Source organism: Melanotaenia boesemani, chromosome 22 (assembly GCF_017639745.1).
Source record: "Melanotaenia boesemani isolate fMelBoe1 chromosome 22, fMelBoe1.pri, whole genome shotgun sequence".
NCBI lineage: Eukaryota > Metazoa > Chordata > Actinopteri > Atheriniformes > Melanotaeniidae > Melanotaenia > Melanotaenia boesemani.
The window spans coordinates 7,783,610-8,044,827 of NC_055703.1; the positions used below are offsets into that span (position 1 = coordinate 7,783,610).

General features: G+C 39.4%; 5 protein-coding genes across 16 annotated transcripts; 3 read left to right on the plus strand and 2 right to left on the minus strand.

Moving 5' to 3' along the window:
• Window positions 1-41,174: 41,174 nt before the first annotated feature.
• LOC121634278 lies at window positions 41,175-47,506 on the minus strand. Of its 5 annotated transcripts, XM_041976817.1 has the most exons (7): window positions 47,196-47,506; window positions 46,219-46,258; window positions 44,709-44,824; window positions 42,520-43,487; window positions 42,229-42,387; window positions 42,028-42,120; window positions 41,175-41,730 (listed from the first exon to the last, which is right to left on the minus strand). In XM_041976817.1, exons 3-7 carry the CDS (start codon window positions 44,713-44,715, stop codon window positions 41,410-41,412), a joined length of 1,548 nt encoding a protein of 515 aa, XP_041832751.1. In that variant the 5' UTR covers window positions 44,716-44,824; window positions 46,219-46,258; window positions 47,196-47,506; the 3' UTR covers window positions 41,175-41,409. The 5 variants fall into 5 exon arrangements, with proteins under 5 accessions (XP_041832751.1, XP_041832754.1, XP_041832752.1 ...); XM_041976820.1 differs by lacking the exon at window positions 44,709-44,824; XM_041976818.1 differs by lacking the exon at window positions 47,196-47,506 and having other exon boundaries at window positions 46,219-46,365.
• Window positions 47,507-60,429: 12,923 nt separating this feature from the next.
• ches1 (checkpoint suppressor 1) lies at window positions 60,430-140,043 on the plus strand. Of its 2 annotated transcripts, none has more exons than XM_041975908.1 (6): window positions 60,430-60,852; window positions 98,225-98,824; window positions 113,071-113,222; window positions 124,166-124,224; window positions 133,541-133,649; window positions 136,140-140,043. In XM_041975908.1, exons 2-6 carry the CDS (start codon window positions 98,243-98,245, stop codon window positions 136,690-136,692), a joined length of 1,455 nt encoding a protein of 484 aa, XP_041831842.1. In that variant the 5' UTR covers window positions 60,430-60,852; window positions 98,225-98,242; the 3' UTR covers window positions 136,693-140,043. The 2 variants fall into 2 exon arrangements, with proteins under 2 accessions (XP_041831842.1, XP_041831843.1); XM_041975909.1 differs by lacking the exon at window positions 60,430-60,852 and adding an exon at window positions 70,537-70,739.
• Window positions 140,044-141,851: 1,808 nt separating this feature from the next.
• gtf2a1 (general transcription factor IIA, 1) lies at window positions 141,852-150,941 on the plus strand. 2 transcript variants are annotated; one of them, XM_041976392.1, is made up of 10 exons: window positions 141,852-142,074; window positions 143,551-143,652; window positions 143,747-143,921; window positions 144,030-144,094; window positions 146,749-146,824; window positions 146,921-147,045; window positions 148,422-148,520; window positions 148,629-148,928; window positions 149,003-149,092; window positions 149,269-150,941. In XM_041976392.1, exons 1-10 carry the CDS (start codon window positions 142,045-142,047, stop codon window positions 149,374-149,376), a joined length of 1,170 nt encoding a protein of 389 aa, XP_041832326.1. In that variant the 5' UTR covers window positions 141,852-142,044; the 3' UTR covers window positions 149,377-150,941. The 2 variants fall into 2 exon arrangements, with proteins under 2 accessions (XP_041832326.1, XP_041832327.1); XM_041976393.1 differs by having other exon boundaries at window positions 148,632-148,928.
• Window positions 150,942-157,795: 6,854 nt separating this feature from the next.
• Window positions 157,796-182,223, minus strand: tshr (thyroid stimulating hormone receptor). Its single transcript, XM_041976809.1, has 10 exons — window positions 182,057-182,223; window positions 172,757-172,828; window positions 171,100-171,174; window positions 168,240-168,314; window positions 167,002-167,076; window positions 166,365-166,442; window positions 165,752-165,820; window positions 163,683-163,760; window positions 160,084-160,272; window positions 157,796-159,875 (listed from the first exon to the last, which is right to left on the minus strand). Exons 1-10 carry the CDS (start codon window positions 182,221-182,223, stop codon window positions 158,438-158,440), a joined length of 2,316 nt encoding a protein of 771 aa, XP_041832743.1. The 3' UTR covers window positions 157,796-158,437.
• Window positions 182,224-183,503: 1,280 nt separating this feature from the next.
• Window positions 183,504-242,305, plus strand: LOC121633964 (centrosomal protein of 128 kDa). 6 transcript variants are annotated; one of them, XM_041976323.1, is made up of 25 exons: window positions 183,504-184,254; window positions 184,415-184,501; window positions 184,917-185,043; window positions 185,210-185,328; window positions 186,651-186,742; window positions 190,053-190,125; window positions 190,656-190,763; window positions 195,346-195,432; window positions 197,703-197,777; window positions 197,940-198,069; window positions 199,187-199,326; window positions 201,064-201,135; window positions 203,448-203,645; window positions 206,366-206,554; window positions 206,688-207,149; window positions 209,396-209,560; window positions 212,496-212,660; window positions 219,750-219,809; window positions 224,692-224,884; window positions 231,170-231,219; window positions 232,345-232,368; window positions 238,085-238,162; window positions 238,252-238,365; window positions 240,191-240,299; window positions 241,644-242,305. In XM_041976323.1, exons 1-25 carry the CDS (start codon window positions 184,081-184,083, stop codon window positions 241,715-241,717), a joined length of 3,165 nt encoding a protein of 1,054 aa, XP_041832257.1. In that variant the 5' UTR covers window positions 183,504-184,080; the 3' UTR covers window positions 241,718-242,305. The 6 variants fall into 6 exon arrangements, with proteins under 6 accessions (XP_041832257.1, XP_041832260.1, XP_041832259.1 ...); XM_041976326.1 differs by having other exon boundaries at window positions 203,460-203,645; XM_041976325.1 differs by having other exon boundaries at window positions 199,187-199,320.
• The last annotated feature ends 18,913 nt before the right edge of the window (window positions 242,306-261,218 follow it).

Here is a 261,218-nt window from a genome sequence, read left to right on the forward strand (position 1 = left end):
GGCAGACTGAGGTGGTGGTCCCCCTCTTCAAAAAAGGGGACCGGAGGGTGTGCTCCAACTACAGGGGGATCACAATCCTCAGCCTCCCCGGTAAGGTCTATTCAGGGGTGCTTGAGAGGAGGGTCCATCGGATAGTCAAACCTCGGATTGAGGAGGAGCAGTGTGGTTTTCGTCCCGGTCGTGGAACAGTGGACCAACTCTACACCCTATTCAGGGTCTTTGAGGGGGCATGGGAGTTTGCCCAACCAATCTACATGTGCTTTGTGGACTTGGAGGAGGCATTTGACCGTGTCCCCCGGGGACTCCTGTGGGGGGTACTCTGGGAGTATGGAGTGCCGGACTCGCTTGTACGAGCTGTCAGGTCCCTGTACGACCGGTGTCAAAGCTTGGTCCGCGTTGCCGGCAGTAAATCAGAAGCGTTTCCAGTTGGACTCCGCCAAGGCTGCCCTTTGTCACTGATTCTGTTCATAACCTTTATGGACTGAATTTCTAGGCGCAGCCGAGGTGTTGAGGGGATCCGGTTCGGTGGCCTCAGGATTGGGTCTCTGCTCTTTGCGGATGATGTGGTTCTGTTGGCTTCATCGGGCTGTGATCTTCAGCTCTCGCTGGAGCGATTCGCAGCCGAGTGTAAAAACGGCTGGGATGAGAATCAGCACCTCCAAGTCCGAGACCATGGTCCTCAGCCGGAAAAGAGTGGAGTGCTCACTCCGGGTCTGCAATAGGGTCCTGCCCCAAGTGGAGGAGTTCACATATCTCGGGGTCTTGTTCATGAGTGAGGGAAGGAATGGAGCGGGAGATCGACAGGCGGATCGGTGCGGCGTCTGCAGTGATGTGGACTCTGCATCGGTCTGTCGTGATGAAGAGGGAGCTGAGCCAAAATGCAAAGCTCTCGATTTACCAGTCGATCTACTTTCCTACCCTCACCTATGGTCATGAGCTGTGGGTAGTGACCGAAAAAACAAGATCGCGAGTACAAGCGGCCGAAATGAGTTTTCTCCGCAGGGTGGCCGGGCTCTCCCTTAGAGATAGGGTGAGAAGCTTGGTGATTCAGGAGGGGCTCTGAGTAGAGCCGCTGCTCCTCCACATCGAGAGGAGCCAGATGAGGTGGCTCGGGCATCTGGTTAGGATGCCTCCTGGACACCTCCCTGGTGAGGTTTTCCGGGCACATCCCACCGAAAAGAGGCCCCAGGGAAGACCTAGGACGCGCTGGATGGACTACATCTCTCACCATGACCTGGTAAATGTGGCCGGGGAGAGAGAAGTATGGGTTTCCCTTCTTAGGCAGCTGCCCCCACGACCCGACTCCGGATAAGCGGCAGAAAATGGATGGATGGATGGATGGATGGATGGAGTTACCCAGATTTCCAGAAAACCACATGTGGACCAGGTCTGAGAGCAATATGTCGTTGTGCTTCTTTAGCAAAACAAGTTGACTGCATATCTACTGCATATAAGTTACATAAAGACTTGTAAATATCATCTGTAAACTATGTAATTGAATACCAAGAAAACAAAGGAGATGATTGTTGACTTCAGGAGGAACAAGAACACACATAGAAGTGTTTCCATCATGGGAGAGGAGGTGGAGGTGGTGGAGGAATACAAGTACCTTGGAGTTCAGCTGGACAACAGACTTGAGTGGAAAAGCAACACTGAGTACATTTACAAGAAAGGTCAGAGCAGACTCTACTTCTTAAGGAAGCTGAGATCTTTTAACGTCTGCACCAAAATGTTGCAAATGTTCTACAGGTCTGTTGTTGAAAGTGCAATCAGCTTTGCAGCAATCTGCTGGGGCAGCGGCATCAGAACCAGAGACTTGAAAAGAATTAACAAACTGATCAAGAAAGCCGGTTCTGTGCTTGGAGTAACTCTGGAGCCGCTGGAGTTGATCATCAAAAAAAGAATTCTGTACAAGCTGACGAGGATAATGGAAGATCCTTCACACCCTCTACACAACGCCGTGACGAAACAACAGAGTGTGTTCAGTGGGAGGCTTGTTCAAGTCCGATGCAAGACAGAGAGATACAGAAGATCCTTCCTTCCAGCAGCTATCAGGCTGAAGAACAAAGCCCTTAATTAATTAATGTGATTGTTTTACTTTACTAAAAAAAAAATAAAAAATAAAAAAAAAAAATTACTACTACTACAATATTGAATTTCCCTTTGGGATTAATAAAGTATTTTTCATTTCATTCATTTCATTTCATGTTCATAGATTCTGCTCGACACTGATGTACATAAATGCACATATCCATCTGTATATTATGCTCATAGCACTTAAATCATCATACTGTGATAATCACTTTTTGCTTTTGTACATTGCACATTTGTACATACTGTACAGTCATTTGCACATACTGTATATAACATATATCTTGCACTTGTTGCTTATTGCACTTCTGGTTAGATGCCAAACTGTGTTTCGTTGCATTGTACTTGTACATGTGTAATGACAATAAAGTTGAATCTAATCTAATCTAATCTAATATCTACATCTGTTTTGATAATCAGCTCTGCTCATCATCAGAAATTAATTTATTCATTCAAAAGATTTACAATCCCCCGTCACTAGGGGGCTTGTAAGGGTGAATGTGACTGACTCTTTGATTTAAAGCCTACAATATTGGTACCTCCAGGAATTCACAATGTTGTGATGACGTTTATTTACACAAATTCAGCCAACTCTTGTGAATTATGTATGTTCTTGCAATTTTCTTGCAGCTTCATTGCAACTTTGACTAAAGCTATCATGTCTCCATGTTACCCATTAAGTAGACTCTACTTGTGAAATGTGACCTGAATAAAACTGAACCAAGATGCCATAGACTACTCAAAACCGAAAGAAGGACTAAAATGTATCTACCACCTGAATGAAGTTGGCCCCCGCATTCTTTAAATCTAAACAAAATAGTGGCAAATGTTTGTGGAAATAGTTTAAGTTGTGCCACTATCATTTTAAAGACCTTAATAAAAGTTTGCAGGGGTCATTAAAGGTCATCCAGCCCTCCCACATTACCCAAATAACACAAAAAATTTGTGCTGACAAAAGTTTGGTTTGTGTCACTGTAATTTAAAAGAAATTAAAGTTTAAAAGTGATCCAAAGGTTCAATGCCTCTGGGTGGCAGCAAACAATTGATTTAACATAGTGTCACTAAAAAAAACTGACCAATCAGAGTTGTTGAATAATTTTTAGTATCTTCTTTGACAGGGTCCTGGGACAACATTGTATATAATGAACACCTGGTTACTCTGTCCAAGCATTCACAGAAAAATAAAATCCTGCATCAAAGTCCACTCTCTAATTTATATGTAGTTCTGCAGAAAGTCCATACACCCATTAGTAATAAGTGAAATCACTGTTAAAAACCATGGTTAATACAACAACCACAGCCACCACAAACAACAGTTTTAAAAGTACAAACAGCACAATTGATTGACACCAGTTTTGTCTGATTTAGGTAATGTGGGAGGGCTGGATGACCTTTGATGACCCCTGTAAACTTCATTCAGGTTCATCTGCCATCTAGAATCATCCCCAAAGACCCTGCACGACACTTTCTTTGTGTTCCACATCAAAGTGGAGTTAACCCCAAGATTTACCCCAAAACAACCTCAGAGAATGTCTGAAATGTGCAAAAAGATAAGAAAAATCTGTCAGAGTCAAAAACTGGAGGGATTGCTACATACATTGCCACTGAACATTTATTGTCTTATTTACATTCTGCAAATCTGTAAATACAACATAGTCAAAGATCTCTGAAAATCCGCTGATCAATAGATTGCATAGTACACAGGCAACCATGTAAATAAAGATACTAAGAAAGTCTTATTGATCACATGTTTGAAAAGCAGGTATATTCTGCTCCATAAGTGAATATTTTGATAGTTAATTAGATAGATAACAGCTTGTATTACAGATAAATACTAGAGTTTGAGTAATTACAGATCCTCTTTGCTTGTTTCAGTCAATGACACCGTAAAGTGAAGAGCGAGATTGGAAACGTGTTTGCAGAAAATTAAAAGCTATTGATATTTGCCACTCTACAATGAAATTCCAACAAACCCTCTCTCTTTTTTTTTCTTCTTTTTTTTCTTCTTTTTTGTATTTGCATGTGTTGTGATTTTTACAGTGTGGCTGTGTATGCACACACGATGACAGCTGATATGCCTGTTTGTCTTGTTTGCTTGTGTTTTCTTAAGTTGCAGTGTAGTAATCTCTTCTGGTCACCACTTATGCAAGGAATGGGCCGATCAATACAACAGGGAAGATTTTAAAAAAGTTATTCCTTTCCAGTTAAGTTATATTTCTATTTAAAACTTTTGGACAAATAAATTATATAAATACAAAATCAGTGTGGCCATATTGTTTCCAAACCTTTTCGTTTTAAACAATATTTCTGCCAAAACAGCCCTATGTTAGACGACACAGCTTGCCCATGTGCACAGCTGCATGCAGCCACACACTTGTGCATCAAAGCAAAAGATGAGAAATGCCAGAATAGAAAAGGAATAGTCAATAATAGACAATTTAGCGGGTAAAAGAGCAAAGCTTTATATTTCATTGTATTTGCATACGCTGTATTGTATCCTATTAAAAAATAGAAGAGAGAAAAAAAAAAAACTCAATCAACCTAATAAGTGTATGTGTAGATGTTTTAATTAGTTTTACCATCTGTCTTCCTCTTACATTTCACCAGTGTGTTTTAAAGACAAATACATTGTATTTTTTTTTTTTATATTTTTCTAGTTTCAGGTGCTTCATGTTTGCACTCCCTCCTTTGTCTTTTGACAGATGTTGCATGTTTTGGAGTAGATTGCTCTTTAAGTTTGTGCTTTTAGTCTTCTGCATGCTCTTCCCTCAGGAGTCACCATAGAGACCGTATGAGTTGTCATTATTGTTTATTTCCAGGATAAAGTCTGTTGCCTCACAGTCATTTGAGAAAGAAAGCACATCTTCTTTCAATTCTAAGATTTTATTTGTCAGAACATGGTAAATAATCAGCTGGTCCTTACTACTGGAGGTCAACAACCTCACATAAAAATTTGACATGGCATATTACACTGACATTATTTACTGAACAAAAAACTAATCCAAAATAGAGAAGCATTATGTAAAAACTAGATACATCCTTACTGTTGTGCTTTAAATTAATAAGGTATATTGCAGCTAGGAGCTGTTGATTAGTTGCACTCAACTGATATCTAGTATAAGTTTGCTGCTCTGGAGCATTCAGGTGTGTGTTAACATGATGCAAGGAGGAAAAACATCAGCAATGATCTTAAAGAAGCAACTGTTGCTGCCCATCATACCTGGGAAGGGTTACAATGTAATTTATTAACAACTCTACAGAGAATGATGATTCATATGTGAAAAAACTTCAAACTGCAGCTAGTTTTTTTTTTTTTTTTTTTTTTTTTTTTTGCTGTTGATATTCTAGCAACGTCACCCCAAGGTCAGACTGTAACACTCAGAAAAACTGCAGAAAACATAAAAGCTGTGTCTCAGATTGTACAGTTGTCAGTTAACAAGTTAAATGTTAAAGTTCATGATGGTGTAATCAGAAAGAAACTGAACAGGTATGGCTTGTTGAGCAGGGTTGCAGGAGAAAACCTCTTTATAAGAAAAAAATGTGAGCACAATTTAGGTTTGCAAAACTGTATCTTAATAAATTGCTAAACTTTTGAAACAATGTCCGTTCAATAAATCCTAATTTACATCTGGTTCTTTTAAGCTGGAATCATGTTTTAATATTGTTTTTATTAATTAATTAATTTAATTAATTTTATTTTAGCATATTCCTTCTGCTTTTATTTCATTAATTGCATTTCTTTTAATCTTTATTTATTTATTTATTTATTATTTTTTTTAATGCACTTGTCTGCACCCTGCTGTAATGATTTATGTAAAGCACTTTGAATTGTCTTGTACATGAAATGTGCTGTACAAATAAATTTGCCTTTGCCTTTAATTTGCAGTAGATTTGTTGTAAAGCAAACACAGAATATCAGCCCAACCATGTCATACCTACTGTGAGGCACGGTGGTGGAGGGCTAATGATGTGGGCTTATTTTATAGCCATGGGCACAGTCACTGAGTTGACCATGAACTCCTCTGTTTGCTATAATATTCCAGAGACAAATATGTGGCTGTTTGTCTGAATGCAGATCAGCAACATGTTGGCTGAAATAGAAAAGAATCAAGAGGTTGAAAGAACGTATTCCAAGTCCAAACCTTAGCCTGATTTAAAAGCAAACAAAACTTCAAGTTATTGTTACTTAAGACAGTTTTACAAGGCACTGGCTTGTAGGGTGTAATTTTCAACACATTATTTCTGCATTTTTACTTTGTTTTCATTAAATAAATAATATAATATGTGATGCATTAATGTTCATCTGAGGTTGTATTTACATAATCTTCAGACCTGGGAAGGACTAGATGATTTTTCATTCGTTTCTGAAATGTAAAACCTTAAAAGTCTTTCTGTACATCTGAACTTTATATGGTTTTCTCCAATCAAACCTTTTAAAAATGCTCATTTTTGGCCAACACTGGTGTTTCAGACAGCATTTCCCTCTTGTGTGACTATTTAACAGTCATCCAGTCTTATAAAGCAACAAATAGTGGCCCTCCTCAGGATTTTGACTTACACGTGATCAGTACATGACTGTATATGCTGTAATTGAGTAATCTCTCACTATGGCTGCTGTAAATCCTATTTGAAGTAGTGTACAGCACTTTAAGTCCTCTTGCAGTCCTCTTTCCTGACACTTATCCTGAATTTACATTTAGCTCTACTTCATTATTCTGTCACCCTGTGGTTTTCTTTGCATTTTCCTTAGCGATGCAGTCAACGGTGATTAAAGAAAATTTGAATTGACTGTGTGCATTCTTTTTAGCACGTTTTCATTATCATGTTTGGTTTTTTTGTCATACGTTTGTGTCTTTCTGTACTTTCACCTCTTTACATGTAGAATTTGCATTCCCTGCTCCATTCTTCAGCCCTATAATTTGACATAATTACAGGATTACAATGTAAAGCTGCTACTCTGTCACTTCTGTACTGCAACCAGCGAGGTGACAGCTCCAAGGTGGGATCCACAGCCTCTCGGTTTGACACCAACACCCAGGAGGACAACAAAGATAAGGGCAGCTAGAGGGAAAACCCTTGTTCTGACAAGAGCAAATTAACCTGCCGTGCCCAACAGAGTTGTTCCTCTTGCCTCCCTTTGCCCCATTCATATATCCCCCTCCCTCCTTGCCTTGTTTCCATCTCTTCCAAGAGCCTCAGTTTTAAATCTTATCACTGTTTATCTTGTCTGTTTTCAATTATTATAACTTAAAATCTGTTGATCTGTTGTCTTTCTTATCATCATGCTTTTCCATTATCATCTGTAGCCCTTTCTATTCTGGATTTGTTCCTCTTACAATTCAGTTCCATTTAACAGAATACCCCTATTGTTTCTTCCAAAGATGCATTAAAATTTATTGTGAGATGACCACTCCCTCTTTTTTCAGACAAAACCCCTGTATTTCCCCATCTCCCTGTCCCTCTCTCATTATGTGCGAAGCTGTGCAGTTGCCTCAGGCTTCTCACCTGGCGTGGGTCGTTACTAATCACATCCTGGAGCTAAACTGACTCAAATAACATCTTTATCAAGCCTTTGTTGTCCATAATACCGCTGTATCACCCTAGGCATGGATTAAATCTTTACATATCCTGAGCCATGTGCTGCTGCCAAAATGTGTGCTTGGTTGTGTTCATCTCAGGGAAGTCAGATAGTGAGGTTAGAAAGAGCAGCAGGATAGCATGGAAACCTCTGGCCATGCAGTGTGAAGTAAAGGTTGGACCTGCTTTTTACCTCTGATCTGCCTTAGTTCTTGGTGTCAAAGATTCAACAAGGTGTTGGAAATATTCCTCAGAGATTTTGCTCCATATTGACATGATAGCATCACACAGTTGCTGCACATCCATGATGAGAATCTGCCGTTCCGCCACATCCCAATTCTGCTCTTTTGGATGGAGATCTGGTGACTATGGAGGACATTGGAGTCCAGTGAACTCATTATGTTCAGGAAACCACTTATTCATTCTCTATCCTGCTTATTCCAATTCAAGGTCACGGGGAATCTGGAGTCTATCCCACTAGTTAGCAGGCGAGAGGCATCCTGGACAGGTTGCAAGTTTATCAAAGGGCCAACATAGAGAGACAAACAACCACTCAAGCTCACAATCATTCCTAGGGAGAATTTAGTTGCCAACTATCCTAACATACATGTCTTTGGATGGTGGGAGGAAGTCTGTTCAAAGGAACTGTTCAAACCCCTTCCCTAACCCCCCCCCCCCCCCCAACCACTGGCCTTCTTGCTGTGAGACTGTGGTGTTAACCCCTACACCGCTAATACACTGTGGTCATAGAGGGATGGACTTGGTCAGCAACAATACTCAGGTAGCCTCTGGTGTTTGAACGATGCTCAGTTGGTATCTGTGATGTAAAAAAGGAGGCTGTATATACTTGTATGTACACATGGAAGACCCACGGGCTCCAGACTAATTAAAAAGAGCACTCTGATTAATAGAAAAGCTTGTTGATATGAGTGTTAACATCCTGTCTTGGACAATAAAGGTCCCTTTTCTCTACACTCCTGTTCAGAAACCACAGGTTGTCTCAGTCTCTCACCATGACCTCTACTGTCAATACATACTCAACATGAGCGACAGCATTTGGTTGTCTCTCTGCCTCCGCAGCATCCGCCTCTCCTTTGTCAACATTCACTGCAACTACAGGTCTCTCAGCTCCTGTTAATCACATCCGTCTGAGTTTCATACGTATGTCCAACAAAGTGTGCAGCTTGCACTGCTGCACATGCATGCTCAGCACACACATAATTAGAGATTGATGAAATTCTACAGTTGAAGGCTGAGCTGTGTGTGTGTTTTGATTCCTGTTTAAACAGGCAGGACAAATACGCTGAGGTCTTGTCACACTTGTCGCAGTTAGATCAATTGTGCTGTCAATCCTGATGGAGCTAAACACTCGCTGTAATGGCTGGGACAGTTTATTTTTTTACAAATGATAGAGATTAGTGTAATGATGAGCTGCTTTTTACATTTATTTTTACCGACTTACAGCTCAGCTTTCACATAGATCGATTACATTAGATTTCAGCCTTTGGACATAAAATAACTTAATATCAGTTCCCCAAAGCTTGAGGGTAAATGTGATGTTATAAATTATTGTGCAGGCTATTAAGTTAAGATATATATAAATATTTTTGTTTTGCATCAAAAATCCATCTGACAGCAGTCACATTGTGCAAGCTGCAAGTAAAGTTGCTTTTGGCTGTACATGCAGCATACAGACAACATTAGATACCCTGGATTTCATGCTAGTGTGTTGGTATTTTTAATGTCTGAAAACCACACAGCAAAGACACAACTTCACACTGTGTTTAGAAATTGTAGGAGGGGGGTAATTAAGGCTTGAGGTATGTTTTTTTTTTTTTGGCTGGCAAAGTATGAAGTTAACTCTCAAGACGTAACACCAACATGCAAGAAATTTTTCAAGTAAATCTTGACTCTTAAAATCAGTGAATTATATCTAGAGGCCTTTCACAAAGGGTGAAAAGCAAATCCGTTCTCTTTCCTTCTTGACTTGTCATATACTGACACTTCAGTGTTTCCAGCACCTGTATAATGTTGTTTTTTTTTTGTTTTTTTTTTTTTTTGTTGCTCCTGCCTTCCCTTGGATCTGACTTAGTGCCCATAGCTCATGCAACTCACCCGTTACTGCTCTGATTTCAAGATGAATGTGTACAAATGTTTCAGTGGTGGTTGGAGAGGCCGTTGCCGCCCCTTGGCTGCCACATTTCCGTCATTCTCCCCAAGGGCAGCTTACTATCACTATATGTGAATGAGGATGAAATAATAATGGATCCAGTGTAATCGATTTGAGTAAATCTAATCCATTATCATCATCATGTCTGATGGCATCCTCTTGTTAAGCCTGGGTCTGCTTGCCAGTCTGTACCACTTTGTTTGCTTTCATGCATTTTTCAGTCAATTGGGATTCTCAGATTTAAGCAGCCTTGTAACCTTTCACTTGAGTCTTCAGTAAGCCCTGAGCTGGTCACCCATCTTTTTGCCACTCTGCACCGCCACAGTAATCTGCCCAGGATGGTGTAGGTTTCATCCCCATCAGGAAAAACTTGAATGGCCAGTGAAACCCTGTTATTTAACTACAGATCTCTTGTTCCCAGAACACTTACCTGTGAACTTAACTATGATCATCTTCTCCAGCAGTCTTCATCGTTACCTGTCCTTGAGAGACTCATCCACAGCCCCAGCAACGTGGTTCTGAGCACCTTGTAAATTATTTCCCATTTCTCATCTGGTCTTATGTTTCAGTTTTCAGGTCCTGCCTACCAGACCATAACAAATACAGAGAATTTCCAAGCTTGGATTGCCAACATATCATTTTAACATTTCCAGGTTCATCATACACTTTATTTGTTTTTCTAAATACCTCTTACAACAACACTGTGAGGACCTCAAAGCACCAACAGAAAAATTACTAATCTCCACAATTTACTTTACCCTACTAGTGCAGCAAGTTCTATATGTTCCTGACATGGATTCAAACAAGTGGTTTAAGCTTTAATATTTCTGAAGCTAAATTATCTAAAGTATTCCCTGAAGTAGACAGGTGAGAGATGTCATCATTCCCAGTGCATTTTAACCCATTTTTCTCTTTTGCCTTCAATAATCCAACTATATTTTTAATTTAATCAAATTTAATTAATTTAATTTAATTTATTTTATTTTTTTACACAAAATTTTTGCATTCCTGTTTCTTTTTTATCCCAAAATGCAGTGGCATTTCCTTTATTTTTTATCCTGTTGACCCTCTAAGCACTCTTTTCTACATCCAGTCTTGTATGAAAGGTGCCATACAAATATAATCTGAGTAATAGATAAAATGATAAAGTGTTACTACATGGGTTTAACTGTGGATCAAGCAAGCATCTGTAAAGTTAAAACTGCTGCTTATGTGTTGAGTTATGTTTGAAAGAGTCTAACTGAACCAGAATAAAGTGTTTACCTCTAAATATGTCAGGACCACTGAGTGTTTGCGCAGGATTTTTAGACTGTATGTGGATTTCTCACTAAGGATCTTAAGATTAAGTTGGATTTCTCTGTTTCTAATATCTGCATGCTGCTGCCTCGCATTCTCAATTTGCAGCTGAATTTTCCATTTTCTTTTTAGCAACAAGACAACAGTATCCATCTTCTTTATCTTTAAATCAAGCATAATGTTCAGTTTCCTGAATGGCTTTGATGAGTTGCATACACTGTCCTTAAAATAGCTACTAAAATATTTGAAATTAGATTATGTTTTTCTTGGGTCATTTTTGTTTGGTTTAGCTCTGTTGGCTCAAGCATCTAAGAAAATATTGGTTTGAGGCTACAGACGACTTGGCAAAAACTGATGTATTTATAAACTCCTCTCTGTTTTCTTTCTTTGTGTTGGATCCAGTTCTGGGAGCAAACTGAAAACTTCTTCTCCCTCCTGAGAGAGTCCAAACGCCTCTTCACGTGAGATGCACACAAGACGTGTATTTAACCCTGCTCAGCAAGGGGGTCATAATCTTCTTGACGTAGCCACTTTGGGAATGCTGCAGGCCTGAGCTGACTCCAAAAACTGGAGTTTGTCAGCAACAAATCTGCTTTTACTGGAAACCTCATTCTACATTTTGTTCCCACTTTATGCCTCGTTCTCATTTTTTCTTTCCCCTTTCCTTCTTTCTTTCACTCTGTTTTCTTCCTTTGCTTTCTCTCTATCCCTTTTTGCTCCACTGACTCAGCATGACAGTCCCAGATACCAAAGCATGCTATTACTGATCTGAGTCAACCTTTACGGTCCAACCCTCTGCTTATTTGACCTAATCTTGACTGACAGCAGTGAATCTAAACTGGAGTTATATAGATGAACTAATGCATGCATCTGTGTGAATAAATATTTGTCACACTCTCCTATGTTTTATAGTGTGATCCTCACGTATCAGTTCCCTGAATGAAATGGCAGGATATAGCATTGGTTTTGTAAGCAATGCATGATCACTCTGCTTACATTTGATTTCAGGATAGCAATCTTCCCCTTCCTTGTCTGCTCTAATCTTTTCTTTTGTCTCCTTTGATTCTGACTTCTAGGATTTTCAACCTCAAGCTTAATATTCTTTATTTATCTCTGCTTTGGTGTCCTCTGTTTACACAAGTCACTCCCAAAAGCAACAGACGGCAAACGTTCAAAGTGACAGCTCACACTGGAGGTCAGCGCATGCTGTGTTCAACTGTGAAAGATCGCCATGTTTGATGATGAAAATAAAGTCAAACAAAAGCACCAGAAGGAGTCAAAGCACCGCGAGAGACAGAGAGCAAGTTAAAGGGGTCGAAAGATGCAGTGAGTGACAGTCCGGGAGAGTCGGGCAGAAAGAGCGCAGTGAGGAACAGACAGTAGGCATTATCAGGATGTATGTAGGGACTTGTTTCTTGCCTGGACGGAAGCTGGTGGTGTAAGTAAGTCCATCGTGCTAGGAGAATGAAAGCATCTGTATCAACCCACAGGCATGTGGTTGACATTGCAAAAAGCTGCATGACCACAAGAGACCTGGCTTTACAGTGTTGGCCTCTTCTCATGCTTGTCTTCAGTGGTAGGAACACGTTTGTGAGCATTCCCAGCCGGTACGAAAGAGAGCTTAGTTTTAGTGTTTGCCAGGTGCTGAAAGTTAAAAAAAAAACAAGAACAAGAAAACACGCTCCTAAAACAAAACCACTTCAAAGTTTGTTTACTGTGGTTTACACCAATGAAATAATCTGCTGGATAGAGTTAGTAAAGCTTTACTGTATGCTGAACCCACAAGGTGTCTGAGCTTCTGATTTAGCTTTTTCTTTTTTATTGCATTGAATGAATGAGTGATGAAGTAGTTGATTTATACAGTTTAAATTCATTCAGGATAGAGTTAGTCTTATTTTCCTTCTTTATCCAGGCAGTTTAACAGAGAGAGAAATTATGTACGACAAGCTGATGGATGATGATAATAACAGGTTTGTATGGAGCACTGTGGCATTCAAATGATCTCTAGTACCCTACACACTGAGGCAAACCATATAAATAGTCTCAGTTTAGCTTTGTCTGCATAGTTTCGCAGCCATAAGGACACACGTGGTAAAATTCCAATTGGGCTCTGCAAACAATGCTGGTCTGTATTTTAAACCAGAATACATTTTAGTTGTGTGTATTTGCTTGTTGTTTATTCCTCTGATTCTCCTGAATATATCTGGCTTTTTGTGAATTGCGTGATTTACACATGTTTAGGCTCTCTTTTGATCCAGTCCAGCAGTCTTGCTGTGCAGCTTTGAATGGCTTTGTTTTGAGATTAAGGCCTCTTAGAACGGATTTGACCAAATGAGGATCGGTCCAGGAAGTAACGCCACGGGAAATAAAAACCGTTGCTCGCTTTGTGTTTCACCCCATTAAAATCAGAATGATTCCAGGTGATGACAGTCCCATAACTCATTCTCCTTGCCAAATTAGCCAGTTGCTCTGCTTTCTGCAGAGAAACCACCAGCAGACAATTTTAACCCTTTAATATCTGACCCAAGAAATAATGGGCAGAAAATTTTGATTCTTGAATAAAAGAGAAAAAAACTGAGATAATTTGCATATATGTACTGTTTATTACTTTCTGATATGTCAGAATTATTACATATGTAGTGCGAAATGTATTCAACAGGGGGCAGAAAACAAGTATCAGACTGTATACAACAGGTGTTTCAGCCAAGTTTTTACGGTAAAGTGTTGCAATAGGTCTTAGAAACATTGTGTATTAAATATCACACATAAGGCATGAAAGTGTTATACATTTTAAATTTTTATCCCCATTTTTTCAGTCTAGTAACAACTGTTGATGGACGTCTGCATGGATTCTGCTAGCTTTGGCACCTGCTTTTAACCCAGCACGGAATCACTCAATAACGAGGCACATTGACAGGAAGTCAAAAATGTTGAAAAACTGGAAAATAAAAAGAAAACCTCATCCAGAACGCATTTTTACTGAGCCCGTCTGGTGACATCGACAGAAAATAAACAGACTTGTGACTCATAAATTTTGTATTGCTCCATTGTTTACTTCTGGTGAGTGAGCCGACTGTAGGGGAAGGAAGAGCTGGGTTTTCTTCTGCACCCTTTCACCTTTATCGTTTTCTACTACGGCTAGTGTTAGTTTTGGGCATTACCGCCACCAAACAAGCAGTTGTTGTAACTGCATGAAGTTGTCCAGGTAGTTCAGGAAGTGTAGTCTACAAGCAAACCAAACAAAATTTCTTAGTATTCTCCATCTAATTAAACTGAGTTTCCGAGAACTATCCTAATAAATATAACTGCTATCCTTGATAGCAAACAACAAAGAAATGAAGAGTTTCACAAAGAATTAGTAGGCCTAATCTCCATCCTCCTCCAAGTGGAGTCTCATTGGACGACATTTTAAGAGAATCTCGGCTTACCATTCAATGGAAACACCTGCAACTAGTAACAGCACTTTGTCAAAATTTTTGAAATATCACTTTTATTTTGTGAAAAACTGTCATGGAAACGCAGCTTCAGATTGCTGGTGGTTGGCTGTAAGAATTGATGATATTGGGATTCATGTTAGGAGAAGGACAAAACAATAATCATGGCCTCAACAGGTGTAAAATTAAAATTTTGGACACTTTTTTTAACACTCAAAAGTAGAACTGTGATGCTGTTTTTTTAAGCTTGCTATTTTGCAAAGAGAAGTCAAACTTTTCTTCAGTTAAGATTTATCATCTCAATCATGTGGCAGGAAAACAGTCCAGATGTGGATGCGATGGAAAATTTATAGTGGAAAAGCCTCCATGCTGCATAGCAGATCTGTTAACTGTTATGCAAAAACGTTGGAACCAAACTGATGGGGAATATTGATTTTCATTATTGAAAGTTCATTCTTCAAAGAATTCAAGCTGTGAGAAAAGCCAGAGGAGATTTGATAAAGTGCTAACCATGTTTTTTTTTTTTTCCCTGCTTTGTCCACAATTTTCCCTTCTTCCTATTTAGTATTTCGGAAGAAATATAGATCATCTTTAAAATTTTGTTTTTTGTAGTCAGAAAGGTCAGCTTTAAATGAAACAGCTTGTGTCTTCATTTTCTACTTTTTTTTTTTTTTTTTTTTTTGTCAGGGATAGTCATTGTAGCATCGGCCACAAATATTTTCTTTGATCAGTTGTACAAAATATTCCCAATTTCCTCATTAGGAGATATTGATTGCTACAGGAAACTGCATTCATCTTAATCGTCTTACACTGATGCTTCTTTTATTCAGCCAGTGTGATTAGCTTTTTTTTCTTAAATAAATAAATAAATACAGATAGCAGGTCCTTTTAAGTTCCATTGCTGTATTTTTTCCACTTGTGGAGCATTTCTTTCCAACCCCAGATCCTTGCTGTACAAGCAAGGAAATCTTTGCATGCAGAGTGCTAAAACCTGAGAGTGGTGATGAAGGCCATTGGAAAAGGGATAAGTGATTCAGCAGGCGGATCAATAAAGAAAGATCCATGCCTCCTGGCTGGCTCAATCAGACCCCCGGGGGGTGAGAGAAACATTAGGAGATGGAAAGAAGGACAGAGTGGAGTGTGTGTGTGAGAGAGAGACAGAGAGAAAGAAAGAGTATGTTTTCATTTAGGATCTGATTAGACCAGCGAAGAGAAGAAGAGAGACTGAAATGTGGATCTTTTTTCTTAACTGCTACACTAATAAACTCCACTCTGCTGAAATGAATTACAATAAATTAAACTAAATTGAAAAGAATTGAGATATTAAATATTAAATGCTTTGGGATTTTTTTCTTTTCCCAAGATTAAATAATGCATTTGATTTTCAGATGAAATGACTCTGTGCCTGTGACACAATGTTGAACTTAAACACTTTCCTTTGAAGCACAAATTAATCTATTTCCTTAATGCTATGAGTCACTTCAGCAGTTCGCCCTCCAACCATTTGATGTGCGATTGGTTAAAAGAGAAGTCTGTGCAGCACCAGTTGGGAAGCATCACCACGCTGCTGCATTGATGTTAACATCTCTGGCTGTTGGTGTAGATTTCAGCATTGACCTCTGCTGAGACGTGTAAGTCAACCCCGCAGCACCCCATTGTGCTTGTATGACCGTCACACCGACGCCCCCAAGACAGTTCAGTTTAGCCCTGATGAGTGAGCAGACATGCCTGCCCACCTCCCATCCGCCAGCGCTCACTCTGAAATGTTTTCCTTACTTGAATAATGTATCAATTTCTACTGAAACGGCAATGTTTGCATTTCTCTCTGCCTCGCTCTCTGCCTCTCGCTCTGGATGGTTCTTCCCTTTTTCAGTCTGAAAATAGAGTGCAGAAGAAGGCTGTTGCTATGGTGATACATCCACTGGCGTTGCCCGGGACATTTTTAGCCACGCGATGCGCGGGGGGATTTAGCTCGCCTGTAACTTTCTGTAATTTCCATTCTAATTATATCGCTCTTGCCTGTGCTGTGTGCCACCACATGGGGTAAAACAGCAGAGCACGGCTGGCTGAAGATCCTAGTGGCTGCTCTCACCACTGTCCTCACACCACATTATGCTATGCTATCGTATAACATCAGCATTTAAAGATAGAAGAGAGTCAGGGACAAAGAGAGGGGCAGAGAGAATGTGTGTGTGCATGCTCACTGTACCGATCTGTGAAAGAGAAAGTGAAATAGAGGAAAAACTACCAAAGCAAGAAGAGTTAATGCCGCTGCACTGCTCTAAATTACAGAATGATGGTTTTATAATGTGATATAAGAGCAGACTCTGTCACTTCTTCCTGGACACATTAAATGAAGGACAAACCTGGATTAGCTGGGAGTCCTGGTGATGCTTGCTGGACCTAAATCTGAGGACCAGCAGGGGGTCTCAGCCATCACTGATCACCAGGCTTGCTGGGAATATTATAGTCTCCTATGAGATTGTGCAGTCCAAACCAAACAGGATCAGTTATACATTACATGCAATATTTGAAGCATTTCTCCATAAACCGCTGTCTTACACATCTTAAACTGTTAATGAGAACTAATGACAACATACTGTATCTAGGCCTTTTAAATGAATAAAATCTAAATAGTGCAAATAATTTTATGCATCAAAATGCGACAGATATAGAGTACCAGACAAAGCTTTGGACACATCTACCCATTTATGTTAAATGAGCAGAATGAGAGATGGAGGCAATTCTTGCTGCCCATTAATCTGGGAAGGTTTATAAAGCCATTATTTCTCAACACTCCCAGCGCCAGGACACAGTAACAGGTCAGGCAATGGATCGCTGTGGGCCGGCCCCATTTATCAAGTGAAGTTTGAATTTATAAGAAGCCAAATTCTTGATTAATAATTCAATATTGGACCCATGTTGAAGCAGATTATGTATAGAATACCATTAAAGTATTTTCCACTACTATTAAAAAAAAAAAAAAGCTTTTTGCTGACACTAACATTGGATCCAGCTGATATCAGCTATGACAGAAAGATATAACAGAAAATTTAAAATTTCATTCATAAATAGCAAAGACAGTCTTGTAATCTTAACAAACAATTAGATCTTATAATTAAATGACAGACTGTCTGAGGCCGAAATCAGTCAAAGAACCTAAACAGCAATAATATGAGAAATAAGTTGAGTACCATGGATCATATTTTACACAGAACAACAAGATGCTCTGTGCAGATGTTTTCATCTTGCTCTTACCATTCAACAAACTTCTACATCTCAAGAAAGGCTACTAGAGTTTAACCAAACTGATCCTGTTTAATATTGTGCAACTTACTCAGCTCTGTAAAACATCAAGGAAGTATATGCAGCAGATAAAAAGCTGACATACCAAAATACTGTCAGTTAAAATTAAATTGTGACTTATTACATTTAGTAAGGATGAGTCGGGCTGGGATTAATCCAGCTGCATACGGTGCCTCCTGAGGCAGAGGATGAACACCTGTGGTTGCCGCAGTGGTTGCTATTTTTTAGGTCTAGTCAGATTGAGGCAATTATCCAAGTCGCTGGAAGTGGTTGATTCTTATAGTGTGACACCTGACAAATGTTCCCCTCTTCATGTTATTGTGTTATTGCTGAACCATTTTTTATGTGCATTGTCAAAAGGTATCAGTCTATGACTACATCATTAAAGCTAGCCAAAGACTGCTCACCAAATATCACAATAACTTACAGAACATCAGAAGTTATCACAATATTTGAGAGTTCCTGGGTGGAAGAGCCTGATTTGTAAATGGGCAGGTCTTGCCCACACAACCCTGCAGCATTCCAGTGTTGAGGATCAGTGGTGAAGATGTTGACTTCCCTATCCTCACCACCTGGGGTATGTTGGTGAGGAAGTCACTGATCCAGGTACAGAGTGAAGCTGACAGACCCAGGTTGTATAGCTTCAGGGCCAGTATGCCTGGGAGAACGGTCTTAAAGGCTGAGCTAAAGTCCACAAACAGTATCCTAACATAGGCGTTGGGAGGCTGCAGGTCAGTCAGGGCAGTGGGAAGTGCTATTGAGACAGCATCCTCTGTAGAACAATTTTCTCTGTAGGTGAACTGCAGGCTGTCCAGGCAAGCAGGAATGATGTCCTTGATGTGCTTTATGAGGATCCGCTCAAAACACTTCATGATGACTGGTGTAAGAGCGACGGGCTGGTAATCATTGAGGCAGGTAATGGTTGTTCTTTTGGACAATACAGGAACCATGGAAAGCTGCAGGGACAGGTTGAAGATGTCCAGAAAAACTTCTGCAAGTTGGTCTGCACACAATTTTAGTGTCCGACCTGACACCTTACTGGACCCGCAGCCTTATTGATGTTGATCCTCCTCAGGGTGGAGGTTATTTGGTCCAGTATTTCTGCTACTTGGAGTGTTGAAGCGTGCGAAGAACCTGTTCAAGATGGCAGGTAGAGTGGGGTTGTGGCTGACCTGCTGGTCTCTGCATTTGTACTCTGTGAGGATTTTGATGTCATTACACATGTTACATGTGTTTTCACTGAAGTGCTCCACAGTGCAATGCTTATATCTGAGTTTTGCCAGCTGGATGCCCTTTTCAGTTCTCTGCGGGACCTGCTATAAGCCAGTTTTTCTCCTGCTCTGTAGGTTGAATCCCAGGCTGTTAGCAGGGACAGATTCCTCCAGATCAGTGTCCTCTTTGAACACTCTCCAGTATGTGTGCTCAAAGCAGTCCTTGAAGGGTTAGGAAGCCTCCTCAGTCCAAACCTGAATGGCTCTTGTGGTGGGTTTGGTAGGCAGGGATCAACTTCACAGAAATATGACCTGACATCCCAAGATGAGAAGCTGCTGCAGCCTGTATGCTCCTGGAATGTTACAGTATACCTGGTCCAATATGTTAAAGTCTCATGTCAAAAATTTGATGAATTTTTGGAATTTGGAAAGGACCGATTTAAATTCTCAAAGTCTGAATAGGTTTAGGACTCAAAGTCCCCAGTCATGATTACAGCCATCTCTGAATTAGCGTTCATCTGTCCAGTGATCAGGCAGTACAGCTCCTCCAGCGTTAACTTAGCATTGTAGTATCTAGGCCGCTATGATCACAATTAAGCTGAGTTCTCTAACCAGTTTAAACAGTCTGTATTTTACTGCCAGATATTCCAGGTTGGAAAGGCAGAAGGTTGCAATGATGTTTGTTTTACTACACCACAAGTTGTGAACGTAAAGGGCAAATCCCTCCACCTCTACAGATTGCAATGATGAAACAATGTAGTGTGTTCAGTCAGAGGCTTCTTCAGCTCTGCTGCAACAGAAAACTGTGCAGGTCATTCCTGCCAACAGTTGTCCTCTACAACTTGTAATTAAATACTACCAATAATTATCAATGAAGTATTTTTCATTTCAAATCATCTAAATTATTAACCATTGCTTCTTGGTTTCTCACATAATTAATTTATTCATTGCCTCTGCATTCTACAATCAACTAGACCACTTTGTGCATCAACTTTATATTTTATTGACGTGAGATCAAGCAAATTTTTTTTTTCTTTTTTTAACATTCTTGAAGTGTATCTCAAAGGAACATTGATTATTAACATTTCTAAACCAATGTCCTCTACATTGTGCATCAGCTTTAGTTTAGTGATAGGGCACTACGTTTACAGTCCCTCTTTAGTCTAAAAAATATTCTAAAGCTGAGCGGAAGCTAATAGATTGCTTAACTGTCACACTTACACAAATCAAGTTGTTTTTTTTTCCAAAGTAGCGTTTTTTGTAGAGCAAGTTTAAATTCACCTTTTGGGTTGTAATAGGGAATGCTATAATATGAGTAGTCCAGATAGAGACTGAAGACTTTCTATTAACTTAAGCTGGATTGCCATGTGACATTTAACATTCAACAGGGTGTGAATCTGTTGTTGTTGCATTCTGAAGGCATAAAATGAAAATATGAACATATCCTTTCAACTTCAGGTGCACTGTAAAACAACTGGCCAACTCATTTGCTTTTCTTTCCTAATGAATTCCCTCACATTGCCGCATAAAAAGGAAAGGATCCAATGTGGATGACGGCTTGCACGTCACAACTTCAGAGACCACTGCTGTCAAAGAAACCATAACAATAAATTACATTTGTTTGCAGGCATCTTACTGTAGGCACTTGGATGGCAGTACTGCCCAACTGTGTGAAAGGAGCTTTGTTTCAAGATGATATTGTGCCCACTATTTGGAAACAAAAACAGACTCCAAACATTCTTTTAAAAGACAGAGCAAAACAATATGTGTATATAAATAATAATATGTAATATATATATATATATATATATATATATATATATATATATGTAAATATTACATATTATCTGTACTGTTTATAGTGAAGAATCCTTTTAAAAACATCCTGGATCCAGGCAGTGATTTGCATCACCCCAATTGTCTAATTACTTGTTCCTTATTCCATTTCTGAGATTTCCTAAAAATGTAATCAAAATCTGTCTATAACTTTTTGTGTTATGTTTCTAACAGACCGACAGACAGACAAACCAATGCCACCAAAAACATAATAAAATAAAAAAAATCTTACAAGTTGTTCCCCATCAAATAATTTTGGTACTACAAATTCAAAGACTAGTAAAATTCCAAATCTGGTGAGAAAAAATTACTTTAACAAAACCTCTCTTCTATATCCACTTCAAAAACTTTCAGTGTGCTACAATCACATTACAGATATGGAGAAAAAAAGACAGTAAAGTGTCCAGATCACACAGATTCCTATTGGATTGAAAAGACTAAAACAAGCATTTAAAAGAGGCTTCAGGCTTTTTCAGTCAAGTGTGTTGTTTGCTTTATTGAAACGATCACCATGACAATGAAGACTGGGTAGTTTATTCTTAGCTCATCACATATCTACACTTCATTAGACTTCCTTGGTATCACATTCTACCCCACTGGGTATTCGGTACAACTGGAAATAAAGATACCTCTTATGAGACCCAAAGAGACTTTTGCCACAGTCTACAAAGGATAAACATTCCTGCAGCATCAAGACACCAAAGGACACCTTGTGCTCATCTCCAAGCCTTATAAAAATGGCAGCATTTGATGTCCTGAAAATGACAACAGGTTGGTTATTTACCAAAGTCAGGAATTATTTAAAAATGAAAAAATGTGTTGCCTCTAAATTATTCATGGACATCAAAGGCCTTCCTCATTGAACCTCATGAATAAACCAAAACCTTGGTCAAGCTCAGTGATTCACAGCACAAGTTCAGAATAACCTGGGGAAAATGTTTAAATTCATTAAAATAAAAAAGAAGTCGACAAAAGGGAACTACAGTAAATAGGACATGTTCGATCTTAGCCATTTGTACAGAAGCAGACAGATCAAGGTGCACAGGCTTCTTGCACTGAAGTCATGCAATGCTGGAAAAATAAAGATTTTGCCATGTGATTGAAAGATAAATGTAAAAGGCAGAATCAGATGTCTGTATAGTGTTATCTGTTTAAGCTGCATATGTTAGGCAAACACATGCGTTATGAAACCACCCAACTTTTGACCACATTGTCTTGTATTTCCAAGTGTTGTTTTCCGCTCCATTAAGGCCGCTGATGTTCATTTAGGATGACTGCCTTTCAGCGGATGTGACACTGCAAACTAATTACAACTGTTATCAGTCAACATCCACAGTCTTCATTCACTGACATGTTTCTGCTTTTTTTTTTTTTTTAAGTTTCCCATATGATTTAGAATTTTATCACATGGCTAGATGCACTTTACTAAAGATTACAAATGTGTATATATACATACATTTATTAAGGTATGTTTTAAATACAGTAAATACCTTTTTAAAGCATAGCACTGAGTCAGCAGTTATAAAGAGTATTCAAGGTTCTGAACTTTTTTGCACTGGCTTTATTTTTTCATAGCAGGAGGCTGCATTCGTCTCTGCCTCAGTCTGAGTCGATGTTTGTGCCAAATTTGACGAAATTCCCTCAAGGCATTCAGGGCACATTGCTTCATCGTGATAGTGATAGACAGACAGATGGACAGACAGGTGGGCAGATAACCTTGAAACATAATGCCTACAGCCATGGAAAATGACAAGATCAGCAAAATGTCTCAGAAAAGCCTTTACAGATGCAGGTTTGCAGTATCACCTTTAGTAATAATATCCATAGTCAATGTGCAGTTTATGACAGAACAGACATACTTTGTTCTGTTGAGTTACACTGTTTGAATCCTCTCTGTGACTCTGCTTGCTCTCTGTTGTTCGTCCTGCATACCCTAGCTGCCGGTACATCTGACCCAGTTTTTCCAGCCCATACAAAAGATAGTTAACATGTGTCAGCTTGTGCAAACAAGTTCCCCGTGCCTTTTAAAAACTCCTCTACTCATTTCTAGAATGAATGACCTTTTTCAAGCTGGGTTTTTGCTTGTGGCAAAGTCTGGTTTAGAACTGGGATATGACAGAAATACAAAAGTAATTGAATTAGCTGGCCTAGTTCTGCTTTGGTACCAGTTAATGCAGGTATGGGTATTTCTGCTTCAAGAAGAAGCCTGTGGAGAGTTTACTCATGGATTTTTGTCTATTTGTGGCATTGGCAAGTGGCCTTGTTTCTTTCTCTGTGAGTTAGCGGTGCAAAGCATGAGTAGCCAAGTATTATTATTAGCGCTTAAATGAGTTCCAGCTTAGGAGTTTGGTGGTACATTTTTTGCTTGAGAAAATTTTAGTAGTTTATGTGTTTGAGGTCAATTACTCCATAAAACAAGGCAGATTAAGTTACAATCTATTAATCATCATACTTTGGTGATGAGAATCTCTCTTTGGTGTATTGCAGTGTTTACGTGGATTTTACATACAAATGACTTTTGTACGAGGCTGCAAACACTAGCAAATATAGAACACTGCAGTCATTAGATTGAGCACAAGACGGAAATCAGTAGGATTCTGTGTCTTTTTTTAAACACATTCCTTTTTCTCTCTCACCCCATCTTCCTCAATCCCCCTCCTTCACCCTCTTGATCGGAGGCAAAGCAGGCAGGCTCAGTTCCATGGGATGGCCTTTCCACAGCAGATAATGGTTCATTCAACTCATTTTGGCTTCCTTTTATTTGTTCACATCAACATCAAAGCCCGTTCGTATCCTCCACTGGGGAGCAGAGCTTTAAGTCTTTGACTGATCTGCTTGTTCACTCACAGCTCTGCCCTGGTGATGTCCATCCCTCATTGCATGTGTTGCAAGCACACACTTACATTAATGCAAATACACACACAGAAGCAAACTTGAGCACAGGGACCAGTGCATTAGCACAAACAGAGCATGTATAGAAAGCAGAGATGTTCACAAATCCTTTTTTGCAAGTCCAAGTCAAGTCTCATATCTTTGGGTGGCAAGTCCAAGTCAAGTCTAAAGTCCTGTGGCTTAAGTCGAAGTTAAGTCGCAGTTCACTTTTAGTTGTAATGAGTAATTTCCCATGCAACGCTTGTCATCTGGAATTTAAAATCTGTACTCACCCTTTATCTACCAACAATTAGTATAACCACTGAGCTTTGGAGTAAACTGATAAATGCTCTTTCCCTCTCCTCTGGACAATTTCTCTGCTTTACTGAATTCAGAAAACCTGTAGATTAACAAGGAGATTTAATAAGATTAACAAATATGCTCTTAACCCTCTGGTGCATGAATTATTACAAAACAGTACCACATTTTTTTTAAATAAAATATTTTACTTCTACAGACATGCACATTGATGTTTTTCTCTTTTTTAATTTTACTTTAACTTATAATCAGTGTATTGATTTTTCTATTTGATCTATGAAAATATTTATAAAATAATATCTGGTCATATTAATATAATATATTTTTTCTATAAAAACACCTGGATCATTTTCTTGTTCTGTTAATCACTGAGGCAAACTTGGTAATTACAATGTATGTATATGTACTATATCAAACATAGTTATTCTTTGGCAGAGTGTTGGTGACTCACTAATATCCAATGAAGTTGCTAATGTACGATCCACACTCATGCATACATTTAAAAACAGCCTTTAAATATATGTCCACTGTAGTGGACACTATGCATCAAAGGGTTAATATAACTTATCCAAGAGTTTTTAATGTGTACAAAAATCCATCTGGACTCACAGAGAAATTTACTGACTGTTTTAATGGTCAAGCTTAAATACCTTATAATCTGTGAAACAGCAATAAAACATGTTAAAAAATCAAACAGGAGCTGAATGCAAAAATTACATTAGCATGAGACTTAAACCTGAGTCTTCAGCTTGACATCGATGTGTTTAGCACCACCATTTAACCCCTCCAGCTTCCAACTTTTCTGCCTTTTAAATGTGATGCAATAGCCATTCTGTGACTTCACAAAACCTGATGACTTAGTTTTTTGTTTTGTTTTGTTTCTTTTTTTTGTTGTTGTTGTTGTTGTTTTTTGTTTTTTGCTTTTTTTATGTGGCTCGACAGGAGGAATGTGCTCAACATGACTAAACTTTCTTTACATTAACTAGTTCAACAACAACTGGAGGTCAGGACAGATATAATTTGCATGATGAAGGTGACTCAAGATTTTCCTCACTAACTAACTAACCCAGTTTTCCTTCTTCGCCATCTTTTTGCCTTCTTTTTTAAAAAAAAAAGGGTGATCGATGATTCCTTTGAAACTTTTCATGCACAAGATGCACCAAATGTGTGAATTGTGTGAAAAATGTGAAAAAAAAAAAAAAAAAAAAAAAAAAAAAGAAAATTACTATCGCAAAAAACGTTAAAAACATGAGACATAAAAGTAGTTTCAGAAATCATCTTTAACATGTAAATTGCTAATTAAATCTATTTTAAATCTTTTTTGTTTATGAATCCTGAATGACTGAACTTTTTATCACACAACTACACATTAAACTCATAAAGTTTTAAATCCTACATTTAATGTGAAGATGCACTAAAATTCTCGACAGTGATTTGGAAATCACATATTATGGGGATCCATCCACACCAGGAGCCAGTCCATCCATGTCCTGCATGGGCCACCGCCATGGCAGCCACCCCGATCAGGGCAGAACAGGGCCCACACCACAGCCATAAGGCTGCAGTGCAGGGTCCCAGCCAACCAGACAAGGGCAATCAATGCAGCAACAACCCCCAGACCGAGCAGGTAAAACTCCCGGCGTGGAGGATCCCCGTGAGGAAAACAGTGGAGTTAAAACAAAAATTAAATTACTTCAAGAAACAGTAAGAACAGCTAAGAATGAATGAATAAATAAATGAATAAATGATTTAATAAATAAACGAATAAATAAATAGATAAAAAGTAATACAATTGAGTAAAATAAAAAGAAATGAATGTGAAATAAAATAATGTAAAATAAATGAAGATCAAATAAAATTTAGTTCAAAACCAAGCTAAAAAGGTAGGTCTTTTTAAAAACATCAACGGTCTCTGCAGCCCTGAGGTTCTCTGGCAGGCTGTTCCACAGTTGAGGGCCATAATAATGAAAAGAGGCCTCATGTACAGTTTCTTACTAATTTTCAGGATCGGAGATGACAGAATATGTTATTAAATACACATTATCACAAACAATCAAATAAAATAACACACCAGGCTGAATTTGATGTTGGTGGGATGGTGGGACAACTTTGAGAGCCAGGTGAGAATTTTCATGCCAAGGCCAATACTTCACCTGTTCTGCTTCACCTGCACATTAATGCATGCACACTGTGGTACTAAGCTTCAGTTGTGTCAATGCATTTTCATGGGGAAATTTTTCCTGGATTTTTTTCTTGTCTTTTATTTTGTTTTAAAATATAGAACAGGGGGAAAAAAACTGTTGTTAAGAAATGTGTTTGTGTGTATTCAACGTTAGCTTGAGTGTTGATTGAATTCTGTGCATTTGCATTGGCAAACTAAACAAATTATTTGAAATGCTTTCCTTATGTGGCCTTCATATCAACCTTTAGGAATCTTGTCTTGCCATATTACTGCTGCTTAACATGGGAAAAAACTCTAAAGTGAGAGAACAGGATGGAGTGGAAAAATTACTTTTGGAGCAGCAGGTATTACAGTTATTAAAACCATCTTAAATAAGGAAAGGTGCACAAAATCTCCTGCATTTTGAATAAATATCTAAAATATGGGTATTTTATCATCAAACAAGTACATTTCCTAGAGATTGTCAGCATTGCTAAATAATTTGACTTGAATTTCAAAGTAAGCATGATAAGCCCGAGTGCTAGATAAAAACATGTCCTTTGCTTATCATCGTCCATGTGGTTGCTCGGTTCTCCTCCAGAAAGTGCTGCCGAAGACTTAATGGTATCAGAGGTCTCTTACTAAATTGCAGAATCACACTTGCACATTCATACTGATGCACAAGGCTCAATGACATGAGATCAATTACTGATCAGATGATATGAGCTTCTTTTTTTGGCTTTCTCTACAAGTCAAACTCTCCCGTTCTCTTTTAATTGGCCCCTAATCTCATCTTTTTCTGTATTCTCTTTCTTCCTCTTTCCTACACTAGCTTTCTTCTGTCTGTCTGGCCTGTTTTCTCTTGGCCTGTCGTCTGACCACCCCCATTTCCTCCCCTGTATCTCTTGACACTGTTTCTAATTACAAAACATGCAGGGGCCATTAGCACAGACCTCCAGCCAATGCCTATCCCTTTATCCATTCATCCCTTCCCTTCTGTCGCTATCTCTCCATCTTTGCCCTGTTTTTTTTCTCTGTTTTTGGTCAAAAGTCGCTTTGTGTGGGACACATTAGGCGAACAAAGGCAGCAGGCTGCAGCGGCACTCAGAAAGGTCACAGTGATGTATGGCCCCCAGCTCTGCCGCCAGGGTCAGGCCTGTCTCAGTGTGGACACAGTTAACACTCACACGTCCAAAATTATTATGGCATTTTGAAGGCAACTCATGTTGTCCTTGTGCTACTTAAAGAGAACAAGGTTCTTATATATAAATATATATATATATATATACACACACACATTTAAAATTTTTTCATGAAAATATTTCCTCTTTATGTAGAGTGAGGACAACATTAGTTTCCTTCAAAATTAATGAATGAATTTAAAATAAATTACAAAAGGGGGTTGAGTTATTGACTCCACTTTTACTCCATGTTTTTCTTCAGGTTGTCTGGCAAAACAATCCTATAACTTCTCATAAATAGCAATAGGAATCAATAAGATCATATAGAAACCAATGCCATTATCAATATTTCTTGTTGATCTGGTTCTTTAACAGTGTCCCTGTTAATATTTTAAACTATGTTCTACAAAAAAAAAAAAAAAAATCTTTACAAGCTTTCAGCAGCAACACAGTCACTACCTGAAATTACAAACACAAGAAATTTGGATTTATTTTCTTTGTCAGCTCCATAAAAATAAAACAAAATACATAACTCAACTGACACTTGTAAAATGTATATAGTTTTAGCTCACATCTCACCTTGACCTCCTGGAAATGTGACTCTTGTGCTGTCAAGAGATGGCAAACCTTTTACAAACAACTTGTGAGAGCAGAGGGACATTTGTTCACCCTTTCTTCACTCATCACTTTCTCTGCTTGTACAGCAGGTGTGAAGAGGTTTAGCTAACTGTGAGGACAGCCTAAGCACTACTATAATATTAGCTGTAACCATCTTTTGGTCAGCATCAAATCTAGAGGAGCCAAAATAATTTTGTTTTCTTTTTGGCTTTTATAGTCAAAGAAAAACTGCTAGGGATGGTACTGATAATATTACATAATATCTATTAAGAATATTTACTATTATTATCTCCCCAGTTCCTGAATAATAGCAGTAGCATGCTGGATATATTTAAAGAATTAAATACCTGGCACTCCTGAAAGTAAATCAAATGTTGTGTAAAATGTGTTTCAACATGTAGATTCAGGGGACTGTCATCCTGGCGCTTTTGGACCTAACAGCTGCTTAATGTAACAGCATTAATCATTCAATCCTCTTGTCACAGTAGGAAAACTATGTTGTGATCGAAGGTGTTGCACTTAAGTGGTTTCAGTCTTTTCTATCAGATACAACTATCTCCATCCATCAAGGTGGGTTCACTTCTGAAATGGCTCCACTCATCTGTGGCGTCCCCCAAGGTTATGTATTGTACCCCTTTTTTTACTATCCTTCACATCAATATTTGAAGAACATAACATTTCCTTTTGTTTTGCAGATGATGTATTAATTTACTTGCCCTTTAATCCAAGAAAGAATAGCTGACATTAACTAGTTGCTAGTCAACAGTTTCTTGAGAAAATCTAAGCCAATCACATTTAATAAACACAGTAAGAGACAACCTGAAGTTGGTACTGCTCCGTACTTCCCTGGTGTGAATACATCCAAAGCCCCATTTATATCTGTTTCAAACATCACTGCCCTCATACTTTCATGCATCCCTTATATTGATAAAGATTAGTGCAAGGTTCATGGTTCATATTTTAGTTTCGACGTCAGTTTCAGACAACAGCAAACATGGCAAAAATGAAGGAGATCACAATAATGTACATTCTCAGAAGGAGACAAATAGGGAGGCAGTGCAATAGTCTTTAAATACATTGTGGCTTCTTCTTTGTTCTTTTTGCAGGTCACACAACAGCTATATTTCTCAACTATCCCCACAATTTCCAGAAATACTACTCCATTTGCTCAGTCAAAGTACACATCCACAAGGGCCCCAAAATCAGACCACATTAAGCATGTAAGGGATACAGAAGATGGACAAAAGGCTCTGTATCCATCTTTAACGTAGAGCATAAACAGGACTTTAAATTGAGGCTGTAGCCTTTCGACATCCTGAATATTTGATTTCCACCAACGGCTGCAGGTTGGGACGGGACGGTTAGGGTGGTTTGTAAACATGGTTTGTAAATTATAACCTCATTGTGTTCCCACAGCCAAATGTAACCTTACCTGAGAGGCATCGTATCAGCCAGATAGAGATAGATGCCTTCAGCTATTTAATAGCATGACACCATCGCAACGCCTTCCTTGAAGTATAACCAAAGCACAACTCAGAAACAAAGGAGGAGAATGGTGGTCATCCAACAGTTTCTGTTCTTTCTTCTTCACACAGGAAGTGTGTGAAGTTTTTTTCAGCCAGTCAACGGATTGCAGTGTGTCAAATTTCAGCCTTTGGAGTCAGATCGGTTAGATTGGTACCCCAACAGAAGATAATGGTATCAGAGTAAAAAGTAGGATGGGTCATGTTGGATATAAGGGTACCCTTCCCACTTTTCACAAGTGGAAATGCAAAAATAAATAAATAAATAAAAATGCATCCCGCCCATTGGTGGAAATAGGGCTTTGGGCTTTGAATATGAGTGCTACTGGTCCTTTTGTAAGTAAAATTCACTCTTGTGAATCTTAACGAATTGTTATTAATTGCTTTTAAATTTCAGGTAAAGTTTCTTGAAATTGAAAACTTTAGTAAAGTTCACCCTTTCAAGATTTGTAGAGGGTGATGCATGTACTGACAATTTCTCATCCTGATAACAGTATGTTTTTTTATTTTCAAGCTCACCTCTGAGCTTTAAACAAAAAAAAAACATACTGTTACCCTCCTTCAGTGGTTCTCTGTTCAGCAGAGGACTGACTTTAAAGTATTGTTTACTTTTAAATGTCTCGATGGCCAGGTTCTGCTTTGTTTAGTTGGCCTCTTACATCTTCATACCTCAGCCAGAAATCTGTGGTTAGCCAATTAGAACAAAGCAAAACCAAAAGGTGACCAAGCTTTTGTCATGACTGCTTCTAAACTATGGAACAGCTTTCCGCTGTATATTAAACCTACTCCCATTGTTGAGGAATTGAAATCATTGCTGAAGGCTAATCTCTTTTTCTTGGCCTTCAAGCTGAGCTAATTTGCAGATTTTACTACTGTTTTTATGAGGTTTTATTGATTGCTTTTTATTGTGTTATTATGTGAAGCACTTTGGTTATACTAGGTTTGGTCATAAATGTATTATACAAATAAAGTTTTACTGGTGAAAATAATCATTTTGGTTTGTCAGAGTTATTAGCTTCAACATGAAGTGTAGCCATGGTTTTGGCTTCTTCTTCCTCTATGCCATGACTCACTTTTATATGATATTACCATTTTTTTAAAGTGTCACTATTCATATGGAAAGTTTCAAACCAGTTGTCAAGTGTAATTGAGTTTAAATATCAATCCCTTTCATTCATCTGATATGTTTTGACACCAGAAATTAACCAAACTAGGTCTTAGTTTGATCTGGACCAAGACCACCTGTTATTCAGTTTAAACCAGTTTTAGTTCAAACCAAACTGCAACGTCTGAAACTCAAGCCCAAATGTGCTAAGTCTAAAGAAATGCTAAGATTCTCTTCTTCAAATTCAGAAAACATTATAATGAGAGGGTCATTTCAGAGACAGGGGGTCATGTTTCCCTTCAACAACTGATAGTTTAGCCTTTTTGGGATGCAGATCTGGGGAAAGCAATAGTTCATGATAACAAATGATCAAATGGACTTAAGTGTACAGAAATCACAAAGTATTTTTTAATTGTACTTTCCTTAAACATCAATTATTACCATGTAGGGTGGAATGAGATCTCTAATGTTTGTGAAAATCTGGTGAAAGCTGCATTGTTGTCACCAGACCAGGGCTTGGATGTGTGTCTTTATGAAATTATACATCATGCAGGAAAACGTGGCGTTCAAAGTGTCTGCATTCATTGTTCTCCCTTGTGAATGGCACTCTGTCTTGTGTGCTTTGTGAGTGATATTTGTGTTAGGCCGTGCAGCTTGTGTCAGTGCTCTAGAGGACCAAGAAAATTGAATCCCATTAGTGTTTCATTCAGCATGTGTCTCTGGATGAGTATACAGTGCTATCTGATCTGTGGGATTTGCCCCCTCTGTGGTATAGACTGCTCTGTAAGCCTGAGTATGTGTAGATTTTTTAAATTAGCCAGCAACAGTGGTGTGGAAAAAGTTTGGGCCTCTTGGTTTTAGAAGTCTCAGGAAAACACAAACTGCCAGATTTTTTTTTAATTTTTTTTTTATGTTAAGTAAAATAAGTTATTTAATTTGTTTTACACAATATCTGGATGAAAAAGAAAGAGAGCACCCTGCAAAAGCATAGGCAACCCAAAGAAATTTCAGTTCACAGAAGTTTAAGATCTCAAACCTCAATTAGTTTTCAGCCCTCTGACTTCATAAGGAATAGCTAAGTGATGCAAATTATTAAAATTACTAAGTCTTAAAACCTTTTTCCAATAAAGCATGCCATGCGCTCCTCTAAGCAGCTGAACACTGAAGCAATTGATGGAACCTAAGCAGGAGACGACTATAATCAGACACTAAAGTGTTTTAGGTAGCTATTTGCTCCGTTGGTAATCTAGTTAAGAAATGTAAGTCATCAAACTCAATGTCAGACAGTTACTTACACCACACTAGGAAATTGACTGTCCTTCTCTTAGTATGAATTGCATCAATTTATTTAATGAAGTGTGTGAGATGCCAAGATGCTGTAGACTGAAGTTACAAGATATTCAGGACTTTATTAAAGCAAAGCTTAAAGCGACCACTGATAGTCTTCATGGGCAGATTTTCAGTCAGAGTTTGCTGTCTTTGGCTTGGGTGACCCTTATTAATGTTGCTATAGGCTGAGGCTGCTTTGGGATGTTCCTCCACTTTTCTCTCTTTGCTCTTTATTCTCCGTGACATCTGGTTCCACTGGAGGTTTGCCTTCTCGCTAAAGTTCTTCCTCTCCACTGTCGCCCTCTGCTCGTGGTATCCTCAGCATGGAGAACTGAACCAAAGATTCACTGCAATACATTCATTTTTTTATCTAGGCAATTAATTTTTACAAATCAGTTTAAAAGAAGACAGTCACAAATAAACTGCGAAACATGAAACAGAGTGGACTCATTAGATTGAATCATTTCCCTTTAAACTTCTAGTTTGTGTTTTGTTACAATACTTAGTTTGTAGACCTGAAAGATAAATTGGACATTAGGTCTAGTGAATATTCTTGCAGTGTGGGACCCCAATCATCTACCAATCTTAGAGCATCAACACACTCAGCCTCAGCTGAGTTCTGAATTCCCGGGTAAATAAAAAAGTGAGAGCTGCTCTAGGATAGCTAGAAAGGTAAACTAGATTTTTAGTTTGACTTCAGTAAAACTTTGCGGAGCCTGGACAGAATCTTGAGAGGTCCACCACCATCAGATCATAAGCCCAATAACAACTTATCTAAGTTTTTTTCATTTCTGGCTGAGGTTAAATCAACAACATGACAACACTTTAATAAAACACTTGTTGCTTCCTTAATGGGTTAAGGCAATAACATTCCCTGGTGAGGCTAAGAAAAATATAACATTTGGGCTTGTGGCTTTAATGGATGTTTTTTTGCTGGTTGCATTGGTGTCATGTCAACACAACACAAAAAGAAACGTTGTCACTTCCTATCTAGGCTTAAGCAATAAGTTTAGGGTTAGAAATTTCTTGATATAGGTTAGGAAACCCTAGTTTAGTACTCATTTAACTTCCTTCCAGACAGCAGCTGACTCCGAGCCAAATCCACTTCCAGATCAACACATGAACATTAACCGTCCCGTCTGTTTTATGGCTGCAACACAGACCTGTGCTAAGTGTAGGCTTCACTAGGCGGGAAAACGTATAGTCAGAAAACAGAGAGCAGATCCAGGCCGGTGTGCTGTTGAAACAAGCAAACATGTCGAAACATCCTATTGCAGGCTGGATTTATATCTGTCCATTATTTATATTTTATCAGAAAAGAATACTGCATGTATTTTATATGCAATTCACAGTTTAGTGGTATCAGAATATAGTTAGTTGGTTTAAAGATCATTAATCCACATAGGTCCGGTCTCAAGAAATGATGTCATAGGTGTTCAAAAATCAAAAGTAAATTAATAGAGGTAGGATTCATCAACAGTGTAATTTTCCATCTGAGTTATCTACTTTATATATTTATGCAGGGTTGCTTGCTTTGACAGTGTAAATTAGGATTAAAATGTTAAAACACTGGATCTGGACCTGACCAGGGACAAATTACCACTTAAGAATCTGCATCTGGCCCAGGGCCAGTTCTGTTCTGGGCTGGAAGAACAGATCCATACCAGTATTGGCCCATTGCCATGACACACCAACTGGATCTGTTCTGTGGATTTGGACCAGAACCTGTGTGAGCTCTGAGCCTGGTCTGGGCCATATATTTTTGCCTCTGGGTTGCGCTACACTGCCATCACCCTGATGAAAACCATTTTCAAAATTCACATGCAGTTGCTCTCGTATTTCCCTTTAACAACCTTTTAATGAGCCTTGTGGTAATTTTTGGGTGTCATCACTGGAGGGAAATAATACCACTAATACTACCTAAGTTTTGTGTTTATCTGTCGACTTCTATTGCTGTTGCTCAGTCGGTGAAGTACAGTTCCATTAGACTTGACTGCTGCTTCATGGCTTTAGAAAAGGAGATAAAAAAGGAAGTTTTTAGGTGGAGGAGGGAATCAGGGGACGTCCTCATCGAGCTGATTCTCATCAATTATGGAAATTAAGTTACATGTTACGTAATAGAAGAAGAGGAAGTATAAGCAAATATATTTTTAACAATTGGCATAGTCAACATCTGCACAATTTTAAAGGTTAAACCTGGATTGACTCCCCATACACAGCATACACAACCCCCACCGTTAACTCCACTCCACTTTCCCTAGCTCTAAACAGCAGATGGAAGGCTTCGTTACTGCTGTAGCAAAATAAAATGTCACAAACACACACACACACACACACACACACACACACACACAACCACAACACAATGATTTAACCAAAACCAGACAAGAAAACATCTGGATTTGGAACTGGGTTTCTACCATTCGTCATGACACTTACCTGTACGGTGGATAGAGATATAAAAGCTGTGAGTCATAGATGTAGAGCACATGACACATTTTTTTTCTGCAGAACATGCACACACACACACAGACATACACACATTTCGAAGACAGTCATCATGCCATGTCCGTGCAAAACCATAAGCTCGTTGGTTTTGTTTGTTGTCTGTCTCTGGGCACCGAGAAGCCTTTATAAACACACACACACACACACACACACACACACACACACACACACACACACACCGCAAACAAATGCACACGCAGGCGCTTGAAATTGTTCGATTAAGTGGGTCATCCTCTTCTACAGTCTCTTGAAAGAGAAAAGAGGGGGTTTTTTGTAGGTTTCTAGCCGAGAGGCAATTGCACCCTGCCATGGTTTTGGCTGCACCTTTTAAGAGTATTTATGAAAACGACAGTACAGCACTCTGAAGGGCTGCATGCTGCTTGTTGCTCTGCATGTGTTTATGTCTGTTTGGCATGTGTATCCATGTATGCATATGCATATGCATGAAAGCTTTTCAAAGCTTGCTTGTGTGCATATCATCTGGCGTCTGCGGTGGTTTAACACGCACAATGAGTGTTTGAGTTGTCGTTAAGGAAGGTTTACTGTTTATTTATTTTTGGATGATGAGCTAGGCTTATATTTCTTGTGCTGGGCTGGGCTGTGACACCACTGCACATTTGGCAAGAGCATTCAGACTCTGACCTGTCTCTGCTAATGCAAACTGGTCACTTTAGTTGTCTGAAAAAGCAACACAGAGCGCTAAAGTGCTAATCTCTTTCTCTGTCCTTTTCTGTCCATCTATTTGGAAAGTTGTGCGGGGGTCTACTCAGATCAGACTCTTTCACCAAGGACTTGGACTAACTCGCCACCAACTGCCACAACTGCACAGGAAACGTTGACGCTGCATGGATAAACAGGCTTTACAAATAATGAGGATGTGTAAGTCATCAGTATTCAAGATTCTTGGATAATGTGTGCCATATTTCTCATGTTTGGGTGGTGGTTGAGGCAACTGCAACATCACAACACACATTCACAGCAACACTGAAATAAAGATGCTGGAAATGACTCAAAATGTGATCAAATGTTTTAGAGAAATTAGTAAAAGGTTAATTAAAACCTTAAACAATAAGTAGAATGCCATCAATTTTTTATACATTTACAACTTGTATTATTAGGTCCACTTTGCTAGTACTAGACTGGCCCTTCTTTGTGCCTTCAGAACTGCCTTAATTCTCCGTAATACAGATTCAGCAAGGTTTTGGAAACATCCCTCAGAGATTTTGTTCCATATTGGCATGATAGCATCACACAGTTGCTGCAGAGCTATTGGCTTTTAGACTTCTACTTCACTGATAACAAGAAAAACTTTTAGCTTTGTTGGTGTTTCTTCAGCATTATTGGTGGTTTAACTTTGCACAATCATCACATCCAGTGGTTTTATGACTTTTATATCCTCTTTCTAAAATTAAAATAATATGTAAAGACAAATATTATCACCCACATAGGCATATTGACGAGATGATGTTGTGCAAATGCTGCATTATGATCAAGAACATTTAGTGTTGATGTTGATCCCGTAGAAAAACATTTTAAAAATCCATTACATGCTGCATTCACTTACACTTGGGCAGTCAGATTCTATGAGTAATTTGTAACATCAGGACAAATGAAATTTGTTTTCTCAAAAACACTTTTTTTCTGTCGCAAAAAATGAATCACCCACATTATTAACTACATTATGCGTTTCCTATTTTCCTGTATTATTATGTGGCCAAATTGTTAGAGATGTGACTAAATGTCCAACAGACAATGTGTATTTAAAACAAAAAGAATCACCCAAATGGTATTTTGGATGTTTTATGACCAAAAAAGCTTTTTTTCTCAAGTCATTACATTTTATAGGATCTAAGAAATTGTTTATTACTTCACATTTTGTGACTTTTTACTTTACTCTCCTTCAGTTTTATTCACTTTTCTATTTTTATTAGCAAATTAACATAATTTGTTATGTGTTGCTCTTTTCAAATCCATTCATTAAATTAAAAATGTTAGGGTTCTGTTATGGTTCCTGGGTTTTTGTGTGTTTCTTGGTTTATTAGGTTCTGATTATGATTTGGGTTTCTGGGTTTTTGTCATGTCCAGTTCTGTTTTCCTGTTTTCCCCTCATGTGTTCTGGTTTCTGTTCCTAGCTCGTTAGCCCACCTGGTTTGATTTGTCATTCACATCACCTGCGCCTTGTTACTCCCTCGCTCTATAAATCCTGTTGGTTTTCAGTTTTGCTTTGTCAGATCCTTCTGTGTGGCTCATGCACCTGTACTGTGTGTTTCCTGCGCCTCAGTTTGAGTTTAATAAACTCATTTTCACCTGCACGACCTGTCTCCTGCCTTGACTGCCTGCAAGTGGGTCCGCACAGCCGACAACACACGCCTAACAAAAAAACCCAAACATTAAAATTGCAATTTAAAATAAAATTTTAAATCAAACTTCAAACAAACAGTCAGTTGATCAGCCAGTCGGTATATGATCTGTAAATTATCTGTTTTGGTTTTCACACTCATTAAAAAAATGACAAATTATTGTGCTGAGATAGAAAAGTATTCTGTTTTGTGATCTTATGAGGGAAATATTCTGTGATAAATATTTCTTGTTTAGGGTATTCACAGATCTAGCCCAAACATCATCCATGGGTGATTGTGTTATAGTTATGTCATCACAATATTGTGTACCTATGTGGGTTTGAAAATTTCATCACTTATCCATCATCTCTACCACAGAGACAGGACTGATAATTCTCATTATCCCTAAAGAGCACTTTGCTCTCAGACTGAAGCCTTGCTTGTTGTTCCTAGAGTCCAAAAATAGTGAGACACATTTAAGATTAGGCTTAAAACTGAAACATAATTAAAATCAATAAATTAAGTTCATCAATAAAGACTTAAGGGATAAGAGTAATAGTTCCTCATTATAGGTTATGAGAAACATGTAGTCACTGGTCATGGGGACAAAGGATCTCCTGAACCTCTCAGTCTTGCAGCTGCTTCTCTGTCCTGTCAGATTGTTATGAAGGGGTTGTTTATTATTGTCCAAAATGCCCTGTTTCCTTCTCATCTGCTGCTCCACCACAGTTCTAGCAGGGTCCAGCTCCCTATCCAGCACAAAACTGGCCTTTTAAACCATTTTGTCCAGACACCTACAGTCTTTGTCCATAGTGCCGCCCCCCCAGCTTACAACAGCAGAACACTTGCATTGACAGTGTGATAGAACATCTGCAGCATGTCACTGCAGACTGAGGAAGAAAAGGTGACTCTGTACCTTCCTGAATACTGTGTTTATGTTGGGAGGCCACTCTAGCTTCTGGTCTAGAACTGCCCCCAAGTATTTATAGGTCTGCACAATCTCTATTTCCTCTGTATGTCCTCATTTAAACATCTATACGTCCATTTTTCTGCTGGCCCTCCCATGACGCTCTGAGCCGCTGCAGTTGTTACTTTTACCTCTCTGTCATGTTTCCAGAGCTGCATGTCTCTGATCCACAGACACCACAAAAATGCCAAGTGTTCAACATTTGAAGCTGTCATACACAACCTTCTGTTCTGATCATGATAGATTATATATTAATACTTTGTAATGTTTGACTCAGCTGTTATATAAAACATAACTGTCATAGTTTCCAGCCTCATTGCTCTACTTATCAATATAACATTGACCTTACGAGGACTTTTTTATCATATATACATTAAGCTATAATACTTTGCAGACTGTATCCATTTGATCCACTTTTAATCATCTTCATATAATGCCCCATCTGTATAGTATATTCATGTATGTAGGCCATCTTCATGCTTATGTGTACTCTCCTGATGTTTGATGTTATCCTCCCTTGAATGTGAACCAGTTTATCAGATAAAATACAATGAAGTAAAAGAAAAAATAAAAGTTGTCTACTTGTGTGCACATGACACTTTGGGTACCTGATATACTATTGTGAGAAAAAAGAAATTCAAACCAGGAACAGTCTTGATGTAAACTGACGTGCCTAAAAACGTGCCTACCATCACACCACCATGCAGCTCCGTTTAGAATCACAGAAAAAAAAAGACAGAAAAAAAAGTTAAAAAACTAAATATGTTTTATATTTTTTAAACTTTGAAGTGGTCATCTTTTGCTTTGATGGTAGATCTGCACACTCCCGGTGTTGTTCCAGCCAGCTTCATGAAATTATCACCTGGAACGATTTTGCAACAGTCTTGAAGGAGTTCCCAGATATGGTGAGCACTTGTTGGCTGCCTTTCTGTCCGGCTGCAGTCCAACTCTCTGCAAACCATCTCAAAGCAAAAGAAAGTGGCTACTTTGAAGAATATAAAATAAACTCAATATTCAATTTTTGTTTTTTACTACTTGATTTGATAGGTTTTAGCCCCTGGGCTACTGCTAGAAAAATAAAGCCCCACTTTTTATTGTTAAGTCTGCTGGCTGTATGAAGACCATAGTTACTATTACTGCTGAAACTGAAACAATTCAACTCAAATTAAAGAAGTTGCATCATTTCGTTGTTGCACATTTGCAGTTTTATGCAATTTACATTAATAATTACTCAAAAAATAGGGCCTACCGTGAGCCTTTGTGCATCTCAGCTACATTCGTAGCCATCTTAGCATATTAAACAACTGACAGCTGCATCTGTTTAATCTAATATAAAATCTAGATGTTTCTCACCTGATGTGTCTTCATCTTGATCTTTTTGCTTACGTTTAAATAACCAGGATCAAGTTGCTCAGATCCCATGTTTTTTTCAGGTTACGTGACTCAGATTTAATTCTTTCAAGGTTAATTGAGCAAAGAAATCCAATCACATATTCCAAATTTTAATATCTAATTTGTGCCACTTCAGTATATCGTCCTGGATTGGATTTATATTTGATGTGTGGCTGTGGGACATGATTGAGGGTGTTCACATCCGATTCCATATGGCTTTTTCCTACGTAATAAGCTTATTTGTGCTCAACGTTAAATGCATACACATGAAGACTTCTGTCCATCCTCTGCATTCATTACATGCATATTTAGATTTTTTTAAGAGCTTGTGGATGCATACCCCTACGTCGCCAAAGGAGGAGTATGACTAGAAATTGTAGGGGCAGTGTTGCTCAGTATATTTCACATGCAACCAGTGAAAGGAACAAAGAAGAAGTCATGATGTATTTAAAGGCTGCACAGACCCCTACCATCTAATGCAGTGCTTTTTTATGTCTCTTTCTGAGAGTGTGCACTATAATGATCTCCTCCCCTATTGCCATGTTAGCTATATTGATGTAGGAACTCTGCTCTGCCTTTTAGAGGATGTACTGCATAACAACCATAGCAATGTATAGCATGGGTGTGGAGTATGTGGGCAGTGACATTTGACAATTTTTTACATTAATGTTCCTGTTTTGCTACCAACTGCCACAACTGTTTCTAACTGCAAAACATTAATAAATCCATGTTAGGAGTAGAAAACATGTATAAAATTTTATGCATACAGATATGTATAAATCTGTATATATTTATACAGATTCTAGGAAATATTTTGATAATATGAGTGGTGCAGAGATCTTAGAAAGTCATGTATTAAATATGATACTTTTGGTGTAAAAGCGTTCTGCTCTCATAAAATCGTGCTTTTATAACCACAGCATCACCTGACAAAGTGACCGCTCAAGTAATCTAAAGACAACAATGAATTGAGGTATACTTATGGAAACAATGATCTAGCACAGAAAAGTTAGAAGTGACAGAAAATTCCCTTCTAGCAGAGCTCTTGGCAACATAACCACCTGTCCTCTGAGTGGACACTTGTTCCATACCATCTTTATTTATAGAGCACTTAAAAAAAAAAAAAACCTTTTAAACTGACAAAACTCCATTTGCAATTTAAGCCTCTGAAATAATTTCTAAACATTGATTTACAAGCTCCACCTTGTACCAGGTTGGACCCCTTTTTGCCTTCAGAATTGCTTTAATTCTTGATGGCATACACTGTAAAATGTAATAAGTGGACATTACTTAAAAAAACTAAGGAAACCGATTGCCTCAAAATTTCTAAGTAAAGTTTGTCATTAATTTTAAGCTACAAAAGCTGAAAAGGCATGTGTTTAGACTACTCAGTAAATTTAAGTTATAGTAACTCAAAAACAATTAGTTTGGTAAACTATAAAATATAAGTTTAGACAACATAAAAAATCTAAGTTATGTTAAGTAAGGTCTACTCAATGCAAAAAGTCATGCTAACAAGTCAGTCAAGTTCACATTACTCAGAAAATATAAGGAAACCGATTGCCTCAATTTCTTTAAGTAAGCTTAACTAAAAATGTTCAAGTTGCTGGAAAAAGAGACGACAGTTTGAAGGAAACACAAAAACTGTTTATTTGTTCCCCAAGAAAACAGTTCAGTCACATTCAGTAACCAGTGACCAATGACCAGCAGATATGAATCTGCTTAAGTTCAACTTTGTAATGTGTATAATGACACTTGAAAAAGCAACAGCTAAAACCCTTCTCTTCTGTTTTCATTCTTAAAAGATGTATTTAAAACTATGGAAACAGACTTTGCTAAATGTAGAGCCAACTGGCTACAGAGCCTAATGCTCTTATATCACAACATCGACAGACAGAAGAATAACGGCTCCAAGAAAATGTGTTCACACCTCCATCAAGCCTTTTCTTTTCTTTTCTATCCTTATTCAAGAACACGTTAATAAACATATGCAAATATGCATCAGCCTTTTTAAGAACAATGAGCATTGAGACTCCCTCCAACAAAAAAAAACAGACAAAAAACAGGGGACACCTTCTCAGTACTGAAGAGTTTCACTGGCAATAGTACGGCAAACATCACAGAATGACCTGACATGTAAACATAGCCTACTATTCACATTGCCATGACAATTCACTCACTGCAACAGAAGATTTTTAAGTGATTGTATTTTTGGTTTTAGGGGTTGGTGTCCAAGAGACAGAAGCACTCTTTGAATAAAGTCGAAGGTGTTTTTCAGTTGTTTAGGGTACTCCAAATTCAGGGCGTAAATCAGCCCAAAGAGAAGGCACATAGCATCTGGAAGATCTTTAATGTCATCCATCACCATTGTTCCCTCCAAAATGATTGCAGTACCTGAAGCCTTTAGGTGGAGTGAGTCAGGAGAGCCTGGGTCATCCTCAGAAATGACTGTCAGGATCCCAATTGAGGTGTGGGACACGTCAGGTTCATCACAGTCCTAACATTACAAACACAATGCGTCAGTTATCATCTTGCATCACTAGTGGCAGTATAGTAGTAAGATGCATAAGAGCATCAACAATAAAGTGCTGTTGTTGTTCAGTTGTTGTTGTTGTTTACCTACATAAAACTTTGCAATCAAACCTTTTAAAGACTGCATATCCACTAATAGGTCCTGCTCATGAGTAGTTGTGTGATCATGTGATGTAAATAAAGCAGCAATGACTCAGAGACAGTGGAAGAGACATAATACTGTGGTGTGGAATTGCAATAATAGGGACTACAAACAACTTACAAAGCATGTCTTGAAAAAGTCTGCATTCTCATCTCCAAGGATGACAGGAAGCCCACGAAGGACTATTGTTCGGTTCACAGTAACATCCATACTCTGAAAAAAAAAAAACATCAAAACAAAATCACTCAAAATGGTCAAGGAAAATTAACAGCTTTGTAGACATAATGCAGTTCAACTATTTTATGGGAAAAAAAATCTTACTCGTGGCGTGAAATGTTGCAGGTATTCCTGTAGTTTCTTGCCGACACGTCCTCCCTTGGACTTGAAAATCTCCAAAAATCGTGGAGTGTACTTGTCAAGTTCTTTGAAGAATTCTATTTTTAAGTTTTTGCTTGACAAGCGAAGGAACTCTGCAACAATCTAAAGGAAATGTTAAGATAAAAGATAGTCAATTTAGACAAGAAAAAAGGACAACTACTATTACATCTGCCATTATAATAAACATAAAGGCAACTGCTGTAACCAGTTTTGCTCTACTGCGTTTTAAAGTACCTGACTCTCTGTGAAGAGTGCTGGCCACCTTTCCAACGTGTCTTTCACTGGAGGCTCCAGGTTTACCACTTCCTGTCTTCTTAAGGCATATGTGGAGTCCATCTTCTGGGAGATGACAACAGCATCTGGGCGGCGTTTTCTCATCTCTTCTACAAGTTTTTTGCGCTTGGACTCCATGCTGTCCTCATCTTCACCATCAGGAAAATTGGGAAGAAAATTAACTTCGCACCGTTTGGGCCTTTTGACACTTTTCTGAGGTGCTTGAGAGCTTTTCTTCCCGTGACTTACGGCCACATCTCGCCATCCAGCTCGACGCAGTTTGCTGCGGTAATTCCCCATTTTGTACTTGAGGCTGTTTTTCCAGCCGTCGCACCCAGAGGACGAGCCTGGTTCTTTGAGGCATGGATGCTTATGAATCAGTGCAGTTGCAACAGCCTGAAAGTTTTCATCACTTGGAAAGGACTTGAAGCTGTAAATAGTCTCAGCAAGTTTTTCCAGTATTTCATGTTTCATGTCCTTAGGCACATTTAGATATGTTTTGTCTCTCATATACAGAAGATTCCCCTGCCGTAATCGGTATTCAATGTCCACTGGAAAATACGGAATTTCAAAAATCTCTGGCCATGGAGATCGAGTAAGTGAAGACCAACTACTGGGGGAGGGAGAGAGGATCTCAGTGTCAGTTGTGCTAGATGTGCTAGGTGTGCCTGATGTGGGTGTAGGCAACACGGTGATTATTTTGAGGGTGGCTTTGTCAGGCAGGTCAGCAATATCAGTGAGGTTGACAAGGGCATTGTTAAAATCAGGATCCTCATACTGAAGGGAGAACTTGTACTGCAGATCCAGCTTCACTTCCAGCTGTTCAATGAGTGAGTCAAGCGTCTGTGGTTTTCCATCGAGTATGATTTTCCTGATGTCAGTGTCATGGACAATTATCCGTAATGTTATCCTCTCCATTGTTTGTGACTCTAAAAAGATTTGAAAAAGAAATTTAGTTATGTAACTTGACATTAAAAGGTAAATTATTTAATCAACAAAAAATATAGTGCCTTAGGGTAACAAATGTTCTGCCCCTAATTCTGTAGGATGAAAGAGGAAATGGGTCATTCAGGTCAGAAATCTGGTTGAGTGACAGTGATGACACATGAGTGCATAGCTCATAAGAACGCAGATGCTCCTCGTACCATGATGTCAGATCTTTGCACACAAACAAAACATCACTGTTGATGACAAGGATTTTGTGGATTTGCTTAAAATCAGGTAGAGATGCACAGGCACCAACTGACACAATCATATCTGGACAATATTTGATGCTGTCAATGCTCACAGATGCTGCAACAAGGACAGTTTTTTGAGCAGCATATTTCTCATTCAGCAAGTTTTGAATGTTCTCAGGGAATGATGAGACCAAAGAAAATGTCACCTTGTCCATTTGGATTGGTGGCTTGAAAAATGAGGAAGAGTCCACTTGATGTGCTATCATTCTTTGATGCCGGACAGCCAGTGTTTGTGGGACATTTTTAAAGTTTTTTGTGTTGTGAATGACTTGCTTAAAGAATTTATGTTTTCCTTCAAATCTCATTGTCCACATGTCTCTGAGTGGCCCGAACACTCTGATGAGCTGTGGATAATGCTCAATAAAATGATGTTTGGGGCGGAGATTAAAATGAGGAAATACTGTTAAAAGCAAACCTCTGTGATCTGAGATTTTGGCATCAAGAAAGCCCAGAGTATCTTCTGTGAATTTAAAGGATGCCGTCAGTTCTACAATATCCTTCAAAAGCATTAAAATTTCCCATGTGTCATCATGCTCTGGAACATCAAAACCAATCATGAGAGGGAGAAGTCTTATGAGTGCCCAATTTTCATGACCATTACCACCAATGGTACCTCTAGAAGCAAATGTGGTTGGGATGGTCTGGGGTTGATCAGTTTTGTCTGTGAATTTGTAGGGGAAATGTTTGATTGCTTCATTTAGAGACTCCAGGGAAATGTACTTCTTGAAGATCAAATCATTAATGCACAAAGACATCTCAATGGGGATGATACCCTCCAAGAGGTCATGCATCATGTCAGGGGGAAACCCATTGACAGTGTGAAAATGTTCCAAGCTGTTTCTTAAAACACAGGGGCCTTTCACACCGTATTCTTTCACCAAATTGGGATTCTCCAAAACTTCAGACACATGCCTGTCATGTTCCTGGATGGTTCTGGCCTCAAATGCTCCTGATCGGACCTCTTTCTGCTGAATGTCACTCCTTTTTGCCAAGCAGAATCGACAAGGGTGTTCCACGATGAAGCTCTCCTGGAAACCAGCCAAAGAATGAGCACCTAGGTTATCAGCTGACACAAACAGTAAAGTTCCTTTAACACACTCCCCCAACTGCTCAACATAGACACCGTATTTTTCAAGAGTTGCCAGGTCTTGAAGAAGGGGGTGAAGGACCTCTGCATAACCATGTTGTTTGACTGCACTTGCTTTGCATAAAACTGCAAGCTGTATAGTGTGCAGAGAGGAGCGATGTTTTGGAGGAAGATTGGCAAGCACCCAATAAATACTGCAAAGTTTATGTTTCTTTTTTGAAGTGCCCAAAGGATTAGCAATCTCAAATTCATCAATGTAAAGTCCAAGCACAATCCTTAAGGTCTCAGTGTTAAAAAACTCATTGCCACAGTAGTGACTGCCATCTCTGTATGTGGTGAATCCATCAACTGTGCCGTCATCAGTGAGAATTTTTTCTAGAACATCAGTCCTGTTAAGCAGTTTTTGTAACATTTTCAGTATTGGCACATATGTGAGTGATTGACATTCTTTGCCAAGCTTGTATTCAATAGGCATGACCATTGGAAATTCCTTCTGAAAATGTGTTGTTCTTTTGCTGGCAGTGGAGAGTGGCTGGCCAGCACTGGTCATTTTCAAGAACAGGTTATTGTTCTTAACTGCATCCACAATCTCTCTCACAATAGAGTCACTGTCACTGACACCATGTTCACTGAGAATTTGCTGGATGGCTGTCTTCAAAAGAGGCTCTGAGAGAAGACAAATCTGATTCAGATGTTGGATTATCTCCTGTAGTGCCACATCAGATATATGCAAGACTGCCTGCAGTTTAAGAAAAAGTGAGGCCAAATTATGCTCCAGTTGTTTCTGTAAATTTTCCAGATTTCCATTTGGAGTGTCTTCCTCATTTTCCTCTAGGTCTGTGTGTCCATTGTCAAGAGCTTGATTTTCTTGTTCATCTTCATCTGAATCATGGAGTGAACCTTGCAAGGCAATGTCAGGTTTCAGCTCCTTCTGACTGGGAAGCCTATGTTCTTTACATTTATGAGCATTAAATGTTGAGTAGACATTGCTCTCAAATGCACAGTTTTTATAGGGACACTTCACGGTTTCTTGTTTTTTAAGATGTTGGCGCAAATGGGTTAAAAATACAGATTCTGTGCAGAGTTCTTCAAAACTGCAAAGAAGACAATGGAATATCAGAGGGATTCCATCAGATCCATTCATCTGCTTATTTTGTCCTTCATAGGAGTGATTTTTTGTTAAATGTACTTTGAGGCCATTAAATGTTTTGAATGAACACAGACAATCTGTGTGAAGGCATGGAATTGGAGTAGTTCTGGTGTAGCTTCCATGTTTTAGACGGTAATGCTTGAATAGTTGAGCCCTTTTTTCAGAAGAAAACAAGCAGTACTTACACTTCCAATTCATAGCCAGATTTCTGTCAAGGATCAAAACCTAAAAAAGAAACAACAGCAATTAATTAAGTTGAAATTTAGGGTCACATTTTTTACTTGGTGCCTATAGCTGAATAAGAATAAAAGATTTAGCTTAAGATTTCATTTCATATTATAATCCACAGTTCCCAACATTGTTAGAATTTCTACTGATAAAATAAAATACCCCCAACATTTTTAAGACAGGTTTTCATTATATTCCAGGATGGATTTGTGGATATTTTCAGGTTGATTACCCTGCTTGGTTAGCCTGTATGTGTTCATGTCTCAATTCATTTTGGTTTGTGTTACAGACATTATTTTTATTACTGCAAACATAACACAATGACCGAGACATTATACGTTTTATGTGATTCATACTGTAACGGTACTTAAAACATTTTTTCTTTTACTTTGCCACATTTCTCTAAACATTCCAATTAATAAAAGGTATCCTGCACAACCAAAGGTTGCATCAATTGCTTTAGCAGCTGTCCTTTAATGCAACACGTGCTGAAATTCTTAAAGTCATCCTTAAAATTATAATGAAAGTGTGGTTTTGCAAAACTTATGTGAAGAGCTAACGCTAGCGCTAGCTAACGTCGCTAGCTAGCGTCGGAAACGTCAGTCTAGCTAGCAACGTTATTCAATCTCAAAAATAGCTAGTGACAGTTAACGTCGCTAGCGCTAGCTTACATGCTATCATTCAATCACCTCATCTCATAAACTGAGCGGTTTTGGCTTAAATATGCTATTTTTCCCCTCTGTCGTTGATGTTAGAACTGACTCCCAGCAAACAGAAATAAAAAAAATACAGTGTATGCTTAGCTTGCTGAGGCGTGTTTGACCTGGCAATATGAAGACAGTTAACCTGAAACCTCAAACCGATTCATGAACAGCACGGCATACAGTTTACTAAATAAAAGCCGATACAATTGCTCAAGTTTTAAGTAACTTACCTTACAGCAAAGCCAGACCCTGTCTTCCCGCTATCGCTGTTGAGAACCGCCACTACCAAACTAGTCTTCATGGAGAAATGCGCATGTGCTGCCACCTAGTGTCGAACAGAGATGTCAAATTTCTGAGGGTTTTGAGGACGGTCTTCATTACTCGTACTTTTTCAGTTACGTTTACTTAGGGTTGATAAGTTTAATTACTTTCTCCACCAAAAAGTGTTATTAACTAAGTGTAGCATAGTAAAGTCAGCAAAGTAAGTGCATATCAGTTAAGATCACTTATTATTTTAAGTTATATTAGCAATTACAATTTACAGTGTAGAATTAATGTTGCTGCAAATTCGACAAGGTGTTGGAAACATTCCTCGGAGATTTTGCTCCATATTGACATGATAGCATCACACAGATTTGTTGACTGCACATCCATGATGAGAATCTCCCGTATCCACCACATCCCAAATCTGCTCTGTTGAGATCTGGTGACTGCGGAGGCAATTGAAGTACAGTGAACTCATTATGTTCAAGAAAACAGTTGGAGGTGATTTGAGCTTTTGTGAGAGCAGCCCTTTTTCAAATTGTATGTTGTCCAAATTCAGTGAGTGTGTGTGAATTGTAGCCTCAGTTTCCTGTTCTCAGCTGACAGGAGGCACCCGGTGTGGTCTTCTGCTGCTGTAACCCATCTGCCTCAAGGTTGAACGTGTTGTGTGTTCAGAGATGCTATTCTGTATTTCTTGGTTGGAACCAGTGCTTATTTAGCTTCCTGTTGCCTTTCTATTATCTCCAACCAGTCTGCCCATTCTCCTCTGACCTCTGCCATTAACCTGATATTTTGGTCCAGACAACTGCTGCTCACTGGATATTTTCTCTTTTTTAGACCATTCTCTGTAAACCTTAGAGATGGTTTGTGTGTGAAAATCCCAGTAGATCAGACGTTTCTGAAACCAACAACCATGCCACGTCACTCAAATCCCCTTTATTCCTTATTGAGAAGCTCAGATTTAATGTAAACAAGTCATCTTGACCATGTCTACATGACTAAATGCATTGAGTTGCTGCCATGTGATTTGCTGATGAGGTATTTGTGTTAGCAATCAAATGAAACAGACATACTTAATAAATTGAACAGAAAGTGTGAATGGTTGTAATTTAATTCCATAATGGTAGTTCAATTGTAATCCCATCATCTCCTATCTTATCTGTTGCCAGATACTGGTACTGGATACTGGTACTGGAAACTATACACTATCAAAGGTGTACACAAAAGGATATTAAGTATTATAAAAGTATTATGAAAAACAATATTCACTACAAAATTCCTGTAGAATGAACAAAACTAAACTGTAAATTTTACACACAGGGCCATTAAAGTAAGTGCTAAGTTACCATCAAATGCAGTGCAAATATACGATAACAACATTTTTTTCCAAGAACAAATGTCAGTGTTTCATCCTCGAAATCACAATAAAATTGTGTGTAGACGTTTGTGTGCCATGCATACTTTAGGAGCATGCACCCGGACAGCAAGGTTGGCATAAGGCTGAGAAAGAGTGTGAAGGGCACAGCACCTCAGGAGGAATGACACAACACATGCACACACACATACAGTACATGCAAACACACCTCCTCTCCTTTCTTTTCTTCTCTCTTTTCGATGACTCATCCCACCCAGGGACAGCGAGCGAGTGAGGGAGTAGAGAGAAGGAGGACAGGGGAGGCGACACAACAGTGGAAAGGAAAGGGCTAGTTAATAGATACACAGACAAGACATTTTGCGTAAAGCATCTTCTTACTGACCTTTTATTCCAATGCCTTGATCATCCCTTTGTGTGCATCATTGTAAAAGTAATTCAGTCATTTATTCCCACCAAACAGGCGTTATGAGTCTCATCAGTCCCACATAGTTTCACAGATTATTCCCCTCCTTGTTCTGTTTTTGTTTAAAACTCCTTTTCCTTATTTTTTGCATTGCAACAGTGAAGCTATGAGCATCAGAAAACCTCAAAACCAGCTCAGCGACATGCTGAGCTTTGTTTCAGTCTGCCTCTCTGTGCTGCTGTGCTAATTTATTGGTTTCTACTAGAGAGATCCCAAACTTCCAGGGCATTCCTGGTTTGTATCACCATGCATCACAGATGTAACCCTCTCCAAATCCCATAGTCTCTAATGTCTTTATCTTATGGCGGGAGGGTATTTGAGAAGGTAGATAGGCTCTTGAGGAGCCGAGGGTGTTGTCACAAGAGGTGATTATACAGCACTGAAGGAGGAAAAACCAGTGAGCAGGCTATATTGCTGAGAATAAAGGAGTATTGCCGAGGGTATGTCTGTACTGCTGAGTACTAGAGAGAGAGCAGATAGTTGAGTGGTCAGGTCCCATGTGCATGTAGAGCTATACATACAGCATATGCTCCCACTGCACTATCAGTGTATCCTCTCCTTGGTTAGACATATATATAATCTTATAAAAGAAAGGCCATTTATGACTACATTTACAGGAATGAAGCTTAAAATTGGTCTTATTAAAATTTGATGCAGTAAGACAGAGCAATTTTACATTTTTCTTCTTTTGGTTGTTTTAAGAGTGGCATCAGGATATGATCCATGGCTCGATTGCCTCAGATAGTGTAATGCTTTCCAGTCAGGTGCATGTGTGTGAGTGTGTGGTTAGCTGGCTGCTATACAAACTGATTTCTCCCCCAAACAGTCCGATAGCAAGTTCAGACAAGCCGTCACAGAATGATGCCAAACAATATCCCTGGAGATTTCTGGTGTGATGATTTGCAGGATCAGAAAATTTAAAAGCCTTTTTTATTTTTTTTCCATTTTTCCCCGTTTCATTATTTGTAGATGCTGGGTGTTAATTAGAGCAAGTGGTAGCAGAGTGAGATTGCATTAAAGTCACATCAGGCACAGCAGTGGCTCAGAGCTGGAAATGTTTGATGGAAACACTCCTCAAGAGTCTCCTTAGAATTATTAGTAACATGTTTCTGCTAGCCCCAGATTATTCTGCCACCAGTTAGTCACAAAAGTTCCTCAAACTTCTTATTTTCTGTCTGTTTTTGCTTAATTTTTCCTCTATGTTTTTTTTAGGTATCTACCTTGAGTAGTAAAGTCATCCACAAAGCCAATAAACAGCTGTAGGGCATGTTAGTAGCATCAATGAATGTATTTTTCTCTTGCTATTGTTGGACTCGGTTGATATTTTTTTTTAACCAATTCAACTTGTAGAATCAGTGTCACAGCTTTTGGTGAAAGAGGTCACTTAGACTGGATGTTAAATGGTTGATGGCAATGATGACAGAAGACTAATCGCTAACTTAATTTTTCCAAAACAAACAACATTTTACATCAACATAAGAAGTGTCATAGGAAGTGATGAAACTCCCAAACAACATTTAGTCAAGACTCGAGAGAGACCAGCCCAGGAAAGAGAGGCTACACAGAGTCACAAACCTGAGCAATAGAAGAGGAAAAAACATTGCCTGGTCTGTTGAGTCTCCATTTCTGCTGCAACATTCAGGTGGTAGGGTCAGAATTTGGATCCCTGCTTTGAATCAATGGGTTTAGGATGGTGGTGGTGGTGTAATGGTGTGGGGGATATTTTCTTGACACATTTTGAGCCCTTAATGTGTTAACCAATGTGGCATCCCTTTATGACCACAGTGTAGCATCTTCTCATGGCTACGTCCAGCAGGATAATGCACCATGTCACAAAGCTCAGATCATCTCCACCTGTTTTCTAGAACATAAGATGTCTTTAGGATGTGGTGGAACGGGAGATTTTCATCATGGATGCAGCCGACAAACCTGCAGCAACTGTGTGATCCTATCATGTCAATATGGAGACACCAACATTTAAAGAAGTCCTGAAGGAAAGAAAAGGGTCCAACCAAGTACTAGTAAGTTGAACCTGATAAAGTGGCCATTGCTTAAGTGTGTATTGACATGTTGCTACTTGCAGTTATTTTATATCTATCACTGCTGGTTGGAGATTTAATTGCCCATTGAGAATAATAAGAGAGAGACTAAACATTATTTTACACAGCTTTTTGGTGAAGATTCAGTACTCTAAACATCACTCTAACTCCACTGACACAATATGCTTTTGTTCTGCATCTGAATTATATATAGAACAGCAAAACCCCAACTTGTGTTAATGGAGGGAAAAAGTTCCTCCATGATAGACGAATAATAAATTCCTGGCAGTTCTGCATCGCCAGCAGCTTGGAGTCAGCATACAGAAAGCTTCAGCCTCGCCAGCTGCTGAGAGCTGCCATCCCCAGAAAAAGAGACCTTGGCAGGGGATGGTGTTGAGACACACTGGGCCTCCTCCTTCAGCCTGGAGTCCTGTGAGTTCTGCTCAGTGGACGAGAGAAGAGAGCCCAGCCCGACGGGAGGTTTCACTTGTCAGGCCTTGAGCACTTTGAGAGTGTGTGATTTGTCGGTGTGTGTAGGTTTGTGCGTTGGTTTGTCTCCACTGGTGCACGCTGTGTTGTGCTCAACTCCAGCTGCAGTGAGATTTATAATCTTGCACAAATGTGTGAGTGTGAATGTGGATTCTGTCACCCACTGGGCTGCACACACATTCCAAAATAAACGGCTCCCACCGAGGATTACTATCGATCCGTGTGGAGCGCTCAGCTGAATTTGGAAAGAGAGCGCTAGACAGAGGGAATATACAACTTCCTCTGACTCTCTTTCAACTCGAGCTGTCATCTGAGGAATGTCTGCAGAAAACATGTCAGAGACGATTTGGAAGCACCGTCCACTTCGGTTTAAAGATGACAGATCACATCTTTGGTGACATGTGAAACAAAGATTGCATTTGTGTCTGTGTTAAAAAAAAGAGGGAGTGATAGAAAACATCAGAAATGAACTTTTCTAGCCCCCTGGTAGTTTAGCACAATTTGTTTTTGTTTGGATACATCTTAAAATAGATATCAGAGAGGACTGTTGTGTAAACTTCCTAAGACTGAAGGCAGAAGAACTGAACTAGTACTAATTCAAAACTTTGTTAAAGAATCAGAGCTTCTTGGGAATGAAGCTATGAGCTTGACATATCTTTTCTCTCGAGGTTTCTCCTATTCCTCTTGGCAGAAGGGATCAGAGAGCACTATAGCATGAGTCTCATGTTTTGGACCAAAACATGCACCTTCTTCTTTTTTTTCTTTTTTTTTTTAACTTAATTTAATTTAATTTTCTATATATTATAATATATTTTTTTCTTATATAATTCCCTTTCATAAACTGGGGCAATACTAATAAAGCAGAATTAAAAATAGAATTGAATTGAGTAAATTTCCCATCTAATCTCATGCTATATGTAAGCTGCATCACAATATGTAATTACTTTAAAGTGAAAAAGAAACCAGCCAAGTAGCCACTTCTGAGTTCCACAATTCACACGTTTTCTGAGCCATTAGTAGCGGCGCTTCATTCTACAAATTTAATTAGAAATCTGAAGTTTAAGCAGTTGATAAGGCACAAAAGATTACAGAGGACGCAGCCTCGGTGGGTTGATGAAAGAATTTTAAACTTCTGGTCATCTGACCACAGAACAGTTTTCCAGTTTGCCTGAGTCAGTTTTGCATGAGCTTTGACCCAGAAAGACAGTGGCATTCCTGGATCATGCTTCTTCTTCACATGATACAGCTTTAACCTGCATCTGTGGATGGTAGAGTGAATTGTGTTCACAGACAGTGGTTTTGTTGAAGTGTTTCTGAGGTCAGGAACACAAGATCATGGTCATAATTGATCGACTGATTTTTAGTCACCTTCCTTATAGTTGAATCTTTTGTTGATATTGTTTACTGTAGATGATGAAATACTCAGTCTTTTCAATGTAATCTTAAGAAAGATTAAGAAAAAAGATGCTTTTTTTTTTAGATTGATACACCTCTACCCAAAACCCTTTTACTTCTGAGAGACTCTGCTTCTCTAAGGTGCTCTTTGTTTTTTTTTTTTTGTTTTTTTTTTTGCAATTTCTCCTGGGCAATAATACAGCATTTTTCATTTTGTTCATTCATTTTATTTCTTTTTATTTTCTTTTTCTTTTTTTCTGACCTGCTGCCAATTAACCTAATTTGCTGCAACATGCTCAACGTTCTTCCAAACTTTAAACTTTAGCTCATATGTTTCATGAACCTTTGAAATGTTTTCTGTTTTGTTGTGTATGAAATACTGGTTTATGAGATTTGTTAATCACTGCATTTTAAGTTGCATCCCAGATCAAGTGAAGCCTGCAGTCTAGTTCAGGTAGATTTCCCATGTGATCTCCCTCCCACTCTACAACTGGGTCCATTCATTCCAGACAGCCTATTTAAGCTGCAGAGTTTCTGTCTCTCTGCCTTATTGTTACAGTCAGGCCTGTACCTATGGCATTAAGTTTACTAATGAGCCATTGGATTAAAACTTCATATTGGAATCTTAAATGACTTGGATCAGTTTTGGGCCTGAAAATCTTGAACATGCATCCCTAGTTCTAATTACGATACATACAGTTTGCGGTTTTTTACATATATATTGTTGGGAAATGCAACTAAATTATTCCTTTGCTTTGTTAGAACAATGGATTTTGCTTTTCATGGTCCAAGAATTGTTTAGGTGCATTTTAGCAATCTCCCGGTTACCTCTCACACCTTTTTGTTGATGAATAGCTTTTCTCTGGCCACTTTTATGAAGGTCTGATCCGTGGAGTTCTGCACGGATGGCTGTTCTTCTGAGGTTTCTACAAAGGAACTATGAATCTCATTCAAAATAATAAATTACTTTTTGGTTTCCTGTCTGACCAATGCCCTTGTTTTCTTGATAACTGTGTTTAGCTTGGCAGTTCCTGGTCCGTTGGTCACACTTTCATCTATTTCCCATTGATGAGATTTTCCGTATTCTTCTCTAAATCTGAGCCTTGGTATAATCCTGTTTCATAGATCTACAGTATAGAGTTCTCAGCAGACAAATCTATAGACTCACCTAGCTTCATTTTATTTTAACATACAGCATCAACCATGAGAGCTTAGACAAACTGATTTGAGCTTATTCAATTATGTCTAATAGATTAATTTGGGCAAAAGTGGTTTCCAGTGAAGTTATATCCGCATTTTGAGGACTACGGTAATGGAAGGATTCACCAAAGCTTTGCACTATGTCCCACTTTATGTAAGTGAATAGCATTGATGAATAAAATCCATTTTAAACTGAATTTTGAACACAAAATGTGGAAAACGTAACAAGGATCTGAAAATTTCCCATCAGGTCTTTATAGAAAGGGAATGTTAAAAAGAGACTCAATTATTTTCCTCTCTGGAGTAAGTGAAAATCCTTTGCTTGTCAGGCTTGAGGGAGAAACATAGTGGGAGAAAAAAGAAGAGATGATGAAAAGCAGATAGATACACTTGGAGAGACAGCAGTGAGAGGGGAAATAAAGAGGCTTTGTGATTGACAGCCAATACGCCTGCCTGTTTCCTGTCACGCACATGATTGCTGACCTACCGGCCACCCTCTGGGAAGACAAGCAGAGATGGCAGCCTCCTTTAAAGAAAGAAGGATCATGACTAGATGGAAACCACCAAAGGTCACTCACCAAATGTAAGATTCAATATTTGTATATTTATTTTAGTTAAGTGAGTTAACGCAACTGTTGGTTAAATGAAAAAGTCCCCTACAGAAACTATTCCTTTAAATCAAAATTCCTAAATCTACAAAATTGAAATCAACAAAACTGTGCATTAACATGAAGTCAGTAACAAAACCAAAACTCCTGAAAAAGCTTTTACAGTTTATATGCACTTGCATTTTGCAGATACTCTATTTCACTATCATTATCATTAACCTTAATCTCCAAATGTCAATGCTAACAGAATGAGCCCTCTAATCCGTTGTAGTTTGGAAAGTCCAGCTGGATTCTACTGATGTAGATGGACAACAAAATTTAATAGTGCAGAAAACAGAGCGATGAGCACTTTGTCATTCTCAGATTTGACAGTTTAGAGAGAGTACTGCTGCTTTCTGCTAAAACATTTTCTGTATATGCCAAACTACAGGGTTATTGTACCATTAATGCCCATTTCTGTTCGATACAGACAGACGGACAGTTTCGCCCAAGCATAATTTGGTCCATTTTTACGGAGCTCATCCGTCGCTTGATGCAGGAGACAGAGCAATACCACTGGAAATAGTTTTGCATTTTGATTCTTTTTATCAGACGTTACATTCTCAAAATGATGTCTCCAAAAGCATGGCTTAGAAGAAAAGAGATTATTTCCCTTCCTCTATGTCTATTGTTTCATGTGTTGTTAGTGTCACTCATTTCAATCATGTACAAAAAATATTTGCTGTATATATTCTATAGTTAATTGCAGGCATCAGTCACAGAGTGGTCAGATTTTTATGTACTCCATGGAAAGAAATGCAACCACTGAGCAAGACTGAATGTTGCTAAATGGGGTAGATTCTAAGTTAAAATGCCTCAAACTAAACACTCTCACAAATAGCTAATCTGTCAAATCTGCAATCACTTTTCAGTCAGAATTCTTGCATTTGGTCTTCTACAACTGGAACATCAGCCTGAATCAACTGGTTGTCTGATTAGAAGTATTTAGATAATAAAAATAGGAGTTATGTCTATGCCAAATGATGAATGTAATTATTACTGTGGTGAAAGGAGGTCATTCCTACCCACAGCAAAGAACATACATAACGACTTTTATTTAATAATGATTGTATTTTCCAACAGCTTATAATAACTATTTGTCTACTCTTACTAAAAAAAATCAAGTATATACATTTGGTAACATGTCAATAAGATAGTTTTTTGTGTTACAAGACATTTCATGTGCAAAATCCATCAATGCTATGACTGGAGATTTCTGCTTTGTCAGTTATTAATCACTTGGATTAGACCCGGCGTTCAGTCATTTGGCATACCTTGTCAGAATAACATACCATAGCCTTGCCTGTTGGTTTAGAGTACTTTATCAAACAGCATAGCTACGAGGCCGTTTTGAGGTGGAATACATGGAAAGAACACAGTTTATGAAGAGGTTTGCTGCTTGAATAGGTTACAATGATATTTTATACTTAATTTAGCTATAGTAATTTCAAAGTTAAACAGACTCAATCTCACTGCACTTTGGGAGAATGCGCTGGCTACTAATAAGTCGATGCTACAATACACGTTTCAACAATACAACCTCACTCGCAAAAAGATTAACAGAAAAAACGGCATTATGAGAACAGTTTCATACATTTTATCTGGGTTTTTAAGTTGATTTTTCCCTTTGTCATACAAGCGATGCACTTCAGCAGTCAGTCAGTGGTATACTGAGTTTTTTGTGCTACTCATGCACATTACCAAGGGTTAATGCCATTCCAATGAGCATGCCCAAACCATAGGGACACCGGCTTAGCTAGCAGACAGTAACTTTATTTAGCTGCTAAGAGTTTGGACTTGGCCCGGTTGAAAAGCTGAGAAGAAGCTAGCCAGTGAGACTCAACTTGGACCGATTGAGCAGGCGCTAGCCACTAATGCTTGGTTAATTTTTCCTGATAGCTTGAGCTAATGTGTTATTTCATACTTGATAGAGATGTAGACAGGGCTAGATCAGATATTCAGTTCAAAAGGTACTGAGTCACAATCAAGTAATTTTAAAAACATGAGGTTATTGCTTTTTTGTTTTGTTTAATGTTTTATAGCAAAAACTTAAAAACGTATCTTTAAGGTTTTAGAAAATTGATAACTGCATAGCTTAAAAGTAGTACTGTGTAATTTTCCTATCTTAGAAATGTGTTTTTGACTCATTTTGATGGTACACTGATATTCATTACCTATGCATATTTCTGGAGCCTTTGTAGCAGCGACTGAGAATCGGCAGAAGATGGATACGCAGACGGACGGACATTTTCGTCCGTCTACTGCGTTGATTTTACATGTAATTTGGTTACTCTTATCTAACTGTAGCTATCCTTCACTTGAACGAAGCAATACCACCTGAAATTGTGAGGGCAGTGCTGAGAAGAATAGCTGACATGAAACTAAGAAAAGAAGCAAACCAAAGAAGAAGAAGAAGAGGAAAAGGGGGAAAAAAGCAGAAAAGGAACGAAGACGTGGACAACAACTATAGAAATTGCACAAGCTTTTGTAGAAAGGCTAAAAGGACGTCCCTATTTATTTACGTAAGGGAGCATACATGGGTCTTTACTCGTTGAAGAGAGCTCAGAGAAGTGACAGGACCCATGATGGATACCAAATTAGCCGTCATTAGGCAGCGACTTAGTGAGAAAATCACCAAAATTCAACAGTGGGGCTTTAAGGATACTTATCCTATAGTAGTGTTTTAGACTTAGCAAACTTTCCTATCCAAAATGGTTTACAATCCATTTAAAAATTTTAATTAGGATTAATATGTGAATAAAAGAAGATATAAAAATGAACCTTCGACCCAGGTCAGCAGTGAACTGGCTTTATTTGACCTCTCTTTCAAATGGCTTGTCTGTTACTTTCATTAAATCAAAGGCACGTTAATCAAACAAGCTGCAGTGGAAATTAAGACAGTCTCTCAGGTAAGATGAAGTAAGACTGGAAAACCTAGCATTAGTCTTTTGGGTGTTTATCTAGGCCAAACCTACTGAGGGAGCATTCTGACACCATCAAGGCTGGACAGCGAGGAAAAGGTAAAAATACAAGAAGAAGATGGTGCAAAACACAACGATCAAAATTAGGGGCAGAAAGTAAATTAAGTGAGCTCTATCACCTTTCAAACAAAGCCTGTACTGCAGTTTAAAAGTTTAGAGAGTTCTCACTTCACAGAGAGAGTTGTTTGTCCATTCAGAGACACCGTAGTAAAAATGGTGGAGCAAATATGGCAGCTGCCATGTATGTAGACCCACTGCAAGTAGATATAAACGGCTCCTTTTAAGAAAACATGAACATAACCATTATTTTAGTAAAGTTAATAGATACTAATAGAAATACAGTTTCTAAATATATTAAATGTTTTTTCATTGTACTTGAATTTTTTCACACACTGATACTTTAATGTTATTCACAACTTATGAGGCACACACGTCACATAAAATCCAACCATACTACTGATGGCTGCTAGGCCTGGCTCCAAAGCATCTCTAGATGTTGTTTGGCTTTCATTAACTAGGTTCAGTCCTACTGATCAGTGTTTTGGTAGTTTTTTATATGAAAAATCCATGTTTAGAAAAAAAAAATCCATGTTTTAAAAAATGAATTTTTGCCCAATCAGGTTTCAGGAATCACACTTTAGCATGGAACAGTCTTTGATTATGTATTTCGCCCACAAAAATACCAAAATGGCCTGACTAAATACAAAACTCAGGCCTTCAAACCTGTTTCAGGAACCACTGTGTGATATCCAAATAGAAATGCTCACTTCTTATCACTTCTAATCTCCTACGTATGCCACTTTAATATGAGATGTCTTCAATGCACTTCTCTTCTCTTCTCTTCTCTTCTCTTCTCTTCTCTTTTTCGCTGTTTTTAGAGATTTACTGATAAGATCTACCCTCAATAGCAAACTCTGGAGCACATCTTAAAGATCCCCACTGTCACTTCAGCTTATTGCAGCCCTCTGGGCTTGCACTACAAACACACATATGCTCAAGTACACACACGACCTCCCACTAATAATAGGGGCAGAGAGAAGCAGCCTGGATTCAGGGACTTGTAAACACACTTCATTCTCACAACAATTCTATTTGATCTTTATCAAACAAAATCGTTTCCTTGATGTATCTATGTATATATATATTGCTTCCTTCACTAAACTTGAACTCACCGCAATGCATGTTTCCCACTTCGATTTCCCCACCCATAAATAAAGCACACGGATTTCCTGACTGTGGGCTTTCAGTAGACCAATCACTGCCACGTCTGTCAGATCCATTAATTCAGCAGTGTGCAAGCAAGTTCTGCTAAACCATTTCTAGAGGCTACATGTTTACATCTCAAAGAAGTCCATTTTGCATATCTAATCAGATTTGGTTTATTTTTGGCAACACACAGGGATGGGGAATGCATTACTTATGATTTTGAAAGGCTTCAGTGGATTATCAAAACTCCTTTTTTTTTCCACCCCACAAAACTTGTCTCTTAAAAAACACTCTGCTACACGGGATGTTTCACTTATGAGTTCAAGCTTTCCCGTTAAGGGTTCCCACTTCCTGTGTTCACAGAAAGAAAAGAAGGGGAAAAAATCATGCCCTTCAGTTTCTGGATCCCATGGTCCATAATGATCTGATCTCTGTCTCTCATAGGCGGGCCGTTGCTATGGCAACCTGATGACGCTCTGAGGCAGGATGGGGAGGAGAGGAGGGAGGGGTGGGGAGATGAGGAAGAAGGTAGCTGCACCAAAGATCTAGTGGGTTTGATCTGATGACTCACACGACTGAAAGAAACGATGAGTGTCATATTTTTGGCATATGTGCTGTCTTTGCTTCACACTGCAGTGCAACCTGTTTTGTAAGTGTAAGTGGAGCACTGCAGACCCTGTTAGTTTATGTGTTTAAGATGATGAGCTAGGGTGAACGTTCAACCACAATAATAAGAAAACACTTGTTAAATACTACTTTATTTCAGCACAAATGAAAATATGATCAGCATAAATAATTTGTTCAAAGGACAGTCTCCTCAATCCTTTATGAACAGTACATTGACCTCTACACCTTTCCATGACTCCCAGTCTCTGCCTTTGATCAGCTGTTGCCATAGCGACAACTTGGATGCAGACTCCAAACAACTTAGTGCTGAAACAAATGCCCTCATTTTACCTTTAGATGACAACTGTGGTAAATTAACCAGTTATGTTTTTTTTAACAGCCAACCTCCTTTGTGTTATATATATGTTTTTCTTTTCTTTTAATTTTATAGCCCACATTGGCATGTTTATTCTTTATGTTTTCATGTATTTCCTTTTTTTTAGCATTTACTTTTTTCTTTAGGAAGTATCTTACATTAGACATATTTGAGTGTATTTCTTCTATTCTTTACTTAAATTAACAGTGTCAAATGTCAAAATTGCTTAAATACACATTTTAGTTCCAGACAAATTTAACGGGCAGAGAAGAGTGGGTCTTCTTGTCAAAACAATAGACGATCTTTGGCTGCACCTTCCGTACACAATAGCATTCTTTCAGTGAACTGGGCAGGTTTTAGGACCCAGGGCGGCCTCCGGGGGAAGTCCTCTGCCGCTGGCGGGGCAAGGCAGGCAGGCAAAGCACAGAAACACATCCACGCATATACACACGAACGTACGCACACTCACTGAGCTCTTCTCCAACAGAGGAGAGAGCGTGAGCGCCGAGAGGGGGATAAACAGAGAGAGAGGGAGACCATAGGAACGCAGCAGCAAGCGGCTCGTGTGTGTGTGTGTGTGTGCGCGCGCGTGTGTGTATAGGTACGCTCGCTCGGTGCTAGAGACGACTGGCGGGGCGGACATGGAGGGGCTCGGGAAAAACGCTCGGAAGTGACCAAGAACCGTGACGAAGAGAGGGACACAGAGAGAGAAAGAGACAAGAAGGACGGACTGGTAGAGAGCACGGAAAGAAGGACGGAAGTGAGGAGAGGAGGAGAGAGATAAGTCTGAGAGAGGAGAGGAAGAGTGTGAAGAAGGGGTTCATCTGGAACACTAAGGATCTTAAGGTGAGTTCATTGGGGTTTGGTGCTGTATGTAGGTCTACCAGAGGTGTGTGTGTGTATGTGTATGTGTGTGTGTGGCGTTGACATGTGCTGCATGGCTCTGCACTTAAAGGGAAATGTGTGTGTCAGTCTAAGTGTGTGTAGCCTTTAAATACAGTTTTCTGTATGTATGTGAATTATAAAGGTTGTTTTTTTTACCCAACAAACTAAAAAATTGGGGCAAAGTGTCTAAGTGAGCTGAAGTGACCACTGTAAACTGGAGTGAAGGGATCAAAAGGAGTGGCTACTTTTTAAGGGAACAGCCTGATCCCTTTCCAACATACACACACTTCTCCGGTATGCTACTTTCAGTTAAGGGGAGGGGAAACCAGAGTCCATTTTACCCCCCACCACCACCACCTTTCTTTCACCATGCATGTGTCTGTGTGTATTGGCATCTGAATGTGCATTCAAGAGTTTTTCATGTACCTGGTAACACTCATGCGCTCACACAGTCTTTGCAATAGAGGTAAGCTTGACAAGTAGTAGCAGCTTCAGTTATGTTTGTGATACTATGCAAGTGTGTGTGTGTGCCATATACGGCAAACAGGTTGAGGGGAGGCAGATCTGATCAGACGCACAGCAACAGAGGAGAGAGCAGCAGCACATTGGATTACACACAGACGAATACACATTCATGCACACATACGTACACACAGGCTCTGTGTCCAGAAGAACAGCTGTGAGAAATGTGTGTGTGCCTGATAGCCTTTCACTTAATGCACGCGTCTGCCTTTGCACGTGCAGGACTGTTTGCGTTTATATTATCTTTGGCTGCCATGTGAGCGTGTGCACATCCATCTGAGGCTGTGTAAATATGTATGTTTGGGGATCAAGCGTCTCCTCAGACAGACGGCGCGTGTCTACCTCTGTCCTCCCCTGGTCTGGAGATGAAGGAAGGTGGAGGAGGTTTGGTGGGGAGGTGATCAGATGACCAAGAGAAGAGGGAAATGAGGGGAAAAAATAGGCAGATGAATCCAGTAGCGAGAGATGAAACGGAGACAGACTGGAAGGAAAGGATGATGGTGATTTTAGGACATCAGGAGGAGGAGGAGGAAAGACAGAGAGAAGGAGACGGGCTCTCTCCAGGAGTGCTCAGAGTGCTGCTCATTCATAATTCACCTCTATGGCAAACGTTCATTCACATATTGACCCCCCATGGCTGCGCTCAATGGAGTTCTCGCCCCTCCACCTCTGCTTGTCTCTCAGCTGACACCCCTGTGGCGCGACGTCCAGTTAGCCCTCTTCTTCTTTTTTTGGAGACAGTTGACTCTCTCTACAAAAAAAAAAAAAAGTGTGTGTGTGTGTGTGTGTGGGGTGGGGGGGAGGGGGGTTGCTTGTTTTGTCCATTAAGGCACACCACTAGTTTCATCAACTTGAGGCCAGATTGAATTGTGTAGATTGAATATTGAATTCAGACTCCACCCCAGACACAGATAATTGGTATGGATGGATCAGTGGGTTGGTGCTCTGAGTACAACTGTTGGACTGATTCCCTGAACACAGCTAAAAACAGTCCATAATGGATCCATAATTCATGTGTGAATGAATAGAATAGTCTGTGTTTTGAATGTGAGCATCAGACAGTTTTCCCGGTTGCCAGCTCATGGTTTATTCAGCATAAATGCTCAAAAATGGCTGTTTTAATATTTCTGATTGCATTAGTGGTGCCTGGAGCTACGCAAGCAGCCCACTGCTGCGCTTTGGTCAGCTGTGGCTGCGAGCCATATGGTTGCTTGTGCAATGTCAGATGAAAGTATACGGCGGAGGCGGTGGTACATTTAGTTCTAAAAGGTAAACATTTCAGTAAACATCACTGCATCAGCAAAGCTATAAAAATATCCTGACCTCTTAGGTTTTATAGGTATGATGAAGGATATTTACCCAGTGAAAAGAGGATGCCTTGTGATGTGCTTTTCACCTGGGAAGTGGCATTTCCTCATATTCAGTTCAGTTTAGGTGAGAAGCAGGTGGGCAGGGTCTGTTCAGCTGGAGGCTTAGGTGGGGTAATGGTGGGTGGGTGTAGTTTTGTGAAACCTGCTGCTTGCTTGCAAATAGAAATACACCTGCAGACCTTCAAAAATATTAGATTTTTTTTTAAGTGAAGCAGATAATTCAACATTCAAGAAAAAAGATGGACAGACTTTTGGCCTTGAACAGTTAAATTCCTGTTCCTATGGTTACCTCTTTGGCATGAAGGACTGCTTCCAAAACTCCTGAAAGTCTGTTTTTGGGTTGTATGTGAAAACTGGGTCAGAGGGGGTTTTGGCATGTCAACATGGAAAGGTTTTCAGTGCTGTAGCACAATATGTTAAAATCAGTTTTAGTGTCTTTTGAAGCTGTAGTGAAGTGAAAACATCCAAAGTAAAGGCTCATTTATGCTCCCTTTATGTACGTATATGGGTATGTCAAACGTCTTGTGTCACTGCCCTCCTATGTACCCTTTATGTAGACATGGTTGTTGGGCAGTATGTCCACTAGGGGCCAGTACAGAGTTTTGACGTCAGTGTAAGACAATAACAAACGTAACTTGGAGTTGCAATAACACAGTAGATTGCTGTTGGTCTGAGTGACCATTAAATATATCATATATCTTCTTTGTTTCTTTTGCTGGTTGCACTTGAGCTATGCAGCTCAATACTGCCCCCCCTTGGCTTCTGGTGGTAATACTTTTTGCTATATCTGGGTACGCATCCACAAGCTTTCTAAATATGGACCAAACTACGAATGTAAATGACACAGAAGGACAGAAGACTCTGTCCATATGTGTATTTTTTAGCGTAGCGCAGAAATGAGGCATGAGACGAAGGCTCTTCTGTCCAAGAATTTGTTTAATTCCCATTGGATAAAAGTGTTCTAAATATAGTTATGCTAATGAAACTCTAGCTGTGCTTGTTACAATATCCAGGAAAATATTGGCCTAATATGCCATTAAGAGTTGTTGCTGCCTTATCAGAAAGTTGGCAGTTCAGTCCATCTTCAACCATTGTAGGGGCTTTCTCTACTAAACTGGTTCCAGTGCTGGTTCAGAGCCAGGGCAACTTGGTACCAGTTCTGTCTGTTTTGACTGTCATAGGTCTGGGTCCATCACAGAAAAACTGGTGTCACACAGGAACAGACTAAAGCATGAGCTTAGTGTTTGGCTCATTTTCCTCTAGTTTGATGTTTTATATCATCAGTTGGGTCCGTGAACGCTGCCCAGTGCTGCATTCACAAACTTTTAAGTAGTGTTAACAGAAATGTAAAATAATGTCGACAGGTGTTTTGTAGGCATTTATAGATCTGAAACAGCATGTAAAATCGCTGTTTGTGTCACAGTTTTTATTAATTTCTACTAGATATCCTTTGGAAACATCAGTTACTGTGGTCTGAAACTGTTTTATAACTAGTCTGGTGATAATAAAATGTTAGTTTGTTTGGAGAATGAATCCAAAACTGTCATCTGTTGTTATTTCTGTATGATGTGCTGTTTCCCTGCACTGTGGCACCAAGAAAAACACACTACACTGGAGGGAAGGTCAAACGTGTTGGAAGAGATTTTAAAGTGATGTAGTGACATGGCTCTGTGTTGGGTCCCTGGCTGTGACAAACCAAGTCGGTCCTTAGCCAGAACTATCTTAGAACTGGCTCCAGCACCAGCCCTGAACCAGCACTGGAACCATTGGGTCAAAAAGATGTATTAGTGTCCTTTCCCAAGTTTGTTAGTTTGAGATATATAGTGTGAAATATATATGAAATAAAAAAGATATATTTTTTAATGGGAACTTGACATTAAAACATTGAAAACCATTATAACTCAACACACAGTTTGCTGGATTAAATTAATATATCTTCATTGGTCTGTTGTGATACAGGGAAGAAATGCATTGTTTGTACGCAGTGCCAGGCCAGTTTATGGCAAACAAATAAACTGCATCAGATCAATCCATAAATCAGTATTTCCGGCAGACTGCATCTATAATGGTGCAGGGAGAAGGGGACATGGAAGAAACGGAGCTAGTCTTATTTAGAGGGAAATTAGTTCGAAGAAAAAACTATGTATAGTAAATCAGGCTAATGTAGAACTAATGTAGTTATGTACTCGTAATGCTGTTTATTCTCAATCATGGTATTTATCTGCCAGGATAACCTGAAAATGGAGAGAAAATGAAAATGTTAACTGAGTAAATAAAAAATTGAATAAGCAGGATTATGTGGCAGCCATGGTGGGAGACATGTAGAAATTGGTTCATCACTGTGTATTACTATGGTAATTATGGAGCTTGTTGACCGGTTTCCTGTCCTGTACATCCCCAACCATTCGAGGCAGATAGAAGTTCTCCTTCCTGTATAAAGGTTTTTTTTCTCTCTACTGTCACTCAGTGCTTGCTAACAGAGAGGCTGAAATGAATTCATTCAGTTCAGTCCAATAAGTTTCTTCGCTACTAGGCAACTTTTTTTAAATGAATTGACTTATATGAACACAGCCATTATGAACTGGATTAGAATTGGATTCTACTATAAAGTGTCTTGAGGTGACTTTGTCTTGAATCAGGTCATTGCCAAATTAAATTGATGTTTATCTAAATGCCTGTTTAACTGTTTACTGAGAAACTAACTATCAACTAATGTGGTGATGTAAATAGTGTGTATCAGCACTATCAGCATAGTAGTTATGAAGCAATATGCAGATGTATTCATGTTTCAGTGAGCCATTTGCTTTACGGTACGAAAGCTTGTGAAGATAATTGCCTCAAATGTTTATGCCTTGATGGAAATCATAATAGTGTTAAAGTTTTAAGATTTAAAGTTTCCATGTAAAATGTATGTCTGTATGTGGTTGGCAAGTAAGCTGTTATCTGATGGTGATCAGTTCTGGTTTGTCCAGAGAACAAAAGTCTTTCATTTACGTGTCAACCGCTAGTTGACACGTTTATGCATCTTTGCATAAATACTCTACCAGAAACAGGTTTTGCTTTAACAGACCAAATACATTTAAAGATGCAGCAGCCCAAACATGACACGGAGGTCCGCCATTGTTGCTGTTGTGCTTTCCGCGAGTTTAGCAGGGTCTGACTGTACAAGTGCATTTTGACGAAAGAAAGATGTAATTGTCACCAAAGGTTTCCAGTTCCAGTTTACACTGACAGGACTCACTTTGCGTTGCGAGAAAATTTCACTCTGGAAGTCGTTGCCAAATCTTTGCAGTTTTATCCTCCCAAAACTAATGTAGCATGTGAATAAGAGACCAGACTGCAACAAAACTTTTGCCTTTTACTGTCTCAGCTTTGTGGTGTAAACGGGGCCATAGATGCAAACCATGTCACCATTCTCTGGCTGACTTACTGTATTGCTTTTAAGCCCAGCAAGGGACTTTTGACCGTTTAAACCCTGACAGCAAAGCAGTAGATAATTCTGTCATTTGATTCTCATTAATTTTTCAGAAATGGGATTCGTTTGTTAATGACTGAGTCTGTAATTTGTGACATTTTGTGGTAGGTGAACTTTGCCTGTTATGGCACTGATTCGTGAGTTAAAACGACCACTAAACAAAAAGCAGGATTTTTAAATTGCAGTGGAAACACAGCTGGCTTAAATAGCCTAGTTTAGAAGAATAATGCTCCTCTGTATCCCCCAGGTTATAATTGTCTTCAATAGGCCCCCTGTTGATTTGAAAGCCATTGTCCACAATGCTGGCCACCTCTGCTTAATTAGCCTCCTCTACCTACTCGTGCTGAGATATTGCTGGTTGCGTCTTTACATGGTGCACACAAAACGCTCATGCAAAGAGAGACGTCACTGAGTGTAAAAATAGAGCTTATAAATTGGTAGGGAAAAAGTGTTTTATTTTTACAAGGGCTGATGTCATGTTTGGTTTAAATCCATTTCTGACTAACTGGAGGGCAGCTGTGGTGAGTATCAGCCGGCCCAGCTTTGGCTTTCTTATCTGGTGGGGTTTTTGGTGCTCTTAGAGACTTTATAGAGTTGCATTTTGTGGTGTGTGTGTGTGCATATCTTTTGACTTGTGTGTTTTCAGCAGTGGAGGCATGCACACAGTGACGCTGCTCTGGTTGCCAAGCAACACAGGAACGTGGGTGGAAGGATTTCCTGTCCTTAGGAAGCTTTGTTTATTAGTTGGGGGGTGGGAGGGTGAGTGCGCATGAATATACGTGCGTTTTTGTGTGTAGATTTTAGCAGTACGCTTGAGTGCTTGTGTGTTTTTAATGCACTCGTGGCCTCAAGTAAAAGTGCTACAAAAAGACTCATCTAAGACACACACACACAAAGTGTACGCACTTTACGTGCACAAAAAGGCAAAAAAGAAAAACCAGTTTTGAGTGTGTTAAGTTGGATTTGTGTTGCATAACTCCTCCAGCCGGGTCTGTTCGCACTGCTCTGTCTCTTTTTCTTTAACCCAAACACTCTCAACATGTCACAGCTTCCACGCTCACACCAAGCCGCCTCCCCTTAATGATGTCATCAGCACACCACTTTCACATCTTTTCTCACACATGAGATTGCAATTATGTGTTCTTGTCCTTCATGCAATCACAAAAAGAAAAACACACACACACACACAACGTGTCTGTCCTGCAGGCGTTGGACCCTGCGATTGCGTAATTGACATTGAGTGAATGTGATGACGTCAGCTTGGCTCTTGCTGACTCTCCTGTCTTTCTGGCTAGCTACAGTGATGTCATAAGTGGAAAGAGCCATACACAGTGTCTGTGCTGGCATGCAAACTCATGTGTAGAGACAAAAATGACCTCAGCAACAACTAATGTTTGAAATGACTTTAGCCATCCCTCTAGTTTACCCTCTTCTTTTGCTTTAAAGTAAAACTACTTCACAGCTAATAAAGACTTTGTTATGTAATAGGAAAAGAAAGCACATCCTCTTTAAATTATTAATATTTTTCATATCAAGAGATACTAATAGTTATAATTTGGTCTTTTTCCTTATATTCAGTTAAAACATCAGGTGAACAACACAAGATTGTGCTGTCATTATTTATTAAAGAAAACTAAACCAGGCTGCAAATGCTAAAGCTGAAATTAAAACACAGTTTACTGGTTATTATCAGTGTGAGATCAGTATGGCAGACAGGAAAGACATCATCAGTGAGGGTGTATTCACACCTGTTTAGTCTTGTAGACTCAGTTCAGGGGGTTGCAACATTCAGACGGTCTGAGTTTGCTTTTACTCTGCACTCAGTTAAACAAACCAAACCTTTTGAATAAAGTGTTCTCCCCCTTATCAGAGGCAGTGCTGCAACAAGGGAGGCTAGATAAAATAACCAACAAGAAAACTATTTTCTGTTTAGTCAGTGCAGGACAACTTCTGCTTCTGCCACAGAAGTTGTAGCCTGATTCCTGCAATTGGTTCACTTGAAGTAAATTGAGACCTACAATTTTAGGTGGACCAGAGTTCCCTTCTGTGCTGCATATTAGAGTTCAGTTCTGCATTCACTCATTCTGAGCAAACAACTAGGGTTCAATTAAAAAGGTGTGAATATACCCGAGAACAAGAGTCACTTCCCATTTATTTCTAAACGAATATATGGGCGTTTACAAACAGTTTGGAGTCTGTCACTGTACACTGAGAAACATTCTTTACAACTGAAAACATTGCAGTACACAGAAATATTAATATTATTATTATTAAGTTACATTTCAGACTCTACAGGCCTCAAATGACATGTTTATTGTTAAGGCCCTTGACAGTACAGAACAAGTATGATCTGTTTAACAAGTTTACTAGAACAAAAGCCTCTTCTTTAAAATTAACATGGCAGAACAACTGCAAAGTTGCATCTGAGCAAACCACAAGACCTCTGAAAATGTCCTTTAGACAGACAAAGATATCAGACCAAAAACAGCATATCCGTACGAACACTTCATATCATCTGTAAAGCATGGTGGTGGAGGGATAATCATGTGGGCTTGAGTTGCAGAACATTGAGTGTTTTCGAATCAGATGTAAGGTTATTTGTCTGACGACTAAAGCTCGGCTAAAACTAGGTCATGCAGCAGGATCCTGATCCCAAGCACAGTAGAAAAAATACAACAAAATGACAGAAAAAAAATAATCAGGGTTTGAAATGACCCATTTAAAGTCCAGTGAAACTGAACGAACTGCAGCAGTGGGGCATTAAGAGAGCTGTGCATAAATGCATGCTGCAAACCTCAATGAACTAAAGCCAGGTTATAAAGAAGAGAGAGCCAAAATTCCTCCACAGTGACGTGCGAAACTAATAACAGACAGAAAGCAGTTACTCAGTTTTTTGTGCATTTCAGATGCTTTCTGATTTGGTTTTTGTTTATTAAATAATTAGACAGTTATGTAATGTGTTCTTGCTCATCTGAGGTTGTATTTCAATCATTTTAAGAACCAAAAGGGACTAGATGATTCTTTTTTTTTGTTTTTTTTTTTTTACTATGATCTGATATGAAAAAAAAGAGAAAACAAGCTATACTTTCTGTTTCATGATTTTATGTTAATAGAAACACAAGTCAAAAATTATGCTTTTGCAGCACAAACACAAACTGTTGTAGTTCATTACAGTGTCTTGAAAGAGAATTCTGCTTGAGATAGATGTGCCCGTGTCTCACAATGAGTAACTCCATCGCCTCGTTGACCTCCCTCTGCAACCATCTGACCTTTGTTGATTCTCATCCTGAAACTCGCCAACAATCACAGGCAGAAAATGAAAGGAGAAAGAGACGACGCTTGGTCGTCTCCACAGCTACTGTACATGCCAGTTCTTATTTTAGCAGAGGAATAACATCGTCATGGAGAAATAGGAGTCATTTAAGTGGTCAGCGTTCCACAGAAATATGTTGTTAGCTCGCTGTTTGAGCCACAGGGTTTTAAGCACAGAGGAAGACTTCTCTATTTGTGTTTAGGGCTGAATAAGCTGCCTGTTGTGTTGTGGTTGAAGCTCTGAACATCTGCCATCTAACGCTGGATGGGAGGACGGGGAGCTTTTAACAGACCTGAACACACAAACACATTTTGTGTTTCTGTTGTCCTTTCCCACTTTTTCTCTCTCTCTCTAACCTCAAACCTCAAACCATGGGGAAATCACACCACACGGTGACTTAAGAGTTTATAAACTAAGGGAGCACACACACAAGCTATTCAAACAACACACATGCACACATGCAAACACAAAATATGCAGATTTTCCCTAATAAACTGATTAGCATTAGCTTGGCCCCTTCTAAAACCAAACCACAAACAGAGCGCTGCACATTTCTCTAACTATACAGCAGCTTAACACTAAACATGGCTGCTTGATACCACTGTACAAATACTGCTTTCACAAAAACCCACACTCAAAAACACAAACATAAAACCTGCGCATGCACTCTGTAGGCCATAAAAAGCTCAGAGTGCAGCTCAAATGAAGTTCACTTCAGCAAGTAACAGTTTGACAGAAGACGACTGTAGTGCAATAATTATATACATATGCACACACACAAATATCACCCTCACCCCCAACCCACCCCAAAGGAGTCTTAGGGCCTTAGTCAGCATCTGTGTGTCCATGCGTGGGCCTGTTCCCTGGCAGTGTGAGGGGAAAAAATACCTTCCCATATGATGTAAACACCAAAGTCCCTGTTTGCGTGAGTGAGTGTGTGCATGCTCATAAAGCCAATGTGTGTGTGTGTGTCTGACATTCTCTGAGATAGGATTCGCTCTCTGTGACAGTTTTCCAAATTATTCCACAACACCGTGCAGTTTCTTTTTAAAGATGAGTTCCTCTGCCATCTCTTCTTTGTTCCGCTGCACACGGCGGAAAACTGGCGGCTGAGACATCGTAGTGAAACCGGCTGACATGTGACATCGTTCACTAAAGGAGGGAAGAGGTAAAAACAAAGGCCACTACTTTTAACTCCACTTGTGTTTGTTTAAAGTAACGGAAAACAAGTCTAACTCATTTATTTGCTGTTTTATTGTAATTATATTTAGACTGGAATGAAAGCTATATTTATGCCGTATTAGGTTGTACATGATTATCCACATCATTAAACTACAGATACTGCAGTGTTAGAAAACATTTAGGGGAATAACAATACATCGACCTACAGTGATATATTATTAATCAACTAGCCAATAACATCAATGCAAATTAAAAATTTTAATACAGTATGTTTGAGATATAGTTATATATGTTTGATAAAGATCTGGGGAGAATAAGTATGTAAAATAATGTAAACTTTTCAAGATACACATTACATTTACAACTAAAATCAGGAGCGAAATGACAACAAAGAACTGACAGAAATGCAGTTAATAGGAGTTAATTATGGATTGTTGTTTGAAGTGGCCTCACAAGCCCTTTATGAGCTTGGTGCAAGGTATTGGTGGAACCCAATGGTGGACCGTTGCAGAGACTCCTCAAAATTCCGTTTTGCTTTTGTATTGACAATAAAGATCTTGAAATTGAAATCTTGAAAGACTGATGCAGAATTAGCCTTCCTGAGAGGTACCTCAGTTGTTATTAGTGTCACTATAAGAGAGTAGGTGTTGCAACAAACATCAAATTATTTTTCTCTTGAATTATTATAATAATATATCATGTTAAAACGTGTGATTTACACCCTTAGCAGTTACATACAGGGATGCTAATGGTATTAAAGCCAAGCTTTGTGAGGAAATCCATGTTTTTTTTTTATCAGTACATGAGTCAAACAGAGCAAACACACTGCAAACTTATATTCTCCTGCTGGTTTCGTCCTGTGCAGACGTACACTGGTATGAGCGAGATATTCAGTCCAGAGGTGGCAGCCATGTATTTGTGTTTTTGTTAATCCCAGCTGTTAAAGTATCAGCTGCATAATGAAGCTGGTATTCACTAGTGACTCGGAGCTTGTCAGTATCTCCTGACCATACTTCAGAAACATCGGTCTTCTTGAACATTCATGATGTGCTGCTGATTCTGATGGTGTGTGTTGCTAGATTTTGGTGATGCTGCATTTCAGTTTCACTCTTTAAAACTTTAACCCAGTGTTTCCTGTTGTCGTTGTTCTAGAGTAGAGTAGAAAACCAAAGTTTTGTAAATTCAGGCATCCAATGATGACGTAACAGCAAGCTAGCTAGTTGCTAGTCTGGGGCTTGTTTATAGTTTTGCATTGTTAGCGGTGGCGCTGCTTTTGCTCACCTTATTGTCTCAGACCTACATGGGTTTGTGATTTTACACCTGCCATAAAAGTCTTAAGTCATTTACCACCAAAATTCAGCAAAGCACCTGTTTTCAGCAACTACTGTCTCACACACACATAACTTGTTTCTGTGCAGATCTGAATTTGCTTTACTCTGACTTTAATGAAACTGCTTGCTCTGCATGAGCTTGCCATGCTTGTTTGCTGCCACACTGGAGAATTGTTCATTTCTCTGTTCATTTTTGACACTAATTTAATTTGAGCAAATTGCTTGAATTTACCTTTCCGGTTAACTCAGTGGGTTTATCTTTCTATCTTAAAACAGTGCATAATTCAGGTTATGTCCGGTCCTCTTATGCTTCGAAACATCACTGTGCTCAAAGTGAAAGATGTAGAGACGACTGGAGCCTTGTTCTGGGATGGGCTGAGCTACCTGCAGTCCTGATGAAACACAATTTTTAAAGTTCTAGTCCCTCTATATGCAATGAAATCTTGCATTTGTTAATTTACTTGAACCTGCATTTAACAGACATTTAGTTAAATTTAGTGATAACACAATATTGTGTTATCACTAAATTTAAGGAGTTTGGGCAAAAAAATGGAAAACTGTTGGATGTGCATGAGCTTCTAGTCCTCAGGCAGCACTGCACAAGAAACCATCATGCCACCGTGATCAGTATAGCCACAGGGGCTTGGGATTACCTTGAAAAACTATTTTCATCACAGTTCACCACTGCATCCAGAAATGTAACCTGAACTGTATTGTGCAAGCCGTGTGCATAAACACAGCCAAGTTCTCTGAACATTCGCACATCTCAGATGGACAAAAAGACAATGGAACCTTGTTCCGTAGTCAGTTTAGTCCATATTTCTGCTGAATTTTGGGAAAACATTGAGTTCATTGTTAAAAATATGAGAAAAACCTTCCATATTGTTGTCAGGAGAAGCCTCTGTGATGGTTTGGGGAAACATCAGTGTCCACGACATGGGTGATACACATGTGTGCTACAGTACCGTTGATGCAGTGGCAGATATCAGAATTTTGAAGTGAAATTTGCTCCCATTTAGATGATGACTTTTCAAGAGAGGCAAGTCATTTTAGCAGGTCATTGCCAGGGCTCATTCTGCTCAGCTTCCAACAAGCCATGAATTGTATTCAGGTTTGGACCTGCCTACAATTCTTATCGATCTCGATGAGATGAGATGAGAAGGCATGTTGCAGTCAAAGGATTCAAATTTATACAGCACATTTCAAACATCAGGTAAGCAGTTGAGCTGTATGTAATGAAATGAAAAATTTAAAGGAATTGATGCATTTATTTTATTTTAAACATAATATTTGCATATTTAAGAAAATATTGGGAAAACTAAAACTCCCTACTTTAAGTCAAATCTTGGGGAAAAAAAAAGTTTTAAATTAAATTTGGATTTGGAGCAAACTTCAGGTTTTCTGGTTGTTTGTTTTCAGATATTTGAAGCATAAAAACCAAATGTGGATTCACTTTGTGCAGTTTTAACTCTCAGGAAGGAAAGCAAACATGACCCAGATGCTTTTAGAAGTCTCATAAGGCATCAGCTAATCAGACAACCACAGATTCTTTAGCAGCTCAGTGGATACAAATTTCTCTGAAAACCTCCAACAATTAGTATCTTTGTTTGCCAAATAATAAAAATTTTTTAATTTAACCCCTTTCAGAAAATGCTAAAAATGAAACCCAAAGGGAATGAAGAATGCTTTGAATAGTTGATATGCATATTCTTGGTATCTAAGGACATCTAGGACCGCAGAGACAATATCCCCTGTGTCAGAAATGTTGTGTCTGTTATCATGCATGATTAAATTGCAATTAAACAGTTCATTTTTCCCCTATATGATGGATAGCTCCATGCTAACAATGGTTCTTTGCACACAGGTGCCATTGATCACTTTCAGCAACATCATTTCTAATCATTATTGTTTGCACAAAAATAGAATTTCAGTCTTGTTTTGTGAACATTTGGGTTAATTTTTTGACCAGCAGTTTTAAATAAATACCATTGCCCTGTTTTATTTTTTTTACATAATATGTGATTGTATCAGCCATTTCTAGCCATAAGGGCCGGTTGGGATTAAAGGGTTAATGGAAAGCTGTTGTGATGCAATGTAAACATGTCTCTATAACTTTATGCAGTGGACACAGTTAAAACCACGTCTTTGGATTTGTGTTTAAATCACATATTAGAAACGTTTCTAACTTTTCTAAAAGTGGTGTTTTTTTTTACCAGCATCACCGTAACGTGGGATTCAACTTCAATTCGATGGGTTTTAACGTGTTTCTACTTCTTTTTTACTTCTTTTAACTACTTTAAACACTGCATACTTACTCAGTGGTGTCTGAAAACATGAAAGCATGTGTGTTGCTGTTTGTTTTAGTTTTCAAGACTTTTTTCTGCTGTTTTATGAGGCTACAGGGCATTTAACACATTTCTGCTTCAACACTGCAAGCCATGTGCAAAACAATTGTCATCTTTCAACATATTCATTATGACTACATTTAGATGTGGTCAGGGCCACGCAGGAGCTCACAGTGGAAATTATAAGTGCTGTGTGTTTGTTGCTAGGCAACTTTGTCTGAATACCCCTGTGACCTTCCGACCCTGCCAAGTCTGGTGTTACCGTCCTCGTCTCACGCCCGCATATGTGTGTATGTGAGTGTGTGTTATCTGAGCTGATGGTACGACTGCTGCATAGCAACTGAGAACAGCTGTGATTTCAGCTCTGGATGAGCGTGTGTGCAGACTTATCTGTGTGTGTTTTATAGCGAGAAGCCGGCGTCACTGTTCATCCATGTACAAACCCAAAACAGCATAATATGGCACGCTGACACCTCCATAGCGTGATAACGGCATCGAGTCAAAACGTCCAAAACTCTCCCCAACACATGACACATCCGCTCAACCCTGTTGTCAAATCGCAGCTGAAAATAGAGCTGAGGAGGGAACGATGGAGCAGTCATTTCCCTGAAGATCCATTCATGTAAAATACTGTTATTCAAACCTCACTCCCCTTTGTTCAATAGTCTTATTCATCTCTCTTTTGACTTCACAAACCAAACAGACCCCGTCTTCTGCTTCTGTGTGTGTGTGTGTGTTTGTGCAAACCTGTGCATGTGTGCTATTCTCCGTAAGAGGAATGCCCTTGGCCTGTTCGACCTGCATGCTCCCACTGAGCCCTCAGTCAAACACCCAGGGCGGGATCTGCTGCCATGCACGAACCAATCAGGAGCTCCAGTAGTTAATGACATCATTTAGCGGAGGATCTTTAGGACTGGCCCCTTGAGGTGATTCGTCGCATAGAGAGTGCTCTTATTGTTATGAAGATTAAGCGTTATATGAAGGGCTATCAGAGGAGAGCCCCTTAATGAAAGTGGAGCACAGAGAGCAGAGGCGGCAGTGGTGGCAGCGCTGCAGGGAGAGCTCCATGCAGGCGAGGAAAAGGGCTAGAAGTAGAGTAAGATTGGAGCGGAGGGAGGGGAAATGAGGAGAGTTTAAGGTGGAAGAGGACAGACAACGCAAGAGAAAGTAAGTGAGCAAGAGGGGAATGCAGAGCTGAATATTTAGCAGCTGTGTCCAGACTTGCTGACTCTGGATGTTCATGCTCTGAATGTACCATGAGAGGTAGACAATCTGCACAGGAAACCGCTGTAAAAGAGGAAAATGGGGAAGAAGGAGAGGAAGAGAAAGCAAGTGCTTGTATGCGCAAATGCATACATATTTTCAGGGGTTTGTCCTTTTTGTCTTCACGTGTGGGTGTGTGAAGGAATGCAGGCTTGTGTGTGTATGCAAGTTTCCCCTGCCGTTTGGTATAAAAGTGGAACGCCCTGCCTCGGAGGAAAATTTCACCCTTAGCTTCTCCTACGTTGTTGTAAATCTTCAGGCTGGGATGACTTCTCACTCATTTTGCTCTCATTTGCCTTTTTGTCGTGCCCACCTTCCTTTGGAGTTGTCGTATTGTACTACATTTCCCATAATGCCTCTAGATAAGAACACTGCTTCTGCCAACTGAGAATGTGGTTTGTTTGGTGCTTCTCAACTGCAATGATGCGTCCTCGTTGGGATGGGAACTTCCACGTTGCGTAAATCTGTGGCAAGGAAACACTCCCTTTTTGTGTTTGGAAAACAGATAATGGAACATTCCTGACCAGTGGACATTAGCAACGGCAACAGTCCCACCGCCAACTACACCCTACAAACACAACATCTGAAATACCAACATGGTCGTTATTAGCTTGTAGCTGTTAGCTGTCAACCTAAAAACTATTTATGATGGTAATTCAGAATTGACTGTCATGTGATGACACTAACAATGCTACTATTTAAATACATGTTTTATGGCATGACATGCCACGTTATGTAGATTCAATTAAAAAAACTCACTTTTTTGCCCTTTATTACAAATTATGTCATGTGATTTCAAGTGATTAATGAGCCAGATTTGAGATGACACATGCAGTTTTAACGCAATCACTTCCATTCACATGAAATTAGAAAAAAATAAATCATAATATAATTTTCTTCCTGAGCTCAATCAGACATTTAAATAAAAACAACCTGTTTTTTCTTTAAGAAAAATGTGTTATATCATTGTCTGTGTCTCATCCTGTTTCAGTTAATGTCCTTTTTACACATTCTCAAGTTAATGTCCATATATTTATGATGTAATCCATGTGAGCAGTCCACATCAATCCATGTCTATGTCTGCTAGCGGGGTCTGCCAAACTTCTAAACTAGGGACCCGTCCTTGACTTTCAGAAGTACCTCTTGATTTTTATTTGCTAGAGCCAGATGAATCCACAAAGCTCCTACAGGATATTTTTTAGAATTAATACTGGGTAGATCCCCAGTAATCACACAGTTCCTCCTCTATGATGGATCCCAGTAAGAATGCGTACTATTGCTGGTGATTGGAAACTTTCAAAAAACCTAAATGTCTTTCCTCTGCTGTATTTCTTGTACTGCCTCAAAATAATGACTTCCATGTAATTCCATGCTAAGTTTTGCGATTGAGCCATTACACAGCACTTAAAATCAAAACTCAGCCATATATTTTTGTTCCGCTTGTTTAACGGTGCATCTCTTTTTCTAAACTGAATAGCTTCAAGCAATTCTAAAGCTATTCAATTAGCGCTGGTTCCACTGGAGAACTGCAATGTTGATTCAGTTTCACAGGTTTTTCTGCCCTTTCAAGAGTTTGATTAGAAAGGAAACACTGGAGAGCTTAGTTTTTATTTGCCTCTCAAGCGTTTTGTGATATAATGTGGCAATTCTCTGGAGCACTGGCTGAAATTAACTTTTTGACTCACCTTCTAACAGCCTTTCAAATAAAGTAAAATGCATCTTATAAGATTTTTTTAAACCATCTGAACAGCCTTCATTGCTGCTAGTACACAAGCAATGAGTTATAAAGCCTGTGTGCTGGTTTCAGCTTGTTGTTTGCCTGTTTGGTAAAGGCCTTGGGGGAATTTCTTCAAGTTTGGCACAAACATTTGCTTGTTCTTAAGGACAATTTTATGGTAAAAAAAATGTCACACAAAACATTTTTTTGGCTCAAACTTAAGGATCCATGTGTTAAATATGACATTTCACACAACTGCAAATAGTGAGCTAAAAAAACAGCCATGTGTGTTTCTGTTGACTTTATGTTCTGCAGAAAATACACTCTTCTCAACTACTTTCAACACCATAACTCAGAAAAGTAGTCACATGTAAATCGCAAGATTTGTAAGAAGAAAAAAAAAACTTGCAGCTTTTGAAGTTTTGAAGTGTGGGTCACGTATATGTTTTGTTAGTGGGATGATGTGGTTGTATGGTGGGCATTTCTCATTGTATACCTATTTCTGGATTCAGCACAAAAGATGTCTTTTTTAATTTTGTAAACTTTTATATGCAGCCTATGTGTATGATACAGTGAGGGTGCAAGTACATGGTATAAGCAGTATTCCCAATTAAACTGTCCCTTTACCAGCTGTTCTCTGCAAGGTATAAAAATCTTTTAAAATCTTGATATTTACTGCAAACCACCAAAAAGTTTTACCATTTGATAAGCATTCATAGTCATGGATACCTGTCCCATACTGCATTTCTTCATCCAAAACCAAACAGGTTTCTTGTTTTTTATTTTTCCTTTTTAAATATCTACTTAAAGGTTAGCTTCTTAAAATATTTTGGAATAATGATACAATGCTTGTGCCAGCAGCCAAGACTGGGAAAACACTTTAATGTCTGAAGCAAATACTGCTGTCATTGATGTTCCATTGGCTGGGCTTAGAAGGGAACCTCTGACTTATTTCAGAACAGATACCATGAAGAAGCAGAAAGATGAACAGAAAGTACACAATGGGGGTTTGAAACAGCTTTCAAAAGTAATACACAGAAAGCTACAAGGATATACAGTTGTTGCATGGGGCTCAAGGATGTAGCGATAGACCAGCGATAAAGCACAAAGTCTCCCCTCATATTCTTCTAGAAATCTCAAACTAACAAGGTCGCATCGTTACATATTTTGTGCTGGCAGAGTGGATGCCAGCCCCCCTTCTTCTCCCACACATCACCCCTGGCTAAAGGAATGTAGCGGAAAATGAGGGACTTGAGATAGAAGATCAGAGGCCTTAATATGAACCACATTGTGTGTTGTTCCCCTGTTTCCCATCTCCTGTGTTCTCAACATCAGGAGTGAAACAGCCTTTGATGAATATCTACAAAGAGATTTGAGACTTATAAAGAGCGCCAATTTAGCCAGGTATGTTATCTTAAGCCTGGTAATTTGGGAATTCTCTTCGCTCATCAGGGGAGCCACGGGAGCCTGTGGTGTTTATCAGGCAGACTTACTTCAGATCGGTAAGCTGAAATAAAGGGTCTACCCAGCCAATAACTGGCCACATCTTAAGACTGTTATCGCATCTCTTCATGATCATTTTCTCTCTACATGTGAATGTAGTGTAATCACGCATCTAGCCCTGTCTTTCAGTGAGTTACACATCTAATCACAGCACCATCATCCCTCATCCCTAATTCTGTTGGCAGGGCTTGTCAAACAGCATACGCTGAAAGAAAGGGGTGACTTTGAATTTCTGCTAATGACCTTAGGATACAACCACCTCCTCTATTTTACTCACCCTCATTCTTTCTTTCTTGTCCACTCCTGTCATTAGCACTCTCAGTCATCCTCTCTTCTTGTTCATCACTATTCTCAGGATCTACAGATTTAGAAAGTACAACAAAGAGGAGGTGAGCGGAGACAAGGAGACATACCTTTTTTTTTTTTTTTTTTTTGCCGAAATGACAGAAACTGGATGTGGACAGACTGAAGAACAAAGTCGTTAAGGGTCAATGTTGAGGCCGGCTTTTGTCAAAATCGTATTAACCTTTGTTTAAACTGGGCAACCCTACTGATTAAAAGTCTCCTCTAGCAAAGGAGGCCAACGTAGATTCAGCTTCCAGACAAATAAAGTCTTAGACTGAGAAATTCACAAAAGAATCATACAATCATGGCAGAGAGGCTGCTTTGTACACAGTCCAACAGGCAACACTTGAGCGTCAAACGAGCAGGCTCCCTGCCAAACCCATTTAAATCTTGACCAAACAAAGCAAAGACAGCTCCTGATTTAATCTGCCCCCTTCATTAACCATTGCAACTCCACTAGCTATCTTTAAGATTTAAATAAGTTGGAGTTTGGTCCATAAAGAAGGAGATGAGTGATGCAGGAAGGTAGCAAATGGGGGTACGCCTTAATTTCCAGTGATAGCAATGATGTCAAGGACTGCTTGTTTAAAGAAGGTTGTTGAGTTTCTCTCCTTGTAAAAGTGACCTGAGATGACTTTTGTGGATGGAGCTGAAAATGAAAACTCATAATCAATTATTTGCACTGGAATGGGATTGACTTTTCTCTCTCAGAGAAAAGGAAAAACATGACCCAAATTCAACTTTAAAGGACCAAATCTCATGTGCATTTAAATCCATTTACTGCTTTGCAGAAGTTTTTTTTTTTTTCCCTACATCCCAGACAGCCGTTTTTACCATTGATCTTGTACAGCTCCAAAATCAAACTGGAAAGATTTTGAACTTGCTTTAGAGAGGCAATCCATCACAGTAAGCATCCCCCGGAGGTTTTTTTAACTGTCAAACTTGCTTCATCCTTAGGTATTTTAGTGGGATGCACAGTTCTTTTCTCCATTTTCTTCTCAGACCTGTAACTGAAAATGTCATTTGGTTTTTGGGGATCAGCTAGTTGTAAAGACTGAATTTCGCTGGAATCAAGCTAGTCATTGCTGAAAAATTCCTAAAGTCAAAATGTAAATCGCGTTGTGGTACTAGGGGTGAAGTCAAAGGGTCATATACCATGAATTTCCACATACATTTTAGTGCCAATTTTAGTGTGTCACATATTAAGACTTTGACCCGTTAAAGACCATGTTGGTAGAGGACCACCCAAGTCAGTAAGAGCAATCTTACGTACCGAATTTCATTGCAGTCAATCCATGGTTAATAGCAAGAAGAAACTCTTGACCAAAATCCATTACTGAAAAGAAATTTTTCTGCATTTTTTACTTTAAACACCTCAGTGTTCACTTGGCTAGCAATCTTCTAATTAGCTTAAGCAACAAACACCACATAGCTAATTAACAAATCCATACATATTCATATTAAAAACTAGTTCTGAGCCACTATTTTCCATCTTTCTTTTTTTTTTAACAAAAAAGGGGCCAAACAAATGCTCAATAAAACCGTAAACTTTTCAGACATACCAATAGCATTCCTGCCTGTAGCAACAGGAATGAAGCGTTCCCCTTCTCCACAAGGCTTGTCACCTTATCCAGCTTATACATGGTGTTTAATTTGTGTAACTGGGATTTCACTGATCTGTAATTTTGTTCTCTTCGGTAGGAAACTGATGAAATTAATAAATTATAATTCAATTGTACTGGCAGTGGGTTGGGAGGTGTTGCGAAGGCTGGGCAGTAGAGTTTAGCTAGAGTAGACTTGTAAATGTAATGATTTACTTTTCTTAGTATTGATCTGTGTGTTTGTGTAGTCCAAACCACAGTTCAAGCTTTTCATGCCTATTTTGTTTGGTTTGGACTTTGGGACTTCCCAGTTTTGTTTCAAGACTATAAAATAAAGATGTAAAACCTCAGCCAGACCACTGTCCAAGATAAGCACCTGACATTTATATTAACAAGAGGCAGTTTTGGTCCAGATCAAATGGAGTCATGGTTCAGTTTGTTTCAAGTGTGAAAATTTAAGGATGGTTCAGACCTTTGGACAATAAACTAGGGAAAATAGGCCTTACCTGTCTCTCCTAAAACTGAGACTGTGAGGGTTTGGTCACCTCCTGACTTGTTGCAGACAAGTTTCATATGATACTGACTTTGACTTTGACTGGATTTTTGCTGTTTGTTCTATTTCCGCTATTCATCCAAAAAATGTCAGGCCTGCACAAAAAATATAACATTCAGCAAGGAAAAAAAAAATCTAACTAGGTTAAATGTATTTAATATAACACGAAAAGTTATCCTTGACTGGCCCATGGTATTTAGTTTTACAGTTAAAAATGGCATTCATCTTTTTATGATAGATGGTAGATACCATATAACCAAGTTATCTACTGAGTAGATACTTTATTTGGTGGATACTTTACTTTTTGCTATTTTCAAGTCAAAAACTTAAAGGACTTTGTTTAAATCCAAAGTTATCTTTTCATCAAGTCAAATGCAACTGCCTTTTTATTTGTTTAGGGTATTTGTAGTCCACAAAGAGCTGTAATTGTGAAAATGATATACAATTCTTTCGAAACAAGGTTCTAACGGGTGCTGTAGGCAAAAGAATAATTACCACCAATGTCATATAAATTTAAGACCTTATGTCGCGTTTTCGTTTTTGGGCTGTTTATGAGTTTCTGAACAGCCTGAATTTAGTTTTGTCAGCATTCAGTACACATTTTAGTTGACATAAGGTATCTTGTGCTGTGTTAAAAACAGCTTGTCGGAGTGGGAAGGAGGAGTGAAGGATGTAAGGAGAGTTGTGTCATCAGCAGAAGCAATCTAAGTATCGTCAGCAAAGGCGGGCCAGAGAGGGCTGCATAGGCTCCTGACAGACTGCTGCCTCACTCTGTTGTTCTTGTCTTTCCACTTTTTTCTCCTCTCAACCAGAACACATTTCTCTTGACTCCTAGTTAATCTCAGAAACTCTTTAGTCATTAGTTTCTCAACTAGTCATGAGTCAGTCAGTTCCGTGATCACAAACTTCTGCGTCTGATTTTGAGCTGTTTTTGTTTATTGATTCCAATCCACCATTTTGGCCAAAGAGAAGCAGCGGCAGGGAGAAACCAGAGAGGGCGGACCTTTGGAACTGGACATGCTCTTCCAGCGGTTGTTGCCATGGTTTTTTGTTTGGGGACAAACTGTCGACCAGTGGCGGAGAGCCTGAGCTGCTGTTTGTTAAAGATAAGTGGTAAAGCCAGGGGGGAAGAGGCAGAGTAGACAGACGCAGAAAGAGAACTCTGCATTTTTTTTTTTTTTTTTTTTTTTTATGACTGCAGGACACATGACTAAAAAACACTCACTACCTCAAAGCATCTTCCACCCCACTTTCTCCTCAATGTGGGGATCCTGATAGATCATGCTCCCCTCTTTAAGCTGTTCACTGAGGCTTTCTCCCTGCTCTTTTGTGACCCACACTCCTCGCTGCCCACTATCAAAGCTCTGTTGGCTGGGCTCTGCCTGCTTTGATATATCGTATAGTGTTTCTGGCAGTCTCCATTTCCCTGTCTTTTTTACCCCCTCTCTTGTTCTGTCTATCCTTTCCCACAATTCTGTAAAAGAGCACTGAGCGCCAACAGGGACCTGCTCACTGTCAAAGAGAAAAGACAAGGAGGCCTTAGAGGGAGAGAGGGAGGGACGGGACGAAGGAGGGAATTTCTGAAAGAGAGGACAGGAAGGTGAAATCGGTGAGCTGCTGTTACTTTTATTGTAAGTATAAATATAACCATTGTTAGCATGAAGGATTTGATTTAATCAAATAAGAATTTTATATCAGAAATGTTTTTTTGTGAGGGTTCAGAGTGAAAGTTTGAATTCACCATTGTTTCTAAGAAATGTTCATTCACTAGCTACTTTGGATTGGACCAAATTTTACTGCATTAATTCTTGGTGGTATAGACTCTACAAGGTGTTGGAAACAGTCTTCATATTTTGCTCCATATTGACATGATAGCATTACACAGTTGCTGCAGATTTGTCGACTGCACATCCATGATTAGAATCTCCTGTTCCTCCACATCCCAAAGCTGCTCTGTTGAGATCTGGTGACTGTGAATGGACATGGTCAGCAACAATACTCAGGTTGGCTGTGGTGGTGAAATCATGTTCAGTTGGTATTAAAGGGCCCAAAGTGTGCCAAGAAGATATCTTCCACACCTCTACCACACCTGTAGCCTAAACTGTTGATTCAAGACAGGATGGATCCATGTTTTTATGTTGTTTCCACCAAATTCTGACTCGACCACCTGAATGTTGCAGCAGAAATGAAGATTCATCAGACCAGGCAACCTTTTTTCATGTTTAGGTGAGTCTGTGTAAACTGTAGCCTCAGTTTCCTGTTCTTAGCTGACAGGAGGCACCCGATGTGGTTTTCTGCTGCTGTAGCCCATCAGCTTCAAGGTTGGATGTGTTGTGTGTTCAGAGATGCTGTTTCTCATAGCTTCTTATTTTACTTCATGTTACTCCAACCATTCTACCCATTCTCCTTTGACCTCTGACATCAACAAGACATTCTGGTCCAGACAACTGCTGCTTACTGGATATTTTCTCTTCTTCAGGCCATTCTCTGTAAACCCTAGAGATGGTTGTGTGTGGAAATCCCAGTAGATCAGCAGTTTCTAAAAGTTTATGCCATGTTCAAAATCACTCAAATCCCCTTTCTTCCTCATTCTGTTCTATTCTATTCTACAGTCATTTAGCAGATGTTTTTATCCAAAGCGACTTACATTTGAGAGTAAGAACAGCACAAGCAAGAATTCAAACAAGATGGGACATCATAATTAAGTGGTAGTCAGACTGCTGTGAATCCAGTTGGACCAAGGTGCTGTCATGTAGTGCTAGAGGCAGTGCTATTTTTTTTTTTTTTTTTTTGAAAACCATTTTGTTTAAATACAAGATCACGAATTCATCAAACAATATCAACATAAGTGCATAAGTGCATGATTTTATCACACAATATCATCGTGGGCATAAGTGCACACTGCTTATTCAGTACTTAAGTGCTGAAGAGTTAAGCTAAGTGCGGAAATGCTCCTTAAACAACTGAGTCTTTAGCTTGCTTTTAAAAGTGGATAAGGACTCTGCGGATCGGATGGAGTTTGGTAGATTGTTCCACCACCGGTGGACAACAGAGGAGAAGAGTCTAGCTACTGATTTTGGGCCACATTGTGGTGGAAGCACTAGGCGTTTTTCGCTGGCACAGCGTAACTGTCGAGAGGGAGTGTAGCTCTGGATTAAGGAGTGGAGGTAAACCGGAGCTGTTTGGGTTATTGTTTTGTAAGCCAGAAGCAGAGCTTTGAATTTGATGCGTGCTGCAACCGGAAGCCAGTGGAGAGCAATTAGCAGTAGAGTGACATGAGCTCTTTTGGGCTGGTTGAAGACCAGACTTGCTGCTGCATTGTGGATCATTTGCAGAGGTTTAACTGAGCATGCAGGCAGGCCTGCCAGTAAGGTGTTGCAGTAGTCAATGTGTGAAATAACCAGAGCCTGGACCAGGGGCTGTGCTGTGTGTTCAGTCAGGTAGGGTCTGATCCTCCTGATGTTGTAGAGAGCAAATCGGCAAGATCAAGCAACCGAGGCAACATGGTCCTTAAAGGTCAGCTGGTTGTCTACCATGACACCAAGATTCCTGGTAGAAGATGTAGGTACAAGCGTGATGGAGTCAAGCTGCACGCTTATCTGTGGTGGTAAGGAAAGATTGGCTGGAAAGACAATAAGCTCAGTCTTGGACAGATTTAGTTGATGGTGGCGATCCTTCATCCATGCAGAGATATCAGCAAGGCATGCTGACATTCGCATTGAGACGGTTGTGTCGTCAGGTGGGAAAGAAAGGAAAAGCTGAGTGTCATCTGCATAGCAGTGGTAGGAGAAACCATGAGAGTTAATGACTGCACCGAGTGAGGAGGTGTATAGTGAAAAGAGAAGAGGGCCAAGCACCGAGCCCTGAGGCACCCCTGTTGTCAGCCTATGTGATCTGGACATTCCCCCTCGCCAAGATACTTTGAAGGATCTTCCTGTGAGGTAGGACATAAACCATGAGAGGACATCCTGAGATGCCAAGCTTCGAGAGCGTGGAGAACAGTATATGATGGTTGACAGTGTCAAAAGCAGCAGACAGCATAAGGAATGAGGATTGACCAGCGGATCTGGCAAGCCATAGGGAATCAGTAATTGACAGGAGAGCAGTTTCAGTAGAGCAGCCTGTCCTATAGCCAGATTGATATGGATCAAACTGGTTGTTGTCTTGGAGGAACTGTGAGACCTGACTGAACACGGCACGCTCCAGTAGTTTAGACATGAATGGAAGCAGTGAGACCAGCCGGTAGTTTTCAACCTGGGCTGGGTTGAGTGTGGGTTTCTTCAGCAGCGGGGCAACCTGAACTTGCTTGAAGGCAGAGGGAAAGACACCGGATTTAAGAGAGTTGATAATATGGGTTACTGCAGTTTTGATTATAGGTAAAATGCTCTGCAGGATGTCAGAGGGAACAGGATCAAGAGGACAGGTCGTGGGTTTTGAGTTGACTAGAAGTTTAGAGACTTCGTCCTCATTTAGAGAGCAGAAGGAGCAGAGTGAGGCACCAGTAGCTGGTTTAGCAAGGCTGAGTTGGTCAGGCTCAGTGAATTGGTTACTGATGGTAGCAACCTTTTCAGTGAAGTAGGAAGCAGACGTTTCTGCAGTCAACACAGTGGGAGGCTGAGCGGGTGGTGGAGATAGAAGAGAGTTAAACGCCATGAACAGTTGTCGTGTGTTGGGAGCATTGCGGATCTTGTTCTGATAAAAAGCTATCTTGGCAGCCTTTAGGCTGGATGTGAAAATTTCAAGTTTTTGCCGGTATTCAGACAAGTCAGCGTGCTCTTTTGATTTGTGCCACTTTCTTTCTGCAGCCCTGAGTCAGGCTCTGTGCTCCCTTAGAACCTCTGTGAGCCATGGACTGGGAGGATTATGTCTAGCTGGTTTTGACACCAGAGGACAGAGTTTGTCCAGAAAGGAGGTGAGAGAGGAGCAGAGTGTTTCTGTAGCCTCATTAACAGACAGTAAGGAGAAGTCTAAGTGGGAAGGGAAGGTAGAGTAAACCTCATCAGACAGCTGTGTAGGTCTGAGGGATCTGAAGTTCTGCAGTAGGACACCATTTTAGGAGCCGCTTGAGTGACATGAGGAAGGAAGACTGAGAATTTAACCAGGTGCAGTGGGGTGACGGACTGGTGCTCAGTTTGAACTTCAACATGTCATCTTGACCATGTCTACATACCTAATTGCATTGAGTTGCTGCCATGTGATTGGCTGATTAGATATTTGTGTTAACACACAGTTAACACACCTAATGCCCAGTGGTTTTGAGTGTGGGTGGTTTTGCATTCTGAATTTGTTTCCCTGCTTCTAATATTGAAATGAACACATTGGTACCACTGAGGTCCATTTGTTTGACCAGTATGCCAATAAAGCTGAGTGGGAATTTCCTTTGTTGGCTTTCAGACAGGAAAAAAACTGAGCTTGTTCCCCTAAAAGTTCACAAAACTCACTGTTTACTTTTATAGACTGTTTTAAAGTTAGTCTCATCCTGACTTTTTGAGAATAAATACTTTCTGATATTGTCCTTTATTTCTATATACAGACAAAAATATGAACGGATTATTATTATTATTATTTTTATTATGCCTAAAAAGCCTGAAAAAAGCCTGGAAGCCTGCCTGACGTATTTTTGCTTTTTTGTTTATTGTGACATTGTTGTTTCCGTTTAATCTTTACCTTTTTCTTTGCTCTGGGCCATTTTAAGCATGAGTTGCTTGCTACTGATTCATGATCTCACATAAACAAAAATCTATTTGAGTACACTGATGTGAGGTAAGAAAAATTTAGATTTGCAAGGCCCCAATTAGAAATTTGTTTCAACTTATGTGACTGAGTTTACACAGAATCACCTCCTTGGATCACAAGGTCTAATGGGTAACATTATTTGGATATATGTCCTGAAATTGTGGTTGTTCATTGGACATCTACAAGATCCTAATTAAACGCATAGGTATATGTAATTTATAGTAAATAAGAAAAGTTATGGAGTCATTGTATTTGACCATAAGGGGGATCTGAACCTTTGACTTTTGAGAAGGTGACTTACCAGCTGGGAACTAAGTTTCCCACACATCTTCTCACAAGTCAGGGCGGCAACAACACAAAACCAGAAGAATTTTTTTTTTTACCTTTTTAAACTACAAACCTCTACCAGAACAGAAAAATATTGTCCATCCAGAGTTAAACATAAGTAGTTATACATTACATGTTTTTCAGTGCTTTTATATTATAATACGGTTTACCACAAACAGTAGGAAACTGTTTTAAGGGGGACCTTTTTCACTGCTGCACCACTAAATACAAATGCACTAGAATTGCTGTCATTGGAGATTTAAGAATTGGAAACTGATGGAGAAAGTTCAGGAAGTGAAGCTGTGGCAGATGTTGAATTTTAATGTATCTGTATCATCTGGAACATACAACTATTTACCACAAATGTTGTTGAGCTAAAGCTGTTTTTGGAGGTGACAACACAAGCAATTTGCTGCACCACCTTATCAAGCACATTAACAAGAATGTATTTAACTAAGCACCCTCCACATTCAGTAAAAGCTGGAGGACACTCAAGTCAGATGTTATTTGTAGAGACGTTTGCTAGAGGTACTGCATATGACAAGAAAAGCAAAACAGTGGATCATGATAATAAAAACTCAGACATGGTTCTGCTAAGTACTGAGAAGAAAGAAAGATTCAGGGCTATGATCAAGACACGTCTCGAGACAATTATACAGGCTATTCTTAGCCAATCTACTGCAGTAATTAGTCTTTCAATCAGTGGAAAATGTGGTTAACACCCGGTCATGAATGAAAAGAAATAATATAAAATATGGTGTAATCGGCATAATTTTCTAAAAACTGTGATATACAATTTTGGTCATAGTGTCAGGACTACTGAAAGATATATTTATTTATTTCTGCGTACAGTTTAAAAGGTTATTATATATTTCTTTAACTGATCCATTTCTACAGCATTCTTGTGGAAAGGAAAGTGATTGTCATGTTTTGAAGACACAAGAGAAAAATGGTCATTTAAGAGAACTTTGTTTTCTCTAACAGATTATCTTTAGCCAAGTACATTTTGGCTTGTGTGTGCGCATTAACTAGACAACAGCAGAAAGTCACTTTTGGGCCTTTTGGCTACATTTGTCATTTTTTCCTGCCAGCTAAAGCTATGATAAAGGCTATGACATGACCACAGTTGCAAACATGAGCTGCTCTTTGCTAACCAAGGACAGAACACAGAGTTTTAGTTGAGCAAATATGGTTATTTTAGAAATTGAATGCCACACAAGGAGAGAGCATCGGTTTGCATTCAGTGTGTGAGAAATCAGCTGTATGAGAGTGAGTGTGCACAAACCTGTTATTGTAAGAGAGCCTATCGTGTGTCATGGCCATAACCATGGAGTGGAGCCTTGGGCCTGAGCTTTTTTTAAGCTTGACCTGACTGTCGCACCGAGTCCCCCCCACCAACACACACACACACACACTCTGGCCTTGCTGCCCAGCAAGAGTCCTCCGGGGTGCACACACATACACACACACACACACATACACACACACATACACATCACCTTCAAGCATCCAGGTTTGCAACCTCAGTTTGCGTTTCTGTGTGTGTATGTGTGTGTGTGTGTGTCGGACTCTAATTGTTCTTCATCCTCAGACAGCAAGAGTAAGCGTGACTTTATGATCATTGGCTGCCGATGAATCATACCAAACTTGCTCTGTGTTTGCCTGAAACAAATGTCTATTTGCTTTGTTGGTTAGCCTACTTTAGAGGCTCTGTGTGTGTCTGCATGTGTGTCATCGTGAATTATTCACTGGTGATATTTGATTTCTTTCTTTTCCTTTTTTTTCTCCCCACCATGCATTTTACTTGTCCTCTCTGGGCTTTCTTTGTAAAGCAGTGTGCTATGGAGATGTTAAAGCAGTCTCATGTCCTTTATGCTATAATTTTTCAAGTTGAAAGTTCTGGGGCTCAGTTCCCCTAACGATACTCTATATCATGAGCTTATTATCTGCTTAGTTGGCTTGCCAATAGACAGAGAGGAAATTGTTAAATCCTCAGGCAGAACCAGCTCTGAACCCTTACTACCAATAAGAAGACTGCACAATAAGGGCCATGGCCTATTTTAGATTTAGCTGCAATAATGATGTTTACAAATAAATTAATTAAATGAATTAATGATTGAATCTGGATCTTGATCAAGGGTTTTTTTTTTTTTACTGTTTGGTATTGGGGTCACTGAGTAAACATAAGCTCTTGATATCTGTTATGTTAGCTGTGCAGTAATATGGCTACTGCAGCAGACTGTGCCAGGAACTGGTCAATATATCTGCTGTGTAGATGTTTGTTGACATGGAAAATATCAGTTAGCGTGAGGACTTATGAGCAATCTGTGTTTTACCTGCAACAGACAGCGGTCAGATTTGAAAAGCAGGGATGACGCTAACTGGCCAACCAAGCTAGCAGCTACCAAAAATGGACTCAAGAGAGGGGGAAATTTTTTTATTTATTTATTTTATTTATTATTTATTTTTTTGAGCATGGCATTTGCTTAACCAGAACACATCTCTGTAGATAGCATGCAGCCAATAGTCTGTGTTAGCTTGTGCAGTAGCTGCGCTTTGCTAATGCAATTACAAACTTTCTTGATTGGGGGGGGATAAATAAATAAATAAATACTTGTCTTGAGCTCAGTAACATAGTAGCACTAGTAGCATTTAACCTGTTAAGCCCGGTGGGTCCAACAGGTGTAAACGCAAGTTCATGTGTGTAAAAAAGTTACTTTAGTGATGTTAGGATATTTTATTTATAATGTGTCTTAAAGAAGAATACCTAATGCCACTAAATCAACTCTTCAAGTGCATTTAGTCAACAAAGAATTTGTTTAATAACAACTTTAAAACACGTATGCCACAAACAACAGTGCTACCATAACCAGTAACACCCGAAACAAAATGCAACACAACACATGATCCGTTCACTCCACCCCAACATATTGGGTATCAAATGAAACTAGAAAAGCTGCACTTTCATATGATACCAAGCATAAAAAGATCTTCGCCAAGCACCTCATGTCAGTCTCAAAACAAACACAAAGCTAACCGTCGCATATCACAGCAGCCTTATCAGATAGCATGTTTATCACCAAATATAGCACCAAATCCCAAAGCTATTCTCACAAACAGCCACATATTTTATTTCCTTACCTTTTTGTGGTCATTTTCAGTCTATCCACATTGGGGACGCACGTGGGCGCACCGGAAAGAACGAATATCGAACAGCGTTCATTTCTTTGCTTCATTATAACTTTTTATCCATTTAGAACGAAGGATAAAAGCAATGAACATGTCCAAGAAATTACAAAGAACCAAATACACCGTGTTAGAAGCTCTGGAGGAAATACAGACACAGTACAATTTGGCACAGTTTGCGTATCCAAGTGGCCAAATAGAAAGTCCGCCTGGTACTATCCACACTTAAACCTGCATAAAAGCTATGAGCTTTGTTCTGTTCTCATAAAACCTTGTACAGTTGTAGTTAAGGAGTTGCTGAATCCATGCAGTGGTATCTTTATGCACAGAATGATTTCTGTCATGATGTTTTCATCTGTGTACAAAAAACAAAAAAAAATTTGCAGAGGATATTTTTTTTTTACCTATGGTTTATGACAATTTGCACAGGCATATTAACATTAATTATGTTTCTGACACTGGATTTATATTCCATAGGGTCTTCCCTATCCATTGAGACCAAGCTTATGTATATTGACCTAAAAATTACAGTTATTGTTGATTTAATTTGGGTAGGTCTGTTCAGGCAAACCACACCCCCAAAAACCCTTAAAGGCTTAAAGGGTTAAGTTTCCAAGGTTTGACTTGTTTTATGGCAAAAATTCACTCTTCGCCCTAACGTGAATAGTTGTTAGCTTAGCTACCCATCACATTTCTCCGAAATGAGAGCAGTATTTATAAGTACTTTACACAAACCCACTTCAAAACAACAGTTTTATTTCTAATTATATAAATTTTACATAGATATTTTTGTTTAGGAATAAAAATAATAAATTGGGTGGTATAATGCTTTCTGGGTCCATTGCTTCAAGTGTAGCCAACGATGGAAAGCTGGAATAGCTAAACTTCTTAAATCAAACTGCCTAATTGATGTAATTTCTGATATTTCTATTGATAGTTGCTACAGTTCCAAACACCAGGCCTGTTTACCCTTGAACTTTATTGTATTAAATCTGCATGAATCCCATGTTATTGGTGTGTACTGAAAGTGTAGTTTACTATTGTGAGCTGTAAGAAACTGTTGATTAGTGGGTCTCAGTTTCGGCAGATACTCAATATTAAATATCTCCGGACAGCATTTGAGAAGAAAAACTTGATGGGAATGTCTATTATTATAGATTCGGTTCACAATATTTTACCCACACCCACCTCAATACAACACTAGAGAGTCTGACACACAAATATCTAGTTAACAGCAAGTAAACATTTACAGTATATCATAGAGCCTGTCGAGATGTGAAGTCCCACTAAAATCACAATAATTGAAAAAGGGGTAAGTTAATATAGATTATCTGTCAGTTTTACATTGGTGTCAAATCTTAGAAAGACTTTAAGTATTGTGAGATGTCAGTCAGGGCATCCAAAATCTGTTTAATTTGTGAAATTACATTAAATTTAATTGAAAAAAAAAAAGAATCTATCCCTTTCTTGTAAATTTAATTCATCACCAAATCTCAAATGTATTTAATTATTCCAAGTCTCCTTTCCAAGTACAAACCGGTCAAGTATTCCCATAGTAATATGCTGTTCTCTGAGTGTATTTATATTTACGTGTGTGACTGTTTTTAGCTTCCAGCCAGCAGAGAGCTCAGCCCAGAGAGAAGGGTCAGCAGTAGTCCTCAGGGACACCCTGGCCTCTGACTCCTATTCCATAACTCTCTGCTGCTGTGGATGGCATAAAACGAAGTCACAGTCAGACCTTATAGGATGTGATTGGTGTTGCCCCGCTTCCTTAAAGCCCCCTGGAACCCTGATATTTGTCAGCGGGAAAAGGCGGGACATAGAGATGGCGGGGAAGCGATTTCATGACTTGGAAATGGAGAACATCACAAGGCTTCCTGCTACCAATGTTGACATATATGTAGCAGAAGTTATTATTTTCCAGTCTCTTAGATATTTCTCATTTTCTCCTTCTCTCTGTTGGTCTTCCGCTCCCCTTCCATCCATCCGGCCTATGTGAAGGAGGGATAAAGGTCGTCCTTTTGTCATCAAAACTCCAGATTAGTTTTGCCTCGGTGCATCTGACTCTCTGCTTTATCACTGTGGCCAGAGGAGCCACAAGGTTCAGCTCACCCCTCTGCAAGTAATAACTCCTACCAGTCTCTTTTTCATTCTTTGCTGCTATCTCCTACACTACTATTACTACTCCTTTCTTGGGTAGGGGGATTATTTTCATAGCGCTGTGTTTATTGCACTGTATAGTAAAAACTGACAGGAAAGTGAGGAGTAGGGGTATATGACATGCAACATATGTCAGAAACTACAATTAAACTGACAAAGTTGTAATAGTCGCTTCAGTCCGTAGAGGCCCAGAAAAGAGCACAAATGAGCTGCTGACAGCGTGTCATAACCCGATCCTGGTTTTAGTTCAATATTTTCTGCATTGATGTGGTTTTGGGAGTTCGGTAATTTGATGACTTGGGGATTCTGCGGAAAGCCAGTTTGCCAAATGGTGCATTAGATTCCTGTGCAATACGGTGAAATGAAGGACATTATTGAAATATTTCCAGTGGCTTCAGCTCACAAAACGCCTGCAAGTTAAAGGAAGGGTGGGGGGGCTGCAAATGAGGAATGGAGATCTTCAGTGGATTACATAAATGTGGCATGTGATTTAGACAAGTGTTTGCAAGAGCATGAATGCTGGTGTAAGATGATTATACTGTCAATTAGAGCACACGAATTAGCTTACACACTCCCTACTCTCAGTGGAGTTTATTAACCTTCTCCCCTCCGTGTAAACACTGGCGGCTTCGGTCTCCATCTGCAAAGACTTCAGAGGTCCAGATATGGCCACAGGTCAGCAGGGAGGCATTGAGGTCATTGACAGTTTACAACATTAACTTCATTTCTGGAAATGAGTTCACTATCACCCACTTGGGTCATCTTAAAAATCTACAAAGCTCTTATTTAATTAAATTAAAATGAGGTGGTAAATTGCCCATTGAGTCTAACCTATGCATGACAGGATCATATCAGTTCATGCTGTCTCTACAGTCCTTTACTTGGTCTTTAATTCAGCTGCAAGGTGCAGGTAAAGCTGTTTTTGTAAATTTTGTGGAATCAGCTAATGCTGCAGATGCAAGGTCTTTTACAACCAGTAAAATCCTATGTTTTCTATCACTAGATAACTCCATAGATTCTCTGCACTGAAAGCTGCCTCAGATTTAGTGATTCTGATCCCTATATTAGAGTTGGAGGACAAAGTTAACAGCATATCGTTATTTCTTGTAAATGCAACTATATCGATCCGCTGTGGCCAGAAAATCACCAAATAAAGATCATATACTATAATTTTGTTGTCTGCAAACTCCCGATTATGTTCCATCACGGCATCGATGCAGAATCGGCATTTAGAAGCACATCCACATCCCAGGGGTTCCCCTCTTCACTGGCCTGGATCTACAGTCTTTTTCTACTCTTTGCAGATGGCTGTGATTCCCTCTGAAAATTGAACAACACCTTTTTGGCAGTTGGTGCACTTGCCATTGCATTGCATTGCTTTTTAGCTTGTCCATGCCAAACAAACACTGCACCTGTGCCCAATTTACTAAATTTTGTAACTAAATAAATCACTTCAAGTTTAAAATATCTTTAAAACACACATTATAAGCATGTTGAATGTAAAAATTTTCCATGACTAAAAGCTCAGACCATTTTCCATTTGGAAAAGTGTGTTAACATTAAATTTGTCCTTCCCTGTTGTTTTCCTCTTAAAACTTTTCCAGAGTAGGACACATTTGTTAAAACCATCAATATGGACATATGTAACAGAACAAGTTGTGGATTTTCACTCACATCTGTGGATTCGTCCCACTAGAGTGAAAATGAGTCCCATGTTTTTCCACAAGTTGCCCAACATTATATGTTTCCATTTTATCTTTCCTGTGACAAACTGTGTCCTCAGACAAAAGCAATGTTCACACTGCAGCTCATTCCCGATTTCTTTCCCACATGTGAAACAAATTAGATTTTTTTTTTTAATACAACCAAGGCCACTTTTGTATACGCTCCGAAATCAGATATGTATCCGATCTGTGTCGAAGCAACCTCAGTCTAAAGAGTAACGCCGCATTTCATCCAAATTTGATGTTACAGAAGTGAGACAAACATCACAATTCTGCACCAATGGAAATGTCTAATCAAAACGTTGATGCAGTTAACCAATGGAAAGAAAGTCGAGTTTTTGACTTAATTGGTCTTTTCACTTGATTTATTTTATCTTTTCACTTGTTTTTATTGTTTTAGTAAGAACTGCCTGCATGTAACAGAGAAATACTTGGTTATTGTTTGTTATTATATTCATCAATATTGCTAATTTTTTATTTGCAGCATAGGATCCATTGATCAATATAAGACAATATCACATGTCGCCTAATCATAGTGAACTGTTTTATTCACTAACCACATAATTAGAAACATCTCCCTCAAAAATGAGGTTAAATAGTAAAACAGAAACTTTGGGGGGGAAATGACAAAACAGATTTCATGGGGCCCTACACACCACACCTTTAGATATCAGCATTTTCCTCATTAAATTAAAATACAAATGATCACAGTATTGATGTTTGATTGATATTTTAGTTTGAATTGATGCTTTTGGCTTCTTGGATTTCAATGTATTGTTATACATCTACTATATGCACCCAGTAGCCAAATTGTTGAGAATTATAAGTTCATTCAAACAGTTTCTGTTAAATAATGTAAGTCATTTTCATGTTAATCCTACTAGTCATTTACACTCTGCTGTCATGTAGCATATTACCACTGAATTCAGTTGTTAAGTCTTAATATTCAGTCCAGTAACCACTATAATTTGCAGCCATTGCTACCTGTCAGAGTGTCATGAGGTCTCCTGTATATTCATGGCAGCTTAATAATGCCAACAGTTTGACTCAAGTGTACCTCCAGTCACCAACTGTTCAAGAATGGTGTTTCCAGCGGAGAAAGTAATTTCTTCTAAATGGATGGTGTCTTTTTAAGTCCATATTCTCAGGGTGCAGAGTGCAAACAGAAGCGGTGTGGTGCCAGGGTCACAAAGGGAACATACACACTGTACGGATTTCCTTTGCTTTTAATTATATCAGAACGTGCAAACATTATGGAGAATGAGCGAGACAGGTAGTCAGACTGTGTGCTTGCAGGCCACTGCATGCCTGCACACAAATAGGCAGTAAAAAAAAAAAAAAAAGCCAAATGTGGACATGGCAAACAGAGATGAACACAAATCAAAACAAAGCATGCAAACACAAAGGAGATCCAGAGAATGAGGAAGACAGAAAGAATAGCACAGTCCCATCTGTCAAACAAATGTGAGGATGCTTCACGCACACACAAACACACTAACAGCAAGCATCGTTTAGTCTGAACTTGAGCGATATCTGCCTTTGTCCTTTAGCTGTAGGTCCAGAGGGGCCGGTGTAGAAGTTGCATGAAAGTTTGTTTAGAGCTGAGCAAAGTGTGTTAGGCTTTATGAGACCCCATGGGGGACATTGTGGCACACACACACAAACACACACACTCGCACACAAATCCATGCACTCAGGCACGAGGCTTGGGCGGCAGCTCGCAATGGCCCCAACCAACAGTGAGGAGTTTGTTGTCATAGCAACAGTAAAATGAGATGACTTTACTGTCAGCCGTAATGTTTCATGGCCCCCTCGCCGCTATGGCAACATAACAAGGAGGAGGAAGAGGCGACGGAGAGAAACCGAGCATCAGAGGCATCTCTGCATTCCGGTGAACTCCTACCAGGAACAATGTCACTACGATGTTCTTTCTTCCTCCTCAAGAAAAAAAAAACAACACACATATACAAGTACACACCGTGACAACCCTGTCAGAAACACTAACACACACACACACACCTTGAAAAGCCTGTCAAACACCCTCTCTACCTCGCCCATCTCTTTGATTTTCTGCTCACTATTTTCAGCTGCTGCGTTATCGTCACCAGGGCAATTCAAATTCATTATGCTCAATGTCAATATTGGTGCAACAACACTGTACCTTAAGACAGGTACAGCTTGTTGAATGAGCGCGTGCACTGTCAGATGAGCGATGGGGAGAGGAAGCGGAGATGAGATCAAAGACGCCCGCATCCACAAGCATTTTTTTGTTTTTCCTCCTATGCTGTGGAGACGATGAGGATGGGGTGGCGAGGTGATTGTTGCCTGGCCAACTGTATGTGGAGAGCAACCGTACAGCAGCTATACATCACAATTCTATATTTAACTCAGTCTCTCCACTACAGCCTGTCAACACTGTTAAGCAGAGTTATCTGCGCTGGTATAAAAGTAAAAAAAGAAAGATAGGTGGAAGAGAGACAGGCACAGAGGAAAGGTGGGGGGAGAAAAAGAGGAAAGAAGCCACAACCAGAGGGGAAATGAGTTGTTTTGCTCTGTTGCCATGGTGATATGGCAGCCAGAGATGTAGTGAACTGACAGTTGTCACCGCACAGCGGGTTGCCACGGGTGACAGCTGTCAGTCAATCACGCAGAGTGAGGGGACAGATCGGCTGATGATCACCTTGGATTAGAGAGTGATCGCGCCACACAGAGACCGGTCAGAACATATCTAGTCTTAATCTCTGTGTCCTTGATGGTGCTGCTTTATGGTGTGTGCACATTCATATATAAGTGTGTGTTTTCATTCATGTTTGCGAGAGCGAGGGGTGGGAATGTGTGTCTGCACTCAGGCTCAGAGCGAGCGGAGCAGATTACATTTTGCCGTCGCTGCTGTCGGGTCCTTCCCACAGCTGTCTGCGCGGGAGGACAATCAAAGACCCGCTAGTGAGCCTTCTGATTGTGGTGTGATTCTCAGGCCCGTTCCCCTTCAATTACCGCGCTTTGCCTGCATGTAACAAGCTCGGCATTGCTCTTATGTTGGCAGGATAGCGGTCTGATTGGAGCAAGGATGGATTTGAACTCTCGCTTTAATTTGTTTCTTTTTCTCGCTAAATTACCCCAATCACGATCACGTCTGGTCACAGATATCCCGCTGTGGAACAGAGTCTCATCACTGGATGTTGTTTCTGATGTTGTAAATCCAAGACTAAGGTTTTTTGGGGGGGGTTTCAGTGCAGTCGATTATCACACCACCCTTGACAATTAAATTATCTCCTGCTAGAGGGATGTTAAATCACCAGTTTCTGTGGTCCTGCAACTGTTAGACCTTTTACCATGTTCCTGTGTTATGACAGCAACCTCATGTAATGCCAATACTTTGCTGTTACACTGGTAATTAGAGGGTAGTGGTACAAGGCGAGATTTCCTCACCCATTGAAGCACGAAATTTGTACCAGTCAGAATTGGATGGAAATCCCCCGAGGGAAATGACGATTAATATTTACCCCTTCAGATCTGACGCAGCCTAATAGGGATTGTGGCTAAAATATTGCCATGTGTGTCCTCCTCCTTTTGACATTTAAAAAGAGTGAAGGCTTTATGTGATGAACTAACTGCATTTCTGATGCTGACCTCTTTTCCTTTTCTATTTGTTTTCTTCTCCTTCTCCCCCTCCTCTTCAGGAGTGAGCCCTGGGCTGGATGGGACCTACCATGCCCCCCAGTAAGAAGGCCCAGAGCCCTAGTAGTGGAGCCAGTGCCTCGCAGGGCATGAGCCCGCCATACAGGCAGGGGGACGCTGCAGCGGCGGCATCCGAGGCCGAGGCGGCCGACCTCTCCCTTTCCCTTTCCGCCTCCTTCTCCAAAGCCGAGGACGAGGAACTCACCAGCCTTTCTTGGCTCCACGAGAGCACCGACCTCCTCAACAGCTTCAGCCACTCCGGGCTGCGTAGCGTTTCCCCTCTTCAGGACCCCGACGGCCAGCACCCCCGCTCGCCCTCTTCCTCATCTCCCTCCCCAGATGACCCCCTGCTCGGCGACGGGCACTCACCGTATGACTTTGCGGCGGGGGCAAACCGAAAACCTCCGTATTCTTTCAGCTGCCTGATCTTCATGGCCATCGAGGATGCGCCAAACAAGCGGCTGCCGGTGAAGGATATCTACGGCTGGATCCTGGAGCATTTCCCGTACTTTGCAAGCGCCCCGACAGGTTGGAAGAACTCTGTGCGCCACAATCTATCACTCAACAAGTGCTTCAAGAAAGTGGATAAAGATCGTAGCCAGGTAAATGTTGATATTTACTACAGTTTATATGAGGTATTAATGTTCTGTAGTCTGTCACAGCTGCTGTCGGGTAAGAGTAAGGGTAGACCTTGGATGGGTTTCCTGTCAATCAGTGAAATTTGGCTCTCTGGGATTGGGAAGAAGATGCTATCAGTCTGGAAGAGCTTCATTGATATTTTAGATTAAGCTAACTGGGATATATCAGAGCTAATGACCTTGTTCCTTGATTGTGACTCCGGCATTTATCACTCACTGTTTGTCTGCCAATGTCAAAGTGTTCAAAGTCGGTCCTTGAGGGCCTGGAGGTTTTGGATGCTTCCTGATACAGCACACCTGAATTATATTAATGAATCAGCATGTATGGGCAGGACTTGAAAACAAGCTGTTGAGGCAAGATGTGCAATTTGAATCAGGTGTGTTAGAGTAGGAAGACATAAAACCTGCAGGACTGCAGGACCGTCTCTGGACACCCCTGGCCTTTGTTGTAAAATATTACTGTAGATATATATGCAGTTTCAATCTACCCCACATTTCTTTATATTCTTCTTCCAAGCGGAATATAAAGTGGTCTAAAGTGGTCTTGATAAATAGTTCTGCAGATTTGTTAAAGGTCTCGTGTTTTTTTCACTAGCAGCCCACTACAAATACACGTAATTTATTTAGTTGCATTTTTAAAACTGATAAAGATAACAGTTTTATGGATATAAAATAGTATTTTTGCACCAATAGTCAGATATTTTATTTTTTTTTTGTAATTGTCTGTTTTTAGAATTTTTGATTTTGCAAAACAAACAAAAACAAAACAATAAACATGAAGATCTTTTGAGTATATATAATCAAAGGGATAACAAAACCACATATAAAGAGAATGAAACATCCAACTATTAAAAAGAGCAATAACCAAAGTTTTCCTAAATGAACAGTTTTTTTTTTGTTTGTTTGTTTTAATAGAACTGAACTTTATAGAAATAAGCGAGTGCGTCATGTCCCTATGTATTGGTGTTCATGTGGCGGGTTTCATTTTTTACAGAGTAAGCTAGTTTTGAGGGAAAAGGAAAAAAAAAATGCAGAGAAACTTAGTTTATTAAAAGTCATAACCAGTTACACATCCCCTGCCCTGTTTACTAAACATGCCCTCTTTCCCCACACACCCATGAGCCTCTACCAATGGACTCCAAGACACACTTTGCCAAAAATCCATATTATCATGTGAATGTGCACCAGTCACATGTGAAAAATCACATCGGTCTGTAATTGCACAGCACCATTTAAATGTTCCACTATGCAAGGTGAGGTCTATATGGCGGTCCTATTAGACATGCCAAAAAAGGGCGCTATACCATCAGAATTGCTTGGAGTTGATTAAGGAATAACGTGTCTTGATTGCACTTAATTTTATTGACCACTAGATGTCCCACTCAAGTATTGTCTCATTGGAGACTCGACTAATGTACCATTTTTTGAGTCTCGTGTCAAAGCTTCAACAAGCGTCATTCAGCCATCACTAGACACCAGTAAGTAAACTCACAATAAAGTTAAATTTAGCTTTTTATTTTTAATGGAGAACCTACACTCATAAGCTTTTAACAAAAAACAGTGTTTCCTCTGCTATTATATTAGCCCCCCTTCCAGAAGATCAAGTTAATTTATATATTTAGATTTTTTTAAAAAGTGCCAGATCACAACAGAAGTAATTTAAGTTCCTTTTCTAAACAAAACTAAACAGCTTGATGTTATTTATCTAATTTACACAACAACATGTCATTAGGTCATGTCTACATGCAGCGCACACACAGGTAAGCTATACTGCCACCAGCAGACAGAGAGCAGACATGTGGGAAATTGTCGCATCAACCACCCTACAAAAGAGACAATGTCTGTATTTTTAAATTTTCCGAGGTGGGAACACTTTCTCTCCTGTGAGGTGCAGCTGGAGGAGTTTTCTTGTTCCGATGTTATGCGGAGAACTGCATTTCTATCACAGCGTAACAATCAGAATCTCTTCATCATTGTAGTAATTTCTGATGCATATTATGGCTTAAAGTGGACGTTCACATTCAGCTTTCATCTGGTAATGCTCATAAGCTAGCTTGATGCTTACACTCCGTGTCTCCATGCTTCTTTCCTGCCTCCTGAAACAACAACATGCATGCATGCATGCAGGAGAGTTTCTGGATGGGTGGGTGAGCTGTCTGCTTGCTGTAAGTGAGAGAAGCCAAATGCCAAAAAAACGCCAATGGAAATGACTTAAAACATTGCAGTGACAAGCTGAACAAGTTGAGGGCAGAAGAAGAAGTGGCAGGCCTTTAAAAAAAACTATCTACAGCACACAGACAGTGTTGTCTGACACATACACATCTGACCCTTTTGTAAAAACCTGGAAAGCCATTTATAAAGCCTGGAGAGCTATTCCTGAAGATTGCCTAAAGAAATGACTATGTTAAAGGAGAAATATCAAAAAAAAAAGAAAAAAGGAAAAGCATGTTCAACTTTTCCAAACTGTTTTTTTTTTTTTTTTTTTTTTTTTTTTTTTTTTGCCTTATATGCTGTGTTTTGTTTATTTCCAGCTACAACATACCACTGCACCTATTTTGTGTTTTCCTTGGGGGGGATATCAAGTAACAAGGGTGTCCCTAAACCTATGCACAGTACCATGTATAACACCATTATTCTCTCTATCACTTGTGGTTCGAACTTAATTCACAGCCAGGCAGTTATCAGCCATTTGCAGGCATATCCATCGTGAAGTCAAACATATTCTGTATTTTGTCTACAGCTGTACCAGATTCTGCCTTATCAATAGTTTATGATCTCTGCTTTCATAGTTCTCTTTCACTCTGATGTTCTGTGCCTCCCCAGTGGGAAGAGCATTTCGCTTTTGATTTAGGTCTTGATACAGACTTTTATACTGGCTTTCCCATCCAGATTTTACTCAGGGTAAACGGGAAAAGGGAGGGAGGGGGGTTGAATCCCTCACTCAATTAGGACTAAATTAATACTGGAGGATTTAATAACACAGATGCCAGCAGACTTTTGATTCCGACTTGCCTGAGGGGTTGTTTGAAGGTGGGGGGGGGGGGGGGGGGGGGGGGGATTATTCTGCTGGATGTGAGAGCTTTTCTGCTTTCCTTGACCAGAGTCCGATTCAGATCTCTCTCTTTTTCTTTTTCTTCTGTTATAATGAGTGTGTGTTTGTGTGGATGATAGATGGAGAGGGCGTTCGTGTGTGTGTATGCGCGCACGCATGTGTCCGTGTCTGTGCACGCACTCTCACGCTATGCTGTCATCTGGCCCTTGACTACAGCGGCACAGAGTTTCTCTTGTATACATATCTCCATAGTAACAAGGTTGCAGTTGACAGAAAAGTATGCTGTTGCTGTAGCAACGGAAAAACTGATTTGGCTTTACTGACTTAGCCGTGCATATGTGTGTGTGTGTGTGCGTGTGTGTGTGTGAGCTTCAAAGGGGCACTGAGGTGTTAAGTGGGGGAGAAAAAAGAAAAGTATATGTTCTCATGTGTTATATATACAAGTGTATGTGTGTGTTTAGAGGTGATTTTAACAAGGACAGCTTGTCTTGTCTTCCTGTCTCAGCACACTGTTTAAGACGGCACGCTCATTAACCCCTCAAACCCATTCCCTCTCTTTTGCACACATAGGGCATGGCTAACATGCAAACAAACAATTGCACGCAAATGCACACCTCACAAGCCTGCATAAGTGCTTAAGAGGACACACACATGCGTGATCGCTGTGTTGGTGTGGAAATGAGGGCACATCTCTGCAGACTCTTACTCTACCTGCCAAGAGCGGCGCTTTATCTGAAGCTGCAATTACAGAATCTCTATAATTTCACTCAGACTCTGCCATTCAAAGCTTTTTACTGGGAATATCTGCATGTGAAAACACCTTTTCTTTATTTTATTTATTTATTTGCTTTATTTTCTTCCTTCTTTTTGCTTTTTCTTCCTCCTCCCCACTACCTGTTTATGCCTTTTGAATCAAGCACAATTGCAGGGTGTTAAGATATGTTTCTTTACGCCGCATTATGCTTTACTCACTGTACTCAGTGGAGCAGCTAAAAAGAATGGAGGTCAAGTTTTGGTTACATGGAGTTAAGTGATACGTGGACACATACAGGGGAAAAACATGCCTTGCTGTGAACGCACCAAATTACACTTCCATCAATTTCCAGAGGTAGAGATTAACGTGACAGTGGCCTATTTGTTCCAGTGGCTGTATTTCTGGGTCGTATCCAGGCAGATGACAAGATGGGGACTAGTTCATAATAAGCTTGCTGCTCTGTGTGTGTGTGTGTGTGTGTGTGTGTGTGTGTGTGTGTGTGTGTGTCTGTGTGTGTTTGTTTGTCAGTCTTTGCGTGTGGGAGCTCAAAGATACAAGGGAGAGCGTGAGAGAGTATGAGTCCTGAGGTTGCCATGGCTTTGTTTACAAACAGGATTCTTCACCGAATGACATGCCTTAATGATGAGTGCCGTTGCTTTCAGACTTGTGGATCAGTGCTGGAGATCAATGTTGTAACAGCGCAAAACACACACACACACTCAGCGATGGATCTCTCACAGCCTCTTATGAAATCACAGCTGAGAGAACAGGCAGTTTTGTAATCTGAGTCTCACGATGAAGTCTCTTTGGTGTTGCACTTAAGTGTGTCACCTCTAACTTAACCTCAGCCTGTTCAGATGAGAGGCAACCTCCATGCTTTTAACACTCGGAGCATATTTTGAAACATTGCATTTTGAGTAGCACCAATTTGTCTGCTTAAGGTTTTTTTCTGAGTTTGTTTATCAGCAGGTTGTTGCAACAACAAAACTGCTCCTATTGGAGGCAAAAAGTGGAATACACTCCAAATAAGAAACAAGCATTGGAGAGGACAATCCATGAATAATAATCAGTTAAAAAGAAAAAAGAGAGAGGGGGGTTGAGCCACAGTGAGGCAGCATGTTAGGTTTTAAAAATAATTTTAAGATTTACTGATTCATGTGAGTGATATTAAAGAGCTTGCTCTTTGTGACTGAAGCCCAATCAACTGATTTATGCCAAGCCAACTTGTTGTTTTAAATCACTTAAAAATACAGCAAGTACTGACCAAAGTGCTGAACACTGAAAATACATAAAACATTAAGGGACATAAAAGAGATTATAGCAATAGAACACAAGAAAACAATGTAAAGTTTTAAAATAAGACCAAATTTAAGCTTTTAGCAAGAGAGTCACAATATAATCGGCACGATAAAGGCTTCAAAATTAATCGGATATTGGACATTCCATCGATATAAAAAACTGATGAAATCCAACTCTGTATTAAGTAGGATAGGAAGCACATACCTTACTCTTTTTGTTAAACTGTTGTCATGATTCAGTTTGACATGTACATGATGCAAGTTGAAATATATTTTCTTAATTTTAGTGTGAATATTACATCATTTTCAGCTTTTTTTTTATGTCTGCATTTGCCAACAGGTAAACATGACAAAGACTATGCAGAATATTACTGTTTCACAACAGAGGATACTAGATAATCTCTGAAATTAGATTGGGGTTAGAGTAGATATCAAATATATATATTATAAAGACAACAATGGACTACAAGCGGTAGTGGTGGTAGTCTCGGGGATCCTCTGAAACTTCTTTGCCTTTTGGAAAAACGAGATCACTTGGTCATTTCTGGCAAAATTCTGAGTTCCGAATCTTTGCCTGGTGTGATTAATATCCATTTCAGCTGCTACATTCAGATGGTAGGTTGAAAATTTGGTGGAAACAACGTAAAAGCATGGATCCATCCTACCTTGAATCAACCGGTTAGGCTGCTGAAGGCAGGTATGGTGTGGGAGATATTTTCTTGGTGATTTAAACCACCCCTCTATCACCACAGTGTAGCATCTTCTGATGGTTGCTTCCAGTATAATGCACCATGTTACAAAGCTCAAATTATCTCCAACTGTATGGGGAAATTTACCACACTGTTCAGCCACTCAAAGAGACTGTTGGGTAAATTCATTTACTGTCACATCCCTAATATAGCTGCTAATGCTAACTGTCCCAAAATGGTTAGTTATGTTTTTTTTCTCACTTTTATTTAATGTATATCTAATAGAAAGCAAAATTGTCATTCCAACACCTTAAGTTTTTTTAAAAAGAGAGAAGGAAGCTGCAATATCCATCCACCTGATTATTTATCCTAAATAACTATTTTCTAATGAGCTCCAAACTGTGAGAGCCATATATTCATTGAAAGAAATTAATTTAAACAAAAGTCTTCCTACCTAGAATTTTTTGTGAATTCAGTCCTTATAAACCGCATACAGACAGGTGAGTGGGCAAAAGCTTGACATGAGGTCGTTGTTAGGGCACCAGAAAACAAAGTTTTCTCCAAGTTTTACTTTACGCTGTCTTTTCAGTGTCCAATCTGCTCCAGTAGTTACTTTTAATTGTCCCAGTATAGTTGTCTTTTGATGTTTGAGTCATGCAAAATGAATTTCCAGCAGTAAAAACCTGATTTAGGTCAGGTCCAATTCTCTGCAGCTCTGCATAAACTCTTCAGCGTTATTAGAGCTAAAAAACATTTTGAGCTAAAAGTGATCAGTAATGTTTTAGGCAGCTGAAAACCCCTACAAGGCCCTATAAATATAAATAAGTATCTGATCTCAAGAAACTTCTAGAAAGGGTTGCACGGAAGGTCACACTGTTCGGTTTGCTATATTTTTATGACATATTGCTTTGAGTCATACCTAGCAAGCCTTATTGTCACATGCCATATGCTGAGTGCAGCCTAAGGGGTGCAGTTTAACCATCCGTACAGCTGCCACTTCCAAGTGTTCTTGGATAGGTTTCATAGGTGTAAAAAAGAAAAAAAAATTATGCCACTGTGACAAGCCTAACGGGATCCTGCACGACCTTACTGAAGTTAATTGCCAAGCAGCAGTAATGCTTTGGGAGATGCTTCCAGCACACGAGGTTCAGTCCAGTTTCTGCCTCTCACGTTGTCAGTGTTAAAACGCTTTGTGTGACATCTGCAATGATGACTCCGATGACAATAATATAAAAAACTCTTGCTGAAAGAGTCTAGTTGCAGCTGGTGAAATCAGTTTAAATTTACTTTGCAACAGATGGGATAATTTTTCAGACCAGCTGAACAAGTGAGGCTTTTTTTAAATCTGGAGAAGTCTTCAAAGCAGCAATAAGTGCTGACAAGTTGGTGGAGTTGGGTCTGTATTTATCTTTCAGCAAATGTGATTGTAATCACTGATGCAAGAGAAAAAAAAATGCAAAATGTGGAAGTGTTTAATGCCTTTTATGTTTTAACCTGCACTTAGCCATATTTTTTGTCAAATGGCTTTCATTAGGTACAGAAACTACTAAAAGAATTCTCAGTGCTGTATTACTTCCACGGTATTCCACTGTTTATTACTAATCCTCTTTGTGTGTATATGTACAGTAATGACAGATATTTGCAGCACGGTGGCTTGATAAAGCTTCAGCAAAGCCAGGGTTGAAGCATTTACTCCAACTTTCGGATGCCGGTCTTAAATTTTGATCGGTTGTATAGGTTGAGTCTTGCTGTGCATATAGTGGATAACAAAAGCTTTTATGCTGATGCTTTTATGCAGAAATTTAGCTCTCAAACATTTTTTTAAACCTAATTACAACACTAAGATGAAAACAAATTTTCATCTGGGTGCCAATGGTTAGGTCTTCTTCTACTAAGGGTGGGAGCTTCACCTCATGAGATCTTAAAAAAAATAATTTATCGATCTTTTTTTTCTCATAATAGGGGTATTTTAATTTAGTTATAGTGACATCCATCCATCCATCCATCCATCCATCCATGCCCAGCGACATTCTCCAGCTCCTCCTGGGGGATTTCAAGGTGTTCCCAGGCCAGAAGGGATAATCCCTCCCCTGGGTCCTGGGTCCACCCTAGGGTGTCCTTCCAGTGGGATGTGTCTGGAAAACCTCCAAGGAGCGATGACCAGGAGGCCTCCTAGTCAGATGCCCGTACCACCTCAGCTGACTCCTTTGATTAGGAAAAGGAGTGGCTCTACAACAAGCCCCTTTCAGATGTGCGATCTACTTACCTGATCTCTCAGATTTGGCCCGGCCACTTCCCAACCGCAGTTCATTTAAGCCACTTGTATCCACAATTTCATTCTTTTTGGTCACTACCCATATCTCAGCACCATAGCTGAGGGCGTGAATGAAGATAGACTATGCAACCTAGAACTCCAGGGCACTCTCATTTAAAAGTTACTAAGATGCTTTTATTTCTGTGGCATATTCATAATGACCTTTAAAAACACCAGCACATTTCAGCTCTCTGGCCTTTGTCATGGAGTTAAACAGACTTGTGGAGTTCACACTATCTTTATAGTGGAATTCCACCAATAGGAATTTTCCACCTGTAATGGAGCTTTCCATCAACAGCACTCCTCCTATAGGAAACAAAAAACAAACAAAAAAAAATTACAAAGAACTACAAACATGGATACCTTATTACACCAGGAGATGACATTATCTAAAATGTCAGAATACCCTCATGTAACCACAAAATACTCACACCAAAAGCCAACAATAATACATTATAAATTGCATAACTTGACAATTATATATTTATATATAATTAGTATATTTAGTGGCCTGTAATTGAAAAAAAAATAAATGAAAAGCCTCCATTTGCTTTCTCTATCACCTTCACTTATGAAAACGGGGATATGATCAATTCCATTTGCACATTAAGCCTGTGTTCCAAAATATGTTTGGCCATAGGATAGTTAACATTACCTGAACAAATTTTATATTTATGTTCTGTCATACTGATGTGAAAAACTTCTTCATCTTGGACATCATAACATATAAATAGCAAATTAGGCATCACAGTTAATGAAATAATCAATAGTGTTTTCTCTTTCTGAGAGATAAAATCTGTGAAGGCTTCAGTTTGTACTACATTTGTACAGTGATTATAACAATGACATTTGTAGGACCCCTTGGGTTTTGATCTCAGCCATGTCTGTTGGTTGTTTGGTTGAAGATGGCCGTGGGCTAATTTGTCCTGTAAAGTAAAGCTTTTCCTAAAACTGATTAAACGTGGTTCAGGAAAAATATCTGTGTTGTATCACTCTGAATGATAGCACAGTTGCTCTTGACTGTCTGATCTCTGCCTCTGATCAACCATCAGACTTGTTTTCAAAAATGATTTCATGACTTTGATTTTGGTCTTGTTTTGGAGTGGGTGGTCAATCTGTCAGTAAAATATCTGTAGGGTGAGATGTTGTATTTATGGCACAAAAATTCTGCTTCTAAGAATGGATACAGACACAAATCCATGGCGATTACAGTGGCAATGGTTCATAAGTTACGATTATGTTTTGACATCGTTAGCATCAGCCTGGTGTTCTTCGTCTTTCTGTGACTAGAAACACATGTAACATTGATGTAACATGTAACATGGTGCTTGCACATGCTAGCTCATAATGAAGCGGCTGCTGGTCAGATTTACCTCTCAGCCATCTTTTTCATGCTATAGACTGTAAGCTGTTCCATGACACATGATAGCCCTCTGCTTTCTTGTAAAATCTACTAGAGCTTGGTAAAAAGCAAAGCCTAATTTCCCAATCAGGATTAAAATTTATTATATCACGTTGTGTTGAAGCATCTCCTAGGCAACCAGCAAGATTATGTCTATTAATTTGACAATATCATTGCAACAACAATGTCTTTAGCTATAGTCATGATCAGTTTATAAAGTCGTATTCACACCACTAGCCTGCTAGACTCTTTATGATTGGAGACTTGGTTCCGTTGGGAATCACAACATTCAACCGGGCCAAGTTTGCTTTCACATTGCTCTTTGTTAAAAAAATTCAAACCTCTTAAATAACGTATTCTCCTCCTCGCCTGAGGCAGCGCTGCATCAAGAATTACTGAAGGAAAAGACAACACAAACAATAAACAAGAAAACTTGGTTAATGCAGAACAACTTTAGTTTTTGCCTCATGAGTTGTAGTCGATCTGCTGTAGTTGGTTCACTTGAAGTGAACCAAGACCTACGTTTTTAGGCGGTGTTCGCTTCTTTGATGCGCATCAGATTTCAATTGCACACTCACACCTCTCCAAAGGAACCAGGATTCAAAAGAATTTCCTTTCTAAAGGCCACCCTTATTGGTCGTATTTCAGAAAAACTTGGGACAGCAAACAAAACGGGATGGATCCATACCTAAATAAAATAAGTCACACATTAAATGTTTCCTTACTTTGAAAAGCCCCAGTATTTTCTGAAAAGAGTTGAGCTCACTAGTCAGCTTTACATACGTATACTAGTGATGCGCGGGTCGGGTTTTTTTCCGACCCGCGGGTCCCGCTCTTTTAAAAAAATTGGACCGCACCAACCCGCCCCGCACCTCCGCTTCTATTTTTTTAAACCGACCCGCCCCGCCCCATTAAAACACATGTTATGATATTGACGAATGCTTTTATTTAGTCTGAGAAAGGTGCATATGGTCTCCTAAATTGGCACTGGAAACTGGCAACACAAAATGTATTTTCATTTGAACGTTAAGCCCATAAACATAAATAGGCAAATAAAGTGTTTTAAAGCGTTTAAGTGTTATAAAGCACATAGCCAATGCTGCTGCTGTTGTCTGCACTGATTACCTCGTTGAACCTGTCCCAAACCTGTGATTTAGCCATTTGACCCTCTTTCTTCTTTTTAAGGACGTAAACTCCCGAACGAATGTTATTCAACACTTCTTCCATCTTTTGCTGCTTGTCTGCTTGGCGCTTTCTGCACGTAGGCTGCGTAGCCTACTACGCGCCTACGTGAACATTACGTTATAAAACGTGACCTGTGTTTAAATAACTGATAAATATTTTGTCTTACATATTATAGTAACAAAATGTAGACACTGATTAAGGTCTTTATTTTCAGTTTGACAAAAAATAAAATTAATAGATAGAACTAGATATTTCAGAATAGTAAACCACACCAACCCGCCCCGCAGTGAAGCGAAAATTCTTTGACCCGCCCCAACCCGACCCGCGGGTAACCCGCGGGACCCGCGGGTTAGGAGGCGGCCCGCGCATCACTAACGTATACCTAACAGGGAGGAAAGCCTTTGTTTGCTTCTATTTTAAGCTGAGGAGTAATTTGGGGACCTGAATGGTGTGATAGGTAGTGAATAGTGTTATTCTATCAAGTAAAAAATGTAAAATATCATCCATGTTTGTTGTAAAGGAGAAAGGTGTTTTGGATAACTGTTGAGGTCTGTGGCACAGAAGAACAAGATTTAGCTTCATAGTTCAATTAAGCTAGAGTAGTTGTTTCCACCAGGCTTGTTCACAACTAGAAGTAAACAATGTCAACAGCCTGAAAGAAACAGTTGCCATTATGAGGAAACATGCTTTAGTGTCCTCTAAGAAACAACTAGAATAGAGAAGTGATACCTTTATCATGTCAGTCCATTAAATATGTAGCATCAGATTAGCTTAGCTAAGCATTAAAATGACAACATGAAGGATTTGAGCAAAGCAAGAGCAGTTCAAATGTGGAGCTCAGACTTGCTTGTTTGTTTAATGGTAAAAACTACAAAATAGTTTTGTTTGAACAGTGAAAAAACCCCCAACAATGTGACCTGTTCAATTAAATGAGATTTCCCCCCCTTACATTGTCACAATTTTAACCCAAAACACTAAACATGTGTTAAATTAATGAGTTCAAAGGTTCAGGTTAAGACTAACTATATTGTGCTGTTTTGTACTTCCTCCTGTGTATTTATATACTTAGAAGAACTGTTTTAGCATCCATAAAGCAAGTTGTGTGACAGGTAAATGTGCAAGCAACAGGATAACAGTGCAGTCGGGAATGCAGTAGCAGCCGTGTGGTGTTACCAGCGAGGTCAGTGGCAGCAGGACTTTTTAATATCTCCCATTTCCAATGGAGACCAGCCCCCATAGCTTATATAACACAGGAAACAGATGTTAGCAACTCACACTCATCCCTGTCGCACTCTGCGACTCTACCCCCGCCTTTCTCTTCTCTTTTTTTCTCCCCCAATCTTTTTGTCTTTTACTCACATCCTAACATGTCCCCAGGCAATTTACAGCACGTATGTTTTCTTCATCATGAAAATACCTGTGCGTTCCTCCGGGACAATGAAAGCACTGCTGCTCATCTGATCTCTTTTAAGGGTTAATGCTTGAGTTTAAAGTCTAAGGCGTTGTGTTGTCAGCTTCAGTTTCATACTTTATGAGGTTTTTCTTAAAGTAAGGGTGCCGACCTTTTGAAATTTCACTAATGTGTATTCCTGCTTCTCCATGCAGTAAAGACAAATAATAGTGTGCATCTTATTAAACTGAGACAGATGGGAAGTAAATATTGAAAGTTTCAAATTCCATCCTGATGAAGGTAACAAATATTTTTAAAATCTGTCATGAGGTGTCAAACATGGAGCACTCACAAATGAAATTCTGACATCATATCTCCTAAATTTCTATTTACTTTATGAATTTGCTCATTTTACCTTCTCTCACTTCCATGCTTAGATGATGCCTGTTGCCAAGGCGACTTCCACAACCCAAGTTACAGACCCTTCCTGTGAGATGCACCATGTGATTGGCCTATCTACAGAAGTGTGTGTGTGTGGGAGGGGGAGTGGGGGTCTACATATTTAGCTTTTTGATTGGCTGGCCATTTGGCAAAGACAGGGGTCCCAGAAGACAGGTCCAGGAGAGAGCATATATATATATATATATATATACATAAATGCTGGTAGGCTGGAGAATTTGGGCCCAGTGGGGGTCACCTCTGTGGAAGAGAGTGTATGTGTGTGTAATATCATGCTCTCTAGGAGAGGCGTCACTGGCAGTAATAGAAGCACTCCCAGGAGTAGACCATGCTGGGTAATATCACACTCCCTAGGGAACTCTCCATACACACATTTACCCACACACACACACACACATGCATACACAAGCAACATGGGGCACATATGGACTGTGTTCAGCATGGCTGACATACTAATGCAAAGATCCAGACAAGGTGGGGCACAAATCAGCAGTGAACACACATCCGATTAGCTTCTTGAATTCTCCCAAGGTTGAAGGCTGGAGTGGGTTGTAGTTTTGGATTCAGTTTCACCGGACATCCTGGGATTAGGGATCCAAGGATTCACTAGAGTCTCTGCATGGGAATGTTGCATTTAAAACAGTGGCTCTCAAACATTTTCTACCATGCCCCACTCCCCCCCTCCCTTGAAAAAGTGTTGGTTTTTTTTTTGTTTTTAACAAATATCCTATTCCAAGCAATAATCTATTACATCAGAAAAATGACACGTTAGTTGCTTTTAGATGTGACAGTATAATGCATTGAAATGTAAAAAATCCCCTCAGAGTTGCAACTGACATTCATGCACAGTCCTGACATTTTGCTCTTTGTAAAACACTTGTAACAACAGAAGCCAGAATCACACAGTCACATGTACCTGTATCATATTACAGAACAAAGTCAGCTGAACACAAGCACCTAAATTTCATCCCCCTGTCCTGCCATTCTCAGCATCTGCTGAGGTACAAGCCTCAGATTTTGCCACATTGAGATGAAAGGATGCAGAAGGCTGCGACAGGGAGACAAGGAGTGTGTTTTCATGTCGGCCTCTATAATCTATAGACTGGCTTCACTCAGTTTGGGAGCCGGCAGCTTCATTAGGTGAGGGGGAAGCTGCTTTGATCTAAAAATACACACCATCATCGCCTCCGGAGTGGAAAAAGTTAAAGAGTTTTCCTGTGTCTTAAACAGAAAGAAGCTTTGTGATTTTTTCCCCCCTTTTTTAAGGAAAGGCTGAAAGCAGCATGATGGCATTGAGGATGTGTTGATTCTCGTCCATGGGAGTGTTATCTATCTGGGTAATATGGGAATGTTTGTATGGCTGATGTTTGTTTTGGGGGGAGTAAGGCAGTAATCTGTCGGTGTTTGAGTCACTAAATGCACAGACTTGTTTTTCTCAAGGTCTTCGTCTCAGTGGGAATGCAGGACTGTTGTGTGTACATGTGGTTTGGTAAATAAGGTCTGGACTTTGAGCTTGCGTTTAGGCTGTCCAGCTAGTAGCTCAGGTCAGCGTGCTGTGCAGTGTTTGTGATTTGCCTTTAGGAGCCTGATAGCGCCTCCAATAACAATTCTCTCTCTTTTTGTCTTTCCTTTCCCAATCTCTTTCTCTTTTGCCTTCCCTGTTTCAGAGCATAGGTAAAGGCTCCCTGTGGTCCATAGATCCGGAGTACAGGCACAATCTGATTCAGGCACTGAAAAAGACGCCGTACCATCCCTACTCGCCCAGTCTGGCTGCCCCTTCCACTTCCCCACCCACCCTACCACAGACGTTTCACCACAGGTAAAAATCACCTCTCTGGTCCACTCTGATTGAGCTCTGTAGTAGCAATAGTCATCATTATTGATAAAGCAGCCTTATTTAATTTGCAATTTACTAATTACTAACTTAAAAAGCTATGAACACATGCTGAAACACTAAATAATAGCCAGAAAATAAATATAAATGGTCTGAACGCTGCATTGAGAAGTTTAAACTGGGCTTACCTGATCTCACATAAGTGCTTTTGGTTTTGTATTGACTTCATAATTGTTTGTTAATAGTTTTTACTATTCCAAAACATGAATGGATAACATGGAATAAACAAGGAAGCTACTAAAGCTATGGTCAAACCGAGAAGGAACGACCCCAAATGTAGAGTTATGAGGCAGGAGGCAGGCGGATGTAAGAACTAAGAATTATTTAAAGAAGCTAAACGAGTTCTTTACCCCAAAAATAAATAACAAAACTCATAACTGACTACAGATAAGTATAACACAAACAAACTAGGACAGGGAAGACAAGGATCTGAGCCAGGGAAACCAACCAAAGTGTTGACTAAACCAGAACATTGTGAATAAAGACTAACTCAAAGGAAGAGAAGAAAATATATTTCATAAAGTACAGAAACTTGGGAAAGCTCAACCAACTAAGGAAATAATACAAGACCAGAAACAGAACTCTAACAAGAGAGAAACCATAAACAGAACCAGAACAGAACCCAGAGATTATGACCCCGATAACTTTGACTTTGTGACTCAATTGCATCTTCACTATACAGTGCTGTGCATACGTCCTGAGCTACTCTCTTCATTGCTTAATGTTTTCCTTCCAAGAAACCAGAATGTTTCATTTTTACCCTTGATCCGCAGCTCTTCAGGATTTCAGAAGGTCCTTTAAAGTTTTTTTTTTTTTTTTTTTTGCTGCTGTTTCACTCATTTGCAGTCCAGTCCTTTTACGTAAACATTCTTAGAGGAATGTGTTTTTCTGTTTAAGTAAATTAACAATAACCTATGAATCTTATCTAAAGGCATGATCCAGTTATATCATCAGTCATATCATCCTGCTTACGGGAATCACAAAATTGTTAAGGCTGGGCACGTTATCATGTTGACGCATTAATTAATTAACACCGTTCATTTCTTCCCCCCTGCGCATTAACACACAGAGAAACCCCATGTAAAGGGCAGATGGGGTTCTTCAAGGCCTCTACCTCTATGTCTGCTCCTGCTGCAGCAGTGCGTCTGATGTAAACAATAAGGAGAGAGTGGGTTTATCAAAATGAAGAGAATTTTTCTGTCTGCTACCTAAGAAAGAAGAAAAAGAACCACCACTTCTCTTTGTCCAATCAGCCCATGCAGCTGGGCAGAAAAGTGTAATTTTGGACGAGAAACTGCTCCCAAAGGACAATGAGAAACATTTTATGATGATGTTTTACAAATGTAAAGCATAAATTGGGCCTTCTTATGCTCCCTGTTCGATAAATCTTGGTCATAGCGAGATGAAACTTACAGTTTTGGGATCTGTGAGATGTGTGCTTTCATTAGAGGAGGAGTTTGTCCATATTCATGCCATCAGGTGGACACGGAGAGCATAATTCGTGTTTACATATTTTTTCAGAATTTGTGTACCTTTTAATTGTTTGTTGTCTTAACTGTGTTTGGTGGTCATATAAATGGTTTTACTGAGCTGTTGGCTGAGATTCTGGACTTTCTGTGGATACCACATATGCTTATAGTTACATTTACACAGGTTGCAGACCCCTGATTTTGTGTTTGTAAACCAAAAGTTACAGCATTTTCTTCATATAGAAGTACTTTTAAAAGAAAAAGACATTTTCTTGCATAACAATGCAAATAATCACAATTAATCGTGAACATTTCATGCGATTAATCATAATTATAAAATAAATTTTTGAATTTTTAATCATTGCCCAGCACTAAAAATAAAAAAATACATAAATCTAATTATGAAAAGAAGTTATAACAACACCATAAAGATAAATGGTTAATCAAAGCATTTACAAAAAGAAGCGTTCAGAGACCTCCACCAAGACATGGTCAATTTCTTTTTCATTGATTGTGGGCTTTATTTTTGAGTTAGAAGCTCTAATCACAAAATTACCCTTATCTCCCTCCACAGTAAAAAATCCTTTTAAAAGATTTCTGGAAAACTTAATCAAAATCCATCCATCACTTTTTGCGTTATGTTTCTAACAGACAGACAAATCAACGCCACCCAAAACATGACCTTTGCCAGGGCAGAGGTAACGAGATGTGTCTAAAATTAGCTTAAATTCATTGAGCTGCTCTGTGAGATTGAGCTGATAGAACAGTATACTTGAATTATTGTTTTCATTCTTTTTGAAGCGAGAACAATAAGTTCCTGTTCTTTATAGAAGAAAATAAGTATGTTGGAGGCAGACCCAGGATACTTTAATAAATAAAAATATGCAAAAGCTTGAGTCTAGAGGAGGAAACTTAGCAAAGAACCAACTTCATATTGTATCTTCAGGCACTTTGTTACCAGCAGTCTGCTGCAAAGACGCTTCTTTCCCATTTCCTCAGCAGCAACTACAGAAAAATGCCAAAGATAGCACCGTTTGACTGAAACAAGGTGATTCCCAAAGAGCTGTTAGCTGGAAACTGCATATCTCGGCATGGTGTACAGTGTACGATTACTGAGGAAACTGGAGAAGTGGATGACAACAAAAGGAGTGTCAGACCAAAAAAAAACTATTTACAGTACATTTCAGGTAAAAAAAAACGACCAAGACACAAGACCTGAGAGATGCATCTGGCCTTTCAGTTGATCCATGTACTGTTTAATGAAATGGTCTCAATGGAGAGTTGGCTGTCAGGAAGCCATTTTAAGGAACAGGCTGAGGTATGCCAAAAGACACAAAAACTGAACTGAAAAATCAGTATCAACAGGTTTTACTTCAGTATTATTGAAGCAGTGTGGGATCATCTTGACAGAGAAAAAAAAAAGGCAGAAAAGATCCAAATAAGAGCTTTGTAAAGTCCTTAAATAACCCTGGAGAACTATTCCTGAAGACTACTTAAAGAAATGACAAGAAAGCTTGTCTAAGAGGGTTCAGACGGAGTTGAATAATAATAGTGGTCGTACCAAATATTCACTTTTAGACTCATTAAAATCATCCGAAATCTGTTTTACTTGCTTATTTCTGACATGAAAGCTGAAGGTTTCAGTGATTTGGAGCGTTTTCCAAATCAAGGTTAGCTTGTCAGGATAAAATAGAAATAAAAAGCATCTTGTGACATTTTTCAAATTTTTTTCCTAGATGTTCATGCGCATATTTGCATCAAACATTCTTCACAGTGTCTTTAATTGCTTTTAAACGACTTTGCCTGTTTTGCTGATTTCCAACAAAGAAAGCATAATTGATTAATAATACAGAGGAAATAAAAGTTCTCAGGATAAAATATTCTGATATAACTTCTGTTTTATTATTTATCTCTTGTAAGTGGATCTTGAAAAATCAAAGAAAACCAATCATATGAGGACTTCAGTGCCAATATCCAATTATAACATAAAACCTACAGTGTACACTCATCTGCTTCCCTCTATCCTCTCCCCATCTGTCACTCTCTCTGCACCCACTTGCTGCAGGCGTTACAGCTGACCTCCTCCATCCTTTCTTTAAATCTCTTTTGCACGCTATTTTCATGCAACAACACTCCTGTCCCTCCTCCTATCTCCCTCCCCCTCAGGCTCATCGCAGGTAAAACACTCTCTTTCTCTCCACATGTCCGCTCCATCACCCTCTCCTCCATACCTCCTCTTCTTCTGTTCCTCTCGCTCCCTTCTTTCCTCTTTTAATATCCCACACACCCTCCCGTTCTTCCTCAGGCATACATTGCAGCTATGGAGGCGCCCTCTGCTCCATCTTCTTTATTTATCCCTGCTGTGATTTATCTCTCTCTCTCTCTTCTTTTCTCTTTTTTCACTCTCTCTCCGTCACTTTATCATTCAATTAAATCCTCCTTTGTCTACATCCGCTTTATTCCCCAACCGCTTGCTGTCCCCACACACACCTCTGCGCAGTGCATCGGCATCCACCTGTGCTGTTTCCTTTCCTCTCTCCTCCTCTCTTCCTGAACTCTCCTTCCCCCCCTCTGTTAACTTCTCAGTATCCTGCTCCTCCATCCATCCATCCCTGTGGATAAGTCAGACAGAGGTACCATTAGTCGTCTTTTTATTTTCTTCTCTTCAGCTTCTTCTCCCACTCTCCCTCTCTTTCCGAACACCCCACCAGCAGCAGCAGCAGCAGTGGCGGCCCTCCACCCCGCTCCCTCAGCTGATCCGGGCAGGTTGGCTCGCAAAGCCAGCGGACTGTGTAAGACAGAATAATTGGTTCACCATAAAATGTAAAAGTGTCATTTTGAACAATGAGGTATGGGGAAGTGGAACAAATTGGAGACTGGATTCGGAACACGAGGGTTTGAATGGGAGGGGGGAGGTTGCAGTGAGGAGAGGTCGAAGTACAGCCAGAGAGAGGGGGAGGAAGTGTGCAGAGGGGAGGTTGTTCATTTGCATTGACACACACACACACACACACACACTGTGGGAAATAGAGTAGGGAAGGTTTTTCTTGGTTAGAGCGGAGCTGAAAGTCCCTCGTGATGCAGCACCTGCATGGTGTGTGTGTTTGTGCTCATATGCTATGAACTTCACTTACAGTGCATAATTATTTCATCTATAAAATGTCCTTCACAGGCTCCCATAGCATAAGGAGATGTCTTTCAGTGCCTGGTTTCCTTTGGCAATAAGTCCCAGCTTAAAGAAAGAAAAGTTTTTGTGATATAATTCAGTGGTAAAGCGGCGACTGGAGAATCTGCAGCCACAGTGGAGAAATTTGCAGGATGCATCAGTTAAATAATTTGTAAACTTTTATAAAAGTTGCATTTTAAATTCAGTCGTTTTCAATCAGTTGATTCATTGGATAACTGAAAACAAAACATGTGATCAGAATGAAATTTACAACTACTTAAAACAATCATGAAACTTCTCCCACTTCATTAGAAAGCAGAATGTTGTGTTCAGAGTAGGGGTGCACAACTCTTCGACTAGTTGAAATGGTGTACAAAGTTAACTGCTTTTTTTTAACATTCAGCTGATTTTGTTTTGGAGGAGAGTTATGTCCCATTGTGCAGACAAAGAACTGTTTTCTGCGCTGTGTTGAAATAATGGCTTGGCCCCTTTAAGAGCGAGCTACAGAGAGAGATGCACATTAGCTTGTCTGAGTTAAAGTGGCGGGGTTGGCGCTGTGAGAAACTGCCTGGTTAGCCACGAATGTCCGTTTTTTGCTACTAGCTTCATCAATGAATGCCACAGCTCCTCTGGTAACAGCAGAGTTTCGTGTCTGCTTTCCCTCTGCTGAGTAAAGGGGAGCTAGCTGCAGCTTCACCCCAGGAGTCACCTCTGTCTTCAAACCGTGGTTGGGAGGCGGAAGCAGGAAAGTTTAACAACTGCTTCTGTCAGTTTTCACCGATAGTGAAAATAATAGACAAAACAGTACAGTTACTGATGGATGTTGCCCTTTAGGAGCGAAAAGACAATGAAAAATAACTGGTTATGTTGTTGCTGAATGCTTTGTATGGTGATGGTTCATCTGGTGTAGCAGCCACCCCAAAGGAAAGTCTACACCCTCTTGATGCAACCATCCAAGTTCGGGCCCGACGTCTCTCCAACCCACTTTCTCTTCTGCCTACAAGGACACTAGAGCCCACAGAATGTTAAAAAACAAATAAAAAACACTAATGTGTGGGGCACACATGTTATACAATTAGCATCTCACACGCATTTAAAATTTCCCTAGAGTATTGTTTGACATCACCACTTTATTTGCCTGACAAGTCTTCTTTAAAAAATCATGTAAATTGCCCATCCCTAGTGGAAAGCCATTAGAAATATGTAAATTTTCTGAACAGAAAATGAACATTTTGAAAGTCAAGTAAAACTCATGTACGATTTTCTAGTTTTATTAGAATCAAGTTTCTTGTTTTTGTTTTTAATCAAAGTGGATTTTGGCTCTTTTTTTAAACAAAATAGACATAATAGAAAAAATACATCTTTTCATAAATGAAATATTGTATAAATGCTGAAAGGAATGAGATACAAACTAATCGCTGAGGATAAACTGGAAAGTTTGGTGTATGTAAGGGCCCATATACACAAACCTAACAATCTGTTGGAGGCGTCTGTTTCCTTTTTGCCATTTTCTGCTGTCTGCACTGTGGGACCGGAGCAGTGTTGTTGTTTTTCTTTTTTCTGCTTGTTTGTTTTCAGCTGATTCAGCATACAAAACTGACATCAGGTCTGTCAATAAGAGCAGTCATGTATTAAGATTGGTTTCCTGTGTAAAAGCATTAAAAATACTTTATTTAGCCAAAGAAGTCAGTTGAAAGCAAATTCTTATTTAAAATGACGACCTGGCAAGAGGCAGCACAAGTAAAATGAAAATAAAAAAAAAACTGCAAACAACAAAAGACACACACATCAAACAATACATTATACCAATTTAAAACAGATTGTAAAAGACATAAAGATGGTGCAACAGCTGTAGCTAAAAGCAAGTGCAACAATCACAGACTGCTTCTATTACCAAATTGTTAAAAGAGGAAAGTGGTATAAAAGAATTGAGCTTTAGGTTCTGCTGCAAGTCGTCTGCAGCAGGAAAGCGAGAAGATGGACGACTGAACGTGGTGTGGACTGTGGAGATGAGCAGGTTAATGAAGCTACTTGAGCGAAGGGTACGGCTGATGTCATGGACGGGGGGTGTTCTTGGATCCAGATCTAGAACCGCATTGCCATGAAAAGTTAATCACTTCCAAGTTGGACCATGCCCCACACTGTCCAAAGCTCATTGAGTAATCCTGTTAACAAACAGACAAACAGACTGAATCCAACCACATAACCTCCCTGGCAGAGGTAATGAGCCATTGTCTGATTAAATATGTGCTGAACTGCTTACAGGCTGAAGGATGTTTTCTTTCCACTTGTCTGATAGAAATCACATCATGGGCTCAACAAATGACTCAAATCCTTAAACTGAAGCAACAGTGGTGTCTCACTTTGATTAAGTTGATCTTTAGTTTACCTTAACTTCATTAGAAAATGTTAGAGACTTGACTAACAAAGAAAATCCTGTTAAATTAAACTTTAATATAAAAAAAAAACTTGATGATTGAGGGTATTTTTGGAGTTAAGTCCACTCCTACCTAAGATACATCCTTAAATTTTCCAAAGCCACTGGGTGTATTAAAGGGTAGAAAGCTAGTTGAATAATTTATGATGAGCTTTAGGAATTTGGCAGGAGCAACATGATGCACACAAACATGTAAATCTGAAAATCTGACAGCATCTTTTAGCTTTGGTCCTTTAACTTATGCTGCATATCTACATGAAAGAGTTTCTACAGGCTACATTGATGCATTTTGTCACTGACGTCACACTGTTTGTTTACAGCGCCACGCTGGGTGGCAAAAAGCTAGCTGAGACCCCACTCCCACTATAGTGACTATTAACTGTTTCTCATCAGGGATCGCGCTAGCAGACTTTATACTTTCCAAACCTGTTCAGCACTATGTGGTCAGTTCAGTGATATGAAAAAAGTGCATTTGTTGGTGCTCAAAATCCAGATGATTTTCCAAATTCCTGGTTAAAAAACCCAAAAGCATCCAACTGATAGAGATATTGCTACCTGATTTATCTTACCTTGACATAATGCCTACGCAATCAACAACTGCACTTCACAGCGGCAGAATTAAAAACATATAAGTCAGATTAGAGGCTTATAAATATTTCATGGCAGGATGGGAATCAGACCTTCAACAAGTTTTTTCCTCTTCATGTCAAAGCCGAGTTAGAAACAGCAGATGCAGATAATGTTAACATAAAAAAAACTGGGCATGTCCCAGCGATATATTTAGGAGTTAAAGTCACTAACAATTACTGTGAGAAAACACTGCTATCTTAAGATTGTTTCGTTTATTGAGACTACAAAGGAAAATACATGTCTAACTTTTCATCAACACTGAAAACTGCCGTCACCATGGTGATCCACACTCCTAGGGAAAATTTCGAGTGACCAATTAACCTAACATACATGTCTTTCGACTGGCGTCTGGAGTACCCGGAGAGACACACACATACAGAACATGCAAAATCCACACAGAAAGGCCACCACCCCCAGGTTCAAACCTTCCCGCAGCTGAGGCTCGAACCAGCGACCTTCTTACTGTGAGGTTGCAGTGCTAACCGCCACACCACAGTGCAACCCAATGCTATGCAATAAAACCAAAACAAAAAAAAAAAAAAACAGGTGGCTAATCAGGCTGTCCAGTTATGTAAAATAAAATAACAATAAGTTATTATATTATATATAATTATTATAGGGGGAAAATAATCTACCTACATAATGTTTCTGTAATTTTTGAAAGTAAATATTAGCAACACAGTTTGAAATGAATACATCGACATGACTAAAGTGTTACAGCTGAAAGCCAGAATTTCAACTTTTAATCTGTTTCTATAAGTTTTAAAGTGCACACAAGAGGACGGCGCTATAAATCTCCTCAGATAAATACTGAAAACACATGCAAAGATAGAAATGTTGGAGTAAAATATTTTCTGCGCCTGTCATGTGTATCCTAGAACTCAAGTCCAATCAATATAACATGATATCTCTCTCAAGAGCACTCACTCTCAAGAATATTATGTATGAAGTGTAATGACCGTGAATGGCTGCACAGCATGTCTATTATGTTAAGGTCAAGGACTGTCTGCAGCAGTTGAACGCAGAGAATGAACGCAGAGAAAGATGGAGATAGATAGAGAGGACGTGGCTGAGGAGAGGGGAGCAGGAGGCTAAGGAGTGGTGTTGGAGGGAGTTACAGAAGGAGCACTTCTTTGTCCTCTGCTGTTTGTTGCTCACACCTCCTGCTTTTTTCATGGACTGTAATAACTCACGCTGCACCGGCCGACCCCCACGTGCAGCTCCAGCTCACAGGATGTGCATCTGGGAGTGTGTGTCTGTGCGTGGATGCATGCGTTTTCCAAACGGCCGCAAGTGGATGTGTCTGGTGTGTGTGTGAGAGAGGGAGGCAGAAAGAGACGGAGCATGCTGGGTAGGAGGTCAGCTCCGTGGTGCATTCCTTCACACCCCATCAGCATCTGGATGAGAGGAAGAAGGGAGGGAAGAATAGATGGAAGGAGAGCGTCTCAAGGGAGGATGAGGAGGAGCGCTTCTCATTCCTCTTCCTCCTCCTGCTCTCCTTTTTTTTCTACCGTGCAGGAAATAAAAAAGAAAAGCGCTGGAAGATGATGTTGGCTATGGGAGGGAGGGGAATATACCCTCGCCCACTACATTTAATGCACAGGGTCACCCTGGCAACGGGAACGCCACCATGGCAACACATGTAGTATAAGTCAGGTGCTGTCACACTGCAAAGCCATTTGTTGAGAGATGGGAGGAGAGACGGAAAGAAGGAGTGAAAAAAGAGGGAAGAATGAGACGGGGGGTGGGGTGGGGTGGTAGGGAAAACAGACAGGCTGTTAGCGCAGGAAAAATATGTTATCGCCGTGGCAACGCAATGTGGCAACTCTCCATAGCAACAGCAGGTGGCTCAGGGCTGAAATTTGCGCTTGCTGCTTTTGCTTTGCTTTTGATGAGTGTGTGTGTGTATGTGTGTGTGTCCATCTTTCCTCCTGCATCTGGCGAGGTGAGAGCCGCATCACGAGTGCGGACATCCAAATCCTCTCATTCAGCAGATTAGAGCAACATAAAACGCAACTGCCGTTACAAAGGAAAGTCTGCTGATGAGTGGAAACAAGTGGGATGCTTTTTCAGAGTTCACAGCATCTCCAGGTGTTTGCTGTCCTCTTTGTGTGTGTGTGCGCGCTTGTGTTGGTGTGTGTCTATATATATAGTATGACCAAATCCATCCAGCCTTATCCATGTTGTCACTGACTGTCCTAAAGAACAGCCTGTCTGGCTACAGAGGAAGGAAAAAAGAAAGAAGCATAAGTCTAATGGAGAGCTAAAGACCACTCAACCTGGAAAAGCTCTTACAGCCTCTTTTTCCTCTCCATCAGTATCCCTCCATCTCCCTCCATCTATCTTAGAATTATGGCTCAAGCAGCAGAACTGTGCCTATTGTGTTTTTTTTTTTTTTTTCCCCTGCGTGAGCGGATGTGTGAATGAGGATATCTCCGTCTATGTGAGAAATGCTGTCATTACCTCCCTCATTAGTGGTGCAATGATCACTTAAAAAGGCTTTGTGTGTTCCTCTGTGTGTGTGTGTGTGTGTGTGTGTTGGGAGTTTTGCTGTATATGTGGGGTCCGAACCCTTGGAATCAATTAAGCTTGACAGCTTTGTGTGCACCGAAATGTTTGACCGAAGTTTGATTGATTGCTGCAGAATGGAGGATTTAGGGTTAATATTAGGGTTAGATGCCGGGAAGTGGATTATATCACTTAAGAGACCCTATAAATCCAGAAAAACCTGGATATGTGTGTGTGTGTGTGTCAGCAGCATGCCTACACCCCTGTGTTTTAATGTGTCACCCTATATGCACATCCTTAAACATGCCTACGTGGCATGAGTGAGTGTTAAATGCATGCACATTGATGAAGGTTGTGTATGGATGGACCAGTGGAGGGCGGTGGGGGGTTGTCATGAGAAATTACCCCCATGGACTACAGCGTCGAGGCTGTAATTCTCTGAGGTAATCACAGGGAATAATGGCAACAGTGGGACACCCGGGATTCTAATCACTATAATCAGAAGCATTGGCTTATAGGCTCAAATTCCTGCCTCGCTACTGCCTCACGATGAAGCCGGCTGGGCTGCTTGGCTGCTGCTACGTGATCAAATGATTGACCAGTTTTTCTCTTTCTCTCCTCCCCTCTCTCCTTTGCTTTTTTCTTCTTTCTTTTCTAGCCCTCCATTGTGGTCGGGGAGTCCCCTCTTCAGAAAGAACGGAGGAGTTCTCCTACAAGGTACCGTTTCACCTCCACAAGTCTTGTACTCTGTGTGTGAGAAATCTCCCGCCTGTTTCTTTCTTTTCTTTTTTTTCTCTCTTTCGCTCTGTTTTACCATCATCTCTCCTGCTCCCCTCCCTCCACCCTCTACGGATGTGCCAACTCCAATCATCTCAATTCCAAATCCCTCTTTTTAGAAGCGCACCTTGAGAATACCGAGCGTCGAGTTCTGACACTTGGCTTGCCGCCAAAGGAGGGATGCTTTTTTTCTGCAGAGGCGTATTTGAAAGTTTGCTTAAAAAAAAAAAAGAAGAAAAAGTGATTGAGACACAACAAGAGAGAGAGAGAGAAAGGAACAGGGTAAAAAGCTGAGCCTCAAAGCAGAGATTTGGTAGCAATCCCATCGCTTCCTCCCTTCATTCATCACAACATATGTGTAGTCTCACTTCCTTTTTCCTCATATTTCCCATTATTCCTCTCCTCTCCTCCTCCTCTTCCCACCGACCTCCTCCCTGGTGGCTGGACGGCAGTTTAAATGGACATTCAATCCCAATCAGGAAGCACTCCAGGAGCTAGCTGGGCCGCCGAGCCTTAAATGGAGGGGGAAATGGATACATTAGGCGTCTGCGGCGAGCTCTCTATCGTCGCTGATAATGGAGTAGTAATGGTCAAGGAGCCGGGGTTGGAGAGAGTGCCTGAAAACCTGGACTCCCACTAGACATGCATACTCTTGAGTGATGTGTCTGAACAGATGGACAGATGGATGGATAGATAAGGAGACAAGTCATGGAGGTTGACTTGGAATGCACATGTGACAAGGACAGACAAGAAAAGGGAAAGTTTTTCTTTTTTATGAAGGGCGAGAGCACAAAAATGTTCAGGTGTGATATTTAGAGGCAGCAGGGAGAAAGAAAGTTGTGACAAACGGGAAAGGAGCTGTAAGACGGGGTAGAGGGGGCGCTGTTAGTGCCCACAGCTATTACTTCCATCTCCCATTCCCAGAGCTTTCAGAGGTTTTTTGCTCTTAGCTGATGTGGCCTGAAATCTTCGTCACCCAGCAGCAACAACCCAAGGTTAACAGACACAAGCACTAAATTATCAAAAGTATTGGGACACCCTACCAAATTGTTGAATTCATCTGTTCATGTTCATAAAGACATGGATCAGCCAGCTTGGTGTGGAGGTACTTGACTGGTTTGCCTGCGAGTGGAAGCTGCGAGCCAGGCTTTTTCGTCCTTACTAATGGATTTTTGGAAGAATAGTCAAAAACTCCCATAAACACATTCCTAAACCTTGAGGAAAGCCTTCTCAGGAAAGTTGAAGCTGTTATAGTTGTAGAAGATAGGCCAGCACTATATAAAACCCTACGGATTAAGAATGGGATGTCCCAGACGTCCCAATACTTTGGGCAATACAGTGTATTTTAAATCATTCCTTTAATAGAAACACTTAACTGAGTGCTCAGCTCACTTATCTCCATTATTTAATCTTCACGTCTAACATCAAACTTGATCTGGTACCATAGCTGCCATTGACTCCTGACTTATGGATGGACCTTCTGTCTTCTGCATGTTTCTTTTATTTGTACTCCATTAGCATCAAATCTCACCACACACTTTGTCTCAAAGCTTAGCAATAAGAAGTTTTCTGTTGTTTTCTTAGTGATTGGTAAACTGATACCATCTTGTGTTGGTAGCAGGGCTCTAAATGAACTTTTTTAATCACCAGAAAGTTTTTCCAGGGAAAATAAGTCAGATTATAAGTTTTTTTTTTTGTTTGTTTGTTTGTTTACCTGTCTTGGCAGTCTTTGTCTTCGGGCTGTCCAGGTGACTTTGAGGACTTTACAGTCTCCTGGTTTGTTTTATTTTCCATTGCGTAGATTCATTATGGTATATTCTATTTCTTGTCTGGGAGATCACCATCCAGTCACAACCCTAAAAGCAATTTTCTACTAAACATCCTCTTGTTCTTTGTCTCACCTCCTCTTTCATCGCCAACAATCTTCTCTACCAAAAGGAAATTTAACTCATGTTTGGCAGGTTGCTAGGTGTTATTTTAGATTTGTGGTTAGTAGTAACACAGTACAAGCAGGTGCTGACTTAGACAAAACGGCCGCATATCGAGACAGTAGTTGGATAAACTAAAATCATTACCCATCCCTACGCACAAGCACCAAAGTTCACCATTCAGTTGGCCAAATAATAGAAACTTAGCTTGGTCTAAGTCAGAGATCACCAACTCCTGACCTCTTGGGCCAGTTTCCTGCAGGTTTTAGATGTTTATCTGCTGCAACACAAATGTCAAATGAATGACTCATTAAGAGACTTGTGCAGAGCTTAACAAAAAGCCGTTTGAGAACCATTTTATTTGAATTAGGTTTCGTGCAACGGGGAAATATCCCAGAGTGGGTGATCCCTGATCTATAAGGTCTTTTTTAATAGTTCAACTCAGTTTGTCAGATTTGGTGCAGTGTTACAGTAAATAAAATAATTTAATATATTTCAAACAGCAACACTGAAAGTGTTTCCTACTAGTAAATTGATGGATGAAATGGGACACTATGCTGAAAGTCTTCAGTCCCTCATTTCTTCCTATTTTACTTTCAGACCTTCTTGTAATCTTTTAAATTGCTCGTAAGCAACGTCTCTCCAGGATTTATAAAAAAAAATTTTAAGTTTATCTCAGAACATTGGTTGCTTTTTTTTTTTTTTACTCACTTCCAGTCCAGTCCTTGCACCTGACAATTTTCAGAGGAATGTGATTTTTATGAAACCACATAGCTCTGAGCTTTGAATCATTCAAGCATTAAAAAAACATCGTGCTATGAACGAGTATTGTGTTGACACATAAAAGACAACTTACCAAAGAACAAGTTTTAAGTGGTATCTTTAGAAACGTTGTTACCAGCAGCCTGTCAAAAAGATGCATTTATCCTTTTTCTTTTCTTTAGTTGTGGAACAAAAATACCAAAATGAACACAGTTCAACAGACATTGAGAAATATTTTTGTACCAACAATGTGATTTCCAAAGAGCTATCGGTTGAAACCTTGGAATATGTGAGCACAGCATTTATTGTGTCTTTACAAAAAACTGTGGACAAAAAGAGGAAGTATTAAAACTATCTGTTGAGGAATCATATCTGAAAGTCATAAGGGATTTTTTTTCTATTCAGGGAATAATAATAGGATGTTCTAACATACCTGACATGTTTCGACTGTCACCTGCAGCATTCCTCAGAATTGTCCGCTGACGTGTTGCTGACGTGTTATCAGGTGTTTTCCAGAGGTGTGACTGTCCCAGCAAAACTATCAGATACGCTAGGGCGGCTACGCCCCCGCCGTGTGTTATCAGATAAAAATCGAACACAAAGGCAGCATTTAAATCCTTATATCATTGAGATAAAAAGACAAAATGAACATCTTTGAGTTAGTGCACCTGAAAGTGATGTCCTTAAGAAATAAGAAAGAAAAAAACAAATAAAGCAGAGGACCTGAGAGATGCATCTGGAGCTTCAGGCTACATTCACATAGAGACAGATTTGGTTTTAAAAGTCTTCTGTAAAGACAGAATCGTTTCAAGAAGTGGCTTCGTAAAGGGATACAATAAAAACAGAATATAAGACGCGGATAAACATATGAAGAAGGAGATGGCAGAAAATTGAGCCAAATTGAGATTTTTTTTTTTTTTTTTTTAACAGATTTAGCTGCAAAAGCCAGATAATGCTTAGTAGCTTGTGCAGCATGAACATTGTTGGTCTCCATAGTTGTAGCTGTTGGTTGGTTCGTGCATCCAGGTTAAGAGAGAGTTGGGACTATAACATCATCAGTTCAAATAGATGCTTATGGTTGTAAAGATGGTAACAAACCTGTAGTATTTTCAGATTTATTCACTTTGTGAACTGGTTTAAAAATTTTGCATTTTCAGGCTTATAACACCAGTTCCATGTGGACGAAATGTCCAAACAGCAAAAGCTTTAGCAGATACTCCTGAACTAATTTCTGTAGTGCAGGGATCTCCAGCTCCAGTCTTCATGGGCCACCATCCTGCAGGTTTTAGATGTTTCCCTGCTCCTGGCTCTCCTCAACAACTTGCTGTCAAGTTCTGCCCGAGCATGTTGACCCTTTAATCTGATTCAGGTGTGCTGTAGCAGGAAAACAAGCAGGAAACAAGGTGGTCATCCCAAATATTGACCTTCAACTGCATTTGTATTTATATTTTCCCATATCAATAAATCACTGCACCTACTTTTTAAAATGAGAAGAGCAACACAACATATTGTTTATATCAGCTGGTTGGACAATGAGTAATTCTCTTCTTCTAATATAATGCATAGTTGGTTTTCCAGGTAGCAGACTGATGGAGAAAACATTTAAGTAAAAAGTTAAATTACACCCTTAAATGTTAGAGTTCATATAATCATTTACAAAAATATCAGATGAAATTAAGTTCAGCAGAAAAAACTAAATGTAAAGAAAGGCTTATAAAGTTACGGGATTCAAATTATGCTTATGTTTTGAGTTTCCTCTGCAAGTTATATGACATGTCAGTCAGCAAGCACTTAGTGTCAGATAGACAAGCCGTCCAGTTTAACTTCCAGCAACTTCGTCCCACCAGCAATCCAGCCCGTCAGTCAGGCAGCCAGTCAGGCAGCATTAGTATTCGTCCTGCCCTCAGACTGTTCTCCGTTTAACACAGCAGCCAAGCAGGCAAATAGACAGGGAGGAGGTGTTTTGACTGAATGAGAGGCCACTTTCAAACGGGTGCATTCTGCAGGGTCTGCTGGGAGCGACCTCTGAACCATAAGACTTTATGTGTGTGTGCATGTGCAGTCCTCTGCTGGCCGTGCAGAGACTGCAGCCTGCAGGACCATGTGGAACTCATTTAATAAGGGAGCAGAGAAGGATGAATGCTGAGAGGGGAGGGAGGCATTTGCCCTGGAAAAGAGAGAGGCGGCAGCCAAAGATGCAGGAAGCAGACGGAGAAGGCAGAGCAGCTGACCACACATAGGAAAAACACACACTACAGGATATTTTCTCTCTAGGAAAAAGTCGTAGATGCAGACAGACTCCTTCTCTTGTCAGCTCATCTGAAGGCTTTTTTTTTTTGTCTTTTAACTGCTTTGAGCTTGTAAAAACCTCTTGAGATGGAGCTGCGCTTACCGAGCCCTGCCTGGCCTTTCTCAGTTTTGTTTGCCACCTCGTCTCCATAGCATATGTCCCAGGCTTTTTACCTGCAGAAACAGCATGCATGCTCAGTTGGAGATATGAGTCACCTCTATACATAGAATGACACCAGGATCGATACAGAGAAGGGGGAAAGAAAAAAATCTACAAGTAGATAGAATCAGAGGAAGAAAAAGAAGGATTTATTGAAAAAATGTAACCAAGAAAACGGAAATGATGGAGACAGGAGGGAAAGTTGCCTTCACTTCTACTGCAATTTGTGTGTGTGTGTGTGTGTGTGTCAAGGGTAAACAGTGGTCAGGAGTATGTCTCTGAGCTATAAAAGTCTGTGTCAAACAGAGCCTGGTAACCCCCCCCCTTTTTCTTTTGCCTCTCTATCACTTTCTCTTCTGATGCATGATCTACCACTCTGTGGCATGTGGAAGGGGAATGGTTGCCATGGCAACCCAAAGCCCTACTCCGGAGCGAGAGGTGGGGAAAGGAGGGGTGGGGTGCATGTCAACCCGAGGAGACCTAATGCACTGCCCACACACACACACATAGAGCCATGAAGCAAGTGATCAAGATTACAAAAGAGACTCTGTGCAGGGACTTACTTATAAGGTTATGGAGAGCAGAGCTGGAGATATCAGGGGCAGAGCCACGCTAACTGCAGTCAATAAGATTACTGTGGACACAGCTGGCCAAGAGAAAGGCCACAAAACACACTTAAAATGACAAAACCACAAACAACTCAATCATAATTCATCTAGCATTTGTGCATCTCTGTGCTCGAGCATGAACCAAATATATAAGACTGGGGTATGAGTGGGACTTTGTAAGTTTGAATGAGCTTGTGACTCATAGGGAGAATTTAAATTTATCTTTATTGTAATATTATTCATAAATATAATTTTGGGGGCATAGAGTTAACATAAACAAGGCTGTAGTTGCAGTAATTTGATGTGGTGTGTTGGTGTTTGTATTTGCACCTTCACAAATGCCTCAGCGGCAGACAAAAGAAACAGCAGGTCATCATCTGCGAAACACAAACTGACCCTAGAGATGAAAATGACAGATGTTTTACCAATCTGGGATGGCTATGGTGAGCAGCCAGCCTTGAATAATGAAAGCTTTTGGTTCTCTTATTTTCTCTAAAGTCTTATAAGCTACGTAGATGTTCCCTTGGCTACAGTCCAGTCTTGAACAGAAGTAGGACACCAGCAGAAAGACTGTGACCTCAATGGAAAATCTGAAACTGCTTCAGAAGCACATTTTTATTTGGAAGTTGTGAGCATTTGATTTAATTATAGCATGTCTTCTGTTTTTTTTTTTTTTTTTTTTTTTTTTTTTTGTGACACTTGTTAAGAGTGAGAAAACATTACAGCATCCACCTATACCCAAAGGAAATTTAAACATCTTTTTATTATTATTATTTCTTTTTATTAATTCTCCCTCAAGTAGGTAATCTTATTTATTAGTCCACAAGCTAATTCCTCTGGGTAAAATAAAGTGTTATTCAGAAATATCAGGGAACAGCTTGGACATTTTTAGGGAATGTGCTCCTTTAGTATCTTGCTGAGAGTTAAAATCACCAATAAATATGTTGGTCTTGTTGGTTTTATCCAAGCAAAATAAACAAAGTATAAAAGTGCCACTTCATCTGTTTTGTTGTTCATGCTAAGCTAAGCTAACCAGATTAATCTCTGTATTTATTATGCATTTGAAAGAAATGTGTTACTTTACCATATCGCTTAATTTATAAATCGCCACTTTCAAATCAACAACAGTGCTGAACAAAGTGCACCACAGTGAAAATAATTAAGACAGGCCAGCAATCAAATATAGCAATAATAATAATAATAATAATAATAATAATAATAATAATAATAAAATTGCAATACAAATAATAAAGGAGTCTAAGAAACCATAAAAATCAATAAAATCACAGTCAATGTCTCACTCTTCATTATGAATGTATGCTTCAAGTCTAACATATTTCATTTTTTCTTTCACTGTAATACTTTTATACTCTTAATCGAAAGATTTGAGCCATAAAATGATTCAGTATCGCTCCACATCAGCTCACTGGAAACTTTAGCCTTTCTTTTAATTCATTCTCTGTCATTTTTCCCCATTTGAACATTGCCAGCAGTATAACTCCTGAACCTTTTTTATTTCTTTGATTTTTAAGTCCACATACTTGCTATATAATAGCAAAATCCAGTCTGATTCAGACATCTTGTTTAACTTTACAAAAAAAAGAAAAAAATCCCCTTAAAATTTGAACTTTTCTTGAACTGCACATATATTACATTTTAAAACTAAAATTGGTGTAAGAGCTGCTTGCATTCTTGCGTTCACCAGCTGATAAATTGCTTCAGGGATGTAAACCCTGATATTCAACTGTCCCAACAGATTTTCAAGTCCAGGCAAGTGGGCCTCTGGAGGATATACAAGGATTTGTCACAAAGCTGCTCCATCATCTTGGCTGTGTGTTGCACCTCTGACAGGGATATCTGTACATCATATCTGTGTGGTTTTCTCAGTGACCTCTCTGTATTCACACTTTCCTCCGACATGATGACCATAGTAGCTAATAATGAACCATACCAGTTTCTTGCTGTTTTACTTGGAAGTGTACAGATTCATCCGTTTTTGTTTTTGTTTTTTTTTTACTTTTCAGCCTGTATTTACTCATGTGGCATGCTAACACAAATATAAAAAGAACTCATATTAATCCATCATATGTTTGCCATCTATATTGGTGGGCCTGTAGTTGAAATTCTTTGCTTTAGGCTGTGTGATTGGCTGGTTAGCTATTTGTGTTAACAAGCAATTACACTAATAAAGTGGCTATTGAATCTATTTAGAGAACTTCACGTGGTATTTAGATGTAATGCTCCAGATTCATATCAGGTTTTTTTGTTGAATAAAAAAAAATATCTTGTTTGAACTATTTGCGGTTAGGATCAACCAATAAATAGAATTTTATCATTTATGGTTATACATATTTTTGTGATTATACATTATTTATTATATATGATGTAGATTAAAACATAAATTTAATTTGAAAAACAAAATATTGTACGATACCACCAAATAGCAGTATAAATGTTCAACAGGTTCCTGTTTCACAGAGTTTAGTATTATGGTGCAGATAATCGAATATGTGACGGCCTTGTGTGGAGACGCTAGGTCTCAGGAGGGTAACTCAACCCTGGTCTGATCTGGCAGGTCTACTGAGGGTCTCTTGAACAATTCACTCTGACATTTACAGCAGTCTGAGAACATAATTAAAACATATGCATGCTTTTCTGAATTGTCAGTAGATCACCTCCAAGTCGATGGAGGTAAAAGAAAATTGTGTTAGTCTGTCAATTAGTCAGGAAGTTTATTCATTTATAGCAAAATGAATAATCTCACTTGTTCAAATGTTGGACAAAACAAACACTCAAGTCAGAACCACTAATCACCTCATTTGCATCATTTAATAACTATTTGTTTTCATGATCAAATCACTGTGAAGCTTTTAGGAAAATAATAATTTTACTGGGTGTTTCTAAGCCAAAACATTTGAAGCTAAATGTACATTTGTGGCTGTTTTTGTTGCTGTTTCCTCGCATTTTTACTTGAGTCACGGGAGGAAAGTATTTGCTGGCGATCTTTTAAGGTAAATATATGATATTTGCTGTTGTTAAGAGGTGAAAGCAGTTGTATGTGTATAAGTTTGTACTATAATTCAACTCAGTGCCTTGAATAGGTCGTTTTTGATTAAGTTACAAACCAAACAAATGCATCACTCAGTTTGTAAAGTCTGCAGAATCCCCCTTTAGGTTCCAGCAGCGGCTGTTCAGCCCACAGCATCAGACAGACTGGATTTAGCCGAGCCCAGCGGTCGTTGGTAATTGAATGAATCACAGCGGCCTTAACTCATTTATGACACTTTCCCGCTCAATTTAACCTCGCCTTGCTCATCAATATTGCCCAGTTGGTCTCCTCGGACAGCCGGGGAATTCTCATTGAGCCGTTCCCGCCATCTTATCGAGGTCCAATAAAGTTTGGGAGGCACTCCCTCTGTTTTTCTGAAACAGAGTTGCACATGGCTGATATCTAAATAGCTTCTTTTTCAAAGCTTGTAAGTTTTCTGCTGCTTTTTTTTTCTTTTTAGTTCCCCGTGGAGTGATTCAAAATGGCGCCCGTGTCAGGAGCCAGGCCCTCTTCCCGGTTATCCGACCCCTGCCTGTGAGCCCTGTGGGGAGCAGAACCTCGGCCATTAGGTTGGTAAACTTTACTCCTGTTGCCCTCAACCGTATAATTAATGCCAACCAGGGTTTTCCCTGCACAAACACATCCCCTTTCTGACACACCTACACACACACACACACACACACACACACACACACACACACACACATTCACAAAAACAGATGCGTCACCAAAATTTTCCACTGATAGTTTATATAATTACATCTTTATTATGTAGAAAAGTCGGAGGCTTTTACACGATCCCAGCTGTGTGGAAACATTTCATCCAGGTGTGTTTATAGAACCATCTCTCACACACAAACAGGTTTATTAGAGGGAGAGGCCTCATGATTCAAAGAACATTGTGCAGCATGCATGGACATGCACATCCATCACAAGAGCATAAGAGTATGATGGTCTGCACCGCATAATGAATTAAACATACCCAAAGGCTCACTAAAGGTATGCAGTGAATATTTGATCACTGTGAGGGGTGCATGTTTTTCTTATAAGATATTAATATGCTAACTCTCTAGTTTTGAAGGGAAGAAGGTCTTGAGGAGAGCTGCTGATGCTCCTGGTGATTTATGAGTTGCCAGGATACCCGCCCCTTTCTGACGTAGCTAAATGGTCCTCTAGAGTTGTCACCATGTCAGGGGCGGAGCCAGAGGGGTGGTCCAGGTGGGCACTCGCCACCTCTGAACTCTGCTAGGACACCCCAGGTGCTTGATTGATTGACAGGTCACTGGGAGAAGAGGACAGAAACATCTTTCCAGACATGAATCGATAGTCACTGCACCAGTCTGAAGGAAATTTTAAAGTATTTTCCTAATCAGTTGTCTCTTAAAAATATTGACATTTGGCTGCAGATTTTGTCCCTGTGCAGGTACAACTACCAGCCTTATGAAAAGTATAAACCAGATGTTAGCATGAAGCTATGTAACAATGCTAATGTAGTCATATGATAGCACAGGAAGTAGGTTGAAGACAATTTGAGGAAACCATGTCATATTTTATTTCATATTTTTATCAGTGAGTGTATTTAGGGAATACACATCAACACAACATACACACAACTCAGTTAATCAAGATTTACACATTGGAGCTGAATAAAAACTATAAAGAATACTCAAAGAGTACCTCAGTGTCCAAGTTAATTGGTGCTGACTCAAGGTGCATTTGCACCAGAAAGTCTGGGGAAGTTTGTTCAGTTGAGCAGGGAATTCTGAAAAATTCACACCTGTTAAGTTTGCTTTCACACCGCACTTTACTGAAGCAGACCAAACCATAAATTCCAACTGAAAACCTAATAACGTTTTCACCAGAGTCTGTCAGTATGAGCAGCAGGAGAGGCAGCGACATATCCAGCATGTTGCGCTACAACGCTTCTTACATCACTTCCTTTCTTTGGTTCACTGGATGGTCCGTTTCAATTCAAACTGCAAGCAAACCACACCAAAGTGACTTTCTAAGTGAACCAGAACCCCGGATTTCAAGTGGACCAAAGTTTGCTTAATTGGCCCACACCAAAGTGCAATTGTGGATTCACTGTAGTCCACATGAACCATATTATCCATGGAAGCGGACCAGGGTTTGTTTAAAGCGGAACAAACAGCGCCAGTGTGAATGCATCCTAAGCTAGAGATACATGATCCAGTTTGAACAAGGCTGGTAGTTTATTTTGTAGTTAAAAGTAAACTGTGGCATACAAGTGTGGAAAAATCTAGCCTGTAGCCAGTCCTCTTTGTACCGGAAAATAGGAGAATGGAGAGAAAGGGAGATTTTTCTGACTTTTCTGTAAAGAGGAAGGACACAGTTCAGACCCAAACCCCAGAGTCAGCAGGTCGACCGCTTCCTTCAGTGCGCCTCATAAGTCGTGTTCAGACACAAGGATCCAGTCTACCACTACCAGATAATAAGAAGCCATTGATCCCCTTACTACCACAAACTGCACCCCAAAACAACGAACTCACATTTCTATGCACCTTTCTGAACTTCTGAGATTATTAATGTAAAGATTATTACTTATGTCTCTCTAATATGACCCAGTTATCACAGCAGTTTATGTGAGTGTGTGTTGGAGAGAGCAACACCATAATTTCCTTACTTAGTATGTGACCCCCAAAAAAACCTGATAGTCATACCCACCCTGTGTCCCCCCCATGTATAAAGTCTAGCTGCACCCTGTGACTTTCTGACTTTAATTTTCAAGGTTTCTTCTTCTTTTCTTTTTTTCTGCTGAGCAAGTTTCTAAACATTACAGGGTGAACAGACTCTGTCAATAATCAGACAACAAATCTGCTCATTTCTACAGCAAATGGCTTTAGAGGTTTTCATCTGAGTGGACAGACGTGCACATGAGACCATGGGGGCTATTTTAGGGTGACAGATTATCTCCTGAACTTTTTGTGCTTTCTGGCCCAATGCAGAGTGAAGCTTACACAGGCAGGCGGGCCACCTGGCTGGTAGCGTGACAGCAGGAGTAACAACATTTTCTCCTGCTCTGTGTTTACTTTATGCAGATCATCCCTGGGAGATTATCTAACCCGAGGACAGGACAGTCCATCCTGCTATTCGCCTCCGCCCTGCGGCGAGGACCTCCAGGACGACCACACTTACAGCACCGCCAAGTCTCCCAGCAGGCTGTGCTCCTCCCAGGTCGAAGACTCTTCCTCTCCTCTAGACGACGATGACATCATCGCCGTGGAGATCCAGTCGGACGTTAAGCCCGAGCCCAGGGAGATCCCGCTGGATTCACACATCCCCACTGCCGCCGCTGCCGCCTACATTTCCCAGCAGCCCCTGCGCGGACAGAGACGTAGCTCAGGGGCGGGGGCTGGGACTCTGCCGGGCAGCAGTTTGCCCTGGACCAAAAACCGAGCGAGGGGCATTAGCGACACACTGCCGCTAAAGAAGCGGCGCGCGGTGGAGAAACCGCCGGAGAGCGACGATGAGGAGATGAAGGAGGCAGCGGGGTCACTGCTCCACCTGGCGGGGGTCAGAGCCTGCCTCAACAACATCACAAACCGCACCGCCAAGGGCCAGAAGGAGCAGAAAGAGGCCCTGAGAAACTAAAACACACACAGAACAAATACTGTCATGCAAAACACACACACACACTAACACACACACTTACAGTACAATACACAAATAGGTCAACAGGTAACGTTACTACAGCATTAATCTGAACAGACACTTGTCATCTCCCTCTATCTATCTGCAGGGCATTAGGTGAATCCTACTTATTTGTGGCAATATCAAAAATCTATGTTTTCCTACATGTTCAGCAACACTAACATCAGTGGGTATTTCTCATGTTGTCTTTGTTTTTGTTGTTTAAAAAGGGGATGAAAGCCATAAAAAAAAGCATGTTCTGTCACTAATTTGGACAAGCCGAAAAAAAAAAAAAAAAATGACAAGAGTCCCACCGAGGAGCACAGCAACAAAGAAGTGGCTGTTTTTCTTTCTTTTTTCTTTTTTTTTTTTTTTTTTTATTTGGCTTACCTGTTCGTTTCCACGTGAACCTGTAGCAAATCTCGCAGTGATGCCCGGCAAAAGAGGGGCGGAGACTCGGGAGGCTCCCGAGCATCACTCTCCTTTACACCCACGAGCACAAATGTGAGACTGTGCCAAAGATACGGGGTTGCTTCATGTAGCCGATGCGACAGCTGACGAGAAATCTTTTTCTTTAAATAAAGCAAGCGAAGACATAGTAGTAAAAAGCTAGAGAGAGTGACATTAAGTGTCAAATAAATGTAAAACCCAATGTGATATATAATCATGCACTTAAGATTATTTTACGCCACTTATACTAAAAGCATCATGGGTAAAGACGTGGATTATTTCAAGAGCACTCATAGTATTTAAGATAAATATATTGAAATAAAAAAAGGTCATGTTTATCACCATAGAGATGGATAGTGTGCCGGGTCTGAGGCAATATCTCCTTCATTTTGTTGTTGTTGCATTAATGTAAACATCCCAAAACGTTTCTCAGTAAAGCTGTCCATAGACGTAGACACCTGGCCTAGATATCATAGCTACCAGTAGCTGCCACAACCTTCCTGCTTATCTGACACTGTCCAAGAACTCTATACATGAACTGTGGGTTTCAATTTTTCTGTTCGTGTCTGTTTACCCTCACTCTACCCTCATAAAGATATAAGCAATTTGTCCTGTGCGGACAACTCTGTAAAAAGGTTAGAAAATATTTTATTTTTTTCCTTTCTTAATTGAAGCAATTTGACCTGCAGGACTTTCTCAGTTATATTGCATGGGTGCTTGTAAATAAGATAAAAAGCAAATCTTTTTTATTCAAAGATCATGTAAGATAAACGATGTATTTAGCATGAAGCATGACTTATTTTCATATAAACCTTGATCCTAGGGGAAAGAAAAAAAAACTTTTTTCCGCTGATTCTTATACCCGTGGTTATATTGGATTTTTTTTTTTTTTTGTTTTTGTTTTTTTTTTTTTAGTTTGTTTGTTTTTTGTTCTTTTTCATTTAATTTATCTTGAGCGGGCTTTCAAAGACACGTCTTCAGGGAGGAATGAGGAAGATCACTCTGCAATTAGATGCCCACCCACCCACCCTCCCCTGCCTTGTCCTCTCCTTCCCACACCCCCTGAGGGTGCCACCTCTGGGCTTCGGGTTCAGGCTACGTAGGCCAGCCAGCAGAATCACCTCTCAGGGGATGGGCTTCCGTCTTCTTCTGCCTGTACAGTGATTTTTAGGTGTTCAGTGTTACCCGCCGGTGTTATTTAAGAACACGTCTGTGGAGTGTGTGAGTTTGTGTGCCCAAGAACACACACCCTTTAACATTGTGCCTGCCTGCCCTCTGTATCTCTGTTGCCATAACAGAGTGTTGCCTGTCTTTATTTATAACAGTATTTTTTTTTCTTTTCGTTTTGTTTTTTCTCAAAAGTGTGTAAATGTACATGTGTCTTTAACTCTCCATCAACATTGTTCAGTGTAAATGTGCAAATCAGATGGGCATGGAAAACGTTGTATGTGTCCTGAATGAAACTTCATATCCAAAAACAAACAAAAAAAAAAAAAAAAAAAAAAAAAAAAAAACACAAAACATGGCTACCTGGAAGTTAGATGTCATGAATGACCAGTTTGTTTTTCTAATTTGCAAACAGTATTTTAACCCATTGTTTTTTAAACAAAAAAGGAGAAAGAAAAAAAAGACTTGCCGTTGTGGATGTCAAGCCTGCAAGAGCCCAATCTGATGATCAGAGGTTGTTTTGTTTTTTTTGTTTTTTTATCTTCAATGTTTTGCCACTCTGCAAGACGTGTGCACATCCCACCTCATGACATCAATTTGATTGCAACATGTTGATGTAGACTGGCTTAACAGGGATGCATGAATGTTAATTTTTTTATGCAGCAGTCAAGAGGAAGCAAGCTTCATGGGTGCAAACATGGGCTGGGTTTGTTTATAGCAGCAGAGCCAGACGAGGTTTTTGTTCAAGCTGAATAGATGCTGAGCGATTGTCAGCGAGCCAAGCGGGAAAACAAAATGCATGTCCCAAACGCTGGTACAGTCCTTTTCGCCACCTGTAGCATGCATCACCGGCTTTGCATTCTCTATCCATGCCAACGTATTTAAAAAAAAAAAAAAATAGGAAGGAAAAAAAAATAGGAAACAGCGTCAGTGTTGTGGTTGTGTGCCATCCGTCTCCTTGTCTGATATCTGTCTGAGTGCCCTCATGGCCCGGGTCAAGCACTCTGCTGTGTTTCATATAACAATTCAGTGTTGTGACGAGTTTGGCTGGCATGTTGCTTTAGCAACCATCTTTTTTGTCCTCTGGCTCACTTGTCAACATGCAGGAAAGATGGACTCCTGGCCTACAAGTACGAGTCTTTAACGCCTGCGAAGAAAACCCACAACACTGCCTGAAAAGCCCCCGAAACAAAACCTGCCAAACAAAAAGAAATTGTTGCCATTCTGTTGTATGCTTTTTAAATTTGCTGTCTCTGATAAAAACGACCTACAATACTGCCATGTTTAGTTGTTTTTATCTCTTTTCAGTAACTGTCTGAGCTGAGTATCAGAAAGCCATAGGTTAGAGATGTCAAAATGAGATGTGATGCAGAGTACACCCGGGTATTCTTTTGTTTTTGTTTGTTTTTTTGTTTGTTTTTTTTCTTTTATCTTTTAGTAAATGTTCAGTTTTTCTCCTTATTGTGCAATCACATTGCCAAAGAATGATTTCGAGACCTATTTCATCACTACATGTAAATATCAACGTTGTCCAATACCGTGGCAAAAAAAAAATATATAAATGTTGTTTTTATTTTTGTTTTCCATTTTCTGAAAAACTACAATGATGTTTATGTGATGTATTGTCTTCCAGTTGGTTGCAATAATAAAAAAAAAAATAAAATAGAATAAAAAAATATATATATACAAGTCGGAGATGAGACATTTGGCTGCTCTTTTTTCCTGGATTGCTGGTTCCCATTCCCAGGAATGCTGGTTGGTAGTTCTGCACGATTTCCTCAAGTCTAAAGTTAAATATGGTAAAGGATTACAAGAAAGCACATTGCCCTTTCTCATACCCCCCTCCCTCACAGCGCACAGCATGACAGCAACCCCCCCTCCATTTACTGGTGAAGTGCTAGCTTTGTGAGACTGGAGACTCTTTAATTTGCTCTCAGGTCTGACCTCAATCATTAACCTCACATATTCCCATCAACAAGGGTCTTATCATAGCATGGCTCCTCTGCCAGTTAATTATTCATTTACTTCCTCTAATCATTTAAGTTCAATACTTCTGATTAAAGCAACCCCCCTCACCCCCCCTTTCTTTAAGGGGGAGAAGTAAAAGAGTTAAGTGTGCCAAAGAGTTCCTCTGTGTCTTATCAATCTGAGTGGTGCCATTTCAGAGCCGAGTGGCAGTGGAAACCCATTCATAATTGAAGCAGAGACCAGCTTAATCTTGAGCCAGTGCCTCCCCTGTGCAGCACGCTCCCACCACAACACAACTGGAGCTAGCAGCTCCTCAGTTGCTATGCAACTACAGCAAAGAGGAGGGGAGGGGAGGGGGGGGGAAGAAGAAGGGGGAAAAAAGTGTGTTCTCTAGATCTTTAGAGGGCATCGTATTACTCTGTTGCAGAGAGCGAGGCTCAGAGGTAAATGACAGTGTGCCCCTGCTTTGGTGCTTTGATCACATCTAAAATATGTACAAGCACAGATCAGCCACGTCTCTAGTCGTTTTTCCACTTTTACGAGTGAATTGAGAAGCATGTCCTCAGTGGGGTCAGGTAAGCTTTTGATTTCATCTCAGTTGGATGAATTCAGCAGATGGCCTTCTGTTTGAGAGAAGCCACACTCACGTGTTAGGTGTTGTAGAGATTGCGATGTGAGTTACCTAGTCTATTATCATCCACATCCACAAAATGACCAGCCAAGCAAGTTTCCATGGAGACTGAAGTGGAGGTAACATTCTCTTGTCAGCTCAAATTTATTGCTAAGCTTTATTGTTGTTATTTTTATTTATTATTTTATCTTGTTTTTTGGAAATTCTATCTAATAATCAGGGCAAGTGATTTTTTTATATTAACCAAACGTTATGGATGCTGCTCACTGAAGAAAAATAGACCCAAATCTATTTTTGTTGCATATCTTTTAAAATAGTTTAATGCTATACCATATGAATTACTTGTGTGAGTGTGTGTTTGTGTCTTGGAATTGGAAAAAGAGAGCATGTCCTCCAATGGTGTTATGTGATCACACTCTTGTGGCAGTATCATGTTATTACATGGAACATTATGTGGAAGCACACACATATCAAAAGTATGTATTTATACGGCCATTAAGTGAAAGTGCAAGAGTGGGGCCTAAAATCTGACCACCCCAACTACAGACAATCAGATCCTAAACATATTATATCTGGGTAGACTTCAAATACCCATATGTTCTTCTCAATTAGAACATATCTACTAATGTGCGGAAGGTTTTTTCCGGTAGGTTGGGCTTAATTCCTTTGATCGCTGTTATTATTTACAGTCAGACTAATTGAAATAACAAGCTCACGCAGCATTAACAAGCTAATGTCTTAAGTTCCACCTGTATTTACTGCTTAACATATTTAAACTACATTTCCCAGCAGTGAATGCGCTGATTAGTCATCACATTCCGCACCAAATCTCGCGCTATGTGCCACTTGACCCTGCCCTATGTCTCGCGCACTCGCAGCTCCATCGCTCAGTATATAAAGCAGGACAACGACTGAAGGAGGACGGCTGGGGAGTCGCAGCCTGGGATTGTAAATAAGACCGATAAAACTGTGTTTTATTTACAAACGTGATGCCGGCTGTTTTAAAATACTGTTCCCAGTTATTTTAAGTCTTTTTTTTCGTAATTTTTGGCTCTGTTTCTCGCCTATTGCCGTGTGGTTTTTACACTACGCGTATAATGGCGAGCTCGGCTAACTCGAACCCAGTGGTAAGGATCAATCTCTAAGGACTGTCAGCGGGGGAAAATGGGGGTAAAGTTGATAGAAACATGTCGACGAGCTGGTTTTATTTATTGCAGTAAAAATGGGTGTTTTAACCAACACGTCACTGTTATGTTTATTAAAAAGAAATACTTTTTATAGCCAATGAGCCATTATGATCAGTTTTCGAAACTAAACCTCGGAGGAAACAATTTAGAGGGGAAATGGTTTACTTTGCATAAAGGGGGCCTTTTTTCTTTCTAAAACTAAATTATATGTGAAAATTGTGTAAGTTTAAATTCTAATAAGGAAAATGCTATTTTTAATTGAGGCTTAATGTCATGTTGAAAATTCATGGCTTCTTGAGGTTGGCTGGCTCATTGTGGCTGAGAGGCTTTCGTATGATTAAATTAATTTAGATTATCGGTATTTGACGTGTGTACTGTTAATGTAGCAAAGACCCAACTCTTTGTCTAGCCATATTAAATTTAACCTAAATACATAATATCGCCAAATTTATTAAATACATATGTACCCAAAAGCACAGTCTCCATCCACTGCGCCCGAATTACGCTTAACTTTCAAATATTAAAGTGTCCTTCAGCCGAAAGTCTTCATTGCTCAGTCAGCTGCCTCATCGTTGTCCACCATTCCATGACCAGAGGGCACGAGCACCGTCCCAAACCACCTCTTTCACCCACAACATATCAAATACTGTCCTGCTCCCTAATGTCAACGCCATGCTACTTGGCAGGAAATTATGTGCTCATAAGCTGTAACACGGAAAATATCTCCTCATTCCGCCTCATATGGCTACAAGAACGAGGCTGTCGAGCGCTACCTTGCCGCTCCGTAAAATGGCTTCCACGTCTCCTCTCTCTCTCGGTTCTGGCCCTCCTCCTTTCTGCTGCCTGGTTTTATACCGCCATCTTGGCTGTCTAATATAGACTGGCCGGGATGGGACGGTGCTACACGACGCTACGTCACCGACTCTACATATAAACACCACACTGAGCTTTAAATAGTGGAGAGACAGGCCGAGGGGGAGGGAAGGAGAGACCGAGGGCTCCGCACGGCCGCGGGGGGCCAGGGCAGCGCGGTGGCTGCTCCGTCGCGTCGGTGTAGAGAATTAATATTTAAACGCTATACATTTATTGCCCAGACTCCGCCATTCATGCAGCCTGGTCCTGGGGGACGCATAGTTTTTTTTTTCAGTTATTCAGTGAAAGATGCATGGAGTAGACACGCCGCTTGCAAGGATTATACTGAAGAGTAGCAGTTTTAGAGTTAATTTACTCAAATAAAGCAACTAAACACACAAAATGCTTCCTCATGATCCCAGTTAATTCTATATAATCCAAAAATGAACCTATTTATAAACAATTACCACAATCTGGATGTTGTATTCAAACTTCCCTCTCATAAATGTTTGTTGCTTTAATTTTTAAAAGAATAAAATTTTCTTGCATTTGCTTCCATTATAGCCTAAATTATATAAGTCTGTGATTGAGGATGTTATCAACGAGGTACGAGAGCTGTTCCTGGATGAAGGAGTGGACGAGCAAGTTCTACTAGAGCTGAAAACGGTAACTAGTGTTGTTCCTAAAAGCAGCAGGTAGGAAGAGGAGGGGGGCGATGCTGCTGTGTTTCTGAGCCTATTGTCTTTGTGTGATGTTGCAGCTATGGGAAAACAAACTATTGCAGTCTAAGGCGGTGGAGGGCTTCCACACAGAGGAGCAGGCAGCCCTGCAGGCTGCTCAGCAGCAGCAGCAGGTTCAGCATGTCCAACAAGTCCAGCAGGTGACTCAGCCGGCACAAACCCAGCAGGTCATCCTGCCCCCTCAGCAACAGCAAGGTGAGTTGGCGCAGATGCATGAAAAAAATGCTAGTTTTAACAGTTTAAACATGTCTGCCTTAGAAGTTGATGCTCAGTCAGTGAGTGATATGTTATTTCTCTTTCCAGCTCCCCAGCAGCAAGTCATAGTCCAGGAGTCAAAGATTCTGCAGCACATGAGTGCAACGGGGATGGTGAGCTGATTGCATGCATATAAGATGAATGAAAGTGTTTGGGGTTTAATGCTGATCGGAAGAACATGCAGTAATGTAATCTGTTGTCTGACGCAGCAGATGATGACTGAGATAAGCCTGCAGTTAGGGCGTGTGTTCCAGTTCCCTTTGCTTTTGCTGTCTGCATGTGATTGTTTTCAAATTCCTTTTGTTTTGGTGGAAATAAGAACTTCTGGAGCAACACATACACTGAAAATGTCTGATTTGACGATGGTTGTGTTGGCATTTCAGCCACACACACACACACACACATTAATCCGATGCCAACCGAATCAATGCAGTCGCATTAGCACACTAATACAGAGTAGTTGTGGGCCTTTATATTATTAACTGTTCAGAGAAATTGGACACATCCTCTCATGAAATGAGTAGCGTGACTGTCCAAGTTCTTCTCCTTTTATGCTAATTTTTTTTTTCACATCATCTCAGCCACGAGAACACAAGCTCCCTCTGACCATGTGCTGGTGATTTTAATGCTTGATGCACATTTTTATGACATGAAGGAAACTAACTGCAGAGGGAAGTAGATTTGTGTCTGGTGATGCTGCAATGATGTTACAGAGGTACCAGAACTAGTCTGGTACTTTAGCACAGCTAAACCCTCTCAGTAACGCCGCCTGTTAAATAAGCTTTAATGTGTAAAAAGTCACATTTTTTATCCACCACTGATGCGTTTACACAACCATGCCATGCTTGATGTGTCAGCAGGAACTGTTTTGTTGGCGTTACTTGTGAAAGAACTGCATAAAGACTTTATTCACCCTCTTTTAAAAAACCCACTTTTCTGATTGAAAAGTGAGGAGGAGGACGTATTCTGGCACCGTGCTGGATCTCTGGCGTGCAGATTTTACGCCGGAAAAAACAAACCTGACAATTTAATATCTTGATGTGTGCTAATATTGGCTAGTGTCATGTTGAGTTAATCTATGAATGGTAGGAGAGGAACGCTGCTTTGCCCTCAGCCAGATATATTACTAACCATTCAGACGTTGAGCAGGGCCTGGCTGGGAGCTTGGACCGATGCTAGACTGCACATATGAGGCAGCAGAGACGTTAATGAATAGCTTGTAAACATGGGTTACGGTATGCCAGTTTTGTTAGAGGGGTGGAGGGTAAATTTGTACCGTTTTAATCGGCATTTTAAGATACACACTCTGTCTGCTGGTGGGAGTGACCTCACCTGTGCATGTGCATCGTGGGCAGAGGAGAATTAAACCGTATGACCACGTAGTGTCAGAAAGGACATCCCGTCTTTGAGATAAGATAAATAACATCAGGCTGTTTAGCTTTAGATGTTTAGATTGTGCAAAAAATATGATGTGTTATTAGAAACGGGATGTTCTGTTGTTTTGGAGGGGATATGGACCACATTAGACCAGGTTGTGCTGAAAAACCACAAGACTTAAGTTGCTCAATCCTGGACTGAATTTTTTTTACAGAGCATGAAGATTCATTAACACACAATTTCTGTTTTGTAAAACCTTTATTCTATTTATAAAAATGCACACAAGGCTTTTATTTGTTTAAATTTATAGTTGGCTTCTAGACCTCTTCAGGTCTAGTTTAACCTTATTGCAAAGAGATTTAGTACTTTAGCCTCCCGCTGACCTTTCTCGGTATTACTGCTTTAACCAGTTTGGCTAAATCTGTAGTTGGTCAAGGGCCAAAATGGCAGATAATTTGCTATTAAACAGCAGCCTTTAATTTCAGTTTTCAATCACATGTTTCAGGTTAAAGTGGAAATTAATTTTAATCTCCTGAGGGACAACAAAGTCTAGTCTAAAAAGTCACTTTCTATCTGAAAATGCACCACATCAACTTCTGTTTCAGTTAATAACATGCAGATGTGTGTGGGAGAAATGTCACATGTCTGCTGTCTAAAATACGCCATGAAGCACCGTATATAAGCCTTCCCTAGTGCTCAGGGAGGTGTTACCTCATCTGGTTGAGCAGCTGCATCGTGTACAGTGGCTGCCTTAAAATGACTTTCCCATTCATGACCATGAAAGCAGTGTTTTGTTGCGCCGCCTGACAAACATTTTTCCTGATGCAAAACACCACCAGAAAAGGTCCAATCATCACCTCATCACCATGATGAGTTCAAGCTTCATATCTGCTGTAAGAGCTGAAAGACTTATATAAGGTAACAAAAAAAAAAATCCTGGGGGGTCTGATATTTCATCTTGCTTTAGCTCCTGATTCTCTAAACTGAGAGCTCTGTCTGCTGGAAAGCAGGAATGACCAAAAAAAATCCTCTTAATGTCACTAAGTGGGCATGTTTTTTTATTTGATCAATGCTTCTGTTGTGAAGGTCATTAGTCGTTGAGGCTCGATTCATTAGCTTTTTCTTAAATCCTGCTATGACATTATGAAGCTCCATTAGCAGTGGTTGGTTTGCACCGTGAAGTTCAGACCGGGAAATGCTCGTCAGGTAGGACAATCTGACAATTGTCATAGTGAAGTGAAGCCACTAAAGTCAGAAATACCTGAATGTTTATTTTAAGTCTGAAGGTTGTTCAGTCTAGTTTTTCCTCAAGCCTTTAAATCTTCAGCTTCTTTATTATTTTGCCGCCGTATGATTACTAATGTGTGTGATTTCCTCTTTTCACCTCTAGAGTGCAGCAGCTACCGCAGCAACCCTTGCTTTGCCCACAGGGGTCACCCCTTACCCACAACTCATCACCAGCCAAGGTAAACTCATTTATCTCTGCAGTAAAACATGAAGAACTCATCCGGGGTTAAAATTTGATGTTAACGGTAAATGCTTCCTTGTTTTTGTGCCATCAGGTCAGATCCTGCAGGTGGTCCGCGGCCCTAACGGGACTCAGTACCTCATCCAGCAGCCTCAGCAGCAGATCGTGCTGCAGCAGCAGATGCAGCCCGGCGGAGTGCAGGCACCAGTCATACAGCAGGTACGCCACTGGGATGACAGGACATCAGCAGAGCTGCATGTAACGTCTGTATCTAGATCTCAGATAAACAAGTGGGATATTTTTTAAAAGATGGTATTTACCAGGAAATCAGAAGGATGGAAATCTGAAGGGATGCAGGCACCGTGCAGAAGTCTTGACCACACATTATCTTTTATCATTTCTGGCATATTTTACCCGTTTAACTCTACTGGTCAAGCAGCTGCACAGTCACAGCCCCTCCTTTCAACCTCTGCTGATGTCTGACTGCTGTAAAATAAAACCCCAAATATCCTCAAAACATGATCTGTTTTTACTTCATATTTAAATTTGTTTGCTCCTCTTCCCCGTTTTCCTGGAAATGTCTAAATACAATACTCATATAAAGTTGGGGATATCCAACTTCTGGGTGAATGTGAAGGCATTTCCTTCATCTCAAACAGTTTATTGAAACAAAAGCCAACAACGGTGATGAGTTGCCACGACATAAAATAACTAGTCCGTGTGTTGTCTTGGTCTGATGTCTAAATGTGGGCGGTATGACTGTTAACATAACAGCTGCCACTGAACCACAGCAATTCATGGTTCAGACATCTTTTTAATCATTGTCAGAGCATTTTATTTAATAAATAAACACTGAATAGTTGTACATGTGTGTTCAACATTTAATCAAATGAATTTCACCTCTAAGTTTTATGGTGCATGTAATGATGTAAATGTTTCCCCATTTTTTTTTTATTTTTCTTTTTAATTTTATTGATTCAAATGAGGAATGGGTTGAGGCTTTTGAAGAGTAATTTTTACTACGACGTTCTGCTTGTGACCTCAGTAGATGTATTAGATATTGTTTTTAAAGCCAAGCTAAAAACCCACGTTACAAACCTTTCATGCATTTATTTTATGGTGAATTGATATATACAGGTCAATTTTGCCTTTTTCAAATATATTTTAGTTAGTACTTTTTAATTCATTGGCTTTATAATTTTTTTATTTTCCCATTTTTAGTCTTTTTTTAATGTATTTTTTAATTTTGTCATTTTTTCCTCAAATCAGACGATTTTGTTTGTGTCAGAAATCAAAAGACAGACACAAAGATGTTGGCTTTTTTTTCTTTTTCTGTTATTTCTGTGAAGCACTTTGAGTCACAAAACGTCATGAAAAGTGTTTTATAGCTAAAGTCTGATCGATAAACCAGCAATAGTTGCATGCAGTTTAATAACAGACGGGTTTAATAAAAAATCTTCAGTCATGATGTCTATTAAAGTTTTCTACAAGCTGCTCCCTTTTCACCCTGACGGTTTAATTAAAATATTGATTTTCTTTTTGTTTTTCCTCCTATTCATTTGTTTTTTTTATTTGTTATGTCTTAATCTTTGTAGGTCCTGGCTCCTCTGCATGGAGGCCTTCCTCAGCAGACGGGAGTCATCATACAGCCGCAGCAGATCGTCTTAGCAAACAAAGTCCAAGGCAACACGCAGGTCAGAGCTCTAATCACTTATCATCTGCAAGTTTGTAAAGCATTCCTCCAACATCTTACTTGTACCAACATGTTTCCAGCACATTTAAAGTGTTCTCCTTCTTCCCAGCAGGTGATGCAAGCGGCGGCCATGGCGCCGCAACCCGGTCAAGGAGCACCAGCGGCTCAGGTGCAGTCGATCCCGCAGGCCCAGGGTGCAGCTGCACCACAGGCCCCACCACAGCCTCAGGCCCCGCAGCAGGCTCAGCCTCAGGCTCAACCGCAGGCGCAGCAGCCTCCCATGATGCTGCAGGTGGACGGCGCTGGAGACACCTCCTCAGAGGAGGACGAAGACGAAGAAGAGGAGTACGACGAAGACGAAGAGGAGGAGAAAGACAAAGACGGCGGAGAGGACGGGCAGGTCGAAGAGGTAATTACAGACACTGAAACCACGCAGCTTTGTGTTTCATCCGGGAGGTTAAATGACTTCTTTTAAACCTTTAGGAGCCTCTGAACAGCGGCGATGATGTCAGCGATGAGGAAGACCAGGAGCTGTTCGATACAGAGAATGTAGTGGTGTGCCAGTACGACAAGGTAGGAAAAGATTGCTGCTATCCAATAGCGCTAGCCGTATAACAACACTATTTGACGCTAATTCATTGCGATTAAAAGTCAACACAGCTTAATGTCCTCCGTGTGCAGACATCCGAAACCGTGTCCATCTGCACTGGACGCCCACAAACACTCATTTCCTCCCGCTTCCTCCGCAGATCCACAGAAGTAAGAACAAATGGAAATTCCACCTGAAGGATGGGATCATGAATCTGAACGGCAAAGATTACGTCTTTTCCAAAGCCATCGGGGATGCCGAGTGGTGAAGGAGAAAGCAAAACAAACCAGCGCGTTAGAGCAGGAACTCTGTAACTTCTTCTATCCAGTTAACAGACTCTTCAGCATCCTTCCATATCCTGTGACTGGATTCCTTCAGGAAGCGACTTCTGAGTCTTTTTGAGAACTCTACAAAACCCAAAGGATTGTGAGGTACTGTAAAACCTGGGTGTCATCCATGGAAAACACTCGACTAGCCTTGCGGGATGAAAACTAGCGGGGGGAGGGGAGAACCCAGGAACAGAGCATTGTTTCCCTTTTTTTTTTCTTCTTCTTCTTTTTCTTCTTCCAGGCTTCTCTGCCTTTTCCCGAGAGAATTAAAGCATTTCACATCACACAGGTGTAGTGGACCAGGGTGACCCGACCTGCCTCGCCACACGAGGTCAGGGGTCATTCCTAATAACCCCGTAGATGAGATGAGTTATCTAATGCACTGTAGTCGGTTGGCTGGATTGACTCGTATCTACTTTAAGTCCAAACTTAGTGCCACCAGTCAAAATCGCTGCCTTTTAGAAAGACCAGAATTACCTTTTTGGCTTCTATATTTTTCTTTTTTGGATCTTAGTTCGATCTCAATGTTTATGAAAATGGTGCTCCAGAGTGTTTTATGTACCGTTTAATTTTTTTTTCTTTTTAAATGTGGTCAATGAAGGGTTGAGAAAAAGGTCAAATATTAATTTAAAAAAAATTCTCATGAAGGCTTTTTTTTTTTCAATCTTCCAAATTAAGAAATACTGTTATTTTTTTCTCCCCATTTGCTTCTCTGGAGCTTCATTCCATCTTTATCCTAAAAAAAATTACAAAAACAGTACCAAAATGAAAGAATTAATTCAAGAATTGTACAAATCATCTGGAAGTTTGCCATGTTGGTGTATCTTTGTTGCTCTTATGTTTGATTTCACTGCAGCCGTCTGAAGATTTGCACTGTCAGCTTATCAATGTGTTGTGAGGTCAGTCAGTCCAGGTAATCAATAGCCACATCGTTCTCTGCTCTGTCCATTTGTGTGTGTGTGTGTGTGTGTGTGTGAGAGAGAGAGGCAGTGACTGACTGTAAAGATGTGTGTGTGTGTGTTTGCTGTCACTTTTCCCTGACAAAGGTTTTTCTTGCACACTCTGTAAATCTGAAAATGCCACATTTACAGCAGTGAGGGTGGTGTCCATTCTTTATATATTTATTGCTGAAAGTTCATAATTTTTCCTTTTTTTTTTTTTTTTTTCTTCTTTTTTAAGGCTGGAAAGCGGCACCAAACTGTGCTCTTATTATCTATTAAGTGTTCCTTTTTTTTGTTTTGTTGGCTGGACAAAAGTTATTTAACGCTGAGTTCCAAATCATTTCGTCCACCATATGTTTTTGTTTTATTCATAACTTTTAAAATGAGAATATTTTCTATCGAAGTGAGTTTAACTCGAAGGGAGGGAAGTGGGTGGGATGGAGAGGGGGGGCTGTGTGTATTTCTGCAGTTTGTTTTTAGTGCCCTGTTGCAGCAATTTGAAATAAAGTCTGTGTTTTTTGACTGCTGCGTCAGCTTGGTTGTTGGTTAAGTCGTGTGTTTTCAGAAAAAAACAAAAAAAAAAAATCACAAATAATTGATCTAATATATAAAAAAAGATTTAGCTAAATATTTTTCACATCTTCACGTATTATCCAGCTAAAATAATTTTATTTTTTTGTAATGTACATTAAAAAGGTGTCCATAAAGAGTGTTCTTGTAAACAATCCTGAGCTTTCAGGAAACAGCGTTCAGCAGTTCTTTGTGCTTTTCTCTCACTGAAATCAAACTAGTCACTTCATTTTTGAGCTTTTTCACATCTCTGGTTGTCACTTGTGCCTTTTGCATTTTGGTTTAGTCTTTTGTATCCATAAATAATGTCCATAAAAAATGTTCTTTGTTCTTATTGTGTGTTTTAACTGCTGTTCAGAGAGTGAAAGAAATGTAAGTTCATATCCAGTTAATTTTCTTAAATTTGGAATAAAACATGGTTGTGCTTTTAGGAAGTGAATTTTTTTTTTTAAATTAGTAATACCTAATATAAGTTTTTTTCTTAATATGTAATGTTCTTAAAGTGCTTTAAAGCTAAGAATGTTCTGGCTTTTTAACTTCGTATTCATGTAAGCAACTGGCTTCATTGCAGTTTACATGCACGCTTGTATGTTACCAGAGGATTCCACTAGGGGGCGCATTAGCGAAGTCAGACCTGATACTTTTTAATTTGTAGGGTGTAAACAAAACGATAAACATGGCTACTCCAGCAAGAGCAGAAAAACTACGACAGTGGTATCGTAGATGATCCGTAAACCAGTTATACTGTTTTATATCTTTGTAACAACTGTTAAATCTGCTACCATGTAGCAGGTCAACTTGTTCCCTACACTGCCACCTAGTGGTTGTTCACATATTGCAGCTTGCAAAGCTGTAACGTTAGCATCTAAAACAGTTAACCCCCAATCCTGGTCCTCAAGGCCTACTGTCCTGCAAGTATTTCATGTGTCTCTGCAACACATCTCTGACCAGCTCTCCACAAGTCTGCTATTGGGCCATTAATTTGAGTCAGGTGTGTTGAAGCAGGGATAGTGGACAGTGGGCTTGAGGACAGAGGTTGGGGATCCCTGTTCTAAAGGCTGTGCACAAACAAATGCAAAATAAGTGAGGCAGCCATGATATTAAATGATTATTTAATTAGTATTATTATTATATGATTATATTGGTCCAACTGAGTATATAAAATTATAATAAATTTGAACAAATTCTTGGTATTCAGCATGAGACAAATGTCCATTCTCATCTTTATTAATATAAATATCAGTTTGATATTTAGATTATTTTGGACTTAAAATGTCTCAAAAGAAGTCATGTTTTATAATTTGAAAAAAATGTCATTCCAAAACATTTCTTTTGCTAGAAATGGAAAGATAAATAGAAATGTCCCAATTTTAAGTGATTTCAGATTTTCAATTCATTCAGTGTTCATAACCACAAACACAAGCGAAAGATTCAATTTAATTTAGCTAAAAAAAACAAGGGTAACGCCGTAGACTACATGTCACAGGTTAAGCATAATACAGTGTAAAAACATACATTTAATTTAAAAAAAGGCAAGTTAATGATCAAATGCACATTTTTTTGGAATTTCCTCATCACCTCTATGGCAGACGGTTTTGTTTGATGGCCTTTTAAGGGTGCCCCCAACACCACCTGAAGCCCCCTTACATGTCTGGTCTCAAAGGATCAGGATGTTGGTAATGGTAATAAGGTAGTTTGTCCAAACTAATGCTTAACGTAAACTTTGCATTGCCTGTATATTAAAGTAGTAAAAACCATTTATTAAAAACAATCACATATAAATAAGGCCAAGGTATCGAGCTCTATTCAAGTCTAATGCTAAGCAGCTGCTAAAAAGACACTTGTTTTGTGTTTAGGAGCATTTAAGATTATCTGGCTCGTCGACCTTGGTGCCCCTTATGCAGTAAGAATGTGAAGGTTTTCAATATAAGTTGGGGCCAGCTGTAGACGAAGAGAGTGCACAGACAAGGAATTAAAATAATAAGACTGCAACCAAACTTAAATGAAGGGATGCATATCTTCAAAATCCCTGGGAGATGGATGAGGCTTTACCTTGGTTAAAAGACTTAACTGAGCTGATCTGTCAAATTTAAAGGAGTTGTAAAAAATAAATAAATGGCACTCTTATAATAAATCTCTCTCGTCCCCCTTGGCAACATCTTAACCCTATGTGCTTAATTTCTAACAAGGCAACATGCACTTGAAACTTTGAGACTAAATCAGCCCCAGTCTCATCGTCAGCTCCACTACTCCTTAATCCAGCATCTGATGGTTGTCAGGTTTTGCACAGCATGGGCGTTCATCCTGCCAGTCCTCTTAATTCTTACCCAAACTCACTCAATCCCTGTGTATTTCCTCTGGGGTAATTATGAGATAAAGGTGTGGTCCTGTCTGGGATTTAAGCTGAATCAGAAACTACATGAGGATTTTTGCTCTTGATTGTAAACGGGCTCTAGGCAAGCTGTTGCTTCAACAACATAGCTCACTTTAAAAAGTTTTTTTCAGTCCTGGACAGACCCTTTGAAGGAGGAATTTATCCTCCTTGCCACTCCTGAGGAGCACTCAGACATAAGAGATTGAGTTGCTTACATTGAGGCCCTGAAGATGTCTAGCTTTCTCCGCTCAGTCACTGCCAATCAGCTACACGGCAAAACAGACTTTGTTAGCTTTAGAGGAATGTAGCGACTGGGCCGGCTGGCTGTGGCATGTTGAGTTTATCTTAGTCTAATGAGAAGCTCTTTGAGCCAAGGAGTCTGTCTGTTTAAAGGAGATTCCTTCTTTTCTGTTTTGTCTCCAGGATCTTAACGAGTTTCTGCACCTGGGCACCTGAATTCATTGCCCAGAAGGCCAAAACAAGTCCTCGTTTTCCTATAGCTGTGAGCTGCCAAGCACAACTTTACTTCAAGCTTGTGTAATTTCATTGAAGAAAATATCATACTGGATGACTGACATTAACTGAATTATTGTAGCTGATTTATTGCACCATGACAAGGGAAGATGTAGCCTGTAAAATGACTTTTGCCGAATGATTCATAGCTTAGAAGCTGATGATGTTCTTTAGTACTGGAGGTTTGTGTTTGTGCCATTCTCAGCCCTGACAGAGTGAAGGATTTTGGGTAATTTTCCAACGTAACTGAACAGACTCAAGGCACTTCTCAAATGTAGAGATGCTGAGAGCAGCCATGCCTGGAGTTATTTAATTTGATTCTATTATCTTTAGATTGTAAGTTAATTATTTTATCTCAAGATCATTAAGTAAATTTTTGCTTAGGTTCATTCTTATCTTTATCCTAGCTTTAGAGATGTACTAACATGCAAAAAGGACACATTTTTTCCCCCTAGGGTTTTACATATTAGGATATTAGAGATAATCTTGTCCTTACCAGGGCTTAAAATATTGTATAAAAGCTAACCCAAAATGCAGGGCCATTATCTAAACAACTAAGTTAATTCTTACTGCTTTCAAAATAGATGCTATTGATGAAATACACTTAAGTGTACCAGGATCCCTGGAGCCTGTTCTCCATGGCTGTGGGGGCTCTAGCTGGGACCCTCCTTCACCCTCTTCTAGGTGGATGGGTGGTTGCTCCTGTGGTGAACTTCTTTGGGACTTGGGACCCTTTTTGTCTACTTCTGATATTTGGAGGAGGCCTGGATGTATTTACACAATTGCAACCATCATTAAACAAACATATTTTATTATATTTTATACTCGCACACACTCAGTCACTAATACACATGCTTATGCAGTTAATGTATTGTCTTGTAGGTTTATACTTGTTCACATTTTTTTTCAGTTTGTGTTTTTGTAGGTACTCCTGATGATTCTCTACTTTTTTTTTTTTTTTTTTTTTTTTTTTTTTTTTTTACAGTGGTTATAGGGTGTTTTTATGTTAAGTGAACTGTTAAGTGAAAGAACTATCAATCTGGGTAAGTTTATAAGACAACTTCCAAACTATTTGGAGTCTCTCATTGTACAATAAGAACGATTATTCACAACTGGAAAACAAGACAGTTGCCGATCGTCCCAGGAGTGGACATCCCAGCCAATTCCCTCCAAGGCCAGATGTGTAAAGCTCAGAGAAATTGGAAAACTACTAGAACTTCATCTCAGACTCCACAGGCCTCCGTTAGCATGTTAAACGTTAAAGCTCATGACAGTATAATTAGAAAAAATCAAAAAAGGCTCTTCTTTTTACATGAACATGGAAGCACAGCTTAAGTTTGCAAAGTACTGAACAAACCACAAGACTTCTAGAATAGTATTCTATACACATTATTACTGTATATACACTTGTTTTGCAGCTGCAGGACGTGAGCACCTTGCAGTCATTGAATGAACCATCAGCTCCTCTGTAAACGAAAGTATTCTAGACTCAAATGTGAAGCCATCTATCTGACAGCTAGAGCTAATCTGTAACTGGGTCATGTAACAAGACAATGATCCTAAATCTGGAACAGAATGACTAAAAAAGAAAAAAAAAAAACAAGTGTTGCAGTTGTCCAACGTCCAGATCTCCACCTGGCAGGATGTAACAAAGCTGTGCATAAATGATGCGTCAATCTCAATAAACTGCAGCAAAACATTCTGAGAGACAGTCACAGAGAGAATAATTATATAAAGCTTTACAATTTTCAGACAGTTTCAGTTTCTGTCAGTTTGGAAACAGGTTCACATGCAGCAGTTAATTAAAGTGTGGCAATGACAAAGCAAAGAATGTAACTTTATGTGCACTAAAAGTCCCACATTTAAACAGTAATGGGGTCATCTATAAACATGTGACTGTAGACGTCATTGGAGGACAGTTGTGCGTCAAGTTGTGTTTGTTTGAAGTCACGATTCGCATCCATACCTCTGCCGATAGATCACAGGAAGATGGTGGTTGCGACAGAAATCTGGAAGTGATGAATCTTCTTTGGAAATATTTAAATAAAATGCTGCATTCTTCCTTTACCTCCATTGCATAAGACCTGTATGTTTGTGTTTTCTATTACAGAAACCTTGAAAAAATTAAGAAAAAGTCAACAGCTCTTTGCAAGGATCAGTGCACAAGCAATTAGAACCATTCACCAAAGCCACCAAAGCTCACACAGTTGGGAAGTTTCATTTTAACTTTTAGCCAGGTATTCCTGCTAATTGGGATGAAATCTAACCATGCTGTCTACATTTAAAAAGAAAATAAAACGAGGGGCTCTTTTACTGCATGATTGAAGATCATATGTTAGATTTCCAGGATGTTTTATAAGGCGAGTAAAACTGGTTACAGATAAAACTTTGCTTCACTTCTGTTGTCACTGAAGAGCTCTCTGTGGGAGAGGAACTTGACTTTTGAAGAGGACTGTCCATGCCAACTGGCTCGTGGAATTAACGTAAAGAATGATGACACAATGCACAATTTTTTATGTTCCCAGGACTGAGAGCTGGACGGATACTTAAGGCTATTCCAAATGTTGTAACGGAAAGCTCAGCTTCTATGAACGGTCCTTTTCATGATTCTCTTCCCACTGTTTTTGAGTTTAGCAACCTAATCTGGTGTCAGAGAGGTGCATCGCCGGTTCCTGCCCTGCTTATTTAAGGAATGGCTCACATAAAGGTTTATTTGAAAAACTGGGAGAGGAACGATCAGTGAGGCCTGAGAACCTGTTAGAAAAATGTGAAAATAAAACAAGTCAGTCTCATTAATTGGACCATGAGCCTATCCACATCTCACACAAACATAATCCTGACTATTTTGCAGGTATACACCACCAGCACCTCTAAAAAGTTTGCCTTCCTCCAGGCACCCATGCAAATGTGCAGAAACTCAGATTTTTATCTTCCTTGACATGCACATACTGCTGAACTGTGAGCTGATTTGAAGTAGCAAAAGAGAGAGAGGTGAGTGGGGGCGGAGGGCCTTACGAACACAGCCAGGCACTTCATCATCCAGCTCAGTGTGCTTTGCATTATAAGGGTCCGTGCCACGTTGTTTTGTTGTTAGTGTGTGATGGGAGATGGATGTGAAGTTGTGGAACAACATTCCAACATTCAGCTGCAACTGTGTGAGTCAAGTCTGGAAAGGCACGAGCAGATGCCACTCCTAATTTTTATCTAACTTTAAACATAGAAGTCGGTCCAGTTTTGAGGTTTCAAGCAATTCACATCCACTCATGCATCAGAGTGATACAGAACTGGAAATACTGTCATTTTTTTTCCAAACTGCAAGAATCTGCACAAAAATCTTTAATTCAAAATTTAAAAAAAAAAAAAAAAGGCTGTGCAGCAATCCTTCTTTCCTGGAAAGTCCCTCCTGTTCATCTGTTGATTGAGGAAAAAAGAAAAGCATCACCTAGCAGATGAAATGCTAACCAGATGTTATGCTGCCATTTGCAGAGGTTGTCCTTTAGCACATACTAGTTTAGTATCACACACGTGTCTCAGCTGTATTTGCTTTAAGCTCTCCCGGCAAAGGCAAGACTATCTCCCCTGATTGTGTAAGTCACCGGTTTCCGTACAAAAATGGAAAAACATCACGATCATACTAGAAAAACAACCATGACATTCCAAAGGATAAACACAGCTTTAACATTATGGATTTGTGATGTTCATGTGTGTGTGCAATTTGTGGAAACTTGCTAATAATGAAAATATGTCTTGAGTTTACCTTTTTTAATTGGGTCGCACGCTTCCCTGGAAGATGAGAAGGTACATTTGAAAGGTGTTTTTCTGGATCAACATGTGACAAGTTGCCATATTAGGTGAAATAGGTAAAAAAAAAAAAAGATAGAAAAAAAAAAGTAATTTTTTTATTATTGTAATTAAGCTTTACATCAGTTTGGAACAGGTATATGCCACAAAGAAATGCACATTTCTACAGTAAAAAAAGACTCATATCTGCTTTCCAACATCGAACCCTGTTTGTATTTATGATTATGGAAATCTTCATCCATTTTTCTGTAGTATTTACATGATACACATAGGTGTTAATATGATGAAAACAAGAAATATTCTTTCATTACCTTATACTGGATAAAGTTTTCACTGTTGAACAGCACTGAGCCAGCAGGCTGTCCTACAACACAACAATCACTCATAAATAATGTGCCTCAGAAAGCTCATATCACTGCAGATTAAATTTTTTATCAGAATTACTCTAAACATATTGTCAACATACTAGGAAAATATATTTTGTTCATCGCTACACGTATCCTTAATGTTTTCTTGAAAATAATGTCTATTCTAGCTATTCTATTAGAATACAAAGGACTACAAGTGAGATGAAGTCAGGCTCATATTTCAGTGACACTTGATATTTTCCAACAACTGGAACCATAAAATCGTCACAGCTGAAATTGTGAAAACAGCTGAACTTTGTCTGAAAGCTGAAGCAGATACAGAATACTTGAGCTTTCTGTTAAATATCCAAACAGATCCATCCGCGATTGCTTCAAGGCCTCTCCTCTCCCATCTGAACTTGTCTATCTTTACTACCTTGAGATGGTGTTGGGCTCACGTGTCCACGCTCTGGCTCTCCTCTGGGCTCGTCTGTTGGCCCACTGCCAGGTGGTAGGTATGTCTAGAGCACCTCTTCAGGTGGATGGGCACTTCTTCCTGGCCTTTCCTAACCTTCTCCTTACGGATTTGAGAAGTCCTGCTGCTGCCCTTTGATGAGACCGTCTGGCCTCTGAACAGCTGCGCTCGCTGCTGACATAAGCCCACCTTACTGAGGAGGATGAACACATCTCCCCTGAAGGCCTTGGTAAAGATTGCATAGAGGAATGGGTTTGCACAAGAATTTAGAGGGTAAAAGAGCACTAACAAAATCTTGGAGTTGGAAACTGTGATAAGAGGCCGGTCTAGCACAGCTGACATGGCGTAGAACGAAATAGGTGCCATACACAAGAAGTCAGTGAAGATGAGGACAGCCATGCGCTTAGCGATGTTAGTATCTTTGGATCCAGAGCGGTAGTGAGGGTTGTGAACTGTGCAGTAGATCTTGAAGTAGCAAGCACAGATAACGAAAAAAGCCAAGATGTTCAGGACCAACACCGACAAAATGTAGACTTGAGCCACTGTGGACTGGGTGTCCATCGGGAGACAGATGCTGACCTTCTGGTAGCTGCTCACTCCAAACAGTGGGAGTAGGGCCAAGAGGAGGCAGAAAATCCAGCCAGCTAGCATCACGGCTGCTGCATGATGCAGACGCAGCTTGCGATCCAGCCGCATAGCAAAGGTGATGGCATACCACCTCTCAAGGGTGATAATTGTCAGGGTGTAGACAGACAACTCGCTGGCAAAGACCGTAAAAAACCCTGCAAGTCCACAACCGGGGCCTGTCTGCCAGTCTATGGCATGGTTGAAGTACTCAGAACGTGTGTGGAGGTCTACGGAGGCGATGAGCAGCAGGTAAATCCCCATGCATAGATCTGCAAAGGCCAGGTGGCACATGAGGAAACGGGAGACTGAGAGCTTGTAGTGGCTGGTGAGCAACACCAGGAGCACCACCACATTTCCCAGAACAGCCAACAAACTCACAAACCACACAGACACTCGCAAGAAGCCAAAACCCATTATGTCCTCACAAGGATTGAACTCATCAGGCACTGGTGCGCACGCCACTTCCTCTCCCTCCTCACACACCACATAATCATAGCGACTGTCAAAGTCTTGGCTGGTGTCTTCCTGGGGGTTCTTCAGGGTCTCTCCAAAACCCACTTCCTCATCTGGCTGTCCCCCAAAGTAGGTGTGGTAGTGAAGGCTGCCATGGAAATCTCCCCTCCTCCAGTCTTGCTGGGACTCTCTGTGCTCCCTGTCACTCTGCTCATGATCTGGAGGTGTTTCCACAAAACTGTCTTCTTGAAGGGAAGGCATGCGAAGAGGTCCCACCGAACGCTTGTGATGCTGGTCGTAGAAGGCGGTTAGGTTACAGATTATGTACTCCAGAAAGCTGAAAAACACATAAATAGATAAGGTTGAGTCCATTAAGTAACAGAGTTTGTTTTATCCCTGTCAATATCCGATACCCCCACCTTAGCGGATCATCCAAACACATAAAAAAAATAAATAAAAAAAAATCAGGTCTCTCATCACACACATTCAAGAGTTTCCAAGCTTTTGTAGATACAATCATCAATAAAATATAACAAAGAGCGCACCCTCGTTTCTTTTTCAGGTTTTTAAAGCCACAGCAGTGGCTGGGGTAGGTGAGATTGGCAGTGGTGAGGTGCTTGAAGGCCTTGATGGGCGGCAGCTTCTTGAGGGCCCAGGCATTGCGTGCCTTCAGCTCCCGCAGAGAGTCCATGCCTGTGATGGGCAAGGAGGTGACTCCCGTCAGGGACACATCTCTAAAAGACAGAACACAAATGGAAAAGCCGAAGAAAGAAAATACAACTCTCAACATGCTGCTAGGGTGAAACTCGGTGAGAAGAATGCAAAGATTGGTAAAGAATGAAACATGAAACATGATTCTTGTATGTACTTTATATGTACAAAGAGTTTTACACTAGCTGAGGGCAACCAATAAAAAGACAAAGTCTTGAGTCATGAGGATCAAGAAAACCAATACAAAGCTCATTGGTTTGTTTTTAAGTGATAAAATGAAGAAAACACTGTGCCCCCATTAAAAAATGGTGGAAGTATATCATGTTGAAATGATGAAATCTAAAGTTTACCATGGCATTGTCTAACAAAATATACTAATCAATGTCAGAAAACAAGGCTTTAGTTGAACATCTTGGGTCTTTTATGGGACTGAAACATGAGACACAAACCCCACAGCACAAAAATGGTTGTAAATAACAATGTGGACTCAAACTTTCTATAGGACACTTCAAGAAGCTGGAATCAGTAAGGATCAATTGCTCCTGTAGGTGCTCCTGAGGATTGTCTGCTTGGTTTTATTACAAAAGCCATAAGATGTTTTCTGTTAATTTTTTTTAAACAGGTGTACTGGTTTTTCTATTTTCGTTTTGATTGTGCAGTTGTTTTCTATCTTATGTCTCCTTTTCTCTTCATTTAATCCTTTTTGTACCCTTCCCTGTCAAATCGAGCATTAATATGTAATTCAGAAATGACCAAACTAAAACATAAAGAACAATACTCAAGTCTTAATTGAGCCTTACATCCACAAAGCCTCATTCCCTTCATATCCATTGACCTTCTCCCCTGTTCTGCACAACATGGCAGCCAAATTGCTTAGGAGGGCGGAGGCGTGTGTGACCTGTAACTGCATCAGCCGCCAAGAGACGGGCATTCCCAACCGATTACAAAGCAACCTTGAGACAGGTGCATTTTTTCTATTTCATATTATTTTGCTATTGTGCTTTCACTTTTCTTTATACTCAGTATAAAGAACATTTTAATTAAATATTTTGTTTAGAAAAGATCGTTGCATATGCTCCAAATGTTGGATGTGAAAGTTAAGGATGCTATTAATTTTGAATTGAAGAAAGGTGCTCAAGTCACGTTATAGAAAAGCTCAAGCTCAGACTTTCAAGCAAAACAAACTATAGAGCTAGACATGATGAGACCAGAGAGCTGAAAGATGGATTAAACGACACCCTCCATCTGTTTTCTCACATGAACTCTGTGGTCCTTCGTCTTTAAGTAATTACATATGGTATTTCTTGGTCCGTCATGCCAAAGCTGGGATAGTCTCACCGAGGGTTGACAATCACACCAACATCCTGTGTGATCCTATTATCGGGACATTCCTCACCACACTGGACACTTTCCCCTTTCAGGAATCAAGCAGAGTCCAAGTAAGTTCGCTTTTGCTTTCTTTAGTTTCCTAACCCATCATACTCTTAGTCATTGGCTAATTTGATAAAATAAAGAAACACAAGTTTGAAAATGTTATATTTGCTAAGAGCTTGTCCTTTTTAGTCCAATTTATCCCATTCCACACTTCTCTGTCCTCTGCTTTCTTTTCCTCTCATGGGGCTCATTGTGTAAGGCAGCATAAACCCTGTGAGTGTCAGGCTGATTTTGTCATTTCCAGATGTTTAGCTCATGACCTCATGGAGATGACCTCACTCAGGACATGTTCCTCAATGAAACAGAGGCAAGAAGGACCTGCACACAAACCCCCTTTTACCAAACCAGACACTTAGCAACCAGATAGCCGTGGTAAAAGGCCTGGACATTAACTAAAGAAATGGATGACAGTATCAGAGAATGTTTGAAGTTCCTTCATCACATGTTTGCACATGATGTGTGTCAGATTTCCTGGTCACATCATCACAGCTGCGAGGGATTGATCTTTACTCTATCCTGTCTTGCAGACATGTGTCATCTAGTCTGCACATTATGAATGAAGACATTGCTGGAGTCTATAGTAATGTGACAGTGTGATAAATGTCTAGACCGGTGCTATTTGTTACTGATACATCCCCTTCAATAATTTGCTGCAGGTCGCCTAAAGAGTGTTTGGTGTCTTACAGATACTTTGATGGAAGATCAATATCAAGAATAATAAATCAGAGTGTTTGCATGAGTCACATTACAACTCTGTAGGATAAGAATCCTAATGACATGAATAAACCAGCGACCTGTCCAGGGTGTACCCTGCCTCTCACCTGCTAATTGCTGGGATAGTTTCCAGCTTCCCCATGACCCTGAACTGGAACAGGCAATATAGAAAATGGCTGAATGGATGATGACATGACAGCTCCCCAGAAGTGAATATGAACATAAAAAAATCACCAAACTGTCTATGGAAATGGGTGCAGCCAGATTTTCGGTGTAGTGTGAAACTGACCAGCAAAAGAAACAGATTTTACGCATCAGCGCAACATGAACACACACCCATGAACTCATTAAGTAGATGCTACAATAACAAACAAACTTCAACAGTAAGCATTTCTCTTAGTCTTCTTTCTAATTGTCATTTTTCTCTGTTTCAAACTACAGTACATGGACAGTTTTAATGAAAATCTAAGGGAACCCAAATTGACCAAACAACTTGCAATAATTTAGAGATGTAGAGCGTTTTGGAGATGTGAAGATATAGATGTCTGCATCCCCAAAATGTAGTAGTGTCACAATCCACAGTTAAAAACTGTGAGGGGGTAATGTCTCCATAGGCTGCTGTTTAGTGTAAAACAGTGTCCACATGACATGACAAACTCATTAACTGTTAAATTTGTAAGACAAAACCATTCAAATCATAGCTTTGATATATCAATATGTACAAAATGATGAAAAAAGACATTGTGTTCTGATTAACAAATAAACCAAGCTGCAAAAGCAGGACGGAAAGCAACCTAACTCAAAGTCTAACAGTCTGTACTACCACATTTAGCAGCAATAACTTAAAATATTAATTTCTCCATGATTTTATCGGTCTTTTACATAGTTGTAGAGGAATTTTGGCCATATTGCTTTACAATATTACTTCAGTATATTGAGGTTTGCAGATGTTCATTCATGCACAGCTCTGTTAAGGTCCTGCCATTGCATTTCAATCAGTGAGGTTCTTTTTCTGTGTTCGCTAAGTAAAGTCTTTGAAGCCAAAGAGACTTTATTTATTTATTTGTTTGTTTGTTTGTTCTATGACTGTATTTTCCTAACATTAACCATGCATTTTGTGGCATCCATGTACACTCACCACTTCACCTGTTCAACTATTGTTAAGACAAATAATCAGCCAATCACACGGCAAAAAAATCAGGGAATAAAGACAAATGTTTTAATTTAAATAGGGCATAAAAACAAACAGCTGATATCAACAAATTCTGTAAAGGGTCTTACTTACAGAAGCAAGGGACCATTGATGGCTCCTGCAAAAGCCCTTTCATCCATCCTGGTTAAATACTTATTCCTGTGGAGGTCCCTGGATAGGAAAACACAAATATATAAGCTTTGTAAAAGTGATACTGGATATTTCACTTATGCTGACGAAGTCAAAGCATGACACAACATTTTACCAAGCTTCATCTCTGCAGATTCACATATTTATTTTCTCATTTTTCTTTTAGGGGGCAATGAAACATGACAGAAAAAAGTCTCACTCACTGTATGTTGTTGATTCTAATTAGATGGTATAAGATATGAAGGTACGCTATAAATGCTGTGCACCCTTAAACACATCTCCCCAAATCCCTTAAATCTAATAAGGATAATAAACCTGTGAGGGGTGTATTTGTTTTAGTCAGTCTGTGCTGGGATCGGTTCTCCTCTGAGGAGATCAGGCGCCAATACAAACACCAATGTGGTAAGACTCACTAGTTATAGACCAATAGCTTAATTGAGCTCTTATAAAGACCTGGGCTGAGTGTAGGTGTTGTAAAAAGAAGAGAGGGGTCTTAAATAATGTCATTAATACCTCATATCCTGAATATGCAGGTTTCTGGACTAGAGGGTGAAAGAGGAAAACATGTTGTGAAAATAAGAAATTCTTTCTGACTTGTAATTATATGAATGAGACTATTGAATAAGCAAGCATGAAACTAGTCTTGAAGCCAGTGTCAGTGAGTGTATGTTATAGGGGAACTCTTAAAGCAGACTTCCTGTTATCTACTGTTGGAAATATTTTCCCATGAGAAACACATCTTGCTAATCAAGAGTTGGACTTTTTAAGTACATATGAGACGGCTCATGGAGATCCAACTGTGATCCCTTTGCTTATGTAGTGCAATTTTGGGGTAAAGAAATAGACGTCCCAGATGTCAGAAATGGTTTCATCCAGTTAGAATGTAACCTAATTTTGTAGAAAATGGAAGGTCTCTAAATGGACAGTTTTTAGTCACATTCTCTTGAACATCAGACCAAAGTTTAAACTTTAAAACTGATTATTGTGATTCCTAGTACAGCTAAAGCTAGAAGTTAGCTTATATAAGCTTCAATGCTACAAATAGCTGAACTAGACCTGCAGGCAACCTGCAATAAAACAAGTATTTTGCGTAATCTAATTTTGGAGAAGATTGAAGGACTCTATATGGACAAAGTTCAGTCACTTATAATGAAAGAGTGTCTCTTGAATATCAAACCAAGGCCTTAACCTTATAGCTTACTATAGTTTATCATGAATATGGAAACAAAGCTAGAAGCAAGTTAGCTTAGCTGCATATTAGCTTAACCCTTTAACTGTCTGCTGTATTTTTTTAGTGACTATTATGAATTTCATCAAAAAATTGTTGGAAGTTTTTTTTTTTTTGTTTGTTTTTTTGTTTTTTTAAACCAATACTGTCCAAAGGGGGGAAAATTCAAAAGAACAAACAAAAACAAAACAAAAAAAAAAAGTTGTAGTGTGAAGTTCCAACAGCTGAAATAGTACCACAGGCAACCTGCAGTAAAACAACTATGTTGTTTTATCTAATTCTGGAAAAGACTAAATGGAGGAGGTTTAGTCACATATATCAAAATAATGTATCTTGAATGTCAAACCAAGCTTTAAATCTGAAACCTTATGGTTCATTGTAAATAAAGAACTAACGCTAGTAAAGTTAGCTTAGCAACACATTAGCTTAAAAGATATGAGTAGCTGAAACAGTCCTACAGGTAACCTGCAGTAAAACAACTATTACTGTCACCCTTTAGTTTGTGTACAGATAAATATGATCTATTAATACGTTTAGATTTGAAAAAAGTCCTTTTTCCAAAGAAATGTCTGAGCTTTTCTTCACTGTTTCCATTATTTAAACCAGACTAATCAGCTGCTGGCTTACGCATTGTATTCATCCTTCAACCATAGCATTTTCCATCTGAACATCTCTTTGTAAAAAAGTGAATAAGTGCAATACCCAAAGTGCCAAACTATTTAATATGTATCCCCTCCAACAAATCAAATCAAATCAGTAAAGCACATTATGGTAGAATACCTACACTTGATCTAACTTTGTCCCATTAAAGGCATGATGTTGTATCTCTCTGAAGCCATTTCCATACAGCATGCTGCAACAAAAAGAAGTTTACAATAATTAAATTAAAAACACAGATCGCTTTAGGCTGCATAACCAAACCACTTTCCAAATATAGTTTATGTGTGGTGATACTGAATCTAATTCCATGCAAAAGTGATAGAGCTCAGTGGGGGCTACCAAATTATAGGGATATCTCGGCAGTCTGTGTTTGAGCCTTTTATATCCAACTCATAATGTAATCCCAACGCTAACCACATACATGCAAATGCCTTGCGGTGTGAATGAATGACTGTGTACTTGTTTTTGCCATTTATGTTCAAATTCAAGTGAGGTCAGGGGGAGGACATGTTTTAAAAGTGAAGTCATGGTCAACTATTTTATGGTTTTGGCTACATTTAGATGTGAAAACCAGTAATACAATAAATGCTTCAGCAATACTGCACAGTTTATCTCATCTGAATTTTCTTTTTTTTCTCTCTGCACACATATAGACATGTATTTGTTTTTTTTTATTCGTGTTCTTCTAAATAATATAAGTGTATATGGTTGCTCCAGCTGGTTTGCATATATCTCACACTGTCAGCACTTCACTTGTGATGCCACGGAATGAGTTGGCAGGGATCTCGGTAATATAGGGATGATCAACAATTTCCCTGCAAAGGAGGATACAGACCAGAGAGGAAATGAAGTGGTGTTATAAATATATACCTTTCACTGGAAAGAAGCAAGGTCAGAAATATGGTGTTGATAACTATTTTCTATAGTATTACATCTAGATAGGAAAATTAGATTTGGCAAATAAAGGAGGTGACTGAATAGATGCCAACACAGAAATGTGAACATGGTTGTAGCTCTTTTCATTTGGAAATGAAGAAGCAGGCAAGATACACAAACAGACACAGATTGTAGCATTTAATTTATTAATAGCATACAATTAAATGTGAAGAAAAATGTGAGAAAAATGATCATGTCAGTGGTACAGTTTAGCTAAATATAAACTACATTTCTCATAATTCCTGTTGTCCTGTATAAACCCCCCCCCCAAAAGACTTGTTACCACTTAGATTGTGACTGTCTTTGTAAGACACAGAAATTGTGGAAAACTGAAAGGCATCTTGAAAGGTTCCTTATTCATTCGTTGTTTTATGATAGTGATTACATCTGACTCATGGTGCTTAAATTGGAAGTGGCAGCAAACATGCAGTGACTTACAGTATGAAGTTTGTATCATTGGAGTAGATGTTGTTCAAAGCGGGGAAGAAAGTCAGGCCAGTATTGAAAAGCCCCCTGAATGACAAAGAAATGTTCATCTTAAAAAGGTGATTAAAAACAAAAGGGATAACACAGAACACCATTAGAAACAAGATACTTTCTGCTCATTTATTATTTTTTTAATTTAAAGGAGACGACTATGAATGAATGGGTTCATTTAATAAAAACAAACCTAATTCATTTAATGGCCAGTCACTGACAGATTCTGGTTAGTTAAGGTTTTTGTTTTATATAAATTTACCGAAAATTGAATTATTGTGTTAGTCTAACTATTTTTAGATTTCTCCATGTAGGCCCCCACATTTCGACTTTAACAAATATGTGTTGGATGGATTTTGAAAACAACTTGTTGAATGTCTTTGGAAAATGCCTAAAAAGCAGATTCTGCATTGACAGTAATTTCAGGATTGCTTTCAATGCAGAATCTGCCAAGAAACCAAAGCTGAGAATATACGTGTTTTTAAACTTTGAGTTCATGTAGAAAAGCAGCTTGGTCAACAACAGAACTGTTCACACGCTTTGTTACCAGAGGATTACACTACGGGGCACATTAGAGCACTCAGACTGATTAGAGCTGCATCAAGACAGCCATGATAATAGAAAAATCACCAATTCAACCTATTGGAGAGCATTTGGCTGCAAGAGTTTTTGTAGAAGTTTTTCTATGAAGAGTTTGTTTTCACAGATATGAAAGCAGTTACAGGCAGGTGATGTGGAGAAGATGCTCGGGAGGTAAAAGGAAAATTCTCCGGACACTACAAAAGTAACTCAACAAACCAGATGCTTCAACGATAGCGGAGTGGTTTGATATATAAAACTTTCATTTAGGCAATGATCAGTCAAGATAATGGCAACAAAAGTCCACTAAATTGGCATCTCACAAACCAACATCACAATGCTGTATTTACTCCTTGTATCCATACCACTCTTGAAACATGACTAATTAGCAAATGCGTTGCCATTAAAAAAACAGCATTACTATTAAAAGTGTACATTTTTATGAGTTCAGAATATAAACCCCTCAAATTTTGGGGTTATAGTCCAGCCATCTATTTTCAACACCCGCTCTATCCTATTAAGGGCTAAAGGTGGACTGAGGCCTTTCCCAGCTACCATTGGCTTATCAAAAGTATTTTCAGTAAAAAGACAAGAAGATAGCATATCTGAAAAATACTTACAGGTACTTAAGGTTTGGGAGATGTTTAAAGGCTTCTGGGTCAATGTATGCCAACCTTTTTGTATTCCGAATCTCTCTGAAAGAACAAGGACAAAGAAGTGTCAGTGGCTGGAAATGCCTTTAACTTAAATTCTGAGCATGATTGAAAGACTGAAGTATGTCATGGCTACGGGTTTGACATGTAACATACACAGTGCACAATCCTCAAACCTGCTGAGGGAGCAGAGCAAGGTGCATGCCAGGATGTAAGAGAAGGGAAACTTGGTGCAGTCAGCCAGAACCGGAAGCCGGGGTCCAATTAGCGTTTTATTAGTATGTTTATTCTGGTCCTTTATGGCCAGAGTAAATACTTCTTTTTGCCATCTGAAGCCGTGTAGAGCTGAGGTACGTGTGTCCTGGCCCTACTTCAGACAACTCGATTGCAAGTGTTAGAGGAAAAGTTCCTGATTGACTGAGGGTTGTCTTCCCAGTTTTTCGGGGTTAAAAACTAAAACTTTAACAGAATTATTAAATAGGCTGTCCAGTTGCAAACACAGATCTCCCCAAACTCTGTTGCAGTTCTCTCTTCAAATCAGCTTTTGAGGATTTGACAAATAATCTACTTGGATTATTTGTTAATAAAGTTTATATTTAAATGGGTGGTCCTTGTTTCTTTGTTCAGACATGTTGACTTTGGCTGGTCATGCTAACCAGACTGTTTCAAAAGGTTTGTACTCTTGAAACTAACCCGACTGAAAAGCAGAATCTGGTGCTTGATGCCAAGGTAAACAGCACCATCATCATCATAGAGGAAATAGCCCTGCCTTAAATTGGCAAAATTACAGAACAGACTGTGTGAAACTGCGTAATGTAATGTAGGAGTAATGCTCTGTTTTTGGCTCTGATTTGCCCCCCTTCCCTTTTGAGGAAATTATTTGGATTTTTAGTGGCTAAAAAGTACATGTTGACCAGATAGTCAGTATTTTGTCTCTTTTCTGTTTAATTTTATGTTTGTTGCTATACTACTAAAGATGTTGTAAATTAGGTTAATGATAGTGGGAATACTGGTCTGAAGCAATAAGGTTAAAAATATGGTTTAATAAAATAGTTTCTGACCTCATTCTTATAGGTCAGTATAAATCTAGACTGAAAACCCATCTCTTTCCCCTGAGCTTACCTTGGCTTACTATCATGATTTTATTTCATTATGTTTATTTATTTTATTTGTGTTTTATGTATTTATTGACTACATTTGGTATTGTGAAGCATTTTGGTAGATGGAAGTTGTTTTAATGTGCTATTTAAATAAATTTTAATTAAAAATATGAACGATACATTGCAATAGATGCATTTAATCCAAAGCAACTCACAAGCAAGACAGAAAAGTTAAAGCTTCAGCACAATAAGGAATCTTAGTATGTAAATGAAGAGCTAAACTAATTTGAATTTATCTAAATGAAAGAGTATGGTACATAAACAGAAGTGCAGTAAGAAGTAAGAGTTTTGGGGGTGTTCTGCAAAGAGAAGAGTCTTAAGGTGCATTCCCGCCACCCTTCTGTACTGAACCCTTGTTTCCTTCAGAAAGCCTGGTGCATTTGGAAAGGTATGAATGCGCAAACAAACTGTCATGCACATGAAAGATGCAATCTCTTGTGTAGGTCATGGTTCACTTCAAGTGAACTCGTTGGCTAGGTAGGCTTTCCCATTTCAAATCATTAAGCAAACTTCAAAGTGTGCCCACTACATAGGACACTCCATAGCCTACATAGTCTGCACACTTCGAAGTGTGCAGACCCTGAATTGAGATGCAGCTGACGCCACAATTCTTTAATTTTTCAGGAATAGAGTGGAGCTTAGCAATGGAAAAGTCAAGACACTAACAGCTGGTAGGTGCAAGAATCGTCTAACAATTTTTTTTTTTAAAAAGACCCAAAGAATTCTCTGAATTGATGGTTTCAATTGATGTTGACACAATTTAAATTCTCAGCTCTAACTGCAGTCCTTGATCCAGCCAACTCCAGCAGCCAACAGGAAGCAGAACATTAATTTGTGTCTGACCCTGAAGGAAACCTGAGATAGATGTCATTATGTTATGTATGGTACGGCGCAGCACCAATCAGTGGCAAATAGGCTCCAGTGAACCAAAATACACCCCCAGAGAACTGATACAACCCTCAGCTAGCAATTTAAATTATTACTTCTGTCTCTAATTCTGAGATCTGAAATTAAGCGGCTAAAAGGAAGAGTCTAGGATAATTAGGATAGAAATGTCAGGCAAACGATGCTTCACGTCAGGTCAAATTAATTTCTGGAGGTGTTCATTCCTAGTTATAGTTTCACACTGCTTACATGCTTGTAATCAACCATTTACACAGGCAGGAAGTCTTGCAAGAATGTATGAAATGCTATGGAAAGTGTGTGGTCCAACAGGGAACTTTACCATTAATCCCTATCACAGAATTAAAAATACAATACTCTTTGCTAGACTTTTACTCCTGAGCTGCTTTAATAAAGCACTGGGATATTAAGAAGATGGGTAAGGAAGCCAGATACAGGTTGATTATGTTCCCTAACATGATTTTAAGGTTGTAAAATTCAGCCCAATAATAAATTATTATGATCAATGGTTTCTGAATAATTTAGCATTTTAAAATCCCACAACAGTCACTTTTAAACCAATAAAATGGCAAAACTGCTCTGCACCACCTTGATGAGAAGCATTAAGTGTTGAGAGAAAATAAGTACCTAAGGTGTTTCTTTCCTGCCTCCTTTTGCTGCCGGCAAGCTTCAAAATTAAACATTTTTCCCCCTCCGAGAGCAAATGGAACAGCTTAATCAATAAAGATCAATGAGGAGTTTGGCCTTTTCCTGTAGTTACTCACATGTGGGTGATTTTCTTCAGACCATAAAATGAGTGTTTCTCCAGCCTTTGCAGAATCACATCCACAGATATATATCTGAAAGAGATAAATAAAGCTAAATCAAATCTACTGAGCAAATTGTCTTTATACAGTCATTTTTCTTTTGCTTGTGACTTGCGAAGAATGAAAGTACTGTGTCAGGGTGGGAGTGAAATATAAGACCTGTTTTCATAAATGATTTTAGGTGTGTGGCTCTAAAAACAACCCTTAAACCTGCAACGGTTTCCTGACTTTATCAGTCCACCTTGTTTTAAGCCTCCAAAGTCATGGGTAATTTTACAGGTATGTGCCTCCTGTATACATTTATCCAGTCATCAATCACTCTGCTCCCATTTGTCATTATGTGGTAACAAGTATGCTCTTAAAATAAACCATGAAATTAAGATCAAATCAATCTTAAAAACTACTTACTTGTCAGGAATAAGAAATAAGAGAAAAGACACCTCAACGTATTCAACAATCAGACTGACGTTTCATTGATTTTCTGTCATTTTAGTTGGACTATAAGCAGAGGGTCACTTGAAACTCTGGCTACGTGCACTTGAGGCTCACAGAAAACCACTCATCCACGCTCATCACCCCTCATGCATGACTTGGACATGGAGTAAGCAGCTGAGGATCAAGGCTCAAGTGTATATTTTACCTCGACACAGAAACTCTACCTCTACTGGGAGTCTAAAATCACTTCACTGCCAAAATGCTCTGCTGGAGCGCTCAGCCAGTGTCCAAGCCCAGCTGTGATTAGAAGTCAGTGGTGATACTAAACAGAGAGCATATCATCTGCTTGGGTGGGAAGCAAAAGGGAAAGTGTGGAGCTTGAAGGGAAGGTATTTTTAAAATTATGTAAATTTAAGCAACTTTAAGGGTTTATGTTTGCAGAAAATCAGAGAATGTGAAGGTTAATTGTTCTGATAGCTCATGTCAGCGCAGGAGGAGCTATCTTCGGAGGAGTATAACCATCATTTCTGCTTTCATTTAAAAAAAAAAAAACAGAATATGGTCAAATTGAAAGAGAAAAGAGAAAATGGATAGAAACTAAATAGCTGTGCCAGAAAAGAAGACAAACACCTTGAATCCATGTCCTTGGTTGGTTAGAGTACTGACCCTGATAACCCACCTCCACACACATTCCTCTGCATGGAAAACTACATTTTTGGACCGAGTAGATGGACTTTAAGGGTTAAATAAAACTATTAAACAGTTTTGTGGGGAATCTGTTAAAAATATAGAAATGAATAAGCTGATGCTGTGTCTAATTCCACAAAAAATCAGAACCTTTTTAGTCCAATTAGATCACTTTTAAATACAATTAGCATTATGTTTATTTATGGAGTCATAGTCATATCTTTTAACTTGTTAAAATGTGTTTTTTTTTTCTTTTATCTAGACTGAAAATATATTTATCAATTTGTTATACTGTGAAAAAATTCACTTGGATGTAATGTTACAATATTATCCTACAGGACAGTAGGGTCCTTCATGGAACCAATAGATAAAGTGTTAGCAAAATCTGTAAAATATAACCCATAAACAATTCTAACTACCACAAAATCAGAGTGGCATTATGTCAAATTTACATTGAATAGTCATTTAAAGAATAGATAAAAAGAGCACTCACATTCTTGAGATGTTAACCATGTTTGTAAAAGCATCTGTGGGCACAGAAGACAGCCGAGTCTCAAAAAGCCATCTGCTTGAGACAAAAGAAGCACAGAGAGGCATTTTAGTTCTGTAACAGACAAAACATTTTCTACTGTATCCTTCTGTTGGTTGAATCTGGATCCATGCGTTAATTATCTTCTTCCCCTGTATTAGTAATCCATGGTCATGATATAGTAGCTTGTGACTGCAGATTAACACATTTTCTATCAGTATCAAATGGGTTCCATACATTCTGTACAGTAAGTCTGAAGCTGTTACAATGAAATGGGAAGTTTAGATTTAAAAATATAAAAGAATACAGACAAAAAGATGGATGAAATTTCATGCGTCAAAAATACAGTCAATTTGGTGGTTCCATTAACCTGCATTCTCTCTAATGGACAGCAGGGGGTGACTCCTATGAGCTTTGTTTGAATTATGTATTTATTTACATTTATTACAACCCATTAATTTACAAAATGCATAGTTTTCACATGTTATTACCATGAAAATATTCCAAACCCACATGTTTCATATGTGCAAAACATATGTTGCATGTGTTCAACATATATTTGCACATTTGACGGAATGTGCAAACCACATTTGGTCACACGTGAAATACCCGTGGTTTGAAAAATTCTTGCATTGAAATTCTTGTAGGATTTTAATGATGTTATCATCCCTGTATGAGTTTCTGATTGTTTCAGCTTTATGCAGCAGTAACAGGATGTGTAACCCTGTTTTTCACCATACTGCCGTGCACTAATATATATGCATGTGCATGTTACATGGGTAGTCATGATGCATGCCTGAAAAAACGGATCCACAAAAGCCCCTGTGTAAATTAAACCCTGCCTATAAGAAAACAAATCTATGTCTAAAGGTATTTGTAACTGCCATTAATGAAATAGAGCATTGTAGTACCCAGTTTTTACTATTCTTAGTCAGATCTTAATTAGCCAAAAAGCTAAATCTAAAGAATCAAATACTAAGTCCACTATTCAATAGATGACATTACAGTGACCACATCCATCTGTTTTTTTCAAGCCAATGGGGGCAAAAGCTACAATAAATATAAAACAAAAAGTAATTTTTCAACTTGCGTTTTTGGTGCACATAACAAGGTATTAATTTGTGTCCTTTGTACTTGTGGATACACTCACTTTTTTCTAATTTCCTATCTTTGTGCAAAATAATATAGCAGATTGCTTAGTATAGACATAATAATGATGTGTAATCTTTAACTTTTAAATAACGATCTTCTGAAATGCAAATCATTGTCTGGACCTGTTATTTCTTTCATGCAAGCTTGCAAGAGATTTAGGAATTATAACAAAATAATAGAGGAAAGTGATGGTAGCCACATGTGAGGCTGTCATGTTATATTTTGGTTTAAGGGACACACAGGCAAAATTAATTCCAAAGCATCCTGCTTCAGGAAAAAAGAAGAAGAAGAAAAAGCCAGGCTAAAACCCCTATGTTCTTCAGGGGAACAATAGCCTGGTTCAGAGACTGAGATCTGGACCACGAGTCTGAAACAAACTCGCATGTTCGTCAGTTCTGTGCTCAGAAAAAACAGGAGCACGGCACTCTGTGCACGCTTTGACAAACTCAAACAAACAGGGGGACACAAAGCAGATCCTGATACCAAAAACACCCCAGTTAGAACCCAAATAACCAGCATTCATTTTCCCCCAGGACTGCAGGAAGAACACCAGTGAGCCCATCTCGTGGGCTTAAGGAGAAAATTGCTACCTTGATTTGTCATCTTGGAGAGAAACCATAAAAAACAAACACATTTGGAATTGAGTTTGAAGTGGAAAAGGACCCTTCAATTCTTAGTGATGTCAGCATTTTGATTGACAACGTAGATGTGTTTACTGGGAGCTCCGCCTCATTCAGATGGACCGCTGGAGAGGGTTAGGACTTTCAACCAACTCTGTCTCCAAAGAAATCCAGTGTATACCAGTTCATGACAAAACTCTTAATGTCAGCTAACATCCCACTTTTTTATATTAATCCCAGTGCTCAGCTGTTACCACTCAGGAAACAGCATTAAGATCCAGTCTGTTTTATTAGTGGTCGAGTGACAACAAATATCACGTTATCACATGTTTAAACTCCGATCCAAGAAATTGGAGGTTTCTGAAAGATTGGATCTGCTGTGTTTTCCTCTCCTGTCCCTTGAAGTCTTTTTTGCTTCTTAATTATTCTCAAATGGGACTCTCTGGGTGTTTGAGAAATGTGCTGTAAAAGGTAAATATTGTATTTGAATGCACCGTCCAGACGCAGGAGGGTGTCACGCTACGCAGGCGTTTTAGTGTGTCTGTGCTTTCCTTTCTACCTCCCTGACTCCCAGTGACACATGGACAAACCTCCACACACACATACACACACCCCTACACACACTCTGAAAGAACTCCAAACTATCCACACACGGACGTCTGCTTTGCATCCACATTTTTGTTTAACAAAAAGAATTTTTGCACAGTTTCCTGTACAAAATATATTTGAACTAAACTCTTGTGTTAATAGCAGAATTAATGAAGAACATTTAAATAGTTTTGCCCACCCTGAGGTGCTTTTGTAATCATGACAGAGGGTATTTCATTGCTATATCTCAACAATTCTTTATAAAGTAGAATTTGCTTTAGATAGATGAGATTGCCTTCATGAAAACTTTTCGCTTTGTCAGCAAACACCAAGAGCAACAGGTTCAGTCCAAAGGCAACACATTTTTCCAGCACATCTCTTCTAAATTTTATTAACTGAAACCTAATACTGCATTTGTTTAATCTGAAGAAAAGACTGGTTGCTACAAAGGTGTTTATTGGACTTCATATCTACATATCTTCGTATAGAAAACAGGAAATAGGAGCAGCGATGTATTGAAATGTGTGCAAACATGAAAATAAAGTATGGAAGGCATGAAAGAATTGAATGTCAATATTTAGTCGGAGCGGCTTCATTCTTCAACACAGCCTCTTAGACAAGCTTACTTCTCATTTCTTTAAGTAATCTTCAGGGAAAGTTCTAAATGTTGGCTGCCTTTTGTTCCTTTTTCTGTTAAGATGATCCCACACTGCTTCAGTGATGTTCTGGGAAGCATTCATCCCTCCGTCAGACCTGTTTCCACATATTCAGTCCAGTTCTTGTGCCATTTGGGATACCTCAGCCTTTTCTATCTGTTTCCTTTCTTTAAGAATGACTTCTTGACAGCCACCCTTCCATGGAGACCATTTCTGATGTGGCTCTGCCAAACAAAAGGTGGTTCAACAGCTTGGTCACATGCATCTCTCAGCTTCTGTTTTCTTTTTGCCCTCCACGTGAACAGTTTGAGCTTTTATTTGTTTATTATTAGGACACACTGTACAGAATGCTGATATATTTAGCAGGTTTAAAGCTTTTAACTCTTTGGGAATCAACTTGTTTGTGCACAAATACAAATTAGTTTTTGTCAAAACAATGCTACCATTGGCATTTTCTTTAGCTACAACCAGATATCTAAATTAAAGACCCACTTCATAACTTTTTGACCTTAAAATTCTGCATTCCAGACTCGTTTGATGGCAAGGTGTATTATGTGCATTTCTGAAGCCGCTGCTAACCAGCAACGTCCCGTAGCTGAAAAACCTTCACTATGCAACTTTTTAGTCCGTTAGAAGAAAATATCGGAGGAAGAGAGAGTCAGAGCAAGAGATGAGACAAGAGTCAACATAATACAGTTTTTACTGTCTGCAGAGAGTTCACAGTACAAGTAGGATGCGAGATGGGTGCTGATTTAGCTGTTGATAGGGGCGCATTGCTGAGAAAATGTAACGCATCTTTAACAGCCGTCAGCATAGTAAATACACAACAAATTTCTGGCAAGTTTGGTTGGTAATGAATGAAATAAATAATTTATCCTGGTAGTGCTAACACTACATTTCCCATGAGCAGCATTCCATAGCATATCACACATCTGTTGGCTGCTTGCATGGTGTCATTTCCTGCCTGCACAGAGTGCAGCTGAACGAGGAGCAAAATCTTAACAAAGTAAGTGACGTGTAGAAGGAAAAAGTAAAATGTAGCAGTGGCTGGACTGTGTAAAAAAATGAGGCTGGTGATTAGAAAATAAAGAAGTTGCAGGGGTTAGTGGTAAAAAGAGGAGGTGAAAACCATTGAGATTTAGGGTGCAAATGTTTTGCACTTAAGTAGTATAGCATTTATATTCAAACACTAACACCAAGCTAAGGAAACTTTAAAAGATTACAAGAAAATCTGGCTGTTTGGAAGCAAAATATGAAGAATTGTGGGCTAGCTCACAACTGCTGTGTACTTGTTATCGTCAAAAATAGTTGAATCTTTCATTTGTGGGGATTTTCCATCAACATTTATAGGATTTTTTTTATAAACCTGTGTAGATGGCATTTACACCACTCTGCAAAGTTCCAGAAAATTTATTCTGTTTAGGCTGATGACGTTTGGGGAAGAGGTCAAAGAAACTGTACTACATCTCCAGGCCAGTAGGTGGCGAAAAGAAGAAGCTTAAGGCAAAACAAAAATGATGATGTCTTATCACTTCTGCTGCATTATGGAGGATGCTCAAGTTGTTCTTTTACAAGTTTTTATTGCCATGAAAATCATGTTATTTGCATGGAAAAGACAATTATTAGTCAAACAAATGCGTTATTTAAAAAAAATACAGACATTACAAACCACACAGAAGACTGTTATAAAAACCCAGATTATATTTTTGGCTTCACTATAATACAGAATTAAGTTCGTAAAAGTAGAATAAACATGTTTGTATGGAACTAGGATAGGGACATAAGTTTTGTAAGTTATCGTCAGTTTTGTGATTTGTATCTCTTTATTTATAAGTGTAACAAATACAGGAACAAATCCAATATACAATTATATCTGAAAATACAAATCAGTTTTACAAGAACAAAACATGTGTTAGACGTTTCACATGCTTACTTAATAACCAATCAAATTTCTCTAATTCCTAACCAATCACAGAGAGAGGAGAGCAAAGATTCTTTACTTTACATCATGTGGTGGCGTACAGTTACAAGTGTTTGATCAAGGTTCTTGCAATTGTTATAGCGTCCTAAAGATAAGTTGGTTTATGGATACTTTCTTTCTGGAAATGGAAAAACACGTGTCTACTATTAGCAAATTCTGCTCAGGAATAATAAATGTTTTATTTATCCACAAAACAACTTAACTTGATTAGTTAGTGATTAAAGAAATCTGATTGGTTCTTGTAAAATGTGGGACAAATATTTTGTATTACAAATTTAATTGTATTTTCTGACTTTTAAAATGGACTTGCACTCTAAAATGAGCATTTCGTCAGTAGTTGATCTAAAGCATTTTTTTTTATTTATTATTTTATTTATTTTTTTATTTTTTTTACATAATTCCTACTTAATTCTTTTGGTTGGTGACAATTTACTTTGTTAATTCAATTAACCTGAAATCAAGAGAATAGTTGAACCAACTTAACTGAGTTGCTTCAATTTGTAACAAGTGATTAAACTTAGTTTATCCAAGTTTGTTTATTAAGTTACTTCAACTGGACAGTCAGACCTACTCAAGTAAGACTCATGGGAAAAGGATATTCAGCAGGAATTAAACCTTCTGTGGCTGCTTTCCTAAAAATTAAAGTTGTATACTTTACTGCCTGTGTAATCTTTAATTTCAGATGATTGATGATTGTTAATCAAACAGCAGATATAAAGCTGTTGACTTTCATGACCTTGTTTTGTCCCAATGTTTCTTACTGCAGTAAAATACTCTCATTGTAGGAACTAAATATTTGGAAGTATTTGTTTAAATTATTTTCTTTTCACAACATATTATCAACTATGATGTGAATATAACATTACTTTGATACTGATTAAATATTTTATTTGGAACAGTCTGAATCTTTTAAGTTGACTTTCCATGAAATTGAGTCAAAGTGATTCAACTCTTTATATTAAAAAAACTAAATTATTTGAACAGGTGTCACTTAAAACTGTTGCGTTGAATGAACTTAAGTTAGATAAACCTATTTCAATCACTTCCTACCCAATTCAAACAATTCATGTGAATTGATTCAACTACTTTTTTTGCAGTGTGTATTTAATCATTAGTATTTTCAGACTTGTAGAATTAAGCTGGATTTACACTTGCCCAGCGTCTGTGTGTGGTAGGTACGGTGAAATGAGCTCTTGCTCTCAAGCGTAAGGTTACACTGTTGTGTTGCAGTTTCTCTTCAGCAAGAAGCTCCAGAAATCCAGAAGCACGCAATCACAAACCGACCAATCACAAGGGAGTAGTTCAGTGTAACTGCGTTCAAGCAGGGGTGCACGTCAGGTCTGGAAGAGGTGTGTGTCGAGCCTCTGCGGACCTAGTGGAGCTTACGCAGATGCCACATGAGTATAAATCCAGCTTTAATCTATACTTGGAAGTTTTGAGTTGTACCGGTAATGGTTATACCCACAAACAGGGAAATGCAAGTTACAAAACTGGAGATACAGTCAATTTGTACCATTTGTAGCTGCACACCGGCTTAAGCTGGATTTATACTCACGCAACGCCTGCTGATGCCGGTGAAATGTGTTCTCACACTCAAACGCAAGGTTAGGGCGTTGTGTTGCAGTTTCTCTTCCGTGGTAATCACACAAATTCAGCAAGAAGCTCCAGAAATCTGAAAGCATTTTGCCACAAACCGACCAATCACAAGGTTGTAATTCTGCGTAAATACGCTGAACTAAAGTACGGAATGCTGCAAGTATGTTCCACCATTTAGAGTTCTTCAGCACACAGCCACGCCCCATAATAATTTGAAAAGTCCTACCCCTCTAGGTGTGTTTTTCAGGGGCCGTTTGGGGATGAGGGAAAGTTTTTTACTTGGGTAAAGTCAGCGGAAATGCACTAAGTGAAAAACGAGCTAAATTCCACCACAAAGCTCCAGTCACATGTTTTAAGATAAATTTAATACTAATTAAATAAATTACTTGAAGCTCAACTTTCCAATTGGTTACACGTAACTGGTCCATTTTTAAAATAGTGGAAAGACCAACATACATCAACAAGTGGAAGCAACCAGATAAAAGCCAGTAGCACAAATAAACTCACAGCTGGACCTGGCAGGAGTCCGAGTCCCCATTGACCTCACTGTGCCAATGGGGTCAATCATTCCTCTGTATGAATACAAAAAAACATCAAACTTCATCATGCCTCATCTGCTGGAACATCCCGTTCTATTTCGGGCTTATTTGGCTGATATTTTTATCAGAAGGCTTGACAGTGCCAGGTGGCTCGCTTTCATGTATTTTATCCTCCTGAAGGGTGCTGGGTAAACTTTGGGCAGGAATGTGAGGAAATTGTAGGGGACACTCCAAGCACATGAGCACGTGAATTGAAGCAGTGATGGGGAGATAATTGCATGTGATGGGTGCTGTTGGAGGCGATGCAAAGTGTTGTTTGGAATTCAAGGATAAAGGGGACATTCCAATAAACTGCAAGGCAGGAATGAGGATTATCACAACATAGCCCAGAACCTTCTCTTTAGCATAGGTTATCATATCATCAAGATTTTTATGGGAGGAAATAATAATAATAATAATAATGGATTAGATTTATATAGCGCTTTTCAAGGCACCCAAAGCGCTTTACATTGTGTGAATCCATTATTCATCCACTCCTCACTCATACCTGGTGATGGTAAGCTACGTGTGTAGCCACAGCTGCCCTGGGGCAAGCTGACGGAAACGTGGCTGCCATTCTGCGCCTACGGCCTCTCCGACCATCACCGAACATTCATCCACACATTCATACACCAGCGATGCCAACACTGGCCAAAACAAGCTAATCAATGGCATAATTTGATAATCTTATGTATGTTTATTATTTATTAGAGATCAGTGATGTCTTTATGATAATAGTGTCTTGAATTAGAAAACAAGAGCAGAAAAACATGCATGAACAGTATTAGGAAACGGAGTTAACAACATCAACAGAATATTTAGTTTACATTTACAAAGCACTCCAACTCCTTCTTATATCATGGAGCTCATCTCCAGGGAATCTGCTTCCATCACACAAAACCACAACAAAATAGTTGCATAATTTTCAATATTTAGAAAAGGCCATGACAGATGAGATCATGTTGGCTCCCCTAGGTTTCATAGAACATTATTTTAGGTGTCAGGTCATTGTTTTGTAATGATTGCTTGTTACCCCACAGCTAGAAACTCCAATGGGACTGACATAGATGTGACTCTTTTTCTTGCATCTGCTTGTAACTAAAGATCCAACAAGGTGGGATTTTTTTCTTTTGTTTGTTGTAAGAAAGCTATTTAAATGTGGCACCTTATGCTATCTGAGAACATTATGGGCATATCGCATGTTTTTTTCCATTTCACACTCCAGATACACTACCGTTCAAAAGTTTGGGGTCACTTCCCTAATGAATCCCATGGCAAAGTGACCCCAAACTTTTGAACGGTAGTGTAATTATTTAAAATAATATCATCATGCTTTACTCTGGAAGGGGAGGAGGGGATATTTTAATAGCATTTTGGCTGTTAATTCACTGAGCACATATAAGGACAGACAGTAAATATATGACTGTTTGCAAAGGTCAAAGAAGAATGCAAACCAATTATGTGAGGGGTGACCTCTATATCTATTACTCTGTTTAGATAGAAAGAGCATGTCATTCCCACCATTATACTTCTCCTGAATGGGGCACACAAAAGACCCTGAAATATTTAATTCTTCCTCCAGCCCAAACAAAAGTATGTTGGACATCTAATTCCAGGCTTTCTCCCTTTTCTTTCCATTCTTTTCCACCAATCACGTAGTCTTATGAAGTCAATTCATACCAGCAAAAATGAGCAAGAAGAAATAAAGCCTGGGTATGCGTACACAATAATATAACTTTCCATTAAGTGCAAGCAAAGCATTAACAGCAATAAGAACATGTATTGTTGAGTGTAATTTAATATTTCAGCCCCTCTGTTACAGTTTTACATTAATATTTGTCTTCATGTTACCAGCTACAACAAACAGTTTTATATTATTTCTTATATATAATACCTGAAAATAGAGGAAGTACTTAACGACATATGGCCCCTGGAATCCCCGTGGGTACACTTTGGAGGAAAACTGGTGTTATTATAGTGTAGGATAATGGTTTTTCCTCGGGGCTAAGATCACATTTTACTTTCAAGAATGCGTGAAAAAAAGAGAAAACAGCGGAATCACTTTTGCAGCTGCGTTTTGAACGCCTACTTACAGAGTCTCCGTGCTTGCTGGAAACCTCGGGAGGATTTCAATGTCAAAGCAGGAGATGGTGTGAGTCCTCCACTCGGAGCACTCGCACGCGGCCGGGCAGGAGTCGGGCTGCGCCGCGTTGCCGCTGAGGGTGACGAGCGTCAGCAGCGCGCACGTTATCACCTGCATGATGGTAATGGTGATGATGACGATGAAGATGATGGAGCGCTGGCGGTTGTCAGCGTCCGTTGTTCCCCACCCCCCCTTCAATGTCCACAACAACAACAGATTTATTCTGTTTTAGCCTCTGGTGTTTGGGTTTTGCTTTGTAGTCCTCATTTGAGTGTTAGCTTGTGCTCGGTGCTCATCACAGGGGTCCCGGGCTTCTGGGAGCCTGGGAAGGTGGGGATGCTGCGGGACGGACAGATGCAGCTCTGTGCTGGGTTTGGAGGTGGTCTTCAATTTGAGGGTAGGCTGGACTTCTGAAGCAGCGTTATAAGAACCCACCATTCCCTCCTCCTTCATGGGCTGTGGTCTTTAAAATGCCTCTTTTTGCTTATATGATCTAACAAAAAATAAATATCTGTATCATCTCAGATTAGAATAAAAACAAGTGTAATTTAAATGGATTGTTTACCTGGAAATGGAAAAACAATTTGCCACCAGCTAATGACTACCATCACAATCATACCTTTAATGTAGTCTTGAGCAACAGCCTACTCAATCTTTGCAAGTCTTTCTTTGGACATTGGCTGCCATTTCAATTTTGTTTATGGTCCAATCATCTTGTCACTCCCACTGAACACCGAATATTCAGGCATAAAAGCACCTAACACTATTGTGTACATAACCGGCATCTTGGGAAAACTATTATAAACATCTCTTTAAAGACATATTAATTGTATGTTCAAATTTAAATAAAGTCTAATTATCATTCTTGCTATTATGATAAATAAGAATGGCTGGAGATTATTGCACAGTAACGTCTCATGTGTAAAATATATATTTCTTACATTATATTTAAGATAAGATAATCCTTTATTTGCCCACAGTGGGGAAATTTCGGTGCTATAGCGGCAAAGGTGATAGTGCAAAACCAGCATTACAGAGATAAGAACAAAAACTGTACAGAACAAAAACTATATAAAAAGTATATATGTATATAAAAAATGTTATAGTATTTTTATTGTGATGGTCTTAGTAGTAGTCTAATAGAAGTAGTAGTAATCATTATAGCAGCAGGTGTTTTGAATGATACTGTACTCTTTTTCTTTTCTTTTCTTTTCTTTTCTTTTCTTTTCTTTTCTTTTCTTTTCTTTTCTTTTCTTTTCTTTTCTTTTCTTTTCTTTTTCTACTCGAAGAGCGGCGGTAGTGGCGCTAAAGTGTTCCTTTGGACAATGTAGTTCACATATCTTAAATTCCCACAGCTTTTCTCCATGGAATGCCTACATTTCCCAGCGTCCCTCAGTGTTGTTTTGCTTCGCTGTTTTCCTGTTCAGACGCGGCTAGTTCAAGTTGCCATAGCACAGAGAGGCAGAGTTGCTCTTCTGTTAGTTAGCACATTCATAGCGCGATAGCCGTGTTTTGTCGTATAACGTATATCAAACGCTATTGGTTTGCTTCGGTTTCTTTTTTCTAGTTTTTAAATAATTATCAAAAGATTAAACTAGTTGGCTAACGTTTACTTAGCTTGCTAGCTAACACAGTAGTTCCCACTTGTTGCTAGCCAGGGGGAGCATCATTCACAACAATGGCTTTTACTTCAGCTTATTGTGACGAGGAAAATTTGTATGGTTGTTTTGCAGTTCAGATAGCTTTGTGTATCCGGGAATGTTAAAGTAACAATGACAAAACTACACGTATTTTTTGCAATGTCAGAAGTATCCAATGCAGAAAAAGTTAACAGTTGCACTTTATTCGTTAATCTGATTAACGTTACACTAACAGGTAGCGTTTTACGCCGACGAAGCCAGAATTGACCACTGATCGTCATATTTGCGCTGTCAGTCGTGTTTCGTCTGCCCTCCGCTGGATTTGTCTGAAACTATGGACACATCCAGTGAGTCGGATTCATGCGACAGGATACGGGGACACAGGCCTCGGGGGCGTGAATCCCACCGCAGACCTGGCCGGGACATGACCAGAGCTAGTGGGATTGGGAGCGATGGCCGAGCCGTTGACATCTCAGCGAAAATCAGCACCCTTGCCAACACATTACAGGTACTCTGCTGCTTGGATTTCATACATCTCCAACTACTGAAGAAGAATCTGTTATTATCTGTTGTTTAGCCCAGCCTAACCCCCAGCTAAGCGAGAGAACGACCCTAGTCATCACATACCATTAAAATGTATAGTTCCTAACTAAAGGTCTCTCTGGCAGGACACCAGTAGGAACCTGACCAAAGTAGACAGGATGCTGGGTCAGTACAGGGAGCATACAGATGATCAGGCTGAAGTCATGGCACTGGTAATACAACTTTTTTCTTTATCTTCTCACACAATAGAGATGCAGATTATATCAGTAGACAAACTTCATAACAGTAACTTTTTTTCATAAGTTGTGGGAATGTTGAATAGATCAAAAAGTCTGAGGGGTTTATGAGCTCTTTCATATATCCACATCTTCCACGCATAACAATTGGATCTTAGGGGCAATAACATACCAATTTGAGTGCCCTGTAATGCTATTTAGCTTATCACTGAGACAGTTATTTCATTGTTTATTCAGGTCACATTGCTCATTTTCACTCTCTTCTATTTGCATCTGCATGGATATGATATTATGTAGGATGTTGTCTTTGAGGCAACTGTTTTCAGCAAGTTCTGCTTTTGCTTTTTCCTGTAACTGTTAAATTATTGTCTTTTTTTTCCCCAAATGCCAGCTTAAGGAGAACTTAGAGGAATCAATCAGTCAACTGCAGTCACAGAGGATGAGCAGAACCAATGGGGTTCGTAGCGCCTCTGCCTCTTCACTGCATTCTAGTGACCTGGAAGGTTGCTCAGGATCAGGTATAGAAAATAATAGATTCATCATGAAAGCTTTTCTTTTTTAATGAAACATTAAAACCGTGCACCTTGAGTAAATTTGTGGAGTTTTTGTTCATTTCTCATGACCAACCTGCTGTCTTTAAAATACATAAATAAATAAATGAAAGCTATATATTTTGGATTTCAGAGGGCCAGTGCTCCTATCCTACCTCTCCTCTAAAGGAGTACCCGGGCACATCAGGAAAAAAGAGGAGGTCTCAGTCTGCCAGTGTTCGCTTCAAGGACCCCGGCCTGCCAGGAGAGGATGTAAGGACTATTAATCACTTTCATTTGGGATTTTATTTACAATATTGTGCACAAATTCTTAAGTCACATCTTATATCTTTATACTTTGCTGTATCTTCTTTTTATTTTAAGATTTCATGAGCAATTGTTTTCCCAGGTTTTTCAAGGTCTTTCACAGCTATTCTTTAGATGATGGCTGACCATTTCCAGAGGAATGTGTGTATGTGTGTATGTCTATTTTAAACCATTTAACCTATAAATCACCATTTAACCTATAAATCATTCAAACATAAAAGGACACCTAACTCCAGTGTTATTTCTGCATAAAACAGACACTTTCAGTTAATTTGAAAGACATAATTCCAATTTATTTAGTTGCTTTTAAACATGCCAGCTATAACGTTTTCCAGGCATAAAACAGTATTTTTTCCACCAACATGGTGATTCCCAAAGAATTCTTTGCTGAAACGCTGTGATATTTTGAAATAATTGTGGAAACTAGACAAGTAGAGGAAAATATAAGGGTTTATAGGTCTTATAAACTATCCATAGCAGATGAACAGGATCTGATATCCTGAAGTAATAATAATAAAAAATCTAGCAAAGAGCTGAGAGGGCCTGAGAAATGCTGTTCACTGAAGCCTCATCAGAAATGGTCTCCTTGGGAGGGTGGCTGTCAAGAATCCATTTTTAAGGAAAGAAAGCAGGATAAAAAAGGCTGAGGTATGCCAAATTACACAAGGACTGCACTGAACATCAGTGACACCAGGTCTGATGGAGTAACAAATCCTCTCCAGAGCCCAGACCTCAACATTACTGATCCAGTGTTGGATCATCTTGACAGAGAATGGGGAATAAAAAGCAGCCAAGATCCAAAGAAGAGCTTTGGAAAGCCCTTCAAGAAGCCTGGGGAACTTTTCCTGAAGACTACTTATAGAAGTGATAAGAAAGTTTGTAAGAGTGTTCAAACTTTTGAAAAATCACAGCAATTATTTCATGTTTTCCTGACAGCAGACTAGTCAAAAGTTTGCACACAAATTCAATGGTTATGTTCTTAAACTTTTGACTGGTATTGTATGAATAAAGGAGGCTTGGTTGAGGACTTACAATTTTGTAGTTTCAAAAAGTCGCCACAAGAGGGCACACTGAGTCAGTTTTTTTTGGGGGGGGGGGGGGCAATTTCATTCAAATAAGATGTTATTAACTGTTGTTTTTTTCTTTTTAGATTTGTTTTTTTGTGTCCTCAGACCAAATGTTCATGTTTATAGATGTGAAGTTCAGCATTGCTGGTGTCTGATCTGGTGTATTCTGTAAGTATGGCATTGTGTCTGTCTCTCACACAGATCCACACGTTGCGTCAGTCCCTGCGGGATCTGCACTGTGACCAGCAGAGGCTGTCCGATGACCTGGACAGAGAGATCCTCAGGAGAAATAGGTATCGGATGGAAGAAGTCTAATCTGTAACTAGAATTTTATTTAATTTAAGCCAAAATCATATCTGCACTCATGCATTGTTTCCCACATTTGAAAGCTTGTAAAATGTGACAGTGTTTATTCTAATTAATCGTAGCTGAATTGCTTTAAAATCTGAAGTGAGTGCTTAGATAAGATAAGATAATCTTTATTGATCCCACAATGGGGAAAGTTCACTGTTACCGCAGCTCAAAGAGAGATAACACAAGACTTAAAATGAAAAGCAATTAAAAGAAAGAAACATTATATCCACAATACAGTAAAAGTGCATAATTAGCTGTCAGTCATACTGTCATGTGAATGTGGGTTACAGTGATGCAGTAGATTGTAATGCAGCATTATACAGTCTAATTGCTGTGGGAATGAAAGACCTGTGGAAGCGTTCCCTTTTACACTTCGGGTGTAGGAGTCTATCACTGATGGAGCTGCTTAAGGCCCCCACAGTCTGATGCAGAGGGTGAGAGGTGTTGTCCATGATGGCAGACAGTTTTGCCAGAATTCTCCTCTCCACCACCACCTCAATGGAGTCCAGGGGACAGCCACAGACTGAGCTAGCTCTTTTTACCAGTCTATTGCGTCTGTTCTTGTCTCACTCAGAACACCCCCCTCCCCAACACACCACAGCATAAAAAACCACGGATGCCACCACGGTCTCATAGAAAGTTCTCAGCAATTATCTGCTCACTCCGAAGGATCCCAGCCTCCTCAGCAGGTATAGACGACACTGACTCTTCTTATAAAGAGAGTCAGTGTTATCTGTCCAGTTCAGTTTATTATTTAGGTGGACACCCAGGTACTTGTATGTCCTCACTCTCTCGATGTCAAGTCCCTGGATGTTTAACAGTGCAGTGGAGGAAGGTTTTCTCTGGAAATCGACCACCATCTCCTTTGTCTTGCTGGCATTTACTAGAAGGTGATTCAGCTCATGCCAGTCGACAAGATCCATGATGACCTTCCTGTACTCACAGTTGTTCCCCTCCGACACACATCCCACTATGACAGTGTCATCGGAGAACTTCTGGAGGTGACAACTGTCCATGTAATACCTGAAGTCAGATGTGTACAGGGTGAAGAGGAAAGGTGATCATACTGTGCCCTGAGGGGCCCCTGTGCTGCAGAACACCACATCTGACACACAGTCCTGCAGCCTCACATACTGGAGTCTGTCAGTAAGGTAGTCCATGACACATGCAGCCAGATGGTCACTGACCCACGCCCTCACCAGCTTCATCCTGAGTAGTGAATGTTCAGTCGTGTTGAAAGCACGGAAAGTTTCCAGTGCCCTCCAGGTGAGACAGGGATCTCTGCAGCAGGTAGATGACAGCATCATCCACCCCAATGCCAGGCTGGTATGCAAACTGCAGGGGATCCGTGCTTGGGCTTGCCAGTGGGCGGAGATCGTTAAGGATGATCCTCTCCAGTGCCTTCATCAGGTGAGAGGTTAAGGCCACGGGTCTGTGGATGGGCTCCTTGGCACACGAGGTCTTGGGAACTGGGACCACACAAGAAGTCTTCCACCTGACTGGAACTCTTTCCAGACTCAAGCTCAGGTTAAAGATGTAGCAGACCACCTGACAGAGCTGGTCTGCACAGTCCCTGAGGAGTCTGGGGCTGATGCCATCAGGACCCGTGGCATTCCTGGCTTTGATCTTCTTTAGTTGCACTCTCACCTGATCCACTGTCGGTGTTAGGAGAGAAGGGAGTGGTGGAGAGGAAAACCCAGAGATGGTGGTGAAAGTGAGGGGGAGGGTAAGAACCCAGGAGATGGTGGTAGTGGTGAGGGGGAGGGTAGGAGACCCAGAGATGATGGTGATGGTGGTTGTGGTGAGGTGGCAAACATGCAAAGGGAGCTGGGGGTAGACTGGTCTGAGCTCAAGCAGAGGGGACTGGGAGTAGGCCCAGTATGAAATCTGTTGAAAAACAGATTTAGCTTGTTAACCCAGTCTCCATCACCAGATGCAGGATCCCTCCTCTTGCCCTTGCCATACCCTGATATAGTTTGGAGTCCTTTCCAAACCTCCCTTGCGTTGTTCTGCTGCAGTTGGTCCTCCTTTTTCCTCCTGTAGCTGTCCTTGCACTCTCCGATCTTTCTTTTAAGATCCCTCTGCATCCTCCTCAGTTTCTCTCTGTCACCGGATTTATAAGCCCTCCTTTTCTCCAGCAGCAAGGCTCTCAGCTCAGGAGCCACCCAGGGCTTGTTGTTAGAGAAACACCGTACCCTTCTGGTGGGCACGGTAGTCTCTACACAGAAATTAATGTAATCAGTGATGCAGTCCGTTAAACTGTCAATATCCTGTCCATGTGGCCCACAGAGCACCTCCCAGTCAGTGGTGTCAAAACAGTCCCTCAGTGCCTCACCGGCCTCCTCAGACCACATTTTCACACACTTTTTGGTGGGGGGCAACCTCTTCACCATAGGTATGTAAACAGGGAGCAGATGGACCAGGTTGTGGTCTGAGCAGCCAAGCGGGGGGAGGGGGTAGGAGCTGTAGGCATCTGCTGTGTTTGCATACAGCAGGTCCAGAGTTTTATTGCCCCTGGTGCAGCAGTCCACATACTGATGGAGGTTAGGGAGAGTGGCAGACAGGGAAGCATGGTTAAAAAAAATTATTAGAGCAGGCTTTTTCTAAGAAACTAATTTTGCGTATTAACAAGATAAATTGGTGATTGAAGCTGAAAGAGACAGATCTGTTACTGTTCATTTAAACAAGAAGCTCAATGACTCTTTAATAGAATTCAAAAGCAGACTCTGAATGTTTATGTAAAGCTTTACTAATTTTGTACTGGCGCACTAAGTCAAAGTAAATGGAAGCTTTTTTTCCTCTATTTTTAAGCCTGTCCATTGATTTTACAAACTGAGTTCTGGGTTCTGTAGATCTGTGCAGAATACTGATCCTTCACTTTTCACTTCCACTAGACTTAAGGTTTTTCTTCGGCTTTGCAAAGAAATGCATGATTTTCATGTCTTTAAATCTTCTTGATGGAAAAAGCGATAAAAAAAAAAGAGAAGATCATAGAAACTTGAAGAGATGATGCGGCAAAGTCAGAAGGCTGCATATCTTTCTCTCAGCGCAGATTAGAATTTGACATTTTGAAGTTATTAAAAGGAATCTCTCCTCCCATGCAGTGCTGACCAGAGCAAATCGATCTGCTGCCGTAGTTCAACATCTGAGGCTGAATAATTATTTTTTGTGGCATCAGATTATGCGACTGCGTTCTGATCGATGATGTTTTGGAAAAGAAATTGGGATTTGTCTGTTTTTGTTTTGCAGGTCTGATATCGACACCCGGCGGGCGATGGAGAGCCTCACAGAGCACATGACAGCTTCCCAAAGACAGGACTCGGTGAGTTGTGACTGCGGATTTCACTGCCAATATTTCAAGTGCGCTTTCTTGCTCTGAATGTGAAGAGGGGAAAAAAGAGCACAGGCAGCTGGAATTTAAAGGACGGTACAAAACAAGTTAAAGCTGCTGTATAATGCATGAAATATGCAGATGTTTTGTTTTACTGGAGATTTATAGGACTAACTAGCACATATTTCACTGTGTTTTCCAAGCACATAGCTCCTTACTTCACTGTGACAAATGTGCTCCTCCAAATAACAGCTGATATGTTAAATATGTTTAATCTGGTACCTGTCTGTGGACGTGACAAGATAAAGGTATTAACTGTTCCTTACAGGTGGATGCGCTGCTTCCTGAGCAGACGGGGAGTTGTTGCATCGTCAATGCATTACTTCCAGTCACTTATCAGAGATATCTTTCCTCGCCCACGCCTTTCATTTCCTGTTGTCTCATTAATCACATTGCGATGCCGCCTGGGTGCTGGTGGTGTTTTGCGTGACTGGAGGCGTCCTCATTCTTCTCGTCTGCAGGTGTCGTGTCGTGTGCAGCGGCGGCTGCAGGAGCTGGAGAGAGAGATGCATGCAGAGGGGGAAAGAAGGCCCGAGCAGCGGGGGGCCGTGTCAGACGAACTGCAGGAGGTGATACTCCTTTTTTTTTTTTTTTTCTCCCCACTCATCTGCTGCCATGCCTGCATTTCGCAGCTAATGTTGCCTTTCATTCTAAAAGAACTCCAAACAGGAGCCTGCATTCGTCTTGAAAGCAGATAGGTTCAGCAGCGAGATGTGCCAAGATCAAGTGGGACTTTGCTTGAGTTATTTATTTATCAGGGATAACAAATGTTAACAAATACTTTAACACATAACATGCCATAGTTTAAATTAGTGAAGTTTGACGGACAGTACTAGATAGTAGGTACACAGTTCAATTGTTTAACACCAATAACTTATCAACCAATCACATGGCAGCAACTAAATGCATTTCTTCATGTACACATGGTCAAGATGACTTGATGAAGCTTAAAGTGTGCATCAGAATCACGAAGAAAGGGGACTTCAAGACGCATTACCAAACTTTGGAAGATTTTCTCAGTGAAGCGCCCTCTAACGACAGCTAATTCAGCATCTCTCTTGTATCCTATCTGTATTCTGAGCTCTCTCCAGCTAGTAAAGTCAGTCAACGTTGGCTCCTGTCAGCTAAGAACAGGAAAATGAGGCTACAGTTCACATAGACTTGCCACAGCTGGCCAATAGAAGATGGAAAAACATTGCCTGGTCTGATGAGTCTCCAGTAAGGTGGACCTAATAGCATATTCAACATTTTGCCACAACTTTTTCTCAAACTGAAATGCTGGCATTTCTCAGATCATTGACATAACAGATGACATCATTGTGTTGCTGAGAAACAGAAGTTTTTCAGTCACATTTTCTGACTGTTTTTCCTCGCTGATCTCAGTTTAGTCATTCTTCTCACACACTGAGGTATTTCACTGATAAAGGAGTGTCAGCTGCTCTCTGCTCCTAATAAAAGATTCGCAGCAGCGCTGAATGCCAATTGGTCACTCTTGAGTGATTTTCCCAGACTTTTTTGACATTTATGCAGTTTATTAATACTCAATTTTCCTAGAAATCACAAGCTGCTCCAGCAGCCATCTCTGCTACAGAAAGATTAAAATGGAAGGAGATTTACTGCTGAAATGATTTTCTGGTCTCTGTTGAGAAGGAATCTGTAGAAGACGATTCACATAAAAACTATTTAGTGATTGGATGTTTTATATACAATTACACAATAACGTACTTTCATTTCACACAAGTGTGTCATAAAATTATGACTTTTGGTATCTAGGATATATCTAGGAGCTAAAAGCAACCTCCATTATTCAGTATCCTAGCTCAGGAAGAGAAAAGCACACTTAGCATCTGGTTTGATAGAGAATTGGCTGTGCAAATCTTCATTTTCACCTTAAAGCTGTGATATTGTTCTTCCAGGAGCTGGAAATCTTTGAAAATGCTTGAATTTTTAATGTTGTCTTTTTGAAGTTGGACAAGTGTTTATATTTTGAATGCAGTACTTGAAACTGTAATTGTACTGCTTCTATGTTGCCGTTTGATTTGATAGTTTTGTAGTTAGATAAAAAAAATATATATATATATATCAGGGCTCATTGTTTAGCCTCAAACAGCATGGCTGTATACAACTTAGCCAACTGGAGCTGTAGACATCACTTTTAAACTTTTTGGATCCAGGAGATGAGAGGAAAGTTTCAGATAGTTTGATTTTTCAAAGAGCATTTTGTTGATATCTGTGTGTCATCTGTGCTGTGTATGAACTATAGGCGGTAACAGGAAGTCAAGCTGGTTTGTTTTGGTTAGCAAATATTCCAGTGAAAAGGCTCCACAAGCCAACGGCAGCTTTCTCAAAAACTATTGTTCTCACATTGTTCATATAATCAATAAAGAATTTATTAAAATTTCCATCCATTCATCCTTTTTCTACTGGTTATCCGGAGTTGCGCCGCAGGGGCGGCTGCCTAAGCAGGGAAATCCAGACTTCCCTCTCCCCGGCCACATTCACCAGCTCAGCCGGGGGATCCCGAGGAGTTTCCAGGCCAGGCGAGAGATGTAGTCGTTCCAGCGTGTCCTGGGTCTTCCCCGGAACCTCCTCCCAGTGGGACATGCCCAGAACACCTCACCAGGGAGGTGCCAAGAGGCATCCTGACTAGATACCCGAGCCACCTCATCTGGCTCCTCTTGATGCGGAGGAGCAGTGACTCTACTCTGAGCCCCTCCTGGATCACTGAGCTTCTCACCCTATCTCTAAGGGAGAGCCCTTAGCCCTTATTGAAATATAAGCGAGTACAATTTAAATTGTCTAGTTATAAAGGATGCTAAGTACACTCACTGACCACTTTATTAGGTACACCTTACTAGTATCAGGTTAGACCCCCTTTTTTCCCCTCCAGAATTGCCTTAAGTTTTGGTGTCATAGATTCAACAAGGGGTTGGATATGTTCATGTTGTATTCCCCAAATTCTGACCCTACCACCTGAATGTTGCAGTTGAAATGGAGGCTCATTAGACCAGGAAACATTTTCCAGTTTAGATGAGTCGGTATGAATTGTAGCCTCAGTTTCCTCCTCTTAGCTGACAGAAGTGGCACCTGGTGTGGTTTTCTGCTGCTGTAGCCCATCTGCTTCACTGCTTCACTGGACGTGCATTCAGAGATGGTATTCCATATAGCTTGGTTGGAAGCAGTTGTTATTTGACTTAATGTTACGTTCAACCAGTCTGCCTATTCTCCTTTGACCTCTTACATCAATAACACAACTAGTCCAGACAACTGCTGCTCACTGGATATTTTCTCTTCTTCAGACCATTCTCTGTAAACCCTAGAGATGGTTGTGTGTGAAAATCCCAGAAGATCAGCAGTTTCTAAAATAATCAGACCGACAACCATGTCATGTTCAAATCCTCTTTCTTCCTCATTACCGACTTCAGAAAGTCGTCTTGCCCACGTCTCCATGACTAAATGCGATGAGTTGCTGCCATGTGATTGGTTGATGAGATATTTGTGTTAACAATTATAATAGCTGGTGAGAGTATGTGCACCACTGTCTGAGTACAACCAGTTGTTATATATATATATATATATATATATATATATATATATATATATATATATATATATATATATATACACATTCTTTTTTTATAGTTTAAAAATTAATGAATTATATCATTATTGAATGATAGTAACAATATCATAGATCATTTATTTAAATTATAAGTTTAAACTCAAAATGTACAAAGTAAACATTAACGTTAGCAGCGTTAGGGTCCCGCCATTGTTTGTAAGCAGTGCTGTGCTGCATGCTAACACTGCCCCCACCCTGACGACCCACATACACAGAAAGTCGCATATAGAAATCGGTTGTTAATATCAGCCCAGGATATTACTTATCATATTTACTTATCAGACCGATGCCAAATGTTAAAAAAATTTGCCGATACTAATGCTCTCATATCGTGCATCCATACAAAAAATCTTGAAAATGCTCCTTGAAAATACTTCAAATCTTGTGTGCTGGCAGGTTGAAGTGTGTACTTGTGTGTGTGAAGCCTTCACAATTTAAAAGTTCTAGTTTATGTAATGATGAAGTATTGCCTGCTGCCATGGCTTCGAATTTATTTTCTGTTGGATCCAGATAAATGAGCCAAACATGTGAACATGTTGGGGTTTTCTCCCTCACTGTTATCTTCCATTTGCTATGGCAGACGTACAGCAGAAACAGATCAGAGCAAATTCATAACAAATCAATTTTAATTACGAATCCCCATATCATAGATCACACATTTGACTCAAGGGTTTCCATAATCCATGCAGCAAATTACATCCTCTTCCTTAGAGCCTGGACTTAAATGAGGAACATGTATGTGATGAAGTGGAATTGACAACTGTATGCGAGGCACTGTGATTTGTCTGAATCACTTTTAGCTGCCAGATCTTCATCGTGACATTTGTTTTAGTGATTTAGACTGATAGCTAAATGCTTATGTTGCTCATTTCCACTTAGCCAAAGAAATCATCCTTATCATCCACTGTCAGCATGATGTTGTTTAATGTTTAAAATTACTGAAGCGTTTATTTGTCATTATAGTGTCTATCCACCATGCAAGCTGCATTTTATTGGTGAACCACAGAGGGGCACTGTGTAGCTGCATGCCGCCTAATAAACATTGCAAGCAGGAGTTTTGATGGTGCTGTGTAATGATAGTAGCTGCCGATTCATTTGCATCCCTCTCCACCATAGTGCCCTAATGGTACACCAGCAGGGCCCGGGGTGATGGGAAATAATGAACTTGTCCAAAAATTAGGGGTAAATAAACAACCAAGAGGAAATGAAGAGGAAAATAATCTCTTCTACCACTAAAGAGCAGGAGAGGAGGGAGAGCAGAGGGCACATTTATTCCCTGCCGATGGACCCGCTGTGATGTGAATCAAACAGATGATGAGTCACTTGGGTAGATGTTACTGTGAGCAGCTGGTAATTCATCACCACAGCTGGCTCAGAATGAGTGGGATCTAAGCTCTGGTGCAAATCCACCATGATGCCAGTATCTTGTTCCAAGTAAATGAGATGGAGGTGGGGGGTGCTGAGGGGGAGAGATCCTGTGATGCAGGAGCAGCATCATTCTGAATGGGATTTTTGTTTGTGTTTTGCAGACTTTAAGAAGGCGCCAAGTTCAAAGCCATGAGAGAGAAGAGGCCACGATGGCCAGGCTGCTGAGAGCAGAGAGGGAGAAGTCCAAGGTGAATACATTTAGTCTGGAAAAGCCAAAAAAATACAGTCGAATGAACTCGGCTTGCAAAATGTTATCAAATCAGTTTTTACGCTTGGTTGTATGTAAGAAAAGGATATTCCATAATACTTGAAACTACAACACTAAATCCTAAAAAAAGGCATAGAAATTTGGCTGGGCAATGAAACAAAATTTAAAAAATAGATTTTTGTTGATCCTTTAATATAAAAAATGACCATATCCTCCCAGATTTATTGAGACAATTATTGTTTCCTAAGCTTTTGTCCACAATAACTATATCTTACTGTAGCGCTGCATACAGTCCTTCTTTCTCTTTCTTTAACTTACACTGAAAGAACTGCTTAGCAGCTGGTAGAGCTGGCTTATAACACATCCTATGTAGCACACATTTCAACACAGGATCCTAGAATGAGTTGCACCAGTTTATTGCTACAGACTGCAGGGAATGAATGGCTTGGTGCATAAAAATCTACGTAAATATCATTACACATCAAATTAAATTCAGTGTTAATAAGTGAAAATTAAATGAATACAGGTAACAACCTACCTCAGTAGAGCCACTGAACTGGGTTCTGCAGGGAAAAGCATACAGTGGCCGGATATGTAACACAAGCAAACAAAATGATTACTATGGAATATTAAAAGGAATTTCTCTGCTTACAAAGGTTCCCTTTGTACATGGGGGAGTGGTTTTGATGGATAAGGGCTGTGCAGGTCTGAATGGTGGAGCTGTATAACTTGCTTGGAGTGTTGACATGGTAACAGGCAGTGTGATGTGCAGCATTACCTCACCCACTGTTTAAATGCGCTCATTCGGTATGCGCTGAGGTGAGGTTTGTGGGTCGGTGCATCTTTTATTGCCAGCACTCATCCTTCTCGTATGCTTGTAAGAACCTTCTTTAATTTTTTTCAAGAAAGCACCTAATAAAAAATCTGCCGGCTGCTTTACATTTGAATATAACTTAAAAGAACATTGGTACACACACACTGAAAGCAACAAATACTATGTCGTGACAAGATGGAGACTGATCAATATAAAAAACACACTGACTATCCGAAATAAATATTTGTTTGATCTCTTTAACTTTCACAAGATTGATTTCTGTTCAGCGTTGCATTCATTTTCCTCCAGCATGTTGTATTGATGAAGGGAGAGTCCGAGCATGGGCAAAGCCTTCTCCAGCACATCCCGAACATTTTCAATGGGGTTCAGGTCTGGACTCTGTAGTGGCTGATCCATATGTGAAAATGATGTCTCATGCTATCTGAATCACTTTTTCACAGTTGGAGCCAAACAATTCTTTGGCATTATCATCTTGGAATATGCCCGTACCATCATGGAAGAAAAAATTCATTGATGCTTATTCAGTATATTCAGGTAGTCGTTGATCGTGTAGCTTTTCATCTACACAGCTGTTTAGTCCCAGTCCCTTGAGTTGTGCATTTGGAAATGTTCTTACTTTCACTATTAATTATAGCCGTAATTATCCAATAGGGGGGTCTCATCTATTTGCTTAATTAAATCCAAGTGGTGACTTTTTTTTTTTTATTTTATTTTTGTTTTTGGGGCAGACAGTATATTCCTCCTTCCATCTCCTCAGTTACCCATAAGTAGCACAGTGTTGCTCACAATGACAACATGTTAAAATATTTAGACTTATCATGCAGTATGTATGATTTGGTGCTTGTTGTTTACGCATTTAAATCCCCTGGTGTGTTAATCTCATACGTCATTCTTCGTTTCAATGTTTCATTCTCATGTAGCGATGGTGGCTTGATGTGTGAAAGTAACCACAAAACAGGCCTGTTCCACCTCTGTTACCACCTCCTGCACCACCTCCAACTAGAGTATATAAGAAGTAAAAATGGGTAGATGTTCAACTATCAGCAGTCATCATTAAAGTTAGTCAGCTAGCTGTGAAACAAGTATTTGAACAGTCCATCTAAAATACATAAGCTTATCAAAAGATTCTGAGAAAATGAACCCATCTCTGTTTAAATGTGTCCATGTGAAAGAGGAAAGCTTGTTATCTGTTCTTGGTTCAAAACCTTGCATTTCTGATGGTATGAGGGTAATAGTGCTCAGACCTTTTCTCAGTTGGAAAGATTTGATGCACCATGAAGTGCAGAAGAGGAAATGCTACAGTGGTAAGCATGGCCTTGTCCCAAGTTTTTTTTTTTTTTATTAATAGTCAGTGCTGTCATTAACTTGCTTCTGTAAATTTATTACCTTGATTGTCATTTTTCTGCTCTTCTCAGATGGAGCAGGAGCTGGAGAGAGCCAGGAGATTACTGGAGCAGTCTGAAGACAGCAGGGATTCTCTAGTGCAACAGGTTTGTTTCTGGTTTTCTGCCTGATTTAGCATCCAGACGTACAGAAAACGCTGAGACACAGCAGTAAGCTGTGAAAAGGCCCTACAGATCTCTGTTGTTTTGCCCACTGCCTACAGTTAGATGTCTTTTCTCAGTCTGCTGGCTCTGTTGATGATTCCCCAGGTGGAGGATATGCGCAGCGAGCTGTTAAGGACAAGGACAGAGAAAACAGGGCTTCAGAGGGCACGACTGGAGAGTCCTCAGCTCAGTGCTCAGCTGCATGGAAACCACACTGACCAGGAAGGGGCAAGAGGTGAACTGGAAGGGTCAAGTACTGAATTGTCTGGAGGATAGAAAGCAGAAGAAACAGGAGGATGAATTTCAACAGTGGTTTAAGGGCTGGTTTAAAAGATCACAATTCTCACATTCCTTAGTTAGTTTTATGCATTAATGCCTGTATTTTAAGAAAATGTTTTTAATTGTATTTAGAATCACGTACTTCCATTATTTCATGTAAGTAAATTTACAAAATTCTATTTTTTCTGTTTGGCTTAATGTACAGCAAAACACATCGGAGTGAGAAAAAGAAAACAGTAAAAAGACTAAAGAGTTAAATTAAAAAGAAAAAACTAGGGCATCTCAAGGTTATGCATGTTTCCAACTTTTCCTTAAATTTGGCTTCCTTAAGTCTTAAGGAGAAAGTGTGAGTTTTAATTCTTAATTTTAAGATTTTTAATAAAGTATACTAGACCTTTCTGTTTGGGGCTTATAGCATGAGCCATGTTTTGTAGTGGCTTTACTTAATATTCTGAAGTTTGTAGACAGCAAATATAGGAACCCAATGAAATCCCAAGATCACAGGGTGTGTGTGAGGTCTTTACAGTCAGACTCCTGAACCAGTGAACTTCATTAATACAGTTTACTGGGCTACTGGTAGAGCTGAGATCAGCAGAGGAAAATGCAGAGTGATGGACCAGGAGAGGCTTGCTGCAGGGCCAGTAAGAGTAAACATGGTGAAAGGACAACTTGAGTTTTACTGAGACGATAAAGAATCGATCGAGGAATACATATTAAAATTATTTGAAAAACATGGATGACTACTTGATCTCAGTCTTTGGTATTAATGTCATACTTGGATATCTTCTTTTATCCACTTAATTTATATTCAGTTCACATATGGTTAAGACTTGGTCAAAGTAACCAACTGACTGACAGTGAACCTTGTAAACAAGCCTGTAAAATCTGAGATTTTTTTCAAGGAAATGACAGAAAATAGTTAAAAAATAATGTCTTTATTATTTAAATCACTTCACAACGTATTCAAGGTTTTTTTTTTCCTGCTTGTCTTTTAGTTTGTTGTCATTATGTGTTCTGAGCCACTTGTCTGCACCTTCAGTCATGTTGTGTCTTGGTGTTTATCGTCTGTGTAGATCGCTCAGACCTGGAGAAGGAAGTGGCCGAGCTGCGAGCTCAGTTGCGCAAGTCTTCAGTCCTCAGTGAGGTTGAAGAACTGAAGAGGGCTCTGGACTGTAAGGAGAAGGAGACACTCCAACTCAGCTTAAAGTTGAAGGTGTGTAAGAGGAAAAATTGTGGAGAGAGTCTGATTTATGTCTGATATCAGTTAATCCTTAAAAGCAGAAGGTTTTGGATCATCCAAGGTCAGGTTTTTGCACTCAGACTGGCTAGTTTTAGGTTACTCTCCTGTTCAGCACTACACTTACCGGCCACCCGTTCAACTACTTGTTAACAAGTAGCTCATCAGCTAATCACATGACAGCAACTCAATACATTTAGTCATGTAGACATGGCCAAGATGACTTGCTGAAGGTCAAACTGAGCATCAGAATGAGGAATTAAGGGGATTGAATTTCCTGAAGATATGAGGAACTCAAATAACCACTAATTTCAACCAAGGTCTGAGCAAACAACATGTCTAACCTTGAGGCAGAGTTCCCATTTCAGCTGCAACATTCAGATGATAGGTTTAGAATTAGGTGGAAACAACACAAAAGCATAAATCCATCCTGCTCTTTAGAGACACCTCAAGGATCTTTGACTGTACAGAATTGTTAAAATTGAGGCCATGTCCACACAGACAAGTGGAGGTGTATCTGCTTAAGTTTTTGTTTTTTTTGCTGTTTTTTTTTTACATGGAACCTGCGATTTTGGGAGCCCAAAAACACAAACTTTTAGAAGCAGATCGCAAATTGCTATCCAACAATATTTTAAAACATATTCTTATGTTCTTATGACTGTGGTTTAGTGAGGTCATGAGCTGGTGGAGCTACAGTAGCGGTATAGTTCATCTCTATCCTAGTAATCTGGATTTTTCCTGCACCATCATCAATAAAAAAAAAAAAGAAACAGTAAGGTTATAATGCTAATAGTTAGAGTAACCTCAGTTTTATTGAAGGACAGGAACAAGAAGCTAGCTAATGTAAGCATAAAAACAAGCATGGTTTCAGCACGGTGGAGAAAATCGCTTTGGAGAAACATCCAAATGAGTATTTCTTAGTGGGATTTAAAATGACTACGACACAAGACGTTTCTAACTTTACCATCCTTGCCATCTTTACCCTGAACAGGAATATTTCAGTCTGCCTCTTATCCATGGTCATATCTGCCAACTCTGTACCTCTCGATCCTTTTAACCTCGTCAGATTAAGTGACAGTTTGAATAGATTGGTTGTTAACCAGCCTCAATGTGTTCTTCTCAAACTTGTGCAGTGTATCACTACCTTCATTAAAAACAAGAAAAATCTATTTCAATTCTTTGGTATTTGGTGGTATTCATGATTTCACCCAGTATGAGTATAAAAATGGAAATGTCTTCATTTTAAGCACTGGAACAATCCTCTAATCTCTGCTGTTCCTTTCACTGAGACACATTTAAACACCCACACCTCCCCTGCTGCAGAGTTTGTGTAAAGAGATGAAGTGGGTGTTTGCATGCATCACCCGAGGCATCTCTTACGGTTCTTATATTTGGATCAAATCAACACAAGAATTGTTCATTTTAGTGGTAAATGAGCAAAAATGAAGTATAATGAGGAGAACGGAGTGGAAGTATTTCTATGCAGTCTTAATTTGTCTAAGACTAATCAGTGTATGACTAATTACCCCCAACTAACAATGTTGTAAATACCTAAACGGGGTTTAGATATTTTAGGGTAGCCTCACATGCCCTTTTTTCCACATTTGTTGAAACTTATGTTTCTGCATCCCTTTTTTGTGACTATCTTTCAATAATTTTTTTTTTACTTTCATTAAAATGCAAACCGTGACCTTTCTTCTTTCCACATACCAGGAGCTCTCATCAGACCTGGCGGGGCAGGAGCAGCAGCAGCTACGAATGCTGGACCAACTGAGAGACATACAGGTATTTTAGGATGAGTAGAATTCTGTGCTAAAGTCCAGAGAAAACCTCACAGATATTCTGCCCTCCTTTCCACTTTTGCCTGTGGAAACACAAAAAGTGCATACCAACCCGTCCTGAGCCGGTTGATGGAAACTGGGCTATATATAGTGCAAACAAGGCTGGACCCAAAATTGATCTTTGAGCCACAACCAAGAGGCCATTTCTATACTTGTTCTAGTACTTGTTAAAACTTATTGTTGAAATGTACTGGCTAATAAAACTACACTAAAATTCTCTTCAATGTATCTACATATACAGTCATGGACAAAATTGTTGGTACCCTTTGGTTAATGAAAGAAAATATCACAATGGTCACAGAAATAACTTGAATCTCACAAAAGTAATAATAAATAAAAATTCTATGAAATTTAACCAATGAAAGTCAGACATTGCTTTTCAACCATGTTTCAACAGAATTATTTAAAAAAATAAACTCATGAAACAGGCCTGGACAAAAATGATGGTACCCCTACAAAAGACTGAAAATAATGTGACCAAAGGGACGTGTTAATCCAAGGTGTGTCCACTAATTAGCATTACAGGTGTCTACGATCTTGTAACCAGTCAATGGGCCTATATATAAGCTACAGGTAGTCACTGTGCTGTTTGGTGACATGGTGTGTACCACACTCAATATGGACCAGAGGAAGCAAAGGAAAGAGTTGTCTCAGGAGATTAGAAAGAAAATTATAGATAAGCATGTTAAAGGTCCAATTTTGTCCATGACTGTATATATATATATATACATATCTGCAAAATATTTGTGTCAAGACTATGCATAAAAAGAACGATAGGTAGCTATCTATGGACTAATCTAGGAAAATACCGAAAGTGAACCCTCCACTGTTGCTGTGGTGGCATTTCTTAGCATTTTAGAGAATTGCACTATTTCTTAATTGGGTCAAAGAAATCTGGAAGGACTTGTGCAGTTCTTGGCTGTTCTAACAGTCGTGGAAACCTTCAGTTGTGGCAAAAAGTGAATGTCAAGAACAGAGACCTTCATGAAGACTGCCATGTCTGACACGGGTGGGTCAGCAATGGTTGACACGCTGTCTTCTGGTGGGATTGTGTGTGTAACAGCGAGAAGAAAATAAATGACATCTTGTCTTGTAAATAAGATAAATAACATCAGATTATTTTTAATAAAAGGACCAGGTGTAAACCTGTTCTACAGGAAAGGTAGCTTTAAACAACTTGACCCCCAGGGGTGGGAAGGCAGCAACCTGCCAATACAACAGCGGTGGAAAGACTGGATTTTATTCCAGCAACTACACGGTCAATTTAGGTGAACAGTCAATTTGACTTTAAATTCTACGTATCCATGTAGCTGTCAAGTTCAGTGTGGCTCAAAAGGTATGCTAATGTAAGAGACAAGGGCTAAGTAATTTGGCAGATATGGTGAAATGTTACGTGATTTGCTCTTGTCAGGGCAACCTTGTGACCAGAAAATACATTTCATTCAGTCAGTAACATAACAAATCATGTACATGGTGTCCTGCAGCCTAAAGCCTAGTTATAACAAAATAATGTCAAATAAAAAAGGAACTGCCTTTGCAAACATTTAGAGCTATTAACCAGATTAGTGGTTCATGTTCAAGTGTGGATTGCTGGCCATTAAAAGCAGTTCTTGGAAGATAAACCAGAGTTTACATTAATACACTGGTGTCTAACCAATACAAAAATAGACTAACTTTGAGCGCTCCAGATAAGATGCCCTTATCATTAACTGTGGGACACTGGCTGACGTGGTCGGTCCAGTTACCCATGCTGCTGTCCATGTCGGCAGGCGGTAGCAGATATGAGGTAATTAGGACTGCAGTAATGACAGCACTGCAAGATGGTGCACTTTAACACAAAACGGCTGCTGGATTTATCTGTACATTTTAGGGGAATGTTTTTTGTTTTGTTTGTGTTCAAGCCACCAAATGATTAAAACATAAAAAAGGCCCAGAATCAATGGGTGAAGCTGTGCTGCACCTACAACAGACAACTTAGAAAGGACCCTAATTGCAAATCATTGACTAATCAGTCTTTTTGCACCAACAATATGAATGTGAATATTCCATGTATTGCCTCTATCTGGGACAGAAAATCATAGAATGATAATGCTCAGAATTAAAAATGTAGTGCTACAGCAATAAGATCCTTTAATACCAGACTTAGGAAAAACATTCTACTCTTTCTTTTGTGATGCCCTATGGGGGAGGGGGAATAAAAAAAAGACATTGCTCCATATTACAGAGATCAAATATAGACTTCATTCTTAAGTTCAGTCATCCTTTCAGAGCCGAGGGCAGACAGAGAGGAGAGAGATGGAAGCGTTACTCCAGGAGAGCACCAGGAGCAGAGACGAACTAAAGACCAGGGCCCAAGACGCTGTGCACAGGTGGAGGGCAAAGTGTAGAAAAATGGAGAAAGAGCTGGAGGAGGCGAGGTCCACAGCTCAACTTTATACCGACAAGACCGCGCAGGTTGGTTGAAAAAGATTCATTCCATCCGTTTTTTTATACCCACTTGACCCTAATCTCGGTTTCTTTTGAAGCTTTGGTCTTAAATAACACACCTTTATGTTGAATCTTGCTGGTCACCAGTGAATTGATTTTTTCTGCCTGAAATAGTGTTTTAAGATGTTTTTATGTGTCAGTGTGTGTTTGTGACAATTTTCCCTTGAACTCATTGTGTCCAGTTGACTGTAACTTTGTATTAGGTTAAAACATGTTTGATTAACTGCCTTTTAAAAACGCCTAAGACCAAAGAGGAAAAAAAAATCTGTTTTGTTTTCCAGTATGGAGGAAATTTAAGTTCAGCTTTGGTTAAAAAAAGTTAATGGTGTTTTCATATGTTAGAAAACGTATCTTGAGTCAGACAAACTATCACAATAACTGATTCAAATGACCAAGGTTTAATATAACATGAACCAAAGAAATCCATCGGCTCATTTTGTAGAACGAGGCGACTCGACCTTTTCACTGCGACTCGACGTTTTGACTTTTCGCAGCATCAGAGGCGGTCATTTAATAAATGACATTAAAGGGGACATATCGTAAAAAAAAAATTTTTTCTTAAGAGCATATAATTTTCTGTCTAAAGTAACAAAATATAAAAAACAAAAACTGGCATTTAGTGAGCTGTTCAGATATGTATGTTAAAGTTACGACACCACACAGAAAGGTCATCCAGCTTCCGCCCCCTGCAAATCAGGGGGCGCCCAAAGTGCTTAACAAACTGAAATACAGCTAAAAAAATACAAGACAGTAAAACAATAAAATGATTAAACCAAGATGTAAGACAAGACAATAAAGCACAAGACTAAAAATGAATGCTCCTTCTAGTTTGGACCAGTAAGCAGACGAGTGGCTGCATTTTGAACCAGCTGGAAACGAACAGAGGACTGGTCCAAACCCAAATAAAGAGAGTTGTCGTAGTCCAATCTGCAAGTAATGAACAAAACAATGACTTGTTCAAAGACATCAGGGAGGGATGGCTTTACCTTAGCTAGCTAACTCAGTTGGAAAAAGCTAGATTGAATAACTGCAGTCACCTGTGTAAAAAATGTAAAAGAACCATGAAGGAAGAATAACTGGCCCAGAGCACTGCCATTATCTGGATTAACAGTTAACAAATGACTATTTCTGTTTTATTTTAATTTAATTTAAAGAAATTTAAAAACATCAACTGTTTAAATTAATTTGGGCTGCACTAATAAATAGGATGAATCCCTCACTGCTTTTAAAGAAAAAATAATTTTGCAGGTCATCTGCAGAACTTTGAAAAGAAATGTTATAATTATAAAAAATTAGAGATGTTCCAATACCATTTTTTTCTGTCCGTTACTGATTTGATACCCTGTGTTTTCTGATTAAGAGTTCCATTATATTTATAATTTAAATAATATAATATATACATATATATATGTGTGTGTGTGTGTGTATATTAGGGTTGTGAAATGTTTAATCAGATTAATCACAGCTTTCAAACTGATCATAACGCCACAACTAAGATTTGTGCTTGTTCTTGTTTTTATTAGAGATTGTTGAAATATATTAGCTAATAAAGCCGTACTAGTTCTATCATCAATATTTTGTATCCCCACAAATAAATGACTTCTAACTGCATTCTTCTTCCCTTTTTTTTTTTTTTTTTTTACCAGTTTTTAGTTGGAAATTCTGATTTCTAGTTTGTGTTTAAATATACCACCACATGATCTGTAACAGAACAAAAAAAAAGAAAAATACAAAGCTCTGTGAAATATTCGGGGCAAACCAGCCAGCTGTCCATGGTTCAGCTGCAGACAGAGGAAATAAATGTGATTCTTGGCTGTGTGGTTTAAGCTTTCAGACTATTTACCGTATCCTCTCTCATGCTGTAACAATGGGCTCCAGGAGTTATAGAGGACTCCAGATTTCCAGGTCTTCCCTCAGGAAGAGAATGGTGGAGTGGAGTCAAGAGGGTCACTTCAATAGAGGTGTGAATTAATGGAAGAAAACAGAACCAAGTTCCTTTTTGTGCTCCAGCAAATCTTTATAGTAAACCAACGTTCACAGCTGCAGAATCTCCCCCAAGTACAGTTTAGCCATGAATTACACGCCTGTTTTTCTTTTGCTCTTGGTTGAACTTGACCAAGATTTACCAAAAACTATAAACTTTGCTTAGTTTGTTCCAATGTTTGAGTTATTTTAATCAACGGTTGATTGTAATCGGCTTAAAACGTCACCTCCCAGTGACTTCCATTCCGTCTGAACTGAGCAAGTCACCTCCAAACTCACAGCCGACGCTGTCATGCTCACGGTAACAGACAGACAGGCATGTTCCACGTGATATGAATTAATTACAAAATCATTCCTGCCCCTTTAATGAATTAGGGAAGAGAATCAAGTGCTCAATTAAATGATTAGCTTCTGAGCTGCAGCAAAGTCTTTGCAAATTCCAGTCAAAGCCAGAGCATTAGAAGCAATCTGCCTTGAACAGACCTGACCATTGTCCCTTATCAGAGAGCTGAGTGTTAGCATTTTCCTATCAGCTAAGAGCTGGTAGTGCATATGTTTTCCTCCCTCTGTCTCACTGTCACTCTTTCTCCTCCTCTCATCATTACTGTTAGAGCTCCTCTGTGTACATCCTCCTCCTCCTCCTCTTCTTCATTTGTCTTTTTCCTTTTTGACTCTTTTGTTCCATGACTTTTTCCTCCCTCCAGGCAGCCAAGGAAAGGGAAAGCTCACAGGCCCATCTAAAGGTGCTGAGCCAGCAGACCGAGGCAGCCCGCAGGGAACTCGCTGAAATCCTGGGTCGTTTGGCCCAGCGTGAAGAGGAACTCCACTGCAAGGACGTGGAACTGTCAGAGACTCGCCAAAAGCAGCTGTTGCTGCGGCAGGAAATCCAGGAGGTGTGTGGCTGAACATCCAGACACAGGACATCTTTTGCAATCAAAATGTACAAAACATTTAATATTTAAAAAAATACAGTGGAAAACTAATGTAGCAAAACACTTTTTACTAATTAAAGACTCGTATCCACAGGTGAAGGAGGCCTCAGCTGCCTTGGAGCAGGAAACTCGGCGTCAGGCCGCCATCCATGCAAGACTGAAAGAAGAAAACCAGAAGCTTCAAGAGCAAGCGGACACACAAGCCCGTCGTTGTCAGAGGGACCAGGATGTGCAGGCTGAGCTCCAGGCCAGCCTTAAGCAGATGACCACAGCTCATGCTCAGCTATCTCAGCGGTTGGCTGAGGAGGAGAGCACCAGGAAGGAGTTGCAGAAGGACGCCTCGGAGTTTAAAGCCAAGCTGACAGCAGTGCATGAGGAGCGAGCGTCCCTCAGCCAGCAGCTGCAGCTTGAGAGAGAGGTTCACCAGAAGGAGCTGGACAACATGAGGGCCACAAGAGAAGGCGGCAGGATGAGGAAGGACCGTGAGGTGCAGGAGATGCTCAAACTCTACAGTCAAGAGAGAGATGAAATGCAGGCAGAACTGCGAGAACTTAAGGTAGGCCCTTTTGGAAATACAGATCCACTCAAAAGTTATTTTACAGGGCTTAACGTGGGTGGGGGCGATGGGGTAGTTTTGTGTTTCTCTTGTGGGTGGATGTATGTTCGTCCCTGTGTGGCTGGTCTGGCTGGGATGTGTGCTCTGTGGTGGGTGCTGGTCTTCCAGGACTTGGGGCCTCTAGATCTGCCTTGGATCTTTGCATAAGTTGCCTTTGCACGATCACTAACTGATCACTATTTATTCTTGATATTTTGTTCTCAGATTCATTAACATGCATTCTGATACAATCACTGTGTTGTCCTGTGGGTTTAATCACCATTACTGCAGTTATGTTCTTTTGTGTGTGTGTGTTTGATGTTTTTTTTGTTGTTGTTGTTGTGATTCATGTTTTTTCCAGCTTGTCTATCTTTTTATAGATACTCCAGATGACTGTCAGCTATATTTTCTTGCAGATGCTGTAGTTTTCTTTCTGTTTCCTAACAGGTGTGGCACCTGGTTGCCTGTTTTTTTTTTTTTGTTTTTTTTGTTTTTTTTTTTGTTTTGTTTGAACAGCTGTTCCTTTATATCTGGTGCATTCTTATTTCCTCTCTCTTTTCTTCACTTTCCTTTTCTCTTCTATCCACTCACTTTTCTCTTTTGCCCCATGTCAGGTCCAGCATTAATATGTGAATTGATTCCGAAAGAAACAAATTTGAAAATTAATTTTTTCGCTTCTGTATTTTGCCAGTTGCTCAGCTCGAGTGTCAGTGCAGCCTCACTTTGACTGAAACAAGCTTTGTTGAAAAACTAAATAATTAAATCAGGACCAGTAACTTCCTGAGTCTCTGCTGGTTGCCTAGCAGCTATTTCCAGCCAAGGAACAGCCTAGCATAGAATCATTAGGTGCAGATTAAAGAGATGAAGGTTGTTAATTTGTGAGCTTTAGAGAGGCTGTTACGCTGTTATTACCTTTGGACAGAGCTATACAACCCTATTGGTGTTAATCTCTTCATCTCTTGAAGGAAAAATTAGTACATATGTTTCTTTGAAATGCTGAACAAATCCTTTAAATATCCTCTCAAAAGTGCTGCTGATCTCAGGATAATGTTTCAGATGTCACACTCTCACTTAATTTGTTGAATCTCCTCCCAGAGTCCCAGGATCTAATTGACATTTAGATTCGACACAGGGGAACTTGCCTCCGCCGTTAAACATTTGGAGTCTTTCAGACCGAGTGAAATGCAGAAAAAATTCTCATTTAGAGCTATTTTCTTCATTGGCCGGGTCTTTATCCTCCGAGTACAAGCAAGGGTTGCTGAGCTGTTAATGGTGCTTGTTGCTCCTGTGGAGCTCCAAGGGTGAATATTTAAAAATCCATATATCAGTGTTTGGATGTCTCATCAACTCTGTGCTGGAGAGAGGAGACATGCAGCACCCAGCCTCCTCCCTCACTTCGATATCTTCAATGATGAGCCCTCCTGGGTACACTGTTTCTTAAGGGGCATGGTCCTCCCTGATATGGTTGAGTTTAGCCCATTAGCTGTGCTGAATGGCATTAATATCTGACATAGCTCATTGTAATGGTGTCATTTCCTTGTGTGGAAAGGACAAGGGCGTTTGCAGAAATGTTTTTAAGTACTCGCCTAAGGGTGTACCAGATGTCCCAAAGAAGCCCACCCAATATTCATACAGCATAGCCTGAAGCCAGTATTACAACTGTGACACAGTCAACTGTCACAGGCAGATTAAACTATTATAATTTCTTTGTCCTTGTCCTCTCACTCTAGATTTCTTTTCCACCTTGTCTCTGCTTTGGTACTTCTCTTTCTCTGGTGCTTCTGTCCTGATTTTGTATTCTCAGCTCTTCTGTTTTTACTTGTTTCTGTTACTGTCAGCCCCAGTCCTCAGTCACTATTGTTAATATTACTTTATTGTACACTGCCAGCTAAAAGTTTGGACACATAATCCCAATAAGTCTAATGGGAAAGTGTGTCCAAACTTTTGACTGGGAATGTATTTTGATAATGTGAAGTGTTTAATAATGTCCCAAACTTTCCTTTGTAAGACTTTTCAGACATAAATGAGCACGCTTTTAAGGATCCTAAGAACTTCCAAAAATGTTTGTGGAGCACTGCTACATTTAACTTGCTGTTTTATTGATGATCTGCAAAGCTCTGGAAATGACTATTTACTTATAGTCTCAGTTCATTTCATTGTTTTATGTTTTGTTCATCATTCCTCTGAGCTTTTCCATTATCCTCTAGGCAGATGCAGCATCGGACAAGGATCTGTGTGTGGCGCTACAGATCAAGTTGGACAGAATGAAAGATGAGTGTGACAAGCTGGCAGCACAACTGAGCTCAAAAGAAGAGACTCATTTACTTCTCCACAGAAAATACCAGCTACTCAAACAGGAACTGGAAGACAATGTGAGCCACACCTCTTTACCAATATTTTTCATGTTGACTTTAGGGCTCAACCCGCAGGTTCTCTCTAAACTAAACTTTTGGGAAGGCAAATTTCTATATTAAACACATTTTATACATCAGGCAACCCAATGTGCTTCTCCATGATGGAGAGAAACAGACATCAACGGGAAATCATAATTGGCATAGTTTTCATCATCCCCATAACTATCAATGTAAATATGTGAGAAAATACATTCAAATAGAAAAAGGAAAATCTCTATCTTAATTAGAAAATCAAATTTAAAAGAAAAGACATGTTTTAGAGCAGATTTGAGGTTTTCTTGTAGTTCTAGATATTAGGAGCATAAAAACTAAATTCTGATTCTCTTTATTTAGTTTTAACTCTCGGAAACCTGACCAAGATGACCTTAGTAGTCTCAGTGGCTCATATGGCGTCAGCAGATCAGATATATATATTTTAAGCCCAGAACCGTTCATTGCCTTGTACACCAGCAGCAGAATTATTAAATCAATACTTTTGTGTACAGGAAGGCGGTATAGAGATCTGAGAACTGGAGTGATATGTTCCCTCTTTTTGGTCTGTGTGATTACATGAGCAGCAGCAAGAGAGACCTGTAAAAACTTCATTTGTTTTCATGAGCATAAAGATGCTGAATGATAAAGGGTCCAAAGTGGAGCCTTGAGGAACTCCAGGATTTACCAATTGACAGGAAGTAGTCCTTGTCTTTCAAGCAGGATTCAAACCAATTCAGAAACGGACCGGATTCCCACCCAACTTTCCAGATGGTCTATTAGGATGTGATGGGTGACTGTGTCAAAAGCAGCACTGAGATCCTGCAAAACCAAAACTGAACTTAAGCTGCTATCTCTATTTAGATGTTTGTTTCAAAGATTTTAAAAGATGATGCCTGTGCTTGTATAAACAGCACAATAACATTAAGACCTGTTTTGCTATCAGTTTTAATTAATAACATAAGAGAAAGGAGGAAAGCTACAATGAGTGTGTCAATAATAAATTATGGAGGAGTTTGAAACTGCAAATACATCAGACATGACAGAACACAGTCTTGTTATTATGAGACTGGTGGGCATCAAAGAGACGAAGAACAAGGCTCAGAATAAATGTTATCCAATGGGAGAAATGAGTTGATGTTGTAACTGTTAATGTTTCTTTCAAGTTACTGTAGAGTTTGCTTTCACATATTAGTGGATAACAAACCTAAAAGCAGTTGGAGTATTTAACAGGACACACTACAAAACCAGGTGCCCAAGGATCAGGTGTTGGGCTTACCATATTACACCTCTCTGTATAAGAAAGTGAAGCTGCGCTTAATGATGCCTTCTGGATACATGGAAGTCAAAGAATGAGTATAAATTAAGAAATAAATCAAAGACAAACTGTCAGATTAGTACAGAAGACCTACAGTTAGCAGTTCTTGTCTCTGTTGGGCCGTTTCTCAGTGCTTTGTCACTGTCGGCCCCTCGGCCTCCAACACCCGAGTCCTGGCAGCCTGATGCCTATGAAGACAGAGCGAACTGCTATCTGCTGTCAACCTCACACAATTCTGCCTGCTCCTACATCCCATCTGGAGTGCCAAAAAATATCAAGAGCACATAATTCTCTGTCTAAAATGAGCACTTCACACACTGGCATTTGTTGTTACAGCTGTGTCTGTAAAGTCTTGTTCATCTCCTCCACAAAGTCCATCCAGACAGGAATGCTTACTCACTTAGATCCTTTTAGATTAAAAAAAATGGATTCTGTGTCCTGAAAGTCCTTAATTTGTGAATTCTGTGGTAGCACAATAATTCAGAATAATTAAAATAATACAAAAAGGGAAATTAAATTTAAAAACTACCTAATTAAAGAAACGTTTCTTTGTCTTTTGAAATTCTGCACTTATAGTTCATAAACACATCAGGTTGATTATCAACTTTATTAAGACATTTCCAAAAAACAATATGCACATTATGAAGAAATCAACTTGTAAGGTGGAATTTAATTGACAGATGACTTCCTGTTAATGCAGATTATCTTTTGTTGCGTTACGTTATTTGTAATGACTGAAATGTGAAAGCAAAGATAATTTCATTAGTCTAATAATTTTATCATTTGGTGGGACTTGCTGTACAGGTTCAGATATCCTCAGTACACATCACACATTGTATGCCCTCCAAATGCCTGCATGTACTTTAACAGTAAGTCGAACTTTACTGTATGAAGCATATAGAGAGAAATTTATGTATTTTACAGCCTTTGGAAAGATTCGGTGTATCTGTTATTTTTGGAGTGGACAACAAGAATAGACAAAAATACTGAATTTAGAAAAACTTTCCTCTCTTTCTTCCTCCCCAGCCCCAAAATCAAGGATATCTGTAAAACTGTTTGATCATACAAAAAGAAGAATGTTTTTAAAGGTTAAGTGATGCCAAATAAGCAGTGTTATAGAAAAGAAAGAAAAAGAAAATGGGCTATATCAGTGTGTCCTCAGGTGCTTTATAAAAGTTGATGATGTATTGACCTTAATTCAACTCCCTGAAAGGTGCCTGATAAGTTGTATGGGGCCTTTTTCAGAGGAGCTGTATTGATTTGATATCGGTTAAGAGTAGAAAACAGGTCCTAATTAATGTTACATGGAAGGTTTATTATCTCTGCAACAGAACAATGATCCATACTCCCCAGACAGCACCGATCACTGGGTTCTTGTCCTCTGATAAATCGATTGGCTGTGTCCTGGTAGAGACCGTGAAACTATTAATGGTACTGGCCAGAAAAGGAAATATAGCTAGAAATGTTTGTTTGGGAGGAAACTGAACACCTAACTGAGGTCCAAAGTTGTTCAAGTTAAGTCAATAATGGGAAAGATATTGCATTAGTATCTTGTAAGATCCAAAAGGCATTAAAATGGTAGCTAATTTGTGCCGTTGTCCTCAGGTTAGGTCAGCCGAGCAGAGACGTACAGCTGAGTCGGAGGTGGTCAGCCTGGAGCAGAAGTTGTTGCAGATGGAAAACGAGCAGGGTGCTGTTCTTACTTCTATGGGTGAGGAGCTGGATGCAGCATGCCGAAGCCTGGCTTGGAACGAAGAAGATAAACTACAGGTATTTACTTTATTTATTCTTTTTTTCATTTGTATATTTAAAGGTGAATTTAAGATTTTTGGCAAAAAAGGTGAATAAAAAACACAGGGACCGGTCCATTATTGAATAATTAGCCTTGACAGTTCACAAAGCCCTGTAGAAAATATTCGTGTCTAACGCTAATTGTTGGGACATCTCTGCAGCTCACCTGGACGTGTTTGTGCTCTTTCTGTGGAGGCTGAAGCTGCATCTCTCTCCCCTTCTTTGTTTGTCCCCACTTTACTGTCCACAGTAAAACTATTTTAAAAAGAGGCAAGAGCCAAATAAGAAAGGATCAACAAATCAGCTTCTTGTTAACTTTGGCTTTGTGTCAGTTCATGCTGAACAGTGTTTGGAGAAAACACTATATGGAGTTGGTGAAAGCCGGTAAACTCAACCTTTAACAAGTCTTGTTTTGTTCGTTTGTGTTATCATATGTTATTGCTTCTCGTAGAAAACTGATGGCATTGTCATCGATGCAGGAAACCTGATTGGATTGTCACATATGTATTTGTTTTTCCAAATTGTAGGCTTATTTTACTACTCATTTCTTGATTTGATAATTATCTAATAAGTGCACTTTGCCCTAATGAATCCCACTTTGCTGCTTGTTTGTATGTGATGTGATTTATAAGGATGTGAAATTAAGAATGACTCAACATGTCTCCAGTTTCAGTTGAACTCTGTTTGCCATGTGTAAGATAGGGACAAGATAGACAAGCTTTAAACCTTGAAGCCCTGATGAAGTTTTTGTGTCCTGCACACAAACTAGCTTCTGGTTCTGTAAAAGATGGGCCTGTAAACTAAAGCCTCTGCTTCCCATTATGGCCCCTAAAATTCTGGGAATCTTATGGGGGCCAGAACTGTGGGAAACAAAAATTTGTAGGAAACTGAGGTTTTTCTGTGTAAGATGAGGCTAAACTGCTAAGGGCTTTGTAGGTAATGAGATAAAATTTGTATTCATCTCTAAATTTTTTCAGGGAGGGAAGGCTAAAAACCCAACTTGACTGTGCTGGTCAGCACTTGATTTTTAATCAGCTGAATGATTATTAACAAAAACTTTGGGAGAATCAGCTTAAAACGGCATTTCATAAAACCTTGATGAGATAAAAGCATGAATGAGTTTTTCAGCATCACATAAAGACAGAATCTTGGGATTCTTGGCAGTATTCCTCTAGTAAATAAAAAAATAAAAGCTGCTCTAGATGTCTGCTTAATATTAAGTAGAAAAGATAAGTCTTAATCAAAGATGTCCCCAAGGTTCCTCACAGTTGTACTAGAAGCCAACGATATCGCCCAAAGATGGTACAAAGATGGTTGACGGAGAATGTCTGATCTTTTAACAATAGCTTCAGTTTTTGCTGAATTTAGCCATGCCTCAGTGCCCATAGAGACAGGTACTGACTGGTTTCTTCAGGTTTCATTGACAAATGAAGCTCAGTATCATCAGCACAGTAGAAACTTATGTCATGTTTTCTGATGTTGCCCAAAAGAAGCATCTTTAGTGAAAACAGACCTGGTCCAAGTACAGATCCCTGAGGAATAACTGCTTTAGTACACCTGAGATTAACACCATATATTTAAGTGTTTATTTATTTATCTCAGGTATTGTATTTTCAGTATACACCAATGATATTGCAAATCACATGCTTTCCTAATTGGTGCTAGACTCTCCACAAAAATAAAGCAGTTTATTATTTCTTTGTTTTAAGAATGTTTCTCAGCAATAAATCTTATACCACTGGGAAGTTAATTTCCCTTTTAGATGGAACGAGATTTATAAGTAAAATGCATTTGTGGGATGAGCAGCAGAGTTGAGTACATGGGTTCATTCTCTCAGTGCCAAACAGCTTGTGCTGCTGTTGGATTGTTTGGTGTAATTTATTGGAATGGATGATTGAAGTCTGAGAAACAAGGGATAAGCTTTGGCAAAATAATCAACCAAACACAAATTTCCTCACTTTTTGAGCTACACACGCACACACACACACACACACACGTCATCTTATCCCATGCAGCGAAGCTATAATACTGCCACAGACAGACACGAATGCCAAGCAACGCTTGCCCTCCGGAAGCATCTACTTTCTTAGACACTGATAACAACAATGGTACACACACACACACACACCCTCCCACCCCACTCCCTTTTTCTCCTTTTTCTTTTACAAATGCTTCTCCTCTGCTGCTCTGGGCTAATTAACCTAGCCTGCTCTTATCTGCTCCTATAGATTTCTCCTTCTGGTCCAGTGGTGATGCAGTCAGACATGCAAGCCAACACCTTACCTCATCTGTATTCTGTCATTTTGCAAATAAGTCAAACTTACCAGTGATTGGCTTAATGAGGGGGATCATTAATACTTAAAAGGATTTATTAGGAGTTGGCTCCCCCATTATACCCCGCAACCTTCTCCCCTATGTTAATTTTAAAGGTGCAAGAAGTAGTATACAAGTTTAAAGACATAAAAGAAGGTTAAGAGAAACCGTGTGTAATATTGAGAACTTCACAGCGAATTTATTGTGTTGTAAATCTCATGTTGATAAAAATTATGTCTTAACTGTAGAGGTTTTTAACAAAGATGGTGTTTGTCCCACAGATTTAAAGTTCTGGAAATAACTGCATGAATACAGACCCTATTAGAGTAGCTATTTGGGATATACTAGACATTTAGATCTTCCTTTTAAGGTGCATTCACACCAGGATAGTCTGGGGGACTTTTTGATTGGACAGGGAATTCTAAAAAACTTCATACCCTCCTTTGGTTTGGTTTGGTTTCACACTGCACTTTACTCCAGCAGACCAAACCACCTGAACAACGTCCCACAGTTACAACAACTGCTCGGTAGGGGCAATATCTCCCAAAACGACCTCTGACCAACATAAAAGAAAAAAAAAAATCCGGCTCATGGATTGGCCAGGACTAAAAATGTTACAGTAAAATAACAATAAATTTATTCAGTTTTGGGGTTTCTGTTTTCACTTTGCTGTTCAAACCTAATACAATTTTCACAGGAATCTCTCTAGTATGAGCAGCAGGAGAGGGAAAGAGCTATCCAACATGTCAAGTTACGATGCGTCCTACGTCACTTCCTCTCTTTGGTTCACTGGATAGTCCTTTTCTTTTTACACAGCAGGCGAACTGCACCAGGGTTCACTTACAAGTGAACTGAGACCCCTGGTTTTCAAGCAGACCAGAGTTCCTTCTTTAGTCAGTGAGCATTTAACCCATAAGAACCCGACGTGACATATTTGTCACATACAGTTTCTGAGACATTTTGCTTCAATTTATGGTAAAACTTTGCTTAAAATCCTGTTGAACACAATCTGATACTTGTCTTCTGTTCCCTAATAGATACCCAGAAGCAGAAAACCACATTATAATAATTTGAAACTAACACATGTTAATAAATGGTAGACCCCCCCCCCCCCCCCCCCTAACTTTTCTTACCTTTTTTCATGGGTTGGGCCTTTATGGGTTAAACTACTCCAAACAAACTGACCAGAGTTCATTTAAAGCTGACCAAACAGCCAGTGTGAATATGCCTTTCAAAATGCTTCACAGATTCTGTATAGGGTTGAGGTCAGGGGATGATAGTGGCACCATGAATTTTCTCCTTTTATACCCACAGCAGCCAAAGATTTAATGGTATGTTTTGTAGCTTGGGATGGTGCATTGTCTTTACTGCAAAAGTCACGATGGTCAGTTAGAAACTGGACAGATTCCCTTTACAAATCTCGTCCTTGTTTGGACATGGTGGTCATCAACAAGCCACCCAGAACTCCATCCATCTCATCCATCCAGTGTAGCACCACATTCATCAGTGAATAAAACAGTTTAAAAATGAGTCTTCATGTATTTCTGAGCACAATTCAAATGTTTCTTTGTGTGCATTGGCTAAGGGTGGCCCAAACACAGCTTTATGCACAACTGCAGTCTCTGTAGTATCCTGCATGGAGAGGTTTTTGGGACTCCATAGATACCAAAATAATAATTTAAAGTTAAATAAATCCTCCATCTTAGATAAGAAACGCACCTGCTGTGCGTTGTCCTAATTGTGCCACAATCAGTGATGGATTTACTTATTTCATGGGGAGTAGCAAAGTGGGGACAGCATTTTATTTTTTTATTTATTCATTCATTCAGAAAGGTTTTACTTTTTCTAAAAAGCTAGTTGTATGTCAGATTAAGATCATCCACAGTGTAAGATTATGAGATCAAACAATCTCCCGCCTGCAACATCTGTCATGTTCCTCTCAATCTTTACAGGCTTTTTTCCATAACTGGTTAATGACGAAAAGTGCTAAAGTGAGAATATCTACAAAAACATCTTTATTGATTGTCCTCACTTCCTGTTAAGCCAACATTAACCTGTATTTGCTTTGGTCTACAACCATAGTTCTTAAATTGGTACATGCACCACTGGTGGCACTCTGCTTCCACTAGTGGTACACTGAAGAATTTTGATATCATCTAATTTAAAAATTATGCTCCGAGCAATTCAAACTTTCATATCTGGGGTTTTACATGGTTTGTCAACATAACTGTGTGTTTTTCCGTTACTAGCTAAATTAATACATTTTGACCTGTGCCTGTGAGCTTCTTCCAGTTTACAGCTGTGATGCAGCACGACGTGGGCAGTGTTGTAAAGGCTGCAACTATTCAAACAAAATAGCCCCAAACCCCTCAGGGTAATAAGGACTTGGCTGAAGGGTTACATTTAAGTTATGTGACAAAGTTTAACCCTTTAACACCTAAACCAGTGAATAAATATTTTTTTTTTAGTATTTTAATATTTTATTTGACCCTTTAACATAACGTAAAGTAAAAAAAGCACATATTTTGCATATGTGTTCAGTTTATTACTGTGTGTTATGTCATAAGTATCAGATTTTATACAACAGGGTTTTTAACATTTAGTTTTTATTATAAAGTGACACAACAGGCCTCATAAATGGTATGTATCAAATATCATACATTCACATTAAGGGGTTAAATCCCAGTTCTGATAATAAACCCCTTTTACAATGCTTGCTGCCACCACTCAACAATAAATAATGTTTTTATTTGTCTGAAGTGTGCCTGATAGAAAAGGGTTGGTCTCTTTTAATGTATTTTAATGTCAGTCATAAAATAAGCACATAGAGAGGCTGATGTTCTCAGAGGTGGGACGTGATGTAAAATGTTTGAGAATCATTGGTCTAAAAGCCTTTAAATCTTCTTTATTTTCTCAGTGAGACTTATACAGGCTCCAAAAACACACCAGTACACGTTTCCTCACATCCCAAAGAAGACATAAACCAGGCGGTAACATATTTAAATTAGCGGTGACACACACTTAGTTTCCACCTCACTTCTCCTTTAGAAATAGTGGAATTTTTCAGTACAAGCCCCCACACAACACTTTGAACTACATGCCTACCTGGTAAGTTTTTCAACAGTTTCACCTCCTTTTTTTCTGCCGCTGTGCCAAACAGCCTTTGATGGTTCAAAAAAGAGATAGGAGACTGCGAGCGAGAAGCTCAGACATGTTTTCAACCTCCTACATGGTCACATGGTCTGACATACGGCTGTACACTCTCAGTGACAGAGACCTTCTTTATAGTGGCATGACTTTAAACTCGGATCTGCCACAGCAACAACTTTGGGGATTCATGTTTCTGGTTTTGAGTGACAACCAGAAAAAAGTGTTGGCGTGCCTTTGTGGTGAGAGTATTGTTTGCTCAGATTTGGGACAGAAAGGGTCTGGAAAAATCTGTCATTTTCTGAGTGCATCATGCATCAGTGTCTCACCACAAGGGTGTAGTTGGAAAAAGCAGATTTTTTGTTTTTTTTCTTTTTTTTGTCAACTTCCCTCATGGCTGTGTGTGTTTTTGTGAATGTATGTTACTTATGTCTTCTGTTTTCCTTTGTACTCATGTAGCAGGAAGGAATTTAAAAAAAAATAGCAAAGACACTGAGACCATTTATTTTCTATACCTTCATCCATCTGTACATTTTCTGTACCTGCTTAATCCAGTTGAGTCATCAGTGGGGCTGGAGTGTATGGATTTAGAACCACCATTTTCAGTGTACCATCTTCTGATGGCTACTTCCAGCAGGATAATCACCATGTCACAAAGCTTAAATAATCTCCAACTCCCTTCTTGAACATAAGAATGAGTTAATTGTACTTCATTGGCCTCAACAGTCGTCTTGTTGAATATATGCCACCAAGAATGAAGGTAATTGTAAAGGAAAAAGGTGATCCGACCCTATAGTAGCAAGATGTATCTAATAAAGTGGCTGGTAAGTGTATTCTGAAATAGAGCATATTTCTCTTCAAGTAAAATACCAATAGCAGCATGTCCACTTTGGCCCTTCTTTTTCCATCACAGGATACCCCCCCCCCCCCCCCCAAAGGCACCCTAAACCTCAGTGGAAATTAAGAACATCCACAGCTGGAATAATCTTAAAAAAAAAAAAAAAAAGCCTTAGGCTTTCGGGTTCCGGATGCTTTTGCTCTCAAATGATTATCAAATAGTTTTGCAGCAGTACTCATCTGTGTATCTGACTTTATGTAGTGTGTATGTGTTTGTGTGTGGTCAGCAGTCATTAAGAGTTGGCAGTCAGTGTGCATTGCTGATGCTGACAAGCTTATCTGGCAGGATGGAGCACATTCCCTGAGCTCATTTTTATGACTCACACAACCTCTGCTCATAGGTGTGCATGCACCTGTGTATGTAATGACATATGCTGCTAAACACATGTATGCCTATTTAAGTTGTCAGAAGTTGCTCTTTGCTAACGGCAAGGGTTTTGACAGGAGACCTTTTTCTCTGATTTCCATTGTCTTGCTTGTCCACCTATGTTGTTATTCACTGTGGTTTTCCTTACATCCTGCTTACATCCTGCAGTTTCTCTTTGCATGTTTCTGTTTTTTTTCAGTTTGTTTTTTGGTATTTTATACAACTTGTATTCTTAATATACAGAATTTGTCTCAGTGTAGATTTGTTTTAAGCACAGAATAGTTTAATTGATGCTAAAAATGGCACCACAGCTCACATTTACATTTACCTCTTTTCTCTAACAGGCAATCTCCCAGAGACCTGGATTAGTGAGAGATCCACACCACTGGCTAGCTGAGACTAAGGTATTTGCATTATGTGATGTTATGTTGTTTTCCTTTCTCTATTTATCTTTATCAGTCATTATTAATCATATAATTCAGAATACACCATATTAATTAGCACTAGAATCTAAAATGATTGTTTCTAGAAATAGAAATTAGTTGGTTTTCAGTTTGATGAACTGGACGTGCTTCGGTTTAAATGTTGCCTTTTCAAGGTTTTTTTAAATCTAAACAACACATTTATTTATTTTTTGAAGCATCTGAGCTCCTGATGCTGTGTGATTGAAAAAGTGATTTTAATAACCGCCATGTTGTCATGGTTTGTCTAATTTATTAATCACACAATGTTGCTCTCAGCACCTTATTTCAATACATTATTAGAATTGCTTTTTATTATCCTTAAACATGTATAGTTATTTAAATTGATGTGAACCAGAATGCAAGATAGGGGAAATATTTATCTTTATTTAAAGCACATTACATGTTAAGAAGAAACAAAACACTATTTTACAAAGAAACTTGGAGCTCTCGCTTCATTTAACTGAATGAAATTAAACATTTCAAACTTTGAAATGGCTCATGAGGTTGTGCTGCTTCCGGCAAATTTCCCTCCTCCAGGTTTATGTTTAATCTTTTTCATGATTATTATCTACTTGGGCTTAAATTCTGTGAAAGTCAGCTCCTCTTTGACATATGATATGAAATGTTTATGTCTGCTCAACCAGCTATATGCATCCAGTATTTCGTTTCTTTTTCTTTTTTTAATACACAGCAGCTTCTCCTATTAGTAGTTTTGTCAACCACGATTAATATTTTTTCCACGGATCCTCTTCAGATCGGCTTCCTGTTGCAGCTCAAACACTGAGAGTGAGTTTATTCTCAGTCTGATGCTTCTTTAGAAGTGAATGCAGCTGCAGTTGAATTTTTAATTTTTTTCTTTTTATTAACTCAAATGTCTCTGTCTGACCTTCTGGAGGAGAATTGATCCCTGACGTGACACAGACAGGAGGCTGAAATGCATTCAACTCTCATCCGGTGTTTCTTGTTCTTTTGCCCAGACAACATTAAAACTCTTGAAGTAGTGGGGATGATAGATGGCAACCACATATGAGCAATTTCCAATTGAAACTGGAATCAGTTGTAATTCAGTTGAAAATGGGGATCAGCTTCCATGATTCTCGTCTGTGTCATTCTTCATTGAACTGGACACCTCATGCTGTCAGTCACAATTTCAAACCACACACAACATTGTGTACAACTGCTGATCAGAGCCAATCAGAGAAAACTCACCCATTATCTGCTTTTCATTGGCTTTTTATCACACTGTCATTCTTCTCTGAGCTCAAGGTAGAAGGGAGCGAACACTGACTGTGCAGACAGACAGGACATTTTGGGGAGATTGTTTTGACACCTAGACCTGAAAAATGTTAGGAAAAAATCTTTGGTTTATGTGCATGGACACATAGAAACTGAGCTAATAGGCAGGCAATCCTGCTCACATCAAGGGGATACTGTCCACAGTGGGAAATAAAGCATGGGATAGCTGTACTGTTCTTCTCCATAACTGAAAAAAGGCCAAAGATGACCAACACTCCAACTTGAACAGAGATTTTGGTCTCTCTGACTACGTTCAGTTTGCAGGGCACAATGCTCAATTCGGATTTTTTTGTGAAATCCGATCTTTTTGAGCGTCCGTTCACATTTCCAATTAAATGCAACTTGTATGTGGTCTCCTGTATGAACCTTATGTGCACCAAAAATGTCCTGCATGTGTAAAAAGACACAACAGCGTGTGTAACATCTTTGTGTTTGTGGAAGTAAGCATGGACGGTAACAGCAGAGCGTATTTTGCAATTTTAATATTATTGTCCAACCGTAGCCAGCACATTTTCAATGGCATCGTTTTAAGGAGATTACAAAAGATGAGAGCCAGATTTGTGACCATGGCATTTTGTGGCGCTGTCTGTACAGAGAAAGGTGTAGCTACGGAGTCGCAGCCAGGATTGGTGAGAGAGTGATGTGAGCGCCTTTACAGATAAGGAGTTTATAAACAATGTCATGTATGACATGTAGGTCGAATTAATGCAACCTGGTTGTTCAGACTGAAGTCGCATGGCAAAAGTTCAGATACGTATCGAATTTAGGACCACATATCCAAGTGGCCTGGGTCGTTCAGACTGTTATGAAAAGATGAGATACAGGTCGCATAGGGGCAAAAAAAATCAGATGTGGGTCACTTCAGCCTGCAGTGTGATTGTAGCCTATGTGCGGCAGGATGTGAGATAGTTGCTCATTGAGCAGTTAGACGGTACAATGGTGGTGCTATAAAATGCATTTAAAGAAAACACAGTGACAAAGGTGGCTAAAACTAAAGCTGACTATGAAACAAAGTCAAACACATGACAGGACAGTCTGATACTTCAAATATTTAGATATTTTTTTACTCCTTTAAAATGATTACTACAGTAAAACTAATGTTTGTTCCATAATTACATAGAAAAGACCTTTTTCAATTACCTCATACAACAAATATTTAAGTGCCGTAGTTAAACTAATGTTTTCTTGTTTTTAACTCAAGGCATTATGAGATATAGTTTTGATTCAACATGTTGCCTTCTTATCACTGTCTTCCTTTGATATTTACCACCAGGCTTTTTTCCCAAGACAAATCAGTTCCTGTTCAATATTGTAATCTTACAGCAGAAATGTAATTATGTCTCTGGCATTGATACATGATACTGCGTTAAAATTCAAAGTGTTTATCAACATAATGAATGTCTCCTGTCAAAATTCTTCTGATAGGATTATGCATTTACTAGAATAAACACTGGAGAACATAGAAAATGATAAGCTACATAGTTAGAAGGTTTTATGTGGGTGGAATATAATTTAGCAGGTTTATACTGCAGCCTGTTGTGTAAGCATACTGTACATTTAACTACAATATGCAGCCAAAATGAGTCTTACTCTGAGAGCATTTAGATGAGGAGTACAAACAAAACAAAACCAAAAAAAGGTTGCTCTTGTTTCAGCTTCCCTTTGTTAGAAAATTAAGTTTCTCTACTTTTTTTTTTTTTGTTGTTGAGGCCAAAATTGTTAGCCCCCTTAAGAAAACTGAATTGTTATTAAAGTATTTCCTAAATTCTCTCTTAGCAAAGCAAAGAATTTTAAAACAGCTTTTAAAATAAATCCTAGTTTTATTGAGGATATTTACATTATTTAACCTTTGCACACAGAAATTAAACTATTCTATAAAAAAAACCTACCAGAGACAAAATTTTTACCCCCCTAAAAGCGTTCACACCAGGATAATACTCTAGACTCGGTACAATTAGGGAATCGGTTCAGTTGCAGGGGCATTCTTCTGTACCGAGATCACGTTCGCACTTTAACCAAACGATCTAATCCTTTTTAATAACATGTTCCTGTTCTCACCAGAAGTGGCGCTAGTGTGACATGTTTTCCTCTGACAATATAGCTATCGCTGTTTTTACCTGTTTTTACTGTCCTAAACACAAGTATGTTTTGGTAGCATTTATCCACAATGTCCTGCGTTTTACCCACAAGGCCATACCAAACTACATGCAGGAAGCAGAAGATGTAGTCTGCTTCCTGTATTTGGTCCACTTGAAGTGAACTGAAACTCACCTTTGTAGGCGGACTGAACCTGCTTCTTTTATCCGAATCAGAGAATCTATGCATTCACAATACCCCAAACAAAGCAGACTTTACAGGCAAAGGGACTCGGATTCGAATCAAACAGGCTGGTGTGAATGGGTCCTTAGTTGCATTCTCTTTGGTCTTCTGGAGACAGTTCTTTACTAGGAGTAACTTGTGTTTTGGATTGTTGTGGTGGAGGGCTGTGATGTCCCAGACCCAGTTTTGTTGCTGACTGTTTTAGGATTTCTTTTAAAATCTTCACATATCTTTCTTTCTTCATTTCTTCCACCCTGATGAGATTCACAGTTCCAGACGCACTGAATAGAGCCCTACACGGGACTATTTTTTTCAGTCTCAGTCCCGCCCATTCCCGCTGCCTGTCTCAGTTACTCCCCCGCGCTACTGCTGACCCAAACATAGACCAACTAAAACAACTTTATATGTACCATTTATTATAGCCATTTTATCAGTTGGTCTCTATATAACAGAAGACTAAATTGTTCAGCAAAAATCTCTCAGTTCTGAATCACAATGTTCATATAACCTGAGGTCAAAAACTCTACGATGTCTAAATTTATGCAGGTATAAAAAACAAATCTATTAAACATGTTCTAATATCACATTAAATTGAGCAATAGCTTATAACTTAAACTTTTGCATTGAAAAACACAATTGGGCTTTCTGTGCTCAGAATGGCTCAGAAATAAGACACAAGAATTACTCAAAGATAATACAGATCAATAAAACAGATATCTAGCTTGCTTTAGATTGCTGTGCAGAAAGAATATATTGCTAAGAGACTCTGGTTTCCAGCTGCTACTAAAATGTGCTCACAGACACAAAATGACAATAAATTTGGGACCTGCTGTTCATTCTTAGCAACCCAATCCTGTCCAATGCAACCTGAAAACCCCATTATCCAAGATTTGTGTTGGTTCTCACAGGATCCTTGGGATCCCACTCCCAATGCAGGGCTCTGCACTGAAGCATTCCCACAGCATAATATGTGTTTCACTTTGGAGATAGTGTTCTTCGGGTTATACGCCTTTCCCTTTTTTCTCCATACACAATCAATGGTCAAACAGCTCTAGTTTGGTCTCACCTGACCAAGGGGCATGCTTCCAGTATGCATAATCCTTCTCTGGGTTGTCCATAACATACTTCAGTCGAAATTCCGGCTGGATTCCTCAAGTTTTCTTAAACTCTTGTCCTTGAACTTGTGGTTATTTGCTGAACCAACCAGACCAAGCTGCGCTGGCTGTGTGAGGAGGTCCGGGAGCGCGGCACAAGAGAACAGCGCCTGAGGAAGCTGTATCACCAGACCAGGGATCAGTTAAAGACCATCAGGCAGAGCCGGGACTCGGAACTGGGGACTCTTCTACAAAGGCTGGACCAGCAGCAGAAGCTGCTGGACTCTCTCAGCATTGAAAATAAAGGTAAGATTTTTATTTTTTTTTAAATATTTACATGCTGAATTTTCTCACATGGTTACTTTAATTCACTCTGCCCAAGCAGCAACCTCTGGCAGTAAAATGTAAAGCCTCTGCGGAAGTGCAAAAAATTGCAGTACACCCCTCACCCACTAGGGGCTGGCTCCAAAACAGTCAATCCCCATATGCTTCCATGTTAAAAAGACCTTCACAGCAGAAATAAACATGTTTAAAGCCTGGTACAAAAACATTTTAGAATTAACAGCTCAAGTTTACCTTCATGGCAACTGTGATGGGGGTGAATTTTTTTATATAACTAATCTTAAAATTCGGCATAATTAGGGGCGTGTCTGTTTGACAAGATGGCGATGGTGGGAACCGCCCAATGAGCTTCAGTTCAGCTCTTCAGAAACCTACGGGTGATGTCACGGAGGCTCCGTCCATCTTTTATGTAGAGTCTATGGTTCAGACTTAGCGCTACTGAGCATTTTAGCACCATGGACAGCACCAGAACTGTGGTGCTGGTCATGTTTAAACTTAGCACAACGGAGCATTTCAGCACCACGGACAGCACCAGAGCTGTCTGTCAGTGGTGCTGATCATGTTCAGACCAAGCAGCAACCCTCGGCAGTAAAATGTAAAGCCTCTGCGGAAGTGCAAAAAATTGCAGTTCACCCCACATCTGCTAGGGGCTGGCTCCAAAACAGAGTCAATGTCCATAGACTCCCATGTTAAAAAGACCAATTCACAGCCGAAATAAACATGTTTAAAGCCTGGTACAAAAAAAAACATTTTAGGCTTAATAGCTGAGGTTTACCTTCATGACAACTGTGAATTTTTTTCTAACGCATTTGTTTGGATGTTAATTAATCTCGAAATTTGGCATAATTAGGGCATGTCTGTTTGAGTGACAGGTATCCAATATCTGCGGCAAGAAGGTAGAGTGCAGCACAACCACGGTTTTTAGCCGGCTTAGCTTTAGCCCGTCTACCTCCGTTAGCTGGGTAGCTACCATGAGCTCCGGGTTAGCTCTTAGCTACAGGCAGCTTGGAGTTTTGATGATCAACGGTCATCCAACCCCAATTTTCACAGTCCCCCTCTCAGCTCCAACTCTTTGCCCAATTTTGGAGTTTCCAGAAATGACAAAACGCATGACGCTGCCAAGATGGCAGAGATGGCTCCGTCCATCTTTAATATAGTCTGGGATTCTGCCACAACTCATTTGATGATCTGATATGGACCAGAGTTAATACCTGTTAAAAAAAAAACAAAAACTGAAATCCTTTGGTGGATAACCATGAAAAGAGGGTATATGTATGTGGATATGCCACAGCTTAATGAAACTGCACAGGGTCTTTAGATGTTCCATGTAAACATCCTAGTCAGGCACTTATCTTTTGTTCTCCTTCTCTCTCATTTATCCTATTATCACCCCATCACTAAAAATAATAACCATTACCGTTTGTTGAAGTAGATGCTTGGGGAAATGGCTATCTGTGCATGTGTTTGAACTCAGTTCATTTTTTTTTCTCCTTTTTTCCTACTGTGCATGGGTCATTCTCTGTACAATTTCAAATGCGTGAGAAAACACCTTAATGGCTTTAAATTTAGTCTTCTATAGCAAATAGCTTGGAAGTGGTTAGCGATAAAGGCATGCAATCAATGAGAAAAATGTTGAATATGAACCAGTTTATTATGGGAGTAAATTTATTCACCTCTTTTGCATATTGAACAAGTGTTTGCAAATAGCTGAGAAAGCTCTTTCACTTAATCAGCAGTGAAAGTGTTTTTGATCACTCTAAGCGCATCTTCATCAGCTCAGTAGGGTGTGTTTCAAACTGTATTTTTTTTCATGAACTTTGAATAGTGTCATTCAGTTAGGTGATTTTGTGGAACATTGCTGCTTTGGCTAGATTAGAAGGTTGAATGTCAAATTATCGCTGCCTACAAGATTAGTTTGAAACGTTTTTTTTAAACTATTTGAATCTGAAATTTGCCTCAGACTTACCTCAGATGGCCCATGGCTGTACAGAATCGAGATTTCTGCTAATCGCACAAAGAAAATACCCATAATCTGCATTAAGGCTCCTTACATTCATTAAAAATCATCCTGTATTTTGTTTTTCTTTTATCTAAATTATTTTTAAGCACTCCAGCTTTCTGCAGAGTAGTGTGCTTTAAAACAAAGTAAGCAAACACCCCAGACAATATCTCCTTATGCTTATCTGTGGCAACAATTGTTCTTTTAATTTGAAATCCTGTTAATTTATTTTAACAGACAAAAATCCAAAAATTGCTTTCCAGTATTTTTATTGATCAACTTAAGTGTATATAGAAAATATTAGCAAAATTAGAATTTAATGCTCACAAAACACTCATAAAATTTGAAGGGAAACAAAGACATTTAGAAAATCCAAGTAATGTTATAGAAGATTAAACAAAATATAAATTATAAAATATAGTTTTTTCCAAGCAAAGATTGACCACTTGAGTCAATGCAGGATTGTAAAGAACTTTTTTCTTTCAACTACTGAAAGATTCAAGGAGATTCAAACCATGTTGCCACCATGATCAGTATTGCGACATAGGCTCAGAAGCACCTGGAGTAACTGTTTTTCCTCAGCACAGCCCACCGCTGAATCCAAGGAGGCCACATATCAGCTCTACACAGAAATGTTGCTGTATTTTGAGAGCATGTGCTCATCTAAGATGGAGTAGAAAGTCAAACTCATCCAGGCTGTTATCAGAGAAAGATTCATAAGTCAGAGTTTGTGTTGAGGGGGTCCATCAGCATCCATGGCATGGATTACTTGCCTATGTGTAAATGCATCATTGAGGCAGAGGCGTATATTTAATTTAATTTTGGAACAACATGCTGCTATGAAGGTGACATCTTTTCCTAGAAGCTTCACAGTTATTTCAGCAGGACAATGCCAGACCTTTTCTACTTGCATCATCTGTAGTCCAGATCTTTCTCCTACAGAAAATATGACACATTATCAGGAGGAGAATCAGACAACCACCACAGCCTGTTGAGCAGCAGAAATCTTGTATTCAGTAAGAATGATCACAGAATCCTGTTGGAAAACTCAAGAGAGGTGTTTGTAAAAATAGAATTTGTACATAGGCCAACAAAATTTAGCTGATCCGGCTTATCCACTCAGCTTTTTTGGCTAGAAGTTGGCTTGCCAATCTGAACTGCAGGCAAAAGCGCCGATACAGAGTCTGTAGTAATTAGATGTGAACATAATGAAAGTCACAGGAGTAACATCTGCTTGTTTGAAGTGAAGGCACAGATTTGATCAATTCTGCTTCCTACATGTTGTCATATTAATGTGTTTTCTCCTTCTGTCATTTCATGTTTCTGTGGGACCACGACCTTTACATACATGTAGAGCAATATGATCAACCACGGAGGGCTGCAAATCAAATTAGTGAACATAAATTGGAAACTGTACTATACGCTCTTGTTTTTGTACTTGTTTTTTTCTTCAGCAGGCTCTTAACTGCCAATATTGTGCAAAGCCACACAGCCTTTCTGTCAGTGAATTATTTGTGTCTAGCAGCAGTTTATTTTCCTGCAGACCTTGTGCAGTGCTCCCTGTTGGCTTCTTCCCTGCATGTGTAGATAACAGTGGTTCTAGTATAACAGAAGCAACTGCAGTTTTCAGGTGAGATGAGACTGAGTGTGAGTCAGCAAAGATAAGTAGTAGACAACTGTTCCTATTTTCTACTGGTTTTAAAGTTGATTGTCAGGCTTTTGGGGTTTTTCTGTAGTGTTTTGGCTTGTGTGAGCTTGGGGGGGGGATTCAGTTGTCAAAAAAGAAAGAAATGCTGGACGCTGAGTTTGTAGGAATGTCTTGAGATGGACTTCATATCAAATAAAAGAGCAATGCCAGTAAAATGTTTGCTGAAACTGTTGTTGACTTTTCGGCTGTGTGCAGCGAGAGAAGTGGTGTCAGTATCTCACTGTGTTTGTCTGATGTGCGGTTTTTGTCCTGCAGCAAACTGGAACAATAATCCAAACCAAAATGGCCGGTGTTGGCACTTAAATGGGGGATAATGGTTTGATAAACATGAATTAAGATAATAAAAAAAATGTTTAACAATAATTATTTAGTGTCATTCACATAAAGGGAAATATTATATTTAAATAGTTTAGATATCCCTCATTCTTACTGGAAAAAAGCTGGGTAAGTATAGTTGTTTAATATAAGAAAACTGCTCAGTAAATCTTCAACATCTCATCAGTGATAGTAATTTACAAGCTTAGTGCTTCAATTAAAAATAAATCTTTTTAGATAAAAAAGAAAAGTTTGGTAAAGAGTGGATTTAAAAAGTTAAATACAGGGCCATGTTTGCCCCTGTGTAGCATCTCCTCTTTTAACAATCCAGAAACATCCAGGAACTGAGGAGACCAGCTGCCGGACCTTTTGGAAAGGAATGTCTTCTTATTCTTCTCTGATATGATTCTATCTGCTCAACCGTATTTGCTGTATTTTGCATTTTATGATGTGCAAAATGTCAAGCAATTGTATTATGAAGCCATGCTATTGTGATGGATGCAGTGGGTTTAACATTGTCCTCCTCGGTCCAAATGCTGCTCTAAACCTGCATATACCTTCCAGCATTAATGCTGCCTTTCCAGATGTTCAAGTTGCCATGGACACTATTGCACCCCCATACCATAAGAGATGTGGGCTCTTGAACAGAATGATAATAAAGCCCAATGATCCGTCTCCTCTTTAGTCTGGAGGAAGTGGCATCCATGATGCTAAAAAAAAAATCTAATTTAGATTTTTCTTATCACAGAATTGTCAAATGTTTGAATGTCACCTGCTGTATAAGCAGGTAAAAAAGGTGCTGAGAACAAGCAGGTTCAGTATACATCCAGTTAAGCCTGGTACACATAACGATTTGTTTAATCTTATGAGCTTTTTTTATCTGATCGAGATCTCACACGTGAAGATAAAAACAATCTGTTTAGATCGTACTGTGTGTGGTGTGCTCCGAAAATGTAATCACAGAACAACACACACACAAGGATGCTGTCCAGCAATTCAGCTACAATCTAGTCCTCCGAGCCGGACAAAGGTCGAAACATAGAAGAAGAACTATAGAAACAATCGGCAAAAAACGAAGAAGAAGAATCATAGTAACAATCAGAAAACACAACACACAGCATGGAAGGGGATATATAGTACAAGGGAATGATGGTGGTGTCATAACCTGGCTCACGGCTACAACAAAACAACGCCAAACAGCAAATTAGGCCAATTATAATTATTTATTAACGAAAGATTAACCATGGAGTGTGGCTGTCTGCAAAATCAGAAGTGTAGGTGCGTGCATGGTTAGGTGTAAGAATATAATGAGTGCAGTGTTGGATGGTGTAAAACTAAACTAAAAGTAAAGCAAAAGCAAGGTGCAGCGGGTGCAGGTGCGGCCTGGGAGCGGAGCGAGGAAAAGAGAGAGAATGAGGCCGGCCGTAGGCGGATCGTTTATACGCGCAGTGCGTCGGGCCCTTGACGCACGCACGCACAGCCAAGTACACTCCAGCTTCACCTGCACACACACATAATTAAAGAACACGGCCACAAAGAAAGGGCCGTGACAGTGGTCTTGGGACTACTGTTAACAGAAAAGCCAGAACTGGAAAAAAAAAAAAAAAAACAACAAACTGGAGACGGCGTGAAGACGGACTTCATTTACTTCTTTGTTCCACGGCCAGCTCACTCTGATTGGCTACATTCTGTACCACGTCACCATCCACGCAGTCACAATGCACGAGTCGTCGGCGTTCCTCAGAAATTGGCGCTGAAATATTAAACATGTTCAATGTTCCCAATTGTCGGCTATTACCCGTTTCGGAGTGGATTATCTGGACAAATCGACACGTAACACACCACAGACCAAATGATAATTGGACAGGGAAATCTCACGATGATCTGGCGTTTGCCATCCGAGGTCGGGAAGAGGCAAAATCGGGACAAAAAAAAGTTCAGATATCGTTATGTGTGTACCAGGCTTAAGATACAAACTACTTAAATCAGTTCTAATCTGAGCAGTTTTAATCCACTTAGATTGTCCATCTCAATACAAGTCATTATAATCTAACTCAGTCCAAATGTGCCAGAGTTACCAACAGAAGTAGTTCCAGGAGGACTGAATCCAGACCAGCCTAAATCAGAATAAAGTTCATAAAAAAAGCTCAAGATTTCAGGTATCATTATGTTTGGAACTCAGCTTATCCACACAAACATGTTACCTTATGCAAACTTCTCATTGCAGAGCTTTTGGAAAGAAGTCGACGGAAAGAGGAAGAAATAAGACGCCTTCAGGTCTGCATCATTTATCTCTGCTGATCTATACAGTTTGTGTTTGTCTGCACTCTACATAGATTTTGTTTCTTTTTCATATCAATCTTTCACTACATTTACTCTGTATGAGGAAACTGTTGCCTATATTCACCACATTTTCCTCCAATTCTTTTCTTTTTTGCACATCAGATGGGTTGGTTCAGAGTAGCCGTCAGGCTGAGGAAACTCAGAGTTCTGTGATATTTCATCTCCAAAATTACTGCACAACTGTGAGCTGACAGACTCCTTACAGCCTTGCTTGGACAAGCAGCTAATTACTGCAGACACGAGTCCTTGGAGTGTAAAAGCTACTAAAGGCCTTGTCTCCATTCTCCAGGCTGGTACATTTGGCAGGCCACCCACTCACCTGCTCTGGAATGGACTGGCCCCCAGTCCCTCACAGGTCCTTAACACAGCATTAAACAGAAAAGCAGATGTGAGTGTGTAAACACACCAAAAACTCTGCAAGGAAGCCGATCTAACCAGAAGGTGTGTGTGTGTGTGTGTGTGTGTTTGATAGGGGGTTTTACATCTGTGGCTGCATATTAACACCTGTCGGAGTCTGTGATCTGTCTGGGATTTAATCATGATGAGGATGAGGAGAAAGAGATTTGCATGTAAAGAGAAAAGACTGATAGAAGTTGAGAATGAACTGATCTGGGGGGGGGGGGGGGGGGTCATACACCTGTTAGAAATCATCAACACGTTGTAGACAAAGCGGAGGAGGCTGGCTCTACGAGGGAAGAACAGGTGTGCATTTGAGTGACAGATAAGAAGCATAGCATCACTTACACATCGTTAGAGTGGGAACATCAGTCGGGAGCTGGATGATTGCTGTGAGCATGTTGTCTTTGTTTGCATGCCATAAGAAGTCTGTTGTGAGACTCTTCAGACCCCCTGCATTTCCTTTCCTTGTTATGTTGGAACACCCTTTTTCTCTCCTCTTCCAAACATGCATGGACTGAGTCTCTCTGTTCATCACCATTTTAAACTTTTATCTGAATTCACTGTTTCATACTCTTAAAAGCCTTTTTAACACACAGAAAAGTTATTTTTATCTTTACATTTTCATTTTAAGTAATATTTTTGTTATATGTATCCTTCTAGGATCAGGTACTGGATCTGGAGACGGTAAGCTTAAATACAACCTCACATGCAAAAAATAAATAAGTAAGGTAGTAAGCTATGTAAATAAAAACAATGCAATGACAAATTTCATAAACTAACATTGTGTTTAAAATCAAAGAAAAGATGTACTAATTAAAATATTAGCACATCTTAATTTTAATTGCTAGAAGTAAAAATAATCTATCCAAAACCTGGATTATTTTTAACCACAAAGCCATTCTGTAATAGATATAGTATGTAGTTTAATGATGTTATGCTGAAATGTGTAACGGCGTCCCTGAAAGAGATGTATCTCCTAGATCAGTGGTGTTAAACATATGGCCCAGGGGCCAAAATCATCCTGGCAGAGGGTCCAATCTGTCCCACGGGATAAATTTGGTAAAATTGTTATATCTTTCTGGCTTAATACATCTTACTTCAATTTGTATTGTGAGGCGAGTCAAATCAGGTGGTTTGGATTACAACAGAGATCTAGAAATGTAAAGATATATACATTTAGAAAAACTTCCAGCTGTTAAAAGTTACTCCAGTCAATATGTGAAATACTGTATCTCACGATACGATCTCACGAAATCAGGGGAAACATGCAATAAGCAATAACACTGTTGAAAGTTGCAATGACGATATGATCTGCGATAAATTAAATAAATAAAGCTGTCCTTCAGCCTAAAAACTGGATATAAAATAGAAAGTTTGAAGCTGTTTCTTAACCAACTTCTGATAAATTATTAGATTAGTTTTATATTCCAGTGTGGATTGAAGCAGTTTCTGTCAGATGATGCAGAGTTTTAGACTTTAATGGACTGATGACTGATATGAAAAACAGAATAACTTTGATAACACCAGATAAGATGCCCACATTAGTAACGGTGGACTACTGTCTAACGCCATCAGTCCAGACATCCACAGTGCTGTCCTTGTTTGCAGATACGAGGTCATTAGGACTCACAAAAAAGGTGCCGCCGCAATACAGAAAAAGCAGTGGGGGTTCATCTATAGCTCCTTGTGGTTGTTCTGTAGGTGGCAGCAGAGATTAAACATGTGTCTCCTGTTGATTTGTAAGTTGCCATGCACATGGTAACGTGTAAATATGTAATATGAAAAGAATCAGAGTATCCTGTAGATGACAGGACTCAGAGTTGTATTGGAGGTGTGAGGTGTGAAGAAAAATGGTGAGAGTACAGTTCCTTGTGCTGCTGACTACCATCTCAGACCTTTCAGTCTCACACATTGTGTCCGTTTGTTAGGTAGTCATAAATCCAGGTGGTTGTGGAGGTATGCACCTTGAATTTACCTTCTCACATAACAAAACAGTTGAATTGTATTAAAAATACTCAACGAACGGGATCCTCAACATACTGCCTGATTGGTCCAGATGAGAGTGGGCTCTCTGAAGCAGGTAGACGATGTAAACTGTAATGGGTCCCAAAATGTGTTGTCTAGCTTATTGAGGTGAACCAATAACAGTCTCTGAAGGATTTTCATGATGCGAGTTGTTAGAGTAAATAGATTCTTGTCATTTAATTCAGACTACTTAGATTTTGAGGTACTAAATGTTTTCCACAGCACAGGACAGATTATATGGCTTTTTCTTCGAACGTCGGGGCTTTAACCAGCATTTGTAGGTAGTAAAGTGATTTCTGGAAGCAGAGATTTTTATGACACAATGTCTGCTACAATTCTGTGCTGAAGATCACTTCCAGTCAGTACTGAGTTTCTGCCTTGTCTGAAGATATCTTTAGATTATTTTAATCTTTTCACCTTATGTTTATAGATCATTTTTACACAGTTTTAACATTGAGGGACGTTAATCTAATTGTTCCACAATGTGTTGTGGAACCTAAGCTAATTTTAATTTTAGAAAGACTCTGCCTCCCTAAGGTGCTCTTTTTATATTGGTTAATGTTACTTATGTGTTTCTAATAAACATAATTAGTTGCAACATGTTTCTCCAGCTTTTTTTTTACTTTTCCAACCATTTGTTGCCCCCTTTCTAAACTTTTTTAGATGTGCTATTATCAAATTAGGATCATAGTTGAACATTTTGGAAATAAATTTGATTCAGTTTAAAAAAAAATAAATTAGAAGTCATGTTGACTTTCAGCACAGTTTGATTTGGATGTGGAAGCACCTTTAGGCTTATTGTTGTTTAGCAACCCAAAGCACTTAATACCGGCTTAGAAATGATTGTTTTAGTCAAGGCTCAGCACTCCGTTAATCATCATAAGTCTTACTGATGGCTCTACAAACCGAGCCGCACTGACAACACAGTATTGATCTCACCGTCCACAGTATTAATGTCCACCACCAAAATCCTTAATCAGCCATTACATGCCAGTCAAAAATAGGTTAACACTACTGAAAGGTTATATTGACCCAAGCCTCTTTTACACTCCTGAAAAAAATAAAAATAGATGAACCTGTCAAGGCACGACATCTATCCATCACAATTATGCACCATGCTTGTCTACTTCAACCTTTAATTAGCTGTTATGTGAAAGAAGAGGAAAACTCTTGGACCACCATCAACTTGCACATTTTCTGCTTGCTGTAGCTACAAAGTGGAAGGACACATTGACCCGTATCCCACTCAGCCTGGGAGCTGAGGATTATCTAGCACATCTTACAGCTATGTCAGCGTGCCATTCATAGTGGCAGACAGTGTGAAGTCTGTTAACTTCCAGTTCTTTTAATGCTTAAATGCTCAATCTGAGTGGGAGCAGAGAGGCTACTGAAACATGCCGCACAGGGATGAATAGAACACAGTGCAGCTTGTGTAGTTAAATGATTAAAGGTTGTGCTGGTTATTCTGCAGCAAAAGCCCACAATTGCCCTTTAGTATTTTCCAGGCAGTGTTACATCATGACACCATGTAGACTTCTGCAGACATTTTAATTAATGCTGCAGCAGTTTTAAATACAAGAGGACCCACAGAAAATGCACAATTTTAACATGTGAAAAAAAGATGCTTCATTATTGTCCAGGGTTGACGGATGTCCATTTAAGTAATATTCCACTAATAAAACATCTATATCTCAGGTCCTCATAGAGAAGTAAACATACACGACGTATAGCCACATCATTTTCAGTTTGATCCTAGTGAAGCCCTTTTAATATCATGCTCTTTTTTTATACTTCAAAAAGGCAAGGCAGTTTATTTGTATAGCACATTTCATGTACAGGACAATTCAAAGTGCTTTACATAAAACAAAGGCATTACAGATATTTAGAAATAGTAAAAGGCAGCAACACATAATCACAATAAAATAATAAATTACATTAAAATAATTAAAAGCAAGATAAGTTAAAACAGTTACCGTGCAGAATTCATTCATAGGCGCATGAAAGAAAGAAATGTCTTTAACCTGGATTTAAAATGTCTACATTTGGTGAAAATTTTATCTCCACTGCAGTTTGTTCCACTTGTTTGCAGCATAACAGCTAAATGCTGCTTCTCCATGTTTATAGTCAAGACACTCCCGAAAAAGATGCCCTCAAAGCATATTATTTTTGCTCAGACTAGCTTCAAACTAAGACCTCACAAAGACCACTGGTTAATGTGAAAAAGACTGTCACCTGGCTCACAACAAATATTACTATAAATATTATTTGTACAATAAATATATATATTCATATTTACATATTATACCATATATCATTATAAATACATCTGTTTATTTTTATTTGTAATATAATTATACATTTTGGAGAATATGATGCTAATACATAAATAAAATGCCCATTCTATATATTGATATGTACATGCGTACACAATACAGTATAATACATGACCAGTGGACCCAGTTAGGTGTGAAGCCTTCTCTTCTTGTTCAATATGGCTGCAGTTATTAGTTTATAAATGGCTCTCTTAACGTGTCCCACTAGAGCATTTTAGTCATGTTGAGTCCTGGAATTTGGACCATTACAACATCTTGATTCTTTTCTTTTTAATCTTTTTTGTTGTAGATATGCAGCTTGATATGTGTTTAGGATTATTGTTCTTTTTCAAGACCCAGTTTCAGCCAAGCTTTAGCTTTCAGACAGATGGCCTCACATTTGAGTTGGAATACACTGGTATAGAGAGGTGTTCACGGTCAATGCAATGACTGCAAGGTGTCCAGACCTTGTGCCTGCAAAACAGCTCAAATCATCACCTCCCCACCACCGTGCTTCACAGTTAGTCTGAGGTGTTTGAGCTGTGTTTAGTTTTCACAAACACTTTGGTTTTATCTGTCCAAGGAACATTTCTCCAGATCAAAAAGAATGGAACAAAAAGGATGGAAATGTCAGGATTTATTAGTTAAAAGGGAACAGGTCAGCAAAATGAATGTCAAAGCTTTGCGAAGCAGGATCATAATCTCCCATAATGCGAGGAAGGAAGTGATGTTTAAGAGAAAAAATAAAGATAAAAAAACTTCTCATTATGACATATACGCAGCAGGAGATAAAGTGATGTCTGATTAGTAACGAGGCAATGACATCTTTTAGCCTTTGTAGAAGTTATTTAACTACTTTTTAAACCTTACAGTCTTAAAATAAAAAAGACTTAAATGTGAAAAATTCATGTGAAAGGTGTTGACAGACACCTGTTCAGGTGGTGCTGCAGCAGCACATCTGCAGTGATCTTAATGGTTGAGACACAAAAGAATGGTCGTCCCCAGCCAGTTTAATTAAATTAATATTTTTATCTACAGTCTACATTAATAGACATTAATATCTGACTGTAAGCTTCACATATGTGCGTTTAATTTTCAGTCTGGGTGCAGAGGAGAACATCTGCAGCTGGGAGGGACTGCCAGAAAGAGTTGCTAAATATGTTGTTAGTTACTTAACAAAAATAAGTTGCTAAAAGGGTCTGAGACCTCACTTTATAGCAACAGAGGCATTAAGTTTGTAACACTGGAAGTTATCGGCTTTTTCTGTACTTGCACAGGTGCAAGTGTTGTCAAAAATCAGGTGCACTGCTTCATTTCTACGTCCACAAACTTGCAGATGCATGTGGTATTTCGAGCCCTGAGTTTCATCACTGCCTTTGTTACTGAGCATAGCAGCTGCCGGTTACCATAGTATAGTAAGTGCTGCTAGCTAAAATAGCAATAAACCAACTAGAAAAAAACAACTGGAATCTTCACAGTGGGATGGGCAGAGTTTACACTGGGAGAAAACAATCTGACCAGTAAAAATGGGCTGATATGCATCAATTTAAAATAAAAGTTTATGTGTGAATACATATTCGGTTTCTAAGAGCAAAACATAATTTATGCACAAAAATACTTAAGTAGCCCGTAGGACATGAATAATACAGAATGGAGCTAACAGGGTCAGCTCTGTGTCCTCTTCTCATCTGTGCCGTCACTTCTACAGAACAGTTTAAGGCTACAGATGTCTGATCCAGCTGTGCTGCTGTCAGATATTTTCATGTTTTGGTTGATGAACCTTGACTGAGAACAACCTCTTATTTCCCTGCGTTTCACTGATCATTCCTTCCTCGCTTCTTATTTTTTTATCTTCGTCAGTGAGAAGTGCTGACAGACCAGGTAGCCATAATAATAGAACTGAGTCGTAGCTGCAAATGTTTACCCACATTTCATTCTCCAACTTTTAGTTTTACTTGATTATGATTATATGATTGTTTAATGATTATAAAGTTCTAAAACTTAAAAGGTCCTGCACCCTCTCAGACTGATTTAATGTGTGTGTGGGTGTGTGTGGTTTCCAGAACACACGAGTAGCACTGGACCATTTGAAGTTGATGCCAGAGAAGAAATGTTTGATGGAGAATTTAAAAGAGTTAGAGGTGGGTTTACATGCTCTCCTGGCTTTAAGAACCTCTGCTCCATCTGAGAAGTAGTTGGTTTTGATGGCAGCTTCGTTTGGTTTGTTCAGGAATCACAACAGCAGAAGGAGGTTGTAGAGCAGCGCTACACTAAACACAAAGAGACCGTCTGGGACCTGCAGCACCAGCTGGACGAGACCAAGCGCAGAATCCAAGAGTATAGAGTATGTTACACACACACACACAAACACACACACTTCTGGCTTTGTATTGTAAATAAGCTTCATAATGCCTTACAAGAGCCTGAGCTCCCAACAACCCACACAGTTTGTGTTTCCATCACTTATCGCGCTGCTTTGTTCAAACAGAAGCTGTTTGGATGAGGACGGTGAGGTTGGAGAGCCATTTGTGAGCCTTGCCCTCCCACACAGTTACAGATGAGTGCACAGAGCTAATCTGAAACTTGCATGAATAAATTAATCATTTCACGCAGCATAAATGCATCGTGGTCAAAGTGATGTGGGCTCAAATAAAATCTGGACATCAGTTGCTGTTAATTGCTACCATCATGTTCTTTGCTACAAAGCAGCCAGGGGAGCCATCTGAACATCGGTGTGATGACAGCTGAATGTCATCAGCGGTGTGAAAGCTTCCTAAACAGTCATACAGCTACTTTTTATTCAGATTAGCCTGTTGGTTTGCCAAATGACTCCCATGTTGAGTGATAAGGGGCCATTGCATTAGCTTATTAGCTGTTGCTCATAAAAAGGTTTATTTAAAGAAAATGAAGAGAAGACAGGATTTTGGGTTACATGTAAGATCTGATCTCTGCCTGATGAAGCAGCAACTGAAGCCTTAGAGGATTATTTCTTCAGTGACGACTGGACAAATGTGATGTTCCCGATCTAACAACGGGATGAAGGAGAAGTTATTTGGATCAAATGTTTCAAGAAACAGCAGAAGGCTTTCAAGTAGCATTAGGATGATTTGCTGCACGTTTTTCTTAATTCGATTTTACTGACAGACACATTTTGATCATTTTGAGGTACTCTTATCTTTACATCATGATTTCTACCATTACACACTTTAATTTACTCAGTTACATGATCCACTCAGGTTGGTTTGCAGCAAACTTTGTTCTGCTTTCGGTCACTGTTACTTTAGATTAGCAGATGTGGATTAATGGAAACGTTTGGTTCAGATATTTTTCATTTTCAAACATGTTCCAGCGTTTGCTTTGTTGCACAGGTTCTGAATAAAGTTTTTATGGTGGAAAAGCTCAACTTTCATTCATGTTATTCATAAGTATTTTGTACAGTAGAAGAGGATTGTTTACATGCAAAACATGAAATATAATGTTTTCATCACACCGGTCCCAGTGTTATTTTTCTAATGCTTTTTAAAGTAAAATACTTTAAAAAGTTTTAAGATTAATTATTATTAATATTGTTATTATTATTATTGTTTTATTTTCAAACTCCCTGGTAGTTGAGACATTGTAGCTCCTAGTTATTCCTATTTTGTGGAAAACTTATAATAACAGGACCTGGCCTTTTGTTTTACAAGCATGTTTCAAAGCTTGTGTTTAGTTTCACTTTAAAATGAGGTAAACTATCTGAATGGTGATCAAAATAAAAACAAAACTCATTTTGAGTTATGTCATGTTTTTAAAAAGGGAAAATATATTTTTTTATTAAGAGGCTTATTAATAGAGTCACAAGTGGGGAAAAAAGGTGGAAACATCAGCATGAATGTCCTTTGTAGATGATGATGTAGTGAAGAACAGGTTCCACTGAAGATTTCACCAAGAAAGGACGACATGATTTTAATCCTGACTAGCTTTTTGGTCGCTTATTAATCAGACGCATATGCTTGCATTGGTCTGGTGGGAGGGGCTTAGGACAGAGCATCCTGATGAACTGCTTCAGTATACATGCTGTCATCCTCAGCTTTCATAAATTTCATATTTACTAAACAATCATCTTCTCTATACTTTTGGCTGTTTTTTTTCTAGTTGATATAAATCTTTGGTGTCCTTGATTTTTCCAGGATGAGAAGTTGGACGCCACGTCCAGGAGCTTCAGACTGGCTGCTCTTTCGTCATCCATCAAGGACCCCAACACGTTCCTCAGCAGCACACTGAACTCTGATGCACTTTGTGAGTTTTTGTCCCGTCTGTAGGATGGTTTGATGATAGCAAGTAGCATGATAAGGGAGTATTTTTACTACTTTTATTACTTTATTACCAACTTCCAGTTTGTTTCCTAATCCCTTATTGATTCCAATAGGAAGATTCTTCCAGTCATTTTAACCCATACCAAGTAGTGAGAGCAGACAGCTGCTGTAAACCAGCTCTTTGATCAAAGAAGCCAAACTAAGCAGAGGGGGAGGTTGTAAATAAGAAACCATGAAATAAAATAAGAAATAAAGCAATGATGATCAAATGTTTATAAAACACATAAATGATTTCATATGACAGCAGAACAGGTGAGGAAGACAGCAAAGATCTGGCCAGTGCTGCAGCTTATCTGGACTCTCAATAGCAATCTAATACTGTCAATTTGATATGAACCTCTGAAAGCTCCACTTTGTGCTATAATGCCACAAGTGGGTCGTTTACAGAGGGACCAAAAAGCTGTGCAAAGATCACAATCTTCCACACACACGTCTAACACGATGTCTGACTTCTAGCATGTTTCATACACAGTCTAGACAGTTTTGTGCACCAATAAGTTAAATGAATGTTGTTCATATTTTCAGGTAATTCTGAGCTGAAAAAACTGCTTTGATGGATAAAATTGAAGTGAGCGCAGCATTGAGCGACATTCTTGTAGCCGTAAATGTGTCATGATGATATGGGCCGGCAAACCAAGTAAAAACCAAACCAAGGAAACCACAAACTTTGCACTGGTCACAGGTTTAAATAGCACATTATGATGTTTTTAAAGGAAGATGTACAACTTCGCCAAAGTATCTTTTAAACTGAGCTATTAAACAAAAACATGAGCTTTCAGTTAGAAAATTTAGCCAGAAAGCTCCCCTGATATTTCAGGTATCATCAGCTTCTTGCTTATCAACCCCAATCTTGAAGTAAAACAGGAAAGCAGCTACATCGCTTATTTCCACACGAGCTTCTAAATATCAAAAGCTAACAGAGAGCGATCCTAACCAACTGAGGTAAAGTGATTTACAAACATTTAACAAAATGATTGCTGCAAACTTATTTTGGTCCCAATTAAACGTTTGCAAACCACTTTTCTTGATGCCTTTTTGTAAAATCTTTGGCTCATTCTCTGTTTTATGACTTCATGAGGAACACTGATGTTTTTAAAATCATTTCCAGGATTTAAACAAAACAAAACAAAATATTATCCAGAGATTAAAACCACGTTTGTCTACAATGAGCTAGACTGACCTCCACTTCATGCTACGCTTTCTTTCTCTTTCTTTTGGTAATATGATCCTCTGTGTTTCTCCTTTTGCTTCTCTCTCTCTGCCACAGCCCCTCACAAACTCCTGAACACTTCAGACTTGGATGACTCCACAAACAATTGGGACAGAGTCCTCCCCGATTAGCTGAACCTTGAACAAACCTTACAGACCCAAACACACAGTGTCTCTACCTGCCTGGTGCTCAGAACAAGCTGGACTGCAGTAAGAGGCCTCACACTCAACACCCATCCAGCTCCATTACCTCAAGCAGGCAGTCCCAGATGGTGCTCGAGAGCAGAGGGCAAGACTGAGAAACACTTTGAAGGAGATGTGGGTCTGTACACTGTGAAGGAGACTCAACTGTGAAGTGTTTACATGTTATTTATAAGCACCTGTGTTTAATGTATTTAATAAGCTTAAAACCAAAGTGGTTTCATGTCTTGCCATTGTTACATTTCACCTGCTGTCTGTGCTAAAATTAATTCTATACAGTAAACCTGCAAACAAAACTGGTGCCTTTTGAACAACCTGCAGTTGTTTTTACTAACATGTTGTTTTGTTTTTATTATAAGCCTTTTTCTCTTTTACCCTCTCTTTTAACATATGGACCAGCTTACTATCGTTTGTTATGCAGTATATATTTGTAAAAAAAAAAAAAAAGAGCACAAATGTGTATTTTTATTAAATGTTCAGGAAGAATGCACTACGAATAAAATCTGCGTGCAGCTAAAAGTCTGGTTTTATAAACACACTGCATGTATCATTCATTTGAGAGCTAACAGAGACACAGTGGGCCTTTCTGAAAATTTAAGCCTAATGATTCCACTCCTGTTTGTAAGTTGTCTCATCAGACTTTCCTTCACAGCTGGCTCCAGCAGCCAGCTTTGGGATGCATTCCTCTCTCCCTTGTGGAAATCAGTTCTAACATAATGAACGTCTCCACAGTTTCAAGTCAACATCTTGCTGGAGAAGCTGCAGTGGGTTTCCAGATGCTGCAGAATGAAAGATATTAGATATTTGCAACCTTTATCTCTGAAAGTAGTTTTGAAAATAAGGAGGTTGACAGCGTAGAATAAAGATTTGCTGTGATTGTTTTCATGTAACACCACCTGGACAGGTCAGGCTTCATGTTTATTCTGCACTGGAGACTTTGACCCACTATCACTCCACACTAACTGGTTTCAGATGGCACTTAGTGTGGGCAACCAGGGGGAGGAAGTAGGAAGAAGTTTTGGAAAGGCCCAGTCTCTCAGGACTGTCTGCCCGGGGTCTCCCCCTGATTGGACGTGCCTTTACCACCTCAGCTGGCTCCCTTTGGATGTGGAGCAGCAGGTCTGTCTCTGAGGGGGGAGCTCATTTCCATCGCCTGTATCTGTTCATAAATCTGCCTGTCAATCTTCTGCTCAGTTCTTTCCCCTCTCATGAACAAAACACCAGGACACTTAAACTCCTCAACTTGAAGCAGCTACTCATCCCTAACCTGTAGCAGTTCATCCGTCCTTTTCTGTCCAAGAAACTTATGTCAGACTCAGAAAGACTTATTCTCATCCCAGCTGCTTCATACTTTGCTACTAAGGTCAACTCACAATGAAGTCAACAGAATTTTATAGTAAAAGTGTGAGACTATACATGCATAAATGGATGTGTCTTTAAGATGTAATAGATCCATTTTTTGACCTGCCTGTGTTTTCACTTTGGGGTTTATCTTCTTAACAAGCATAATACAGTGCTTGTTGGCATTTGAATGGGTTATTACTCCCTAAAACTTGCAATAAATGACACCATTAGGTTCTAATATTAGCATCTCTCTTAAGTGGCAAAGTATTTTTACCAAGCAGAAGTCATTTAAAGCTGCTACAGGCATCATTTGTGCAGGAGAATTTAGTAAAAGAAAATGAAAAGATGATGATAGCTAAATGTTGCTTCTAAAAGTAAAAACTTAATGCAATAAAACTATCTAAACCTACAACTATCAAATCCAAATTTTTAATTGTTCCAAAGCTGCACCAAGCCTCCAAGATGAGATCTGACATTAGCTGTGTTTACATGGATGACTTTTGATCCGATCGAATGTCCAATCAGAATAAAAATGCATCATATAAACGCCTCTGCTTAACCAATCGGCCTCAATCAGATACACTTTTGTTAAAAAATCTGTAAGATTATTGATCGTATCGGTGGCTGAAAGGCTTGAAACAAGTTGCTCACTCAGGTATTGTTTAATCAAACAATTTAATCAAATTTGTTAAAATCTTCGTCTTCTACTTCTTCCAAATTGTGCATGTCAAAAGAGCTATGATCGTAATAAGTCTTTCCATAATGTGCACAACTGATCGTATCACTTCATTTGTTGTTCATGTAAACATGCAAGTTGCGTATGTCTCCACAAATTTCCATCGTAGCCTCCTCCATTAAAGGTACCACCGCACACACCCCTAAAAAAAATTAATAAATAAAAAAAAAAGTATGTTAAACATGGACATTTGCTCAGTGCATGTCTCCATTGTGTTTCTTTATACAGTTTCAGGTTTCATTTCTGGTGTAGCAGAGGACTGTTGAATAAAAATGGTTTTCCAAGAAATTCTTGAGCCCATGTTGCTGTATTGATAAAAGTGTTTAGGAGTAGTAGGAGCTAGTTTTCTTTTTAGTTATTAATAAGTTACCATAGACAGTTATTGATATTAAATAAAATTATTAATAGAAATAAACTAATTGTGGGTCTGAGCGTGTCAATCAAATTTGATGGACACAGCAGACAATGAAGGTTATGACCTTTGCAACCTTTCAGTTATTACAAAACACACAAACAGCTTCTTTAAAACAATAGCTTCTATTAAAAAGAACAATTATAATTATTGATTAATTAGAAAAATATGGGATAGGACTTGAAAAGTTTTTTGTTTCTCCTTTTCAGACAATTGACTAAAAATGTTGTTCTATTTGTATTGTTGTATTCATACACTAGCATTAGTAATATTTTACCCTACTTTTATTTTTTATAATTTTGTCTGTTAGAAATAAACAAAATGAAAATTTAAATATGACATTAGTTAGTAAATACTACTGTTTATGTTTTTCTACCACACTATTTACAAATTTGCTAGAAACTATGATATTTTAAGACTATCACCTGTAGTTTCTCATGCAGCATTATCTGAGGGTGTGTGTCTAACGAGGGTTTCCACCTTGACCTTTACTAACTGAAATTTCTCCAGACTCCCTTAGTCTTGTCACAGGGATATGACAATGTGTAGATAAGTCAGTTCTTTGGTGTTTGGCACTTTGGAGCAATGGTTTTGGGGAACTCGTTTGTGATTCTCAGGGTTGCAGCTCAAACTGGTGAACCACAACCCATCCTTGCAAAGCATTTGGAGGAAACTACTTTTATACTCGACCCTGACACCCTCACCAACTAATGTGATTTTTAAATCTTCCAGAATATTGCTTGGAATTAAAAATATTGATCAGTTTTTGGCAGAGTCTGAGTTAATGTCATTCTAATGTATAAATAATGTTTTATTATAAAAACACAATTCTCACAAATAACATAAAATGATCATATAGGGGGTCCCTGAGGCTTTGAACATTCAGAGCCATTGTGATTAATGTCCACACATTGTCCCTATTTTAAGAAAAGACAGTAAGGCTATATGTTAAATTAACTTTGGCTTTATCAAAAGACAGGAATACATTATTAATGGTAAGAATCTCACTTTTGAAAGCATAAACCAAGCGTGGTTTCAGCCCAGGCTGGGGCAGGGGGTCTCTGGCTTTCTAGTATATGCATGAAGGGGGCCTCCAAGGAAAATAGGTTTAAAATTTTTAGCAATTTGTTTTGTAACTCCACTTCCAACTGTCTCAGGCTCATATTAGAAGTTAAAGAACATTTCCAAAATTACATTCTTCATCTAATTGGTCATTAATATTAATATTAATATTTTCTGGACTTAGGAAATCACATTTCTCAGATTCGACTCCTACAGTCATTCATGTACACACTCATGAACACCCATGTCTCTGATGTGTTTCTTTGCACTGGAACTCCATCCTTTAGAAAGAGTCTGCTTACCTAAACTCTATTAGCTTGCAAAACACATGCAAACTCAGAGATCAGTCCTGCTGCTCCCAACAGACTCATTCCCCCACTTACATTCTTCCCCACCATTACTCCAACTTTACTCCACTTTGTCCAGCTGAGACACTAATGAATGAACTTTCCTCTGGTTTGTATTTGGGCTTTCTAGCAGAGAGGGAGAGAAAAAAACTAACTTCATTAAAAAGCTGGTAATCTACAGTAGTAGCGGTTTAAAAGTTCCCATCCAAGCTGAAAGCCAGCCGAATACCTGCCGGCTTCCAGCCCAGTTCCATTCCAGTTCCAGCCAGCTGCCTTCCAACTTCCAGCCGCCAGAGAGGCCCCCTCCTTCTCCTGGGAGTGTCGATGTTTTAATCAAACTCCACCCATTCCTTGTAATATAGGGTAGACCCAGAAGATGGCGCTTCTCTCACAGACTTCTCATCGCCCGTAGTCTGTCAGATTTTATCTGAATTTACACTGACCGGCAGAGGCGCCACTCAAAGCACCTCTGATGGCCAGTCACAATTCATAAAAATGCATAAAACTTAATACATAATCATCGTTTGACGTGGAATGTGAAATTGTAACATGCTTGTGCGCTGCCAATTGTTTTATTCAGAAATGAATGCTAGTAGGTTAATAAAACCTTTCAAATACTGGATCACAGCCCCTAGCTCTATTCTCAATAGGATGTATTTATCATACTGATTAATCTTTTAATATTAGCATTATTAACATAGACAAATCAGATTTGGATCAAGCAACACAGAATCTGTTTGAGGTAGCTAGGAAGGGTTATTTTATTCTCATATTATTTATTTCACCTCCATAAGAAGACAGGGCAACAGATAAAAGCCCCACGCAGGATCGGAGATAATTACTTCCACTTCTTTTTTTTTTTTTTTTTTTTTTTATTTTAATTTAAAAAAAAAAAAAAATTTCTTCCACTTCAATGTGTCTAATCGCGGGGGGACATCCAACACTCGCTGTGCTGCGACTTCCTGCTCGCCGGGAATCCCGATTACGTCACCCCTCCAGGTGGGCTATTCCCCGACACGCTCTGATTACCATTCCAAAAGGTACTGTATGCAGCCCCCAACTTGAACATGCGCCTTCTTCAACATTCGCACTTGCTCCAGAAAATTACCATCTCTTAGGCTCCTCCACCACCACTTTGACTGTGGATTGATACGTAAATGAGCCGCAATGAGGCAGCTGAACAAGTGACCCAGTTTTGTGATTGTTGCACATTGGGTAAGAGTGGTCAAACGAGTCCAGTTTGTGTTGTCATGCTACCAGAAATGAGTCTTCACTCTGAAATGGTTCAGTCAGAGGAATATAAAGCTGTTTTAAAAATGTTGAGCAAGCTTAAAATAAACATTCATAGGCTATCTATGTGTTTTAGATTAACACAATGATAAAACAACAATAGGCTATAATAATGGAAAAGAAGCGGTGCAGCATGGCAATGATGCGTTAATGGCTCGGGTCGCGGGTTAAACATCAGTCTGGTTCGGATTTAAATGGAATAAATACATTGGTGACGAGTCGGGTTCGGGAGTCATTCTAACGGGTTAGAGCAGGTATGCGTAGCAAAACAGAACCGTGCAGGACTCTGCTCTAAGCAGTTCGGACTTGGTTGACCTGGAACCATTTGACAATAAAATCTGGAGCCATCCTGCAACGCGCTCGCTTAGGCGTCCAGTTAAACCGTGTTTATTCAACCAGTCCCTACTTCATTGCATTCATTCTTTCCTCATAGCCTACGTGCACATTTTTTTCAAGATTGTTTATGTCAGTTTTGTTTTGGAAAATGAAAAAGGAGTCTTTGCGCAGAACTTATAACATTATTCTAATCTTGCCACTTGCCTATTTTATTATTGTGTATTTTTGTAATAACATGTAAATTCACTGCATAGGAACCAACTAGTCTACTGAATTTTGTGTGACAACACTAACAGAACTGTTTTGACAATGCAACAATTACAAAACTGCGGCTCATTTACTTATCAATCCATAGTCAAAGTGGTGGTGGAGGAGCCTTGGAGATGGTAATTTTATGGAGCAAGTGCGAATGTTGAGGAATTTAGCCTTTGTTCAAGTTGTGGGTTGCATATATGCAGCCCACAACTTGGTATACCTTTCAGAATGATAATAAACAGAACAAGACACACCAAACCAGGAGCTAAGACCACGAAGTTCAGCATCATGCTTATCTATCTTTGGCGTTTTTACACCAACATTTTTATACACTGGATAATGATAATAATTATCGATTAAAGTCACGGATAAAACTGCTGTTGTTAAAACACCCATCTCTTACAAAATCTAAAATGTAAAACAAAAAAAACAACAAACAAAAAATCTGGATCACTGTAGAAATATCTTTATTCATTGCTGATCATCTGGCCATTGAAGCGTTTTTATTTGGAATTGGGAACAAATATTTTCCACCCTGTTATATTCTGCTCCACTCTGTTATGTTCCATTCCACCCTGTTAGTAAGGTGTTTTTTATTTTTTTTTTTTTTTTTACTAAAAACATTGAGGACTGTGAACCTTGTTGCACCATATTAGGAAGTGAGGAACATTAAATTGATTTTGCTTTTCTGTTCCCAGGTCAAAAGGAATGTAATTATCTCTCATTTGAAATACTTGATTATGCTTTCCTTTTGGCCTTTGTGGAAATAGAAACGTGATAATCTCTCACTTGAAAGCAAGCTGGGCGTACAATAGTGTGATGACGATGAAAACTCACATGACCAATGCTCAATAAAGGGTACATGAAAATGTGAGAAATGGTCAAAAGCACAAATACCGTTTGTGGTGAGTGAAACTATACAGCACAGTCCACAAGGCTCTTTTCAAGCACACTCCTCCCCCCAAGGAGTATGCTTGAACAGCTAACGGCAGGTAATGGCTGTGTTTACAAATGTAAAGGTGCTAATTGTTGGCCATTGAATTGTTAATTTCAAACCGGGCAGCCTTTTGGTTGTACTCTGGGCATGGTAGAGGGATAAGAAATCTCTGGGTTTTCTAGTGTTAAACACTGGAAGCGTCGCCAGCGGTCTTTTGATGACCGCCAGTCATGCTATCATGCTTATAGTGTATTAAAAACTAAACGGCTGAACCTGGTATTTTAGGACTTTTATTATATAGTTGTTGTCTATAGTTTTACCTGCTTACTTGTTTGGAAAAGTAAACACATCAATATTTACGAGCAGTTTAGCACGTCTAAACTTCCACAGAGCCGCTCAGGGAGACTCTTTCTCAGCCAAACTGTCGTATATCACGGCTATGGAGTTGTAATAAATGGCCGCCCTACTCTGCTTCTGATTGGCTGTAAGATCACAAACCCTGTGTGATGATAGGCTGCTGGTTCCTGTCATTCCTACCAGCCTTTGCGCATGTGCCTGCTTCAGACAGCGGGCAGGCAGCTGTCCCACCGCTGAGACACAGTTGTATGACGTTTTATCACGTTTTATCACTAGATCGCTATGAATAAAATCCAGGGACACTTCATTTCACAGTATAAACCATTTATTTACTTATCTACTTAGGATAATAGCACTTTGAGGCCTAATTCAGAATATAGGTTGGGCTGGGTCCGGACTTTTGTGATCCCTGCTTTACACATTATCAGTATTATGTTATTTTTACCTGCCGATATTACGTTATGATTTTGTCAATATTCAGTTATGCAGCAGCTGTATCAACCCCCACTGTGAATAACTTACGTTGCAGTCAAATGACCGCTGGCAGCGCTCCTCGGGATGTTTAGAAAGCTCGCTGCTAGTGACATTCACCACTTAGCCGACTTGAGGAGGTTGTGCTTTGCCTCATAACACCATTAGCTACACATGTCGGCTTTTTTGATACATTTATTTGACGCCATTTTCAAATCAAATCATTTTTTAAATGTTGGCAAAAATGCAACAAATGAGCGACACAGCTCATTATAAACTGTTTAGAGAGCAGCAAGATCAAATCACTGCTCCTCCCCGTGGACAAAAGAGGGATTGCAGCTGTTTTTTTACTTGGGCTGCTTAGGGGCAGAGCCTCGCTGACGACGTCATTGCGGGGGATTACATTACCCCCACAGACCTGTGAAGGATCGGCCAAGGATCAGTCAAGGACCAGTCAAGGACCAGTCAAGAACCAGTCAAGGACCCATCATGGAAACAGGGGAACTTTTAAACCGCTACTACTGTAGTTTGCACATGCATGAGAAACTGAGTGCATCAAAATAAACTGCTGCATGACAGTCAAAGTTATTTAGCAGCACCCAGACTTTTTCATGATGTACACAGTACTCAGTCTCCCTACATACACGTGAATGCAGGGAGGCTGAGAAATCAGGGGCTTATTGCACAAAACCAAAATAAGGGATTAAGCCAGGATATCTTGGTTATCCTGGCTCAACATGTACGTGATCCTGTAGCACAAAAATGAGATAGTGGAAAGTGTGATGTGTTATGACATGAGTTACCATGGCGATTTGGTCTGTGGAGGTAGCCTGCTCCAGACCCGGTGAAGTTCCAGGATTTATTTAAACACGTCCCTTATTACAGTCAGCAGTCACCATAAATGGAAACCAATATTTATTACAGACAATATTATCACTTTAAACAAGACCCACTGTCATCATTTCAACATGATCATATAGATAATTAGATAATTTACATTTACCTGTAGACTATATATAAAAATATAATACACATACACAGAGTAACATGATGTTCCTTTATTAAATGACTGGTTCCCAAGCTTTCTGAGCCACAACACCTAAGATAACATATGTGGGGGGTTGCATATAATACACCCCTCATGTCTGAAAACTGAGATAAATGCGGAAAAGATCCATAGACAACAAATTAACAGACAAATAAATGGATGCAACAACTTCCCTGCAGGTCTATTTACACACAGCACAAACATAACAGTTCAAATCTATTTGAAATTATACTAATTCCTCTGTCATTGCAGGTAATTTTTAACTTAAATTGAAAGCATGCATGTAAGACAATAAAACAATATAAGACAGATTGGTCTGACCAGCTGACCAATGTCGTCATCTATGAAGAAGGCAGCATTGTCTCTGTCCACGTGTGGTGGCACTCTGGGAGTCTTCTTCTTCCTCAGGCAGGCCACATTGTGGAGGACAGTACAGGCCACCATGATGTCCCTTGTCCTGCCTGGGCTGACCCTTAAGTGGTGAATACATTGAAAGCGAAGAAAGCAAAAGAATGCTTGGCCCAAATTTGGCCCAAATGTGCATTTTTCTTCAGCCCAAATTTGGTCTTTACTTATGGCATTGACTAATGTGAGTGTGGCTACCAAAACTCAGTCACATGATCACCACAAGGAAATTGCCAAAAAGCAGGCTTCCTGCATTAGGACCACTTCTGGCCCCCCAAAATATATGCCATAATCCACATCCAGGCCAACAGCTGACATCTAGAGCACATGTGGGTTACACAACACTTGCCATAAGTAGCCAGACACGGCCCGAACATGTCTCCTATCTGCCTTCAGTAGGTCTAAGGTCATTTTTCATGCCCTTGTCCTGGCACAAGAATTATTATGTGACTGTTGTAGCTTTGTGAAGAACTGCAAACAGTGTCAGGAGAAAAGGCTGGCTGGCATACCCTCTGTCTTTTAGCAATACACCAGAGAATGTCATCATCACAACTTCAAATAGCCGGACTCTCCTGACCCAGCCATGATGTGAACAGTGATTATTAATAGAGGTTGTGTGGCTCACCATGTGATAGATGCTGATAGATTGCAGAGGCCTGAAAGACTCTGAAGTCATGGGCCAAGCCAGACCACTTTGCCACAACATTGCTGATTAGCCAGTCAGCTTTTCAGACCATCTGAAATCATAAAATGTTGATTGTTAAACCAATCAATGCAAGCAATATACAGTCTAAATGAATGGATAATATCAAAAAGTCATGTTCACCTGAACATTAACGCTGCGAAAGAATTTCCTATTCACAAAATTCACCTCAGGTGCCCATTTTATTTTGATGTGGATGCAGCCCAGTGCACCACTGACATGGGGAAACCTGTAACACAAGGAAATTAGACTCCTACTATGACTATTAATTCTGTAATTTGTATTTTCTGCTACTTCTGTTATCGTTCTTTCTGATAACATCTGACATCTGATAGTGTTTTAATAGCCAGACACACACATTTACATCATTTCACTAAAATCTACAGTCAGTTTCACCTGCATATTCAACCGTTTCATAATCAGAGGACATCGATGTTTTTGGAGATTATAGTGTGTATTTGTACACTACGTACACTTTCAGGTGATCTGCAAAACTTACTGCAATACACACCTTCTCTCTTTGTTTTATTACCGTGGCAATGTTTCCCTTCTTTTTGATTTGGTCTTTGACTTCTTTATATGCTTCTAGGAGGATTTTCTGCTCCGACAGAGAGAAGTACGCCACACTTCTTGCCATGGTAGATCAGTGATTCTGTGATAGGTCGCGAGGGTCCAGTAAGGAAGCCTTGTGCGTGTACTCACCCTGGATAAATTTCACCTGGCTTGATGAGTCTGTGTCGGCTCATTCTAGTGGCAACAAATTAAGCCTGGATGCCCTTGTTTTGGATTCATAGAACCCATCTTAGTTATTTATCCTGGATATCTGGATCCTACTTTTGTGCAACAGGCTCCTGGTCATTAGTACAACAACATGTGCTGAAACACTGCATCACAAACATCATATCATCCAATCCAGTTTTATTTGTAAAGCACACTTTTAATGCCAAACTGTTGACCAAAGTGTGGTACACAGCAAAGGACAAAACAGAGTAAAGGTAAAAACCCATCATAACACCATAATAATAATAAAAAAAAACATTAATACATTAAGAGTTAACAATAAAAGCAGTAACTCAGGCTGAGTTAAAAGCCAATGAAATATAATGTGTTTTAAAAAGCGACTTAAAAACAGGAAGAGAATCGGCCTGTCAAACTGTAGAACATCGATCGTTCCACAGTTTTGGACCTGTGACTGCATGCATGTTCCCCTCTGAGCCTTCTCTTGGTCTTACGGACAACTAACAATAATTAATCTGCTGACCTGAGAGAATGGGAGGGGGTGTATGGGTGGAGCAGAACAGACAGACACTGTAGGACGAGGCTATGAAGACATTTAAAAACAAATAAAAGGATTTTAAAATGAACTCTAAAACTATCCAGAAGCTTAAGGGGGGAAGCTAAAATTGAGGAAACTTGCTCTCAGTTAAAAGCCAAGCAGCAGCGTTCAAAACTAGCTAGAGTTGTCATGTTATCATGGCTTCTTTATGTCATTAAAGTGAGATTTGAGAACACTGTGTGTCCTACAGCTTAACCCTCCATCTCCATGTCTCTCAGGGGTTTTGTATCAGTGGGTAATTAGGAGACAGACAACCCCCCTGTCTTGCATTGACATCAGTTCAGACACCCCAGTATGTTCCTACAAATGCCATATGGCATAATTATTTGCATATACAAATCTCATAGTTGACTGAAAGGGTCACTCTAAAGTTAACACCTGCCTTATGCTGGGATTACTTATTTATTTATGTATTTAATGTCAGTTTGGTTAAATTTGCAGTTATTATGCAGCTATTGAACTTGCTGAAATTTCTAAGGCTGCAATCATCCTCACACTTTTTTATTTATTTATTTATTTTTGTTTGTTTTTGCCTTCAAAAGTTTGGTAACAGCAGGAGTCATTTCTTACATTTGAACAAGTGAAACCACAATAATCTAATGGCTGAGCATCAAACTGATTGAGCAGAAATTAATCAACATTCTGAGTTTATCATGTCAAAAACAAATGTGTTGCTTACCACTCAACCACTCAGCCAGACATTAATGATTAAAGCAATCAAGTGTAAATTATCACAGGAAAATGAGCAACTCTCTCTGCAATCAGGTGCTGGGGGTGTGTTTGCTCGAGACTGGGATTGACAGACTTCAGATCAGCTAAAATGAAACACAATGGCAAACAGAGCAGAGTAGAGCTCAGTTTAAGTAAAACAAACTGCTAAGAGGTGGCAGCAGTTTATTGGTGCATCAGCCTTTTGTAAAAGATTGCTAAAGTATCACCTAAATAATGAAGCAGGTGTAGATAGTAATTCTGAGCTTTCTAGCACTGCTGCTCTGCACAAAATGAATCCACACCGAATGAAGGGGCAGCCGATTGAGTTGTATGAAGATTTTATTGATTTGCATCCTGTAATGACATGGACAGTGAGTGAATGTGTTTAGCAGTGTTACAGTCACACTCAGAGTGTGCTTCCAATACGGTAGAATTACAACACCAGTCACTATAACAGCAATATAAAGACTTTGTATTAGCAAAACATGAAACAGTATGGATCAACATATAAACTATTATAAAAAGGTCAAGTCAACCAGAACAAAACTATGAAGATAAGCAGCTAATATGATAACGTTAGCAGCCAAAGCTGCTAAAGGACCCACTAACTGCTAGCCTGAGGCTAATGCCTCTAGAAGGAAAACAAATAACTTCCCAGAGTTAGAAGTGGGGTTGCTTTAGTTTGCATATCCGCAAAACCACTGCATGGGAGATTTGTGATTTTAGACATGCACTAAACCAACACTTCCCTTTAAAGTGGAGGAAACCTTAAACAGAAACAGTTAGCCTGAATACAAGTTGTGTTTGGAAACAAACCGTCCTACTCAACAAATTTGCTAATACATCTACTTGTAATAAGTCTTTGTGGGATCACCACAGGCAGATTTTTTTTTTCTTTCCAAGTCAGACCTCTTGAACAATTACCAGAAACAATAACCGAAGGAAACTGCAATCCTTATTAAATACTCAGAAAGCTCATTAAAACTGAGGAGGGATCCAACTAGGGAAAACCTTCCACACTTGCCAGGACAGTTAATGCTATACTAAAAACTACTGGGTCAAAACAATCCACTTTAAAACCACATCGGCCTCTTCAAGTGGCTTTGCTAAAAACAGGGGAAACATAAAAATGTCCTTACTTTTCAGCTTATAACCTTATACAATTCAAATCATACAATTATGTTAAAAGAGTAAAAGCTGACTTGGCTCACAGGCCTGACATGCTTGCAAAGACAATTTGTGGGTCTGAAGGTATATGGAGGTTTGAGCTCATGCTTATGGTACTAAGCAGGTCAAGGAGGAAGGCTCTTTTGTGTAGATGCTCTTTGGCATTAGTCCACCCAAGATAGAGCAAATTCATGAAGGAATTCTTCCTCACATAGATGATCTTCTGTATTTTAACAAAGTTTTTCAGGTAGAACATGAAATTAATTTAATTTCACAGCAACTAACTGTTGTGGTGGAAAGCAGGCACTCAGTGACAATTAAGTCCTTAAATTTATTTTCTCCAAAACAAAGAAGGTCAGGATGGTGGTCCACTTTAAATTCCCTCAGATTAATCAAGCTGATTCTTGCTTTTTGGCCCCAGCTAGTGTCACATCTCCAGCTGGTTTTGTTTAGCTTACATGCCCTATGGAAACCATTACGGGAACCTTTTCCTTTACTGTCAGCCAGGGTGTGGATTGGGACAAAAAAATCGGACATAAAAGATGGGCCATATGATCATGCACACCACAAATCTTTGCATTCTCTTGTATATCTGTGCAACTCCTCAAACCATCTAAAACCATGCATTGAGTTTGCAGGAATCAGTGAGAGTGGACACATTAAATACTTCCAGATATTGTAATTTGTTTATAAGATAAATAGCTATACCCTAAGACAAAATTAAGGCAGCATTCATTCCACTGTGTTTGAGTAAAAAAGAATATAGAAAAAAACTGACATTGCCTCCTCTTTGTTTTCTCTCCCCAGTTCTGGTAGGTAGCTGCATCCACTAGCATAGAGCTGAAAGAGGTTTAAAGTATCTGAGAATGGATGGAGAAGCAGGACATGCTCCATGTTCCTGTGGGTTACTGGAACAAGACTTTCAGAAGGAAGAAAATAAACATATACACACGCCACTTTACTATGTATGCATGTTCAATTGCTTGTTAACAAATCTAATCAGCCAACCACGTGGCTGCAACCCATCGCATTCGGGCATGCAAACATGATCAAGGCGACTTACTGAAGTTCAAACCAAGATGAGGAAAAAAGGGAAAACATCCTTTTGAAGAAGCCTATTTTTTCTGCCACCTATAAAGACATTACCAAAATAATTGGGGAAAAATTCACAACTACAAAAGCTATATGCTTAACCTTGGTCTCAAAAAAAGCAGAGACAAGTGAGATTACTATACAAAGATGCGTGTTACTATGTCAAAGTAAATTCACCTGTCTGGAGCTCAAGAAAAGCACATTACTTTCAGTAAAAACCAGAGGATAGCAGCCCAAGTCATCTAGGAAGCAATAAAGTAATGTATGATGAGCAGCACTGGAGACATAGAAGCTTAAAAAAATCTAAACAGTTTTAATAGAGGTGTTATTCAGGTAAATCTCAAAAACACATCAGCTGATGATGATAATCAACACCTCTATCAGTCATAAGAGAGACACATTTATAATCAGCAGAGTCTCTGCTTTCACATGACATCTGCTTTGTCTGGTTTGATTTAAGTGGAAAAATGAGAAGAAACTCTAAAGGGGACAGTGCTGTTCTCATGTTCTCATTGCATGCTTGGTAGTTGTTTAGCATAGTTATAGAATGAACATAGTGGTTGGAGATAATGATGATGAAGAAAGGCAACAGGAAGTCAAACAACCACTGGTTCCAAACAAGGTATGCAGAATACCATCTTTGAATGTACAACACCGTGAACCTTGAAGCATATGGGAAACATTAGCTGAAGCACACATTCACACACACCCTTTGCTTCAAGATAATGTTCCCACGTTTAAGGTTGTTTGAATCTTAGTACATGGAAATAATCATTCGTAATCACAAGAACTCCTTAGTGTTGCTTCTTCTTCTCACAGCCAATCAAGACACAATAGGGTGTTAGCATTGCTGCTTACTGCTGTTATAGTGCTTTTGCAAGGCTCTGCAGCCATCACCTAAGCTGATTCCCATTAGAACAAACCTATTTGGCTTGCATTACAAACCCATTCAATCAGACAGCCGTGCTCAGCTTTCTCGTTTAAGCCCGAAGGCTGAAAATGTATCCAGCTGCTGTCGTTCAATAAATGACTGGGTTATTGCAGCTGAGTGGCCATATCAACCTCATTTTCTTCAGGGCTTAAAGATAATATGTTTTTGTGCATTTGTTGTGCAACAATTTGTATTTACAACCCATGTTAAAATAAGATGAAGCGCTGTACACCGTGTTTACACATTGAATATGCAACAGTCACGGGAGAGTGGAGCCATTTCCATGTTTAATGGCAGACAGGTGGAGGAGCAGCCATTCAGCCTGCCAGTCGTGATGCTAGAATGACCTCTCCTGGCACTGTGAGCGGGAGACTCATCACGTCCTTTATGCCACTATCAAATGTCATTACTTGTGAGGGCCTGTACTAAATCACATGGAGCCGGCCTGATGTAGCTGCGAAAAACAACTTGAGTGACGTTGCTGTAATAGCTACATTCAGTATCATTAAATCATCACTTAGCACATGGTCAGGTGAAAATGGGAGCAGCATGGAGAGTGGTGTTGGAGGGAGTGACTGATACTAAGATCCTTTGTACATTTCTAATTGGCTTATTCCTTTATTTTTTTTTATAGTTATTATAAACAAACAAACAAACAAACAGTCTTTTACAACATATTGACTTTGCCTTTCTTAGACTAAAGTTGGTGCTGTGCAGATACAAAGTAGAGATCCTCAGTCACAGGCTAATTTAGCTGATGTCATATCTTGTAACTAGTGCTGGGTAGTATACTGGCTCAAACCAAAAACTGGTTTTACTTTTGTTATTACACAAATTTGTCTTATACCACAAACACTAGTTTAAATAGTCTAAACAATGTTGGGAACATAGCACAGTGAGGAACTGTTTGAGGGGGAACTTTTTTCACTGCTGCACCACCTTAGCTACAAAAACTCTAATACTGGATTGGGACAGCCAATGCCTTCCCAATCCGTATTGCCATAGTTTCCACTAAGTATGCTGGAGAAAGACAGATTCAGGGCTATGATCAAGACACTGTGGACATTATATTTTAGTATGATTTACAGTTCTCTTTAGAACTGGCTGTTCTTAGCCAATCTGCTGCAGTAATTATTCTCACAATCAGTAGAAAATGTGGTTAAAGCCCAGTTGTGCATGGACAAAAAAACAAAACAAAAACAAAACAAACAAACAAAAAACCAAACAACAACAAAAACAAAACAAAAACAAAAACAAAATAAAAAACCCCAAAATGTCAGATACAGTGAAATTGGTATAATTTTAGGGTTAGGGTTAATATTAATTTAAATAGCGGAAAAATAGGAAAATAGCGGATGTTAAAACACCGTCATTCTCCATGAGTGCAACGTCCATAGGCTGTGCCAATAATGTTATGTTTATTTTCAAATTCATCCACAGAGCCACCTGGATCATCTTTTCCATCTTGTCTTTTTATGTCCCGCCATCATAACAGAGCAATGACGGATGTATGGGGATTTTCATGCCGTGCATGTGTTAACTGCATTAAAAATGTTAACAAACTTAAATTACTTACTGCTGTTTTCGCATTATTTTTGACAGCCATACTTTTAACACATAAATCTATCTTCTAAACATCTCAGCAAGGCTTAAAAATTGATTATTAGCAGATAAATTTTGATTTTACATTGCTGCAGTCAATTGTTTTCTTCTAAAATATAAATCTAAACACTTATTGCAAAGTCTAACCACAGACAAGATTAGGAAATTATCTTAATGTTGTATAACATCAGTGGTTCTTTATTTCCTCTGTCTCTTTACATTGCCACATATAAATAAACTAATAAATAAAATAAAATAAATACAGTTCTTCTCTAAGATGAACAAGGCCTCATGATCTGACATACTGGGCCAATGGTCTTTAACCCTGTATTCTGTCTAATGGTCAGCAGGGGGCAGCAGGCATCACCATGGAGACAAGTCAGGTTAAATAGATATTTATGAGAAAATGATCCAACTTCTCTTGTTATATTACCTCAAGAAACATTGTTTTGAGTTTATAATCTGAGTGTATAACACAGCATGATGTTAATTTTGTACACTGCTGCCTCTTTTATAGTAAAATAGACAGTAAAACAGGGCATGGCCAGGTTGTATTGACAGGATATTGGCATCTTGTTCTGCGGTTTTCTAACAGAAATTGACATAGAAAGTTTTAGTGCTTTCATCCTTGGTGTACACTGGGTTCATTATACATAGGGCTATGGGAAGCAGGAGAGAATTTCTGCTGATATAAGGACAAGAGGTGAGGTACACCTTAAAAAAGTGGGCCAGTCCATCACAAGGCTAACAGAGAGAGACAGACAGCCATTCAGGTTCAGAACTATAGCCAATTTAAAATACGTGAATGTCTTTGGGCTGTTGGCGGAAACTAGAGCACTCAGAGAAGTCACACAAAGTCCACACAAAAGCCCTGCCGCCTCGACACTTGAATCACCGCCTCATTTTTAAGGTTGTTAAAAGTTTTTAAAAAATCCTTGATGTCAGTAGCAAAAATGCGAAGTTTAAGGCTTCAGAACAGTACAAAAAATGCAAAAGAATGAGATCATGGTTGTGTTTTATATGCCACTAATTAATAATCAAGAATCAAGATCAATCAAGAACTTTACATGTAAAATTCCACTTGTTAAGATTTGCAAATAGGTGGTGCAACCCAGTCCTGGTAAAGTGTAGGTTTCTTTGCACCAAATACAAATCTTGTTTCACCTGCCAGGACTGAGCAAAGAGTCATCTAAATCAACCAGCTGGATATTTTAAAAGTTTCATATAACCACGAAACTCGATTAAGAACAGATTGGTGTTTGCTGCGACTGGTTGGCCTCAAGGGGAAACCAGTATTGAATTGGGAGCAGATTATAAGGAGGAAAGCTACCTTTTTCCACCAGCAATAAAACTTGATTTTTGCAACCATAAAAGAGCCATATTGAAGTTTTTATTTCTTTATTTATTTTCATTTTTTTTTTGCTCAGTCATGATAAGAATATCTATTTGTACCATTTTCTATTAACTATAAAAGTACCCCCCTCTTAAGATGCCATCAACAGTTATCTGTGAGCATCAGTTATCAGATTTCCCTGCTGGTTTTGCTGCATTCACCTTCACAGCAGCTAAAAGAGTTTGAAGTTCACTCGCTTCGTTTCATTCCCAGACCCCATCGTGACTCGCCTCCCATCTGGTCTGAGCAGGCGGGGCTGGGGGCAGGGGCTGCGGGGCCTGGGGAGAGAAGCTGCTGCTGAGATACTTATTGCTTCATTGGGATTCTCACTGGATCCAATCACACTGTCAAGCTTGGATGGGAGGCCTGTCTCCCAAGGTAGCAGATACATCACACACACGCAGAGTTTCGAACATCACTCACTGACACTTACAGACAGAGACAGAGACGTACAGTATAAATGTGCAGACACGTACTTGTGCAACATCTCATGGTTTCGCAGTCACTGCTGGAATCCTCACAAGTTTGTTGATGCTTTTGAAGACACAGTGACAGCAAAGCAGTGTTTTTGTGTTCAGGTCAGAATCCCTCCAGATTTCCGAAGCCGTGTTTGATTTAAAAAAAGATGGGGGGGGGGATCAACTGAGATTATAAACATTAGCAAGTCACAGATTTTTCTGTCTGTTGTACTTTTCTACAAAAATGAGACTTTAATTGTTTATTTAAAGTGTTATATTGACAGCATTGTAAAAAGTCGTGAGCCACCACTTGTTTTTGACATATTTAACATCCAAGCAGCCAGACTTTATTGTTATTTCCTAAAATGGCCTTGGTAATAGTTCCTGAGGCTTTCTGGAGGTCTTTTAAAGATTAGTTTGGTTTTGTTTGAACTCATTTTCTGCCCAGTCTTTATACCTCACCATTTTGAGAGGAATGTGTAAACACTGACTTATTAATCATTCAAACGTAAGGGAAGAACCAGTGTTGCGTTAAAAATACAACTTAGTAAAAAAACAATTTTAAATGGGCTCTTTAAGCACTATGTTATCTGCAGCTTGTCAAAAGACACATCATTTGGACCCATTTTATCAGTTGCATGCCAAGAAAGTCAAATATAATATAGTTTGACAGAAACTAAATATAATTTTTGCACCATCAACATGATTTCCAAAGAGCTATTAGTTGAAAATGTGACATATCTCAGCATGATGTGCAAAGTGTCCTTAAATAACTGGAAATCTCAACAAGTGGAAATAAAAGAAGAAGCAGCAAGTCTAGAAAAGTCCTTGTAGTAGATGGAAGGTATCTAAAAGTGATTTCCATAAGAAATATGAAGAAAGACCTGAGATATGCATCTGGTTATTCACTGGATCTATCTATTGTTGGCTGAAGCCTCATCAGAAATGGTCTCCATGAAGGAAGAAGCCATTCCTAAGAAAGGGAAATAGGGGGAAAGGCTGATGCATGCCACATGACACAAAAACTGGACTTAAAATC

Excerpts from the sequence above, each read along its gene's own strand:
- LOC121633964 (XM_041976323.1), top strand. The coding sequence starts at position 184,081 with ATGGACACATCCAGTGAGTCGGATTCATGCGACAGGATACGGGGACAC. Across the intron at positions 195,433-197,702 it reads CAGAGAGGGAGAAGTCCAAG|ATGGAGCAGGAGCTGGAGAG; the intron begins GTGAATACATTT and ends TGCTCTTCTCAG. Across the intron at positions 203,646-206,365 it reads ATACCGACAAGACCGCGCAG|GCAGCCAAGGAAAGGGAAAG; the intron begins GTTGGTTGAAAA and ends TCCTCCCTCCAG.
- LOC121634278 (XM_041976816.1), bottom strand. The coding sequence starts at position 43,530 with ATGTCAAGTTACATAACTAAATTTCTTTTTCAAATCTTTTTAGAGTCA. Across the intron at positions 42,388-42,519 it reads CACTCTTCACAGAGAGTCAG|ATTGTTGCAGAGTTCCTTCG; the intron begins GTACTTTAAAAC and ends CATTTCCTTTAG. Across the intron at positions 42,121-42,228 it reads TGCAACATTTCACGCCACGA|AGTATGGATGTTACTGTGAA; the intron begins GTAAGATTTTTT and ends TTTTTTTTTCAG.
- tshr (XM_041976809.1), bottom strand. The coding sequence starts at position 182,223 with ATGCAGGTGATAACGTGCGCGCTGCTGACGCTCGTCACCCTCAGCGGC. Across the intron at positions 165,821-166,364 it reads ACAAGTGAAGTGCTGACAGT|CATGCTGTATGGAAATGGCT; the intron begins GTGAGATATATG and ends TTTTTGTTGCAG. Across the intron at positions 159,876-160,083 it reads AACCTGAAAAAGAAACGAGG|CTTTCTGGAGTACATAATCT; the intron begins GTGCGCTCTTTG and ends TGTGTTTTTCAG.
- gtf2a1 (XM_041976392.1), top strand. The coding sequence starts at position 142,045 with ATGGCGAGCTCGGCTAACTCGAACCCAGTG. Across the intron at positions 144,095-146,748 it reads ACATGAGTGCAACGGGGATG|AGTGCAGCAGCTACCGCAGC; the intron begins GTGAGCTGATTG and ends TTTCACCTCTAG. Across the intron at positions 146,825-146,920 it reads ACAACTCATCACCAGCCAAG|GTCAGATCCTGCAGGTGGTC; the intron begins GTAAACTCATTT and ends TTGTGCCATCAG.
- ches1 (XM_041975908.1), top strand. The coding sequence starts at position 98,243 with ATGGGACCTACCATGCCCCCCAGTAAGAAGGCCCAGAGCCCTAGTAGT. Across the intron at positions 113,223-124,165 it reads CCACAGACGTTTCACCACAG|CCCTCCATTGTGGTCGGGGA; the intron begins GTAAAAATCACC and ends TTTCTTTTCTAG. Across the intron at positions 124,225-133,540 it reads CGGAGGAGTTCTCCTACAAG|TTCCCCGTGGAGTGATTCAA; the intron begins GTACCGTTTCAC and ends TTTTCTTTTTAG.